The sequence below is a fragment of the Mastigoproctus giganteus genome, chromosome 4 (genome assembly GCF_048544385.1).
Source record: "Mastigoproctus giganteus isolate SK-2022 chromosome 4, ASM4854438v1, whole genome shotgun sequence".
NCBI lineage: Eukaryota > Metazoa > Arthropoda > Arachnida > Uropygi > Thelyphonidae > Mastigoproctus > Mastigoproctus giganteus.
The window spans coordinates 8382398-8626190 of record NC_143578.1 but is presented as its reverse complement, the minus strand read 5'-3'; the positions used below and the strand labels follow the sequence as shown (position 1 = coordinate 8626190).

General features: G+C 36.7%; 2 protein-coding genes across 2 annotated transcripts; both read left to right on the top strand.

Moving 5' to 3' along the window:
- Positions 1–403: 403 nt before the first annotated feature.
- LOC150086369 (small G protein signaling modulator 3 homolog) lies at positions 404–157769 on the top strand. Its single transcript, XM_090371336.1, has 19 exons — positions 404–511; positions 26153–26337; positions 35500–35566; positions 39716–39846; positions 44753–44947; positions 45077–45211; positions 45889–46084; positions 54621–54766; positions 60779–61006; positions 62098–62283; positions 67177–67332; positions 86321–86425; positions 106843–106901; positions 129355–129448; positions 135025–135095; positions 142133–142181; positions 147687–147772; positions 151860–151982; positions 157594–157769. The coding sequence occupies exons 1-19, from the start codon at positions 448–450 to the stop codon at positions 157724–157726; spliced, it is 2409 nt and encodes an 802-aa protein (XP_090227462.1). The 5' UTR covers positions 404–447; the 3' UTR covers positions 157727–157769.
- Positions 157770–228548: 70779 nt separating this feature from the next.
- On the top strand, positions 228549–243250 carry LOC150086368 (uncharacterized). Its single transcript, XM_090371335.1, has 6 exons — positions 228549–228663; positions 228794–228849; positions 234504–234620; positions 236799–236885; positions 242534–242560; positions 242954–243250. The coding sequence occupies exons 1-5, from the start codon at positions 228573–228575 to the stop codon at positions 242558–242560; spliced, it is 378 nt and encodes a 125-aa protein (XP_090227461.1). The 5' UTR covers positions 228549–228572; the 3' UTR covers positions 242954–243250.
- The last annotated feature ends 543 nt before the right edge of the window (positions 243251–243793 follow it).

Below are 243793 nucleotides of genomic sequence, written 5' to 3'. Positions count from 1 at the left end.
TTTTTGTTTTTCAAAAAAAAAAAAAAAATTAAATTGTGTTATTATTTAATGAAATAAATAATGAATAAAATGCTGTCGAGACAGGAAATACCCCCACGCGTACGAGAACTGATCTAGTATTCGTGTCAGTATCCGGCATATGGAACCTGAATGTGTCATTTTTTTGAAACTCTGTTGTACAATTTTGTTCTTTAATTACCATGGAAAAACTGGATCTTTGTTGTCTTCTTTGATTAATAAAATTATTAATCAACTTTTCTAATAATGAAGTATTTTTATTTTAGTAGAATTTTGACTTTTGTGCCTTCTAAACCAAAGAGAACTACGTGATGTTGAAAGAATAGTCGAAACACCGGTTGATGTAAAATTAATTGTATATGGATATTTTTTCTGTTGTCAGCTGACAACATTCAACCTGTTTAGTTTTTTGTTTAAATTATTCTAAAGATGGAATTTGCTCGATCAGTGTTTGGTAAATCACCCGAAGGATACAGCGGGAAAAACACCACAGGTAAACATTGTTCCGCGGTTTTATTTTATTGCTGGGAGATCAGCTGTTTTTCTTCTAGAGCCTTGTAGCTTGTTTAGATATATGTTTAATCATTCACCTATTTGTAATAAATATACTTAACTCAATGAACTTCTATTCTTGGCTGAAAGATATTTTATTACACAGGGTTCTGTCCTAAAGCTGGCGTATTTTTGAAAGAAAGACTATGCTTGCTGGAAAATGATAACATCCATTATGTTGATCAAGCGTGTTTATATACTGGGGTGATTTGAAGGTCACTACCTATTTAAAAATATAAATAAAAAAAAAATATGTATATATATTACAGTATTATGGAATATAAAAGTTCTCAGCAAAAAAAAAAAAAAAAAAAAAACAACAACAACAGTTTTTATTTATTCATTCTTTCTAGTAATTTGTGCAGTTTTTCTTTAGATGTATACAGACTACCCACTTCCACAATACTTCCTGCAATAATAAAGGCAAATTTATGGACATCTCTTCTGCAGTTGTGCTTTATCGGTTTAAATTTATGCTTCTGTATGTGTGTCATAAGCGAGATCAAAGATGTCACCAGGATTTAGTTTCCTCAACCATTTTAATGTCTTTCATGGTGACTTGATTGAAGTGTTTTCATATGCTGTAATTTACAAAATGTTCTTGTCATGACCACCAGTTCAGTGGAGTTTACAATAAATCAATACAAACGGTAATCACATTTAGCAGTCACGGGCTCGAACCCTGGTTCACTCAAAGAGTGCATGCCACTGCATTCCTACTCCTGACTGCTCAGCTACATTAGGCTTCTTGGTAAGAATACCCTTTCATGCCCCAAATTAATCTTTTTGCTCTTTTTTGCACCCTTTCCAACAGATCCACATCCTTGCTAAAATCAGGTCTCACTTCTGGATGCAGTATTCAAGATGACCTAACTATTGCTTTATACAATGGAATAATTACTTCTTCATTCCAGTAACAAAGTTCCTGTACACAGCTACATATCTGGCTGCATTCTTTGCTTTCTTGATGAAACTAAGTTGCCCAACTATTACATACTGGAAAAAACAAAGCTATGTAGAATATTGAGTGGTGGTTGTTGTTATTTGGAGCATTAGCAACTAAGGCCATATTGCTCCGGGGATATGCGGTGGTCATTCCCTGACCTTTCTGCATACTCCATATTTGGTGGTCACAGGCTCGAACCCCAGTCTAATCAAGAAGCATGTGCTGCACACTGCTGCTCCTTCCCACCTGGCTACGGAGGCGCCTTAATATTGAGTGGTACTAATATCTGTAATAAGCACAATTTGAATAAATATTGCATTTGGTTTTGTGTTCTTACAGTAGAAACTTAAAATAGGTCATGAGTTTCTGTTTGCCGTATATATATATCAGTTGTCGACTGAACAAATTTAGGATTATTAGTCTTTAGATAAATTGAGTAATTTAAAATTTCATGATTCACTTTTGTGTGATGACATAATTTTTTACCGCAAAACAATACAATTTGTTGCTGAAAAACAGTGTTCAACTATAGCTAAACTTGAATTACAGGATTAAAGGTTTCAGAGGAATTAAAGTCTTAAGCCAAGCATTGTTATTCTTAAGATGCTTAATTGTAAATCTATTTATTTTTTTAATTGGTCAATCAAGTTTAGAAATTATATATCTAATTAATTTTAGCAAAACAATGTACACCAGTTCACCTTATGAGTGCATAGTTAACAGTGATATTTTTATAGTTAGTTGACAGTGAAAAATTTAGTGTTAACAGTAATTTAATGATTAATAAATCAAATACTAGAAATCAGAAAATTTTAAAAATTAAATGGAAACAAAAATCAGGTTGAAGTTCCTAGTAATTCAGTTTATCAGTCAGGGGAGAGTAGCAAGTTGATTGTTTTTCTGCGGGTTCCTTGTTGAATTGATTGTTATGGTCATAGTGTGCCATTTCATATTATATGTGATCTTTATTATATAATATATTTGTACAAGTATGTGTGTTTGTAGGTCACATGTTATGTCGGAAAAAATACAGGATAACTCATGGGGAAAGGGGTACTTTACTCCCTCTACAGCCTCAGTTGAGGATGCCATTAAGAATTTATACTGTCTTGATGAATTTAAGCCTAAACCTCTCCAGATGAATGACAAGTGATAAACTTGTTATACTATCATGGAGCAAGTAATAAGAAGTCTGAATGTGCCTAGATATGGCTTCAGGGGCAGGAGGCAGAGGGTTGTGATAAATGGCTATTCCTCGGATTGGGTTGATGTAAGAAGTGGGGTTTCCCCAAGGATCAGTAGTAGGACCACTGTTGTTTTTAATTTTCATAAACGATATTGATGAAGGGATAAAGGGCGTGATGTCTAAATTTGCAGATAATGTTAAAATTGCTAAGAGTGGTTAATGATCACTGTCAAGCTGAGCTTCTTCAGAGAGACCTAGATAGACTTCAGGAATGGTCAGAAAAATGGCAGCTATGCTTTAATCCAACAAAATGTAAGGTATTACACCTGGGAAACAGTAATCCCAAAATAACTTATTCACTTGGTGGAGTTCAACTAAACCAAGTACTGGAGGAAAGGGACTTGGGTGTTACGATACAGTCAGACATGAAATTCTCTGAGCATTGTAAACAGGTTGCAAGGAAGGCCCATGGTGTCCTATCGATGATCTATCGAACTTTTGCAAGTAGAGATAGTGACATGATAATCCCATTATGTAAGGCTTTTGTTAGACCACACTTGGAATACTGTGTTCAAGTATGGAGACCGCACCTAAAGAAAGATATCGAGCTTCTTGAAAGGGTGCAAAGACTGGTCACACCTGGTGAGATCGGCAAAAGGGCATCCTTATGAAGAAAGACTTCGAATATGTGGGTTGCACAGTTTGGAAACTAGACACCTTAGAGGAGATTTGATTGAGGTGTTTAAGGCTCTGAGAGGCATCAGTAAAATGAATGAGGACGAAATTTTCAAGATTATAAATGATGCTAGAACTAGGGGACATAAATTCAAGTTATGGGGGGGAGATGTTTAGATTGGACTGCAGGAAGTTTTATTTTAGCCAGCGAGTTATAAATTACTGGAATAAGTTGCCTATGTGGGTGGTAGAGGCTGACAGTTTGGGGAAATTCAAAGGTCATCTGGATAGTACCTTCGGGTCAGGGAAGCGCATAGGATGATAGGTTTAATTTCCTTTTCTTTTATTAATTATTATTATTTTTGTTATCATTGTTTTATTCGGTTTTTTTTTTTTTTTTGGCTGGTACAGCATAAGCCATAGGCTTTCTTGCACCATGCGGCCATTACTAATACTAATATTAATATGTGAAAAGTTTGCTGTTGTTGAATATGGGGATAGCAAATAGCTGGAGGATATCTGTAATAGATTTCTAGTAATATCTTTCATTAGCAGCTTGATTGTATTTTTCTGATACAAGATGTTCGATGGGAGTTCTGCAGAGAAAGAGAAATAAATAATTTCTTAAATGGATATTGGGAATTTCTTAAAGAGATGTACCCTATAAAAGATAACCACTGGCTTAAAGAAAATTTTCTAAGTGGAGAAATCACTTAGAAAGTCCAAAATCTATTTGAGGTATCATCATCAACCATTTTCAATCTACTGCAGGATGAAGACCTCCCCAGCAACTTGCTGCCTTCTTACATTGAAGGAGGCAACAAGGGAAGTAAGCAAGCAAACCCTTAGCCACAATTATGAGAGCATCCTTAGAGTCAGGGGAGGGTCCCCTTGGACTGGAGATGTGCAAGTGTATCCCCAATTCACAAAGGGGGTGCAAAACATGACACAAATAATTATAGACCTGTTAGTCTAGACCAGTAACTTCTGTTCCGGGGAAAATAATGGAGTCACTGGTTAAGGAGGTGATACAGGATTACCTAGACAAGACTGCAATAATAGTTCAGACACAGCATGGGTTTGTTAAGGGGAAGTCTTGCCTGACCAACTTGATTGGATACTACAATGTGGTCACAAAGGAACTAGATGCAAAAAATAATTTTGATATCATATACTTGGATTTCAGGAAAGCTTTTGACACTGTTGCACATGGAAGACTGCTGTACAAATTGGAGCAGTTTGGCATTAAGGGCAAGTTGATACAATGGATAAAGGGATGGTTGAGTGGAAGACGGCAGAGAGTGGTAATAAATGGACTAATGTTATTAGTGGAGTCCAGTCCCCCAGGGTGCGGTGCTGGGCCGATTATTGTTTTGTGTATTTATCAAAGATATTGATGAAGGTATATCAGGCTTAATGTCCAAATTAGCTAGCGGGTAGTTGTTTGTTTGAACAGACTTCCATCTGTTGTTGTGGAAGTTAGATAGCTTAAATAAATTTAAACCTGAACTAGACAAACATTTGGAGTGACCGGATGGATGAAATGGGAAAGTTTTTTTTTTTTTTTTTGGCTGATGCTCTATAAGCTTTCTTTCATGCATCATATGCCTGAACTAATGCTAACTTTCCAGTTCCTTATGTTTTGTGCAATGGCCATCCATTTATTACCCATGAACTGGTGAATTTCATCTGTCCATATCCATTGTTGTCTTCCAGGTTTTCTTTCAGCTCCTCTTCAGTACCATTCTGTTATTTTCTTAGTCCATCTGTCTTCGATCTATGTTTCCTGCCCAAGTCCGTTTCAGTTCTTTAGTTTTGATAAGAATGTCCTTTACTTGTGTTTGCTGCCTAATCCATGTGTTTCTCTTCTTATCTAGCAATCTGATTCCTAATATAATTCTTTCCATTCCTCGCTGTGTAGTTTTCAGCTTCTCTTCAATTCTTTTGGTGAGTGCCCAAGTTTCATTTCCATAAGTCATGGTGGAGAGTATACGTTGGTTCATTATTTTACATTTCAGACAAATTGGGGTATTGCTCCTCAGTTTGTGACTATATATATCCTGGATGCTATCCAACCAAAATTTATTCCCAGATAAGTATATGAATCCACCTTAGTATACGAATCCACCACAGTCGAGGTATAGGCATTGTATAATAATTAGGCACATTGGCATGTGTGCATAATGTACTGTTATCTTCACCCCATCTGTCTGTCCACCTGCATGTAGAACTATACTCCTAATGGACAGATTTTCATGAAATTTTATATTTTTGGCTTTTTAAAAAGATTTCTGAAGTCATTTCAAAATTTCATTAAAATCAGAAAAATAGAAATCTGGCAATTATTATTTCTTTTTATGTAAAAATAAATCATCCATGCAACATAAATAACTTGATTCAAAGATTTTTATGAAATTTTGTGTGTGCCTTTTAGAAAGTTTTGTGAAGCCATCCCAAATTTCACTAAAATTGGACCAATAAAAATTTGACAATTATTATTTTCTTGTTAGTCCATTTGAATGTAATAATTTCCGTCCTCTCATTGGCTGGACTTTTATTAAATTTTATATTTAAATCTTTTTTAGAAAGATTTGATTTTAGCATTAAAATCAGACCAATAGAAATCTGGCATTTATTATTTATTTTTTCATGCATATCATATTGGCTATCCATATAACATATATTGTATCTGATGCACCAGATATTGTTTATTTCTATGTGCTGGTTTGAAGAATGAATGGACAAAGTGGCAGATGAAATTTTTGCAAAAATGAAAGGAGCACCTAAAAGTTGCTCCTTTTTTTGCTATAAATCATGAGTTATTACTATTTGCTAATGTGTCTTAATGAAATATAAAGTTATTACCAATTGATAATGCATCTTAGTGAAATGTATGCACTGCATACATTAACTAAATTGTTCTTTTACATCTTTTTGTATCAACAATTCTGCTCATGCATGATAGGAGGAACTATATGATGAAAGCCTTGTGAATTAACTCAAGACTTGAGGGACTCTTTACGGCTTTTGGAAGAAAATTTTTATCAATGTGGTCTGCACTTTTATAGAAGGAATCTATTTTGTAGAGATGGGATACACTTGAACAAAGGTGGTGCAAGGGTTTTTGCTGGTATCATTGAGGGGGCCTTAAGGGTCCAAGGAACTGCTATTTGGGGGGGAAATATAGATATGCATTTATCTGATACAGTATATTGTAGCTGTACTTCGAACTATATCATTAAATGTAATGTAATGTATGTACATCAAGAATTGTTCTTTTTTGTTGCTATAACAGTCAATATTGGCAAGATGTTTGGAAAGTAGTAATTTCAAACGAGCAGAATGCTTTTTGCTAGGGAAACAAGCGTAAATAACTTCTGTTGTTCTTTTTAAAGTAGTAAACTATACAAGAACATGTAGTCTCCACTATATATATAGTAACATCAAGAATGTTGTCAGTGGCGCCTCCGTAGCCAGGTGGGAAGGAGCAGCAGCAGCAGTGTGTAGCACACGCTTCTTGATTAGACCGGGGTTCGAGCCCGTCACCACCAAATACGAAGGATGCGGAAAGGTCAGGGAATGACCACCGCATATCCCGGAGCAATATGGCCTTAGTTGCTAATGCTCCTAAAAACCAAATAACAACAATCAATGTTGTCAGTAAAATGAGTGAATTTGAACTCTTGATTAGGAAAACTAATGCTGATGTAATAGGGCTAGCAGAGATGTGGTGCTACCAAGAAAAGAGGATGATGACTTTCAGTATGGTATGTACAATGTATTTACTAAAGGTAGGGAAGTTAGGAGGGAGGTGGATTATGCTTCTTATTAAAAGTATCCAGAGCATGACAAAAGCTGTCCCAGATACTAGTACAGAACCTTTGAGTTAGCTGAAGCAAAGGTATAACAAGAGTAGTAATTTACAGATCAGAAGATTATGATGAGAGCCTCTATGTTCAAGTGGAATGGGTGAGTAAATGTGAATGTCTTATGGTGAACTGAAAACAGTAGAGGAAGAAAGAAATTTGGGAGTTATGATGCAGTTGGACATGAAGTTCTCCAAGCATTGTACAGGCAGCAAGGACAGCCCATGGTGTTCTATTGATGACTTATCAAACATTTCTTGTAGAAATAGGGAGATCATAATACCACTGGATAAGGTAACTGTGAGATCACCCCTGGAATACTGCATCCAGGTATGGAGACTTGAGCTCCTTGAAATGGCCCACATTTAAGAGAAATATATTTTGACAACAACTTATTTAAATTTTCATGGGATCCCTGAAATGTTTTTTTTTAGTCCATGTTCAGATCCCCCTTTTTCTTTAATTCAGTGAGCAGTGTTCTGGGTCTTTGGATCACCTGGTCATTTGGATCATCTGGGCCCAAGGAAACTGGTTCCTTTTCCTTTCTTTCTTCTTTTTTTTTTATACCCTCCTTAATTGAGGAGGGTTTAAAAATATAGATTTGAGCAATGTGGTTTTATATTTTTATACAAAAAATCTGTCTGTTATTTTTATATGTGTAGTTCTATCAAGTCTCTTTAAACAAAAGAACATGACAGCATATCTCCCATCTCTCCTGTATCATGCAGTTGAGTCTCACTGGTATTGTAGAATGGGGGATTTGTTTATACTCAACCGTAGTGGTGGTTCCCAGAATTTTATCACTTGTCGCACTTGTATTAAAATATGCTATATTCACGACACACCTAAAGAGTAATTGCTAATGGTACACGGCATAAGATGCTACAGCACACACACAGTTTGCAAACCACTATAGTGGTTTGCAAACTGTGTTGTGCTAGATGCATTGTTGCCTGCAGATTTCTGTGTTTTTGACCAATGCTTATGTTTTTCCTGGATGTATTTTGGCTGTTTCATAATGCTTTAAGGCTTGAGAAACATGAGAAGAACCATGTTTTACCATATCAAATGAATAAATGACACTGGAGGATAGTTACTATTTTGTATTAACATTTTTCCTTATTCTTCTTATTATTTTTTATTATTGTATTATCAACTTTATTATTTTTATGTTGCATACCTGGAAAATGAAATTTTTTTTTCTTTTTGTATATTTTATTAGCATATTTATCAGTTTTTTCCTAATTCTTTATTTTTTATTGGGACTTAGTTTTGCCAGAAGAAATTTTGCCAAAAGGCATTACTCATAAGGAATGTAACACTTTTGGTCAGCGAGAAATTATTGTATAAGTTTCTATATTCTGGAGGATTCATAAGAAATACTTGATAAATATAGTTGCCATTGCAACTGAGATGTCCAACTTGGTGACTAGTATAATCAGTTTAGCTGATAGCTATGTTTTACAATCTGTTTGTATCTTGCAAGTATTCATTCAACATTCAACAAAGGGTGCAGTATGATATAATGAAGAATGATAGCCCACAAATCATATCTGGACTTTATTATAGTATTGTAGAAGGATGAGATTTCATAGCATGAAAATAAATGAGGCCTCCAGACCTGTATACAGTACTCAAGGTGTGGCCTGACCATTGCCTTACACAAGGGAATAATCACCTCCTTATCCCTGCTAGAAAAATTCCTGTATATCATTGACAAAACACCATAAGCTACTCTTGCAGACTGTCTGCACTGCTCAGAAAACTTCATATCTGCCTGCACAATTACCCCCAGGTCCTTTTCACTCTCAACCACTGTCAGTGTAGTACCACACGATATGTTACTCTGGGGTTACTGCATCCCATATGCAGTACGTTACATTTTTCTTAGTATATGTTTTATAATGCCTAACAGATAGAATGAGAAGTTTTTTGTTTTTTTCAATTTTTGTTTATTTTATAGTGGTAGAATTTAAAAAGAAATAGTTCTATCACTTGTGATATTCCAGTGGCTTTGTCACATCATTCATTTGGAGAGGTTTGGGATAGCATTACATCATAAACTCGAAAAATTTCTAATGACCTGGGGTGTAGTTAGCCAATCTCAGGCAGAAGGAGGGAATAGGATTCCTATGTGAGTTATTCCAGGATTTTCAGCCCACACAGCCTAAAGATTAGCCTGTGAACCCACACAGTTATACTGATATAAAAAATAGTGGTGTAATATGGCCTAAGTTGCTGATATGTCCAAAAACTATCAACAACTGATTTACCTATTTGCCAGTCTCACCAAATGTGTTGTTTGTCTGTGTTCAAAGCAGCTTTATTTTATTTGGTTCACTGTATATTTCAAAACTCTCAAATAGTTCTCCATCCAGAATATGATAAAGGAAACATAAAAATGGGGTTTAATAAAACATCATAATTATCTTGAAAAGTGGACATCTCAAAAAGGGCGGGGGGGGGGGGGTATCAACATTTGATAGGAGGGGTACTCCCTCCTATCAGACATGATAGGAGGGAGTGCATGATGATCCTTGTCAGTCAATTCGGCCCTGGAGGGAATGTGCAAGGCTCAAGGGGTAGAATTTTTTTTTCAGCGTGGTCTGTGCTTGTTAACAGGAGAGACTGCTTCTACAGGGATGGGATACACTTAAATAGAAAGGGTGCAAGAATATTTGCTGATACTATCAAGACACCTTGCTATCAGTGTTAGGTAGGTCAGAAAACTGCTAGCTTGGAGGGGGGTGGGAATCACAAACTAAAAGATTAAAAGTAGCTGCAGGCAGAGGTGAAGGATTCTTGCACAACTTCTATTAGAATAAGTAGCGACCTGGAGTGAGGGGTGCTGGGGGTTTCAGGGACTGATGGCAGTATATGGGATGTGTCAGGATAACTAGGAATAGGTGCATGTATGCTTGCATGCATACCAATGCTAGAAGTATAGTAAATGCATTTGAAGTGTTGGTCAAGACATCAAAGGCAGATATTGTTGGGATATCAGAGACGTGGTGTCACACTGATATTAGGAATGCAGAATTGGAATTTGGGGAGTACAATGTGTACAGAAAGGATAGACAGGATAGGAAGGGAGGAGGTGTCATGCTGTTAATTAAGAAAAACATAAAATCAAAAGAAGTGCATCCGGTTGATATAGATGAACAGTGCACTGTTGAGTCAGTTTGGTGTGACATAAGCACTGCGAAACCAAAAATAGGAGTAGGAGTGTGTTATAGGCCTAATGACTCAAATGAATACAATGAACAATTGTATAGAGAAATAGAGTGGGCTAGAAAATCAGAATGTCTTATAATGGGGGATTTTAACTTCCCAGATATTGACTGGAACTTGTGGGTTGGTCATTCACACACTAGTAAGACTTTTGTGGATTTATTGGATGATTGTTTTCTGCAGCAGCATGTTCAAGAGGCAACCAGAGAGGGTAATACTCTTGATCTGGTTATCAGCAGTGATCATTCGTGTATTAAGGATGTGCAGATAAAGGAACCACTAGGTGGCAGTGATCACGGTGTACTGATGTGGGATTTACTTAAAGATATAATACCATCAGGGGTAAAGGAAAGGGTTTTTGCTTCCGTAAAGGTGAGTACAGTGGTCTCAGACAGTTTTTAAATTCTGTACAGTGGGATCAACTGATGATGTTACCAACAGTAAATTCTAAGTGGGAAGCATTCAAGGAATTAATTGTGGAAGCTACAAAAAGTTTCATACCTATTAAGAAATATCGTTCAAGAGTTAGGCCTAAATGGTTATCAAATGAACTAATGAGACTTGTGACAGAGAAAAAAAATGCATGGAATGCATATAAATTATCAAGCGACTCAGAAGCCTATGGCAGATATAAGCTAGTCTCTAATCAGGTCACAAAGGAGGTGAGGCAGGTGAAGGCAGATTATGAGAAATCTTTGGCAAAGGATGTTAAGAAAAACAGCAAGGATTTCTTTACTTATATAAACTCTAAAAGGAAGGGGATGAATCTGATTGGTCCACTTGATATCGATGGTGGTTCGACTGTTGATGATCCTGCTCAGATAGCAAACAAACTGAATGAGTATTTTGCATCTACATTCACACATGAGGAGTTATTAAGGTTTGAAAATAGCAGAAGGTTATCAAATTGTAGCAGGGTGCTTAATGATTTTGTAATAACTGAGAGCAAAGTGGAGGAGAAATTGTTGAAGTTAAACATAACAAAGGCACCTTGGGTAGATGGGATCTATCCAGTTATATTAAAGGAGGCGGCAAAGCAACTAAGCAAACCCTTAGCCATAATTATGAGAGCATCCTTGGACTCAGGAGATGTCCCCACGGACTGGAGATGTGCAAATGTATCCCCAATTCACAAAGGGGGATCGAAGGGTGACACGAGTAATTACAGACCAGTTAGTTTAACTTCTGTTCTGGGTAAAATAATGGAGTCACTTGTTAAAGATGCATTGCAGGATCATCTAGACAAGACTACAGCAATAATTCAGATATAGCATGGGTTTGTTAAGGGAAAGTCTTGTCTGACAAATTTGATTGGATATTATGATGTGGTTACAAAGGAACTGGATGCAAAAAATAATTTTGATAATCATATATTTGGATTTCAGGAAAGTTTTTGACACTGTTGCGCATGGAAGATTATTGTACAAATTGGAACAGAATTGTATTAAGGGTAAGTTGCTACAATGGATAAAAGGATGGTTGAGTGGGAGAAGACAGAGGGTGGTAATCAATGGGTGCTGGTCTATTATTATTATTATTATTATTATTAATAGCCATATGGTGCAAGGAAGCCTGAGGCTTATGCTGCACCATGAAAAAAAAAAAAAAGTTCCCGAGTTACCCTGAGAGAGAGAGAGAGAGAGAGAGAGAGTCAAAAGTAGAAGGGAATCACCAAGAAAGAGAAGAATGATGATATCCAGCTCAGGACCCTGGGTGTGCCAAGCCCATACTCACCAGATGTGAGGCCCCAGGGTGAATTAGGTCAGGCTGTGCCCCCAAACCTGTAACCACCTTTTCTGAGAATGATCATGTGGAGGAAATTAAGGCACACAAGTGTCAAATAGTATGTGTTTTAAACATTTAAATTTTTCCACTTTTACTTGCCAGTATTACATAAATAATGTTTGCTTACTGAAAATAATAAAACTGAAGCTTCTTAAATAAATCTACCTATAAATCTGCACAAGCAATAATTAATTTCAGCTCTTTATATAAGGAAAGCAGTTTTCACAAACAGTCAGCTGAAGTCCATTTAATGAATTTCATATTTTTGTATGTAAAACTGTGTATTTCACAAATGGCTAATTAGAGGTGATTATATGAAATAGAAAATAATGTAACAAGCAATATATATATATACAAAGCGTGGAAATAAAGTTCCTAGACTGGTGCTGTTGCAATCACAAGGAGGTTGAAAATATACCAAGGAGTGGTATGTTGTAATTCAAGCTTAATCCAAAGATGGTGGCAGAGAGAGTAGACTGACAGCCTCAACTAACAAAAAGTTTCATTTAGCAGCATTAACATTCTGTGTCACAATTTTGCAATGAAGTGATGTGCAAAATATCAAATTTTGCTTTAAACTAGTAATATCTACAAAAGAAACATATGAAATCTTGAGCTGTGCCAGTGTGTGTGTGTGTGTGTGTGTGTGTGTGATTGAAAGGAATAAGCAGTACAAAGACTGACATGAGAAGGTTCACGATCAGCCAAGAAATGGGCATATTGTCAACCTCTTGAAATAAGGAAAGAGTTGCGAAACATCAGGAAATTGTGGCAAGAGATTGTTGTTTTACCCTCAGAATGATGATTGATGAGTGATAAGGATAAGGACTATGGATAAGGACTCAATTTGTCAAATTCTGCATGCAGATTTAGGGAAAAGGAAGACCTGTGCAATATTCGTGCTTCACAGATGAGCACAAGCAATGAAGAGAATGATTCAAAAGACTATATCTACGCTTGTGAAGACAATCCTAATTTCTTAAACTGATGACACTGGAGATAAGAGTTGGGTGTTTTGGAACAACCTAGAGACAAAGCGCCAGAGCATGTAGTTGACTTCAAAATCAATACCAAGGCCCAAAACGTTTTGCTTACAGAAGTCCAGAATCAAAATGTTGCTGATCATGTTTTTTGATGAAAAAGGTGTGATTCATAAGGAATTTTCACTTGAAGGGGATAGAGTCAATGTTGCATTATTCATACAGATGCTTCAAAGATTATTCAAGTGGATTTCCCAGGTGAGGCCAAGGCCACAAGGCAAGTAGTTCTTGATACACAACAATGCCCCTGCCTATTATGCCCTTTTTGTGAAGACATTTCCAACCAAACATGTCATTGTACTGATCAACCATCCACATTACCAGACTTTCTCTTCAGGATGTTGAGGACATTAAGAAATATGTACTGACAGAAATCAACATCATATCTTTGAATGCTTTCACCGATCTTTTCAAAAATTTTTAGAATGGTATAATAAGTGCATTCAATAAGGGGGTGATTACCTTGAATAAAAATAAAAACATTTTTGGGATTCTTCACTTAGTATTATTTTTATTGCACCAGTCAGGACACTATACTGTGACACAGGATTGCCCATAAGGAAACATGTTTTACTGTAAATAACAACACTATCTTAAATATATATTTTAATTAAAACTAGCGCAAAAGAAAGGGCATACATAAACTTAAAAACAAAAAAAAAAAAAAAAAACCATCTGTTCAATATGGCTGCCATTTTGGTCTTCACATAACTGCAGTATTGGGAACTGCTGAAGTTCCAGCAGAGACCCATATTTAGTCTCCAGAGCTAACTTCCTGTCAACCCTTCCCCATCTCTTTCATCATGCAGTACGATTGATGACTTTTGAGGTTATGATGAACATCATGGCAAGATCAAATCTTCCTTACATTTCAAGGGTACAGCTCTAAAACCATGTTCACAGACCTGCCGCTAGTCAGTACACCGGACTGAACCTATTGATAACTCTCTAGGTTATACACTAGCTGATATATCAGCTAGTGTATAACCTTGTTACCGCTACTCTGCCAGACAGTGATCGGAGGGAGTCCGAGTAGTGCGTATGTGGGGGGCATTGTCGAGGCCACGCTATGTCAAGGATCTGGGTATATTCTTACCATATGTATGCCATATCCAAAAATTTCATTACTTCATACAGCATCTCAACAATGTCCATTTCCACTTGCAGTATGCCAAACCCCCATGTACTTTTTGTGACAGAATCTCAGTTATCAGTTGATTCAACTACTGCTCATCTCAGATGTCCAAATCATTTGCTGTATGATTCCTTTCGCCTCAAAGGTGGTACTTGTGCACATGTCCGTCCGATATTCCATGTCAGAGACTTGGTAACTTGGAATCTCCGTTTTTCAATCCTCTCTGTCTTTGTGGACTAATGTTATTAGTGGAGTCCCACAGGTTTCGTTGTTGGGTCCACTGTTGTTTTGTATATTTATCAATGATATTGACGAAGGTATATCAGGCTTAGTGTCGAAGTTTGCAGATGATACAAAGGTTGGCAGGGTTGTTAATGACAGTAATGGCAGTGTGCTACTGCAACAGGATCTAGATAATTTGGGCAGATGGGCTAAGAAGTGGTTAAATAAATTTAAGGAGGAATTGGACAGGCTTTTGGAGGTAATGGTATGATTTTTTTTTTTTTTTTGGCTGATGCTGCATAAGCTCATACACTTGCTTTTTTGCATCACATGCCCCTACTACTACTACTATTTCTAGTGGCTCAGTGTCTTTTTAGGTGTGGCTCTTTTATGCAATGTAATTTAATATCTCACATGTATGCAATGGTCAAAAAATTAGAAATCTTTATTTCTGGTAGGGCTATGTGTAGCATGATTTATAGCCTGTACATGTTATCAGTTTTGACCATTCTGTCATCAGTATATTTGGCTACTTGTAATTGTATTACTTCCTGCTTAATATTTAGGTCCCTAGAATACATATCAGAATGGTTTGCACATATATATTTTGAATACCTGATACTACTATTTGCCATATGGTGCAAGGATGCACTAGGATGTTGCTGCAAAATAAAATAAAAAAATTGAATAGAAAATCATAAATATGGTAAAAATGCATTTTTATGCATTCTATGCAGCTACTGTTGAATGCAGCTACATTCCAACTGACTTTTGAATTTTTCCAACCTGTCAGCCTAAAACTAACAGTGGAGGTAATTATTCCACTGATTTACAATTCAGAAATTGGATAAAGGAAAATTTCTCGCAGTATAATCTGTACCATTCTCTCCATAATTTAAATTGTCCCCTAGTTCTGGCATCATTTATAATTGTAAAAATTTCACTCCAACTTCATTTTACTACCTCCTCTCAGAGCTTTATAGACCTCAATGAGATCCTCTCTAAGATGGTTAGTTAACAAGCTCTGTAACCTGCATATTTGAAGTCTTTCCTTATATGGGCACTCTTTTGCCAATTTCACCCAGCAAATCGCCCATCTTTTGACCTTTTCAAGAAGTATGCTATCTTTTTTTAGGTTGTCTTCATACTTGGATACAGTACCCCAAGTGCAATTTCATCATTGTCTTATATAGTATTATGACCTCCCAATCTTTACAAGCAAATTAGTATTAGTAGTGGTAAATGGTGCAAGCTTATGCAGTATCAATCAAAAAAAAAAAAAAAAATCTGACCACTTTATCTATCCATCCATCTCTAATAATTTCCCTAATTCTTCCTTAAATTTATTTAAACTACCTGCTTCATCAACACTGGATGGAAGTTTGTTCCAACAACTAGTCATTCTCTCTCTGAAAGCAAATTTTTGAATAAATATCCATCCTTTTTCAGTTTAAGTTTATATCCTCACATGTGTGTTGTTTGAGAGAGTAAAGATATCATTAGCATTTATTTTACTCAATCCATTTAAAGCTTTAAACACTTTAATCAGATCTCTTCACATGTGTCTAGTTTTCAAGTGTTAGTTTTCAGAATTGAAGTTGCTCAAGGGCCAGAAAGGATAAGAGTACCTTTTTGTGTCCTTGACTAATCTTGTTGCTCTTTTCCATACCCATTCCAACAGATCCACATTCTTCCTGAAATAACGTTTTCACACTATATCATAACCACTGCAATTCAATATGATGATACAAAGTTTGGCAGGGTTGTTAATGACAGTAATGGCAGTGTGCTACTGCAACAGGATCTAGATAATTTGGGCAGATGGGCTAAGAAATGGCAACTGAAGTTTAACCTTGACAAATGCAAAGTACTGCATATGGGTAGAAGTAACCCCAGAGAAATGTACCAACTGTGTGGTACTACACTTTTGGTGGTAGAAAATGAAAAAGAATTGGAAGTAATTGTGCAGTCAGATATGAAGTTTTCTGAGCAATGCAGACATGCTGTCAGGGCAGGTCATGGGGTTTTGTCAATGATATATAGGAATTTTGCTAGCAGGGAAAAGGAGGTGATTGTCCCTCTGTATAAAGCAATGGTCAAGCCACACCTTGAGTACTGCGTACAGGTCTGGAGGCCTCATTTTAGGAAGGATGTAGATTTGCTTGAGCGTATACAGAGAAGGGCAACAAGATTGGTGATGGGAATGAAGGGATCCTCTTACCAAGAGAGGCTTAAGTTCTGCAAATTGCAGTGGCCGGAGACTAGGCACTTGCGCGGTGATCTGATTGAGGTGTATAAGACCTTGAATGGGTTGAGCACGCTGAATTCTGATGGGATCCTTTCACTTGTTCAGATTACGAATCTAAGGGGGCATAAATTCAAATTAAGAAAAGACAGATGTAGAATAGATGTGCAGAAATTTCCCTTTAGCCAGCGGGTGGTTAATTGCTGGAACAAACTTCCATCTGCCGTTGTGGATGTTGATAGGTTAAATAAATTTAAGGAGGAACTGGACAGGCATTTGGAGGGAATGGTGTGATGATTTTTTTTTTTTTTTTTTTTGGCTGATGCTGCATAAGCTCATACACTTGCTTTCTTGCATCACATGCCACTGCTACTATTCACTGGTTAGGAAAGGTCTAATCATCTCTGTCACTGCTGGAAAAATACTTGTATATTATTGACAGAGCTCCCATGAGCTTGCCTAGCAACCTTTCTGTACTGCTCAGAGTATGTCGTGTCAAACTGTACAGTTAACTCTAGATGTTCTTTTGTTCTCCACCACCTTCAGTGTTGTTGTACTACCTAAATGGTATGTTTTTTCTGGGATTACTGCTACCTATATGCAGTATTTGTCAATTGATGTTAAACTTCAGTTTCCACTTTTCAGCCCATCTGGCTAAATTTTTCTAGATCTTGTTGCAGTAGTATACCCCGATTATTGTCATTAACCACCTGCTTACTTTTGTATGATGTGCAAACTTAGATATTAAGCCTGCTGTGCCTTCATCAATATTGTTAATAAATTCAAAATCAACAATGGGTTCAGTACTGAACCCTGAGGGACTCTGCTAATAACATTAGTCTAAGAAGAGCAGTGCCGATTTACAACTGTCCTCTGGTTCTGCCACTGTATCACCCCCTATCCATAGCAGTAACTTACCTCCAATCTGTCTACAGAAGATTAATGATGATCCAGACTTAATCACTCATTTAATCAGGAGTGGTGAAGCCAACTTTCATTTAAATTGATATGTAGATAACCAAAATTTAAGATATTGGCCAGCCAAAAATTCATTTTACCTTCATGAACAACCACTTCACAGCCAAAAAGTTACCTTTTTGTGTGGGGTATCTGATTTCAACATCATTGGGCCATATTTTTATGAAAATGCTAATGGTTCAGCCATCACAGTAACTTCAGCCCTATTTGTAAACATGCTGCAAGAATTTGTAAGAGAGGATATTCACCAAGAAAGGGGGTCAACAGGATGATGCTATGGCCCATACAGCAAGACTTTCTATAAGCGTTTTTAAACCGAATCATGTCTCATTTTGATAACATAAATTGGCCACCACGATTACCAGCCTTATCTGTTTGTGATTTCTTTTTTTGGGGTTTCTTAAAATTCAAAGTTGATGTAAACTATCCACAGACACTTGATCAATTGAAACAAAGCATTCATGTTGAAATTGAAAGAATTCCACCAGAAAATTACACAGAGCAATGGAAGCTGTGAGAATACAATACCCATTCCATACCCATTCCAACAGATCCACATTCTTCCTGAAATAACGTTTTCACACTATATCGTAACCACTGCAATTCAATATGATCCATTGCACTATTGCAAACACAATTCTATAGAGAATTGTGTTTGCAATGGTGGTGGCCATTTAAGGGACATTATTTTCAAACACTGAGGAGTGCAACATAACTGCTTTGATGTATATTATTAAACTATAATAATAGTCTTTTCTAATTTGCACAGTAGTAATTTTATTTTTAAAATGGGTAGTTTGTTTTGCCTGTCCTTATATAAATGGAAAAAAAAAGTAGTAATATGTGACTGGGGTAACACTGCTATTATTTAAAAGTTTATATGAATACAACCATAATAATCAAATTATGGTTGTATTCATATAAACTTTAATAAATTTTAAAAAATTTCTGTTATATTGTTCATTTTTAAATTTTCAGTTTGAAATATTTCGCTTTATTATGTAGGGTTTTATTTTCACGATTGATTCAGGACTTTAAAGTAATGCAAGAACATTCATATAAATATGTCCAATTGTGAGCAGTCATGGAGTTATGGTCATTTAAATTTTAAAAATGGCTTTGGAGTTTTTAATGATAAAAAATAATAAAAGAATAAAAAATAAAGAAGAATAAAGAAATGTGCCTAGTATTAATGAACATTTTATTAGTTGTCTGCATATTGTTATTTATTAGTTTATTATTTTTATTATTTTTATTATATTTTATCATTGAATACTCCATAGTCATTTTTTTGGTTAGTAAGTGAGCCTAATTATCTGTTAAATAGTTTTTTATTATTATTAGCTATATGGTACAAGGAAGCCTGAGGCTTATGCTGCACCAGCCAAAAAAAAATTAGCATTAGCATTAGTAGAGGCATTTGATGCAAGAAAGCAAGCTTATGCAGCATCAGCCAAAAAAAAAAAAAAAACCACTTCCACTTCACCCCTCTGTTCGTTCAAAATACCTGTCCAGCTGAGCCTTAAACTTATTTAGGCTATCAACTTCCACGACAAGGGATGGAAGTCTGTTCCACCAACCAACCGGCCCCGGGTGCCAAGCGTTATAGTGATCAAGCGATTCTCAGTGATTTCTAGAGCGTTTTTCTCGAAGCTGCAGTTTTTGTTCAGTTAAAAAAGTTTTCTTACGTTTTCATTAAATACTAGTAAACTTAGACTTACGATCTGTAACTAAGTTTCAGAAAGGCAAATCACCTTTCTTTTTTCCATTTAAACTAATATACTAACTTTTATACCGCTTGGTCACTCTAGCGGCACTGCTCCTGCCTCCCCGTGGCGGGGCCGGTAACCTGGGAGAAGAAATCCACTCTCCCGGGGCTTGAAAGGAGCAAAGATGGATAACAATACGTTCCCACCTTTAGAGCCTCCGAGCTCAAAACTAGCGACAAAACACACCGATGATGACTTCTCCCAACCCAAGAGGTTGAAAACAAATCCTCAAGAGGAGATACCAGCATTTCTCATACTGCACTCTACATCAGACCAGCCTTTGAGTAAATTGTCCCCATTCCTTGTGCAAAAATGCTTAGAGGCTGTCGCAGGTTCACCAAAATCAGTAAGGCGACTCCAGTCTGGGGATCTTCTGGTAGAGACCATGAAATCCCAGCATTCTGCAAAGTTATTAAATCTGACAACTTTTGGCGGACATCCAATAAAAGTCACTCCCCATGCCACCTTAAATTCCTCCAAGGGAGTAATTGCAGAATGGGACTTATTAACCGTATCAGAGGAGGAGATAGTCAAAGAGCTACGAGAACAAAGAGTCATCCAAGCCAGGAGAATCATGACTCGTAAAGATGGTACTCTCATTCCAACAAGGAGCATAATCCTCACTTTTAGCTCTCCCATCTTACCAACATCTGTCAAAGCAGGCTATCTCCATTGCCGTGTCCGACCCTACATCCCAAACCCAATCAGGTGCTATAAGTGCCAAAAATATGGACACTCTCAGACTGCATGTAGAGGTGAGGCAATATGTCCTAACTGCGGATCGAAAGACCACAACCAATCCAATTGCAATGCTACCACTCCTAATTGCCCAAATTGTAAAGGTAATCACCCAGCTTTCTCAAAAATATGCGAACTATGGAAGCAAGGGAAAAAAATACAGAAATATAAAGTGGAAAACAAAGTCACTTATTCAGAGGCGAGAAGAGAAATAATCAAAATGGAGCCAAAGCATACGTATGCCACAGCTGCCAAACAGGTGCAATCAGTTAGTATCCAAACGGACGTTACAGTTCCTCCTAATACATCTATCGCGAATTGGGCACGATCCATACTCACTTCTCCCAAACAGTGTCCTTCACAACAAACAACTGAACAAGCCAGCAATACTCCAATCTCCATTCCAGCCGATGCGTCAACAATGAAACCAAAAGCTACAGAAACCCCAATGGTGCATCCACGGATTTCAACAGAAATGGATATTGATCAGGAGAAAAATTCAGATGATGGAATTTTAGAACTCCACGCAACTGATGAGATGGACACGACACGTCCTTTCTATCCTAAGAAAGACAAAGTAAAAATAGAGAGGTATAAACAAGCTACAACCAAAAAACTGTCAGAAGCAAAAACAACTAACAAGAACGCATAATGGAAAGAATTCTTCAGTGGAATTGTAGAGGCTTTCGTAATGCAAAAGGTGACTTGCGTGATCTCGTAAACCGCTATGAACCAGCATGTATATCCCTACAAGAAACCTATTTAAATCCACAAGTGTGTTCTACCATTAAAAATTATACCATGTTCAGAAGAGATAGGAGTATCGACTCCTATCCGTGGAGGCGTGGCAGTTCTTGTTAGAAATAATATTCCATCTAAACCTGTTGCTCTTCAGACTCCTTTTGAGGTAGTGGCAATGCACGCAGAAATTGGCATGACTATTACAATAGCATCTATATATATTCCCCCAAATTCCTCAATCTCCTCAGAAAATCTAGAAAATCTAATAGACCAGCTACCACCTCCTTTCTATTTACTCGGAGACTTCAATGCTCATCACTCGCTGTGGGGATCTCCAACAATCGACAAAAGAGGTAAACAAATAGAAAATCTACTCGATGTGTGCCAACTTACCCTTTTGAATACTGGAGAGCCTACCTATATACATTTTTCTACAGGATCCATGAGTGCAATAGACCTTTCAATCTGCTCTCCCTCCATATGTACTAATACGGAGTGGTCTGTTCTTGAAAATCCACTAAATAGTGATCATCTACCAATTCTCTGCAAGCTGCAAACACGGGTAAACTCCCCTTTGCTGGGTCGCTCCAAATGGAAATTTCGTAGGGCACACTGGAATGAATATGCTTCAAATGTTCAGTTAGATGATGAAATAATTCAACTTCAACCCATAGATTATGTCACACAACATATAACTAATCAAATATTACAAGCTGCCAACTCTACAATACCAAAGTCCTTGCCTGGGAAACGCAAACACAATAATTACTGGTGGAATCCGGATTGTACATATGCTAAACAGGAAAAAAATAGGGCTTGGAATTTGTTCCGCAAATTCCCCACAACCAGTAACCTAATTAGTTTTAAAAGAATGAAAGCTAAGTTCCGCCAAATAAGAAGGAAAGCAAAAAGAGAAGCATGGATTAGCTTTTCCTCTAGTATATACATTCCTCTAGTGCTACAAGGACACAGATATCGTCTGATATCTGTGTCCTTGTTTATTCCTCTAGTATAAACAAGGACACAGATATCAGACTCATCTGGAAGAAAATACAAACAATTGATGGCAAATATGTCCAGTCCCCGGCCTCAATATTAAACTGGAAAGGAAAGGAGTTGTCCTCTCTGGCAGAAATTGCAAATGCCTTAGCCGAATCATTTGCTAGTATATCAGGCGTATCCACCTACAACCCAATCTTTCAGAAAATTAAAAAATCATCAGAGCAGCATAAGATCAATTTCTCCACTAGAGTTTCACACCCGTACAACCAGCCATTTACATTAACAGAACTTTTAGGGGCGCTCAATAAAACTTCCAGTAGTGCTGCTGGTCCAGATGGGATCTACTACGTCATGATAAGCCAACTAAACAACAGAACAAAAAGGGCATTGTTAAAATATTACAATCGAATATTTCTAGAAAATACTTACCCAAACTCCTGGCGTCACTCAATTATACTAGCCTTTCCAAAGCCAGGAAAGGATTGCAGCTTTCCACATAATTACAGGCCGATTTCACTGACCAGCTGCTTAGGCAAAGTCTTGGAAAAAATGGTTCACAGGCGGCTAACGTGGTTCCTGGAAACTAACAACTTGCAAAATAACAATCAGTACGGGTTTCGAAAGAACCGGTCCACGTTAGATGTAATGATAAAAGCAGAAGCAAACATCCGAAATGCCTTCATAAGGGGACAACATCTGGTCATGATCAATCTTGATATTGAGAAAGCCTTTGATAACACCTGGCGATACGGTGTACTTCAAGATCTTCATTCTTTTGGCTTGAGAGGTCATTTACCCCACTTTATACAAAACTTCCTATGCCACAGAACATTTCAGGTTAGATACATGAACAATTTATCTAAATCATTTGAACAAGAGGAGGGTGTTCCTCAGGGGTCCATTCTTAGTCCGACGTTATTTTCAATAAGAATTACAAACGTGACACAGGATGTACCTAATACAGTAGAATCGTATATGTTCGCTGATGACCTCGTTGTTTCTTGTCAATCCCAATCCATGAACACCATTGAAAGACAACTTCAAATTTCCATCGCTAAAATTGAATCATGGGCATTGCGGAATGGCTATTCCCTATCAGAAAAGAAATCTAGTGCAATTCATTTTTGTAAAAAACGCAAACTTCACCCGGATCCAGAAATATTTTTAAAAAACAACCTGATTCCTGTCACTAACAATTTCCGTCTGTTGGGGTTATATTTAGATAACAAACTTAATTTTGCTTCCCATATTGCTTTCCTTCGAACTACATGTCTTAAAAAACTGAACATCCTGAGAGCAGTCTCTGCTAAGTCCTGGGGTGCTGACAGAAGCTCTCTCCTTCATCTGTATAGAGCTTTAATAAGATCACAATTAGATTATGGATCACCTGTCTATGACTCCGCTAGGAAAAGTTCACTATTACGTCTGAACACTATACAGCATAGTGCTCTTAGGACAGCTGTGGGAGCCTTCAGAACATCTCCGGTCCACAGCCTGTATATTGAGGCAAATGAACCCCCTTTGCATCTCAGGAGAAAATCCTTATTGTATAATTATGCAGCAAAAATTAAAAGCATGTCATTCCACCCTAGCTGGCAGTACCTGTTTGATCCTCAATATGTTGAATTATATCACAATAAGCCTAATGAAAACCGCCCCTCAGGGATTCGACTGCAAGAACTCACGATCAGTTGGGATCTTAAATTTCACAACATATTCCAAGACATTGCTACTCCTGAAACTCCCTGGACTGAACTCTCACCTCTCTGCGACAATTTCTTTTCAAAATGGGGAAAATCCTCTCTGGCAAATATAAACTATCAACAGCTCCATAAAACTCATTTGTTGGAAAACTCAGATAAAGTACCTATCTATACTGATGGCTCCAAAACAGACGCAGCCGTTGGTGCTGCAGCAGTTTCTTCTGCCTTCTCAGTTGCTGTGTCTCTTCCTACGGAATGTACTATCTATACTGTAGAATTATTTGCAATTAAACTAGCTCTAGATAGAATACACAACAGCTGTATAAAGCAATCCCTGATATACACAGACTCCTTAAGCCCAATCACTGCCATTCAAACTACCATGTCGCCCTCTCATCCGATTCTTAAAGAGATACGGTCCAAGTTATTTTACTGTAAAAAAGCCAACCAGAAGGTTACCTTCTGCTGGATACCTGGTCATGCAGGCATTCCAGGTAATGAACAAGCGGACGCCGCCGCTAAACACCCTGACTCAAACACTTCCATTCAACAAACAGTGCCCTACACCGACTACAAATCCATCATTGAAACATCATGTAGGAAGCAATGGTCTGACCTCTGGAAAGCTCAAATAAATAATAAACTGTTGCAGATAAAAAAAGAGCCAAAACTGTGGACATCTATTATCAGGAAAAGCAGGCGACAAGAAGTAATTCTAGCAAGGCTCCGCATCGGACACTCACATCCAACTCATCTGTATTTGCTTATGGGAGAGAACCCTCCTCAGTGTTTGTTGTGCCAGTCGCAGTTGACAATATATCATATTCTCATTGAATGTCCCCAACTTTCAACTACCAGAAAATCAACATTTACCTCCCTATCCCATTTGAAGGAACCGATAACCTTATTGCAGATTCTTGGCAATGATGCAAATTTGGAAGAACTGTTTACTTATTTGAAACAGATAAATCTCTATAATAGCCTATGATCACAATAACATGAGAAATTTGTGATAAGCAAATATCGAACAGGCACAATATGGCCCAAGAGGCCCTTGTGCCAGAAAACCCAAATACAACAACAACAACCAACCAACCACCCGCTGGCTAAAGACAAATTTCCGCACGTCTATCCTACATCTGTCTTTCCTCAATTTGAATTTATGCCCTCTCAGGTGATTATTCTGAGCGAGAGGAAGAATCCCATCAGCATTGAGCATGCTCAAACCATTCAAGGCTTTATACACCTCTATCAGATCACCTCGCTGGTGCCTAGTCTCCAGACACTGTAATTTGCAAAACTTAAGCCTTTCTTCGTAAGAGCATCCCTTTGTTCCATTCACTAATCTTGTTGCCCTTCTCTGTACTCATTCCAGCAGCTCTACATCCTTCTTGAAATGAGGCCTCCAGACCTGTATACAGTACTCTAGGTGTGGCCTGGAGTACTGTATTCCCTAGTTACCCTGAGAGAGAGAGAGAGAGAGAGAGAGAGAGAGAGAGAGAGAGAGAGAGAGAGAGAGAGAGAGAGAGAGTGTGTCAAAAATAGAGGGGAATCACCAAGAAAGAGAAGAATGATGATATTCAGCTCAGGACCCTGGGTGTGCCAAGCCCATACTCACCAGATGGGAACCCCTGGGTTTCATATAACTGTGTGGTAAAATCACATACATGTTCTCTAGATCACATACTTGAAATGTCCATATGTAATACAATGCAGGGCCGGATTTACATATAAGCTAAACAAGCTACAGCTTAGGGTCTCACATTACAAGGGACCTTGCTCTTTCTCAAGAAATCCTTTTTTAAAATACTGTATTGTCACATGTGAACAGTAAGAAAAAAGGTCCTCATACATGTTATAGCTTAGGGCCACAACGAGTTTAAATCCTACTCTGATACAATGTATAGTAAAAAATATCCATTGTCTTGCCAAGCTGAAATGAATAAACAGCATGTTTGTTGTTGTTTGTTATTTAGTTTTTAGGAGCATTAGCAACTAAAGCCATATTGCCCGAGGGATATGCGGTGGTCATTCCCTGACCTTTGTGCATTCTCCATATTTGGTGGGCACTGGCTTGAACCCCGGTCTAATCAAGAAGCGTGTGCTACACACTGCCGCTACGGAGGCACCATAAACAGCATGTGAAATGGCAGGCAGATCCCTAGGCCTGTCAAACCAAAAGGTCTAAGATAAAATTGTCTATCATGGCAGTTAATGTTCTTGTACTTAATATATAATACATATATTATTTAATACATATATAAAACATTTAAAAATGATTTTATGAATTTGAAGTAAGTTTTTGTTTTTATTATCCTAGCGGAAACATTATCAGAAGATGAAGACGAACCCTACCCCTCTGATGTAACCGAGTCTGTTAGCATTAGGGCAAACTTATTTGGCTCTCCTTCTAGCGGGCAAGGTTATTCGCCTGCACCTGGGGGTCCATTTTCAGCTCTTACTCCTTCAATGTGGCCACAAGATCTGTTAGCTTCTTTAGCACAAGTAATTTTTAAACATATTCCTTAGATATTCCATATAAGGAATATGCTCTAATAAAGTATTTAATTACTATATTTTATTAAAATAATAATAATAAAATTTTAATAATTCCATATATTTTATTAAAACAATAATGAAAAGTAAGTATTAAGCTTTCCACAATTTTAAATATACTTCAACTTGATTTTTTTTATTTTTGTGTAATTGTATTTAGCATTAGCATTAGCATTAGTAGAGGCATTTGATGCAAGAAAGCAAGCTTATGCAGCATCAGCCAAAAAAAAAAAAAAAAACCCACTTCCACTTCACCCCTCTGTTCGTTCAAAATACCTGTCCAGCTGAGCCTTAAACTTATTTAGGCTATCAACCTCCACCACAAGGGATGGAAGTCTGTTCCACCAACCAACCACCCGCTGGCTAAAGGCAAATTTCCGCACGTCTATCCTACATCTGTCTTTCCTCAATTTGAATTTATGCCCTCTCAGGTGATTTTTCTGAGCTAGAGGAAGAATCCCATCAGCATTGAGCATGCTTAAACCATTCAAGGCTTTATACACCTCTATCAGATCACCTCGCTGGTGCCTAGTCTCCAGACACTGTAATTTGCAAAACTTAAGCCTTTCTTCGTAAGAGCACCCCTTTGTTCCATTCACTAATCTTGTTGCCCTTCTCTGTACTCGTTCCAGCAGCTCTACATCCTTCTTGAAATGAGGCCTCCAGACCTGTATACAGTACTCTAGGTGTGGCCTGACCATCGCCTTATACAATGGAATAATCACCTCCTTATCCCTGCTGGAAAAATTCCTGTATATCATTGACAATACTACATGAGCTACTCTTGCAGCCCTTCTGCACTGCTCAGAGAACTTCATATCTGCCTGCACAACCACCCCCAAGTCCCTTTCATTCTCTATCACTGTCAGTGTAGTACCACAGAGTTGATACGTTGCTCTGGGGTTGCTGTTTCCCATGTGTAGTAATTTTCTGGTGTAGTATGCTGGTGTATGTATTATGACTCCAAGGAGAATTAGTTTTTTGCAAGGTCAAAAGGTCCCAGGTGTTAAGTGAGTGACTAGAGCTGTTTTAAATGATTTCAGATGGCATTTCCTTGATATATATATATAAGTTGTTTATTAGGGAATATTAAAGTCTTAATTTTCACAGTTATTTATTTTTACTGTTTCTAAATAAATAAATTAGCTTATTAAAAGAAAGGAATGATACTTTTCTTCTTATATAACTTACTAATAACTAAGTTCCCCTTATTTCTTGGTCACAAGCATCAATAGTGATATTTATACCTTCATCAATATCATTAATATTGAAAAGCAGAAGGGGCCTGGCAACCCCAGTGGACCTCACTAATAATGTTAGTTTTTTGTTTATTTTAGTTAGTTGTTGGTGCATTGCTTCTGTGGCCATAATGCACTTCCCAAGGTTTTTGCAGTACTCTGATCCAAGCCCATGACCTTTGGGTTGCCAGGCAGGCACTATACCCACCCGGCTGGCTCGGTCGGCGTAATAATGTTAGTCCAAAAAAGAGCAGTGCTAACCAGTCTTTGTCTTCTTCCACTCAGCCATCCCTTTATCCGTAGAAGTAGCTTCCCCCTGATATATTCCACTACTTCAATTTGTGCAGCAGTCTTTCATATGGAATAGTGTCAAATGCTTTTCTGAAATCTAAGTATGTGATGTCAAAATTATTTTTTGCATCCTATTTCTTTGTTACTGCATCATAATTTGTAATCAGATTGGTCAGACAAGATTCCACCTTAACAAGTCCATATTGTGATTGCTGTGTAACTACATTCCTGTCTAGATCAGTGTTTCTCAATCTTTTCACTCTCGTGGCACATTTTCCAAGAAAAAAAAATTTCGCGGCACACCTACGTAGTCATAGACGAAGAAATTTCTAAATTTCGCGGCACACTTGGAAAATTTTGCGGCACACCCTTTGAGAAACACTGGTCTAGATGGTCCTGCATTACTTCTTTATATGATTCCATTATTTTGCCTGGAACAAAACTCAAGTTTACAGGTCTAATTTCTCGCTTCACTCATCAATTCCTCTTTGTGAATTGGGAAGACATTTTAACGTCTCCACTCTGTAGGAACCTTCCTTGAATCAAAGGTTGCTTTCATAATTATGGCCAAAGGTTTGCTTACATCGTTTGCTGCCTCTCTTAATGTAGTTGGATAGATAACACCTTCTCCAGATGCCTTATTTAATTTTTTCTTCAGCAATTTGTCTTCCACTTTCCTTTCAGCTTTCATAAATTCATTTAGCTCTGTGTTTGAAGTTGATGTACTTTGGCATCCTGATCCCTAAAATTTTTTTTTATATTTGAATATAGATGCAAAATATATATTCAATTTGTCAGCAACCTGAACAGGATCATCAGCAGCAGTTATACCATTCATTTATATTGGTGTAATGTCATACCAAACTGACTGTGATTCATCTCTTTCCTTCTTGGCCTTAGTTGCTAATGCTCCTAAAAAACTAAACAACAACATCTCTTTCCTTCTAGTGTTAAACATCTTTCCTACTCTTCTTCCCTCTCTTTGCCAGAGACTTCTCATAATCTGCTTGAACTTGTCTAACCTTCTTTATGACTTGATTGTAGACTACTTTATACTTGCCGTAGGCCTCTATATCTCCTATTATATGTATCTCTTGTATTTTTCTTCTCTGACAATAGTCTTATCAGTTGAAAAACTGAAAACAAATGAAAAACCTTTTGTGGCAATGGGAAATTGTGGGAGCGAAGTTAAAAAAATATGTAATTAATGATATTGAAATTTCGCAAGATTATTTAATGAAAAAACTTTCGAGCCTACAGACCAGTAAGGCTCCTGGAGTTGATGGAATATAACCTATAATCTTAAGGGAGGCGGCAATCGAGTGCATTGAACCATTGAGGCTAATTATGCGAGCATCACTAGACTCTGGGGAGATTCCCTTGTATTGGAAAAGTGCAAATGTATCTCCCATACATAAGGGTGGCTCTAAAAGTGAAGTTGGAAATTATCGACCTGTCAGTCTGACTTCAGTAGTAGGGAAAATCATGGAGGCAATGATCAAGGGTGGAATTCAGGATCATTTGGATCGAATTGAAATTCTCAAGGATACTCAGCATGGTTTTGTAAAGAGAAAATCATGTTTAACAAATCTGGTTCGCTATTTCGAAAGGGTCACTCACGAGCTGGATTTAAGGAATAATTTCGACATTGTTTATTTAGATTTCAGCAAAGCTTTTGACTCAGTCTCACATGAGCGGTTGCTTTATAAGCTGGAACAGGTTGGAATCACTGGGAAAATCCTTAGATGGATAGAAGGATGGCTTCAGGGCAGGAGACAGAGGGTTGTGATAAATGGCTATTCCTCAGATTGGGTTGATGTAAGAAGTGGGGTTCCCCAAGGATCAGTATTAGGACCACTGTTTTTTTTAATTTTCATAAACGACATTGATGAAGGGATACAGGGCGTGATGTCTAAATTTGCAGATGATATTAAAATTGGTAGAGTAGTTAATGATCACTGTCAAGCTGAGCTTCTTCAGAGAGACCTAGATAGACTTCAGGAATGGTCAGAAAAATGGCAGCTATGCTTTAATCCAACAAAATGTAAGATATTACACCTGGGAAACAGTAATCCCAAAATAACTTATTCACTTGGTGGAATTCAACTAAACCCAGTACTGGAGGAAATGGCTTTGGGTGTTACGATACGGTCAGACATGAAATTCTCTGAGCATTGTAAACAGGTTGCAAGGAAGGCCCATGGTGTCCTATCGATGATCTATCGAACTTTTGCAAGTAGAGATAGGGACGTGATAATCCCATTATATAAGGCTTATGTTAGACCACACTTGGAATACTGTATTCAAGTATGGAGACCACACCTAAAGAAAGACATCGAGCTTCTTGAAAGGGTGCAAAGACAGGTAACTCGCCTGGTGAGATCAGCAAAAGGGCGTCCTTATGAAGAAAGGCTTCGAATATGTGGGTTGCAGAGTTTGAAAACTAGACACCTTAGAGGAGATTTGATTGAGGTGTTTAAGGCTCTGAGAGGCATCAGTAAAATGAATGAGGACGAAATTTTCAAGATTATAAACGATGCTAGAACTAGGGGACATAAATTCAAGTTAAGGGGGGAAATGTTTAGATTGGACTGTAGGAAGTTTTATTTTAGCCAGCGAGTTATAAAAATTACTGGAATAAGTTGCCTTCATGGGTGGTAGAGGCCGACAGTTTGGGGAAATTCAAAGGTCATCTGGATAGTACTTTCGGGTAAGGGAAGCGCATAGGATGATAGGTTTAATTTCCTTTTCTTTTATTAATTATTATTATTATTTTTTTTTTTTTGTTTTGTTTTTATCATTGTTTTGTTCGGATTTTTTTTTTTTTTTTTTTGGCTGGTGCAGCATAAGCCATAGGCTTTCTTGCACCATGCGGCCATTACTAATACTAATACTAGTTCATCTGACAGCCATATAGGTCTATGCCTTGAACATTATCTCTTAGTTGGTATAAAAAGCCTAGAAGCTTTTATGATACTTTCCTGAATGCTTCCCATTTAGAATTTGCAGTTGGTAACATTATCAGTTCTACTGAATAGAATTTTAAAACTTTATTACTAAGGCAAAATCTCTTTCCTTTACCTTTGATGGTAGTTATATCTTTAAGTAGATCCCACATCAGTACACTACGATCACTGCCACATAGTGGTTCCTTTATCTGGAGATAAAGGAACCACTAGAAACAAGTGTTTCTAGTGGTTCCTTTATCTGGAACCACTAGAAACACTTGTCTTAAAAGACATATCAGATCAGATTATTGTCTCTAAGTGCTAGTGCAGAAAACAATCATCTCGTAAATCCAGAAAACTCTTGTTGTGTGATTGACTCACTTACAAGTTTCAGTCGATATCTGGAGAGGTGAAATCCTCTCCCCCCAATTATGATGCATTATGATTTATTTACTAGCCCTCTCTATTTGTCTGTACAGTTGGCATTAGCATTAGTAGAGGCATATGATGCCAGAAAGCAAGCTTATATAGCATCAGCCAAAAAACCTTCCCATTTCATCCATCCATTTGCTCCAAATGTTTGTCTAGTTCTGCCTTGAACTTATTTAAGTTGTCGGCCTCCACTACAACAGATGGAAGTTTGTTCCACCGATCAACCACTTGCTGGCTAAAGGCAAATTTCTGCACATCTATTCTACAACTTTCTTTCATCAATTTGAATTTATATCCCCCCTCAGGTGAGTAATCTGAGCAAGAGGATGAATCCCATCAGTATTGAGTTTGCTCAAACCATTCAAGTCCTTATACACCTCACTCAAATCACCTTGCAAGTGCCTAGTCTCCAGATACTGCAATTTGCAGAACTTAAGCCTATCTTGGTAACAGCAACCCTTTGCACCATTCACCAGTTTTGTTGCCCTTGTCTATACTCATTCCAGCAGCTCTACATCCTTCCTAAAATGAGGCCTGCAGAACTGTATGCAGTACTCAAGGTGTGGCTTGTTGCAGTAGTGTACTGTCATTACTGTCATTAACAGCCCTGCCAACCTTCGTATAGTCTGCAAACTTGGACATTAACCACTATATACCTTCATCCCGCACTGGACCAGCGTGGCAGATTATGGTCGATTTCCCTCAGCATGAATTGTTGAGGAGGCTTCCATCCTGCAGTGGGTTGATAATGGCTGCACTTTACCTTTTTTTTTTTTTTTTTTTTTTTACCTTCATCAGTATCATTGATAAATACAGAAAACAACAATGGGCTCAACACTAAGCCCTGGGGAACTCCACCAATGACGTTAGCCCACGAAGAGCGGTGTTCATTGATTACCATGCTCATCAGAGTCATTTTCCTTATAACATACAGGCGCCTCCGTAGCAAGGTGGGAAGGAGCACACGCTTCTTGATTAGACCGGGGTTCGAGCCCATCACCACCAAATATGGAGGATGCGGAAAGGTCAAGGCAATGACCACCGCATATTCCCAGAGCAATATGGCCTTAGTTGCTAATGCTCCAAATAACAAACAATGATCCTTATAACATACTTTCCTTTTTGTGTTTCCATTTCATTTTTTTTTTTTTTTTTTTCATTTTTGTTTTGCTTATGTGACATATGTTTGGTGTGACACCAAACTTACTCCCATTTTTCCCTACATTGCACTGGCCATCTTGTTAACTGGATGCACAGCATTAGATTCTGTGTGCTTCTTAACCAACAAAACTTCCTGTAATAACAAAAAAATTCTTCCCATTGCCAATTATGTTACTATTAAAATTGTTAAAAGCTAGTTTACACAATTTTTACCTTTCTTTTCTCCTCTCTGGACATAGATATTTAAATTCAAAACTGTTGTCTTTCAACCTCTTCAGTGCTGTCTTTTATGCATTTAGCACAGACAAGTATTCTACCCACTCCACCCACTCCTTGTTTAATTGTCTGCAAAGATCTCAGACAACCACTTATCACTGATACCAAATTTTTCTCCTAGAGCTGTTATCTTCCAAAATATTGCTAAACATGCTTTAGTAAGGCATTGTCTTTTGCAAGCTCAAGCTGTACATTTTATAGAATACTCCTTAAGGTGAACTTCTATTGGTGCAGTTAGAGATAATCTACAAATTCCTATGCTTATTGATCTGGGTGCCTTATGTTCTTCTGTGTCTTTTTATCTTATAATCTTTATTCCTGGGAATTCTCAACGTCAGATTTTTTTTTTTTTTTTTTTTATTCCTAGTTCCTTGGTCCTGTTCCTTGCTATTGGATTCCTGATGTCGGTCTGGGCTGTTTTCTTTCAGATGTCAATTGACACTTCTGCTGGCATTGTTTACTCTGAATGTTATTGGTGCAGGATAAAATTAATTAAGTTTTAAAAAAATTAAGATTATTATGTTTTTTCTTTTTGGCCCTTTGGGGCAGTATATTTACTGTTGCCATCAGCTTGGGCTGCCAGTAGCAAGGGATCGTTCTTTTATATATGCATGTGCACATACACATGAGAGAGAGAGAGAGAGAGTCTGCATTGTTCCTGTTATCTGGAACCACAATAAACAACAAAAATGATTTACAGTGGGGCTGATCGACTTGTATATGTATTGATTTCTATATATGTATTGTATGAAATATATATTCAAAAGACAAAAATAAAATTATGTGCATAAAATGGCACAAATGTTTTTTAAAATCACATTCATCACTTTTAATAAAGTATAAAAGTATTACTAAATTGAATTTAAATTTATGCAAGAGGAAGAATGTCATCAACAGTGAGCTTGCTCAGTCCATTCAAAGCCTTAAATGCCTCGATCAGATCACCTCGCAAGTGCCTGATGCTGCAATATGCTGAACTGAAACCTTTTTTGTAAGTCCACTCTTTTGTTCCCTTCATAAATGTCATTGCCCTTCTCTGCACTTAATCCAGCAACTCTGTATCCTTTCTAAAATGAGGTATCCAGACCTGCCAGAACTGATGCAGTACTCAAGTTGTGGCTTAATCATTGCCTTGTACAATGGGAAATCACCTCCTTAACCTGCTACCAAAGTTCTTGTATATCATTGATTAAACTCCGTGATGCTGTCCTGGCAGCCTACATGCATTGCTCTCCGAGTATATATATATATTTCATTTTCATTTTCAACTACCCTGAGCATAGTACCACACAGTTGGTAAATTAAGCTGGGATTAGCGCTACCAATATACAGTACCTTGCATTTGTCAATGTTAAACTTCAACTGCCATTTCTCAGCACATCTTCCTGATTTTTATAGATTTTGTTACAGTAGCATACCTTGATTACTATCATTAACTACCCTGCCAACCTTTTTATCATCTGCAGACTTAGACAATAAGCATAATATACCTTCATCAATATTATTAAAAAATTTAGAAAACAACAATGTGCTTAGCAGCAAACCCTGGAGGACTCCACTAGAGCAGTGTTTCATTAATAACCACACTGTCTTCTCCCACTCAACCATCCTTTTATCCATAGTAATAACTTGCATTTAAGCAGTCTTTTATGTGCACCAGTATCAAAAGCTTTCTTGGAATACAAGTATCAAAATTATCTTCTTCATCCAGTTATTTTGTTAGTGCATCATATCTAATTAGATTGGTCAGACAAGATTGCTCCTTAAAAAATCCATGCTGTCACTGCAATATACAGGTAACCCTTGTATAATATGGTAGTTAGATTCCTATAAAATGTTGTGTTGTGTGAAACCATGTTATACGGGACTAAGAAAAAGTACAACGTGGGGGGGGGTTACATTCCAAAGGCTAACAAAAAAAAAACACACACTATTTCGTTAACAAAACTAACAAAAATACACCATTCTAGATTTCGTGTATCTTCTGCTCTCAATGAAAAAATCAGTAATCTGGGTTTGTTTGCTTTTGCTTGATAAATCTTTGTGAATTTCATTGTATGGAACTAAGCATTTTTTGAAGCTCCCTTTTGAACTTTGGGCTCCTTTCATTCAAGAAATCTGTATTCAAAAAATACGATTCTAATTGCTCGGCTAACTTTATGCCTTCCCTTATGCTTTTTAGTGTAAAATTTGGAAATTTAGAATTTTTATCTGTGCTATCATCCTCTGAATTGATTTGAGTGTACCTCCGATGCCATTATGCATAAAAAAAAATGCATAAATTTTAATGCAGTAGTGAGTTCTTTACAAACAAAATTACTAACATTAATTACAAAAAGGGATGGCATTGAAGTCCTTTAAAGGTTTTGAATACCAGAGGCCTCTAATGGCATAAAGATGTTCCTGTTACTTTTTTAATACAAATAAATATAGGTCCTAAAGTGTGTGTGTGTGTGTGTGTGTGTGTGTGTGTGTGTGTGTGTGTGTGTGTGTGTGTGTGTGTGTGTGTGTGTATGGACAGCCAAACATAAGAAATAAGCTATAAAATTCACAGTAATCTATATATGCTGTTGTGTAATTATGACATAAGAAATAAGCTATAAAATTCACAGTAATCTATATATGCTGTTATGCAAACATTCTAATTTGTGAACCTTTAGTTTTCATTGTTTCAGTTAATGTTATTTAAGTGTTATATATTTATTTTTAAAAAAAAATTAACATTTATTATAGTGAAATACTGTATTTTCTCTATTTCTTATCAGCCTGAAGATGCAGGGTGTCATCCTGATTATCGTTTTGATGAATTTGGATTTAGAGTTGAGGAAGAAGGTAAGATGCAATGATAAGTATTAGCAGTTATACCAGTTATGTCGTCTCTGTTGCTTGATAGTGACTGTATCACTTGTTATCAATTTGGATAACAATTGTGACACTTTAACACTTTCCAATTCAAGGATATTAACCCCCCCTTACATTCAGTGGTGACCATATGATTAACCCTTATGGTTTGATGCACTTCTTTGTATCCTCCTTGAATGTGACCAGGTAATTACCATTGGTACTTGGGGTCTTATCCATTTTCAAGACCAGTAGCTTTTCTGTTATCAGAATAATCACTATATTATCACAATTTTTATAGGGGGTTACACTGACACAGTATTCCCCAAACCAAAAGGAACTTTATATTATACAGATCAGTCACCCTTGCAAGTAGCATAGTGATTATAATCACTGTCACTTCAAACCACATGGAACAGGTCAGGGTTCAAATCCCATCAAAGACAAATTTTTATAGTCATTTTTTGCACTTTGTTCAAATTAGTTGGTGAGGACTGCATGATTTTATCCTGGAAACTCAGATTTTTTTTTTTTTTTTTTTCCTGGCAAACTGATCATAGAATACACACAATTTATAGATAGTATACTGAGGATGTATGACCTACAACTTAGAGAATCTGTATTATATGAAAAATGTGAAGATCAATTCAAAATGAGATCAGCTAAATTATTAGTATTGGTGTGGCATTAGCTGTATGGTGCAAGAAAGCCATGGATTTTTATTGCACTGACCAGAAAAAAAAAAAAATAATAATAATAATAAACCACCTATTTGACTTCCTTCTCATGTATTTATCCAGCTGAGCTTTGAATTTCCCAAGCTGTTAACCTCAACCACCCGTTGTGGCAATTTATTCCAGTAATTATCTGCAATTGTATAGTTTCATTGGGCAAAGGTCCTATCCTTATTGGGCAAAGGTTTGATCTTTTCCTCTATATTTACATACGAATAAAACTTCCTCACCATACGGTGCCTCCGTAGCCAGGTGGGCAGGAGCAGCAGTGTGTAGCACACGCTTCTTGATTAGACCGGGGTTCGAGCCCGTGACCACCAAATATGGAGGATGCGGAAAGGTCAGGAAATGACCACCGCATATCCCTGGAGCAATATGGCCTTAGTTGCTAATGCTCCTAAAAACCAAATAACAACAACAACTGTCACCATACCCGGCTCTCTTAGCTCAGATTAGACTTCTTATGCTCAGATTTTGTCTGCTTTAACCAGATGGTGTTTTCAAGGACATTTAATGTTTTTATACGATTCTTTGTCTCTTGTCAACCCTGCCAACCTTCGTATCGTCTACAAACTTGGACATTCAGCTTGATGTACAATCATCAACATCATTTATAAATACAGAAAACAATAATGGACCCAACACTGAACCCTGAGGGACCTCACTAATAACATTAGTCCACGATGAGCAGTGTCCATTGATTATCACTCTCTGTCTTCTCCCCCTCAACCACCCCTTTATCCATAGCAGCAATTTGCGTCCAATGCCACACTGCTCCAATTTGTGCAGCAGTCTTCCATGTGCAACAGTATCAAAAGCCTTTCTAAGATCCAAGTATATAATATCAACGTTATTCCCTGCATCCAGTTCTTTTGTGACTGCATCATAGTATCCAATCAAATTGGTCAGGCAAGACTTCCCCTTAACAAAACCATGCTGTGTCTGAGCTATAACTGAAGTCTTGTCTAGATGATCCTGCAGTGCTTCTTTAACCAGTGCCTCCATTAATTTTCCTGGAACAGAAGTTAAACTCACAGGTCTATAATTACTTGTGTCAGCCTTTGATCCTCCTTTGTGAATTAGGGTCACATTTGCAGATCTCCAGTCTGTGGGTACCTCCCCTGAGTCCAAGGAAGCTCTCATAATTATGGCTAAGGGTTTGCTTACTTCCTTTGCTGCCTCCTTTAATATAACTGGATAGATCCCATCCACCCCAGGTACCTTTCTTGTGTTTATCTTCAACAATTTCTCCTCCACTTTACTCTCAGTTATTACAAGATTCTCTAGCTTACTGCCAGAGTTGAATACTCCTCTGGCATTCCCCTCGCTGAATAACTCCTCATGTGTGAATGTCAATGCAAAATATTCATTTAGTTTGTTAGCTACCTTAGCAGGATCATCAACACTTGACCCATCGATATCAAATGGACCAATCTGATTCATCCTCTTCCTTCTAGAGTTTACATAAATAAGAACTCTTTGCTGTTTTTCTTTGCATCCCTTGCCAAAGATTTCTCGTAATCTGCTTTCGCCTGCCTAACCTCCTTTGTAACTTGGTTACAGATCAACTTGTATCTATCATAGGCTTCTGTTTCACGTGTTAATTTGTATGTATCCCATGCATTTTTCTTCTCTGCCGTATGTCTCATTAGTTCATCTGACATCCATTTAGGCCTAAATCTTGAACAATATTTCTTAGTTGGTATGTAAAGCCTAGTAGCCTCCAAGATAAGTTCTTTGAATGCTTCCCATTTTGAATTTGCTGTTGGTAAATCATCAGTTGGTCCCACTGTATAGAATTTAAATACTGTCTCAGTCCATCGTAGTCGCCTTTACGAAAGCAGTAACCCTTCCCTTGACTCCTAATGGTAGTTACCTCTTTGAGTAAATCCCACTTCAGCACACTGTGATCACTGCCACCTAGTGGTTCATTTATCTGCAGATTCTTAATGCATGAAGAATCGCTACTGATTATCAAATGAAGAGTATTGCTTCCTCTAGTTGCCTCCCGAACATGCTGATGTAGAAAGCAATCATCCAATAAATCCACAAAAGCCTTGCTAGTGTGTGAGTGACCAGCCCCCAAATTCCAGTCAATATCTGGGAAATTAAAATCTCCCATTATAAGACTCTCTGATTTACTGGCCCACTCTATTTCCCTGTACAGTTTCTTATTATACTCATCAGAGTCATTAGGCCTATAGCACACTCCTACTCTCAATTTTGATCTCCCAGTGCTTATGTCACACCAAACTGACTCGACACTGCACTGTCCAGCGATGTCGACTGGCTTCACTTCCTTGGATTTTATGTGTTTCTTAACTAATAGCATAACCCCTCCTCCCTTCCTATCCTGTCTATCCTTTCTGTAGACGTACTCCCCAAATTCCAGTTCTGCATTCCTTATATCTGTGTGACACCACGTCTCTGATATCCCAACAATATTTCCCTTTGATGTTTTGAGCAATACCTCAAATTCATCAAATTTATTTACTAAACTCCTAGCATTGGTGTACACGCAAGTATACATGCACCTATTTCTATTCTTAGGTACCCTAACACAACCCATGTGTTTACTTGTACCGCAATGACTCCCAGCAGTGTCTGAAATATCCTGCATCTTGTTTTTCAGGCTTCTGCTCATTCCAAAAGAAGCAGTGCAAGAATCTCTTTCACCTCTGCCAGTGGCTACTGTTAATCTATTAGTCTTTGTCTCCCCCCAAGCTAGCAGTTTTCTGACCCACCTAACACTGCCTTGATAGCATCAGCAAATATTCTTGCACCCTTTCTATTTAAGTGTATCCCATCCCTGTAGAAGCAGTCTCTCCTGTTAACAAGTACAGTCCGGGCCGAAAAAAATTTTACCCCTTGAGCCTTGCACAATCTCTCCAGGGCCGAATTGATCGACAAGGCTCTCATCATATACTCCCTCCTATTGTGTCTGGGCAGAATTGCCGACACTTTCAAATTCAACCCTAATTCACAGCTTTTTTTCAACAGTGACCTGTACTTGTTAAGTAATTCTGCCGGTCTCCTACTCTTGATATCATTAGTGCCATCGTGTCACCTTTATCTATATCACCTTTTGTGCCTAATACACTGATAATAACATATTTGTCTGTATTTCATTATGGTTGCCGGTTTTTTCTACTATTACCAGTAGTACCCTGGTTCCATAACCCAGTTTAATATTTTTAACTTTTAATACCTTTCTTGTTAGCTAAGACCTTCAGTAATTTCATTACATCTTATTTTTATCAATGTTACACACACACACAGTTTTCTGTCCCAGTATTTTTTGATTGCGTATACTTATATTTACTTATTGTGTAAATAAATAAATTGACAATTTGTTGTCCTAATTTACTGTGTGTCAACCAAAATGGAATCAATTTTTTTTCTTTAGATGGACCAGAACAAAATTCCAGCAAACTCTTGAGTGTTCCTTTTATAGAAGATCCACAGCATAGATTACAGTGCATTGCTTATCTAGAATTCACACATAATAATGAAGTAGGAGATTTGACTTGGGACAAGGTATTTTTCATCTCTCTCTCTCTCTCTCTCTCTCTCCCCCCCTCCCTCCCCTCTCTCTCTTTCCCCTCTCCTTCCTCCCTCACTCTCTCCCTTCCCCTATATCTATTTTCTTGACTATTTTTTCTCTAGACTAGTATTTATTAAACGTGGAATGACAATTGTAGTATTAAGTTTATAATACTACAATTGTAGTATTATAAACTACAGTTACAGAGTGTCCATAAATTATTGATCACATTACAAATGATTATATAACGGGAACTACCAGAGATATTGGCAAACAGTTTTTTTTCAATGGAAAGGACAACTTAACAAGTTAATACATTTCCATATGGACATCATTTGTAGCAAGTAGGAATCCAAATGGTTTACAATTTTGCACCAAGTATTTTCTGGTATTTGATGTATTACAGAAGCAGCTGCATCAATGTTTAGCTCATGGAGGCCAGAAGCTTATTGAACTCTAACAGGGAGTTAAATGATTTTGTAATAACTGAGAGCAAAGTGGAGGAGAAATTGTTGAAGTTAAACATAAGAAAGGCACATGAGATGGATGGGATCTATCCAGTTATATTAAAGGAGGCAGCAAAGGTAGTAAGCAGACCCTTACCCATAATTATGAGGGCAACCTTAGACTCAGGGGTGGTCCCCATAGACTAGAAATGTGCAAATGTATCCCCAATTCAAAAAGGGGGATCAAAAGGTGACACGAGTAATTACAGATCTATTAGTTTAACTTCTGTTCCAGGGAAAATATTCGAGTCACTGGTTAAAGAAGCACTGCAGGATCATCTAGAAAAGACTGCAGTTATAGTTCAGACACAGCATGGGTTTGTTAAGGGGAAGCCTTGTCCGACCAGTTTGATTGGATACTACGATGTGGTCACAAAGGAACTGGATGCAAGAAATAATTTTGATATTATATACTTGGATTTTAGGAAAGCTTTTGGTACTATTGCTGTTGTTGTTGGTTTTTAGGAGCATTAGCAACTAAGGCCATATTGCTCCGAGATATGCGGTGGTCATTCCCTGACCTTTCCGCATCCTCCGTATTTGGTTGTGATGGGCTCGAACCCCGGTCTAATCAAGAAGCGTGTGCTACGCACTGCTGCTCCTTCCCACCTGGCTACGGAAGCGCCCTAATACTGTTGCACATGGAAGTATAAGTTGGAGCAGTATGACATTAAGGGCAAGTTGCTGCTACTATGGATAAAGGGATGGTTAAGCTTGAGAAGACAGAGTAGTAATCAAATGACACTGCTCTTTGCACACTAATGTTATTAGTGGAGTTCCTGTTTGGTGTTGGGCTCATTGTTGTTTTCTGTATTTATCAATGATATTGATGAAGGTATATAAGGTTTAATGTCCGAGTATGCAGATGACACGAAGGGTAGTTAATGACAGTAAGGATGGTATGCTACTGCAACACGATCTAGAAAATTTGAGCAGATGGATTGAGAGGTGGCAACTGAAGTTTAACATTGACAAACAAATCCAAAGTTCTGCATATGGATAGCAGTAATTCCAGAGTGATATACCAACTTTGCGGTACTACACTAGAGATAGTGGAGAATGAAAAAGACCTGGGGTAATTGTTCAGCCAAATATGAAGTTTTCTGATAGTGCAGACAGGCTGCAAGAGTACTCATGGGGTTTTGTCAATGATATGTAGGAATTTTGCTAGCATGGACGAGGAGGTGATTATCCCGTTGTATAAGGCAATGATTAGGCCACACCTTGAGTACTGCATACAGGTCTGGAAGCCTCATTTTAGGAAAGATGTAGAGCTGCTGGAATGAGTACAGAAGAACGGCAACAAGATTAGTGTTTGGAACAAAGACTTGCTGTTACCAAGAAAGGCTTAAGTTCTGCAAATTGCAGTGTGTGGAGACTAGGCACCTGCAAGGTGATCTGATTGAGGTGTATAAGGCCTTGAGTGGTTTGAGCAAGCTCAGTGCTGATGGGATTCTTCCTCTTGCTCAGATTCTGCAACTGACGGGCATAAATTCAAATTGAGGAAAGACAATTGTTGAATAGATGTGCAGAAATTTGCCTTTAGCCAGTGGGTTTGTTTATTACTGGAACACACTTCCATCTGTTGTGGAAGTTGACAGCTTAATTAAATTCAAGGCTGAAGTAGACACACTTTTGGTGTGAATGGATGGGATGGATTTTTTTTTTTTTTTTTTGGCTGATGCTCTATTAGCTTGCTTTCTTGCATCATATGCCTCTGCTAATGCTAATGAAGTTCATTCATATTTGCAACAGGCATATGATACACCCAATCCGGCACACAACTGCACAGGAAAAAGTCCAGTGGGGTTATATCCAGTGAGCAAGGGGACCAGGGAATTGGACCTCCCTGTCCAATCCATCGTCCTGGAAAATGCCCACTGAGAAATTGTCGCATAGTCAAAGTTCAATGAGAAGGAAGTGCAATCTTGCTGAAACATAATGTTCGGTTGATGTTCTGCCATCTGTGGAATCTCAAAATATTCTAACTTGTCTAAGTCCAAGTAATTGTTACTGTTTATGGTAGTCTCAATGAAAAAAAAAAGGACAACTCACCTGGTTATGGGAAGGAGCACACCACACATTTAATTTGAGGAAACCATTCATGCTCACTAAAGACATGAAGGGTTTGCTGCCCCAGATTCTGCAGTTGTGGTGTTTGATCTTACTGATGGGTGGAAGGTAGACTTGTCACTATAAAGACAACTTTTTCAGAAAATCGATATCATTTTCAATCTGATTGAGCATATCCACAGCAAACCTTCTTCAGTGTTTGCTGTTGATTTTGAACATTCTCAACACTTATTGCAGCTCAACCTGCACCCTTCTTATGCAGGACACTGCCTGTTCTTTTAACTGTTCTACCCATTGCTTAATGGATTTGCCTGAAGGTACCTCACCTCCATATTCCCAACAGTATGGCCTTTGCATTGTAAGTACAGCTTTAAACTCGGCAAAGCACAATATACACATCTTTTTCTGTTGTACTGTTGCCATTTTAATTATTGTGAGGTGTAACTGTTATCAGCGCTAGCAACATCTAAACAATGCTATATAAAACTCTGAATGGCTCTTTCAAATGACATAAACATTACTCATATATATATCAGCTCCAGTTTGTGCTTAATAATCATTTATGATGGTCAATAATTTATGAGCACCCTGAATAACATTTATAACAAAACTGTAAGAGATTAAATGTAAGGAATATATATTTTAAAAACTATGTATTAATAATATGCCGGACGTTTTTCCACACATTAATGGATTGCCTAATGTTTGTTTCACTTTCATGTTATGAAATCAACAGATAGTAGATAATATCTGTTGCACTCCTCTTAGATTGTGCCTGACTGGTGGTGCCATTATGTTTGGTGAGTCCATTTACTGGCAAATACACAGTACAGCCATGGGTTCACCGGTTAGTTCAGTCGTGGCAAACATCGAAATGGAGGAGCTGGAGAGTCTCGCGTTTGTGAGTTTGCCAGATCCCATAGCCTTTTGGAGCTACTACATGGACGATGTGTTTGTGGTCATTCTTTGTTAGTCAGGAGACCGACTCCTACACCACTTCAACTCTCTGTTGCCCTTCATTCAATTCACCATTGAACTGGAGTTGGGCAATGCCCTTCCTTTCTTGGATACCCTTGTCTGGCATGAGGGTTGTTGTTTAAAGACTCAGTCTTCTGCAAGCCAATGTGTGCTGGCCAATTCACCAACTACCGGTCAGCACATGCACATAGCCATCTTCTCAGCATGGCACAAACCCTACTAACCTGTGCCTGGACCAACTCCAGTTCTGAGAACAAGAAGCACACTGAGATTACTATGCTTAAGACAGATCTGGCAAAGTGCAGATACCCTACTAGTGCCCTGGACAGATGTGACCTACAGGCCCGTGACCATGTTGCCAACCGCAGGGCCCTGTGCAATGATGACCCTACCTCGACTGCATTTATCCTGTACTACCCGAACCTGTCGCCACAAATTTCTAGGGTCTTACAGACTCATGGGATAAAGTGTTTACAACTTCCAGGGGGAAAGTTACGGTCCCTCATTTTGAGGGTTAAGACACCAGTTCCCCTCTACTGCAGAGTAGATTAGTGTAATGTATTTCCTGCCATGATTGCACTGGCTGCTACATTGGGGAAACTGGCAGAAGACTCAGTAATTGGGTCTCTTAGCCTGAGAAAGCCACCCATTCAGCGGATGTGGATCACTCAGCAGTTGCTGAGCACTTCTGGTCTACCCAGCGCAACATCGATCCATGCCACAACTACCATCGCCATGTCTTGTTGGAATTGCTCCACATCTTGTGTTGTAGTGGTTCCTTTAACTGGAACAGAGGATGTTGTATCAACCCCATCACTGTAATACTTGGGAATGCTCTGCCACTCAGAGCATTCCCAAGTATTACAACTACAACCGCAAGCCTAATTGTTGCAAGCACCTGTAACATGCAATTTTCACCACACATAGCGCGCACATGATATTTTGTATTTTTACAATAATGGTCACAGTCACAACTGAAGAAGGACGTCTTCCATTCAAAAGCTTTTGTGTTTATTACTTTTTTTTTTTTTGTTCCTAGTTTATTAAACAAATTTTAACTCAACCCTTTTATTTAATTCTGTTTTTACCAGTGATACAACATTATTTCTCCATGATATTATGTAAATTATTTTGCCATATGTTTAGATATTGTTATTGAAAAAAATCTTGGCAGTTTTTTTTTTTATATAGTTGTTCTTATTAAGAACAACTATATAAAGTTAGTTTCATCTTAAATTCTCACCGAATAATTTCATGATTGGACAACATATTTAGTTATGTCATATATTTATTTATTCTGTCTAAATTTGTTTTTTCTTTTCTTTCCTTTTATACTCATTAGGTGGAACCACATTTACCACGTTCAGATAAACTTAAGTCGTTAGTACAGCAAGGAATTCCACATTCACTGCGCCCTCAGCTGTGGATGAGATTATCTGGAGCTATGCAGAAGAAAGTTACTTCTGACCTTACATATAAGGATGTTGTAAAAGCAAGTTCAAATGACCATGTGATGACATCTAAACAAATTGAAAAGGTGAAATACTATTAACCATATATGGATTTGAATAATGGATGTGTTGATCTTTGTAGATATTATATTTAAGATGGTTTTACATCCTCATTAGTTTGAAAATACATTTTAGAAATATTTTGATTCTTTCAGGACCTGTTACGTACTTTACCAAGCAATGCCTGCTTTTCTCACATGAACAGTACAGGTATACCCAGGCTACGCAGAATACTTCGTGGTTTAGCATGGCTTTATCCTGACATTGGTTATTGTCAAGGAACAGGGGTGGTAATTATACCTTCTTTCAATATTTATCAGTGCTTTGTATAATTATCCACTCACTTTTTTTGAGTAAGCTTACTTTTTTTTTTATTCAGGTTAATTTTGAATCAGATTAAATGAGTTTTATTTTTGAGTTATAATTTAGAGTGCCTAGTGGAAAGATTTTTAAAGTATGTCTCTCAGTATCATTGGGAGAAATACAGGGTAATTCAAAAATAGTTTCACAACTTTGTAAGCCTATATATAGCTTTATGAATTTGGAATGTAGTAAAACATTCCAAGCATTGGATGCTATGATCTTGAAGTTTTTATTGGCTGTAATGTCCCATATTATTTTTTTCAATTTATATGAATTTGTTGGTAACAGTGGCTGATAAATAAACTAATTTTTTTTTTCTTTTCTGATTAAAAATAGGTTAAGTATAGGTTTTTTCTTATTTTTGATCATAGAATACTTTCCAGAATTATATACACATTGCTTATGAATTGATATTTTAACTTCATTTTTCATTCTTTAATGAAAAATTGGGTTTTTAAATTAATGCCTCTATATAATCAACTCTGAATTGATTTTCTGGATGATTTTGATATTGTTTTTCTATGAAGTAGTTCTTTGAAAATGCAGTTCTTAATTACTCTGTTAAAGTTTTTCTAATAAATTACTTTTTATGGTGTTTCTTCAGATTGCTGCTTCATTGCTCTTATTTTTGGAAGAAGAAGATGCTTTTTGGCTTATGTGTACCATTGTAGAAGATTTGCTACCGGCATCTTATTATTCCAGCACACTAATTGGTGTACAGGCAGACCAGCGTGTTTTGGCTGCACTTATATGTAATTATCTACCTGATCTGGACCTTGTTCTGAAAGAACATGATATAGGTAAAATTTGGAAAAAACATTGAGCATTCTGTTGTGTGAAAGTGTGTTAACTTGGTGGGTAACATTGATAAAAGCTTCCAGAATATGGTTTCACAGTTAATGAAATAGTAGCTGTTTCAAAGATTAACTTTTTCTAAACAGCCTCAGAGAACTTTTTCTAAAGAGCCCCAGAGGGTTCTCTGCTGCTATAGGGATTATACACAATCAATGTGGTTGATATAAAATTTCTGGAAATGTGTCACTTGGAAGTTAATTATCCATCTGGTGTTTATTGGAAAACGGCCTAAATCACATAAAATTGTCTTCTGTTTCTGAAAATAAACTGGGAAAATTTCAACAGTATTGATTTAGATGTTGTCTTGGACAGAGATGAAGAAAGACTATAAAACTATTGGCAACTTTCCTGCTGCACACTTAGTAAACAGAGCATGTGTGTATTTGGTCAGCCCTCTGTGAACAAGATTTCTCTTTTTTGCACCTGGGAAATGGAGACGGTGTGCATTCATTCAGTCTTCTATCAACAAGATTTTCTGTTTCATGTTGGTAAATGGAGACAATGTGCACCTGGTCAACAGTGTTCCAAAAGTAAAATGCAAACACGGGTAAATAAAGAACTTGAGCACCCAATCAACATCATAATGTTCTAGAAAATAGTGAAGAGTGATTGATAGCAAGTTGGTGGGCATTTGCACAATGCATATGAACTTTATGGCAGCAATGACAAAGATGCCCATTCATATAAAATCCAAACGTATTGTATTAATTGGCCATTTTGCAAATTTGCTAACCTTAAACAAATTTGTTTAATGTTTTATTTTTAAACCATTTGATATTGTATTTTTAGAAACTGTTGCCAATGGCCAGTATAACTAACTGCCAAGCAAAAATGTTCCTCTGGCCATTTGAAGACTTACACTAAACAAAGAAAGCCTCCAATAAAATAAATAGGTTCATTGCAGTAATTTACACATTGACTGTTCTACAGAATAAAATTACAGCATCATACTTCATTAATCATCACAGAAGCCATGAATTCATATGTATCATTAAGAAAATATTGCAAGAGGAGGATCCCAGAATGGATGATTGCAGAGCTGGCCAGTCAGATATAGAGCAGAAAAAGATAGCATGGGATAGTTACAGAGCATTGAATAGTACTGAAGCCTACAACAGTTAGGCTGCGTATCAGAAAGCACCAGCCAAAGGAGCAAAGAATGGGGACAAGGAATTTTTTGTGTATGTGAAAGATGACTTTCATCAACCGGTGAAATACCACCACTTTGCTTATTGGAGGCTTGAAGTGGTGAAACCCCATGTTTAGTCTCTAGAGCAAAGTTTCCGGCATCCCCCTCTCCCCATACTTCTCCTTCAACCTATGCACGGTACTAAGTACTATAGGTTTTGATACCTTTCGTGTTTGGGGGTTTCATAAAAAAAAAATAGTAAGAAAAAAGCGAATTAGATTGGACTCTTGTGCATTGGTGTGGGAAAGTCTACAACAAAGCTGATGTTGCAGATGAATTGAATAGGTACTTTGTAGCTGTCTTTACTGAAGAAAGACCCTTCATGCTGAGAAGAGGATGTGCAAGTGAGGCCGAGTCATATGAAATTAGTGACTTCGAAATTACAGATGACTGTTTATTCGAAAAACTCTCAAGCATAAAAGCAAGGTAAAGCTCCTGGAGTTGATGGCATATACCTAGTACTTTTGAGGGGGGCATCAGAGTATATTGAACCATTTAAGTTAATTATGAGGATAGTTTTGGACTCGGGAGAGATTCCTTTGGATTGCAGAAGTATCAACGTATGTATTGGTGATACACCTTTATGTATTGGTGATACATAAATACATAAAGGTGGTTCTAAGAGCAAAGTTTGTAACTACAGACCAGTTTGTCTTACTTCACTGGTAGGTAACATCTTAGAAACAATGATTAAAGGTACAATCCAGGGACATTTAGAAAGATATCGCATTCTGAATAACACAATATGGTTTTGTTAAGGGAAAATCATGTTTAACTAACTTACTAAGCTGTTTCGACAGTTACTCACGAACTGGATGTAGGAAACAATTTAGACATAGTTTATTTGGATTTCAGTAAGGCATTTGACTCAGTCCCTCATGAGAGGTTATTGTTTAAGCCGGAGCATGTTGGGATTACTAGAAAAATTCTCAGATGGATTGCTCGGTGGCTGCAAGGCAGAAGGTTCTGGTTAATGATATTCTTCAGACTGGTGTAAAGTCAGAAGTGGCTTCCCCCCAGTTCCTTGACCACAGTTGTTTCTGATTTTCATAAATGACATCAACAATGGGATAGAAGGCTTGATGTCAAAATTTACAGATGAGGTAAAGATTGGTGGAGTAGTTAATGATCAGTACTTCTTCAGCATGACTTGAATAGGCTGCCAAAATAGTCAGAAAAGTGGCAGCTGTGTTTTAATGCAGCAAAATGCAAGGTCTTAGACTTGGGGAATAGAAACCCCAAAATAAATTACACATTTGGTGGGTTTGAATTAAAAATGATAGAAGAAGAAAGGGATCTGGGAGTTATAATACAGGCAGATATGAAATTTTCTGAGCAGTGTACATGGGCAGTCAGGAAAGCCCATGGTGTTCATTCAATGATTTATTGAACATAATTCCTGTAGAGATATGGGAATCATGGTCCCATTGTATAAGTCAATTGTAAGACCATATTTGGAATACTGTGGAGGCTTCATCTGAAAAAAGACATTGAGCTTCATGAAAGAGTTCATGGATGGGCAACTCGCGTGGTGAGATTGACAAATGAGCAAAATATGAGGAAAGACTGAATATGTTGACAATGAGGCACCTTAGAGGTGACCTAATTGAGATTTATAAGGCTCTGAGAGGGATTAGTAAAATGAGTGAAGGCAGAATTTTGATTGTTACAGAGAATTCCAGAACTCGTGGGCATAAATTCAATTTACAGGGGAAGAGGTTTAGACTAGATTGTAGGAAGTTTTTTTCAGCCAGCTAGTCATTGATCATGGGAACAGGTTGTCTTTATGGGTAGTTGAGACTGACAGTTCAATAAATAGGTCAACTGGATAGTTACCTATGTGAGGAGGGAAGCAAATAATTTGTATTTGTATTTTTGCCGAGTTCAGTCTGCATCAAGATGGTCATGCCCAGTTGGCTGTGCCAAGTTGTCTCATTTTATAAAAGAGCTCTGATAGAAATTAGAGAGTCACATACTGCTTGGAAATTTTTTAACAACATCATAGTTTCCTGCATAGAAGAACAAAAATTAAAAACTAGATATTCACTTATGCTGCTGTTTATAATTTTAAAGCATCATGCCCGGCTTTCACATGTAAAACAGTCCAATTAAAATTAGAAATACCTCTTGGAATTATTTTTTAACAACACAATTTTCCACATAAAGAAATAAAAGTTTAAACTGATTGTGTAAAATAAATCGGTATAATGAACTAATGATTAACTACATTAAAAAACACTTACCATTTATAAAAATTGCTGGTTTGCAAAGTTAAACACCAGTGCCTTCTGTGCTATTGGATAACATATTTCACAGTATTCAGTGGCTTGATATAATATTGAATACTGTTAAATAATGGCCATTTGAACGTCCAAGAGTGGATATTTGAATGGCCATTTGAAGAAATGAAGAAAAGCACCTCCCCCAAACATGGTGAGCTGCATAAAATTAGTATTCTGTATTGCAATTGCAAATAAGATTGTGACTCAGTGATTGATAACAGATGATATACTGATTGGCACATGACAGACAACATACTGATTAGCATGTGAGTGTAACATACCATACCATATAATCATAGGTTCAAGTGATTGGGCCGACCGGGCTAGCCGAGTGGGTAAAGTACCTGCCCGGCAACCCAAAGGTCGCGGGTTCGATTCCCGCCTCGGGCTTGGATCAAAGTACTGCAAAAACCTTGGGAGGTGCAATATGGCCACAGAAGCCGATGCGCCAACAACTACCAAATCAAATCAATCAAAATCAAGTGATTGATATAACAATTCACATCACTCAGCACTTAATGAGAAAGCAGTTTGCTGATAGTTCCCATAGTTTGCCAATAGTTTTCATAGTGTTTTTTCCCTTTCTTTTGCCTTGCTTGATAAAAAAAAAAAAAAAAAAAAAAAAAAAAGACAGTGTTAGTCTGTAGGTTCTAGTTTATTTCTTCAGAATATGATGCACCAAAACACAACCAGTTGTGCAGGAATTATAGCTCGGACACAGCATGGTTTTGTTAAGGGAAAGTCTTGCCTGACCAATTTGATTGGATACTATGATGCAGTCACAAAAGAACTGGATGCAGGGAATAACTTTGATATTATATACTTGGATCTTAGAAAGGCTTTTGATACTGTTGCACATGGAAGACTGCTGCACAAATTGGAGCAGTGTGGCATTGGAGGAAAATTGCTGCTATGGATAAAGGGGTGGTTGAGGGGGAGAAGACAGAGAGTGGTAATCAATGAACACTGCTCATCGTGGACTAATGTTATCAGTGGAGTCCCTCAGGGTTCAGTGTTGGGTCCATTATTGTTTTCTGTATTTATAAATAATATTGATGATGGGATATCAAGCTTAATGTCCAAGTTTGCAGATGATACAAAAGTTGGCAGGGTTGTTAAGGACACTATTGACGCTATGCTGCTGCAACAGGATCTGGAAAGGTTGAGCATATGGGCTGAGAGGTGGCAAATGAAGTTTAACATTGACAAATGTAAAGTACTATATATGGGAAACAGCAACCCCAGAGCAACGTATCAACTCTGTGGTACTACACTGACAGTGGTAGAGAATGAAAAGGACCTGGGGGTAATTGTGCAGGCAGATATGAAGTTCTCTGAGCAGTGCAGATGGGCTGCAAGAGTAGCTCATGGTGTCTTATCAATGATATACAGGAATTTTTCTAGCTGGGATAAGGAGATGATTATTCTCTTGTATAAGGCAATGGTCAGCCACACCTTGAGTACTGTATACAGGTCTGGAGGCCTCATTTCAAGAAGGATGTAGAGCTGCTGGAACGAGTACAGAGAAGGACAACAAGGTTAGTGAATGGAACAAAGGGTTGCTCTTACGAAGAAAGGCTTAAGTTTTGCAAATTACAGTGTCTGGAGACTAGGCACCAGCGAGGTGATCTGATAGAGGTGTATAAAGCCTTGAATGGTTTGAGCATGCTCAGTGCTGATGGGATTCTGCCTCTTGCTCAGAATAATCACCTGAGAGGGCATAAATTCAAATTGAGGAAAGACAGATGTAGGATAGATGTCTGGAAATTTGCCTTTAGCCAGCGGGTAGTTGGTTGGTGGAACAGACTTCCATCATCTTGTTGTGGAAGTTGATAGTCTAAATAAATTTAAGGCTCAGCTGGACAGGTATTTCGAACGAACGGAGGGGTGAAGTGGAAGTGTTTTTTTTTTTTTTTTTTTTTTTTTTTGGCTGATGCTGCATAAGCTTGCTTTCTTGCATCATATGCCTCTACTAATGCTAATGCTAATTTTTGTTTATTGAATACTGCAGCAGTTTTCTGATGACTAGAATACAGTGGTTAGCAATAACTTTTATGCAATGAAAAATTTCTCTTCATTTTTCAATAAGCAGATGAGGTCTTGAAATTAGAGCCTGGTTTTACCTTTGTGCTATTAATTAATCATGTAATTTAATAATTTTACATGTTTTATTCCAAGGTGGCTTTGGATTGATTTTTTTTTTTGATTTGGTAGTTGTTGGCGCATCGGCTTCTGTGGCCATATTGCACCTCCCAAGGTTTTTGCAGTACTTTGATCCAAGCCCGAGGCGGGAATCGAACCCGCGACCTTTGGGTTGCCGGGCAGGTACTTTACCCACTCGGCTAGCCCGGTCGGCCTGCTTTGGAATAAATCATGTAACATTCTGTGGAATTTCTTTGATACTGTGAAATTTCTTGTGATTCTGTATTAGATAAATGTAATTTCTTGTATTTGATAAATTATGTATTAATAAAATAAGTTGTTCGTGTATTGAAACAGTTGGATAGTTTAACATAGCATTTTCTGTTTGTCTGTTTTTGAAATTCCTGCTGATTATTTTTTAGTAATACCACATTTAGCAAATACCACATCAAACCCACTTCACAGGTTCCATTCATATCAAGAACTTATTGAAGGACTGTAACCCACTTTAGAACACACTGAGGACTTGATCCATCAGTTTAACTGCCAGTGTAACTAACCAGTTTTACATTGGTTAGTCATTTCATAAATTAAAAAGTTGAATTAAGGAACACCAGTATGGCATCAAGATTTACCAGGACCATCAAGCTACATCTGCTTCACTCTGTCTGTATCCCATAGTGTCACTGCAGTTTTTATTATATCAGCATTCTTGACAAAGATTGCCACACAATGCATTAAGCCAATGGCATATGTGGCTTAAATAAATAAATAAAATAAATATTAAAATAATAAATAAATAATATAAATAAATATGTAATATAATATAAAAATAAATAAATAATAAAATAAAAAAAGCTTAAATAAATTTAAGGCTGAACTAGGCAAATATTTGAAGTGACTGGATGGGTGAAATGGGAAGGTTTCTTTTTTTTTTCCCTTGACATACTTATAAGCTTGCTTTCTTGCTTCACATGCCTCAACTGATGCTAATAAGTGCTGCATGAGAATGCTACTTGCGATATTTAAGTATATCTCTTAAAGAGTGATTGTTTTTGAAGCGAACACTTCGAAGAAATAGCACTGGAAGTGTAATGGGCAGTTCTGACTAAAAAGCTAAAAATAGGCTAAAGAATAAGTAAAGCATAAAACATAATCCTTTCCTTTTCTTTGTGTAATCTAAATATTTTGGAAGTGGGAAAAATGAAATTAGGTAGCAAAACTATATGGAGTCAAAATGGAAGTTCGAGTATAATGAGTATTTTTGGAATTCTAAAATGAAGGGGAGGGGAGAGAGAGTTGCAAGAAAGCCACAGGCTTTTGATGCACTGGTAAAAAAAAAAAAATTCCACATAGGTAAGAAAATTAGAGTTAGCAGTTTTAACCTGGCAGTGCTTATGAACACCTTCGGGTATTGCTCCAAAATATTGATTGTGTTAATTGTTCGAAGGTTAATGTTGGACCTACTGAGATGGCATTTGATCATACATAAGATCATTTGATTATGAATTGGAAGCAGAAATATGTGCACATGCATAATTTTGAAATTTTTTTTGCACTTATTTAAAGTTTTAGAAACATGAAAATGGAGGTGACTAAGAGTCGCATGCTTATATTTTATGTTTCTAATGTTATTTCTTATTTTTAGTAGAATTAATAATTGTTTTTTAATTTCATTGAAAATGACAGGTGCAAAAACAGAGCAGTTTAAATTTTCAAATATTTCACTAAAAAAATATATTTAATAAGTATTGTAATCTATTAGTAAAAGTTCAAGCATTCGTATACTCAAAGCAGAATTCAAAAATGCAGAACAATTTTCCAGCATTAAAAACGAAAGTAGGACATCTGTCATTTACATCACAGTCATTGCCAGGTTAAAGAAAGAGTGAAATATAGCCAGAATAGTTACAAAAAATTTATCTTTCAATAAGAAATACAAGGTATGGTTTCTTTTTATTGAAAACCCCACTCAAGAATGCCATTGGAATCTATAGTACTCAGTACCATACTTGTGTGGAAAGTTGAGAAGATACTTGCTGTTAGGACTTGAATATCTGTAGATTGTAATTTTCAGGAATTACTTATGAAGGCAGTTTGTTCCAGAAAATGGAAGTTGAAGGGATGTGGAAGAAGAAGAAAAGTTAGTTCTGTGAGTTTGAAGCAGGACAGTGAGTTGATATATTATTTTGGAATTACTGCTACCAATATGCAGTACCTTACATTTGTCGATATTAAACTTCAATTGCCTTCAATGAAACTTCAATAGCTAATGAAATTTCAGATGATATCACATTCTAACCTTCAAAAGAGGGCAATTGAGTTAATTAATGACCCATCTCTTACAGTTTCTCCACTTTTTGTCTCATGGATGTTCTGTTTCTGCTGCATGGCTTTTCTATGGATACTTCCATGGGTGCTGTTTTTCTGAATTGGCTTATGCAATCCTCCCCACCCTCTTTCTTCCAAATAAGTCCCGACTTTTGCTGCAACCAGTCAACATTCTTTTACTGTCCATCTTCAAACTCACAGAACCAACTTTTCTTCTTCCTCATTTATTTCTTCAACTTCCATTTTCTGGAACAACTTCCCTTCATATATTTCCTGAAAATTATAATCTAAAGATATTCAAGTTTAATATCGACAAATATCATCTTCTCAACCCATGTACAATACTAAGTACTGTAGGTTCTAATACCGTTTGTGTTTGGGATTTTGATAAAAAAAAATTATTTTTATATTTAAAGAAATATTTTTCATAATATAAATTAATGTAAAATGCAGTTTGTGCTTTTATAATCTAAAACACTAATTTCATTTTAACTTAATATGTGATTTTTAATTCTTAACTTGTTTCTCTATTTATAGAGCTGTCACTCATTACTCTTCACTGGTATCTTACATTGTTTGCTAGTGTGGTTCATACAAAAATTCTTCTGCGCATTTGGGATTTATTCTTCTATGAAGGGTCGCTTGTCCTCTTTCAAGTTACTTTAGGAATGATAAAAATCAAAGTAGGTCATTTTCTTTTCTTTTCGTTAAATATATAATAAAAATTTGCCATAAATTGTTTATGGCAAATCTGTTAATAATAATAGCAAGAGAATTATGTGCAAGCAATGTGATTTTAATCACAAACACTGTATTCCAGCAGAAACTTTGACACAATTTTATTTCTTGGTGAGAGTGTAAAGAAATAGTAAAAACATAATTCACTATATTCTACAGAAGTCTTAAGAAACTTGTTGAAAATATAATGATATTTATAAAGAATTCTAGATTGGAAATAACCATTACCTTGTAAGCATTCTTCTTAGAATTGTAAATGCCATTGAAAAGTTTGTATTCTGTCTATAGCATTATTACCAAATGCTTCTTTAAACAATGTCTAAGTTTTTGAATCTGTTTTTCCAAGTTTATTACAAAATTTGATGCAAATTCACTGTTCCTTAACATTTGTTACTTACAAATTCTTTATTTGTTACTTGGTTACAAAAGTCTCAAGACTTTTGTAACCAAGTTTAAGTGTGTTTCAACAGAAACACACTTAAACACCATTTGTACAAAAACACATCATCCTATTCATGTGAAACTTGCTATAGTAACTCACAATGAATTAGTTCAGCAGTATCTAGTGGCACATTGCTATATTGCATGTGGTTGTTGCCCCACAGCTAGTATGGAAACTTTTGGCTTGCAACTTGTAAAATTAAATCCTTATTGGAATATGGGGACTCAGATGTCTAAAAGAGACTAAAGAAAAATTTTGAGAATATTTCAGGAAAGATGGGAAACAAGATAGAAAGCTGGAAAAAGTATCAAAAATTTTAATGACTTTTAAATTTTAGGAAGGGGGAACTTTAAGGTACTTGGAAATAATAAGGTGAAGGCAAAACATAAAAGGATATTTTAGAAAGGAGGGGAAGTAAATACTTTGATGATTTGCTATAAATGAAGATCATCACTGAAGAAGAAGAAAAGATGAAGAAACCAAAGTAATTTAATAAGAGGAAAAGATTTAAATGAAATTTTAATTGTAAACACTGTATTTCAGCATAAAGATAGACACAAATTTATTTCACGGTGGGAGCATAATAGAAACAAGAAAACATAATACACTGTATTCTGTAGGAAGAGTATTAAGTAACTAGTTGAAAATACAATGATAAATAAATGGGAGAAATATTGGGTTCTATTTCTGTGTGGGATATTAGTAATGGCAAATTATGCAAGAAAGCAAGCTTATAAAGCATCAGCCAAAAAAAAAATTTTCCATGTGACCTGTTGTCCATTCCCTCCAATAATTTGTCTAGTCCTTTCAATTTATTCAAAATACCCACTTCCACATCAACAGTTGAAAGTTTGTTCCAGCAATCAACCTTGCTGAAGGCAAACTTCTCACATCTGTCCTGCAACCATCCTTCCTCAATTGGAATTTATTCTTCTCATGTGTGTAGTCTGAGCATGAGGAAGAATGCCATCAGCATTGAGCTTGCTAAAGGTAGTAAAGATCATGAAAAATATTGAGTATGAAAAGGTTAGATTAAATTAGATCTGAAATGCTGAAAGCTAGAGAGAAAATAGTTTGTGTAAATGGCAATGCCAATAAATTAACCAAAGATTGTTTTTCAAAGGACAAATTCCAAAGGTTTAGAGAAATGTATTAATTGCACCATTATATAAAAAAGAGAAATAAAGCTGAAAGTGAAAATTACAGGGGAATTTCACTGTTTAATGTACTAGGTAAAAATCTGTGCAATTATCTTAAAAACCAGCAGCGCATAGCACATGCTTCTTGATTAGACTAGGGCTCGAGCCCATGCCCACCAAATACAGAGGATGCGGAAAGGTCAGGGAATGACCACCACATATCCCTGGAGCAATATGGCCTTAGTTGCTAATGCTCCTAAAAACCAAATAACAAACATTATCTTAAAAGAGAGAGGATTAGATGTGTCACTAATTTTAACCTTGAGGAAGAACAGTCAGTTTTTAGGCATTGCCTAAATCAAATATTTGCACTAAGACAAATTTAGAAAAGTCATGGGAACATAAAAAGATCCAATAATTTTGATTTGTTGATCTTAAAAGGACATTTGACAGTACCTAGAAGTCTGCTCTTTCAATTTAAACAAAATATGGCATCAAGGGTAATTGTTTGAAGGGAATAAAAGTTTGGAAAAGAAATGACAAATATGTAGTGAGGATTGAAGTAAGCAAGTTTTAAAAAATGGTTTAACTAAGATTAGTGAATGGAACAAAGGGTTACTCTTACGATGATGATCCTGCTCAGATAGCAATCTACAATGGGTGCTGCTCTTCGTCGACTAATGTTATTAGTGGAATCCCACAGGGTTCAGTGTTGGGTCCACTGTTGTTTTGTATATTTATTAATGATATTGATGAAGGTATATCAGGCTTAGTGTCAAAGTTTGCAGATGATACAAGGGTTGGCAGGGTTGTTAATGACAGTAATGGCAGTTTGCTACTGCAACAGGATCTAGATAATTTGGGCAGATGGGCTAAGAAGTGGCAACTGAAGTTTAACCTTGACAAATGCAAAGTACTGCATATGGGTAGAAGTAACCCGACAGAAAAGTACCAACTGTGTGGTACTAGTAGTAGTAGTAGTGGCATGTGATGCAAGAAAGCAAATGTATGAGCTTATGCAGCATCAGCCAAAAAAAAAAAAAAAAAAATCACACCATTCCCTCCAAATGCCTGTCCAGTTCCTCCTTAAATTTATTCAACCTATCAACTTCCACAACGACAGATGGAAGTTTGTTCCAGAAATTAACCACCCGCTGGCTAAAGGAAAATTTCCGCACATCTATTCTACATCTGTCTTTTCTTAATTTGAATTTATGCCCCCTTAGGTTCGTAATCTGAACAAGTGGAAGGATCCCATCAGAATTCAGCGTGCTCAACCCATTCAAGGCCTTATATACCTCAATCAGATCACCGCGCAGGTGCCTAGTCTCCAGCCACTGCAATTTGCAGAACTTAAGCCTCTCTTGGTAAGAGGATCCCTTCATTCCCCTCACCAATCTTGTTGCCCTTCTCTGTACACGCTCAAGTAAATCTACATCCTTCCTAAAATGAGGCCTCCAGACCTGTACGCAGTACTCAGGCTGTGGCCTGACCATTGCCTTATACAGAGGGATAATCACCTCCTTTTCCCTGCTAGCAAAATTCCTATATATCATTGACAAAACCCCATGACCTGCCCTGGCAGCCTGTCTGCATTGCTCAGAAAACTTCATATCTGCCTGCACAATTACTCCCAGGTCTTTTTCATTTTCTACCACCTTAAGTGTAGTACCACACAGTTGGTACGTTTCTCTGGGGTTACTTCTACCCATATGTAGTACTTTGCATTTGTCAAGGTTAAACTTCAGTTGCCACTTCTTAGCCCATCTGCCCAAATTATCTAGATCCTGTTGCAGTAGCACACTGCCATTACTGTCATTAACAACCCTGCCAACCTTTGTATCATCTGCAAACTTCGACATTAAGCCTGATATACCTTCATCAATATCATTGATAAATATACAAAACAACAGTGGACCTAACACCGAACCCTGTGGGACTCCACTAATAACATTAGTCCAAGAAGAGCAGCACCCATTGATTACCACCCTCTGTCTTCTAGCACTTAACCATCCTTTTATCCATTGTAGCAACTTACCCTTAATACCATTCTGCTCCAATTTGTACAATAGTCTTCCATGCGCAATAGTGTCAAAAGCTTTCCTGAAATCCAAATATATGATATCAAAATTATTTTTCGCATCCAGTTCCTTTGTAACCACATCATAATGTCCTATCAAATTTGTCAGACAAGACTTTCCCTTAACAAACCCATGCTGTGTCTGAATTATTGCTGCAGTCTTGTCTAGATGATCCTGCAATGCATCTTTAACCAGCGACTCCATTATTTTACCCGGAACAGAAGTTAAACTAACTGGTCTGTTAAACTACACTTAAGATGGTAGAAAATGACCTGGGAGTAATTGTGCAGTCAGATATGAAGTTTTCTGAGCAATGCAGACAGGCTGCCAGGGCAGGTCATGGGGCAGGTCAATGATATATAGGAATTTTGCTATATATCTGTATAAAGCAATGGTCAGGCCAAGCCTTGAGTACTGCATGCAGGTCTGGAGGCCTCATTTTAGGAAGCATGTAGATTTGCTTGAGCCTGTACAGAGAAGGGCAACAAGGTTGGTGAGGGGAATGAAGGGATCCTCTTACCAAGAGAGGCTTAAGTTCTGCAAATTGCAGTGGCTGGAGACTAGGCACCTGTGCGGTGATCTGATTGAAGTGTATAAGGCCTTGAATGGGTTGAGCATGCTGAATTCTGATGGGATCCTTCCACTTGTTCAGATTACTAACCTAAGGGGGCATAAATTCAAATTAAGAAAAGACAGATGTAGAATAGATGTGCGGAAAATTTTCCTTTAGCCAGCGGATGGTTAATTGCTGGAACAAACTTCCATCTGTCGTTGTGGAAGTTGATAGGTTAAATAAATTTAAGGAAGAACTGGACAGGCATTTGGAGGGAATGGTGTGATTTTTTTTTTTTTTTTTGGCTGATGTTGCATAAGCTCATACACTTGCTTTCTTGCATCACATGCCACTACTACTACTACTACTACTACTACTTAATTCCACATCTTTTAGTATCTTAGAGAAGCATTGTTCAGAGTTTTTGTAAAACAATGACAGTTTTCAATAAAAAAAAATAAATGAAATTAACAGAATGAAGCAATGGCAGAACCATATTACAAATGACAACCTATGACAAAATTTGAGTAAGAAGTATCCAATCAAAGGTAAGTCAAGCAAACTTAAGATGCAGTGGATATGCAGAAAGGAAAGAGAGAGAGAGAGAGAGAGAGAGAGAGAGAGAGAGAGAGAGAGAGAGAGAGAGAGAGAGATTATCTTAACAGATATTTGAAGCAAAAATGAACAGTAAATATGTGATGTGGAATAATGAATCATGCCATGCACCTCAAGCATCATGTAGTTGCACTTGAATGTGTGCCTATTTCCAATGAGTGGATTCATCAAGATTGCACCGCACCAAAAATGAAGTGTGAAGGTGGTAGTGTGATGGTATGAACCTGATTTATGTGGCTCAGGCTTACTTCACCTGTTATTTTTATTTAAATCATGAATGCAACTTTATATTGTGACATTCTGAATAAGTTTTCCTTAACTGTGTTGTGGAGTCCTTTGGAGAACACCATATTTATATCAGCTCTGTCATGAAAAAAAATCAATACAACATTAGTTTCAAAAGAATAACATGATGACCTTGTAATATCCTGGCCAGATCTGAATCCATTTTGAACAATTTTGGCATGGTTTTGGAGGCACAGTTAACGGTCAGGACAAGATTTTCTAGCTCAAGCAGACAATTAGCTGCAGAGTTGAGGATTGCAGGAAGATTCCAGTCTCCACATACCAAAAACTTGTAGAAAGTATACCCCTGAGGGTTATTGATGTCATTAAAGCCCATGAGGATCATACTTTATATAAACAATTTTTTTTTTCTATCCAGATGCTTTTCATTTTGTGCTGCAATATATGTAGAGCAAGTTGGAGGATAGCTCATATGTATACACCACCCTCCAACTAGTTCTATGGACATAAATAAATAATAAAATTCAATGAAAATTAACAAAGCTATTAAAAAATTTTCTCAAATTAAAAGTAGTTCTCCCAAGGCTGTTCATATGTCATACTTTTACAATTATATATTGCAGTGATTTATTCGATGGTCTCTGTCCTTCATTTCTTCAGGGGAATTTGACTCTGAATACATTGTTTATCTAATTAGACATTATTTACTTATGAATAATTGACTTAAATGTTGGTTATGACTATCCATATTTTAATTATGGATAGTTATGGACTGTCCATAATTGTTTCAATATTTCTGATTAATATATAAAATTGTATTAAAATGTCTTATTTTATCCTTTTAGACTTATTTTCCTAACAGATGATTCTATTGCTTTTAGGAACCAGAACTTAAATATTTGGAAAACTCAGCACAAATTTTTAATGCTTTATCAGATATCCCAGGAGAAATAGATGATGTTGAACATTTGTTTAATTCATCTTTTCGCTTAGCATCATCTCTCACAGATATGGTTATAGAAACTCACAGAAGAAAACATCTTGCATATTTAATGGCTGATCAAGGAGCTTTACTTAATCCAGAAAATGCTAGGAACCTACCAAAACAGGTATAACTTATTGCTGTTAATTAAATTACTCTTGTTGAGAGAAAATGTTTGCTGAAATTGGATAAAATAAATAAGGAAAAGTGCCCCAAAATAATTCTGAAAAACAAGATTTAAAACAAAAAAAGCATTAGAGAAAAATGTTAGTTTTTCTCTAATGCTTTTTTTATGCTTTTCTTTCATACCTTGATTATCTGTTTTGATTTTTATAGTCTGATGAAGTTATTGAAAATGCATTTGCATATTTGTGCACATGTTTTTTGTATTTTTTACTTTAATTTTCATTATGAGTTCAGGATACAACAGAAATATTTTTAATACCCATTGTTGAATGTACTTCTGAACTAGTTTTATTAACCTATATAAAATTAATTTTTATATTATCTCTCAAGCAACAGATGTCACACCCTATACTTTTGGAGTTGCAGCAAATTAGGGTGGTGTAAAAAATACTACTATACTTTGATAAAATCATGATAATGATCTATACTTGTTCTTATGGCATCTCCATAGCTAGGTGGGCAGGAGCAGCAGTGCATAGCACACGCTTCTTGATTAGACCGGGGTTTGAGCCCATGACCACCAAATATGGAGGATATGGAAAGGTCAGGGAATGACCACCGCATATCCTTGGAGCAATATGGCCTTAGTTGCTAATGCTCCTAAAAACCAAATAACAAACTTGTTCTTATGAATTCTATTTAGCATTTATGAATAAAATCAGGAATTATGATGTATGGACAAGTTGGATTATTAGGTAAAAAGATGGGCAACTACTGTGGCAGAGCATATTTTAAATGAAATTTTGTAAATACTTCTGCAATTTGTTCTTTGAGACTATGAAGTGTTTTAAAATGACAAATTGTAGTGATGGCCTAAGACCAAGTGTGTCAGATAGAAGACATAGTCTGAAAAAAACAAGTGTAGTTTTGTGGAGAGATTAATTCTCAAAAGTGTTGCTTATACCGAAACATTTAGGTTCTTTAGATATAATTGTTTCAGTAAGAGGAATTTCAGTTCATTATAAATACTTGCATATTTTATGACATTATAATTTTAAATTTCTAATATTTTTTTATCTTATTTTCTTGCAGCATCTTAATCGCCGTCAACTAAAGCGTTCAAAATCTATGCTCCAGCTTTTACTTTTTGGAGATGGAGAAACTGATGATGATATTCGTAGCAAAAATATTAGACAAACAGAAATTCTTGTGGATTTAAGAGAAGCTATTTTACAAGTGGCAAGACATTTTCAGTCAGTTGATCCTAAAATAAAAGTGGTGAGTTTTTACAAAACAAATAAATTTTATGTTAAGCGTAACACACAAAATGAAAATTTGAGTGTTGACTCTGCCAATTGATGGATCTAGATTGAATGCAAAAATAAACTGATTCATAGTGATATCATAAAGTAAACCAAATGATAGAATGAATTAAAACAATGAGGAAAACAAGGGGTGGTTATGAACATTCAAACTAAAAGGAAAGAAAGTTTCTTCTGTCTCACTTTTACACACCACCATTACATATTATGTAAAGACATAATATGTAATGGTGGTGCAATGTGGTATAAGATGATTCACTCAAAAACACAGCAACAACTTATATTTATTCTTTATTTATTCTGTCGGTGTTACTCCAGAAATAGTAGTAGTAGTAGTAATAGCAAATGATGCAAGAAAGCATGCTTATATAGCATCAGCCAAAAAAAAAAAAACCCTACACAGTTCACCCATCTGTACCCTCCAAGAATTTGTCTTGTTCTTCCTCGAATTTATTCAACCCATCCACTTCCACAACAACAGATGGAAGCTTGTTCAAACAATCAACCACCTCCTGGTTGAAGGCAAAATTCTGTACATCTATCCTGCAACCATCCTTCCTAAAATTTTGAATTTATGCCCTCTCATTTGTGTAGCCTCAGCAAGTGGAAGAATGCCATTAACATTTAGCTTACTCAATCTATTCAAGGTTTCAAACACCTTAATTCGATCTCCTTGCAGGTGCGTAGTCTTGAGATGCTGCAATCTGCAGTAATGAAGCCTTTTTAGGTAAGAGCACCCATTTGTTACCTTCACTAGTCTGGTTACCCTTCTCTGCATCTGTTCCAGCAGATCCTCATCCTTCCTAAAGTGAGGCCTCCAGACCTGTATACAGTACTCAAGATGCAGCCTAACCATGGTCTTATACAAAGAAATAATCACCTCTTTATCCTTGTTAGCAAAGTTTCTGTATATCATTGACAAAACCGCGTGAGCCGTCCTGACAGCATGTCTGCACTGCTCAGAGAATTTTGTGACTGACTGCACAATTGCCACCAGGTTTCTTTCATTCTCCACTACCTTGAGTGTAGTACCACATAGTTGATAACTTACTCTGGGGTTACTGCTACCCATATGCAGTACCTTGCATTTGTCAATATTAAACTTCAACTGCCAGTTCTCAGTCCATTGACCTAATTTTCCTAGATCTTTTTGCAGTAGCTCACTCTGATGAAGGCACCTCCGGAGCCAGGTGGGCAGGAGCAGCAATGAGAAGCACATGCTTCTTGATTAGATCGGGGTTCGAACCCATGACCACCAAATACGGAGGATGTGGAAAGATCAGGGAATGACCACTGCATATCCCTGGAGCAATATGGCCTTAGTTGCTAATGCTCCTAAAAGCCAAATCACAGCAACAACAACACTTTGATGACTGTCATTAACTACCATGCCAACCTTTCTGTCATCTGCAAACTTCGACATTAAGTCTGATATGCCATTGCAACTTCATCAATATCATTGATAAATATTGAAAAGAACTATTGGCCGTGATAACAGAGGTTCTTGCTATGAAAAAGGTGTCAGCATGATGGGTTCCAAAATTGATCAAAAACGCACAAGGGTTATCAAGTCAAGTGAACATTTGCATCATTTTCAACCGGATCCAACAAATTTTCTTGCAAGGCTTCTGACCCTGGATGAGATGTGGGTCTGTCACTTTCAGCAAGAGACAAGGAGCAGTCCAAACGGGGGAAACACCCCCACAGAAAGAAAGCCAAGTCGATTCCTTCTGCTGCTAAGGTCATGGCATTGGTTTTTGGAATGGTAATGAAGTGTTAGTTGATTACCTTCAGAAAGGCCAGATACATCACAGGGGCATATTATGCACACCTTTGAAGTGTTTGTGTGAAAACATCAAAGACAAATGGCGAGAAAAATTTAGCAAAGGAGTCTTGTTGCACTGGAAAATCATGCTGCCTCACAACTCTGTCATTGCCATGGCTACACTGCATCAGTACAGGTTTTAAATATTTAACCATATCCCATATTCACAGATGAGATTTCACCATTGGAATCTCACCTATTTCCTAATTTTAAAAAATACCTGACCAGCATCCATTTTCCCACTGAAGGTGACATCATTGCTGCAGTGGATGCAATTTTGGAGGTCTAAGAGATAACTTCCTTTGCAGCTGGAATCAACACATTGCATCATCAGTGGCAAAAGGGTATCGAGTCCAAAGGGGAGCTACGTTGAAAAGTAACAAAAGTAACATGACTCCTCAATTAAACCCTTCATACTCAAGAACCATGAACTTTTCAAATGCTCCTTGTATGTGGTATTCTGTCAAAGGCTTTAAGAAATCTAAGTATGTGTTGTAAAAGTACAGAGTTTTAATTTAAGTTTGTTGCACTGTCTATATCCTGCATACAGAAATGAATCCCCATTAGGTAAGAAAGTTCTGCATACATTCAACAACAATATATGTGAGTCACAGCACATTTTGTTTTTTAGGAACGATTGCCAATTATTTATCCCTATCACTCCTGACATCTTGTAACATGTCATCATGCTTACTGCATCTAATTGAAACTATAATTCCTTTAATAAAGATTAAAGTAGCAAAAATATCAAAATAGAGAATATTTTGAATGTTTAAAAATGTTGCACTTAAAATTTAAACTAAAATTACAAAAATATATTACAATATACCAAATAAAACTAAAATTTAGTTGTATCAAGCAACGTATAGTTTTTTAGTTGAATTTTTTTCTTTTGGGTTTTTTTACATAATGATGGAAGCACAAGATATGACCACAACATTGATTTCTAAAGGCAGTCTGCAATTTACTGCACCTGAAATCTGAGTGAGTTTAATAGTAAAAGAGAAACTCCCATGTTTACATCCACTGTAAAGCTTCATCTTAAACAAGCAGGGCTTTATGGTTGTGTAATGGTCTGAAAACCCTTATTATTAAAACTAGTAAATTGAAAGAAATGGTTGGCTTTTGCTAATAGCCATCAATATTGGACAGTTGAAGAACGTACTGTGGATGGATGAATTTGAAGTTCAAATTCGTCCATCCACAGATTCAAATTTGGATTCAAACTTCAAATTTGAATCCAAATTTGAAGTTTTTGGATCCAATCCTGTAGTTCATATAAGATGATCAAATGTGTCACATTGCTTAGTGCATACAGTTGAGCACTGTGGTGGTTCCATTCTGTTTTCGAGGAGTAGGTGGGATCATCAGAATTAAAGAAATTTTAAATTTTAAGAAAAGAAGGCTATAAAAACATTCTTGAACATAATACAATATCCTCTGGACTTTGACTTTGTGGAAGAAATTTTATATTACAACAAGACAATGACCTGAAGCACAGCTCTAATCTGTGCTGGGACTTTCTCGCAACTAAACAGTGGGGGAGGAGGTATTGAAAATTATGTAGTGGCCCAATCGCTTGACTTAAACCCAGTAGAGCTTTTAAGGGATCATCTAGATTGTCAAGTTTGTGAAGTCTACCAATCTTTACAAAATTTATGGGAACCTTGCAGATCACTTGGAATAATGTTAGTCAAACATTATTATAAGATTAAGTGCCAGAATGCCACATCTCTGTAAGGCGATGATAAAATTTCGTGGAGGATATTTTCATGAAAAATCAGTATAGATGTTAATATTAATTATTTCAGTTTCTTTGCTGTAACTTTTTCAATGTTTAATAAAAAATCTTAAAATGCTTTGTAGTGTGGTTTTTTTTCTTTCTTTTTATATTAAACCTTAAATTGTCATATTAATTTCAAAAAGATTACCAAAAACTGTTGTCATATGGTTCCAAACTTTTAGGTGGGAGTGCATGTGGCTTTGGATTTTTAATCCACTTGTCGGTGGGGGGGGGGTACCACCCTACTTTTAGAACTTTTTATTCCATTTTAACAGAAGGAAAACCAGATATTTTTGTAAAGTGACCTCTGTCAGAGGCTGACTAAATTCAGTCATTGTACAAAGAAAGCCCAAAAAAATCTCTTCCCTCTCCAATCCAGATTGACTCAGTCCCATGGTTTTCAATCTCAAGTTAAAAAGGTCATTAGAAAAGCCAACAGTGGAAGTTTAAAAAAAAAAAAAAAATAGATGAAATTGTAACATACTTACTCCAACATACAATGCAGATGCAGGATACTTCATGAATATTTTGCTTTGTGGTGGGTTTTTTTTTAAACATTTGTGCATAAAATATGCAGTTTTAAAAATATTTGTGCAATTAAATTATGTTTTTATTTAAATGAGTACAGTACAGTACAGTTTGTACAACTTTAAGGCTTTTTCTTGCAAATAAATATTCCTTCTAAAGGAATTCAGGAGAATGCTACATATTGTTAAGACTACTCCTTAGAATACAATTTGTGTATGTTCAAACTTGCATATCTTGAACTCATGTAACTTGAGAATTTAAACAAGTTGTATGAGCTTAGATTATGTTAACATATCTTAGTTCTGATGTTGCTTGTATCAGTTATCTATTTCTGCAATATCAAAGAATGTGATAAGCATCTTTCAGCTGTTTTGAGTACTTTTGATTTCTTAGTTAGAGGAAGATTACCCTTAGAGACTGTTACTTTGTAAGCAGATCATGATGATGAATCTATATCATTTTTGGCAGTGAAGATATCTTTCAACTATCTGCTAACTACTTTTTAGATTCAGCCTTGCAAACAATGTCAGTTTCTGAGGACAGATCAGGAGCAGGATTAAAACTTTGACAGGATTAAAATCAGTACTGATTTTAATTCTGTCAAAATGTAACATGTATAATATTAACATAATTTTTTACGACTACCTATAGTTCTTAATCTGTGTATTTTTGACTTTGCCAAGGATATTTGCATTATTTTATGTATTTCTTAGAATCTTACAGCTGATTACTCAATGGAAGGCCATGCTAAAGACACAGAAATATTTGCCAGTGTTTCCCGTAACCGGCGTAGACGTGGTAAAGCCCTGCTGGATTTTGAAAGGCATGATGATGATGAACTTGGTTTCAGAAAAAATGATATTATAACGGTAAATATTTACTTCTTGGATGTGCTAGGGAATAAAATCAGTATTATAAGTATTTTAATATTATCTTTAAAAAACTCATTAACTGATTAAACTGAAATTAAACAATTTTGTCAGTTTCATATGGTGGAAAAGTAGTTATTTTCATTTGAATCATCTTGTGATAATACTGTATATGTTTCTCTATGATTTAATTTAATACAACTTATATGAGCAGTAAACAGTGTTCATATGTGTTTTGTGTTGTCATTTCTACCTTCCCTATTTCTTTAGTAAATTTTTTTTGTGTCTCGTTTTGTCATTTAGTTGTGTTGAATGATATTGTTTCAGTTAGTTATTTTGTTTTATTCCTTTTTAGTATGATTTGGTTTTATTTCATTTTGCATATTTACATTGTTTAGGTTTGTCATTTTGCCACTGTTCAACATCAGAATTTACATTTTGTAATTTTATTTTCCTATGTTTGGCAGTAGAAGCTTATTGTATTTAAAAACATTTGGCTTTCTCTGAATGGTTCACTAAAGAAATATGAACTTTTGGGGAAACTAGGCATGCATCGTTCCTGATGAAGTTATGCCTATGGTTTTATTTTTGTTATTTTTCTTATATGCAGAGGTTCATAAATACAGACCACAGACATGTTATTACATGCGATCTAGAAATTATAGAAAATGAAGAACTAAGAAACTTTATGAAACATGGTTTTAAATATAGGCTTAACTACAAGAATAATTTTTAAAAAGTTAGAAAAGAGATATACAGTTCAGTTACAAATTATCCCTTAAATATGAAACGCAACACCTATTGAGGAATTTAATGGCTGGATAAGGTGCATATTGGACGACAGCACAAACTTGATCAAAAGCATTGAACATGAACAAACTGCAATAGTTAATAATACAAACATAAATAGGCAGATTAAAGAATTACAAAATAAATTTGTAATTACGAGCATAGTTAACGCCATCAATAAATTTGCCATCATTTGTAATAAATTCTACTCGGAAACACTGAAAGATGAAATTACAAAAAGCAATACATACAAGAGGGTCAGCAACAACATAAGAAGCACAGTGAACTAGATACTGGCACTACACAAAAAATTAAAAGCAAGAATAGACAATACCAATGTACTGTTCTTGTATATGATATCCAAATTTTTTAAAACATCAATTAGTTTCAGATACATTATCAGTGGAAGAAACTGCTACACCAGTGTAATCACCAATAAGTTTGAAAAAAATTCTAAAGCAAATGTATATGGACATAGACAAAACATGGATAATAAATAGTAACACTGAAGGGTTAAAATATATCAAAGACAACCATAATACAAATGGTAAAGGGATGGTTGAGTGGGAAATGGCAGAGAGTGGTAATAAATGGACAATGCTCTATGTGGACTAATGTTATTAGTAGAGTCCTCCAGGGTTTGGTGCTGGGCCAATTGTTGTTTTGTGTATTTATCAGTGATATAGATGAAGGTATATCAGGCTTAATGTCCAAGTTTGCAGATGATACAAAGGTTGGCAGGGTATGTTAATGACACTAAAGACAGTATGCTACAGCAACAGGATCTAAAAAAGTTAGGCAGATGGCTGAGAAGTGGCAACTGAAGTTTAACATTGACAAATGCAAAGTACTGCATATGGTTAGCAGTAACCCAAGAGACATGTACCAACTGTGTGGTACTACACTCAAGCAGGTGGAGAATGAAAAAGACCTGGGGATAATTGTGCAGTCAGATATGAAGTTCTCTGAGCAGTGCAGACGGGCTGCCAGAGCAGGGCTTGGAGTTTTGTCAATGATATATAGGAATTTTGCTAGCAAAGACAAGGAGGTGATTATTCCTTTGTATAAGGCAATGGTCAGGTCACACCTTCAGTACTGCGTACAGGTCTGGAGGCCTCATTTTAGGAAGGATGTAGAGTTGCTAGAATGAGTACAGAGAAGGGCAACAAGATCGGTGAGAGGAACAAAGGATGCACTTACGAAGAAAGGCTTAAGTTTTGCAAGTTTTAGCATCTGGAGACTAGGCACCTGCGAGGTGATCTGATCAAGGTGTATAAGGCCTTGAATGGTGTGAGCAGGCTCAATGCTGATGAGATATTTCCACTTTCTCAGACTAAGAACCTGAGGGAGCATAGATTCAAATTGAGGAAAGACAACAGTTGTAGAATAGATGTGTGGCAGTTTGCCTTTAGCCAGTGAGTGATTGCTGGAACAGACTTCCATTTATTGTTGTGGAAGTTGATAATTTAAATAAATTTAAGACTGAACTAGACAAACATTTGGAGTGACTGGATGGGCGAAATGGGAAGTTTTTTTTTTTTTTTTTTTTGGCTGATGCTGTATAAGTTTGCTTTCTTGCATCATATGCTTTAACTAATGCTAATATCCTCAATATAGAAACACTTGATTTTGGCAAACTAATCACTGCCATCCCACTAGACAAACTCAAAATAGTATTGGACACATACTTTAAAGATCACAAAGAAAAATTAAAAATAAATGAAAGCCAATGGGCAGTGTATACAGATTTCTGCATATTCAAGAACTACATATATGATGGCAGAGACATATATAAAAGTGTAATAGTCGGATCCAGATTTCAGTACTGGCAGAAAACCTTTTCCTACATCACTACAAAAAAGAATACAATAAAAAGAACAGCAACTAAATAAAGACATACAAATACATCGACAACATGATTTCTTTTGACAGCAACTGAGAAGAGGTCAAAAAGGATATCTGTCTCATGGATCTGACATTAATAAAAAAATGAACATAGACAACACATACGTTGTGCCTCCATAGCCAGGTAGGCAGGAGCAGCAGTGCGTAGCACACACTTCTTGATTACACCGGGGTTCGAGCCTGTAACCACCAAATACAGAGGATGCGGAAAGGTCAGGGAATAACCACCGCATATCCCCGGAGCAATATGGCCTTAGTTGCTAATGCTCCTAAAAACCAAATAACAACAACAACACATAAGTAACATTTTTAGATCTCAAAATAAATATTAAGAAGAATAACCAAGTAGAAATAGGAATATACGATAAGAGAGAAGATTATAACTTCGAAATGATACACCTGAGCTATTGGAGCTCCAATATACCAATCAAAATACAGAGAAATATAATATAATCACAAGCAATAAGAATAATAAGAATATGCAACAGTAGAAATAGATCTGAAGCACTTGGGATATTAAAAGACAAGCTTACTAAGTACAGAATTCCAGACAGATTTATCAAAAACCACCTAAGTAATATAATACATAATGAAACAACAAAGGAATGATAACAAAAAAACAACAAACATCGACAAATGATTTTGTATAATTTTGTAAATAAATATATTAGTTTAGCCTTCATGGGCTAGTCTAAACCCTGTAGCGTGTAAAGCAAATGCCCTCTGGGGAGAGAAGCTTTATGGTAGGCTAATATTTTAGTGTTATGTTAGTACATGTATATATACAATTTTTTTTATCACATTATTTGTGCATTTTTGTGGGCATTATGGTAGTTTTCCCAGATTACATTGCTTTATCTTGAAGCGTAAGAGGTTGCCACTTATGCACATGACTAGGGCGCCAATCTATAACTAACTCTTTCACTTTTTGGTTCAGTCGGCAACATGCGGAATGGTAAGTCCTTGCAGCAACTTTGAAATGTGGAAGTTTTTTTTTTTTTTTTTTTTTGTGTTTTTTTCCGATAAGAGAAGTAATTGTAAATTTTAAACTACCAGCATATGTATTTTTATTATTAACATCTTCAAATTAAAGGTAACTTAACATAGATGCCACAGTTTCCTGTACATTAAATAAATCCTTTCATTTTAATAATTTTTTAGCCTTATTACTAAATAATATATGTACTATTGAAACGTTAAAGGCTGTATATATGGAACTATTTCACTATTTCAGCACAATTTGCTGAAATAGTGAAATGGTGTGGCATCCTGAAGAGATACTGTTCACATATATCAGCCAGTTATCCACTAATTTTTAAAATTTTAAATAACAATATACATCAATAACAATATCAATATACACTATTAGCAATTTGCTACACCATCAATAACAATATACACTATCTGTTTCTGATAGTTATATGCCAACCTCACCATATTATTATTCACTAAATACAGTATACATAATACTTGTACTTGTATTTGTACATAATACTTGTACTTTAGTACTTGTATATAATACAGTATTCATAATACTTGTACTTTAGTACTTGTATTTTATCAGTTTTTAAAATATTTGGATATTAGTGACAGCATTGTATTTTATATTAATATATTTATATATATATATATAAGTTATTTATGAGGAATTTTTGCATAAGTAATTTGAACAAAGATACTTGCCTATGATATTAAGAGTAGGAGATCGGCAAAATTACTTAACAAGTACAAGTCAATGTTGAAAAAAAGCCGAGAGTTAGGGTTGAATTTGAAAATGTCTACAATTCTGCCCAGACACGATAGGAGGGAGTATATGATGAGAGCCTTGTCGATCAATTCGGCCCTGGAGGGATTGTGCAAGGCTCAAGAGGTAGAATTTTTCTCAGCCTAGTCTGTGCTTGTTAACAGGAGAGACTGCTTCTACAGGGATGGGATACACTTAAATAGAAAGAGTGCAAGAATATTTGCTGATGCTATCGAGGCAGAGTTAGGTGGGTCGGAAAACTGCTAGCTTGGGAGGATACACAGACTAATAGATTAACAGCAGCCGCTGGCAGAGGTGAAAGTGATCCTTGCACTGCTTCTATTGAAATGCAATTGAGCAGCAGCCAGAAAAGCAAGGCGATGGGGCTTTCCAGGACTGCTGGGAGTCATAGTAGAACAAGTAAATACATGGGCTGTGTTAGGGTAACTAAGAGCAGAAACAGGTGCATGTATACTTGCATGTACACCAATGCTAGGAGTATAGTTAATAAATTCAATGAGCTTGAAGTGCCAGTCAAGACATCAAAGGCAGATATTGTTGGGATATCAGAGACATGGTGTCACACAGACTTAAGCAGTGCAGAATTGGAATTTGGGGAGTACAATATGTACAGAAATGACAGACAGGACAGGAAGGGAGGAGGGGTTATGCTCTTAGTTAAGAAGCACGTAAAATCTAAGGAAGTGCATCCAACTGATGTTGGTGGACAATACAATGTTGAGTCTGTTTGGCGTGACATAAGCACTGGGAAAGGAAAAATGAGAGTAGGTGTGTATTATAAGGCCTAATGAATCTGATGAGTATAATGAGCAATTGTGCATAGAAATAGAGTTGACCAGTAAATCAGAGTGTCTTATAATGGGGGACTTTAATTTCCCAGAAATTGACTGGAATTTGTGGATTGGTCACTCACACACTAGCAAGGCTTTTGTAGATTTACTGCATGATTGTTTTCTACATCAGCGTATTCGGGAGGCAACTAGAGGGAGTAATACTCTTGATCTGATTATCTGTAGTGTTTCTTCATGCAATAAGAATCTGCAGATAAAGGAATCACTAGGTGGCAGTGATCACAATGTGCTGAAGTGGGATTTACTCAAAGAGGTAACTACCATCAGGGATAAAGGGAAAGGTTATTGCTTTCGTAAAGGCAACTACAATGGTCTGAGACAGTATTTAAATTCTATACAGTGGGACCAACTGATGATGTTACCAACAACAAATTCAAAATGGGAAGCATTCAAAGAATTAATCTTGGAAGCTACTAGGCTTTTCATGCCAACTAAGAAATATTGTTCAAGATTTAGGCATAAATGGATGTCAGATGAACTAATTAGACATGTGACAGAGAAGAAAAATGCATGGATACATATAAAATAACAGGCAACACAGAAGCCTATGATAGATATAAGCAGGTCTGTAACCAAGTCACAAAGGAGATTAGGCAGGCGAAGGCAGATTACGAGAAATCTTTGGCAAAGGATGCAAAGAAAAACAGCAAAGAGTTCTTTACTTATGTAAACTCTAGAAGGAAGGGGATGAATCAGTTTGGTCCACTTGATATCGATGATCCTGCTCTGGTAGCAATCTAAATGAATATTTTATATCTACATTCACACATGAGGAGTTATTCAGAGAGGGGAATGCCAGAAGTGTATTAAACTCTGGCAGTAAGCTAGATAATCTTGTAATAACTGAGAGTAAAGTGGAGGAGAAATTGTTGAAGATAAACATAAGAAAGGCACCTGGGGTGGATGGAATCTATCCAGTTATATTAAAGGAGGCAGCAAAGTAAGTAAGCAAACCCTTAGCCACGATTATGAGAGCTTCGCTGGACTCAGGGAGGTACTCATGGATTGGAGATGTGCAAATGTGACCCCAATCCACAAAGGAGGATCAAAGGGAAACAAAGATAATTACAGACCTGTTAGTTTAACTTCTGTTCCAGGGAAATTAATGGAAGCACTAGTTATAGAAGCACTGCAGGATCATCTAGCCAAGACTTCAGTTATAGCTCGGACACAGCATGGGTTTGTCAAGGAGGTCTTGTCTGACCAATTTGATTGGATACTATGATGTAGTCACAAAGAAACTGGATGCAACAAATAACTTTGATATCATATATTTGGAACTTAGAAAGGCCTTTGATATTGTTGCACATGGAAAACTGCTGCACAAATTGGAGCAGTGTGGCATTTGAGGCAAATTGCTGTTATCTATTGCTGTTATATATTGAGAGGTGCTAGCCTTTGTTGACATGCCTGTCGATGTAAGCTTTATTCGGTTATGACATTATGGTGCTTTTGATTTGGTATTTTGTTAATATTGAATTGTTGAATTTGGTAAGACTTCGCTATGTATAGTGACTGTTAGGGTCCTTTGTAGGTTTTGGTTATTTACCTCAGTCTTATGCTATATCGTTTGAAATAAATAAATAATAACTTGTATATATATTTGTTATTTAATAACATATATATTTATTTATGTTATTTGTGTATATATATATATATATATATATACAAGATAACCGAGAATAGGCTAGCTTAAAGACCAGTAATGTATTAACTATAATATCTATAGGTAAAAAACACCGGCACGGATAATGTTTAATTAGCCATCATGGTGTAAAACAATGACATTAATGATGAACAAAGACGAATTAAACCACAATAGAATGATAATACAAAAGAATAATATATATATATATATATATATACACACACACACAGGGTGTTTCAAAAATGATGGTCAATAATTTAAAGGTGAAAAGTACAAACTAAAATAAGCAAAAAAGACCCAGTGAATTTCGGGCCGCAAATGAACCAGTTTTTTGATAATGCACATTTTCTGTTAAGATCTGCCGCTGACTGTGGGAGCACTAGTTTAGCAAAAAACTGTGAATCCTTTGCTAAGGGTGGTTTTATTAACAATAAGATAATACAGTTTTGATTTTTGGTTTCACCACCACAGGATTTTACAGATGTTACATGTTACAGCATATTACAAAAGGTGTTGAAAATGCTGTCCCTGCATCCGTACACAGCTTTGTAGTCTTCTCTGCATTGAGTTGCGAATCCTCTCAGGCATTCCTGGGTCATTTCTGATTTGCTGAAAGACTCCTTCAACCTGATGCTGCAATTCCCCAACTGTGTTAATGTCAGAAGTGTAAGCATTTTACATGACCCCAGATACCAAAATCCATAGGATTAAGTCTGGTGATCTGGGAGGCCACATTACAGGTCCACCTCTACCTATTCACCGTTGACTATACCTTCTAGTTAGATACTGAGTCACAACTCGAGCAAAATGTTCCAGTGCGCCATCATGTTCTGGCGTTGCTGAAGTGGAACATTATCATCATCAAGGAGGTCTGGAAGAACATTCTGCATGAACTGAAGGTACAGCTCTCCTGTTAGCCTGTTTGGCAGAAAAAAGAAAGTGTGGTCCAATTAGGTGGTCTCCTAGTAGTCCTGCCCTGACATTCAATGAGAAACGTTACTGATGTCGTGGCTCATGAATTGCATTAGGATTTTTGTCAGACCAAATGTGACAGTTATGAAAATTAAAAATACCATCACGAGTAAACCAAGCTTTGTCAGTGAACAAAATGTTGTTCACTGGATATAGTAGGGGTACAGTAACTGGTGATGTAAAATTTGCCACACACTGCTATAACTCAGTACATGCTCTTGCAGAGCAACCCTCCTTGTCGAAATTCCTGGATTTTGTTCTATTCTTTCTAACACCCTTTCCTCAACATCAGGTGTTATGCTTCTAGGCCTACCTGCTCGTACTCCATGTGCAAAGTGCCCATGTTCTCTAAGGTGAATGTGCACCTGTTGGGCTGCCTTCGGTAGTGAAATGCTTCTTGGTACAAACATGCAGCCTTGAGTGCACTGCTGTTGGCGCTTTACCATACACGAAGTGCATGTCCACATACTCTTCGTTGGTGTAACCTCTGTCCATGTTGACTATACTTTGCCTGCTACGTCTCAGAACATTGAGAGAGAGGAAAGGGAGAGAATGAGCATAACTTAACCTAAACAAACAAGTCAGTGGTGGATCCAAACTCTGTGCAGTTCACCTTGTCAGTGGTGGATCTCAACTAGAAATGTGCAATATCTCAAAAACGATTCACTTAAGGACCCATGTTTACTAGGCTTTTTTTTGTATATTGTAGTCTGTACAGTTCACCTTTAAATTATTGACTATCACTTTTGAAATACCCTGTGTGTGTGTGTAGATATATATATATATATATATATATATATTTTTTTTTTTTTTATGTATTTATTTAAATAGCCAGACCTTTGACTGCTATTGTAACAACATACATTTTAATTAATACAAAATATAAACTTACTAGCTCTATCTTTGCAGCCTGCCACAAGATAGGCAAGTATTTTCGAACAAAAAATTGTTAAAATATTACTTATGCAAATAATACCATTGAATTTACATATATATATTGGAATTATGTCTAATGACAATTAGATTTAAATATTAAATTTTTAAATAGCGTAAATGAGGGTATTAGCTCCTAATTCAGTCCACTCTCAGGAATGCAGAGCATTAGATTTTGCCTACAGTAAGATAAACTATTAGACCACGGATAAAACCTGGTACGTCTGTGCAATAAATAGTACTACACACCTAAAACCTAAAGAAGGCAGGAAAATTGAACATTTTCAGACTGACCACCACAGGATACGGAGGTTGAGGTACAGTGATATTTTAATCTGATACATACCTGTAGGGCTTTGAATCTCCTATCACAGTTTGCTGTCATATACATAAACCACCCTGTTTATTTAAAATTAAGTACATATATTAAAAAAAAAAATTACTCTCATTATTCCAAATTATTCACCAAGTAATTACCTAAAGTTAACCTAGCAAAACTGGTATAGAGATTACAGAAACGGGTATGTATAATGCATTCCTCTAGTATGGCTATATGTCTGCGCAAAGCCCCTGAGGAAGTATCAGATGTATGGCCATGAGGGAGAATGTTAATTTTCACTAACTTTTGTTAATTTTCTCCAATTTCTCCAGTATTCTCTAATTCTCCAATTTCTCCAACTTTCTTTAAAAGGCTCTAATCTTTTTTAAATTTACATTAATTTTGTTATTTTTTATATGTATCTATGTTATATATTTATATATAAGGCTATCCATACCAGGGCTAGATTTATATTTAACTAGCGGGTTGGTTGGGGTCACTACAAACCTGATGCTCCCAAGTAGTATTATAATTTTAAAAAGTAATAATGTATAAATAACTTAAGTACATACATATTTATACATTATTACTTTTTAAAATTATGGTACTAGTATATATATTATATTAAGTATTATTTATTTATTATATTATATATTTTACTTTATTATTATATATTTTATATAATACTTTATTATATATTTGTTATATAATACTTTATTATATATTTTTTATTACAACGATATAATCCTATATATTATTGATTGTTAGGAATGTGCTATTGTTACAATTATACATTATATGCACACAATTTCACTTTATTCATTTTTATTGGATCCTATATAATTTATTATGGATCCACTTTCATGAAGCAGATGTAGGTATAATATGGCTGGATTTCATTTTTTTTAGCCAGTGGTGCTGACTAACAATTTCAGTGTTGTTAGTGGCAATGTATATGCCTATGTTTAAAAAAGACAATCTCCAATGCTAAATATATATTAATCTAGACACTTAAATTTAAGCTACCTAGAATTAACAAAAGGAAAGAAAAGAAAAAGAAAAATCCATTCATCTACATGGCCATTTCTATGTATATACACACATACACTACCCTACCATTAATATCCAGACACCTGCCTTTAGACAAAAAAAGAGCTTTTATTGTGTTATTTAATGTTTTGTGCTGAAACCTTTTGCTTTTATGACAGCCTTGCACATACTCCCAACCAGCTTTTATAAATGTCAGGTGATGTTCCTCCACTCGGCCTTTAGTGCATCCACCAGTTCGGCCTTGTTCTTTGGGTGATCTTGGTGTGCAATTACCTGACGATCAAGTACATCCCAAAGATGCTTGATAGGGTTCAGATTAGAACTCTGGGCTGGCCAATCCAACTTTTGCACACCCATGTACTCAAACCACTCTGTTACCGTGCCATGCAATACCACCCGAGCAGTATTGCATGGCACGTTGCTGATACAGGTATGGACCTTCCCCAAAGTATTGCCATAATGTTGGAAGTGCATAATTGTCCAGGCTGTCCCGGTATTGCACAGCATTCATGGTTTTGTCAATGCGACTAATGGGCCCAAGCCAAACCACGAAAGGAGCACCATAACATGACACTGCCTCCACCAAGTTTCATTGTTTGGAGGATACAATTGTTCCCCTGGCATTCGCCACACCCAGAAACAGCCATCAGACTGGTAGAGTGCGAAACTTGACTTGTCTGTCCATAGGACTGTTTTCCACTGCTATACAGTCCAGGATTTGTGCTCCCTACACCACGTTAATCGGCATCTGGCACTTGTTGAGGTGATCAATTCTGTTGAACATGTCATCTTGCATGCCCACCTTTGCAATTGTCTGTTCCAAGCCCAGTGTGCATATTTATAGCAGGTTCTGTGACATGTTACATGCTTAGGACCTGTTTCCCCATCCGTGGAGAAGTGTCTGGATGTTAATGGTAGGGCAGTGTATATATGTATATATATATACATATATATATACATTAGCATAATTACTATGTATATGTATTATTTATAACTTATACCATAACTTATCTTAGCAACCTCCTGGTCCATTGCGTTTAATCTAGAGAGGGCATTGCACTATTGTTGAATTTATTTACCATGAGTCTTTACACGACAATTAATAATAAAATACTACGTCGGTCGCGTAGGATAATCTGTACCGCGGATACCACTGGGGCTCTGGGTGGTCCGACAAGTCTCATTACTAGCCATACAGCATCTAATGCTTTAGGCCCACTGGAGAACCGCCATGACATTAATGTAGTGGCATCTGATTATACCACGATTAATAAGACACCAGACCTTGATAATCACCTCGGATCGCAACCAGCTACCACACAGACTTCCCTTAGATAACATTAATCTCTTAAAGTTCAATACCTGCAGGAATACTCGATGTCAAACTTGCCCCTCGATGAATACCAAACACGTCACTAACTGTGCTGAGGCTCCTACCTTCTGCCATGCTAGAGACATAGTCTACCTTATCACATGCAACACTTGCTTGGCTAAATACATAGGACAAACTGGGGGTAAATTACACATCAGAATTAATACGCACAGATCGCACATCAAAAATAATGTTAACCTAAAAGACATAGAAATACAACATTTCCAGCAGCATAACTTTAATGACATCACCATCACCATCTTAGATATAGAACATAAATATAGAACCAGGCTTGAACTAGAAAACTCCAACATACTGAAGTACAAAACCCTTTATCCTTATGGATTAAATAGCCTATTTAACGGGCACTGCTACACCAATAAACCTATGGACACGTGTGTCTATAACTTATTCCACATGGTCAAAAGACCCGCCTTCAAATATAAAATAGCTACAGCTAACAATTCTTCTTCTAATGCCCAAATAGCAACGCATACTAACAATACCTTGGGTAGATTTGCAGACGTATTAAGCTCATGGGATTTACCTATCATACCTGTCAAGCTTATACACAACACTATCTTCACTCTGAAACTGAGTAAACTCAGAGCCTTAGCTAAAGCCAATGCTACCTATAAACATATTAACATACATTTGAATCACCTACTGAACGATATCTTCAGATACAGACTCAGTAAGAACTACAATGCCACTAAAGAATACATTAACATTGTTTAGTTACAACTTGTTAGATCACATAAACCTCAACCATCTCTTGAATATTTATAAACATGATTTGCCCATTAATAATTTGACTATAAGTACTAGATTCAGTTACAATAAACCTATAGGTCTTACTGTCTGCAATTATAAACAGGTAGTATGCAACCTAGACAAAAGTGATGCTGAGGCTGAATGTTTCTGCCATTTTCCCCAATATCTCACTTATGTAGACAAAGATCACAAACACATTATTACTGGTGACCTTAACATCATTACTGATCCTGATTTACGTAACTTGCTTTCCTACGGTTTTAAATTTAGGCCTAACACCACATGCAACACCAAAAAGATGTATAAACTTATATACCAGGACTTCATGCACTTTTGTCTAAAATTATCCTATAAGTATAATATACCGTTAGAAGCTTTCCAAAAATGGATATCCCTAACTTATCAAGCGGTACATAAACAGCTTGCAGTCCTACATAGAAACTCACTGCCGGCCAAGACCTTCGATTTGGGCAAAGCTAAGCAACAATTAAAAAAGTTGCAGGCCTTATTCATCATCACCACCATAGACAAAGCTGCCAACAATTACAGTTTTATATGCAAAAAATTCTATACTACCACAGTGCTAAACGAACTGAACCACAGTTCTACCTATATACTTGAGACCACAAATAGCACCACCATCAGGAAAAAAATATTAGCTATGCATAAAAAATTAAAATTTAACAACCCAAACACTAACTTTCCATTTGTCTACTGTATACCAAAATTCCACAAAACACCTATCAGCTTCAGATTTATTACATCGTGCAGGAATAGTTATGCAAAAACTCCACATAAAAAACTGGCCTATCTACTAAGTATCATCTTCAACAGCATTGATAACCCCAGAGTTATCCGAAATAATAACCCTATTCTAGAATTTCTAAAGCACAATAATCATACCACTGAACATATCAACACCTATGACTTTAAAAATCTCTTTACTAGCATTCCGCACGACAGTTTAAAACATGTACTCGACCACTATTACACAGAATATAATAGCCTTTTACCATGCAAGCTTCAATATTGGAATGACTTGATAAATATTTGCATCTTCAAAAGTTACATATACAATGGCACCAACATATATAAACAAAAAACTGGGATTGCCATGGGAGCCTGTAGTTCTAGCCTGGTGGCAAATCTGTACCTACATCACTTCGAAGTTAATATTAATAAAGATATAACCTTTTACAGATATATTGACGATTTAATCGTTTTTAATCATCCCAACTTTCTCACTGATTCTGGAGATGTCTACCCATCGGAATTAGAAATAGTTGCTACCAACATAGATAGCACTAAAACAGCCAATTACCTGGATATTAACATACAGGTGCACAATAATAAGTTAGACACCTTCGTCTACGACAAACGAAACACGTTTGGCTTTAACACCATTAGCCTTACAAACTGGCATTCAAATATCTCTATAAGAATTCAAAAAAATTTAATATTGTCGCAAAGTATGAGATTAGTTAAAATATGCAATAGCGCTGGCTATATAATTAGCACTCTTACAGACTTGAAACATAAATTATCTGAGAATGGATTCCCAAAACGCTTCATAAATATAAACCTACATACTGCTATGTTGATAGCTTTAAAAAAATACCATAATCAACTTGACCACCACCATATTATAACTACTGTTTTGAGGAAGTAACTCTTCCCCCACTGGATTATATTGGATTGACGGTTTATACAGAGCCTGTAAATATGTACATAACTAGGCACTGCCTTAGTAGCATATTTAATACAGCTTACGCTCATTGAAAAAGTTGTACCTGTATTTGCTTCTAAGGTAGTAATCAATTCTTAGCTTCCTTCTTGTCTTACTCTTCTTTCGTTTTTCATGAGAACCTTTACCACTAGCCTAGTATACTGTTGGCTCACGGGCTATCTTGGTTTAAACTATAATATATAATTTTAGCATCTAACCTTTTGCCAGTAAGAGGGCGCTGGCACCTTATACTATACCTATATATTTTAACACGTACGCCACAACGTGGTTTTTTTCCCCGCGTCTCGTCATTGTGGTAAGTTTGCTTTACTCGTTATACAACGCCGTAAGTAATCAGGAACTGGCCATTCCTTTCTTCTTCATTCAAGAATATTTTTTATTTTATACTTTCCAAATTGGCTGTTTAACTCTATTACAATACCAGGTTGTCTTACTACAAGGGACGGGAAGTTACGCCCCCGGTATGTTCCGACGTAATTTTGCTTTACTACTCTTCCTTCACTTTATCTATACGCTATCTTTTTCTACATTTCATACCTCAAGAGCTATTAGAGTAATTCGAGGGGGATTGAGGCGCTATTACTTTTCTATCACCTTATTTCCGTTCTCCTTATTTAGCAACAGCTGACTATCTTTTGTCATCCAATAACATGTTTATATAGTATTATTGGTTCTTTACTATCACCATTATTTGCTTTTTACGTTGATTTCGTTGTCTGGGCTATCGGTCTGGCTAAAGTCATCTAGCTTGTTAACCACCTTAAATTCGTTTACCTCCCTAATTAATTATCTTCTATCCACTACTATATTCTAGTTTAATCTTAACTTAACTTAGTTGTCACTCTTACAGATATCCTTATGATATCTATTTACCATTCGTCAGGAATAACAGGCAGATGATAACAGAAACTGATAGCTCGCCAATTGCAGGAGGACACATTGTAAGGGTTAGCCCTCGATAAAGTCCTTTGCAATGTGTCTCCCCTATCCTTACTACAATTGGCATGACATAGTTATTTAGTAATTATCATTATTATATATATATATATATATATATATATGTTTCATTTTTGCTTATAACAATATGTTTCCCTACCAGGTTATTACCATGGACCAGAGTCAGCTATGACAGCTATCACAGCCCTTAGTTACCACCTACTCATTCACACTATGTTCATAGATATTAAGACTGATGTAATGTTTTATCTAGACATTGATGGCATTAATCAGCTCTTCTCTCCCTTGTTAGGTTCTTTGTTTAGGTTTCCACTGATTGTATCGCCATTATAATTAATTATCTGACGTTTATAACTGTTAACTATTTGCCATATCCACTATATGTATATATATACACTGTCGTATATATATATATATATATATATATGTAGTGTAAAGGCATCGATTTAATTGTATCTCATATTGTGACTACATTCACAATGAGTTACCATGTATTGCACTACCTCGAATAAGCAATGCTTCACTAATAGAAGACTATTGTTACTTATTCTCAGTGGGCACCACCACCACCACCCAGATGTCATAATTTCTAGGCTTGTTGGCCTCTCCTCGGTGGGTGGGCAGGTACCCTGGTGTTGCATTCATGCCAACCCAGTTGTGAAGTTATTTCCACAATATGAGACATGCCAAAAGGTGTGCAAATAAAGTATGCTCAAGGCATAATATATGAGTTTAAAATACACTATAAAATATCGGTGTAAATAGACCATAGCAAATTCATAATGAAAAACTACATAAGTAGCATAATGGCATCGATTTAATTGTATCTCATATTGTGACTACCTTCACAACAAGTTACCATGTACTGCATTACATCAAATAAGTAATGCTTCACTAATAATAGTCTTCTCTATTAGTGAAGCGTTCCTTATTCGAGGTAGTGCAATGCATGGTAACTTGTGAAGGTAGGCACAATACGAGATACAATTAAATCGATGCCTTTACATTACTTATGTAGTTTTTCATTATGAGTTCACTATGGTGTATTTACACTGATATTTTATACTGTATTTTAAACTCATAATATATTATGCCTTGAGCATTTATATTTTAAATAAATATATATATATATATATGAGTGTAAGCTAAACTATTATTGTAAATTAGAACTTAAAGATGGTAGGTTGAGGCATTCATTGTGTAGGATGCCAAGCTGAAGGAAGTAAAGAAAGGTTAACGTTAGAGATTTTTTAAAGAATTCATTGTTCATGCTTTCAGCTTTATATTTAATACTTTTGAAAATAAACTTGTGCCAAAAAAAAAAAAAAAAAGCAACTTTTACTTTTCTTGATGAAAACAAAAATAATACTTTTCTGTTATTATTATTATTATTATAAAAGTAGTTTGTTTTATATTAATTACTATTTCTACTGACTTGACAATTTATTAAAATGGCAGAGTAATTGCACAGATGTTAAAATGGTAAAATATCTACAACTAAAACTGCAAATTAAAGACAATAAACATAAAATAGTAGACTGTGATTAAAATGCACAATAAAATATACCTTAAAAACTGAAAGTGATAAATGTAAGATAACATAAAATAAATTACAGGTCATTACATAGAGTATACGACAAGAAGCTTTCAAGGTGGCAGTGCCAGATTAAGGCACGGGCTAGTAGGGCCCTTGCCCGGTGTGCCATTCTTTAAGGGGCACCAAAAACAAAAACAATGAGGCAAGAAATATATATATCCTTAGTAAAAGGGTGCTGAAAAATCATTCTGCCCGAGGTGTGGAAATACCTTGGTCTGGCTCTGCAAGGCAGTGAGGCTCTTTCTCAATTTAGATGAGATCAACAACAGTGGAAATAATATAGTACAGAGAGAAAACCCATCTATGCAACTGTGAATTGGTTACAGCAAATGGGGGGGATAGAGGAAATGACAAAATGGGATATTCAATAATCAGACTCTGCAAGTATATTGCTGTGCCTGCAGAGTCTGATGAATGAATGAATGTTATCATGTTATCCTCATGTTATCCTCCCCCATTCCCATTCACTGTAATGATTCATAGTTGTCAGCTATTTGTGTATGCTTGGGTTTTCTCTCTGTAGTATATTATGTTCACTGTAGTAGTAGTAGCGGCATGTGATGCAAGAAAGCAAGTGTATGAGCTTATGTAGCATCAGCCAAAAAAAAAAAAAAATCGCACCATTCCCTCCAAATGCCTATCCAGTTCCTCCTTAAATTTATTTAACCTATCAACTTCCACAACAACAGATGGAAGTTTGTTCCAGCAATTAACCACCCACTGGCTAAAGGAAAATTTCCACACATCTATTCTACATCTGTCTTTTCTTAATTTGAATTTATGTCCCCTTAGGTTCGTAATCTGAACAAGTGGAAGGATCCCATCAGAATTCAACGTGCTCAACTCATTCAAGGCCTTATACACCTTAATCAGATCACCGTGCAGGTGCCTAGTCTCCAGCCACTGCAATTTGCAGAACTTAGCCTCTCTTGGTAAGAGGATCCCTTCATTCCCCTCACCAATCTTGTTGCCCTTCTCTGTACGCGCTCAAGCAAATCTACATGCTTCCTAAAATGAGGCCTCCAAACCTGTACGCAGTACTCAAGGCGTGGCCTGACCATTGCCTTATACAGAGGGACAATCACCTCCTTTTCCCTGCTAGCAAAATTCCTATATATCATTGAAAAAACCCCATGACCTGCCTTGGCAGCCTGTCTGCATTGGTCAGAAAACTTCATATCTGACTGCACAATTACTCCCAGGTCTTTTATTTTCTACCACCTTAAGTGTAGTACCACACAGTTGGTACGTTTCTCTGGGGTTACTTCTATCCATATGCAGTACTTTGCATTTGTCAAGGTTAAACTTCAGTTGCCACTTCTCAGCCCATCTGCCCAAATTATCTAGATCCTGTTGCAGTAGCACACTGCCATTACTGTCGTTAACAACCCTACCAACCTTTGTATCATCTGCAAACTTCGACACTAAGCCTGATATACCTTCATCAATATCATTGATAAATATACTAAACAACAGTGGACCCAAGACCGAACCCTATGAGACTCCACTAATAATATTAGTCCACGAAGAGCCGCACTCATTGATTACCACCCTCTGTCTTCTCCTACTCAACCATCCTTTTATCCATTGTAGCAACTTACCCTTAATACCATTCTGCTCCAATTTGTACAGTAGTCTTCCATATGCAACAGTGTCAAAGCTTTCCTGAAATCCAAATATATGATATCAAAATTATTTTTTGATATCATATATTTGGTATCAAATATATGATAACAAACTTCCATCTGTCGTAGAAGTTGATAGCTTAAACATATTCAAGGCTGAACTAGACAAACATTTGGAGAGAGTTGATGGGTGAAATGAGAAGGTTTTTTTTTTTTTTCTTTCTTTTTTCACTGATGCTGTATAGTCTTGCTTTCTTGCGCCTTTACTAATGCTAATATAGTATTTATTATGTTCATGCAAAGCATTGAAAGAAAGATAAAATATCATTTGGAAAAAAATTATTTAACAAAATGTTGAGAAAGAGCAATGCTGAATTTGAGAAGATAAAGTTTAGTCAGTAATAACAAGAGCAATAATGATAATGACAACCGTTCTCTTATCTCTCCTGCTTATTGGCTTCACTTTAAATTTTGTTACAATGTATTAAAATTTTAAACTCCTAGAATTCTGTATTGCAACTTATTTTTGGACAGTTAATGAAGAACAGTTTTTCAGTAACCCTGCTGACTATTTTGAATTTGATAACTTTGATACATCTGCATGTAACTGATTCAGTTTTGTGTGTAGTATTGTTTGTCTCTGTGATATTCCTAATTCTTTAATGATGATCTGTTTTATTACAGATCATCAGTCAAAAAGATGAGCACTGTTGGATTGGAGAGCTAAATGGACTCAGGGGTTGGTTTCCTGCTAAATTTGTTGAATTATTAGATGAACGAAGCAAGCAGGTTAGTTTTTCTTGTGTACTGTGGCTGTTTCGACAATTTTATTTTGTTGAAATCAACAAATTTGTTATAATATAAATAAATAACTGAAACACTTTGGTGAGAACTTTCCAGCAGCAATGGACAAGTACAAATAAAAAGTAACTTCACTCTTAAACAAGCACATATTTTTATTCTCATCACAGTTTAAAAGTCAGTATTATTCAGTCTGGTTGTAGAATTTATTTGCTTCACTAATAAAGATTTACAACAGAAATTATAGCAAAATGAAAGATACATTCTACAGTAGAAAATATCCAACACAACTTATTAATTATATTATAACAGTACAAAATAAATTTGGTTAAATCCTCCATCTTTAGTTTTCGTTCTGTAAACCAACAATTAGCATAATGCTACAATGTATTTTCAATCAGCAAAATGCATGAATAATGTTTTTTAACACAGATATTAGATAAATATCCTTGTCATATGACAGAGTGGGCTCTCTTCTGTCTTCCATAGATCTCTCTTCCACGGGTCTTTTTTTGTGCATCCTGCAGAGTACTTGATCAATAATCTTAATTGCTGCCCATGTGCAAATTTTGGTAAACCAAAATGTAGGGGAAAAAAGTAAGAACAGAATGTGATCATTTTTGGCGTGCTTTAAACTTTGACAAACTGGAGTTTATAAACAGGAAATGTTATATTTCACCATAAAATTTTTAAAACTATCCTGCACATTGTTAAATAGTTATTTATCTGTGCAAATATCAGATGCATGAAATATCGGTAAAACAGTATTCCTGCAACAGTAAGAGTAAGAGTAAGTTAAGACTATGTTCATGACAACCGTAAGTTGTTATGAACGTAGTCTTTTGGCAAATGATGCCAGAAAGCAAGCTAATATAGCGTCAGCTAAAAAAAAAAACACAACACTTGCCATTTCACGTGTGCATTCTCTCCAATAGTTTGTGTAGTTCTTCCTTGAATTTATTTAAGCTACCAACTTCCACAACAGATGGAAGTTTGTTCCAGCAATCAACCACATGCTGGCTAAATTCAAGCTTCTGTACATCTGTTTTGCAACCATTTTTTCTCAATTCAAATTTGTGGCCCCCTCATATCAACTACAACATAGTCTGAGCATGAGGCAGAATCCCATCAGCATTGAGCTTGCTCAGTCCATTCAAAATCTTAAACACCTCAATAAGATCATCTCACAGATGCGTAGTCTCCAGATACTGCAATTTTCAGAATTAAAGCCTTTCTTGGTAAGAGCACCCTTTTGTTCCCCTTCCCCAATCTGATTGCCCTTCTTTGTACTCGTCCCAGCAGATCCTCATTCTTCCTAAAATGAGGCCTCCAGATCTGTGTGCTCTTACCGTGCTATTGCTAGTCAATAATGGATAACCAGAAATTTGGAAAAAATTACCATGTATTTTAAATTTTAATTTAAATGTTTTCTAACTGTTGTTGAACTGAAAGAAGCATAGAAAACTCTTCCTAGTTCATTTCAACAGTTGGAACTTCCTGTATTATACTGTTGGAACTTCCTGTATTATATACCTAACCTGTATTACATACCTAAATATAATAAATTGGTTCATTTTCTATTTTATTTTTCTCAATATGTAGAAATATAATTTATGTATCATCATCATCATCCTTTCTTGTTAGATTCTCTCTCAGCTGTTATATATTCTCTATCAACTATTATAAAGACTTTAAAATTAAAGTTGAATTAATTAATTAATTAAGTTAAATTAAAGTTAGATAAATTAAATATATGTGGTTTCAGTTCTAATCTCAATGATGTTCATTTCCACTTACAATCTCCCAAATCCCATGTACTTTTCTAACAGAATCTCAGTTATTGGTTGATTCAACCACTGCTGCTCTCAGTTTCCCAAATTATTTGCTGTATGATTCCTTTGGTCTCAAAGGTGGTACTTGTGCATATGTCTGTTCCGATATTCCCTGTCTGAGACTTGGTAATTTGGAATCTCCTCTTTTCGATCTTCTCTGGCTTAAAATTTCTCCAACTCATTCTGTCAAATTCATCTGTTGTCTCTACCGTTCTCTCAACTTCACTAATCACTTGGAACCCTTTGACTTCCTCTCTTTGTAACTTGACTTTCTCCAGTCCAACTTTCCTAACAGTGTGGTAATTTTCCTTGGTGATTTTAATGTTCACAACTCTGGCTTCCATTTACTAGTCACACAGACCCAGCTGGTTGAGAGGCTGAGGCTTTTGCAATTACTAATGACCTCGCACAGATTGTTCATTTACCTACAAAAATAATGGAGAACTCTAACCATACAGCCAACACACTTGATCTTTTTCTCACAAACAAGTGAGTAGTCCTTTAGGAACCTCAGATCACAACTTAGTGATTGTCTCTTCTGCAATGGAGCCTTTATCTAATGGCTATTCCCAACCTCGTGTTAGCATTAGCATTAGCAAGGGCACATGATGCAAGAAAGCAAGCTTATATAGCATCAGCCAAAGAAAAAACCAAATAAAAACCCTTATTTCGCCCATTCCCTTGCTCCAAATGTTTGTCAAGTTCTGCCTTGAATATATTTAAGCCATCAACTTCTACGACAACAGATGGAAGTTTGTTCCAGCAATCAACCACTCACTGGCTAAAGGCAAACTTCTGCATATCTATTCTACAACCGTCTTTCCTCAATTTGAATTTATGCCCTCTCAGGTGATTATTCTGAGCAAGAGAAAGAATCCCATCATTCAAATCATTCAAGTTGTTTGGCATTACAAGAATGCAAAATGGAATGACCTACAAGATGTTTTTTCATCTTTTCCTTGGTCGGATTACTGTTTCAAAATTCTAATGTCAGTGTTTGCTCAGATTGTGTCAGTGAAATTATTCTTGTAGGAATGGAATCCTTTATTCCACACTCCACCTTAAAATCTTGTCCTATATCTGAACCTTGGTTTTCCAATAAATGTGCTAAGGCTGTTCAAGAGAAGAATGTTGTATGTTGGAATTGGCCTGTTTCCAATTCTTCAGTTTCATTTTCTGCCTACACAAGAGCTCACAACAATTTTAAAGCAGTTATTAATCAATCCAAATTAGATTTTGAACAGTCTAAGAGTAGAAAACTTACTTATTGCCCTAATGGTAGCGGAGCATTCTGGTCTCTTACCAAATCTATTGGTTGCAACTTTTGCCCATCACTGCTCCTTCCCTCTGTCAAAACCAGATGGTTCTATTGTCACTTCAGCCAAAGATAAAGCTGACCTGCTAGCATCTCATTTTTCTTCCAACTCATGTATTAATGATCTTGGAAAAACACCTCCCACCATTTGCAGCACACCATTTAATGCCTCCTGTGGTCTTCCAACAAAAGGATGTCAGAAGGATTTTGACGAAGCTTGATGCTAAGAAAGCTACAGGTTCTGATGGTATTTCTCCACTTGTTCACAAAACCTGCACTTCTGAACTTACTCCTGTTTTTTGCCACTTTTTTTCACTTTCTTATTTCAAAGGTGGTTGTTGTTTGTTTTTTTTTTTAGGAGCATTAGCAACTAAGGCCATATTGCTTCGGGGATTTGCGGTGGTCATTCCCTGACTTTTCCGCATCTTCCGTATTTGGTGGTCATGGGCTTGAACCCCGGTCTAATCAAGAAGCGTTTGCTATTTACTGCTGCTCCTGCCCACCAAAGGTATTTTTCCTTCTGCTTGGAAATTTGCTCATATCCAACCAATTCCTGAAAAGGATGACAAATCCCTCCCATCCAATTATCGTCCCATTGCAATTACTTCTACTGTTTCTAAAGTAATGGAAAAATCAATTAACCGCCAACTCTTAAAATACCTAGAAACCTTTCGTCTGATCAGTGATCGCCAGTATGGATTCCGTCAGTGTCATTCCACTGGTGATATTCTGGCTTATGTTACCCATTTATGGACAAATTCAACGGAAAAGTTTGGTGAAACAAAAGGAGTTGCTCTTGACATCTCAAAGGCTTTCGATTGTGTTTGGCTTAAAGGTCTTCTAAAGAAGCTTCCATCTTATGGTTTGCCAACTGTTTTTTGTAATTGGTTATCAAGTTTTCTCTCTGATCGCTTACCGAGGTTGATGGTAGATGGCTCTCTGTCTTCTAACTTCTCCACTAATGCTGGTGCCCCCAAGGTTCAGTTCTTTCCCCCACTCTTTTCCTCTTGTATATTAATGACCTTCTTCCATTGACTGTAAATCCTATCCATAGTTTTGCCAATGATAGCACATTGCATTCCACTTTCCATTTTGAGAAACCTTGCCCTGCTCAATCAGCTTCAACTTCTCAAATATCCGCTACAATTCCTTAAATGTCGGTCTCCAGGTAATTCTCCAGTGGGGCAAAGGCAACTTAGTTGATTTCAATCCTTCTAAAACTCAGTCCTGTCTTATATCTCGCAAAAAGGATTCTGCTCCTATGTTTATCTTTGGTGACACTCTGATTTCTAGGCAAGTTGAAATATCTCTTTTGGGGATTACCCTGATTTCTAATTTCTCTTGGCACAAGCACATTACAAATATTGCTTCCTCTGCATCTGAAAAACTTGGCTTTCTCTTTTGCTTCTGGCTTTTACTTTTCTTTCAAACAGCTGTTCACTCTGTACAAATCGCAAATCTGCCCTATCATAAATATTGTTCGCACATCTGGGGGCAGGTACCTCAAAACCTCTCTCAGGCTTCTAGATTCCATTCAGAAGAGGGCAGTTAGTTAATTAATGAATCTTCTCTAATGGAGTCTCTCCACTCGTTGTCTCATAGACGCACTGTTTCTGCTGCATGCCTCTTCTACAGATACTTCCATGGGCACTGTTCTTCTGAATTGGCTTCTATAATTCCTACTCTCTCTTTCAAAACAGTCCAACACATGCTGCCACTAGCCAACACCCATTTATTATCCAACTTCAAACCCACAAACCAACTTTTCGTCTTCCTTGTGTATTCATTCAAGTGTCAATTTCTTGAATAACCTTCCTTCATATGTATTTCCTGAAAATTAGTCTATAAAAGTTCAAGTTTAATTTCACAAATATCTTCTTTTGTCTTCTCAACTTCCAACTCATGCATGGTACTAAGTACTATAGGTTCTAGTACCTCTGATGTTTGGGGTTTTCATAAAAAAAAAAAAAAAAAAAAATGTAGAGTCCTCAAGTATTCATTTTAGAACTAATGTTCAGTTCAACTGTAAATAGTTATTTATAATTTCTAACATATACTGAATTGAAAGGTAACTTTTGTAAATAAGAGGTTTCATCAGATAAAATTTATTGATACTAAAATGCTTTTGAACTGTAAATATAACTTTTCTGGCCAAGCTAGCACTGTATTTAAAGTATTTGCTGAGATGGCAACTGTGTTGTCACAGCCCTTTCTCTCTGAAGTTTAGTTGATATGTACATTGCACTGATGAAGCTAGAATGCATTTTCCAAAAAAGCATTGGGTAATATCTTACTAAGATAGTGCTGCTATGTTAATGTAGTGTAGATTGTTCACATTTCATTATGCACAGTTCAGTGCAAATTTGAACACCACATGAGAAACAAGTCTAGTTGAATTTATCTGGAGAGAGAGAGAGAGAGAGAGAGAGAGAGAGAGAGAGAGAGAGAGAGAGAGAGAGGGGGGGAGAGCAGTAATGAGAAATAATTGTGTAAATTAACATATTTGCTGCCAATGTGGCCCCTGATCTTAATGAACTGTTGGAACTTCCTGAATTATATATCTAAATATAATAATTTGGTTCATTTTCTGTTTTATTTTTCTCAATATGTAGAAATATAATTTGTGTATCATCATCATCCTTTCTTGTTAAATTCTCTGTCTGCTGTTATATATTCTCTGTCAAATATTATAAAGATTTTAAAATTAAAGTTGAATTAATTAATTAATTAGTGAAGTTAAATTAAAGTTAGATAAATTAAATTAATAAGGCAAAACAAATAGGATTGAATTACCATTTTGGATTTGTAAGGTGTGTTTCTTGGCTGTTACTAGATGAATTCCTAGAAAACAGATTTTTTTTTCCCCTCCTAATTTTTTTTAAATTTGTTAGAGTATTTCTTTGTTATTGATAGAACTTCAAAATAATGTTTACACTGCAGCTTTGGTAAACTGTGAGTTGGCTCATGTATCCTCTACCCAAAAATGAGAAGTACTGTTTACTACTTCAATTTTTGTTTGTTTAAGGGAAGAAATACATAAAGTAAGCCCTCTACAATACAGGTGACATATGTTTAATTGAATGGTTTTAGTCTACATAGTTTTTAATCTCATATAAATGATGATTAAGTGTTAGCCAGTAAAATAATTTAATTACAAATAGATACTGAATATCTTTGATTACAAATAGATACTGTAGCTTTTAAGACAAATCGTGCCTCTTTTTCAACAGAAAAATTGAAACTTAATTATTCTAACGGACACAGTTATGTGTGCAGTGAGGCATGCGAGGGCATGAGGTAGGTCATTCAATCATTAAACTGGTGTTCATTGTTGCTGCACGGACATGCGCAGTTTTTCTCCAGTGCTTGTCTAGACATAAAACGGTTGTCTCTAAGAATGGGTGTAGTCTCATACCTTTGCAGTGGTTCATGGCTCTCGAATTGCCCAGTATATTGAGTGACTCTAACCAGAGGTGGCGGCGAAAGTGTCGGGAGTGGTCAATTATTTCATAGTCCCACTTGGGATTGAGGTTGTAGTGGGTGGACTAGAAGTGTTCCGCGATTGCGGACTCGTCAGTCTCAGCAAGGTGAATCGCTCTGTCGTGTTCTGCAAGGCGGTCTTGAAGACGTCTCAAAGTCTCTCCTGTGTAGCAGCTGTCACAGTCTTTGCAGGCTATGTGGTATATTACACTGCTGCGTAAGAGAGGGGTGACAGGGGTCTTTACACTGGAAACCAGAGAACATAAGCTTGTACCAGGCAACTGCACACATTTTATGCGGTAGTCTCTGAGGATTTTCGAGATCTGGCCCGACATGCCCGGATAGTAGGGAATGTAGGCGGTAGGTATAGTGGCCTGAGTTGGTGGTGGTCTCGGGTGGACTGTGAGCTCCTGTTCTTGCAATAAGCACTTGTCTAATACGTGTGTTGGGTAGCCACAATTGATTAAGTCTGTCCTCACTCTAGAAATCTCGTTGCGCCTAGCTTTATATGTTCTGGAATGTCACAGATTGATGATTGAATGACCTACCTCGTGCCCTCGCATGCCTCACTGCACGCATAACTGTGTCCGTTAGAAAAATTAAGTTTCAATTTTTCTGTTGAAAAAGAGGCATGATTTGTTTCGAAAGCTACAGTATCTATTTGTAATCAAAGATATTCAGTATCTATTTGTAATTAAATTATTTTACTGGCTAACACTTAATCATCATTTACCATGGATCCCAGTACAACAGGCCCATTTGTCCTCATAATCTCATATACGTTAACAACTTGCATGACTTACCCATATGTGCTACCATTCACCATATTTCTTGATTTTGTTTTGAATTCTCTGAACTATCATATGTGATTTTTACATAAAATGATATCTTTGTTTGTGATCATAATTTGGCTGTTATACTCTAAATCTGGTCTGATTGAGGTGTATAAAGTCTTGAATGGTTTGAGCATTCTCAATGCTGATGGGATTCTTCCTGTTGCTCAGATTAATTGCCTGAAAGGGCATAAATTCAAATTGAGGAAAGACAGTTGTAGATGTGTGGAAGTTTGCCTTTAGCCAGTGGGTGGTTGTTTGCTGGAATAAACTTCCATCTGTCATTGTAGAATTGATAGCTTAAATAGATTCAAGGCAGACTAGACAAACATTTGGAGCGAGTGGATGGGTGAAATGAGGTTTTTTTTTTTTTTTTTTTTTTTTTCTTTTTGGCTGATGCTATATAAGCTTGCTTTCTTGCATCATGTGCCTTTACTAATGCTAACTTTTCTCTTTTGGAACATGCAGTAGCCTGGAAAACAAGGTGTTGGGGAATTCAAGCTGTGATGCGGGTCATGAAAAGTACTGATTAAGTCATCAATTAATGCAGACATTAGCAGAGGCATATGATGCAAGAAAGCAAGCTTATACCACATCAGCGAAAAAAAAAAAAAAAACTTTAATTTCACCCATCCTTTCACTCCAGAAGTTTGTCCACTTCTTTCTTGAATTTATTTAAGATATCAGTTTCCATGACAGATGAAGTTTATTTCCTGCAATCAACTACCCTCTGACTAAAGGCAAATTTCTGCACATTTATTCCACAACTGTGTTTCCTCAATTTCAGTTTATGCTTCCTCAGGTTGGTAATCTGTGCAAGAGGAAGAATCCCATCAGCATTGAGCCAACCTGCTCAAACCATTCAAGGCCTTATACATCTCAATCAGATCACCTCGCAGGTACCTAGTCTCCAGATGCTGAAGTTTGCAGAACTTAAGCCTTTCTTCTTAAGAGCACCCCTTTGTTCCCCTCAACAGTATTGGTGTATTTTTCTGTACTTGTTGTAGCAACTCTACATCCCTCCTAAAATGAGCCCTAGAGAGCTGTATGCAGTACTCAAGGTGTGGCTTGATAATTGCCTTATACAAAGGGATAATAATTTCCTTATCCCTGCTAGCAAAGTTCCTGTATATCATTAAAAAGACCACATTACCTTCTCTGGCAACCTGTCTGCACTCCTCAGAAAACTTCATATCTGACTGCACAATTACCAATAGGTCTTTTTCATTGTCCACTACCCTGAGTGTAGTACCACATAGTTGGTACATTTCTTTGGGGTTATGGCTACCCATATGCAGTACTTTGCATTAGTTAACTTCAGTTGCCACTTCTCAGCCCATCGGCCCAACTTTTCTAGATCCTGCTGCAGTAGGATACTGTTATTAACAATCCTGCTAACTTCGTATCATCTGCAAACTTTGACATTAAGCCTGATATACCTTCATCAGTATCATTGATAAATATACAAAACAACAATGGGCCCAACACTGATAACATTAATCCACAAAGAGCAGTGTCCATTCAATGTTGTTCCCAGAAAATTTTGCCAGCTGGGTGTCATTATGAAGTAGTCGGGTGGGGAAGTGTAATACTTTGCAATATTATAAAATTTTCTGTTATTTATAAATGTGACTTAAGTGATCCAGAGCAAAAATTAATTGCATAATTTAACGTTATATGCACCTGTCACATTGATCTCGATCACATAGTATGTTCGAATTAATATTGATCGAGATCAGTGGCAGTACCATATGGTACCTATGTATTGTATTTATTGTCTTTGGTGGCCCGTAGCCTGTTGTCCAACTCCACCTAGTATTGCTGTTCTTTATAGTTTTTTTTTGGCTCATTTCATGTACTGAGACAAAATGTAAGTGAGCCAAAAAAAAATGTTCATGTGGAGGGGTCTACTAATTTGACTGTGCCAACTGCACAAAATCCCGCACCCTCTGGTAGTAGTGCTAAACTAGAGGGTGCCAGCAATCCCACTCCCAGATTGCCCATGCCTGGAAGCCAGCAAAAAAAAAAAAAAAAGAATATATATATGTGGTTATTACGTTTAGATGTATGTATTCTTTTAGATTGTTATGAAAAATCATTATCATTTAGCATTATACTTTTTATCTTAACTCAAAATGTATAGGCCATATGGAATGAAGATAACCAAACTAGGATAACTTTATTACAAATTTGTATGAACACTAATACTTATATGAAAAACACCAATAATCGGTAACAATCTACAATTAAACGTATATATATATATATATATATATATATAAATAATAATAAAAAAAAATAACAATAATAAATAAAAAAATAAAATAATTATAATAAATTAAATAATAATAATAATAAAAAAGGGGGGAACAGGAAAAAGTGTTCCAATTATAGAGGCATCACACTGACATCGCACGTGAGTAAGCTGTATGAGAGAGTGTTAGAGTAGAAGATAAGAGGAATGATTGAAAATAGGATGGCCGATGAACAGTATGGCTTTAGGCCTAGTAGATTGACGGCGGATCTAATTTTCTGCATCAGGCAACTGATGGAAAAGTGTTGTAGAACACAATAAAGAATTATGGATGGCATTTTTGGATATAAAGAAAGCGTTTGATGCTGTAAAGAGAGAGAAAGTGTGGGAGATTTTGAGAAATTTGGGGATAGAGGAACATCTTGAGGAGAGAATTGAGAATATGTGCACTGATACAGTGAGCAAAGTAAGAATAGCGTTGGGGTTGACGGAGAGATTCGAAATAACATCAGGTTTGAGACAAGGAGGCGTCCTCACCACTACTGTTCATAGCTATCATGAATGATGTGCAATGTAGAGTGGGGGAACAACTTGGACAGGACCAGATGAAAGTCATGCTCTTTGCAGATGACCTCTGCATATGGGGCGAGAGTAGGAAACAAGTGCAACGGCAAGTTGATATATGGGCTAGTATGGCCGATGAATTTGGACTGGTTTTCAGTCAGGAGAAGAGTGAAGTAATGGTTCTAAAGAGGAGTGGCGAGCTTGAAGGATACATTACAATGGAAGGGAAACAGCTAAGAATGGTTAACAACTTCAAGTATCTAGGAAGCACCATTACAAAGACTGGAGTAATAGACGAAGAAATAAGTAGAAGGATACAAGCAGGTGGGAATTTCTATAGGTAGACAAAAGATCTGATCTGGAACAGGAGCATACCACTGAAGTGTGAGAAGACTATATATTAGGCCTATTACTTACCAATTCTGACATATGCATCTGAAACTTGGACTATGAGGAAAAAGGATGAAAGCAGAATTCAGAGGGCAGAAATGAGATTTGTGAGGAGCATAGCCGGAAAGACAAGACGCGAAAAAATCAGGAATGATGTGATTATGGAGAGAATTCAGGTTGAAAAACTCCAGAATAGGATTGAAAGGTCCTGTTTGAAATGGTTTGAATATGTCAACGAGAGGCAGTTGTCAAGAAGAATGTTTGATTTACAATTAAGGGATAAAAGACCAAGGGGGAGACCAAGAATGAGATGGCAGGACATGATAAAGACTTCAGAGAGGAGGAAATTGAAGTGAAATTAACAACGGAGAGAAGTACACAGACAGGGCATGGTGGTGAGGCTTCATACGTTGACCTGTGGAATAGCGGAACAATGTTAGGTAATGATGATGATGAATAAAAAAAAAAAAAAAAAAAAAATCCGTTGAGCCCACAAGAGTGGAAAATCCTGCACTATCAACCCACTGTTGCCAATAAAACAAGTACCATATGGTATCGCCAGAATCGCTTAAATTTTATCCAGGCAGTCAGTTAAATTCACCTGGCAGTGTGCCCATTCGATAGTTCCTGGGGAAACACTGCCTGATTGATTAGCATTAGCATTAGTAGAGGCATTTGATGCAAGAAAGCAAGCTTATGCAGCATCAGCCAAAAAAAAAAAAAAAAAACCCACTTCCACTTCACCCCTCTGTTCGTTCAAAATACCTGTCCAGCTGAGAAATTTATTTAGGCTATCAACCTCCACCACCAGGGATGGAAGTCTGTTCCACCAACCAACCACCCGCTGGCTAAAGGCAAATTTCCACACGTCTATCCTACATCTGTCTTTCCTCAATTTGAATTTATGCCCTCTCAGGTGATTTTTCTGAGCTAGAGGAAGAATCCCATCAGCATTGAGCATGCTTAAACCATTCAAGGCTTTATACACCTCTATCAGATCACCTCGCTGGTGCCTAGTCTCCAGACACTGTAATTTGCAAAACTTAAGCCTTTCTTCGTAAGAGCACCCCTTTGTTCCATTCACTAATCTTGTTGCCCTTCTCTGTACTCGTTCCAGCAGCTCTACATCCTTCTTGAAATGAGGCCTCCAGACCTGTATACAGTACTCTAGGTGTGGCCTGACCATTGCCTTATACAATGGAATAATCACCTCCTTATCCCTGCTGGAAAAATTCCTGTATATCATTGACAATACTCCATGAGCTACTCTTGCAGCCCATCTGCACTGCTCAGAGAACTTCATATCTGCCTGCACAACCACCCCCAAGTTCCTTTCATTCTCTACCACTGTCAGTGTAGTACCACAGAGTTGATACGTTGCTCTGGGGTTGCTGTTTCCCATGTGTAGTACTTTACATTTGTCAATGTTAAACGCCGACCGGGCTAGCCGAGTGGGTAAAGTACTTGCCCGGCAACCCAAAGGTCGCGGGTTCGATTCCCGCCTCGGGCTTGGATCAAAGTACTGCAAAAAACCTTGGGAGGTGCAATATGGCCACAGAAGCTGATGCGCCAACAACTACCAAATCAATCAATGTTAAACTTCATTTGCCACCTCTCAGCCCTTCTGCTCAACCTTTCCAGATCCTGTTGCAGCAGCATAGTGTCAGTAGTGTCCTTGACAACCCTGCCAACCTTTGTATCATCTGCAAATTTGGACATTAAGCTTGATATACCATCATCAATATCATTTATAAATACAGAAAACAATAATGGACCCAACACTGAGCCCTAAGGGACTCCACTAATAACATTAGTCCACGATGAGCAGTGTCCATTGATTACCACTCTCTGTCTTCTCCCCCTCAACCACCCCTTTATCCATAGCAGCAATTTGCCTCCAATGTCACACTGCTCCAATTTGTGTAGCAGTCTTCCATGTGCAACAGTATCAAAAGCCTTTCTAAGATCCAAGTATATAATATCAAAGTTATTCCCTGCATCCAGTTCTTTTGTGACTGCATCATAGTATCCAATCAAGTTGGTCAGGCAAGACTTCCCCTTAACAAAACCATGCTGTGTCTGGGCTATAACTGAAGTCTTGTCTAAATGATCCTGCAGTGCTTCTTTAACCAGTGCCTCCATCAATTTTCCTGGAACAGAAGTTAAGCTCACAGGTCTATATTACCACTCTGTCTTCTCCTGCTTAAACATCCATTTATCCCTGCAGCAACTTTCCCTTAATGCCATACTGCTCTAATTTGTACAGTAGTCTTCCATAACTCCAGGGGCTCACATCTGATGAGTATGGGCTTGGCACACCCAGGGTCCTGAGCTGGATATCATCATTCTTCTCTTTCTTAGCGATTCCCTTCTACTTTTGACTCTCTCTCACTCTCACTCACTCACTCACTCACTCACTCACTCACTCACTCACAGGGTAACTTGGGGAATTTTTTTTTTTTTTTAGGCTGGTGCAGCATAAACCTCAGGCTTCCTTGCACCATATGGTTCCCAATAATAATAATAATAACAATGTGCAACAGTATCAAAAGTTTTCCTGAAATCCAAGTATATAATATCAAAATTATTTTTTGCATCCATTTCCTTTGTAACCACATCATAGTATCCACTCAAATTGGTCAGACAAGACTTCCCATTAACAAACCCATATTATGTCTGAATTATTACTGCAGTATTGTCTAGATGATTCTGCAATGCTTCTTTAATCGGTGACTCCATTACTTTCTCCAAACAGAAGTTGAACTAACAGGTCTGTAATTACTCGTGTCACCTTTTGATCCTTTGTGAATTGGAGATACATTTGCAAAGCTCCTGTCTGTGGGGACCTCCCCGGAGTCCAGACATTGTGGGGGATATCAGAGATGTGGTTTCACTCTGACATAAGGGATGCAGAATATGATATGGAGAGTACATGTATAGAGAAAGGACAAACAGGATGGGGGGGAATGCTCTTAGTTAAGAAGCATATTAAATCTAGGGACAGTGCATCTAGTCAACATGGGCAGCCAGTGCAATATTCAGTCAGTTTAGTATGACATTAGCACTGGGAAAACAAAAATGAGAGTAGTAGTGTGTTATAGGCCTCATGACTGTGATGAGTATAACAAACAACTATATAAAGAAATAGAGTGGGCAAGTAGATCAACATGTCTTATAATGGGGAATTTTAACTTTCCAGATATTGTCTGAACTTGTGGGTTGGTCAATTACACACTAGCAAGATTTTGTAGATTTAATGGATGACTTTTCTACAGCAATTAGGGAAGCAAGAAGAGGAAGCAATACTTTTGATCTGATTATCAGCAGTGACTCTTCATGCTTTAAGAACCTGCAGCTAAAAGACCCTCTGGGTGGCACTGTTCACAGTATGTCTGATGTGGGTTTAAAAGCCTGACTATTGTCAAGGGTAAAGGGAATGGCTTTTGCTTCTTTAATGGTGACTACAGTGGTCTCAGACAATTTTTAAATTGTATGCATTGATACCAACTGATGATGTTACCAACAGCAAATTATAAATGGGAAGCACTGAGAGAAATAATCATAGATGCTACTAGGCTTTCATACCAAGAAATACTGTTCTGGATATCAGATGAACTAATGAGGCTTGTGGCAGAAAATAAAAATGCACGGGATGCATAAAAATTATCATGTGAAAGAATGGTAGCAAGGACTTCTTTGCTTATATTAACAGTAGAAGGAAAAGGTTGAATTACAATGATCCACGGCGCCTCTGTAGCCAGGTGGGAAGGAGCAGCAGTGAGTAGCACACGCTTCTTGATTAGAGCGGGGTTCGAGCCTGTCACCACCAAATATGGAGGATGCGGAAAGGTCAGGGAATGACCACCGCATATTCCTGGAGCAATATGGCCTTAGCTACTAATGCTCCTAAAAACCAAATAACAACAACAACAATAACAACATTGATCCACTGGATGTCAGTGGGTTAACTATTGTCACCTTTATTAGCATTAGTAGAGGCATATGATGCAAGAAAGCAAGCTTATGCAGCATCAGCCAAAAAAAAAAAAAAAAACTTCCACTTCATCCCTCCGTTCGTTTGAAATACCTATCCAGCTGAGCCTTAAATTTATTTAGGCTATCAACTTCCACGACAAGGGATGGAAGTCTATTCCACCAACCAACTACCCACTGGCTAAAGGCAAATTTCCGCACGTCTATCCTACATCTGTCTTTCCTCAATTTGAATTTATGTCCTCTCAGGTGATTATTCTGAGCAAGAGGCAGAATCCCATCAGCATTGAGCATGCTCAAACCATTCAAGGCTTTATACACCTCTATCAGATCACCTTGCTGGTGCCTAGTCTCCAGACACTGTAATTTGCAAAACTTAAGCCTTTCTTCGTAAGAGCAACCCTTTGTTCCATTCACTAATCTTGTTGCCCTTCTCTCTGTACTCATTCCAGCAGCTCTACATCCTTCTTGAAATGAGGCCTCCAGACCTTTTTACAGTACTCAAGGTGTGGCCTGACCATTGCCTTATACAAGGGAATAATCATCTCCTTATCCCTGCTACAAAAATTCCTGTATATCATTGACAAGAAGACACCATGAGCTACTCTTGCAGCCTGTCTGCACTGCTCAGAAAACTTCATATCTGCCTGCATAATTACCCCCAGGTCCTTTTCATTCTCTACCACTGTCAGTGTAGTACCACAGAGTTGATACGTTGCTCTGGGGTTGCTGTTTCCCCCTATGTAGTACTTTACATTTGTCAATGTTAAACTTGATTTGCCACCTCTCAGCCCATCTGCTCAACCTTTCCAGATCCTGTTGTAGCAGCATAGCGTCAGTAGTGTCCTTAACAACCCTGCCAACCTTTGTATCGTCTGCAAACTTGGACATTATGTTGATGACCCTGCTTGTGATGCTGACAAACTGAATAAGTATTTTTGCATCTACATTCACACATGAGATCTTTAGGGAAGGTTATGTCAAAAGTTTATTAAACTCTAATGGGAAAATGATTTTGTAATAACGAAAGGAAAGTGGAAGAGAAATTTTTGTAGCTATATATAAAATTGGCACCTGGGGTGATGGGATCTATCCAATTATATTAAAGGAGGCAGATTATGAAAGCATCTCATCTCATTCAGGAGATTGGGGAGACTGGAGATACAAATGTATCCCAATTCACAAAGAGGATCAAAGGATGACATGAATAATTACAGACCTCTTAGCTTAACATCTGTTGAAAGGAAAATAATGGAGTCACTGGTTAAAGAAGTAATGCAGGACCATCTAGACATGAATGCAATTATACTGCAATTACAGCATGTATTTATAATGGGTAGTCTTTTCTGACCAATCTGATTGGATACTATGATGCAGTAACAAAGAAACTAGATGCAAAAAATAATTTTGATATCATATACTTGGATTTCAGGAAAGCTTTTGATACAGTTGCATCTAAAAGACTGCTGTGCCAACTGGAGCACTATAGCATTAAGCGAAAATTACTATTATGGATAAATTGACGGTTATGTGGGAGAAGACAGAGTGGTTAACATTAGTCCATAAATATCAGTGGAGACTGCTATTTATGGACTAATGTTATTAGTGGAGTCCCGGGGTTTGTGGTTTTGGGACTACTATTGTTTTCTGTATTTAATAATGATATTGATGATGGTATATCAGGCTTAATATACCATCATCATCATAATGGAAGGGTAGTTAATGATAGTAGTCAGGGTGGGCTAACAATTCAAGTGTGGAATTACCTCATTGTATGTTGAAGGAATCCCAGGATGCCCAGTAACTGTTGTAACAGAAGAGAGTGTTGAAGAAATTGAGGTATTACTCCTGGAAGATAATCGCATTAGCATCAAAGAACTAGCTGCAGTGCACAAAATTTGTGTAGGGTATGTGGAGAACATTGTTGATCAACAGTTGCATATGAGTAAAGTGTCTGCCAGGCGAGGTTAGAGACTTATGATACTTTACCCGAGGAAGGAAAGAGCAGAATGTGTACATGAAATGTCGATGTTCCAGGAAAAGCAAGAGGAGTATTTTTCATGGCTACTCACCATGAATGAAACTTTGCGCACAGTATGCTGAAAGCATACTGTTCCTCCCATTCCCCATAAAGGCAAAGATGCTGCCAATTGATGCTGTCATCAGCTGCAAAAAACCGACAGTATCACAGCATGGTGATATTGTCAGTTTTTTGGGATCAGCATGGTGTAATACTAACAAATTACCTTCAAAAAGGCTGTACTGTGATGGTGAAGTTTTATTAAGAGGTTGGAATAATACTTCACTGTGATGGTGAAGTATTATTCTAACCTCTTAATAAAACTTGCTGCTATAAAAGAAAAAAGATGCGGAAAGCTGTTGAAAGGTGTGTTCCTCCTTCACAATAGTGCTGCTGCACATTTTTCACATGCTGTGGTTAGATTACTGTATTCTGCTTATTCCACCAACCTTGCAACCTTGGATTTCTTCCTCTTTCCTTTCTTCATGGAAAAGCTTTGTTGCTGCTGATGATGAGACAATTGCTGCTGCTGAGTCATGGTTTGAAGGACAGTCAGAGAATTTCAACAAGACTGCTGCACAATGTAATTGAGAGGTGGCAAAAATGTGTCATTTTGTCTGGTGGCTGTTGAAGTGTAATACATGGTGTTTGTTTCAACCTTCTATCACACAACTACTGGGCCAATACCAATCTTTTTTTACTCCCTCCACTAATACAATTTAAATTGAAAAAGGATGGTTGCAAGATAGGAGTGTGATGTTGGAGCAAATTTCTTTCTGGTGTTGCAGAAGTGAGAAGAGTAGTTTGAATTAATTTAAGAAAGGATTAGTCAGCTTATTAGAGAGGGAGAGAGAGAGATGTGTCCACTTCTAATATTCCCTTGTATAAGGCAATGGTCAGGCCACACCTTGAGTACTGTATACAGGTCTGGAGGCCTCATTTCAAGAAGGATGTAGAGCTGCTGGAACGAGTACAGAGAAGGGCAACATGATTAGTGAATGGAACAAAGGGTTGCTCTTACGAAAAAAGGCTAAAGTTTTGCAAATTACAGTGTGTGGAGACTAGGCACCGGCGAGGTGATCTGATAGAGGTGTATAAAGCCTTGAATGGTTTGAGCATGCTCAATGCCAATGGAATTCTTCCTCTTGTTCAGAATAATCACCTGAGAGGGCATAAATTCAAATTGAGGAAAGACAGATGTAGGATAGATGTGTGGAAATTTGCCTTTAGCCAGCGGGTAGTTGGTTGGTGGAACAGACTTCCATCCCTTGTTGTTGAAGTTGATAGCCTAAACAAATTTAAGGCTCAGCTGGACAGGTATTTCGAACGAACGGAGGGGTGAAATGGAAGTGGTTTTTTTTTTTTTTTTTTGGCTGATGCTGCATAAGCTTGCTTTCTTTCATCATATGCCTCTACTAATGCTAATGCTTCATAGTAATGATATCAGAAGAGGGAGCAGTGCCTTGAAGGTAAGTTCAAGGTTGACCAAGAGTTAGATTCAGGATGAACAATATGTGGTCCTAACAGCAAGATGGCATAGAGTGATGACAGATGGCTGTAGAACAATTCTGACTGTTTAAATCCAATTGTAAGCATTCAGCTACCAGAATTCTAAAGGCATTTAAAATCTACATAGATAGCTATGTGATGTTCAGATGATTCATGATTAGAGTTTTTATTATGGTAAGTGTATACGAATGCTTAGCTTTGCTTTTATGAAATTTTAAAAGGGACCAAATAAATTCTTCTCATATAAATTATATAAATTTATATAATTTCTTATATAAATAAATTATATAAACCAACATTTATTAAAACATTACATACAAATATGTTATGTGAAGAACATACATGAGAGTAATTCTAAAGGTCATGGAAACAGCATACAATTCCCATGCAAATTTTATACTTCTAAAATAACTGGGTATATGCAAGTGCATCAGGACCCCTACTTGTCTACTTGCTTAAAAGTTTTTCTAGTAAACAATCCTCTGCAATTATTATATCACTAATTTTTCAGTGCCTCTGCTCACTAGCATAATTTCTCCTTGCAGTGGCGTTACTTTTTTCTGAAATGATTCATATGCGTTACTCATCTGATTCATCAGCTGGGTTGACTTTTTCATTTAAGGAGCAAATCTGATTTTGGAAACTTGTATTATAACATTTAGCTTTGATTGAAATAGTGAATAATATGGATAGTCAGCACCATTTCTAATTTTTATAAAGGTTAAAAAAGGTAATGTGAAAAGCATCTTTTAGAATAAGACAAAACATCTTAGGAAGATCGGCCTCAGTTGCTTTTTCCTCTGCTATACAATTTTGTGATTACTCTTATAGTTTCACATATTTATTTGTATTTATGTATTTATATATATATATATATATATATATATATATATATATATATATACACTGAGTGATCACTGAATTATGACCACCCCTATGAAAACTGAATGCGACCCATTGACCACGTGAGGTACGAGAGTGTGGAGTTAGTCGACCTACGTAGCATAGATAAGGTGTCAGTGGTTCAGTAGGTAGTAAAATTCTGAGCATGATGGGTAAAAGGAAGGATTTATCGGACTTTGATAAAGGACAGACTGTGGGTGCTCGACGAGCTGGTGCATCGATTTCCAAAACGGCTGAACTGGTGGGGTGTTCGAGAGCCGCCATAGTTAAAGTATACCAGGACTGGCATCAAAATGGTCAAACAACGACCCGACGGCAAAACTGCAAAGGTCAGCGAAAGGTTGATGTTAGAGGTTAGCACCGGGTCCGACCACTTGTACAGGCACAGCACTGTTGAAGAGTTGACTACCCAATGCAACATGGGCCAACCCAGAACAATATCTGGCATGGGCTATACCAGCAGACGACCCCTACGGCATCCTCTCCTAACCAAGGTTCATCGGCGTAAGAGACTCGCCTGGTGCATAGAGCATCAAGTTGGGACGTTAGAAGACTGGAAGGTGTGCTGGTCAGATGAGTTACATTATTTACCCCATACCATGGATGGTCGTGTACAGGTTTGCCGTCAACAACATGAGACTCTTAATCCATCATGCATGGTATCAAAAGTGCAAGCTGATGGAGGTGGTTTTTGGTGTGGGGCATGCTTCATTGGCAGAAACTTGGACCCCTGGTGCATGTGGAACAACGTATCATTGGTCTCTGCTATTGTCAACTGCTTGCTGACTGTGTACACTCTGCTATGTTACACTTTTCCCGAATGGCGATGGTGTCATCCTCAAACCATTCCTGCATGTCATCCATCATGCAGGAATGGTTTGAGGAACACAGTTCTGACTTCTAGCATATTGATTGGCCTCCGAATTCCACTGATATAAATCCCATAGAGCACTTGTGGGACACTATGGAAAGGCATATCGGGTGTCTGGATACACCAATCACCTCCATAACTGCATTGCTGACCATATTACACACAGCTTGATTGGCCATACCTCCCAAATGTTTCTGACATCTTGTTGAATCAGTGCCACGTCAGATAGCTGCTGTACTGAGAGCAAAAGGAGGACCAACAAAGTATTAGGTGGTCATAATTCAGTGATCACTCAGTGTATATTATATATTACTTGGAGGGGAGACTGTTTTGTTGAGTTTTTATTCAACTCTATTGTATTCTAATTTTTATTTCATGTCTGAAAATTTAGAAATCATTGTTTTAAATTGACAGTGGTAATTTTAAAATTTTGGATTATAGTATTCAAGCGCTGGAGATGATTCTGTTACAGAAGCAATTACAGATCTTGTTCGTGGAACGTGAGTTTTTGGTTTATTATTGTTTTTTTTTTTTTTTTTTATCTTGGATGAGTGTTTTGCAAATAGATCTTATATTAAAAGCAAGGTGGAAAGCATTTCTTTTTATTCCGCACCCTGTCAGTAAAATTATATAGTGAAATTATTTTATTAGTAATTTACTATTCAGATATATTCCTGGAATAAACTTTATAACATTTTGTTTTAATCTAAGAAAAGATTATCTAATAAATGATTAATATAACCACATTGATATAATTTTTTATTAGTATGAAATGGATACCTTAAATGGACATTTTCATTGGGTTATAGTATGCTATTAGTTTTTCTAATTACTTATCATGCAAGTAACATGCACAAGGGAATAATTCCACTTTACTGTATATAACAAGGAATCTATTAATTTAGATAATTAATTTATATTTAAAATTCAACCTAAAGGGGCGCCTCCGTAGCTAGGTGGGAAGGAGCAGCAGTGCGTTGCACACGCTTCTTGATTATACTGGGGTTCGAGCCCATCACCACCAAATACGGGGGATGCGGAAAGGTCAGGGAATGACCACCGCATATTCCCGGAGCAATATGGCCTTAGTTGCTAATGCTCCTAAAAACCAAACAACAAACAACCTAAAGGAATCTTAATGCATTGAGAGAAGGACATTACACAATTGTTTGTGAAGAATTATGAATAACACTAATTTAACCATTTTAGTTATTGTAGAGATTTTTATTGTATACAAAGGGTTAGTGTTTACTCTAAGTAAGCTATAATTCTATCAAAATGCAACTATACTTAACAGTTAGTGACATTTCTTGTTTCCATGTTGAATCCTGTCATCAGGCCCTTGTATGTGGGATATTAAGTGCACTATTTAAATATTTTAATATTTAAATAGTGCATTTCAGGGATTGCAAAAATATGTCATATCTGCTGTGGATTGAAGAATGTATTGGAAAATAGTTGAAGGTTAAATTTGTCGCGAAGTGAGCTGCACTTTATTGTCACTTCTTTTTATAATTTTCATGGACCAATATATGCATCCCCTTTTGTGGGTATGCACAAATCGGTTTATATGTAGGTATATATATATATATATTATTTTTTTTTTTTCACAGGTCTGTGTGAAAAATCTTATTTTTTGCCACCCACACATTCATCATTGTGTTTTTTTTTTTTCCAGTGATTTTTTTTTTTTCAGTATGAATGTATATGTATACATACACACCTTTTTAAAGGTTGCTTCAATGTAGCATCAACAAATTATATATTTATATTTATACAGGGTGTCTCAAAAATATTGGTACAAACTTGTACCAATATTTTTGAGATGAGACGAGTCCACCACGGCCAATCCATCGACGCCCAAATGGTCACGTGCACACCTTCCATAATGGGCAGGCACCCCGTCATGTTGAAACCAAATGTTGCGTCTCACATTTGCTGGAACATCGTTAAGTAACCCTGGTAGAACTGGTTCAAGAAAGATCCGATATTTAGCGGAGTTCATGTGGGATGGTAGCGGGTATGGGCCAACTAAGCAGTCACTGACCATACCTGCCCACACATTTATTGCGAAGCGATGTTGTCCCGCATGGGGACGCACACCGTGTGGGTTGTCGTGAGCCCACACACGAGCATTGTGCTGATTGAATAAGCCTTCCCGAGTGAAATAAGCCTCATCCGTGAACAAAACATAGGCTGGAAAATTCAAGTCTTGAACACTTTCTTGGAGAAACCACTGTGCAAAAGCCACACGTGCAGGATGATCTTGGGGGATCAGTAACTGAGCCATTTGGAGATGAAAGAGGTGTAAGGAATTGTCATGCCAGACACGCTGTACACTGTAACGAGACACTTCTAAGGCAAAGGCAACGGCGCATGTGCTGGTAGTAGGATTATTCTGGACAGCATTCAACACACTTTCTTCCATGGCGGGAGTTCGCGTTGAACGTGCACTACTCCTGTTACCTCTAAATGACCCATAATCGCACAAATTTTGATGCACACGCGCAAACAAATGGTGGTCCGGTACATGTCTGTCTGGGAAGCGTTCTCCATAAATTCATTGAGCGGCTCGTCCATTGCCCTCTGCTAATCCATACACTAGGTGCATGTCTGCCAGCTCACAGTTTGTATATCGATGCATATTCTTTGTGCGGCGACTACTGCTTGAATGAGTAATTTTCCCTCTCGCGAACTGATGAACAGCGCTGTATACTAACTTACAGTGACGTTTCCGGTTATGGGTTCCTATGCGATTTACATTCCTTTAGATGTTACCTACCTCCCCTAAACGTTTGTACCAATATTTTTGAGACACCCTGTAGATGTAATTTTTTAATTTTTTTGTAATTTCAGGAATATGTTGCCATCTATTAACTGTGTTTTTGAGCAATAGCAGATGTTTTTATATTTAAACAGTTTCAAAAATTGGCATCAGAGGAGGTGATCTTTAAAACTTTTTCTGTTGGCTTTTCCAATGATTTTTTGACCCGGAATTTGAAAACCACGGGATTGAGCCAGTCCGGATTGGAGAAGGCAGAGACATATTTGTGCTCTCTTCTCTCTAGGGAAGGAGCAGCAGTGCGTAGCACATGCTTCTTGATTAGTCCAGGGTTCGAGCCCATCACCACTAACTACAGCGGATGCGGAAAGGTCAGGGAATGACCACCACATATCCCGGAGCAATATGGCCTTAGTTGCTTAATGCTCCTAAAAACCAAATAACATACATACATACATACTCTTTTCACTATGACTGAATCAATCAATCCCCAGTGAAGGTTGCTTGACAAAAAAACTAGCTTTTTTTTCTTCTGTCAAATTGGAAGAAAGAGTTCAAAAAGTAGGGTGGTTCCCCCTCCAATTGGATTAAAAACTCGATGCTGCATATTTGTGTAATGAAGCAGTGAACATGTTAAACAAGATTTGAAATGTGGTCTTAATAGCTGAAATTGAAGTAATTCTCTGGAAATCAGATCAAGAAGTTGATGAAACTGAATCAAATAATACATATATAAATGTTGATATTATTGCCTCAAAAAAAAGCAATAAGTTTCTTTTTTAAATTTCTTTAAGATTTTACATTTTTTTAATGAAATTTTGATCTTTTGTTTTTTATTTTTGGCAGTAATCTCATTCTAATGTTCAGCTATAAAGTCATATAGAGCTATATAGAGAAAATAATTTCAGCTATATAGAGAAAATAATTAATATTTGAAAGCATTTTATATACATATTTTTACAGTTTTTACAAATTTACAAATTCATTGAAAAAACTCATTTCAGGTGGCTTACATACTGTCGAAGAACTCACTCACAAAAGGGTTAATAAAAGAATGTAAGTTACTCACAAAGTTTAGTGTAGGAGATGAAAAAAATGAACATTATTAAATGCAGATAATACTCTGCTGTTGTATAATATCTTCATGATCTTCAGTCATCTCTGATTAAATCAAGTAATGTTACAGGCAATTTGGCATGAAAATTTAGCATATAAAGGCAGTTATATAACTGTCTTGAAAAGAAAACAAAATTTAAGAAAGAAACCAGGAAAGCATTGAATCTGTGATGGCAACCAAAGTGGAAAATGTGATAAGGATGAAACAAGCCAAAATTTCACTTCTTGGAATTAAACTGAACAATGCAAAGTTTAGGTCTCTGTGCATTTGCTTATTAGAATAACTGATACGACAAGGAGGTGAAGCTAATAACGGATTAAATATTTGTAGAAGGAGCTAAATTGGTAAATGCTATGAAAGGAGTTATGAAAGTCAGTAAAAAGAAAACAGCAATTGATGTGCTATAAAAAGAAACTGGAGAGGTAGTATAATTGCCTTTCTAACGTCATTAAAAAAACAAAAGTTAAACTGGTAAGGAATTGAATTCTTTGTTGTATTGTTTATGTATGTAACTAAACTGTTTTGTGTTGTATTATATAATGTGTGACTTGGGACTGTGATGGTTTTGTATGGTACATGCATGTGCCTTTGCCTTACATTAAAGATCATTTGTTTTAATTAAGCGTTATAACTCCTGGCCAGTACTCATCTAAGCAAAATTCAGTTTAAAGTTCTTCAGAGATCTTTTTTGGTCATCTTTTTGGCACAAACTTAAGAAAGTTTAATTCTTTTTAACAGTCTTCAGTAAAGTTTCCCAATATTTGTTCCACATTTGGTCACTCTCTTTTTTTTTGAGGGGGGCAGAAGGTGATTCTTTTTACCCTAAAGTTTTGTTCTGAAACAATTAGATGACCTGTGTAATGTATGGCTTCTAATTTTCATATGCCATTTAAAAGTTTTAAAATTTATATTTCATTTGAAAAAAGAATTTTTTTTCAGATGCACAAGTTCTATAAAATATGTATATATTTTGAAGTCACAAAGTACCATCTTGCATAAATAATAGATTAATAGATTATTTTATAAATTCATTTATTGTAGCCAAACCTGGTTTGGAAAATTGCAGAGCCTGGTACAAATGTGTCTGTGTATTATGATTTAAATATTAGTAGTGGCAAACAATGCGAGAAAGAAAGCTTATACAGCATTGGCCAAAAAAAAGTAAAATATTCATTTCACCTATCCATCCACTCCAAGAATTTTTGTAGCTCTTCCTTGAATTTATTCAAACTATCAACTTTTACAACAGTGGATGGAAGCATGTTCCAGCAATCAACCACCCATTGACAGAAGGCAAACTTCTGCACATCTATTCTGCAACCATCAATTTGAAAATAAGGCCCCTCATGTGCATAGTCTAAACAAGAGGAAGAATTCCATCAGCATTGAGTTTGCTCAAGCCATTCAAAGCCTTAAACACTTCAGCATCTGCAGACTATGCAGACGCTGCAATTTGCAAAACTGAAGTCTTTCTTGGTGAGTGTCTCTTTGTTCCTCTCACCAGTCTTATCACCCTTCTTGTATCATTCTTAAAATGAGAACTCTAGACCTGTATGCAGTACTCAAGATGTGCCCTGACCATTGCCTTATATAATGAGTTAATCATCTACTTATCCCTACTGGCAAAATTCCTATATATTTTTGACAAAACCCATGAGCTGACCTGGCAGCCTCTCTGCACCTTTCAGAGAACTTCATATCTGACTGCACAATTATCCCCACATCTTTTTCATCTCCCAATACCCTGAGTGTAATACAGTTGGTACATTATTCTGCGGTTTCTGCTACCCATATGCAGTACAGTAAACCCCCGCTATTTGCGGTATCTGTATTCGCGGTTTCGCGTATTCGTGATCGCCAATTTAATATAAAATGAAATCTAAAAAATGTGAATTTTAAAGCGCCGTGAATATTTTCCGCCATAAAAAAACATGGGCGTGGCTAGAATTATCTTTCCCCGTCAAAACAGCGCTCAGTGGGTGTGGGGAGAGGGGTGACAAAATCGCGAGCGTGGATGTTTCTCGCTAATCCTTGTTCAGTATGTGTTATGCGCTTGTCATCAAAGGTTTCGTCGTTTGCTTTTAATTTATATGCTTATAAATTGAATAAATTTATCAATTTATAAATTGATATGCTTACAAAAATGATAAATCTACCATTTTGCAGTGTAAAACAGACTTTTTCGAGTGTGTTAATGGGAGAAAGTGACTTTATTGTGGACAAGTTCTTTCTAACCCGTACAAAATTATGGCTACGAATAACAAGGGAAATGTGAAAAGATCAAAGAAGGTGATGACATTAGCGAATAAAATTGAGTTATTAGACAAAATTTCTAATGGTGAAAGTGTTTCCTCAGTGGCAAAACATTATAAAATCAATGAGTCAACGATCAATCAAGAAATCGGAAGAAAAAATCCGCCGTAGTGTCCGTGAAAACACGCTAATTGCTTCAAAAATTTGCTCTGTAACTCGTGATGTTAAATTAGAAAAAATGGAAAAGCTTTAAATCTGTGGAGAGAAGACCGAACTCAAAATAAAATTCCGTTAAGTTCACTCATCATCCGTGAAAAGGCAAAACTCCTTTATCAACACTTTAGCGAAACTGGTGATAGCACTGGCGGGATAAGTTTTTTTGCTAGCAAAGGCGCTGGTTTGAAAGATTTGTTTGAAATTTCTAATAAATATTACATTTAATATTAAATTGTTTCTTATTTTCATTTCGATGCCATATGCTTGCATTTCACTATGTACATATTCATAATGAAGGTACGTATATGATGAAGGTACGTACATAAGCAAAATTTTAGACTAGATTTTCTTATATATTTCATACTTTGGAACAGAACCCCTTTATTACTATGGGAGCCATAACTCAGTATTCGCGTTTTCGTTATTCGTGACATTTATCAGGAACGTAACCCCCGCGAATAACGGGGGTTTACTGTACTTTGCATTTGTCCATGTTAAACTTCAGTTGCCATTTCTCAGCCCGTCAGCCTAAAATTTCTAGATCCTGTTGAAGTAGCATACTATCATTACTGTCATTAACCACCTTCCCCACCTTTGTATCATCTGCGAACTTGGACATTAATCCTGATATGCACCCATCAATATCATTGATAAATATAGAAACAGAAATGGAACCAACACCGTTAGGCAGGCGAAGGCAGATTATCTTTAGCAAAGGACGCAAAGAAAAACAGCAAAGAGTTCTTTACATATGTAAACTCTAGAAGGAAGGGGATGAATCAGATTGGTCCGCTTAACATATATGGTTCAACTATTGATGATCCTGCTCAATTAGCCGATAAACTAAATGAGTATTTTGCATCTACATTCACACATGAGGAGTTATTCAAGGAGGGGAATGCCAGAAGTTTGTCAGACTCTAACAGGGAGATAAGTGATTTTGTAATAACTGAGAGCCAAGTGGAGGAGAAATTGTTGAAGTTAAACATAAAAAAAGGCACCTGGGACGGATGTTGTTAGGTTTTTAGGAGCATTAGCAACTAAGGCCATATTGCTCCAGGATATGCAGTGGTCATTCCCTGACCTTTCCGCATCCTCTGTATTTGGTGGTGACGGGCTCGAACCCCGGTCTAATCAAGAAGCGTGTGCTACGCACTGCTGCTCCTTCCCACCTGGCTATGGAGGCCTGGGGCAGATGGAATCTATCCAGTTATAATGAAGGATACAGCAAGGGAAGTAAGCAAACCCTTAGCCATAATTATGAATGCATCCTTAGAGTGAGGGGTGGTCCCCATGGACTGGAGATGTGCAAATGTATACCCAATTCACAAAGGGGGGTTCAAAGGATGACACAAATAATTATAGACCTGTTAGTTTAACTTGTGTTCCGGGGAAAATAATGGAGTCACTGGTTAAAGAGGTGATACAGGATCACCTAGACAAGACAGCAGTAAAATATCAGACACAGTATGGGTTTGTTAAGGGGAAGTCTTGTCTGACCAATTTTGTTGGATAGTACGATGTGGTCACAAAGGAACTGGGTGCAAAATATAATTTTGATATCATATACTTGGATTTCGAGAAAGCTTTTGATACTATTGCACATGGAAGACTGCTGTACAAATTGGAGTGGTATGGCATTAAGGGCAAGTTACTGCAATGGATAAAGGGATGTTTGAGTGGGAGACGGCAGAGAGTGGCAATAAATGGACACTGCGCTATGTGGACTAATGTTATTAGTAAAGTCACCCAGGGTTTGGTGCTGGATCCATTGTTGTTTTGTGTATTTATTAATGATATCGATGAAGGGATATCTGGCTTAATGTTCATATTTTGCAGATGATACTAAGGTTGGCAGGGTTGTTAATGACAGTAAAGACAGTATGCTACTCCAACTGGATCTAGATAAGTTGGAAAAATGGGCTGAGAAGTGGCAACTGAAGTTTAACATTGACAAATGCAAAGTACTCCATATGGGTAGCAGTAACTCAAGAGAAATATACCAACTGTGTGGTACTACACTCAGGGAGGTGGAGAATGAAAAAGACTTATGTGTAATTGTGCAGTCAGATATGAAGTTCTCAGAGCAGTGTAGATGGGCTGTCAGCGCAAGTCATGGAGTTTTTTCAATGATATATAGGAATTTTTCTAGCAGAGACAAGGAGGTGATTAACCCTTTGTATAATGCAATGGTCAGGCCACACCTGGAGTACTGTATACAGGTCTGGAAGCCTCATTTTAGGAAGGATGTTTAGTTGCTACAATGAGTACAGAGAAGGGTAAGAAGATTGGTGAGAGGAACAAAGGTGTGCTTACAAAGAAAGGCCTAAGTTCTGCAAGTTGCAGCATCTGGAGACTAGGCACCTGCGAGGTGATCTAATTGAGGTGTTATAAGGCCTTGAATGATTTGAGCAGGCTCAATGCTGATGGGAAACTTTTGCTTGCTCAGACTAAGAAACTGAGGGGACATAGATTCAAATTGAGGAAAGACAGTTGGAGAATAAATGTGTGGAAGTTTGCCTTTAGCCAGCGGGTAGTTGATTGCTGGAACAGACTGCATCTGTTGTGGTGGAAGTTGATAGCATAAATAAATTTAAGGCTGAGCTAGACAAACATTTGGAGTGACCGGATGGGCGAAATGAGAAGGTTTTTTTTTTTTTTTTTTTGGCTGATGCTGTATAAGCTGTTATTGCTACATATATGCAGTACTTTAACTTTGATAAGTGCAAAGTACTGCATATAGGTAACAATAACTGAAGAGAAACATACCAACTGGGTGGTGCTACACTCGGAAGTTGAAAGTGAAAAATACCTGAGAGTAATTGTGCAGCCAAATATGAAGTTCGCTGATCAGTGCAGACAGGCTCCAAGGGCAGGTCATGGAGTCTTGTCAATGATATATAGGAATTTTGCTAGCAGGGACAGGGAGATGATAATCCTGTTATACAAGGCAATGGTCAGACCACACCTACAGTACTGTGTACTAGATGGGTGTAATGGGAAGGGTTTTTTTTTTTTTTTTGGCTGATGCGGTATAAGCGATTGGTCCTTGAGGCTGTCACAGACATTCTCTCAGATATGCCAGACAAGCTGTTCTTGCTACCTGGGAGTCTAAAACGCTGATGGAACTGATATTCGGGTGACACTCAAGTCAAGTGGACTCAATTTCGGCGAAGTCTGGATGATCTGTGACAGCCAAATCCTCTGCTTGCACCTTCACGATTGTGACACTGTTAGTAATCCTGGGTATAACCTCCATGCACAAGTACATGGTGGGTGACCACCCAGGTGTGAACCAACATAAGCAGGGGTCGAGGTGTGGCATCCACAACACATGGAGGAATGCCGCCCCTCTATGTTACTAGGTAGTACTAGGTGGTAGATGACTCTCATCAACCGGTGCACTACCACCACTTTGCTTATTGGAGGCTTGAAGTGGTGGAACCCAAGTTTAGTCTCTAGAGCTAAGTTCCAGTCAACCCTTCCCCATCTCTTCCATCATGCAGTATGATTGACGACTTTTGACGTTATGATGAACATTGTGGCGAGATCCAATATTCCTTACATTTCGAGGGTACAGCTCTAAAACGGTGTTCGCAGGCCGGCCGCTAGTTAGTACACCGGACCGAACCTATTGGTAACTCTCTAGGAGGCTTCTGGATCAGCTAGTGTATAATCTTGCTACCTCTACCCTGCCAGATAGTGACTGGAGGAAGTCCGAGGAGTGTGTCTGCGGGGAGCATTGTCGAGGCCACGTTATGTCAAGGATCTGGGTTTATTCTTACCATTTGTACGCCATATCCAAAAATTTCATTACTTCATACAGCATATCCCACCCACTTTTTCTTACATTGAATACACAATGAATTGTCAAACTAATAGAGCAAATTTATCTGCGAAAAGATCTAAACCTCCCAAACACTTCCTAATTCTTTTCACAAATATATGTGGTCTCATTCTAATCTCAACAATGTCCATTTCCACTTGCAGTCTGCCAAACCCCATGTACTTTTTCTGACAGAATCTCAGTTATCATTTGATTCAACTACTGCTCATCTCAGATGCCCAAATTATTCACTGTATGATTCCTTTTGCCTCAAAGGTGGTACTTGTGCATATGTCCGTTCTGATATTCCCTGTCAGAGACTTGGCAATTTGGAATCTTCTCTCTTCGATTTTCTCTGGCTTAAAATCTCTCTACGTCATTGTGTCAAATTCATCTGTTGTCTCTACCGTTCTCCCAACTCCACTAATCACTTGGAGCTCTTTGACTTCCTCTCTTTGCAACTTGACTTTCTCCAGTCCAACTTTCCTAACAGTGAGGAAATTTTCCTTGGTGATTTTAATGTTCACAACTCCATCTGGCTTCCATTTTCTAGGCACACCGACCCAGCTGGTCGAGATGCTGAGGCTTTTGCAATTACTAATGACCTTGCACAGATTGTTCATTTACGTACAAGAATACCGGACAATCCTAACCATACAGCCAACATGCGTGATCTTTTTCTCACAATTTTTCTCACCATTCTAAGTACACGGTCAAAGTGAGAGGTCCTTTAGGCACTTCAGATCACAACTTTGTGATTGTGTCTTCTCCAATGGAGCCTTTATCTCATGGCTATTCCCAACCCCGTGTTGTTTGGCCTTACAAGTATGCAAAATGGGATGACCTACAAGATTTATTTTCTTCTTTTCCTTGGTCGGATTACTGTTTCAAAACTTCTGATGTCAGCGTTAGCTCAGATCGTGTCAGTGAAATTATTTTTGTAGGAATGGAATCCTTTATCCCACACTCCACTTTAAAATCTCGTTCTTTATCTAATCCTTGGTTTTCCAATAAATGTGCTAAGGCTGTTCAAGAGAAGAATGTTGCCTCTTGTAATTGGCTTGTTTCTAATTCTTCAGTTTCATATTCTGTCTACACCAAAGCTCACAACAATTGTAAAGCAGTTATTAATCAGTCCAAACTAGATTTCGAACAGGCTAAGAGTAAAAAACTTGCTTCTTGCCCTTATGGTAGCCGAGCATTCTGGTCTCTTGCCAAAGCTATTGGCCGCAACTTTTGCTCATCTCTGCTCCCACCTCTGTCCAAACCAGATGGTTCTGTTGTCACTTCAGCCAAGGATGAAGCTGAGCTGCTAGCTTCCCATTTTTCTTCCAACTTATGTATTAATGATCTTGGTGAAACACCTCCCACCATTCCCAACACGCTCCATTCAGTGCCTACTGTGGTCTTCCGTCAAAAGGATGTCAGAAGGATTTTAACGAATCTTGATGCTAAGAAAGCTCCAGGTCCCGATGGTATTTCTCCATTTGTTCTCAAAACCTGTGCTCCTGAACTTACTCCTATTCTTTGCCGCCTTTTTTCACTTTCTTATTCCAAAGGTGTTTTTCCTTCTGCTTGGAAATTTGCTCATATCCAGCCAGTTCCTAAAAAGGGTGACAAATTCTTCCCATCCAATTATCGTCCCATTGCAATTACTTCTACTCTTTCTAAAGTAATGGAGAAATCAATTAACCGCCAACTTTTAAACTACCTATACACCTTCCGTCTGATCAATGATCGCCAGTATGGATTCCGTCACTGTCGATCCACTGATGATATTCTGGCTTATGTTACCCATTTATGGACTAATTCAATGGAAAGGTGGATTCCATCAGTGTTGATCCACTGGTGATATTCTGGCTTATGTTACCCATTTATGGACTAATTCAATGGAAAGGTTCGGTGAAACACAAGTAACTGCTCTTGACATCTCAAAGCCTTTTGATCGTGTTTGGTATAAAGGTCTTCTAAACAAGCTTCCATCTTATGGTTTTCGAACTGTTTTTTGTAATTGGTTATCCAGTTTTCTCTCTGATCGCAATGAGGGTGATGGTAGATGGCTCTCTGTCTTCTAACTTCTCTTGATCTGATTATCAGTAGTGATATCAGCTCTCTGTCTTCTAATACTCTTGATCTGATTATCAGTAGTGATTCTTCATGCATTAAGAATCTGCAGAGAAAGGAACCACTAGGTGGCAGTGATCACAGTGTACTGATGTGGGATTTACTTAACGATGTAACTACCATCAGGGGTAAAGGGAAGGGTTTATGCTTTCGTAGAGACAACTACGATGGTCTGAGACAGTATTTAAATTCTATACAGTGGGACCAACTGATGATGTTACCAACAGCAAATTCAAAATGGAAAGCATTCAAAGAACTTATCTTGGAAGCTACTAGGCTTTACATACCACCTAAAAAAAATTGTTCAAGATTTAGGCCTAAATGGATGTCAGATGAACTAATGAGACATACGGCAGAGAAGAAAATGCATGGGATACATACAAATTAATGGATGACATGGAAGCTTATGATAGATATAAGCTGGTCTGTAACCAAGTCACAAAGGAGATTATGCAGGCAAAGGCATATTATGAGAAATCCTTGGCAAAGGATGCAAAGAAAAACAAAAAAGAGTTCTTTAAATATCTAAACTCTAGAAGGAAAGGGATGAATCAGATTGGTCCACTGGATATTGATGGTTCAACAGTTGAGGGTCCTGCTCAGGTGGCTAACAAGCTAAACGAGTATTTTGCATCTACATTCACACATGAGCAGTTAATCAGGAAAGGGAATGCCAGATGCGAAGTAAACTCTGGCAGTGAGCTAGATGATTTTATAATAACTGAGACGAAAGTGGAGGAGAAATTGTTGAGGATAAACATAAAAACGGCACCCGGGGTGGATGGGATCTATCCAGTTATATTAAAGGAGGCAGCAAAGGAAGTAAGCAAACCCTTAGCCATAATTATGAGAGCTTCTTTGGATCCAGGGGAGGTACCCATAGACTGGAAATGTGCAAATGTAACCCCAATTCACAAAGGAGGATCAAAGGCTGACACAAGTAATTATAGACCTGTGAGTTTAAATTCTGTTCTAGTAAAATTAATGGAGGCACTGGTTAAAGAAGCACTGCAGGATCATCTAGACAAGACTTCAGTTATAGCTCGAACACAGCATGGTTTTATTAAGGGAAAGTCTTGACTGACCAATTTGATTGGATACTATGATGCAGTCACAAAAGAACTGGATGCAGGGAATAACTTTGATATTATATATTTGGATCTTAGAAAGGCTTTTGATACTGTTGCACATGGAAGACTGCTGCACAAATTGGAGCAGTGTGGCATTGGAGGCAAATTGCTGCTATGGATAAAGGGATGGTTGAGGGGGAGAAGACAGAGTGGTAATCAATGGACACTGCTCATCATGGACTAATGTTATTAGTGGAGTCCCTCAGGGTTCAGTGTTGGGTCCATTATTGTTTTCTGTATTTATAAATGATATTGATGATGGTATATCAAGCTTAATGTCCAAGTTTGCAGACGATACAAAGGTTGGCAGGGTTGTTAAGGACAATACGGACACAATGCTGCCGCAACAGGATCTGGAAAGGTTGAGCAGATGGGCTGAGAGGTGGCAACTGAAGTTTAACATTGACAAATGTAAAGTACTATATATGGGAAACAGTAACCCCAGAGCAATGTATCAACTCTGTGGTACTACACAGACTGTGGTAGAGAATGAAAAGGACCTGGGGTAATTGTGCAGGCAGATATGAAGTTTTCTGAGCAGTGCAGACGGGCTGGAAGAGTAGCTCCTGGTGTCTTGTCAGTGATATACAGGAATTTTTCTAGCAGGGATAAGAAGATGATTATTCTCTTGTAATCTCCTAATCATATTTAAATGTGAAGAAAAAAGTTAGTTGTTATTGAATAGACAGCCAAAAGTCTTTGAGCTGCTATATTTGAAATAAGGATTGAGTTTTAAAGAGGATCAAACAGAAAGGTATTTTCTTTTTTTGTTATTGAAATGTGAAAGGATTTATTAGTGTTTATCTGCACAAAAATTTGAGGGAACTACTCATTAAGAATTGTAAGATGAAAATTGAAAAAGGTGTTAGAGCAGCATCCTAGGTCAGTGAGATGGTCTAGATTTTGAGGTCAAATCATTGGCAAATAATGGGATATCATATAACAGAAGAGGAGCAGATTTGAATATGTTCAGATGAGAGAATTAATGAATGAATAAATTAATTAATAGTAAAATATTGTCTTTTATTTGAAAATTGGGGCTGAGAAGAGAAGATTGGACTGGGGGATTACTGAATCAAAAGCTGTGGCCAGATCTAGAAAAATAATCTCCAGTTGTCTGTCCAGGTTGAATGCTTTGAAAGCAAGAGGATGGTTTCTGAAAGGTTTAGCATAATGTGTAGGAGAGAAGTCAGGAGGCAGAATTTGTTTAGTAAGAGCAGAAAGAAGGTTTTTCTTATTAATAATTTAAGAGAGGAATGGAATGGCAATTGGTCAGAAATGTTTGAAGAGAGGGCAAAATTTTCTGTCTTGTTTACAGGGTAGCCATTAGCCAGGATGAGGTAAAATAATTCCCTTTTTTTAGACATCCATTGAAGGTGGAAGAGCTAGCAAATTTTATTACAAGTTATTAAATAAATCCCAGCCAACTACATGAAAATCAGTTTCCTCAGATTTTTGGAACAAATAAGAGATAGGTTTTACTAGATAAATAAATTTTAGAAGGCCATTTGAGATTAGTGTCGTTAGAAATTGGCCTGTCATTTCTGCATATGAAATTATCCATTAATTAAGATGAGCAGAGTCTTGGTTTAGGTAGGATATTCTTACCCCGAGGTGTGGAAGAAGAGATAAATATTGATAGCATTTCTGCTAAGAGTGACAAAAAATCTAGCAGCATGGTAGTTGTGGATATTTTCAAGCATTAGACTGATTTTTAATGGAAAATATTTTTAAGTTTAAATGTATTATTCTGTTGCTTATTCTTCCCAAGTCTAGTAACTTTGAGTAAGTGAAAAGCAGAAAAATTATAATATCAGTATTCTCCACAAGTCAGTGATTGTACTTATTCTCCTATTATTTTAATCCAGGTTTTCGTCTACTTCATTTTATTTTCTTGGCACATATATACATTTTCAAATCAAGGGTTTACAACAAAACAGTTTTTTTTTTCTTTTTTTTTTTTTTAGCATTAGCAAAGGCACATGATGCAAGAAAGCAATCTTATATAGCATCAGCCAAAAAAAAAAAAAAAAAAACTTAAATCACCCATCCACTCGCTCCAAATGTTTGTCAGGTTCTGCCTTGAATATATTTAAGCTATCAACTTCTACAACAACAGATGGAAGTTTGTTCCAGCAATCAACCACCCGCTGGCTAAAGTCAAACTTCCACACATCTATCCTATAACTGTCTTTCCCCAATTTGAATTTATGCCCTCTCAGGCGTTTATTCTGAGCAAGAAGAAGAATCCCATCAGCATTGAGCATGCTCAAACCATTCAAGTCTTTATACACCTCAATCAGATCACCTCGCAGGTGCCTAGTCTCCAGACACTGTAATTTGCAAAACTTAAGCCTTTCTTCGTAAGAGCAAGCCATTGTTCCATTCACTAATCTTGTTGCCCTTCTGTGTACTTGTTCCAACAGCTCTACATCCTTCTTAAAATGAGGCCTCCAGACCTGTGTACAGTACTCAAGGTGTGGTCTGACCATTGCCTTTACAAGGGGATGATCACCTCCTTATCCCTGCTAGAAAAAGTCTTGTATATCATTGACAAGACACCATGAGTTACTCTTGCAGACTGTCTGCACTGCTCAGAAAACTTCATATCTGCCTGCACAATTACCCTCAGGTCCTTTTCATTCTCTGCCACTGTCAGTGTGGTACCACAGAGTTGATACAGTACTCTGGGATTACTGCTTCCCATATGTAGTACTTTACATTTGTTAATGTTAAACTTCATTTGCCACCTCTCAGCCAATCTGCTCAACTTTTCTAGATCCTGTTGCAGCAGTGTACTGTCATTAGTGTCATTAACAACCTTGTATCGTCTGCAAACTTGGACATTAAGCCTGATATACCATCATCAATATCATTCATAAATACAGAAAACAACAATGGACCCAACACTGAATCCTGAGGGACTCCACTAATAACACTAGTCCAATAAGTGTTATTAGTGGAGTCCCTTTATCCATAGCAGCAATTTGCCTACAATGCCACACTGCTCCAATTTGTGCAGCAGTCTTCCATGTGCAACAGTATCAAAAGCTTTTCTAAGATCCAAATACAGTGAAACTTCTCCTAACGGACACCTCTCTTTAACGGACATCTCTCTACAACGGACATTTTCAAATTCCCCAACTCTCCTCTATTGGTTTTAACGTGTTTTCAGCTTCTGTCTAGCGGACATTCTCTGTAACGGATGCGGACAGGCAATCTGCACTGTTTCGTTTAGATTAGCACTTAATTTGATCTCCCCATAACGGACAGCAGGCCAGCTCACGGCCCTTTTTCTAGGAACGTTTCTTCCACATGTGTTTCTTTTCTATTTCCGATTCTCTGAATTTTATCAAGGTTTACGTCGCGGTTCTAAACCCTTTTTCAAGAATTTTAAGGCACATGTAAAACTTCTGATGAATTCGGTGTGTGCAGGGGGGGATTTTGTCGGCCTTTCGTCTTTTGAGTTTCAGTTTTCAGTTTTATTCAGCGTTGTGCGAAGTGCACAATGTCTATTCGTAAACATTTAACTTTAAAAGATAAAGTCGAACTCGTTAATGCGTATGATCGGTAAAAAAATAGTGTTCGCAATCTCGCTGCAAAATTCAAAATTGGAAAGACGCAGGTAAGCGACATCCTAAAGAAAAAAAATGAACTGCTCAAACAATTTTGTTTGATCAGGTTCAAAAATCATTCCCGAAAACTGTTGGACTTCAAATTGACAATGTTACGTATGAGTTATTTTGTCGCACACGTGCTAAAAAAATTCCCATTAATGGGCCTATTATTAGGGAAAAGGCTTTGGAGGTTGCGAAATCTATGGGAGTAAATGAGTTCAAAGCTTCTGCGGGATGGCTAGACAAGTTCAAAACTCGGCATAAAATTTCTTGGAAAACTGTAAGTGGTGAAGGTGGATCTGTTGATACTGGGGTTGTAACAAAGTGGACCGTCAAATTGGAAGATTTATGTCGTGATTTTGAAGCTAAGGATATTTACAACTGTGACAAAACAGGGTTGTTTTTAAAGCTCTTCCTGAAAAAACAGAGTCTAAAAAACAAAAAGTGCCAGGGCGGAAAAATTTCTAAGGAACGCTTGACTGTACTATTGTGTACAAATATGCTGGGAGACTTTGAACAACCTCTTGTTATAGGAAAACCACAAAATCCTCTTTGTTTCAAGGGCATAAAGTTGAATCTTTTGAATGTTGACTGGAAGTCTAATAAAAAAGCTTGGATGATACAAGATATCATGAGCGAATGGATAAGTCACTTTAACCAAAACATGATTCGTCAAAACAGAAAAATTATTCTTTTCATAGATAATGCTGCATCTCACCCGCACATTGAATTGTCCAACATTCAAATCGTTTTTCTGCCACCAAACACATCTGCAGAGTGTCAGCCCTTGGATCAAGGGATAATAAAAAATTTTAAACTTCACTACAGAAAATGTGTTTTAAGACCTCTCATTGCAAACATGAACAATGTAACATGTGCAAGTGACCTTGCAAAGAAACTCAGCATCCTAGATGCGATTCAGTGGATTTCCTCTTCAGTAAACGGAATTAGAAAACAAACTGTCGTGAACTGTTTAGTAAAGTCTGGCTTCTCAAACGCAAAAATTGAAGTTGTGAACAGCAATGTGGAGCACCAAGAACTTCAACATCTATTGATAATGTACGATACTTCCGCTACAAGTGACCCTGGCTATAAAGATATAGACTCGAACCTCACTACAGAAGATGGTGCTCTAGATATCAACGACATTATCATTGATATTTTTCAAGAAGTTCCTCATGAGGATAAAGAAATGGAAGGAGGTCATTCTGTCGAAGAACGTATTAATGATGAACCACCGATGAAAATAGAAGAAGCGCTCATACAAATCAATCGTTTAAAAATGTTTTTCGCTGCTGAAGAAGATACTGAAGGACTTTCGATGGTTTCTTCACTCCAAACAAATGTTGAAAACAAAATTATCATCCGGAAGAAGGTGCAGAAGAAAATAAGTGATTACTGTATGTATTTTTCTTAAGATAAAGTCATAATATGCATAGCACAATTGCATGTATATTATCAAAAATATTGTGCAAAATCTGTATGTAATTTAATTTAATTTTACATTAAACGTTTAACGATTTTTCTTTCTTTTTTTTTTTCTCCCTCAGACTTCTTGTTAACGGACACTTCTCTCTAACGGACACATTTTCGTTCCCCGTGGCTGTCCGTTAAAGGGAAGTTTCACTGTATATGATATCAAAGTTATTCTTTGCATCCAGTTCCTTTGTGACTACATCATAGTATCCAATCAAATTAGTCAGACAAGACTTCCCCTTAACAAACCCATGCTGTGTCTGAGTTATAACTGAAGTCTTGTCTAGATGATCCTGCAATGCTTCTCTAACCAGTGCCTCCATTAATTTTCCTGGAACAGAAGTTAAACTAACAGGTCTGTAATTATCTGTGTCTCCCTTTGATCCTCCTTTGTGGATTGGGGTCACATTTGCACATCTCCAGTCCATGTGTACCCATGCACATCTCCAGTCCATGGGTACCTCCCCTGAGTCCAGGGAAGCTCTCATAATTATGGCTAAGGGTTTGCTTACTTTCTTTGCCACCTCTTTTAATATAACTGGATAGATTCCATCCACCCCAGGTGCCTTTCTTGTGTTTATCTTCAACAATTTCTCCTCCACTTTACTCTCAGTTATTACAAGATTATCTAGCTTACTGCCAGAGTTGAATACACCTCTGGCATTCCCCTCCATGAATAACTCCTCATGTGTGAATGTCGATGTAAAATATTCATTTTGTTTGTTAGCTACCTGAGAAGGATCATAAAGAGTTGAACCATCGATATCAAGTGGACCAATCTGATTCATCCTGTTCCTTCTAGAGTTTACATAAGTAAAGAACTCTTTGCTGTTTTTCTTTGCATCCTTTGCCAAAGATTTCTTGTAATCTGCCTTCACCTGCCTAACCTCTTTTGTAACTTGGTTACAGATCAGCCTATATCTATCATAGGCTTCTGTGTCACATGTTAATTTATATGTATCCATGCATTTTTCTTCTCTGTCACATGTCTAATTAGTTCATCTGACATCTTAGGCCTAAATCTTGAACAATATTTCTTTGTTGGTATGAAAAGCCTAGTAGCTTCCAAGATTAATTCTTTGAATGCTTCCCATTTTGAATTTGCTGTTGGTAACATCATCAGATGATTCCACCGTATAGAATTTAAATACTGTCTCAGATAGGGCTTGCATAAAACCGAGAAATTTCAAAACCGAGTTTAACCGAAGTTTACTCTTAAAACCGGTTTTAAAACCGATTTTCTCAGACTTAGGGAAAATAATTAAAAGCTTATAACACAGGTATTTATTTTATCTTGGGTAGATTGTACAAATCGTAATAAAATCTTTTAAACAAAATCTATCACCTCTTATAGTAAAAAAAAAAAAAATTAAAAAATTAAAATGTTACAAAAAAAGTAACCAGCTTGAGATTATACAAAATTACAAATTGTATTCAAATCCTTAGAATAAAAACTATCTTCTTGTATAGTAAAAAAAGCTGTTTTTTCCCAAGCTGTTTTTCCCCAAAAACAGCTTGGGGAAATTACTTTACTATTTATTGCTCAGCTTTGCTCTGTAAACTTTCTCCAGCTTTTCACTTCTACTGCTAGTTGCCTCCAAAATTTTAAATTCTATGCTGATTTCCAATTCACTCGGATATTTTGAAGACTCTTCAGTTAATCTCTTTATTACACTATCATACTCTCGCATGAGTGTATCTCCAACATTGGAACTAGACGAGTCTTTGTTTTCTTCTAAAAGAACAGTTCGTTTATTTTCAGTTTCTTCATTCAACGCTAAGACTCCTTCAGAATGTTTTGCAAATAATCTCTGATAAATCTCTTCAGCATGCTTTTTCAAAAGTTGCTTACTTGGAAAATCAAAAGTTCTTGAACCTGAATCTTCTTTCCTAAACTTTTTGGGGTTGTGTAGATAGCTCAGCAAAGCCACAGTTTGGCAATTTCGTCTTGCATTGTAACGCTGCAAAAGGCTTTGGTGAAACTTTAAAGCAAATGGGTTTTCTGCTGTATCAAGCTTAGCAAGCAGAAATTCTATTGAAGACTCTGCTTTAAGTAAGTTTGTATCTTCTGAGGTTATAGCCTTCAGAATCATTTCAACTGGTTGCAAAGTTTCACATAGCAATTCAAGTGTTTTCCAGTCATCGTCAGACAGAGCTTCAGTTTACTGTACTGCACATAGAGCATTTGGAATGCAATTTTTCAATTTCAAAAATCTCTCAATCATATAGAATGTGCTATCCCATCTAGTCTTGCAATCTAATATAAGTTTATATTCTTTCCCATTAAATTTTGCTTTAACAAAATTTTGTAATATGTCATTTATGGTAGGCGATTTTCGAAAAAGCTTGCAAATTTTTCTGACTTTGTTAATAGTTTGTGCAATATTGGCCATCAGATTGAAGAAATAAATGAGCTCATCGGTAAAGTCGGTTTGATAGAGCATGCCTTGCTGTCTTTCTTCAACTTCTTCATCATCATCACTACTTTCTTCATTATTTTCATTGTCTTTGGGAGACTCAGAGACTGTGGCACCATAAATGATTGCTTTTTCATAAAGTACATCTATAACTGACAGATGTATACAATGGGCTATACATTGTTGATGATTAGGCGTAATTTGCTTGCCAAACTTAATCATCATTGCTGCTCCATCGGTGGTGCAGGCAACAATATCCTCATCCAAGTTCAAACCAAATTCCTTCAAGTGTCCATCCACAATTTGCTCAGTTCTTCTGCTATCAAGTGAACCATTAATCTCAATAAGACCTCACGGCCAATGATTCTCTTTTGAATGCACATTTATATTCATATACCTTTTATTTTGTATAGACGTATATTCATCTAGAGTCAATGAATACCGTTACCTTAAAATAAAATAAAAAACATAAAGCATATGAACGATCCAGACAAACGAACAAACAAAAGAAAATGTGCGTAACAAAAAACTATATTCGAGGGCTAACTAAAAAAATATTTGAATCCGGTTTTAGAAGCTCGGTTTCGGTTTTAACAACTCAATATGAAAACCGGATTTAACCGGTTTATAAAACCGGTTTGCAAGCCCTAGTCTCAGACCACCATAGTCACCTTTACGAAAGCAAAAACCCTTGATGGTAGTTACCTCTTTGAGTAAATCCCACTTCAGCACACTGTAATCACGGCCACCTAGTGGTTCCTTTATCTGCAGATTCTTGATACATTAAGAATCATTACTGATGATCAGTTGAAGAGTATTACTCCCTCTTGTTGCCTCCCAAACATGCTGCTGTAGAAGACAATCATCCAATAAATCCACAAAAGGATTGCTAGTGTGTGAGTGACCAACCCACAAATTCCAGTCAATATCTGGGAAATTGAAATCCCTCATTATAAGACACTGGCCCACTCTTATTTCTCTGCATAATTGCTCATTGTCTTATGTCACACCAAACAGACTCAACATTGCATTGTCCACCAACATCAATTGGATGCACTTCCTTAGATTTTGTGTTTCTTAACTAACAGCATAACCCCTCCTCCCTTCCTGTCCTGTCTATCCTTTCTGTACACATTGTACTCCCCAAATTCCAGTTCTGCACTGCTTATGTCTGTGTGACACCATGTCTCTGATATCCCAACAGTATCTGCCTTTGATGCCTTGACTAACACTTCAAGCTCATTGAATTTATTAACTATACTCCTAGCATTGGTGTACATGAAAGTATACATGCACCTGTTTCTACTCTTAGTTACCCTAACACAGCCCATGTATTTACTTGTTCCACCATGACTCCCAGCAGTCCTTGAATTTCGCATTGCCTTTCTTTCCAGGCAAAGGAACATTCCAATATTGTACATCTTTTTCTGGAGATATTCTATACTACTATAGAATATATATCAAAATTACTAAATTTTTCTTTTATTAGTCATCCAATTTTAAACAAATTTACTGATTTCAAAACAGTAGTTAAATTCAAAAAAGAACTGAATGGAATATTTTTAATGAAAATATATTAATTTGATAGTTTCCTCACACACACATAACTCATTAGAATAAATGCAGTTCCCTTCATATTTTCTACCAAACATCGTGTTTAATTTCATAATTCATGAAAGATCATGTTTAATTTCATAATTCAAATTTTTCTTATCTTTTTTTTTAAAATATCTGGAGAGTCTGTTGTAGAAATGAACATTTTATACTACATACTAATATGTTAATTAATTCTTGAAGAAATAAGTAATATGCCTGAAAGGGAAATTATGTGGAAACTTATATGGAGGTTGTTTTTTTTCCTTAATTTTAAAGAAGTAATTTTAAAATTGATTATATTTTTATGTCAATTCAATAATTTTTGCAGTATAAATGGAACTACCTTATACTGCAGTATAAATGCAGCTACGAAATTATTGAAATACTGTTTTTCTTCAGGATGTGCCCAGCAGTTAAATCTTGCCTTGAACATGGTATGAAAAAGTCATCTATACTTGGTGGTCCTTGCCATCCCTGGTTGTTTATAGAAGAGGTAAGAGATGTTAACAAAGGTTATCTAAGATATAATTTTATTTATTATTTTTTTTCAAATTTCTCCTCAGAATTTCACAACATTCTTCATTCTTAAGACAGTCATAATTTTTGGAATTGCAACTTCTTGCTAAACAATCTTGATTATTGTATAGATATTTAAGAAATTGTAAGTGTAGAAAACAGCTGTATGATGAAGCTCAGCAAAATTCTTGATATATCAGTTGGTAATTTTTAATTTCAGAAACTTATTTACAAAATATAATGCTGGTGACTTAGCCAAGGAGTATTAAACTCAGAAGTTTCCCAAGAAATGTTAGTATGTATGTGATGGATATTGGATTGCATTAATATGCAAATAGCATGCCAATGTAACATTATTTTAACAAATAAGAAATAGGTTAAAGACTTCCATATATTTCCCCTTGCATATACCATGACCAGCAACATTTATGAAAATGAATATAATTAATGAATTTTATTTAAATTTTATGTCAGTGTGTCTATTTTAATATAGGTCATTCATGACAGTGAAATGTGGAATACAGCAATTTGCCAATTAGTGAAGACTATGCATTCTGAAAACTTTTTCAGGAATGTATAGTGTTTTTAGGTAAAGATTATAAATTTTGAGATTTTTTTTCCCCATGCACATATGATATAATGGAAGAATATTATAATATTGTCATTGTATTATTTATTTAATATGGAAACACTACTCACTCTAATTAAATAAAGTTAAGGTGTAACAGCATGTTTAAAGTGAATTGTTTGTTATTACTATCATTTATCTGCAAAAGGCAGATAAATGATACTCGTTGGCAAAATTCTTGTTTACCATTGAGTTAAAAGTTTCTCTCCTAAATAATAATAAAAACAAAAGTATTTATCTGCGTAACTTTGAGGCACTCAAATTCCTCTAAATAATACATAAGTTGAAAACAGTAAACTTAATATGTTAGCCACAATAATATTAATAAACAAAATGGATTCCTAGCAGCTTCCAATTTTTTATTTATTTTTTTTTTTTTGAAAATTTAATTATGTTATAGCTAGTATATCAGGCTGATTTTTTTTTTTTTTTTAATGAAAACCCCAAACACGAGAGGTATTAGAACTTATAGTACTTAGTACCGTGCTTGGGTTGGAGGTTGAGAAGATGAAAGAAGATGTTTGTTGTTGACATTAGACTTGAACTTCTGTAGACTGTAATTGTCAGGAAATATGGATTTCCTGAAAATTACAGTCTGTAATTGAGGGAAGGTTGTTGCAAAAAATGGCAGTTGAATGAATAAACAAGGAAGATGAAGAGTTGGTTCCGTGAGTTTGAAGTTGGACAGTAAATGGATGTTGCCTGGTGGCGGCACGTGTTTGGACTGTTTTGAAAGAGAGAGCGGGAATTATGGAAGACAATTCAGAAGAACAGTCTCCATGGAAGTATCTGTAGAAAAGGCATGCAACAGAAACAGTAAGTCTATGAGACAGCAAGTGGAGAGACTCTGTTAGAGAGGAGTCATTAATTAACCTAACTGCCCTCTTCTGGATGGAATCTAGAAGCCCGAGAGAGGTTTTGGGGGCACCCCCCCAGATGTGGGAACAATATTCCATGGTAGGGTGGATTTTCGATTTGTACAGAGTGAACAGCTGTTTGAAAGAAAAGTAACGCTGAGAGCAAAAGAGAGAACCAAGTTTTTAGATGCAGAGGAAGCAATATTTGTAATGTGCCTGTGCCAAGAGAGATCAGGGTAATCCCCAAAATAGATATATCATCTTGCCTAGAAATTGGAGTGTCACTAAAGATAAGCATAGGAGCAGAAGAATCCTTTTTGTGAGATTATTATTATCATTAGCCATATGGTACAAGGAAGCCTGAAGCTTATGCTGCACCAGCCAAAAAAAAAAAAAAGTTCCGAATTACCCCGAGAGAGAAGTAGAAGGGAATCACCAAGAAAAAGAAGAATGATGATATCCAGCTCAGGACCCTGGGTGTACCAAGCCCATACTCACCAAATGTTGAGCCCCTGAGGTTAAATATAAGACCGGACTGAGTTTTAGAAGGACTGAAATCAACTAAGTTGTCTTTGCCCCACTGGAGAATTACCTGGAGATCGGCATTTAAGGAATTGATAGCGGATATTCGAGAAATTGAAGCTGATTGAGCAGGGCAAGGTTTCTCGAAATGAAAAGTGGAATGCAATGTGCTATAATCGGAAAAACTATGGATAGGATTTACATTTAATGGAAGAAGGTCATTAATATACAAGAGGAAAAGAGTGGGGGAAAGAACTGAACCTTGGGGGACACCAGCATTAGTGGAGAAGTTAGAAGACAGAGAGCCATCTACCATCAGCGATCAGAGAGAAAACTTCATAACCAATTACAAAAAACAGTTGGCAAACCATAAGATGGAAGCTTCTTTAAAAGACCTTTATGCCAAACACAATCGAAAGCCTTTGAGATGTCAAGAGCAACTCCTTTTGTTTCACCAAACTTTTCCATTCAATTTGTCCATAAATGGGTAACATAAGCCAGAATATCAACAGTGGATCGACACTGACGGAATCCTTGATCAGATCAGACAGAAGGTTTCTAGGTAGTTTAAGAGTTGGCGATTAATTGATTTCTCCATTACTTTAGAAAGAGTAGAAGTAATTGCAATGGGACGATAATTCGATTGGAGGGATTTGTCACCTCTTTAGGAATTCTCTGTATATGAGCAAATTTCCAAACAGAAAGAAAAACAACTTTGGAATAAGAAAGTGAAAAATGGTGGCAAAGAACAGCAGTAAATTCAGGAACAAAGGTTTTGAGAAAAAGTGGAGAAACACCATCAGAACCTGGAGCTTTCCTAGCATCAAGATTCATCAAAATCCTTCTGATATCCTTTTGATGGAAGACCAAAGGAGGCATTGAATGGAGTGTGTTGGGAATGGTGGGAGGTATTTTACCAAGATTATTAATACATGAGTTGGAAGAAAAATGGGATGCTAGCAGGTCAGCTTTATCCTTGGCTGAAGTGACAACAGAACCATCTGGTTTTGACAGAGGTGGGAGCACAGATGGGTAAAAGTTGCGGCCAATAGCTTTGGCAAGCGACCAGAATGCTACCATTAGGGCAAGAAGTAAGTTTTCTACTCTTAGCCTGTTCAAAATCTAGTTTGGACTGATGAATAACTGCTGTACACTTGCTGCAAGCTTTGGTGTAGGCAAAAAATGAAATTTAAGAATTGGAAACAAGTTAATTACGATATGCAACATTCTTCTCTTGAACGGCCTTAGCACATTTATTGGAAAACCGAGGTTTAGATATGGGACGAGATTTTAAAGTGGAGTGTGGAATAAAGGATTCCATTCCTACAAGAATAATTTCACTGACACGATCTGAGCAAATGTTGACATCAGAAGTTTTGAAACAGTAATCCGACCAAGGAAAAGAAGAAAAGAAATCTCACAGGTCATCCCATTTTGTATTCTAGTAATGCTAAACAATACAACATGAGATAAACCCTCCATTGGAGAAGAGACAATCACCAATTTGTGATCTGAGGTGCCTAAAGGACCACTCTCTTTGACTATGAACTTAGAAGGGTTGTTCGTGAGAAAAAGATCAAGGGTTTTGGCTGTATGGTTAGGATTGTCTGGTATTCTTGTAAATAAATGAACAATCTGTGCAAGGTCATTAGTAATTGCAAAAGATTCAGCATCTCAACCAGCTGGGTCAGTGTGACCAGAAAACAGAAGCCAGCTGGAGTTGTGAACATTAAAATCACCAAGGAAAATTACTTCACTGTTGGGTAAGTTGGACTGGGGGAAAGTCAAGTTGCAAAGAGAAGAAGTCAAAGAGCTCCAAGTGATTAGTGTAGTTGGGAGAACGGTAGAGACAACAAATGAATTTGACACAATGAGGTAAAGAGATTTTAAGCCAGAGAAGTTCGAAAAGAGGAGATTCCAAATTACCAAGTCTCTGACAGGGAATATCGGAATGGACATATGCACAAGTACCACCTTTGAGGCAAAAGGAATCATACAGTGAATAATTTGGGCATCTGAGATGAGCAGTAGTTGAATCAAATGATAACTGAGATTCTGTCAGAAAAAGTACATGGGGTTTGGCAGACTGCAAGTGGAAATGTACATCGTTGAGATTAGAATTGAGACCACATATATTTCTGAAATGAATTAGGAAGTGTTTGGGAGGTTTAGATCTTTTCGGAGATAAGCTTACTCTCTTAGTTTGACAATTCATGCTGTATTGAATAGTAAGAAAAAGTGGGGGGGGGAACATGCTGTATGAAGTAATTAAATTTTTGGATATGGCGTACACGGTAAGAATATACCCAGATCCTTGACATAACGTGGCCCCGACAATGCTCTCCGCATACACACTACTCAGACTCCAGTCGCTATCTGGCAGAGTAGAGTTAGCAAGATTATACACTAGCTGATCCGGAAGCCTCCTAAAGAGTTAACAATAAGTTCGGTCCAGTGTAGTAACTAGCAGCCGTCCGGCCTGCCAACACCGTTTTAGAGCTATACCCTCGAAATGTAAGGAAGATTGGATCTCACTGTGATGTTCATCCTAACTTCAAAAGTCATCAGTCATACTACATGATGGAAGAGATGGGGAAGAGTTGACCGGAACTTAGCTCTGGAGACTAAACATGGGTTCCACCACTTCAAGCCTTCAATAAACAAAGTGGTGGTATTGCACCGGATGATGAGGTTCATCTACCACCTAGTATTGCATGGTAACACAGGGGCGGCATTCCTCCATGTGGTGTGGGCACCACACCTCGATCCCTGCTTATGTTGGTTCATACCTGGGTAGTCACCCACAGTGTACTTGTACATGGAGGTTATACCCAGGATTACTAACAGTCCAACCATCGTGAAGGTGCAAGCAGAGGATTTAGTTGTCACAGACTCTCTGAACGTCGCCTAAATTGAGTCCACTTGACTTGAGTGTCAATCAAATATCGGTTCCATCAGCGTTTTGGACTCCCAGGTAGCAAGTACAGCTTGTCTGGCATATCTGAGTGAATGTCTGTGACAACCTCAAGGACCTGAGGTTACATTGTTATAATGTTATAGACATTGTTATAGAGAATAACAGTCTGTTATAGAGAATGACATAGAATAGGGCACTGTTGAAATTTCAGTGATCCTTACATTTTAAATTATGATGTTCAAAACTCTAATATGCTAAATCTTATTTAATACTTCTGTGAATAATAGAAAAAGATTGGACACAAGACTATCAAAATTCTTGCATGGAAGAGTTCAAAATGCAGTGTCGTTTACTTTGTTAAATTGCATATGTGAACTTTTTTTTCTTTCTTTTAATTTTCGTTTTTAAGTTTTTTTTTGTATACTTACATGGTACCTGTCTAAGTCGACTTATAAAATTTATTGGGAACTAATTTCTTCATTATTGAATAAAACATCTGCATATGTATACTTGTGCATTTGTTACCAAAATTATACATAACAAATTTTATACATAAAATTTGTTACCAATTTTATCTATGCATTTGTAGCATTTTTTAATTTATTTTTTCCCCATATTTGAATGTGCAGGTAGCAAATAAAGAAGTTGAGAAAGATTTTAATTCTGTTTACTCTCGATTGGTTTTGTGTAAAACCTTCAGGTAAGTTTTATTTGGGATATTTTTCTCTCTAATATTTCTATATTGTGTTATTAATTTCTACCCACCATTTTATTTTCCAATTAATAATTTATTACGGGTCAGTTCCAGCTAGAGACAGGCAGTGAACTTGAAGTGAATTTAGAAAAGAAGTCTGAGTCTGTTCATATATATTTTAATTCTCACTGTGTGCAAATAAATTAAATTTAAAATATCTAAAGAAAAGTTAGTTGTTGACAGGAAAATTGTCTTTGCTCATTTTTGGTTGCCAGCAGCTGTTACTAGCATCTGTGCATATTTATTCATAAGTGCTGTTTGATTTATAAAATTTATTTTATATACTTGAAGTCTTATTAAGTGTACTATATTGCTTTTGTTATTTGCATTGTTTGTACTGCTGCTGTATTGTTTGTACTATATGTGAATGTATTTGTGCATAAATAAATTTAAAATTTTAGTTAATATTATTTTAAAAATCTAAACCTGAGACTTGACACACATACAATGGGACATAAATTTCCATGGGCAAAGAAAAGTTCCAGGCTAGCTCAGCGTAAATTTGCTTTCAGTAATTGATTGTTGGAAGATGAAGGCCTCTCCAGCAACTTTCCAGTTGATTCTGTTTTATGCAGTGGCCATCCATTTATTACCCACGAACTCATGAATTTCATCTGTCCATCTTTGTCTTTGTCTTCCAGGTTTTCTTCTAGTTCCTCTTGGGTACCATTCTGTTATTTTCTTAGTCCATCTGTCATCATGTTTTCGAGCTATGTGGCTTGCCCAAGACCATTCTAGTTCTTTAATTTTGATAAGAATGTCCTTTACTTGATTTTGCTACTTAATCTGTGTGTTTCTCTTCTTATCTGATTCTTAACAGTCTGATTCTTAATATAATTTGTTCCATTCTTCGCTGTGTAGTTCTCAGCTTCTCTTCCATTCTTTTGGTGAGTGCCCAAGTTTCACTTCCATATTGCTCCTCAGTATGTGACTATGTTTCCTGAATGCTATCCATCCATAAGTTATTCTTCTCTTGACTTCCAGCCATTTATCATTATTACAGCTAATGACTTGTCTCAGATAAGTATATGAATCTGCCTTTTCAATTACTGCTCCTTCAGTGATTATATCCCTTTCTGTGGCATATTGGTTCATCGTTACTTTTGTTTTTGCCATATTCATCTTCAGTCCTAAATCCTACTAACTCTGCAATACTGATTCTTTGGAATCATGGCTTATGATCACAGTGTCATCTGCAAATTGTAAATGGTTTAGGTACTCTCCATTCACATCGACTCCTTTCTGTGACCAGTCCAATCTTCTGAAAGCTTCCTCAAGGGCAGCAGTAAACAACTTAGGAGATATTGTGTCTCCTTGTCGAACTTCTTTCTCAATTTTAAATTTGCTACTGTCTTTGTCTAGTTTAATAAAGGAGGTAGCGTTCTCATATTTTCTTCAAAATCATAATATATGGGGTATCTATGCCTTGTCTTTCCAGTGCCCGAAACATTGCCTTATGCTGTATGGAGTCAAATGCCTTTTCATAATCCACAAATGCCAGGCATAATGGTGTTTTATATTCATTTGCTTTCTCTATTAGCTGTGATTGTATTAACATATCTGGGTGCGAGGTTAGCCTGTGCAGACATTGCTCCTTAAAGCTCTTCAAACAGAGAAGTTTTTCCTGATTTATTTTCTGCTTTATTAGTTTAAATTGTCATATTAACTTTTTTCTAGAGTAGCTTTATATTCCTAGTTACGATACTTAGTTTAAAGTTTAACTTAGACAGAGATTTCGTAGATATTACTTAGTATCCGTAACGGTATTAAATCCACGTGTCACAAATTGAACGAGAGGTCTTTTAACCAAATTTAGTCGATTTATTAACCAATTGTTATATCAAATTATCTTCTATAAGTAGATTATAGACCTAGGCAGGATCCTTAGTTTAGTCTAAATTGAGATAGCGAGATTTCGAAGCTAATCAATACTTACGAGTCCGTAGAAATACCGTTCGTGAATTCCCGCCATTTTTACACGATAGCATAAGCTTAGTGTAGTATAGTGCATAATATAATATTGTCAATTAATCAGTAAATCTATTAATTTTGATAAACTTTATTGTCAATTAAATTGTATTTTTAACTCTATAAATATATATAACGACTTAATCGTAACAAATAATTAATACATAACTATAGTGGTACACGTGATACGGAAGTTGTATAAAGGGAACACTAGATACCGAAAAAAAAAAAAAAAAAATATATATATATATATATATATAACATAACTGTTTTGGGATATAACTTAAGGATTTAATTTTTGTTTTAAATTTTATTGAATTAAATTGGAATCATGACTCTGACCAGAGCAGCAAAGCAAAAGGCTCAAGCTAATGGGAGTGCTGTGGTTCAGGGGAGAACTGAGGGGGGCAGTTGCCCTCTGAATCACAGTCTATTAAAATGCACTGTTTGCTTGATGTTTGCGGAGCAGTCGGGTACGGGACATGATACTGCCAAGGGGGATGTCTTTGTGTGTGCACGATGTAAGGAGTGCAAGGAAATCAGGCGACAACTCAGCGTTGTTATGGGCCTTTATGAGACCTTGAAGGACAGGGTGGATGCCCTCGAAGGAAATAAATTGAGGGGCCCATCAAGCTCTCAGCTGCCCACATCAACGCCAGAGCTTGCACTTGGTCATCAGGCAACACAGGGGCAGCCCCCTAGGCAGAATGCGCTGGTCCCACAGGAACTAGTAGTTGTTGGTGACTCTATTGTCAGGGAAACGGGGAACATACTTTGTAAAAAGGATAGGTGGAATAGGACCAGGGTATGTCTGCCAGGGGCAAAGGTTGATGACGTTGTAGAGCGGATATCATCTTTTAAGGGCACAAAGGGTGATATAGTTGTACACGTTGGCACTAATGATATTAAGAGTAGGAGACCGGCGGAATTACTTAGCAAGTACAGGTCACTGTTGAAAAAAAGTCGTGAATTAGGGTTGAACTTGAAAGTGTCTGCAATTCTGCCCAGACACGATAGGAGGGAGTATATGATGAGAGCCTTGTCGATCAATTCGGCCCTGGAGGGATTGTGCAAGGCTCAAGGGGTAGAATTTTTTTCAGCCTGGACTGTACTTGTTAACAGGAGAGATTGCTTCTACAGGGATGGGATACACTTAAATAGAAAGGGTGCAAGAATTTTTGCTGATGCTGTCGAGGCAGTGTTAGGTGGGTCGGAAAACTGCTAGTTGGGGGGGATACAAGGACTAATAGATTAACAGTAGCCACTGGCAGAGGTGGAAGTGATTCTTGCACTGCTTCTATTCAAATGAGCAGAAGTCTGAAAAACAAGATGCAGGATATTTCAGAGACTGCTGGTAGTCATTGCGTTACAAGTAAACACATGGGTTGTGTTAGGGTAGCTAAGAATAGAAACAGGTGCATGTATACCTGCGTGTACACCAATGCTAGGAGTTTGGTAAATAAATTTGATGAATTTGAGGTATTGCTCAAAACATCAAAGGCAGATATTGTTGGGATATCAGAGACGTGGTGTCACACAGATATAAGTAATGCGGAACTGGAATTTGGGGAATACAATGTATATAGAAAGGATAGACAGGACAGGAGGGGAGGAGGGGTTATGCTATTAATTAAGAAACACATAAAGTCAAAGGAAGTGAAGCCAGTTGACATCGATGGACAGGGCAGTGTCGAGTCAGTTTGGTGTGACATAAGCATAGGGAAATCAAAATTGAGAGTAGGAGTGTGCTATAGGCCTAATGACTCTGATGAGTATAATAATATATTGTACAGGGAAATAGAGTGGGCCAGTAAATCAGAGAGTCTTATAATGGGGGATTTTAATTTCTCAGATATTGACTGGAATTTGTGGGTTGGTCACTCGCACACTAGCAAGGCTTTTGTGGATTTATTGGATGATTGTTTTCTACATCAGCATGTTCGTGAGGCAACAAGAGGGAGCAATACTCTTGATCTGATTATCAGTAGTGATTCTTCATGCATTAAGAACCTGCAGATAAATGAACCACTAGGTGGCAGTGATCACAGTGTGTTGAAGTGGGATTTACTCAAGGAGGTAACTACCATCAGAGGTAAAGGGAAGGGTTTTTGTTTTCGTAAAGGCGACTATGATGGTCTGAGACAGTATTTAAATTCTATACAGTGGGACCAACTGATGATGTTACCAACAGCAAACTCAAAATGGGAAGCATTCAAGGAATTAATCTTGGTGGCTACCAGGCTTTACATACCAACTAAGAAATATTGTTCAAGGTTTAGGCCTAAATGGTTGTCAGATGGACTAATGAGACATGTGGCAGAGAAGAAAAATGCATGGGATACATACAAATTAATGGGTGACATGGAAGCCTATGATAGATATAAGTTGGTCTGTAACCAAGTCACAAAGGAGATTAGGCAGGCAAAGGCAGACTACGAAAAATCCTTGGCAAAGGATGCAAAGAAAAACAGAAAGGAGTTCTTTACATACTTGAACTCGAGAAGGAAAGGGATGAATCAGATTGGTCCACTGGATATTGATGGTTCAACAGTTGAGGATCCTGCTCAGGTGGCTAACAATCTAAACGAGTATTTTGCATCTACATTCACGCATGAGGAGTTATTCAGGAAGGAGAATGATGTAGGTAAAGTAAACATTGGCAGTGAGCTGGATGATTTTGTAATAACTGAGAGGAAAGTGGAGGAGAGATTGTTGAGGATAAACATAAAAAAGGCACCTGGGGTGGATGGGATCTATCCAGTTATATTAAAGGAGGCAGCAAAGGAAGTATGCAAACCCCTAGCCATAATTATGAGAGCTTCTTTGGACTCAGGGGAGGTACCCATAGACTGGAGATGTGCAAATGTAACCCCAATTCACAAAGGAGGATCAAAGGCTGACACAAGTAATTATAGACCTGTTAGTTTAACTTCTGTTCCAGGTAAATTAATGGAGGCACTGGTTAAAGAAGCACTGCAGGATCATCTAGACAAGAATTCAGTTATAGCTCAGACGCAGCATGGTTTTGTTAAGGGCAGGTCTTGCCTGACCAATTTGATTGGATACTATGATGTAGTCACAAAAGAACTGGATGCAGGGAATAACTTTGATATTATATATTTGGATCTTAGAAAGGCTTTTGATACTGTTGCACATGGAAGACTGCTGCACAAATTGGAGCAGTGTGGCATTGGAGGCAAATTGCTGCTATGGATAAGGGGATGGTTGAGTGGCAGAAGACAGAGAGTGGTAATCAATGGACACTGCTCAACGTGGACTAATGTTATTAGTGGAGTTCCTCAAGGTTCAGTGTTGGGTCCATTGTTGTTTTCGGTGTTTATGAATGATATTGATGATGGGATATCAAGTTTAATGTCTAAGTTTGCAGATGATACAAAGGTTGGCAGGGTCGTTAAGGACACTACTAACGCTATGCTGCTGCAACAGGATCTGGAAAGGTTGAACAGATGGGCTGAGAGGTGGCAAATGAAGTTTAACATTGACAAATGTAAAGTACTACATATGGGTAACAGTAACCCCAGAGCAATGTATCAACTCTGCGGTACTACACTGACAGTGGTGGAGAATGAAAAGGACCTGGGGGTAATTGTGCAGGCAGATATGAAGTTCTCTGAGCAGTGCAGACGAGCTGCAAGAGTAGCTCATGGTGTCTTGTCAATGATATACAGGAATTTTTCTAGCAGGGATAAGGAGGTGATTATTCCCTTGTATAAGGCAATGGTTAGGCCACATCTTGAGTACTGTATACAGGTCTGGAGGCCTCATTTCAAGAAGGATGTAGAGCTGCTGGAACGGGTGCAGAGAAGGGCAACAAGATTAGTAAATGGAACAAAGGATTGCTCTTACGAAGAAAGGCTTAAGTTTTGCAAATTACAGAGTCTGGAGACTAGGCACCGGCGAGGTGATCTGATAGAGGTGTATAAGGCTTTGAATTGTTTGAGCATGCTCAATGCCAATGGGATTCTTCATCTTTCTCAGAATAATCACCTCAGAGGGCATAAATTCAAATTGAGGAAGGACGGATGTCGGATAGATGTGCGGAAATTTGCCTTTGGCCAGCGGGTGGTTGGTTGGTGGAACAGACTTCCATCACTTGTTGTTGAAGTTGATAGCCTAAACAAATTTAAAGCTCAACTGGACAGGTATTTCGAACGAATGGAGGGGTGAAATGGGAGAGGGTTTTTTTTTTTTTTTTTTTGGCTGATGCTGAATAAGCTTGCTTTCTTGCATCATATGCCTCTACTAATGCTAATGCTAATGCTAATATTAAAAATAAGAAATTGCACAATTATAGATGTTTTACTTCAAGGGAGGCACTGGGAAAATTTTACAGGTCAAGGGAGGTGTGGGCTCAGAAAGTTTGAGAACTGCTGCTGTATCACTATGTTCAGTACATTATATTCTCTCCTGCTTTTTTGTAGAGGCAATGGAAATGTCTTAATTATGCCATTCTGGATATGAATAACTCAGTCAGCTTTAGCTCTACTAAAATTTAATCCTGCATTATTTTTTGAAAATTTATTACTATATCTATATCTGTGAATATATTCACTATATTCATTATGATAATCCCAAACGTGAAAAATTCGGAATTATCATAAAAGCAAAAAATGTTTTTTTTTCCCTTCTTAATGCTTTCAAGAAACTAACAACATGACATTGCATAATGTGTTAATATTTCAGGTGCTACACTGATCCTCCAATTTATTTTTAGCACTCTAGGATGTATAAGTTGTGTTACCTTTTCACTACAACTACACTACTCCTACTCTGTTTAATGATGAAGAATTATAGTAACTTCAGTATCTTATAACTTAAATTTATTATGCAAATGATTATGATTGACAGTGTTTATCATTGAAAAAACAAATTTTTTTGCATACAATCTGTTTAATAATAATTAATTTGGAGTTTTCAGAGATACAGATTTTGAAAGACCTTAATAATAAAGAACTGAAGTATCAGTTATTATATGAATGTTTTTTATTCTCTAGGCTTGATGAAGATGGTAAAGTTTTGACTCCAGAAGAGATCTTATACAGGGTAAGATATTTTTTTAATATTTACTCCTATTTTCTTGTTAATATTTATTTGTGAATAACCTAATATCTTTCTTTTTGTTATGTTAGCAGTGTAATGATTTATTAGAATGTTATTGTAATGGTTATCAATGATTCATCCAATGAAAATATGTAAAAGTTAAACTAGCATTTAAAATCATGCAAATCAAATAATGTTTAGAAGTATTATTCTATATTTCAGATGCCATGGAATAATACAGTATTATATTTAAACAGAATGTAAATACGTTTAAATACAGTACAAATATGTAATATAAATATAATTAAATTTAATACAAATGTGTCATGGAATGGTGCAAATACTTATACAGTTTCATGACATATCTATATATTAAAACATATGTAGTCTGTGCTTTCAGTGGCTTTCTCGATTTCCATGCATTTTGAAAGTTTTAGGGTTTCAGTTGTGACAGTGATGCAAGGAACTTTTATTTTATAAGCTTCATTAAGGTGGGAAATTAAATGCTGTATAAAAGTCATACATGGGTATTATATATCATTAAATCAAAATTACAAACAATTGACATTTAATTCTCGTGATATTCTCATGAATAAATCTCAAGAGATTTATTGGGTACCATGTGATTTATATTACACTAAATGACCAAGGAGTAAATGAAGCAGGCTCTATACCCAGCTATTCTGACAATCATCATCTAACAATGAAGGCATATCAGCCTTAATGTCTAAAGTTTTCAGATGATACAGAGGTTGAAAAAGTCTTTAACGATAGTAATCGGGACATGTTACTGCAACAAGATCTAGAAAATTTAGGCAATGGGCTAAGAATCGGCAACTGAAGTTTAACATTGGCAAATGTAGGGTACTCCATGTGGGTAGCAGTAATCCTAGATTAATATACCAACTGTGTAGTATCACACTCAGAGTGGCAGAGAATGAAAAAGACTTGGGGGTTATTGTGCAATCAATATGAAGTTCTCTAAGCAGTGCAGACAGGCTGCCAGGCTCATGGGATTTTGTTGATATGCTGGAATTTTGCCATGGTGATTATTCTATTGTACAAGGCAATGCTTAAAGCATATCTTGAGTATTATATACAGCTGTGGAAGCCTCATTTTAGGAAGGATGCAAATCTGCTGGCAAATGCTTCATTGCTGCAGAGAAGAGCAATGAAATTATAGAGAGGAACAAATGGATGCTCTTATCATGAAAGGCTTCGGTTCTGCAAATTGCAGCATTTGGGGACTAGTAGTCACCTGTGAGCAGATCTTATAGGGAAGTTTAAGCCTGATAGAGATCTGATTGATGCTGATGGAATCATTCCTCTTGCTCAGACTGCACGCACACATGCATGCATGCGCGTGCACACACACGCACACACAAAAAAAAAAAACAAAGGGGTATAAATTCAAATTGAGGAAGGATGGTTGAAGGCTAGACATGCAGAAGTCTTCCTCAGCCAGCAGGTAGTTAATTAGCATTAGCATTAGTAGAGACACATGATGCAAGAAAGCAAGGTTATACAGCATCAGCCAAAAAAAAAAAGAAATAAAAAAACCCTTCCCATTTCACTGATCCATTCATTCCAAATGTTTGTCTAGTTCTGCCTTGAATTTATTTAAGCTATCAACTTCCACAACAGATGGAAGTTTGTTCCAGCAATCAACTACCTGCTGGCTAAAGGCAAATTTCCGCACATCTATTCTACAACTATCCTTCCTCAGTTTGAAACTGTGCCCCCTCAGGTTTGTAATCTGAGCAAGAGGAAGAATCCCATCAGCATTGAGCCTGCTCAATCCATTCAAGGCCTTATACATCTCAATCAGATTGCCTTGCAGGTGCCTAGTCTCCAGAAGCTGCAATTTGAAGAACTTAAGCCTTTCTTCATAAGAGCACCCCTTTGTTCCCTTCACCAGTCTTGGTGCCCTTCTTGTTCTAGCAACTCTACATCCTTCTTAAAATTAGGCTTTCAGACCTGTACGTAGTACTCAAGGTGTGACCTGACCATTGCCTTATACAAGGAGATAATCACCTCCTTATCCCTACTCGCAAAATTCCTATATATCATTGACAAGACCCCATTACCTACTCTGGCAGCCTGTCTGCACTGCTCAGAAAACTTCATATCTGACTGCACAATTACCCCAGGTCTCTTTCATTCTCCACTACCCTGAGTGTAACCACCACCCATGGAACAAACTTCCATCTGGTGTTGTAGAGGTGGGTAGTTGGAATAAATTCAAGAAAGGACTAGACAGAGTATTAGATGGGATATGAACAGATGTTGGAGAGATGTTTTTTTTTTTTTTTTGGCTGATGCAGTATAAGCTTGCTTTCTTGCTTCTACTACCACTAATACATTGTACTACTACTAATATTTGCTACTACTAATACTAACTAATAATAACACTTATAGTGATGATGTTTTGAACTCAACTTTGGAGTTGAGTTCAAATCAAGTCTTGAAAAAAGCAGAAGCATGTATATCTTGCAAAAACAGTGGATTTAGCTGAGTGTCAACCTGTAACGCCAGCAAACATTTCAGTATTAACAAGTACCTTTTGTTTTCTCAACTGTCAATGTGTGAGGTCCCACACATAAATAGATCTATGTTTTTACAGGTCACTTCAAATACATTTCAAATAATGTTTGATGAATTGTTTTGTATGAATTGTCTTCAGATTTTTTCCAGTATGTGCTTCCATGTCTTATCTTTATTTATAACCAATAGTAGACAGTTTTAATATCTGGCAGCATGAAAATTGGATATCACTATCCAATTTTGGTTTACAAAAACTGAAATTAAAGAAATTCTCTGGAATTCAGATCCAGGAGTTGCTGAAATCAAGCTAAAGGATACATATATATAAATGTAGAGGATCCGTTGCTTCAAAAAAAGTAACAAGTCTTTTTTAACCATATTTTATGAATGTTTTTTATAATTTTTTTTAGGTTTATTAGAATACACATAATGCACCCTATTTTTTTACCATGTATGTCCGTCCATCTGAATGTAATAACTTGGCTCCTATATGATGGATTTTCATTTAATTTTATATTTGGACTTTTGTAAAATTTTTGTTGAACTGTCCCAAATTTCATTAAAATCGAACAAATGACAGTTATTTCTTTGCCCATCATTCGTGTGTAATAACTTAACTCCTAGTGGATGGATATTCATGAAATTTTATAATTTTCTTTATTAGAATTTGTTGAGCCTTCCCAAATTTAAATAAAATTGGACTAATTTGTCAGTTATTATTATTATTTTTTTTTTTCATACATATCATGCAGGCCATCCGTATATGATATATTAGCTGAAGCACTGGATATTATGTTTGTTGTCATGTGGTGATTGGAGGAATGAATGGGCAATATGATGTATGCACAGAAACAAAATGCTCATAGTCCACACAAAAGTCATTGCTTTTTTCTTTCTTTCTTTTTTTTTTTTTTTTTTTTTTTTTGACAGCAATTTTACTGTCAAAAATAAACTAAAATTTAAAGAATATAATGCTAGGAATGTGGCTTCAGAAAGTTGAAATACACAAATTTTGAAGAACAGTAGGGAGCCCAAATCTTGCAGCATCTTAAGGATTGTAACTGATCTAAATACGTGCTGATTAAGAAATGTTATTTTAAACATTGTCACTTGTCAACCATACTCTTCTCAGTAATCATGTACCTCTTCTAAGAAAATTCTCTCATTTTGAACTGAAATTGGAGCTAAGCAAAAACTATTTTGGATTAATTTAAAAAGCTTGGTTTAAATTATTTTGTTTTATTTCCTCCAATTTAGCAGATTTTTGTCTCTTTGCAAAAGGAGTTGAATTAAATACAGTGTATTTAGCAACACTGATGCTTTGATTTTCTATTTGAGCAAGATCTGGCATAGTAGAGTCAATTTCCTGCCAAATCGAGATGGATTTATTTTTTCCATTTTAAATGTTGGACAACATACATATTTAGATCTGGTCATTTTGTCGTAACTGAGCACTTGTATTTGCAATCAATATTAGCACAGAAACAGTTAGGTGCTTTGTCTCTTCTGAATAGCTCAACTGGTTGTAGTTTTAGGCACATCAGAAATTTAGGCCATGTAGTGCCATTAATGGCTCAATTCCAACATTCAAGGAGATAACTCTTTGCTGAATTAAGTCACACACACTAGTCATTGCTATTATTGAATCATATCATCATCGTATTGTTAGGTTCTTCACAGATGATCCTAGTTATATGTGTTAGATTCTAGCTGATGAGTGGACAATAATTTATGAATTTTCTGTTTTGTTTTTAGCTTTATGGTTTTACTTTATGGCACTGTAGAGTTTAAAAAAAGTTTTTATGAAGCTTTTTAAAACTCTTTTGTACCTTTTTGATTTTAAAAGTAAATCTATCAGAACAATTAATGAATTGGCAAAAATAAAAAAAAAAAAAATATGCTAATAAGAAGGAATCAGTATTGTATTTGAAAGCCATCAAATAAATTAATTTATGTTTTTTTCTTTTATATAAACAACAACAAAAAAAAAATTCTGATTATAAGAAGGTATACCATTGCTTTGTGTTAGGAAGCAGGAAGAATAAGAATGGATAACTATGAATGCTGGAGTAGCTTTATATGGTGTTTAATTAACTTAAAACAAACACAATAGTAAAAAAAAAAAAAAAAAAGCACACCTATTTCTTCTCATTAACTAATGAACAGAATCAGATGGTTAGTTTGTTTCAATGATTTTTATACAGTAGACTATCGAAATAGCGCCACTCCAAATAATGGCACATTAAGATCAGATGTTTACATACAGCGCAGATGTCTTGCAGTGCTGAAAAAAAGAAAACAAGTCACATGATTACTTTATTTGTTAAATTAGCCATTTTGAAAGTGAATTCTGTACTGATATCACAGATTATAACACTGTTTCACATTTATTTTAAATTAAAAACATCTCACTATGGCTCCTAAAGTTAATAACATACAGAGAAGAAAAGAAGAACAACATTAAAGCTTAGTGACAAACTTTGATATAATAATAGAAAATAGAATGGGCGTAATGGCAGAATATAACATTTTATCGTCAACATGTTTGTTTTTTTATGTGAGGTTAATAAAATTGCATTCTTAATCTCTCTATTTCTTATTTAGCCTCATTATTTCTGCATTAAATATATTAAAAATAAAGCTTTCTAGATAATGGAAAAATCGAAAAAACAGCATTGTGAATCCCCAGAGGTGCCATTATTCTGAAAGTCTACTGTATATGTAACTAGAGCCATATGATTTTGATGAAAATTAGAGTTCAAATCATTGTATTGATTTTACACTGCATGACCAAACATATTGAGATATCCTTATCTTGAATGTTGTGTAATATGCCAGAAGTCCTCATGCATTTTTATCAATTCATACACACCCATTGAAGTTATTTAAACATATCTTTGGTCATAGAGTGTAGATTTAAAATAGAGCTATATTTGTTACAATATTTTTATTTTCTCATTTCAGTCTGTTCAGGCAGTTAATATGACTCATGATGCAGCTCATGCCCAAATGGATGTGAAACTTCGGTCATTGATTTGTATTGGCCTGAAGTAAGTGTTTTTTTTATTTATATATTTTATTTTTTATTATTTATTTTTTTAAATTAAACTTTTCATGCCTGCACACATACTCAAATAGAAATATTTCCTTTTATTGTTTAACTCTTTTTAAATATTCTTTTATAAGAAGTTAACAATAAGAACTGATTTATTCTATTTTTAAAATTTGTTTCCCTGTTCTACAGTATAGGGTGTGCCACTTAGTGTATTATGTGAAAGGCATGGAATCTGAATAGGATTTTACATGCAATTAAGTAAGATTTTACCTTAAATGTTGGGATACATGAAAATTTGTCTCCAGATGCTGCAATTTGCCTTTCTCGGTAAGACTACCATTTTGTTTCCTTCACCAATCTTATTTCCCTTCTCTGCACCTGTTCCAGCAGATCTACATCCTTCATAAATGAGACTTAGAACCTGTATGTACAGTACTCAAGATGCAGCCTAACCATTGCCTTGTACAATGGGATAATCACCTTATCCCTACATAGCAAAGTTCCTCTATAACATTGAAAAAACTAGAGCTGTCCTGGCAGCCTGTCTGGATTGCTCAGAGAACTTCATATCTAATTGCACAATTACCCAATCTCTTTATTTTCCAACTACTCTGGGTGCCATAACACACAGTTGGGTACGTTAATTTGGGATTACTGCTTCAAACAATTTGGGGCGCCTCCGTAGCCAGGTGGGAAGGAGCAGCAGTGCGTAGCACACGCTTCTTGATTAGACCCGGGTTCGAGCCTGTCACCACCAAATACGGAGGATGCGGAAAGGTCAGGGAATGACCACCTCATTTCCCGGAGCAATATGGCCTTAGTTGCTAATGCTCCTAAAAACCAAATAACAAACAAATAAACAATTTGGGATTACTGCTGTTCAATGAAAAATGCAAGGTAATGCCATTATTCAGTAACTTGCATTTTTCAGTGTTGAACTTCAATTGTCATTTCTCAGTTCATTTGCCTAATTTTTCTAGATCTTGTTGCAGTACCATCCCTTTAATTACTATCATTCGCTGCTGCTTATATTCACAAGGGTCCTTTATTTGAGCCTTGCAGTGCTTCTGTGAGGATGCTGCAACAAGTAGGCAGTGTTTTTTAGTAAATGGGTTTCATCTGTGAAGAATCATCACTCCAAATAATGCTGGCATTTGTTAGTAGTGTTCTTATATCAATGATGCATTTGAATGAGATTTGGAATCTGTATCACTTGAATAGATTTGTATTACAGTATCAGGTAATGTATTACAGGGAACTGATTCAATGTCATCAGCTTCAACATACTGTCCATCCCTGTTCCTTTTCAGTCCTGATGGACCAGGCTGTTGATCCATCATAACAACCCTTTTGGGTAAAATTTTATAGGAAAATGCTTTTTCAAATTTTATTAGTAGACACACACACCAAGGATGATGTTTTGTTTTTCACAAACTAAAGAATTAATTCAGCAAGCATAATTTTCAAAAAAATTTACCTTTTCTTCTTGTGGAAAATACTAAATTAGATGAAATAACTTCAACATAAGCAAAGAACATGAAACTGGGAACAAAGTATATAGCTTTAATAGCACTCTCTAGACAGTGTGATGGATGCTAAACAAAATCCCAGGTTTAATGCAGTAAGGCATGTTTCAGTCAGCGTGCCAATATTAAGCATTTGATCATTTCACGTGCTTTTCCTTTTACAAAATGCATTTATTGACTGCAGTTTGGTAGACACATTTTTGTGTTGAGGTGAAAAAGTTGCAGTTTGTTTTGATGCAAGTTTGCATTTGGACAGAAAGCTTTCTGTCTTCTCCCATTCAACCATCCTTTTATCCATAGCAGTAACTTTCCCTTAATGCCACACCATTCCAGTTTATACAGCAGTCTTTTATATACAAAAGATTTGATATCACATATTTGGAATTCAAGTATATGATATCAAAATTATTTTTTGCATCTAGTTGCTTTGTTACTGCATCATAGTGTCCAATCAGATTGGTCAGAGAAGTTTGCCCCATTAGCAAATCCATGCTGTGACTGCAGCATAATTGCATTCCTACCTAGATCTTCATGCATTGCTTCTTTAATTACTGACTCCATTATTTTCCCTGGAACAGAAGTTAAGCCAACAGCCCTGTAATTGTTCATGTCGCCTTTGATTCCCACTTTGTGAATTGGGGATATATTCACACATCTCCAGTCCATTCCCTTCCCTAAAGATTTAGGCAGTTAAGAGGTCACAAAGAAGATTAGGTAAGCAAAGGAAGACTACAAGAAATCTTTGGCAAAGTATGCAAAGAAAAACAGCAAAGACTTCTTTACTTAAGCAAACTCTAGAAGGAAGGGGTTGAATCAGATTGGTCTTCTTGATAGCGATGGTTCGATTGTTGATTATAATAAAAATATTTCACAATATTTTAGCACTGGATGAAAGATTGGCGTATTTGTAAGTTTTGCTGTTTGACTTAGAAATACCATTCCTGTATTTTTATTTTAACAAAATGCAGTGTAATTATTTTGGAGAATAGTGAAAATCTAAGCACTTTAAACTGCATAGAGTTAAAACTGGCTTTAATCTTAGAAGGAATACAAATAATTATTAAGACATTTCGTGGTATTTCTGATTGCATTATTCTTCAGCGACTAAATTCCTGTCCTTATTACAGTGAGTATTTGTGAAGTTGAAGTATAAGGACAGTAGTTCATTTACTGAAGAAGTGGTACAGGAGGTACCATGAAACATCTGAGAATTATCTATATTCCTTGAAGAAATTAAAGACAGATTTCACTCTGTGTAGTTTGAAGTAATTAGATTTTCACTATTCTCTATTTTGTTTTACCTGCCTACCATGATGCAAAAGAACAACTTAGTTACTATTTAATGTTTCTTCAAAATGTATAGTTTAATAGGCTTATGCTGGAAACCAATATCTTTATTCATTGTTCAATGAAAGTGAAATATTAACATATTAACAATGAGTGTTAAGCATCAGCTTACTCAATTCTTTATAGCTGTGGCTTTTCCTCCCAGAAACTTAAATCTGCATATCATATCTCTGAGTAGATTACACAAACACCTGTTACAGGATTGTAAATTAAAAGGAAATTAGCATTAGTAGAGGCATATGGTACAAGAAAGCAAGCTTATACAGCATCAGCCAAAAAAAAAAAATCTTTTCACCCATCCATTTGATCCAAAAGTTTGCCCAGTTCTTCTTTGAATTTATTTAAGCTGTCAACTTCCACAACAACAGGTGGAAGTCAGTTCCAGCAGTCACCCACCTGCTGGCTAAAGGCAAATTTCCACACATCTATTGTACAACTGTTTATCCTCAATTTGAATTTATGCTCCCTCAGGTGCATAATTTGAGCAAGAGGAAGACCCCATCAGCATTGAGCTTGCTCAAACCATTCAAGGCCTTATACAATCAGATCACCTCTCAGGTGTCTAATCTCCAGACACTGCAATTTGCAGAATGCCTTTCTTGGTAAGAGAAACCCTTTGTTCTCCTCACCAATCTTATTGCCCTTCACTGTACTTGTTCCAGCATCTCTACATTCTTCCTAAAGTGAGGCCTCTAGACCTGTATGCAGTACTCAAGGTGTGGTCTGACCATTGCCATATCCCTGCTAGCAAAATTCCCTTATATCATTGACAAGACTCCATGAGCTGCTCTGGCAGCCTGTCTGCACTGTTCAGAAAACTTCATCTCTGACTGCACAATTACCTCCAGGACTTCTTCATTCTCCACTACCTGAGTGTAGTACCACACAGTTGGTAAATTACTCTGGGATTAGAAAGCTGAAAGCACAAAAATCAACTTTTAAATTGGAAGATAATAGTCTTCCATGTGACAATGTAGTTGGTAGTGGAAAATGATGTTATAAAGTAGGCTTATACAGCATCAGGAAAAAAAAAAAAAAGGCAATACTTCTCATTCCCTCTAACAGTTTATTTAGAACACCTGTTCCCTCTAACAGTTTATGTAGCGCTTCCTGATGTTTATCTAGTGCTTATCTGGTGCTGTGATAAGTCACATGACAGCTGAAATCTTAAATGAAGCAGACAGTAATTGCTATTTATATCTTTTTCAGTGAGCAAGTACTTCACTTGTGGTTTGAGGTTCTCTGTTCATGCTTACCTGTTGTTCAGAAGTGGTACTATCCATGGTCATTCATCAGTAGTCCTGGTTGGGTGCAGATAAAATGTGAACTCAGGTAACTGTATATTTAAGTATCATTTAATACCGATGATATTTAAATATTTTATTTCAATTATTTCTAAAATTAATTTTTAATTGTTTCTTTACATTAAATATAATAATTTGGAATAATTCTTCTTTGTTTACAATTTTGTTCATTTCAGTTTTAATTTGAAAGCAAGTAAATAATTTTACTGCTTTGCTCATAAAGAATTATTTATTTCTTGAAGTCACTAGCTGTTTACCTGCTGAACATAATGTGATAGCTCACAGTGTGTCATAGGACATGGCCACCATTCCAATAATGTTGATATTACCAATATTTTTAACATGTGACATAACAGTCCACCGTCAGTGATGCAAGTGCTTTCTGTATTATCTTCTGAAGGAAATATTGTTTTATGATTAACAGCATATAGAACTGTAGTAACACTTTGGGTGAGTTGAGGATTATAAGCTTAGAAGAAACTGGTTGATAACGAACTTAAATATATGTTGGTTGTAATTCTGAGGAAATACCTTTGAAGGAAGAATGTTAAGGTAAAATGAAGGGGAGGGGGAAGAGAGAGAGAGAGAGAGAGAGAGAGAGAGAGAGAGAGAGAGAGAGAGAGAGAGAGAGAGAGAGAATAAACAGGAAAAATAGTTTGTTTTCTTTGGAATTGATAGACCGGGGTTCGAGCCTGTGACCACCAAATACAGAGGATGCGGAAAGGTCAGGGAATGACCACCGCATATCCCCGGAGCATTATGGCCTTAGTTGCTAATGCTCCTAAAAACTAAATAACAACAACTTTGGAATTGAACTGTGATAGTGGTTGATTTTCAAGCGTAACCAGACACCACACTGATACAATTTTTAATAATTTCTTGGCCCACACTAGTTTTGTCTTAATTATATATACTGTATCTTCAGTTCAATCTGAGTTATTTTTGTTAACACAAAGGCAGTATTTTGGTTCATTCCTCCTTCAACACAGTAGTCAGTTCAAGTTAGCAATTGCAGGCCATGTTGTCCTGGTCTAAAGCTGATATTCCAGTTCATCCCATAGTATTTGATGAGGTTAAGGTAGGAGCACTGAGCAAGTCAGTGAATCTTTTGCATTCTTGTGTTTTCAAACCAAGTCACTGCAGTTTGTGTAATATGAAATGGTGGAACAGAAAAGGGCCTTTCCATACTGCTGAATTAGTATGTAGGAAGACTGGAATTGTCCAAATGGCACTGTATCAGAAGGCATATATTGTGCCAAGAATGATGATCAATAGTTGAAGCCTGAACCATAAGAATCAACCCTAGGCAGTGATTGTACCTCAGCTGAAGTTCACAGTTGGGACAGTACATTCAGGTAAATAATGTTCCCTTGGCATCCATCAGACCCAAACACAACCATCAACCAGAAAAATGTGTACTGTTGATTGGTTGAGTACTTGGAAAATATCGGCAAATCAAAACCCAAATTTCCAGGGATTAATTACTGTGGGTTGTATACTGGATAAATTGATCCTGTGCATTACATGAATTAATATTTAGTTTGTGTGTGTGCTGCTTACCTCTGTAAAATTTGATACAGTGCAGCCCTTATGTATTGTCCTTATCATTTCTTGTGGCCTCTGTGAATTCCTGGTTTACAATATTTAATTAGGGCTCATGAGATCTATGTATCATTCTCCTGAGTGCCTTGGTCTCTTACCATCAATTTTTTTTTGTGGTCTGCTGAATATTTTCTGTAGTACCATGACATTTCCATTTAGTGATTACATTACTGCTTCGCATGAGGAGCATGAATTCAAATTGTGGCAGGATGGTTACAGAATAGATGTGCAGAAGTTTGCTTTCAGCTAGCAGGTAGTTGATTTTTGAAACAAACCTCCATCTACTGTTGTAGAAGTGGGTAGTTTGAATAAATTTAAAGAAGAACTAGACAAACTATTGGAGGGATGGACAGGTGATGTGGTAATTTTTTTTATTTTTGGCTGATGTTATATAAGCTTGCTTTCTTGCATCGTTTGCCATTACTAATACCATTGAACTATGGTGTTGCAGTTTTGTTACAATGACAAAACACATTGATTGCTAATATGCCAGATTATTATGAATCCCCCATCGGAAGATAAGTTGTGGCATTCTGTGATGTCTTCCATTAGAATATTTTAAGCACAGTGCTTGACTTTATTTGTATTTGATTTATCTGCTCGTTTATGTACTGTATTCGATTTATCTGCTTGCTTCTAGCAAGAATGCAATTGCTGTTATATTTATGGTGCCATGAGTATGCATTGTTCTGTTTTTTAATGTCTAAGATTGCAGATAGTTGGCGGGGGGGGGGGGTTAATGACAGTAATTAGAGAATACTGCTGCAACAAGATTTAGAAAAATTAGGCAGATGTGCTAAGAAGTGGCAGCCGAAGTTTAACATTGACAAATGTACGTACTGCATATGGGTAGCAATAATTGTAGATAAACTTGCCATCTGTGTGGTACCACACTCAGTTAGCGGAGAATGAAAAAGACCTGGGGGTAATTGTGCAGTCAGATATGATTTTCTCTTAGCAGTGCAGACAGGTTGCCAGGATGGTTCATTGGGTTTTGTTGATGATAGACAAGAATTTTGTCAGCTGGGATAAAGAGGTGATTTTCATGTTGTATAAGATAGTGATTAGCCACATCTTGAGTACTGCATACAGGTCCAGAAACCTTGTTTTAGGGAGGATGTGCATCTGTTGGAATGGGTGTGCATCCGTTGAAACACTTCATTTCTGAAAGTTGCAGAATTTGGAAACAAGGTACCTGTGAGTAGATCTGATTGAGTTGTTTAAGGCTTTGATGGATTGAATAGTTAAATGCTGATAGCATCCACCTCTTGCTCAGACAGCACACATGAAGGGATGTTAACCTAAATTGAGGAAGGTTGGTTGGAGGATAGATCTGCAGAAATTTGCCTTCAGCCAACATGTAGTTAATTGTTGGAACAAACTTCCATCTGGTGTTGTGGAAGTGGGTAGTTTGAATAATTTTAAAGAAGAACTAGACAAATTTTTAGAACATATAGACAGGTGAAGTAGAAATGTTGGTTTTTTTTTTTTTTTTTTTTTGTTGATGCTATACAAGCTTTCTTTTTTGGAAAAATTTTTCCACTATTAATTTTAAGACCATTTCCAATACTGTGTATAATCTAACTGGCTTAAAAGTCAGCATTGAAATTGTTGTTAGTTTGGATGAACCACGCCCATTGATTTATCTTTATAAAAAATCAAAATCATTGAATATCTATATGATGGATAGTAGAGTGAATTGGTGGTGGCAGCAGCAGCAGGTTGTTAACACATATGTGTAAGGAAATTTTGTCTTCTGGATTATACAAAAGTTTCAAAAGCATGTAGTGGACTCTTGGACGATGTCATGGCAGTCTATAAACATATTCCAGTTAGCCTTCTTCACAACTGCACATTTTTTCCTGTCAGCACAGTCATGCATCACACAGATTTCGGGGTCACTGGGACAAACAGCTCACCTTCTTGTGGCATTTTGTAAACACCAAGAAAAAGACCTTTGCAGTCCTCTGTAGAGCAAAGCAAGAACTTACTGGTGTTTACCGTCTTTGCCTGAGCATCATTACTCAATATGTCTTGAGATGTTCCCCATCCCTGTTTGCACTCTATTTTTCATCCACTTGACTCAAGAGCTTCCTTGGAATAGAATACCGGATCCTAAGGTGGCTAAACAGGACACTTGGAAAACCTTTCACAATCTCAAGAAGCATCCTATATTTACCACCTTTAACTGGACACTCGAGGAATTGATTGTAATCAGGACCAACATCATCATCTTGGTAAAACTGATTATATTCAGAATAGACGCAACACCTTTGGAAATTATTTCTCTTCTAAAAGCATAGCACACAGAAACAAGGCGCTCTGCTGCACTCCAACTAGGACCAGATCAGAAGCTAACAACAGTTGTTCTGTCCAGTGCAGTGAACCTTGTGAACTGGCTGGGCATAGATATAGAGCAACTGTGTGCCAATAAAGCCTACAGAACTGCCATTTTTCAGCAAACTTACCAGCTGATGGAGAACCCCCTGGACAGCTTCATGTGCCACAACTCCAGCAATCACCATTTTTATATTTATTTGTATATATTGTACTCTATTTTATTTTTGTATATACTGTATACATTTCACTCTGCTGTGTACTTGTGATTCAGATATAGAGTAAATAAATAAATAGTGCAGTTTGACAGTGGATAGTTGGGAATTCAGATCCTACACACACACACACACACACACACACACACACACACACACACACACACACACATGCACACACACCTAAGTGATGACAGCTAAAAAGCTGCCATGTAATACCATAAGAATGCATACCAAAATGGATCAATGATGACAAATTCAGGATACCAGGATAATGAAATGTGGTTACTTTGAGCATCTGTCCTAGAATTATCTGTATTCAAGTCAAAAATGCGACTAAACAAACTACCATAAAGGCAACCTGTTTGTAGTGATGATGTTTAAGCGGGATGTGTTTGAAGAGGTGGATGCAGTGTTGCTGATTTACAGCAAGATAATTTCAACAACAGTGGCCCTGTTAACTTCAGATAAACTGAAGTTAATATTAAAAAAAGAAGCCACATTATTTTACTTTTTGTAGTTCCAGAAACTTGGGTTTTTCATCCAGTAAAACCGGTTATAGAATATACTCAGTTTACAGACATAGTATGCTGATGTCTCTCATATCCTTATTACTCATGTGCAATAACAAAACAGCTTCAGTGATGTTTGTTGGATTTGATTGCTGTTCCATTTCATCAGAGGTGTACACATATGCAAAAAATGTGGTTAGAAAATAGTTCATGAAACATATTGTGACAATTTGCAGTGAAGGTAAAAATAAATACAAGGACAAAAGAGTAACACATTGTCTAGTGAAGTGAGCTGCATAGCAGTAACACCAGTGGAAGAGTCTTCTTTATTATTTGTAAGTTTATTTAAATTTGGTATGAGCACTGTTGTTGATTCCCTTCTTTCAGCAGCTACATCCACTTGTTTTGCTAAACCCCTTCTATCTGAGTGCTTGTTTTTCCTTTATATATTAAGAGTCTTATATAATATATTGAGATCACACATGAAATCTGCAGCTTCTCAGCATCTTACAACATACCAGCTACTTTCACAGGTTCACTTCATAATACTGCAACAAAAAATGGTGCATTTGATGATTGTTGAATTAGTTATTTTTTTTTTTTTTTTTTGCCAAACTTATCCTTTGTGTGTGATTAATATAGTGCTGTGTGTGTGACTAATATGTTGCAGAAAGTCATGTATAACATCTTTATAATATTTCAGTTTTAAAAATAACTGAAACATTTTAAAATTGTTCATTTTTTGTTTTATCAGTTTCAATAATTTACTGAAATATTATATATATCATATGTTTCATCAGTTCTTTAATCAGCTTTAATTTTCTCACGAAGTCCAAATTATGCCCCCCATATTTTCTAATGACATTAGAATGAATGAGCCCTTGTGATTTGCAATTTCTACTTCATTATAAATTTATATATATATAAATTTAAAAAATAATATTTGTGCATCAAATTTATTTGTTTTTCACAGGCTTCTGGCTCAGTTTGCCTTTAATCTGAATCCTGATTGGGAACTGCCACTTAAAAAGGAACCATCACTTCCTTTAAAAGAAGGAGTAAGAGATATGCTTGTAAAACATCACCTGTTTTCTTGGGATTTGTGACAATAACTAAAAGGGGGTATTTGGGAATGCACAAAAAGTGGAATTGAGGGTTAAAATGATTTAAACAGAATACTTAATTTCCTTTTGGAAAAAGGCCAAATCACTTCATTAATATATTAGCAAAATGTCCAGAGTTTGGCTATACCTTATGAACATATAATTTATGTACTAATCCTAGTACTGTAATTAAACTCAGGATAATGATCTCTTAAAATATAAATGAAAAAATAAAAGTTATCATAGTTTTTATATTATCTCTAGTAGTATAAACTAAATATTAGAAAAATCATACTAACTCACCATACATGATATTGTATCTTCCAAATTAAGCTTGCAAGTCTTACCAAACCACCATTTTGATCAATATAAAAATAATTTTTTTTACTTCAAACTAAATAAGATATGGTGTGATAAACTGAGTAGATTTATCTTTAAGCATTCCAGTAATCACAGTAGAACTTTAGATTATAGTATAGATAATTATTAAATCTTTGAACAACAAAAAAATGATCAAATTAGGAATATATCAGATTAGAAATATATATATGTTTTCGTTTCATTGCTCGAAGGAATTAGTACTACTGTCTCAACGGATAAAAATCAAGGATAAACAGGCCATATATCATTTACGTTGCAAAAGTATATTATGGATCAATGTTCATTGTTTAGATCTTCAATTTTTTTTTGGTAGTATAACTCATTCATCGTTCTATTTCATGGTATCTATGAAATTATTTTCTTAACAGTTCATATATCCTAATATAAATGTTTACAACTATTTTTAAGTTAGTAAGGAAAATATTTTCATAATTGTATCTGTATATTTATTATATACAGGTTTACTTGCTAAGTCTTAATTTGACTTTATATTTAAATATTAGGTTTTAGTATTGTCTTTATAGATTATCATCTAAACAACAATGTTGGTGGCATTTTATTCATGCATATTTTTAATTTTATTTTATTATTTTGTTAGTCTAGCTGAAGTATTACCAAAAGTAATTTTCATTTATAAGGAATTAAATTAACTTTCTAACATTATTTGCCTCTTTTTTTTTTTTTTTTTTTTAACTGACATTTAGGGACATTTGATGCCTTTAGTATGTTTGACTTTAAACATACTAGTGAGAGACTGTACTGAAGCTTTCTGCAAATAAATAATTATTAGATTAATAAAATATTCATGCCAATTTGGGCAGCACAATGCAGAATTATAACATGTGCTTTCTTCTATGCTGCATTGAGTTGGAAGGAAATTTGTAAGTGATCTATAAGAGACAAGGTGTACTTTCATATGTGATTTACAAATTTCCTTTAAACTTTGTGTAGTATAGTATAAAATATGTATATAATACTTATTTATCCATACTAATCAGTCTTTTTATTATTTATTTTCTCAGATACTTTGCTTTCTAACCTTCACTGTTTAATTGAAAAGAGTGCACAAAAGTCCACAAATTTTCATTATTTTTAATGTTCATACCTTTAACATATATATGCATTCAGTCACATCATACATTCATTGTGTAGGAAAAAAATGGTGAGATGTAGGTTGTCATGAATAATGAATTGTCTCTTTGGGATTTGTTAAATTTCTGACTTGTAACTTTATGCCTAAACACAAGACAATGTATTGTTTTAACATTCCATCATTGAGATAGTTTACAAAGTATTGCATTTTTGCAATGAAGTTATAAGTATACAAATTAGGTAATGTAGGCAGTGTGTTGCATTTCAGGCACGTTCGATTTTCAGTTCTTAAAAAAAAAGTTTTTTTTTCTGTGATTAACAGAAGTGAAAAGTAAATAATTACCTTGTTACTAACTAACTAATGATATATAAAGGTATATGCTTGAACTGAGAATGTTTTTTTTTTTTTTCTGTGCATCTACCATATTCCCTATTCATTCTTCCAATGGGGTCATAGCGATAACAAACATAATATTCAGTACTTCAATTACAGTATGTGGATAGCCTATGTGATATGTATGGAAAAATAATAATAGTTGCTAGATTTCTTTGTTTGATTTTAGTAAAATTTAGGGAGGATTGACAAAATCTTTCTAAAAATGGTAATTATATAAAATTTTACAAAAGATCCCTCCATTTGAATTGATTTGTTAGATATGGACATGTTGAAGATAATAGGCACTTAACTCATATGCAGTTGTGCCCAAAAATTGTAACTAAATACAATTAATAAAAAATTACTAAAGTTTTTTTTTTATTTGGTTTTGAATTTAAAGAAAAGTAGGTAAATATTTATTATTTATATCATTGCATTTGAAATTCCAACAATCAAGTATATGTTAAGAATAGCAGTCCTAAATCTGACACTGCAGTGGAAGAAATAATGAATGGATTACCATTTGTCATTAGTTGGTCTTTGATATAGTCTCTTTTTTGCAGCATATATTGTATCTGCACAAAGCCTAACTTAACTTGAAATAAAAAAAATGAGTTATAAAAGTTTTCATCATACATTGAATATTATAATATTTAAAGGCGTCTCCGTAGCCAGGTGGGAAGGAGCAGCAGTGCGTAACACACGCTTCTTGATTAGACCGGGGTTCGAGCCCGTCACCACCAAATACGTAGGATGCGGAAAGGTCAAGGAATGACCACCGCATATCCCCGAGCAATATGGCCTTAGTTGCTAATGCTCCTAAAACAAATCAATAATATTTAAAGCTTTGTCCATTTTAAGAATATACTGTAGGTATTGAGCTGCATGTGGCTGTACTTTCTGTGCATTCTGTTGAGACTCACTTGTGTTAAACCTATAATCAGGTTATTTGTGGGATTTTTTTTTTCTGCTCCCTCGCTCTCTCTTCCTCCCCCACTCCTTCCCCACAGCTAATGAGGCAGCTGATAATGAGTTGATAATGAGATTTATTCAATTATTTTAGAGTGTGGTACTCTTTAGTAGTATGCAATCTGATTGGTAGGTTTGAGGACCAATCCCTGGTTAGTATTAGTAGTGGCAAAATGATGCACTGAAGCAAGCTTATACAACATTGCTGTTAAAAAAGTACCCACTTCATTTGCTTATCTCTTCTAATAATTTGTTTAGTCCTTTATTCAAACTGTCTACTTTCAAAAATTTCTTTATATCTATCCTGCACCAGTGTGAATTTTCCAATGTGAATTTTTATCATTGTGTGTGTCATCCAAGAAACAGTAAGGGTGCACTAGCATTTAGTTTATTCTATCCATTGAAATCCTTTAACACCTCAGTCGGTCTCCTCACAGATGCCTAGTTTCCAGATGCTGCAATTTGCAGAACTCAAGTCTTTTGGTAAGAGCAGCCTTTTGTGCCCTAACTTGTTGATCTTCTCTGCACCTTTTCCAACAGAGTATCATTCTCTAAAATGAGGCTTTTTGAGTATTGTATAACAGATTTGGATATGGGATAATCACCTCTTTGTCCCTGCTGGAAAAATTCCTGTATACTATTGACAGAATCTCATTAGCTGCCATAAGAGCCTGCCTACACTGCTCAGAGAATCCCCATGTCATACTGTACAATTACCCTGGTTTTAACTTCTAAGTTACATTGAGTTTGGTACTTCAAATGGCATTAACAAACTTAGTTTGCTAATGCTACTAACTTAACCTAGCCTAGACACTAAACTTGATATGCATTTATCAGTATCGTTAATAAATATTAAATACAGTAAATGGAGGGCTCAACATGAATGCTCAGAAACCCCACTCATAACATTAATCTGTGAAGAGCAGTGGCCATTAATAACCACTCTCTCCTTTCATTCAGTTTCCCTTTATTCATTTGCTCCAAGTTGAATAGCAGTCTTTCATTTGGAACTGTATCAAAAGCTTTTTTGAAATCTGTTATATAAAGTAAAAATTACTTTTTTCATTCAGTTCTTTTTTGAATAATTCCTATTAGCTAATCAAATTGGTCAGACAAGATTACACCTTAATAGATATAATCTTGTCTGACCAATTTTTCTTTTAATATCCTGATTCTTTTTTTTTTACTTATTTGTTTTTTTTATGGTAATATGTGTTTCATAATAATCCAGTATGTAATAATAGTCTTGAATAACTGGAAATGTTACTATAACTAAGGGGGATTGTATTTTGTTTCAATTAAACATTGAAGGAAGAAACAGTGTATGAAAGCATGGTTTCACAAAAATTCATTGAAAGAATTTATTAATTTATAATTCTTTATTAATCTAATAATGCTTATATGAAACAAGCTTTAATACTACTAATTTTAACTAGTGTATGAAAGGCAAGGATATTTGTAAGATAGTTAATTACTATATTATCATTTTAGGAATATAAATATTAATTGCAATAACTTGTTAAATTTTGTATTTGTATTTCAAGGAATGACTAGTGGGGTTTCTGCTTATAGAATAATTTGAATGTCCTAATTGAGTCTTTTCACTGACATATGAAAGAAGAATTTTACATTAGGTGCATTTTTCTTTTAACTTTCAAAAACTAATTTCTTTCATAACTATATATGGTGCATCATTTTAGAATATAATAATTTTATTTATATTTTTCATTCTCTTTATTCGGTTTAAATTGCTTGTAATAATGCTTAAGTAGAATTATAAGCTTATCAGGAATATATATATATATATACACATATAGTGTGTTCAAAAGCAGTATTTTATATATAAATATATATGATTAAATATACAGCAGAAATATTTGATATTGCAAGCCAAGTTGATAAATGCAGAATGCTTTCATGTAATGCACACTGTTGTTCATCTGAAAATATTAACACAAGGCTGAAATGATGAAATCAAATTTTCATATGATTTGGTGAAGACATCTGTAGTGGAGTTGTATAAAGTGTTGAATTTTTAATATTTCATATTGTAATGGTTCATTATTACAACTATATTTGTATAGAAATTTTTTTTTTACTGTTTGCAAAATTATTTCTCTTTCATAATGACTAGCGCCTCCGTAGCCAGGTGGGAAGGAGCAGCAGTGCATAGCACACGCTTCTTGATTAGACCGGGGTTCGAGCCCGTCACCACCAAATACGGAGAATGCGGAAAGGTCAGGGAATGACAAACGCATATCCCGGAGCAATATGGCCTTAGTTGCTAATGCTCCTAAAAAAAAAAAAAAAAAAAAAACCAAATAACAAATAAATAACAATCATAATGACTATTAGATGTAGTATTAATAATATTTCTACTGTAAAAGAAATAATGATAGATTGCAACCATTCCTAATTCACAATAGATATATAGTGATGAAGAGCAGTTAAAAATATGATAAAAATATTATTTAAAAAATGTAAGGATAAATATTTATCGTCCTCAGTTGCTTGAAATTCAGTGCTAACATTTGCTATCATTGTTGTCACTTTTTCCATCTTTTCATGTTTTGCTGTTACTGACTAGCTGCTTCAAATCTTTAAAAAAATATTAGGGAAACAATTAGATTTATTAAGAGAATGTAGGTTTTGGAACAGTAAGTTTTGTAGTGAAGGTTTTTATTTGCACTAGTAAATTGCTGTCTTTTTTTTTTTTTTTGGTTGAACTGAAGAATAAGTACATGAAATCTTTTGGTGTCTAGTTTGCGTACTCTGCACTTATTGGTCAAATGAACTTGTCAGTCAGTTTGATGTGATTTCATTTGCTGAAGGCTTGACCATAAGATTTATAACGTCATTTTTATTTTTTGGTGTGATTATTATTATTATTTTTTTTTTTTTTTTTGCCAGGTTGAAGAATAAGTTATGGTTTTTATAAAGTTTCCTCAATGAAATAGAAACATCAGCACTGGTAAAATACTAATATTTTTACACTATAAAAAGTATGTGGGAAATAAAAAACTGCATTTAGTTTCTTAATGTAAACAATTTATAAGAAGCAGATTAATTTGTTTTCATTGTGTAAATTCTTCCTGTGAATGTAAGTCATACCGCAGGTTACTTATGCCATTAAGATATTGTTATAAAGATTAAGAAATTAATTAATTTGTGTCAGTTATATGAATTCTTTGGTGAAATGTAAGTCATATTGCAAGTTATACATGATATTGCATTGCGTTAAGATTCCTAACGTCATTTTTATTTTTTGGTGTGATGATTATTATTATTTTTTTTTTTGCCAGGTTGAAGAATAAGTTAACGATTATTAAGAATGATTGTGGATATTTGTGATCCATCCCAGTTTTTTGACAAGCACAAAATTATAAATTCAAAAAGTATATACAGCATATTCTTTTTGGTAAACCAAAAGTGAAGTAATATCTACAGATTTTCAACTAAAATTGCTTAAAGTCTTGTAAAAATATCAGATACAGCAACACTCTGACTTACGTAATACTCGACTTACAGAAATTCGACTTTACATAAGTTTTTTCTGGCCAGTGCAAACTTAAAAAAAATCATGGAAACGTATTTTGCATCCTGTAGGAATAAATGGAGGTATCGTGAAAATATCGTAATGTGAATCCAATAACACATTGTTTTTTTTTTTTAATTTGTTCCAAGTCCTTGGAAGTTGAAATTTTTACTATATTATTAAGCTATTTATCTCTCTAAAAGGTCATATTTATAAGAGAAATTGCACTACACTTTCATTGTTATCATATGTTCCCATTATAAGATTCAATTTTGAATGCCTTTGTGATATTTTTCTAAAGCATGTTTCTGGAGGTCACGACCATAAAATAAAAACAATTTGCACTTTCTGGTTTATTGGGCTTTTCTGTTAGTGCATCTAATTATAAACGGGTGCTAAACTTGATCTTATTGCATTTGCGCTAATACTGATAACTGCAATTGTGTGGGTTTTTACGCTATTATGGTGAAATGTGTTACCCTTCACTGAAATCTTCAATCATATAAAAAACAAATTTTCAGAAAATTCTCTTCATTCCTATTTATGTATTACAATGATGAAGAGAACGGGACCAACGGAAAGTGCAAGTGCTGGCAGTGCCAGGAAACGAAACAAAATTGATTTAGAAATTAAGATGAAAATGATTAAGTACGAATCAGGACAAAGTTTATCATCTATTGCAAGGGAATTAGGTCTCGCTGCTTCAACAGTGAAGGCTATTTCAAAAGACAGTGCATGTATAAAAGAATATGTCAAAGGATCAATGCACGTAAGATCAACAATGATCACAAAACAGCGTTCAGGTGCTATATTGAAGATGGAACAGCTGTTAATAATATGGATGGAAATTCAGAGTCAGAAGTGAGTGCTCCTGAGTCTAATGGCCATTCAAGCAAAAGCAACAAGTATTAAAGATATTAAGGATAAGTACAGTGAACCCCAACCCAAGTTTGTGGTAAGCAACGGGTGATTTAATATGTTCAAGCGTTGCGCTGATTTCCACAACATTAAAGTATGCAGTGAAGTTGCCAGTACCGATTCTGCAGCTGCAGAGAAATATTGTGATGTGTTGGAAAAAATTATTGATGAAGGCAATTATTCAATGCAGAAAATTTTTAACATTGACCAGACCACTCTGTATTGGGAAAAAAAGTCAGATCGAACATGTATTGCCAAAGAGGAAAATACAATGCCAGGTTTCAAGGCATCAAAATATAGAGCCATGCTCTTGCTTGGGGCTAATGCAGTGGGAGATAACAGATTAAAACCACTGCTTGTGTACTATTCTGGAAATCCTCGTGCATTTAAGGGCATCAATAAAGCCACCATACCCGTGCATTTTCCAATTGAACCAGAGAGCATGGATAACAATATCTCTCTTTGAGGATTGGTTTAAATGCTGCTGCATTCTTGAGGTTGAAAAATATTGTAAAGACAGTGACGTTCCTTTCAAGATTTTGCTTCTATTAGGTAATGCTCCTGGACGTCCTACACATATAGATGATTTCAATTCGAATGTGAGAGTCATATTTCTACCAGCAAACATGACTTCACTCATCCAACCTGTGGATCAGGGTGTTATTTCGAATTTAAAAGCATACTGTTTATGCACAACATTTGCTCAGACATTGTCTGCAGTACACTATGAGAAAAATTTTACATTAAGAGACTTTTGGAAATCTTACATTTACCATGCCATCTTAAACATTAATAAGGCCTGGGCGGAAATTACTAAAAGTTGTTTAAATGGCGCATGGTAGAAAATATGCCCACGTCACATAAAAGGCTTTGAAGGATTTGAAAAAGATGAATCATATGAAGAGGTTACAGATAAGATTGTAAAGGTTGCACAGCTACTTCAGTTGGAGGTTGATGTCAAAGATGTGGAGGAGTTAATAGAGGAAGAAGATAAGGAATTATCTAACGAAGAACTTGACTTGCAGGCAGCGATAGTGAAAGAAGAAGAAGATGAACCAAATGAGTAGCTGAGACACTTCATCACCAGAGAGATGGCAATGGCAAGATTTGAGAAGATGGATCCTGACAGCGAACGATTCTTAAAAGTTAACAAGAGGGGTAAATGATATACTTGCTTGCTACAATGAAAAGAAAAAAGCTACTGTCCAGTCATCCATTAATATGTTCTTTCATAAGGTTGAGTGGCCGACCCTTTCTAAATCTCCACAGCCCTCAACTTCTGCAGCGGCGTACTTATCAGTTGATGATGTCGATTCTGTCAACGATGCTCAAGAGGTAAAACTTATTGATGTTATGCCTGTCTCCTCTCTTTTTTGTAATTTTATAATTTAAAAATTTTTTTAAATTGCAAACTTTTGTAATTTTTCCTGTGCATGAGAAAAAAAATTGAATAAATACAATAAATTATTATATTTACATGTTTGTCGAACATTTATTTTTTGATTCAGTCAATTCAGCAAGCACAGTTGCGAGTGCTGCACAAGCATGGGGAAACTTCCCTGACTTACGTAAAATCCGACTTACTTTGCGTTCCGCAGAATGCAACCCTTATATAAGTCGGGGAATTCCTGTATATTTTTGGATCCAAATTATCAGAAAGTGCTATTAAATTATATAGTGATGGTCTTCTTCTTCTTCCAGTCATATAGTTCCCTGAGGAGCTGTTGTGGCCACCAACAAATCCCTCCAACTGCTTCAAAATGTCACGCCCAAAAGTTCACTGATTCCATCCTTCCACCTAGTTGCAGGTCTTTCTTTAACAGCAGTTTTTGGAGTTGGTTTTGTTACGGTCTCTGTGACATCAGATAATGTGGTGGTATGCCATTGCCTACTACATGGCTGATTTTGAAAGGGGCCAGCTTTAATCATAGGAAGAATCATAATGCATCCCACAAGATGCTCTTGAAGATGAAAGGTGACTACAGCAGAGCCCCGCTTAGTGCAGAAGGCTGATTACAACTGATTTTCGCCTGGTTTCCAGAGGTCATCTATGTATATAAACAGATATATATATATATATATATATTCATTAGATTCGCACAAACTTAGTAATTATATCTTCTGAAGTAATTATATCTTCAGTCAGTTATGCACAGGGCAGTTCCATAGTGATGGTAAAAGTGTGGAAATGTACAAGATGCTGATGATTAAACCAAAATATTATAAAGCTTTATAAAGAATTTCAGAAGGGAAAAAAAAGCATTGATGTAATAAATGATAAAGAAGAAAGGGCAAGTTATTTTATACTTTCATCAAAAATAGGACAGACACAGTTTCTCAAAGTTATTTTCAAGGTAATAAGAAAAAATATCACTAATTTCTAAAATAGGCAGGCTGTAAGAAAATAAATCAGAAGGAAAATATTAGCTTTAGCAGTCGCAAACAATGCAAGAAAGTAGCTTATACAGCATTAGCCAAAGAAAAAAAAAACAAGACACTTCCCATTTCATCTATTCATTCCATCCAATAGTTTTTCTAGTTCTTTCTTGAATTTATTTAAGCTGTCAACTTCTGCAATGACAGATGGAAGTTTGTTCCAGCAATCAACCACCTGCCAGCTAAAGGCAAATTTCTGCATATCTATTCTGCAACCATCCTTCCTCAGCTTGAATTTGTGTCCTCTCATATATGTGGTCTGAGCAAAAGGAAGAATCCCCCTCATCATTGAGCTTGCTCAATCTATTTGAAGCTTTAAATACCTCAATCAGATCACCTTGAAGGTGCCTAGTCTCCCAGTTCTTCTGTTCTGCTCACCAGTCTCATTGCCATTCTGTATGCTCGTTCCAACAGCTCTACATCCTTCCTAAAATAAGGCCTCTAGACATGTATGCAGTACTCAAGGTGTGGCTTGACCTTTGCCTTACACAATAGGATAATCAACTTATCCTTGCTAGCAAAATTCCTGTTTATTGACAAAACCCCATGAGCTGTCCTGGCAGCTTGTCTGGATTGCTCAGGACTTCATATCTGACTGTGTAAATACCCCCAGATCTCTTTCATTTTTCATTACCCAGAGTGTAGGACCACACAGTTGGTATGTTACTCTGGGATATTACTGCTTCTCATATGCAATCAATGTTAAACTTCAATTACCATTTCTCAACCCATCTGCATAACTTTTCTAGATCTGTTACAGTAATGTACTGTCATTGACCACCCTACCAACTCTTGTATCATCTGCAAACTTGGGCATTAAGCTTGATATGAATTCATCAGTATCGTTGATAAATGTAGAAAGCAACAATAAGCCCAACACTGAACCCTGGGGGACTCCACTAATAACATTAGTCCATGAAGAGCAATGTTCATTGATTTCCACTCTGTCTTCCCTCACTCAACCATCTATAAGAAAAATAAACATACTTAATCTAAAGTGAATGAATTTTTGTCTTTGGTTAGCTACTCTATAGTTAAGAAAATTTGCTGAAATGTTTATTATAAAAATTTATAATTTTTACTTCTGTTGCATCTTTTCTGCTTAACAAACTTAACTTGATTTGTGATGCATGAACGTTTCTCTTTGGTTAGACTAGGAAAACTTGCAGAAAAATTTAATAAAAAAATTAGTTTTTATTTCAATTTTTTAAAAATAAGTTTTTATTGTAATTTTTTTATTAAAATGTTATTGGCAATTTCTGTTTTATCTAATCTAACTTGTCCAAACTAAACTAACAGTTGTAATTTTTTTTTTTTTTTTTTTTAATTCAGTTATGAAAAAATTGTGAAAATTGGGTGAAGTCTGTGATTAGCAAAATTTGTATACAGGCATACCTCGATTAACGAATATGATGCGTTCCACGAAATTACTTCGTTAAGCGAAACTTCGTTTTCAGAGGTAAAAATACTATGGCCAGAATAGGGATACGTTCCTACGTAAAGAAAATGAAAAGCTTTTTTTCGAACAAAGAAAAGTTTTATTAAATAAACAGTCAACTTACATACAAAGTGAAATCACATTTTAAAATATGAGGTTAAAGTCGATTGTTTATGCTTTTTTTCTCTTTCATTTAACAATTGCCTATACGGAGTTATTGCATTTAACACTGATCGCTTAACTATAACACGTCTTCCTAAGTCAGGATCATTTTCACTAAAAAAATTTAAAACGTTTTCAATATCATTTAAGCACCTTTTTAAATCTTTGGTTGTTAACACTGTTTCGGCAGGAACTTCTTTAACTTCGCATTCATTATCTTTGTCTTCGTTGCTAACAAGGTTTTCTAAATCTTCCACTGAAAAACCATCATCTTCTGCATTCAGTAAATTTCTAACATCCTCTTTATCGACATTTTCGAAACCTATTGATTGAGCCATCTGGATAACTTCATTTCTAATTTCTTCGATGTTATTTTCTTCTTCTAGTACAACTTCTGGCCATATTTTGTGCCAAACTCCATTTAAGCATTTCTTAGTGACTTCTTTCCAAGAACTATCAATGCTTTCTTGCGTTTTTAATGGTGTAGTTTTTCCAAAAAGTTTTAACTGTCATTTCCTCTTTATCCTCTAGTTCAGTTAAATTGCTTAAAGTTCGACGCAGATAATAAGCTTTAAATGATGCTATTACTCCCTGATCCAATGGTTGAATCAGGGAAGTTGTGGTTGCTGGAAGAAACACAACTTTGACAGGAATGCATGTGTCCAACGTGTTAAGATCAGTAGGATGTCCCGGAGCATTGTCTAACAACAAAAGAGCTTTTTCTTCAAAGTTGTTTTTTTGACAATATGTACTGTTTTACTCCAGGACAAAAGTGGTTAACAAACCAATCAGTAAATAACTCCTTGGTAACCCACGCTTTTCTATTTGCTTTCCATATTACAGGTAAATTCATTTTTATGTTACCTTTTAACGCCCTCGGATTTTCTGAATGGTAAACTAATAACGATTTTAATTTATAATCGCCAGAGCCATTTGATCCAAAGAGTAACGTTAAACGGTCTTTGGCTGCTTTGAACCCAGCAGCTGATTTTTCTTCAATAGAAATGAAGCTTTTTGTTGGTAGCCGTTTCCAGAACAAACCGCTTTCGTCAACATAACACCAAATTTGGTGGAAAATTTTCACGTTTAATTGTTTCCTTTAGTTTTTCTGGAAACTTATTTGCAGCTTCAACATCTGCACTTGCAGTTTCTCCTGTTAATTTTACACTATGAATCCTGGCCCATTTTTTAAATTTCTCGAACCAACCACGAGAAGCCCCAAAGGTTTCCGTAATTTCTTCAGTTTGTTTAGATTTCAGGTGATTAAACAAAAATGGAATATTTTTTTATGTTAAATGGGGCTTGAAATTGCGGACTTCGTTATATCGAGGCTTCGTTATCAGAGGTAACGTTAACTGAGGTATGCCTGTATATATATTTAGTTTTATCTCATATGAAGCATTTATACCATAAAAAAAAATAAAATATTGCCATCTAGTAGCATATCCACATATTTTTAACACATACTGAAATATGCCATTAAATGGTTCACTTGATTCATTCATATGTTGCATCATTTATTGGCAATTGGTTTAATTAATAATTTTAACAGGTAAATAATAAAAATCATACATCAAACTGATTGACCTGGAGAATATTTGGAATGAGTTTCCACAAAAGCCAGCAACCGAATGTTTTCCCATGTACTTTATCTTCGGTTCTGTATTTTCTTTAACAGTTTTAAGTTATAAATTTAAATAAAATCTATGGAACACATTTATATACCCACATGAAATGTATATGGGTTTACTTTATTTGTAACTATTAAGATTGGCTAGTAAAAAATACCTAATCCAAAATTATAACCAGCCAAAATATTAACCACTCAAAATACTATTAACCTACTAAACTACAAATGCCAATAAATTTAATGTAAATCTGGGATAGTCTTTGGGTAGAGGAGTGATATACAAGGGTGGTTCAATGAAGAATTGCCCTGACCTAGCTGCAGAAGTGCTAGCCTATTGTTTCTTGGCACAGGTTTTAGTTTTTCTCTACATAGCCACCGTGCAGATTTACACATTTTTCCCATCGATGGATGATACTACGGATACCGTTTTTGTAGAAGTGATGAAGTTGATCTTTGAACCATGACTCTGTTGCAGAAATGAGTGTCTCGTCATCAGGGAAGTGGGTCCCCTGAGAAATGATTTGAGGGAAGGAAACAAGAAGTCATCTGTTGGTGCAAGATCGGGTTAGTAGGCTGGATGGGGCAGTATTTCATATCCACAAGTGGCCACTTGTGTTGTTGCGATTTCAGAAGTGTGAACTGGGGCATTGTCTTGAAGCATTCTCACACCTTTGGACAGCATGCCATGCCTACATGTTTTAATTTTCTCTGTAATTTTGTGAGTAAGTTGGCATAATAGGCACCTGTAATTGTTCTACTTTTCGGCAGGTTATTATGCCTTTCTCATCCCAAAACACTGTCAGTAAGACCTTTCCTGCTGATGCTTGGACCCTTGCCTCCTTAGGGGGGTGGGGAACCATGATATTGACATTCCATGGACTGCTTTTTACTTTCAGGGTTGAAATGGTGTATCCAACTTTCATCCTGAATGATTAGACGAGAGAAAAAGTCTTTGACATTTTTTTGGCATAGGGATAACAACTTGTGATTTCTGTTGTCGACCAGCCTTCTGGAAACCAGCCAATAATCAGGGAATCCATCTTGCACTCAATTTCCGTAAATGGAGTTGGTCATGAAGGATTGTTTCAACAGAGCCCACACTAATCTTCACCTCCTGGGACAGTTCATGCACAGATATCCGGTGATCTTCCATGATTAACAACTCCACTTTTCTGATTGTGCTCTCATCAATGGCTGAATGGGGACGATCTGGAATGGGCTGATTCTACCGATGTCCAATCACACCTAAACTGTCTATGCCAGTGCTTCACAATGCCATAGGATGGGGCTTCATCCTTATATACAGCAGTCATCTCCTTCTGGATTTCTTTGGAGATTTCCTCTTCAAGAACAGATACCCGATTACATCTCTCGCTTCAACTTTGTCCATGCTAAGCATGATGTATATGATGCTACACACAAAATATCATGACTGCAATATGTGGAAATAGGTGAAGGCAATTCTTTATTGAACCACCCTCGTATACATGCAGCCTTGGTTACATGCATATACTGAATTCAAGAAGGTTTATCAAAATCTCAGCATGTGATGTTCATGATTGTGAGATGAGATATGTGTAGTTGTTATTTTTTCACTATCGAGCAGAGTATTCTTGACCTTGAATGGTGATTACTTGCTGTTCTGCTAAGAGTTCTCTCTCTCTTGGTTTTTCCGCAAGACTAATGCTTACACTGTACTGTGAACTTGTGAATTTATAAAACTTATAAATTGTATTACTGTTCATATTTGATTCTCCAAAGTATTCTGTCTGTCTGTATTTGCGATGATATAAGCTTTTCTATGCCATGTAGGACTAATCTACTTATCATTTACTTAGTAAATATGTAATTTGAGCAGGAATCCTTGCCATTTTCTCTAACACTTCCTACACCACATGTCATGCTTAATAGTTATCAGCAGTATATTGATAACTGTTAAGCTTATAAATTTAAATCTGTAAATCTTAATTTTATATCAATAAGTCCATCCATGATGCCATAGTGGTTTTGCTGCTTGCCACTCATCTGAAGAAGTTTTTTTTTTTTTTTTTTTGATTTGGTAGTTGTTGGCGCATCGGCTTCTGTGGCCATATTGCACCTCCCAAGGTTTTTGCAGAACTTTGATCCAAGCCCGAGGCGGGAATCGAACCCGCGACCTTTGGGTTGCCGGGCAGGCCTGAAGAAGTCTGAGATTGAATCATTTTTTAGTTAGGTATACACATTGATTGGATGAACAGAAATAACATATGACAAACCATGTAAATTGGCACATGATAATGGACGTAGTTGATCCACTATAACTTTCAAAAACCAATCAGTTAATCAAAAATTTTAACTTAAAATACATTTCAAATGGTGTACAAGTGTGTTATTCATTGCATTTAAATTTATATTAATATACTTGTAATATCCCTACACTTTTGTTAATTATTATTATTATTTTTTTTTTTAGGTTTAAGCCATTACTATTACATGTGATAGCAGTTCAGTATATTAAGAAAAGTATCTTAGTTTTTATCAGTTTTGTATTATTTTAATTTATTTTATTTATAACTATTATATGGACTTGTTTTCTTTTGGATTTCTAGTCATTTAGCATTACGGGAACATTCTATTTTATTATCAATGTGTTGAAGTTTTTCTAAATATTGAAGGATGTATTTTAATGTGTAGTAAATTTTATGTTACTAGTTTTCATTGAATATGCAATACTTCTATTTTTTTTTTTTACTCATTTGCAATTGTGTTAAAGTTCTTGCAAGTTAAGTACTGTATTTAAATCAGTGTGTATGTGCATTGTAATATGCATTGAAAAGTTTCTAGTCTTTCATATTGTTACAAATTTATTGAATCCTTGTTAAATTTTCAGCCTGAAATGTTCATAAATAAATTTAATTATGCAAAAAAAAAATCAAAAAATAGGTTGATATTTCAACCTAAGTAAATGACTTTTTTTTACCCTGCATGAACCAATATTTATCATAAGGTATGCCCTGTGTCCATATGAATGATGGGCTGACATCAGTATTGATAAAAATATACCATCTCTCTTTCAGTCATATGAGTAAATCCAGTAAACTTCATGGAACAAATATTTTTAGCCTATATTAAAGTACTGAGATAATTATGTTAAATTTTGTAGGAAATTTGTTAAATTTCCTACAAATGTCTGCACAATCTTAAAAGGTCAATCTTTTGAGATCGTGTTATCTTCTTTCTGCTAGAATAGCATATATTACTCAATTTTTTTTCTTTTTTTTTTTTTTTTTTTCCATAAATTCCCTTCACATGTAGTTTGCACCCATTAAAGTTTTGATTTGTCTTTTTTTAGAAAATCATCTTAGTTTTCATTATTAGAGTTAGACACAATGCCTCTTCTTTTTTTTAACTGCTGAGTAGATGGTCATGTTACATAAGTAAGAGAACTTGAGTCTTGGGGAGATCTACAATCATTGAGTAATTGACATTACTCTGTGACTGTTACCTTTTAGAACTGCATGGTAATGAGGTATATTATTTTAATCAGATTTATTTTGACCAGAAAACAGTCTTGTTTGTCTTAAATATTTATTATATTTCATGATTCACTTTATTCAGAATGAAAAAGTTGACATTTATTAATTAATATGGATGCCAGCTCATCTGTTTGAACTCTGTTTAATAGTTATAATCTGATGGTAAAAGGTATGTTCTATTGAATTGAGTATAAAATTAAATCAGATAGTGTTTGTAAAAATTAATTTGTAATAACACGTATTTTAATACAGTGCTCCTCTTTGTAATGCCAGTGTCAGAATTTCTCCCTTCTTCCTCTCCCTGTGTTAAATGCTGTGCTGTATTTTATATAATATTCATTTCATGATGTTGCTATAATATTCTGCTTTCTGTTATTCATATTCAATATACAATTACTATACATATATGCAAACTTTATAGTATTTACAAGTTAATTTATTTTTTTAATTCATCTTACTATATTTTATTGATGTATTATATGTGTATACATATATAGGTATCTGTCACTTTAACATTTCCTTCAGTTACTGGTTGTATTATACTCCAGATGTAATGATTAAACTAAGAATGGGATTAGATATTATACACGCAAGATTTGACGTCTTTTATATCATAGTAGGCATTATGTCATGGGTATCTACAAAACACCCTTATACCACTGTAACCAGGAATCACTGTATTTGTAAACAGTATTCCCTGTATGCTGTACACATTGTGTTTAGGTGCACACAACTTAAAATTTCTGTTCAGACTTCAAATTTCGCCGGTCATACTGTATAATCATCTGCTTAGCATTTAAAAAAATAAGAAAATTGTTGTTAACTTAGATTATTTGATGAAATTAATTGCTATATAAAATTATCAATTTATTATAAATAACTTTTAATCAAATAAGCTGTGCATTTTGTATACCTCATAGGCCATATTTAATTCAAAGTTGTTTTTTAAAAGCATATTTCATTTATAATGGCCAAATATTCTTTTGAAATTTGTTCATAAATTTGCTCTAGTTAAAAGGACAGAGCATTTTTATTGTGGAAATCCAATATGAATACTGTTTAAGTTGCCACATTTCTTAGCAGACACTGATAAATTTGTTTCCTATCCACTTGATGTTCTCTGGGATCAGACAAAATATTGAGCGCTGCAGATTACTCCCAAATGAGAAGCATGGTGGTTTACATAACATCTGCTAAGTAAGGATCTTAAAAGCACTCACAACCAGCAGATAGATAGTGTTTATTTTTGGCTTTATTTCTCTATAATCTTCTTTGATTTCTAAACGCACATTAGTTAGTTTCTTAAAATAACAGGGAAGTTGCATCTGGAATTATTAAATGTTATTTTTCTTGTATGAAATTTCAGGTTGTATAAGTAATGAATAGGGGAACATTTACAATTGAAATATGGAGATTTGCAAGAAAGGTATTAAAAATTTGTAATGATCAGCTGCTAAGAACCATTTTCTCTTCAAATTGTTGTGATACAGTCTTGCCTCTGTGATTTCAGTTAATTGTTGAAATTCATTTTCGTTATCCCTAAAATGAGGCATAATTTTTTTTTTTTATACGTCAGTTTAAAAATATTCTTACATGAGGAATTAGAGAATACATCAGACTGAATTCTTTGCAAATTGCTGAGGCACAAATATTTAGCATTTTGGGACTTGAGTTGCCTTGAGCTACATTTTATTTGCAAGGAATGTTTTATGAAGTTTGATAGTAATCCATCTGAATTCCCATAATATGCAAATTCAAAAGTTTTGTTTTGAATTGTTTCTAGCTTCAATAAGTTTGTTTTTTCATTTATTACACATCTAATCATATCTACTTATATTATTTGGATGTCCATGCATATATATATATATATATATAAGTATTGTAGGTTTCCGTAACTTTTCATGTTTGAGGTCACTTTAAAAAAAAAAAAAAAATTAGAATGTCATTTGAAAGTACATGGAATTATTACATGGAATTACATGGAATTATTCTGAGCTTTTTATTGTCATTCTTATATGAAAGAACATTATAATTTCTTAATTTTGAAGGTTGTTTTTATAATATTCTGGTCCAGGCATCTTGTAAAATGTGTTAACACTTGTTTTCTTATAATTAACACTTAAGCATATCTATGATTTCAATTCTGTAGAAACATAACGTTTGAGGGAACAGTTTTAGGTAATTTTAATCCAACCCTTAATTTACTGAGAATTTCTGGATGCAATATGCTGGATTCAGTTTTGTCCCACAGTACTCCATTATATTACATATCCTGTCACCTCACTTTTGACACTTCAAAAAAAAAACATATATATTATGATATGATAATAGTACACTACTTTGTATTAAATGTTATTTTAATGTCTGCATTAAAATAAAACCCTGCACTTTTGCTAAAAATTCTTACCTTTTTCCAAACTTGATAATTTGTCCAATCCTTTAAAATAAAATTTTAAAACTTCCTTCTTTCACACTAGGTGGTAGTTTGTTCGAATAATCAGGTACTCTCTGGCTAAATGCAGATTTTCACACATTTTTTGGTAGCCATTCTTATCAATTGAAATGTATGCTAATTGTATCTTTCCTGAGAAAGAGAAGTTTCCATCAGCATTTAGTTTACTGTACTTTCAAAACCTTAAATGCCTTACCAGATGTTTCAAGTCGCTACCAGGTTTATAGTTTTCAGACGTTGAAAGCAGCTCAAATCTTTTTGTGCTCCCAACTGATCTTGTTGCTTTTTTCTTCACTCATTCCAACAGTTCTATGAACTTGTTTTCAAACTTGTATACAGTATTCAAGATGTGGCCTAACTATTGCTTTATACTATAGCAATCACTCTTTGCACTTGCTGGCAAAGTTTCTGTATATTGTTGACAGAAACCTGCAAAACTGTCCTAATGGCTGCCTTTCTGCCTGTTCAGAGAACTTGTCAGACTGTACCTTTACTCCCAGGTCATTATCAGTATTGATTACCTTGAGTTTGCTGCCATCCAAATGGTGTGATTACTGCCATCCAAATGTATTGTCAATGTTACTTCAAAAATGGCATTAAAAATGGAAACAGGTTACCACATTTCCAGCCATCTGAATAGCTTGCTTACTGTTGGGGAAGTAGCATACCTCAATTAATGTCATTACATGACTGAAAGCATTTTAGGGCTAAAGCCACATGTTGTGTCCAAGTTTACTGATGTACAACTTAGTGCAAATGCACCATTTTAGTACGCACAACCTACTAAAGTAGTAAAAAATTGGCATTATTTAAGTATATTTCATATTTTACATGAGTAAACTTTTACACAACATGAAGCTTTAGCCCTAAAATGCTTTCAATCTGATAACTAGTTACACACCATCATGTATTTCTCATATTGTGGAGTTATACTTCATAACTGGGTTGTCAGATTGCAACACTAGGGCACCTGCCCACCCACTGATGAGAAGCCAATAAGCTTCGAAACAGTGCCATCTGGGTAGTGGTATCCGCCAAGAATAAGTAAGAATAGTCTTCTCCATTGGTGAAGTGTTACTTATTCAAGGTAGTGCAATATCATGCACTAACTCATTGGGAAGGTATTTACAATATCAGATACACTTAAATGATGCCAATTTTTAACTACTTTAGTAGGTTGCTGCTTACTAAAACGATGCATTTGCATTAACTTGTGTTGTTACATGATTAATGTCATGACTTTGCTCACCTTTACATCATAGGTAGGCTTGGACATTAAACTTAAAATGCATACAACAATATTGCTAATTAATAGTATAAATAATGAGTGGTCGAGCACCAAACCTTGGGAGATCCCACTTATAACATTAGCCCACGAAGAGTAGTGGCTATTTTATTAGTCCGTCTTCCAGCATTTATATATCTTGTTTTTTTTTTTTTTTTTTTTTTGATGATACTACTTAGATTAATTGATTAACTGACTTTAATTCACAATTTATAATACTGTTCATAAAAAATAATTTATCAGTGCCGCCATAATTATCATTGAAGGATCATTAAAAAACTCAATAAAATTAAATTTTTTTTTGACCTCCAATTTATTTTAGTAATTTATTTATATTAAAAACCACAAACACCTTTTCTGAATTTTTTGGTCTCCATTCTGTTGATATCCCTTTCTTTTAAATATTTTATAAATTTGGCCATAATTCTTACATCTTGATGGATTACTTTTGCAGAGCCCCCCCCTCCATTATCCACTAGTTCATGGACTCCAGTTTGAGATGTAAGGTAAATTGTATATCCTTTTGGAATACAGGGTTTGGCTAGAATGAACAGTGTATTAGCATTAATATTATGGAAAATTATTTATTTAATAAAATGCCTAACAAACATTAGTTTGAAGATCTCTTAGGATTCCAAAATTGGAACAGATTTTGCTCCTTAGCAAAATATAGCATATTATTTAAATGACTTGAAATTATTTTCTGCAACTGCTTGTAGTATTATGGATCTTGGAAAAGTGATTGGTATTGCATTGATATAATTTTTAATATTATAATTAATCGAGTCCCTTCTCTGTCATGCAAAAATATTCAGAGTTGATGCAAATTTTAATTTATATAGAAATTATATATATGTGTGTTGTTCATTAATTGATGTTCCAGTTGTTATACCTTTCTAAGTTATCAGCCTCTAAGCACTAGAAATTTAACAAATCCTGGAAGTTATAGAATTTTGTTAGATTTTATTGCAATTTTCAAAAGTGTTAAAAAGTCTTAATTTTTTGTGAAGTTTACTTTCATCTCTAAAAACGTTTAAATTTACAGTGGCACTGTGGTAAATTTTTAAAATAATTGTGTTAATTATTTTCTTCTTGTATTCAACATTTTGCCTTATTATGTGGTTACTCTTGTTTTTAATATGTATGATATGAAAATAGGACTTGGACGAATTGGTTTTGAAATATCTTGCAATCAGGAGTTTGTCATGATCTTGAAATTTATTTATGAGGTTTGTTGGGGGAGAGATGAAGGAATTGGGCTGCTCTTTCTAGTCTAATGATATTAAGGTTTAAAGGCCAGGCAGAGGATCATCAGTTGAACTAATATTTCTGACAACAGTGGTAATCTAGTCATGGGAAGATTTTTCATACTACTAATAAAGTTGACTATACGCAACATTCCATGAGATTTTTGTAAGTCTCTTTTCTTCAATAATATTCTGGATACATTTTCAGCCACATGGACTTGATGTAGCAATGTGCCTGAATGAAACCATAAAAAACAATAAGAACATTTTTGTGCTCAGCTAAAAAAGAGAGATATCTATTTTTCTGGTGCCAGTGTTATCAAAACATTAAACTAGGCTTCACTTGTGTATCCATGTTAATAATTGACACCCCATTTATCATTACTGGTTTTACTTGTAAAAGAAACAAACGCTGATGCTGTATTGTTGTTATTGTTGTTGTTGTTGTGAAGAATAAATCTGTCTGTCAGCAAAACCTTGTTACTGGTTTAATAAAATACATATGTTCATTACAGATGTTGGTTTTCACAGAAGTGCAGATTCTCCACTTTATTTAAAATACTTTGTTCTTAATTTATAAAAATATGGTTATTTCAGAATTTAAAAATATCACTTCATTGAATTTTAGTTTTATTTTTTTTGTAACTATTATAAATATAAAATAGCTACAAAGTCATTATTGATATAGTCTGATTAGGAGTCAGTGTAGTTCTGTTCACAGAATTTGTTTCAATTGAACTCAAACACAAAAGGTTGTTGAAACCTATAGCACTCTTCTTGCATGAATAGATTAAAGGTTGGGTAGTCAAAGAAACTTGACATTACATTTTAATTTTTATTGACTGTAATTTTCTGGTATTCATATGGAGGAAGGTCATTCTAGAAAACTGAAATACTGATAAAAAAAAAATTTAAGTTCCTGAATTTGGAGTGAACCATGACTGGATTCTAGTGGGTTGAGATGTTTATTATTATTATTATTAGTCATATGGTGCAAGGAAGCCTGAGGCTTATGCTGCACCAACCAAAAATATTCCCAAGTTACCCTACCCTGAGAGAGAGAGAGAGAGAGAGAGAGAGAGAGGGGAATCACCAAGAAAGCAAGAGAGAGAAGGATGATGATATCCAGCTCAGGACCCTAGGTTTGCCAAGCTCATACTTAGCAGGTGTGAGCCCCTGGGTTTGAGTGGTTTAGAAAAAAAAGTAGAATTACAAATGCTAAAATTCAGAAGATGAATGCAAATGCTTATGAAAATATCTGTAGAAAACATATCCAGTAGAAACTAAATATATACAGTGGTGGACAAAAAAACTCCATCACTTGTGAATTTTGCAATTAATGTTTTGCACTGCATTGTGGGTTGCAGAAATGTTCGAAATGTATTTGTTAGATGGGAGAGATATCTCTGATGAAATCCAATAAAAAGACTCCACCTGATATATACCTAATTGACATAAATATCTTCCAAAGGGTAAAATGCATAATTAATGGAAATATGAGAAATCATACAAATGGAAATAATGACAACCAAACATACATTTTATTGCATTTATGTGTACAAACTGAAATGACAAGTTAATGTAATAGTATTATGTACTGTAAATCAGCAAAATAAGTTCTCAGTATTTTGTTATTCCTCCTCAAGCTGCAATGATCTGGTACCACACCCTTACAATTCTCTCCTGCAGCTGAATCTTACTTGTTGGCTTTTGAGCAATTTTAGACAACATTATGTGCCAGCAATTTACAATAGGGTTCAAATCTGAACTGTTGCTGGGCAAGTCCAACACTGTAATGCCAGCATTTCTGAGGTATGACTGCACCTTAAGGGAGAAAAATGAGGAAAAACATCGGTGTATGTTTGTTTTAAGCCTTGTGGGACAAGAAGACAAACTCATCATTAATTCTAAACATCATAAAACTTATCAATTTTTCTGTGCAAGGTGCTGAGTCATGTTGAAAAATGCAGTTTCGGATGTGTGTGTGTGGTGATCCCTAATAATGGGTTTCAGCCATTTCCAAGATAGCATTATAGTTTTCTGCATTCACTGTTCCATTAATAAACTTAATTTGCCTCAACCCTTTGCTTGTTATGCATACCCAGACCATCTGACCAGTGGGGAACTTTACAGTCAATGTTATGTAGTCAGGATGGTATGACTCTGATTTTTGTCTTCTGACATATCGCTTCCAGTCTGAGCAATGTAGGTTGAATTTCGATTCATCAGAAAAGATGACGGTGTCTCATTGTTCTTTTGTACATGAAACATGCATTTTAGACAAAGCAAGTCACTTCTTCCTTTTATGTTGGGTCAACAAAGGCTTCTAGGGCTGATAGGCATGCAGACCACATGCCGAAACCTATCTGGATAGTTTGTGCACTTGTTTCAACACCACTGGCCATCTCAAAGTCCAGTTTTAGATCAGGTGCACTAGTATGGAGATTAGGAAGACATAGCCATTTCAAATATTGATCTTGGGAAGGCATAGTCACTCTCTTACGGTTTGATCCAGGTTTTCTCTTCACATCACTGGTTTCACGCTTTAATTTCAGCACCTGGGGTACTGTTGACTGATAGCAGCCTATTTTATCAGCGATAGCACACATAGAAAGCCCGTCCGCAAAACAGGATACTAATGAACAAGTATATCTTCCATGCAGTATTTCAAGAAACGGCTGATGCAACAGAAGCATTATCTGACAATATCTTTGCTTTGCGACAAACAAAATGACTAATTAGCATTAGCAAAGGCACATGATGCAGGACAGAAAGCTTATATAGCACCAGCCAAAAAAAAACTCTGTTCCAGGAAAATTAATGGAGGCACTGGTTAAAGACGCACTGCAGGATCATTTAGACAAGACTTCAGTTATAGCTCAGACACAGCATGGTTTTGTTAAGGGGAAGTCTTGCCTGACCAACTTGATTGGATACTATGATGCAGTCACAAAAGAACTGGATGCAGGGAATAACTTTGATATTATATACTTGGATCTTAGAAAGGCTTTTGATACTGTTGCACATGCAAGACTGCTACACAAATTGGAGCAGTGTGACATTGGAGGCAAATTGCTGCTATGGATAAAGGGGTGGTTGAGGGGGAGAAGACAGAGAGTGGTAATCAATGGACACTGCTCATCGTGGACTGATGTTATTAGTGGAGTCCCTCAGGGCTCAGTGTTGGGTCCATTATTGTTTTCTGTATTTATAAATGATATTGATGATGGTATATCGGGATTAATGTCCAAGTTTGCAGACGATACAAAGGTTGGCAGGGTTGTCAAGGACACTACTGACACTATGCTTCTGCAACAGGATCTGGAAAGGTTGAGCAGATGGGCTGAGAGGTGGCAAATGAAGTTTAACATTGACAAATGTAAAGTACTACACATGGGAAACAGCAACCCCAGAGCAACGTATCAACTCTATGGTACAACACTGACAGTGGTAGAGAATGAAAGGGACTTGGGGGTAGTTGTGCAGGCAGATATGAAGTTCTCTGAGCAGTGCAGACGGGCTGCAAGAGTAGCTCATGGAGTATTGTCAATGATATACAGGAATTTTTCCAGCAGGGATAAGGAGGTGATTATTCCATTGTATAAGGCGATGGTCAGGCCACACCTAGAGTACTGTATACAGGTCTGGAGGCCTCATTTCAAGAAGGATGTAGAGCTGCTGGAACGAGTACAGAGAAGGGCAACAAGATTAGTGAATGGAACAAAGGGGTGCTCTTACGAAGAAAGGCTTAAGTTTTGCAAATTACAGTGTCTGGAGACTAGGCACCAGCGAGGTGATCTGATAGAGGTGTATAAAGCCTTGAATGGTTTAAGCATGCTCAATGCTGATGGGATTCTTCCTCTAGCTCAGAATAATCACCTGAGAGGGCATAAATTCAAATTGAGGAAAGACAGATGTAGGATAGACGTGCGGAAATTTGCCTTTAGCCAGCGGGTGGTTGGTTGGTGGAACAGACTTCCATCCCTTGTGGTGGAGGTTGATAGCCTAAATAAGTTTAAGGCTCAGCTGGACAGGTATTTTGAACGAACAGAGGGGTGAAGTGGAAGTGGTTTTTTTTTTTTTTTTGGCTGATGCTGCATAAGCTTTCTTGCATCAAATGCCTCTACTAATGCTAATGCTAAAACAAAAAAAACACCCTTATTTCACCCATCCACTTGCTCCAAATGTTTGTCAAATTTTGCCTTCAATCTATTTAAGCTATCAACTTCTACAACAATAGATGGAAGTTTGTTCCGGCAATCAACCACCCGCTGACTAAAGGGGAAACTTCCACATATCTATCCTACAACTGTCTTTCCTCAATTTGAATGTATGCCCTCTCAGGCGATAATTCTGAGCAAGAGGAAGAATCCTATCAGCATTGAGCATGCTCAAACCATTCAAGGCTTTATACACCTCAATCAGATCACCTCGCAGGTGCCTAGTCTCCAGATGCTGTAATTTGCAAAACTTAAGCCTTTCTTCGTAAAAGCAACCCTTTCTTATATTCACTAATCTTGTTGCCTTTCTCTGTATTCCTTCCAACAGCTCTACATCCTTCTTAAAGTGAGGCCTCCAGACCTGTATACAGTATTCAAGGTGTGGCCTGACCATTCCTTATACAAAGGGATAATCACCTTATCCCTGCTAGAAAAATTTCTGTATATCATTGACAAGACACTATGAGCTACTCTTGCAGACCGTCTGCACTGCTCAGAAAACTTTGTATCTGCCAGCACAATTACCCCCGGGTCCTTTTCATTCTCTACCACTGTCAGTATTGTACCACAGAGTTATATGTTACTCTGGGGTTACTGCTTCCCATACGTAGTACTTTACATTTGTCAATGTTAAACTTCATTTGCCACCTCTCAGCCCATCTGCTCAACTTTTCTAGATCCTGTTGCAGCAGCATACTGTCATTATCAACCCTGTCAACCTTTGTATCATCTTCAAACTTGGACATTAAGCCTGATATACCATGATCAGTATCATTTATAAATACAGAAAACAACAATGGACCCAATACTGAACCGTGAGGGACTCCACTAATAACATTAGTCCATAAAGAGCAGTGTCCATTGATTACCACTCTCTTTCTTCTCTCATTCAACTATTCGTTTATCCACAGCAGCAATTTGCCTCCAATGCCACACTGCTCCAATTTGCGCAACAGTATCAAAAGCTTTTCCTAAAATCCACGTGTTTGATATGAAAATCATTCTTTGCATCCAGTTCCTTTGTGACTACATCATAGTATCCAATCAAATTGGTCAGACAAAACTTTCCCTTAACAAACCCATGCTGCCTCCAAGCTTTAACTGAAATCTTGTCTAGATGATCCTGCAGTGGTTCTTTAATCAGTACCTCCACTAATTTCCCTGAACAGAAGTTAAACTAACAGGTCTGTAATTACCTGTGTCTCCCTTTGATCCTTTGTGGATTGGGGTCAAATTTGCACAACTCCAGTTCATGGTTACATTCCCTGAGTCCAAGGGACTCTCATATTTATGGCTAAGGGTTTGCTTACTTCCTTTGCCACCTCCTTTAATATAATCAAACAATATCGTATCCGTTTCACTACAAATGTTACTTTTTTTTCTGCCATTGTATATGATGGAGAGTAGCCAATTTGCATTAGTAGAAGTATATGATTCAAGAAAGCAAATTTATTTAGCATCAGCCAAGAAAAAAAAAACCCTTCCCATTTCATCCATCCATTCACTCGAAATGTGTTTAGTTCTTCCTTGAACTTATTTAAGTTGCCGACCTCCACTACTCTGGACTTAGCACATTATAGCCCAAGCTGCTCATCTGCCATAAAAACCAAAACCAAACCAAACCTCCATTACAACAGATGGAAGTTAGTTCCAACGATCAACCATCCGCTGGCTAAAAGCAAATTTCTGCACGTATATTCTGCAATAGTCTTTCCTCAGTTTGAATTTATGTCACCTCAGGTGAGTAATCTGACCAAGAGGAAGAATCCCATGAGCATTGATCTTGCTCAGACCATTCAAGGCATTAAACACCTCAATCACATCACCTTGAAGGTGCCTAGTCTCCAGATGCTGCAATTTGCAGAACTTAAACCTTTCTTGGTAACAGCAACCCTTTGTTCCATTCATCAATCATGTTATCCTTGTCTCTACTTGTTCCAGCAGCTTTACATCTTAAAATCAATCCTCCAGACCTGTATTCAGGTAGTCAAGGTGTGGTCTGACCATTGCCTTTTACAAGAGGATAATCACCTTATTCCTTTCAGTAAAGTTTCTGTATATCATTGATAAGACACCAAGCTACTCTTGCAGCCTTCTGTAGACTAAGTTTCAAGAAATACGTATGAAGGAAGGTTGTTCCAGAAAACGGCAGTTGAATAAATAAACAAGGAATATGAAAAGTTGCTTCTGTGAGTTTGAAGTTGGACAGTAAATGGATGTTTGCAGGTAGCGGCACGTGTTCGGACTGTTTTGAAAGAGAGAGCGGGAATTATAGAAGCCAATTCGTAAGAACAGTGCTCATGGAAGTATTTGTAGAAAAGGCATGCAGCAGAAACAGCGAGTGCAGAGTTTCTGTTAGAGAGGAGTCTTTAATTAACATAACTGTCCTCTTCCGAATGGAATCTAGAAGCCTGAGAGAGGTTTTGGGGCACCGCCCCATATGTGGGAACAATATTCGATGGTAGGGCAGATTTGCGATTTGTACAGAGTGAACAGCTGTTTGGAAGACAAGTAACAGCCAGAAGCAAAAGAGAAAGCCAAGTGTTTTAGATGCAGAGGAAGAAATATTTGTAATGTGCTTGTGCTAAGAGAGATTAGAAATCAGGGTATTCCCCAAAAGAGATATATCATTTTGCCTAGAAATCGGAGTGTCACCAAGCAGAGGAGCAGAAGAATCCTTTTTTGCGAGATATAAGACAAGACTTAGTTTTAGAACGATTGGAATCGACTAAGTTGTCTTTGCCCCACTGAAGAATTATATGGACATCGGCATTTAAGGAATTGGTAGCGGATATTCGAGAAGTTGAAGCTGATTGAGCTGGGCAATATTTCTCAAAATGGAAAGTTGAATGCAATGTGCTATCGGCAAAACTATGGATCGGATTTCCAGTCAATGGAAGAAGGTCATTAATATAAAAGAGGAAAAGAGTGGGGGATAGAACTGAACCTTTGGGGGGACACCAGCATTACTGGAGACGTTAGAAGACAGAGAGCAATTTACCATTACCCTCAGTGAGCGATCAGAGACAAAACTGGATAACCAATTACAAAAAACAGTTGGCAAACCATGAGATGGAAACTTGTTTAGAAGACCTTTATGCCAAACACGATCAAAAGCCTTTGAGATGTCAAGAGCAACCACTTGGGTTTCACCGAACTTTTCAATTGAATTAGTCCATAAATGGGTAACATAAGCCAGAATATCACCAATGGATCGACACTGACGGAATCCATACTCGCGATCGTTCATCAGACGGAAGGATTCTAGGTAATTTAATAATTGGCAGTTAATTGATTTCTCCATTACTTTAGAAAGAGTTGAAGTAATTGGATGGGAGGGAGTTTTCACCCTTATTAGGAACTGGCTGGGAAAAGAGCAAATTTCCAAGCAGAAAGAAAAACACATTTGGAATAAGAAAACAAAAAAGACGGCAAAGTGCAGGAGTATGTTCAGGAGCACTGGTTTTGAGAACAAGTAGAGAAATACCATCAGGACCTGGAGCTTTCTTAGCATCGAGATTCGTCAAAATCCTTTTGACGGAAGACAACAAGAGGCATTGAATAGAGCGTTTTGGGAATGGTGGGAGGTATTTTACCAAGATTGTTAATTTTAGGACTAGAAAGATATTACAGGAGAGTCAAGAGTTAGGGAAATACAGTATCTCTCTTTCAGATAGCAATTACAAATCTAAGAAATATAGAATATAAATACTGGTGGATTCAATTAAAAAATTTGGAATGAGGTCATGGCTGACAATATTACAAAAAGCAAGCTTATATGCTATATAAGCTTGCTTTCTTGCATCATTTACCATTACTACTGCATCGATAACTAATACATTAGACAAATGAAGCTTCTTCATTATTTTTAGTTTATTTTTGTTTTTAATTTCATCAGCACAAAAAGAAACAGAGAACACAGAAAGTTGGAAAAATCGGGATTCAAATTGAACTGAGGTAACATGGACAATCAGACCTGCTCTGAAAGCGATATATGAAGTCCAACTAAGAGCTTATTGGGTAATTAGACATGGTACAATATTAAGTTAATCCATGAAATGCTTAGCCAATTTCCCAGATCATCTGAGAAACTTGCTAAGGATTTTGAGAGTATATTCCTTGAATCTAAATTCACTTAAATTCCTTAGGTTCACTTGGACCTAAATAAGCCAATCTTGGATTTTTTTTCAAAGAGAAGAAAATCACTCTAGCACAGTTTTACTTTTAACAATTTTAAGATGAAGAAACCTTAAGGTTCATGTTCATGTTCATGTTCAGCTGCACAAATTGGAGCAGTGTGGCATTGGTGGAAAATTGTTGCTATGGATAAAGGGATGGTTGAGTGGCAGAAGACAGAGTGGTAATGAATGGACACTGCTCATCGTGGACTAATGTTATTAGTGGAGTCCCTCAGGGTTCAGTGTTGGGTCCATTGTTGTTTTCTGTATTTATAAATAATATTGATGATGGTATATCAAGCTTAATGTCCAAGTTTGCAGACGATACAAAGGTTGGCAGGGTTGTTAAGGACGCTACTGACGCTATGCTGCTGCAACAGGATCTGGAAAGGTTGAGCAGATGGGCTGAGAGGTGGCAAATGAAGTTTAACATTGACAAATGTAAAGTACTACATATGGGAAACAGCAACCCCAAAGCAACGTATCAACTCTGTGGTACTACACTGACAGTGGTAGAGAATGAGGAGGACCTGGGGGTAATTGTGCACTCAGATATCAAGTTCTCTGAGCAGTGCAGACGGGCTGCAAGAGTAGCTCATGGTGTCGTATCAATGATATACAGGAATTTGTCTAGCAGGGATAGGGAGGTGATTATTCCCTTGTATAAGGCAATGGTCAGGCCGCACCTTGAGTACTGTATACAGGTCTGGAGGCCTCATTTCAAGAAGGATGTGGAGCTGCTGGAACGAGTACAGAGAAGGGCAACAAGGTTAGTGAACGGAACGAAGGGTTGCTCTTACGAAGAAAGGCTTAAGTTTTGCAAATTGCAGTGTCTGGAGACTAGGCACCGGCGAGGTGATCTGATAGAGGTGTACAATGGTTTGAACATGCTCAATGCTGATGGGATATTGTCTCTTGCTCAGAATAATCACCTGAGAGGGCATAAATTCAAATTGAGGAAAGACATGTAGGATAGATGTCCGTAAATTTGCCTTTAGCCAGTGGATAGCTGTTTGGTGGAACAGACTTCCATCCCTTGTCGTGGAAGTTGATAGCCTAAATAAATTTAAAGCTCAGCTGCACAGGTATTTCGAACGAACGGAGGGGTGAAGTGGAAGGGTTTTTTTTTTTTTTTTTTTTGGCTGATGCTGCATAAGCTTGCTTTCTTGCATCATATGCCCCTACTAATGTTAATGCAAACTTCTGGTTTCAGGAATTCATGTTCCTGAAACCAGCCAGCAGTCAACGTCGGGCACGTTGTCTGGATACAGTGTCATAATGAAGTGGGGTGTACTTGGTCGGCGACAATAAAATGGTAGGCGTTCCCATCGAGCTGTTGATTAACGGTCAGCAGAGGACTCAGAGCACGCAATGAAAACTGTCCCCAAATATAAAACCACAGCTTCAGCCTGCCGAACACCAACGGTGAATTCAAGTGCCATGGTCTTGTGCTGCGCTCTCCAAATGCAGATACGCCCATCAAAATGATAGAGTTAAAAATTGGATTCATCAGCCCTAGCGTCCAATTTCCACAGTCAGTGGTCCAGTGTTGGTGCTGACGTGCCCATGTAAGGTGATATATATATATATTTTTTTGTCTCGCAGTGAATATGGCTATCCGTGACAGCTGTCGACTGCCAGAGCCTATAAGAGCTAATACGGTGTACAGCCCATAGATAGTTCTTGCTGTTTCTGCGTTATACTGGGTAGTTAATTGGGCCACTGTACTGTTGTATTATAAGACGAAACAGACGATGCTCTCCACGGGCGTCAACCACACGTGGCTATCCCACGTGTGATCTATGTCTGGTTGTTCGAGCTCAGTTGAGCCAGTCGCAGTAAACTCGTGATTCCACAGAACGGGAGCACTTAACCATTGTCGAAATACTAGCACCTGCACGTTTTTCCCCACAATCATTCCACTTTCGAAGTTGGAAAGATCTTGACCCCCACCAATTCTTAATCGCAGACGATCAAAATAGGATCAACGCGTGTGCGAACTATAATCTTATGTAATCCGTTTTCGACTTTCGGCCTTTACCGCCGTCAAGACTAGTCCAGTCCTTAACAAGGGTGGGGGGGGGGAGATTGCTAATCGAAAGGCATCTTAGTATATTTCCAGCTAAATAGAAAAATACAAACTCATGCGAATGATAAAAAAGCCAGGTTTTGGTGATGCGATGCAGACAATATCAGAATAATTCAGCAGAATAAGATCCCCTAAGTTTATTGTTCACGCCATGGATATTTTGTCCGAGAAAAAGGTTAAATTTCTATTGCAATCTATGCAGTCTACTCCGATATTGGCATTAATAGAGGACCGCAACTTAAGGTGAGGACGAAGCAGCAATATTGTACATCTCCAGGTACGGAAAACAACCTATTTCTTTGCACAACTGCTTGTATCGAAAAAAAAGTAGAAGAAAAAGGATTAGCAGAATGCAAGGTTATAAAAATTAAAAGGACTGGTATTACTATTAATGGTGGCAAATGATGTGAAGAAGTTATACAAAAAAAAAAAAAAAAAAAATCTATCCACGTTCACCACATCAAACGGACGTTTGTTCCAGCAATCAACCACTGGCTGGCTAAAGGCAAACTTCTGATCATCTATTCTGCAACCATCCTTCCTCAATTTGAACTTATGCTCCCCTTACGTATATAGTGTGAGCAAGAGGAAGAATCCCATCAAACCGTTCAAAGCCTTAGACACCTCAATCAGATCACTTCGCAGGTGGCTAGTCTCAGTCTCCAGAAGCTGCAATTTGCAGAATTTGAGCCTTTCTTGGTAAGATCACTCTTTTGTTTCCTTCACCAGTCTGGTTGCCCTTCTCTGCACCTGTTCCAGCAGTTCTACATCCTTCCTAAAGTGAGGCCTCCAGATCTGTATACAATACTCAAGATGTGGCCTAACTATGGCCTTGTACAATCACCTCCTTATCAGTACTGGCAAAGTTCCATGGCAAAGCCCCATATGCTGTGGTGGCAGCCCCAGAAGAACGTAACTTCGTTCAAGGCAAATTGCAATCTTTTTAGAAATTTTTCTACTTCTTCTTTTACCTGTACATAATCTTCTGAAACTGGACTCCAGGAAGTTGTTTCTAAGACCATGTTTCAAGCAACTCTTGAAATTTCCATTAAACTTTATTTCAGCTTTCTTATCAGTAGTAAAACATCAGAGAACTGTTCTTAAAATGCATATCTATATAATTATTCTTGTGCATTGAGCAATAACTCAATATACGTTTTATTTCGCTTCTCATCTGGAGAATATTAATGAACCATCTTAAAATATTCAGTTTTTAGATAATAAATAATTAATTCATTTAAATCTCATGATTAATAACAATAAAACAGAGAATCGGAGGAAGAGACATGACACAGAAACTGACAAGACTCTTCACAAAATACATTAGAAAAAGACGTGACATCTAAGGAATGGACTAATGCAATCATCATTTTGCTGCATAAGAAAGGAGATAAATCAGAAAAATGAAAATTATAGACCAATTAGCTTGTTATCCCACATCTACAAGCTGTTCACAAGGGTCATTACTAACATATTAGAAAGAATACTTGACGAGAATCAACCGAAAGAGCAAGCTGGCTTTAGGACAGGATTCTCAACTATGGATCACCTTCATGTAATATCGCAGGTAATGGAGTAAGCAAATATATATAAAACACCTTTATGCCTGACATTTGTGGATTGTGAAAGACATTTGACTCCATACGGCATAAGGCAGTGTTTCTCAATCTTTTTACTCTCGTGGCACATTTTCCAAAGAAGAAAAATTTCGCGGCACACCTACGTAGTCATAGAAGAAGAAATTTCTAAATTTCGCGGCACACTTGGAAAATTTTGCGGCACACTAATGTGACGCGGCACACCCTTTGAGAAACACTGGCATAAGGCAATGTTTCGGGAATTGAAAAGGCAAGGCATAGACACCCCATATATTATAATTTTGAAGGAAATATATGAAAACACTACCTCCTTTATTAGACTTGACAAAATAGTAGCTAATTTGAAATTGAGAAAGGAGTTCGATAATCTCCGAAGTTGTTTATTGCTGCCCTTGAAGAAGATTTCAGAAGATTGGACTGCTCGCAGAAAGGAGTCAATGTGAATAAAGAGTACCTAAATCATTTATGATTTGAAGATGACATTGTGATCATAAGCCACGATCCCAAAGGATTAGAGGAAATAAAATCAGTTATGTAGAGTTAGTAAGGATTTTGAACTAAAGATGAATATGGCTAAAACAAAAGTAATGATTAGCATTAGCATTAGCATTAGTAGAGGCATTTGATGCAAGAAAGCAAGCTTATGCGGCATCAGCCAAAAAAAAAAAATAATAAATAAAATAAATAAATAAAAAATAACCACTTCCACTTCACCCCTCTGTTTGTTCGAAATACCTGTCCAGCTGAGCCTTAAACTTATTTAGGCTATCAACTTCTACAACAAGGGATGGAAGTCTGTTCCACCAACCAACCACCCGCTGGCTAAAGGCAAATTTCCTCACGTCTATCCTACATCTGTCTTTCCTCAATTTGAATTTATGCCCTCTCAGGTGATTATTCTGAGCAAGAGGAAGAATCCCATCAGCATTGAGCATGCTCAAACCATTCAAGGCTTTATACACCTCTATCAGATCACCTCGCTGGTACCTAGTCTCCAGACACCGTAATTTGCAAAACTTAAGCCTTTCTTCGTAAGAACACCCCTTTGTTCCATTCACCAATCTTGTTGCCCTTCTCTGTACTCGTTCCAGCATCTCTACATCCTTCTTGAAATGAGGCTCCCAGACCTGCATACAGTACTCTACGTGTGGCCTGACCATTGCCTTATACAAGGGAATAATCACCTCCTTATCCCTGCTAGAAAAATTCCTATATATCATCGACAATACACCATGAGCTACTCTTTCAGCCCGTCTGCACTGCTCAGAAAACTTCATATCTGCCTGCACAACCACCCCAAGGTCCTTTTGATTCTCTACTACTCTCAGTGTAGTATCACAGAGTTGATACATTGCTCTAGGGTTCCTGTTTCCCATATGTAGCACTTTACATTTGTCAATGTTAAACTTCATTTGCCACCTCTCAGCCCATCTGCTCAACCTTTCCAGATGCTGTTGCAGCAGCATAGTGTCAGTAGTGTCCTTGACAACCCTGCCAACCTTCGTATCGTCTGCAAACTTGGACATTAAGCTTGATATACCATCATCAATATTATTTACGAATACAGAAAACAATAATGAACCCAATACCAATAACTAATGTTATTAGACTCCACTAATAACATTAGTCCACAATGAGCAGTGTCCATTGATTACCACTCTCTGTCTTCTCCCCCTTTATCCATAGCAGCAATTTGCCTCCAATGCCACACTGCTCCAATTTGTGCAGCAGTCTTCCATGTGCAACAATATCAAAAGCCTTTCTAAGATCCAAGTATATAATATCAAAGTTATTCCCTGCATCCAGTTCTTTTGTGACTGCATCAGTGTATCCAATCAAATTGGTCAGGCAAGACTTCCCATTAACAAAACCATGCTGTGTCTGAGCTATAACTGAAGTCTTGTGTAGATGATCCTGCAGTGCTTCTTTAACCAGTGCCTCCATTAATTTTCCTAGAACAGAATTTTAACTTACAGGTCAATAATTACTTGTGTCAGCCTTTGATCCTCCTTTGTGAATTGGAGTTACATTTGCACATCTCCAGTCTATAGGTACCTACCTCCCCTGGGTCCAAAGAAGCACTCATAATTATGGCTAAGGGTTTGCTTACTTCCTTTGCTGCCTCCTTTAATATAACTGGATAGATCCTATCCACCCCAGAATGTGCCTTTCTTGTATTTATCTTCAACAATTTCTCCTCCACTTTACTCTCAGTTATTACAAGATTTTCTAGCTTACTGCCAGAGTTGAATACACCTCTGGCATTCCCCTCGCTGAATAACTCCTCATGTGTGAATGTCGATGCAAAATATTCATTTAGTTTGTTATCTACCTGAGCTGGATCATCAACAGTTGACCCATCGATATCAAGTGGACCAATCTGATTCATCCCCTTACTTCTAGAGTTTACATAAGTAGAGAACTCTTTGCTGTTTTTCTTTGCATCCCTTGCCAAGATTTCTCGTAATCTGCCTTTGCCTGCCTAACCTCCTTTGTAACTTGGTTACAGATCAACTTGTATCTCTCATAGGCTTCTGTCACGTGTTAATTTGTATGTATCCCATGCATTTCTCTTCTCTGCCATATGTCTCATTAGTTCATCTGACATCCACTTAGGCCTAAACCTTGAACAATATTTCTTAGTTGGTATATAAAGCCTAGTAGCTTCCAAGTATTAGCATTAGCATTAGCATTAGTAGAGGCATATGATGCAAGAAAGCAAGCTTATTCAGCATCAGCCAAAAAAAAAAAAAAAACCCACTCCCATTTCACCCCTCCGTTCGTTCGAAATACCTGTCCAGTTGAGCTTTAAATTTGTTTAGGTTATCAACTTCAACAACAAGTGATGGAAGTCGGTTCCACCAACCAACCACCCGCTGGCCAAAGGCAAATTTCCGCACATCTATCCGACATCCGTCCTTCCTCAATTTGAATTTATGCCCTCTGAAGTGATTATTCTGAGCAAGATGAAGAATCCCATTGGCATTGAGCATGCTCAAACCATTCAAAGCCTTATACACCTCTATCAGATCACCTCGCCGGTGCCTAGTCTCCAGACTCTGTAATTTGCAAAACTTAAGCCTTTCTTCGTAAGAGCAACCCTTTGTTCCATTTACTAATCTTGTTGCCCTTCTCTGTACCCGTTCCAGCAGCTCTACATCCTTCTTGAAATGAGGCCTCCAGACCTGTATACAGTACTCAAGATGTGGCCTAACCATTGCCTTATACAAGGGAATAATCACCCTGCTAGAAAAATTCCTGTATATCATTGACAGGACACCATGAGCTACTCTTGCAGCTCGTCTGCACTGCTCAGAGAACTTCATATCTGCCTGCACAATTACCCCCAGGTCCTTTTCATTCTCCACCACTGTCAGTGTAGTACCGCAGAGTTGATACGTTGCTCTGGGGTTACTGTATCCCATATGTAGTACTTTACATTTGTCAATGTTAAACTTCATTTGCCACCTCTCAGCCCATCTGTTCAACCTTTCCAGATCCTGTTGCAGCAGCATAGCGTCAGTAGTGTCCTTAACGACCCTGCCAACCTTTGTATCATCTGCAAACTTGGACATTAAACTTGATATCCCATCATCAATATCATTCATAAACACCGAAAACAACAACGGACCCAACACTGAACCTTGAGGAACTCCACTAATAACATTAGTCCACGTTGAGCAGTGTCCATTGATTACCACTCTCTGTCTTCTGCCACTCAACCATCCCCTTATCCATAGCAGAAATTTGCCTCCAAGTATGCCACAGAAAGGGATATAATCATTGAAGGAGCAGTAATTAAAAAGTTGGATTCATATACTTATCTGGGACAAGTCTCTTGACTTCCAGTAAATGGCTTGAAGTCAAGAGAATAATAAATTTCGGATGGATAGAAATCAGGAAATATAGTCACATACTGTGGAGTAATATCCCAATTTGTCTGAAACATAAAATAATAAACCAATGTATACTCCCTGCCATGATTTATGGAAGTGAAACTTGGGCATTCACCAGAAGAATGGGAAAAAAAATACGAAACCTACGCAGCGAAAAATTGAAAGAATTATATTAAGAATCGGACTGTTAGATGAGAAGAGAATCACATGGATTAGGCAGAAAACTCAAGTAAATGACATTCTTATTAAAACTAAAGAACTGAAATGGTCTTGGCTCAGGAGATACGGCTCGAAGACTTGATGACAGTAGGAGAAGAAAATAACAAAATGGTACCCAAGAGGAGCTAGAAGAAAACCGGGAAGACAACAACAGAGATTGACAGACGAAATTCACCAATTCTTGGGTATTAAATGGATGGCCATTGCACAAAACAGAAGGAACTAGAAAGTTGCTGGAGACGCCTTCATCCTGCAGTGGATTGAAAATGGCTGATGAAAACAGAGAAAATAATTTTTAATCCCATAACGCAAAATTTTAAATAAATAACAGATTACATAATGCAATTATGGCAAAATCATATTACATTTCAGTGTGATTTCAAAAAGGTTTTTAATAAATGATCTTGTCCTGTAAAAATAACATTTATGATTATGGTGTAATCTTACGACAATTTAAACCGTATTCTTTCAAAGTCAAAATGCTGGTACTGTTTCTTTCGCGGTTGACTCAATTTTAAATCGACAGTTAAGGTCCCATTTTTTTTAGAATCTTTTAAACTCCAATTACAACATACTATTTCTTTTTATGAGAATTTTTTTACGCACAAGTATATATTTTCGTCGTTGTATGCAGGATATTAAAATTTGAACTTTCATTTCCTTACAGAGTGTCGCATGCCATCTTGAATGTACTACTATAGAGCCATTTGAGTGTCAGTAATTCAATACTCCAGGTTTTCTGTAACTTAGCAAATACGCTGAACGTCGCTTTTCTCGAAGATAACTTGAGACGTTCTGAAATCAGGCATTAAACCAAATAGCTGGAATACTATCACGATCAAAAGGCAAAGAGATTGTAAAGAGAGCTCCTACTTTAAAACCTTGAACAAATGATGTGGATGGAAGTTCGCGAAGCTCTTCTTTCTTTAAGGAGGTTTTAACGCACCACTGAAAATAACCCTGGACTTTTAACGCCACTCAGTTTTACAATCTGCTATAAGAGCTTTCGTTAACAGATATACACTTATTTGACATTTTCACTTCGAAGTAAGAAGAGCAAGGGAATATTTAAAAACCAGGATTTGCTTTGAAGTGGTTTGAAGTGCTAAAATTTGAGTTCAGTGAGAGCGAAATCTTCATAGGTGAGTGCTTTTATCGGTTTTATTTAGCGATTATTGCTTTTTTGTTCACGAACAGCCCGATTGATTTCTGTATGGAGCCTATTCGAATATCTTTTGTTGTCATTTAGTTCACTCACACACACACACACGCGCGCGCGCACGTATGGCAGTTTAATATGAGATATGGAGATCAAAGAAAAGTGATACGAAAGGTAAAGAAGATGAGGTGGAATGAACTCTTCTGAGTAGAGATCCGCAACCAACAAATTTACAATAACTGTGGAAAGCAAATGAATCAAAGTAACCAATCGAAAGCATACCATTCTTGTGTCACACTTTCGACTAGTCCATTTGGTATGCTGTTTGAATCCATGCTACGAAGCAGTCTGACTATTCTGAAGGCTAAAGGAAGAGTCGTTTCAGCAGACTTACCAGCGTATAATGGAAGGTTGAGTGTTTGGAAGTTACTGATTATAATGTATTTCTACATTCCTTGATGGTGGTATTTCTCAGTCCGACTATTCTGAAGGCTAAAGGAAGAGTCGTTTCAGCAGACTTACCAGGGTATAATGGAAGGTTGAGTGTTTGGAAGTCACTGATTATAATGAATTTTTACATTCCTTGATGGTGGTATTTCTCAGTCCGACTGTTCTGAAGACTAAAGAAAGAGTCGTTTCAGCAGAGTTACCAGGGTATAATGGAAGGTTGAGTGTTTGGAAGTCACTGATTATAATGTATTTCTACATTCCTTGATGGTGGTATCGCTCAGTCCGAGTGATGAGTAGATGGGCGTTCTACTAACTTTCTAGGTGTCTTCATAGGATGCCTATTAGCAATCAATCTGTGCTATTGCAGCAAAACTGCAAGACCCTATATCAAAGGTAACTGACGTGATCGCCAAAAGGAAATCATGATGGTGCTATAACCTGGAAACATTCGAAAAACAGAAAAAGAAATTGACGAAAAGAGACTGGAGAGGAATCAGAAGAGTAATGCATAGGTCCCATACACCAAGAATTCAGGGAGGCAATAAGAACTGATATTAGTACAAGGACGATATGTAGGGATTTGGAATCAGATTTTACCTAATAACTGCAGCAGAGAAACCAAATATCACAGCATATACTTGCTTGTGCAAAACCCAGTAATTAGTCCTTGGAACGTTGAAAGGCTGTGTTATGGAGTGCAACCGATTTTCTGACCTGATGATCGTGTTTAGGTCTCGCGGATGTCGGGAGCAATGTCGAATCCAGAGCGTTTGCACTTTTTTCTCTGCATGTGTATCAATCACTTCATTTATTAATTTTTCCGATAACTCATTCGGGCCCTCTAAGCTTATCTTCATGCAATCTCGCAATATGCATATGTGAAAACCATAAAGCAAAACTGCTGACGATTGAATTAGTGGCTGTAGACTCCCCTGAAAGCCGCGGGACACTTTATAATTACAATTACAATAGCATCTATCAGGAACCATTTCAGGCGAACCTATTCGCAGCCTACAATCTTGTTTGCGATATACAAATAAAGAATTAGTCACAAGTAGACCGTTTATGCGAAACACTAATAAGAGATGGTTCGTGTGAAAATAAAGGGAACCTGAAAACCATAAAACGAAAATGCAGCACTTGAAATAGTGGCTTTTAGTTACAATTTGTGCAGCCAGAAATATTGCCCAGAAAATTTCGTGTCTTTTGAATTTTAGTGATTTATTTTCGCCGTGTACCACATTAGTTGATGTGATTTTTCGTGTTATGTTTATTTGACATAAATTTATTGAATTCGTGTTTTATAAAATAAAAATTACTGTTTTTCACCGGGAGGGGGAATTTTATTCGACCGCGGGCGAAACTAACCCATCCCCCTGGATTCAACACTGGTCGAGAGAATATGATTTGATAATGACTTGGTTTGAAGATATGGAGCGCAAAAGCTTCAGTGGCCTGCCTATAACTCCTAGTGCCCAGAGTTCTCATTCGGGACCACCTTTTGGGATAGTGGGGTAACTATGGCGAGGCAGGTGCCGCAAGTGCCCTGGGCGCCATATTTGGGGAACCCCTTTTTATGGTCAAAAAATGCAAAAATTCCAAAATAACAGTTTTCAAGGGGTGCCATTTTTTTATTTACCCTAATTACGCCACTACGTGATGAACTAGGGCTTCGAGCAAGGCGTATTGGTTGAATGGATTAACGTAAAATGCTAAATTTGCGCTGCGTTAGTTTATTTGACTTCCGTAACCTGAGTTGCCTGATAATTAACAGCTCCAAATTATTTAATTTAAACGCAAATAAATGGAAACAAAATCTGATGGATGCTGGTTCATCAGTGACTCAAGCAGCATCCAGAATATAAATTAATAAATTATAACAAAACTTTTTGAGCATAATAAAACAACTAAAGATTATTGAAGTTGTGGTCCAAATGAGAGATGTTATTAGTGGCGATATTTAGACGCCCCTTAATTTAAAAATCTGGAAAGAGAGAATCTTGTTAGAATATCCTGATTTCGGTGCTCTTTTAATTTTCAGAAATTTGTTTTAACAATATTCTATTCAATGTTTTTAATTGTATTTTAATACTGATTTATTCCCCTCCAGACAATTCAACCCATCACAGAAACCACCATGAGGACAAGAGTAATCTGCCTACTTTTTCTAGGAATAATGATAAGTGGTGCCGTATTTGGAGGGGTAATTTCCCTAGCTGGGACTGATTTAATATTTGTAAACACCATGAAGAGGGACTGTGGTAAGTTTCCTGTTGCTTTAGTGTAAACCAGTGAGTAGGTGTTTGATAAATATCTTTAAGATAATATCTGTCCTGTGACTTGGAGTTTCCTTTTTGTCTTCATCTCCATCCATCCACTTACAAAAATGCGACAAAACGACCTAACTTCTTGAAAATATAAAATTGGGGACTGTGATGATTTATTATATTTATTTTTTTTGTATTTTCATTTGATTACATTGTCTTTATATTACATATTGAATATACATAAATGGCATTTTTTTACTAAACGTGAAATAATTTGCCACTTACGTCCTTAGGACGATCTTAGTTCGAATTATGTGTAATGGTAATTCTGTGTTTAAATCAAATAAAAATTAATGCGCTTGAATTATTTCGAATATTTCAAAAATTCTTGTATGTCTCGATCAAAACAGCCTATTAAAACAATATCAAATACAAAATATACGAACTTACAGTATTACCTGTATTCATGTACACTTATAGGCCGAAAGATAAGGGCTACCTTTTGCCCAATTTACATCCCACTCCTCTTGGCATGGATTCCACTAGATGTCTGAGGCAATGTAGCTCTAGATCAGTCTTCTATCAAGATATTTGTCAGCTAATGTACTGGGATGGGTAGAACTGGGAAGCCGAACTCTCCTTTTCAACGTATCCCAGACATTTTCAATTGCATTCATATCTGGAGAATTAGGCCACCGGAGTAGATATTGGATATCTTGGGGATATTCCTCGAACCATTCAGATTGTGAATAGTTGCGTTGTCGTATTGAAAGAAATCACCACAGTCCGGGTAAAAATGAATTATTGCAGAGCGAAGTTGTTCATTGGAGATAAACCGACTGTGCATGAGCAGACCTAGATTTTTCAAATAAATTATTTTCAGTGATACTGATTAGGATCCTGTTCATTTAGACTCACAGGCGTTTCTGGAAGGAAATTAAAATAATAATAATAATAAATAAAATAAACAGAAACAGTCTCCGAGACTGAATAACTCGTCCAGGATGTAAAAATGAAATCTCATAGCAGTTCTTCCCGTTAAAATAAACTTCGGATTAAGGCTGCACAGGATGGAAAAAACAGCAATTATAACCAATTTTCCCGCAGCCATGATCATCTCATGACACCGTCCCCGAATTGCTCCTTAAAACTGTAAGGGTTGAGAAAAACAAGTTATGTAGGAGTGCTGGTGTTTTGAGGTGAAAGCGCGGAAGTGAAGATAGTTGCATGAAGGAGAAAACACAGTCTGAAAGGATGGCCAGAGGATTGTTTCGGAAGCAGGAGCTTTGCCTTAATGAGAGAACCAGTGAAAGAATGCAAACCATAGCTTACTTCCCTAAAAGTAGGATCCAAGAGCCACTACAGAAATGAACGCCCAGCGGTTCAAGAAGCCAGGACCAAGGAAGACAGCCGCTTACGAAAGACCAAAAGCGAAGGATCGCCAACTGAAGACGGAGAAAGAGAAAGGCAAGAAAATGTAAGTCCTCCAAGTATTGACCTTGTTTAGAAATTAAAGTACGAATAGGACTGAAGGACTTAACTTCATCTAGAAACAGCGGTGATTTGGGTAGCGTTGTAAAAATAACTAATAATGGAAAAATAAAGTGCAGAAACTGTTAATTAGAAGGAAAGAGTGATGAAAGAGAAAGGATTAACCTTTCTGTGACTCAAAAGCATTGTAAGAACGAAGGTTTGGAAATTTTTACCCAAGGGAATCCTAGTAAGGTTTAAGATATATGTTCATATTTTAGCATTTATGTGACCAAAGGAGGATGTGTACATATGATAGGTTCCCAAACTTTCTCGATTCACGGCGCCCTTGGTGTCTAAGTATTTTTTTCGCTGCGCCCCTAGTACAAAAGAAATACTTAACAGTTCCGTTTAGACTCTAAAACTCCTGATGCATTTGCACGATATTTATACAGTTCCGTTTATTAAATAGTTAGGTCCAAACAACTTAATAAGTAACGTTGAAACTGTGAACTACCTTGTGCTAGTAGTTCGCGTGGTGTCCGACAGATGTCGAGTACCGCTGTTTCCCTCGAAAGTTTAAAATATCCCCCGGCGTCCCTGAGTTTGCTGAGGCAGGCCAGGGCGCCGCGGTGAAACACGAGCTGTACTCGTGTCACTGTTTTTAATGTCTTCCAAGTCCACCAACTGTAGATATTATACTGTAGTTTTTAGTGTTTTGCACCAACCTTGCGTAGAAAAAAAAATAAAAACACCAAGGAAACTGAACTTTTGATAACTGTGTTTATAATAAATTACAATAACCTGTATTTACAATAAATTTAACTTTACAATAAACTATACATATGAATTATTAAAATCTGCTACATTACAATCAGTAAAATGCATTAAAATATACTAGATTAAAAGCGATAAAAATCGTAGCTTTCAAAGGCTCCAGCCTTCTTCTTCAGCGGTGTTTTCTTGTTCTGCAGTACATCTTTAAATATCAGTAGGTTAATGGTACTCCTCACGTGTTTTCATTCACACGTGTTCCGTTCTCTTGCGTTGTGGAACCGGAAGTGGCTCGAGCGGAAGTCATACGGAACCGTTCATCCCTTCTGAGGATAGTGGTCTCAAAGATGGGATGAATCCGCGTACCTCTATCTCTATTAATGTTAATTGTAGAACAAATCCGCAAACTCTCGAGCCACTTACGGTCCCAGAACTTATGCGCCCGATCGGTGATGATAGCATCGTCCGGGGAGATCTGGTGTTGCTTCTCCCAAAAATGCTCGGCCACGGCGGACTTGCCATATTCCGCATTTCTTATTGCCTTAGTGTGTTCCCCCAGACGATCTTTAAGACGGCGTTTTGTTTCCCCTACATAACATTCCCCACAATCCGGGCATCTAATGCTATATACGACCCCACTTGTGTTCTCTTTTTGAATGGGGTCTTTAACCTGAGACACGATTGTGTGCAGCCTCCGCCCTGGAAGCTGCACACAACGTGTCTGGTACTTTCTTAGTATTCTAGCTATATGATCAGTCAAACCCGGATAGTAGGGAATGTATGCAGTGGCTATTGGTGTAAAAGGCTCGCCTCTCCTCTGATTTCCTTTAACATATTTCTCTATAATCCTCTGGGGGTAACCACATTTTGCAAGATCCGTCGTGACCCGTTCATACTCTAACTTTCTATCATCGGAGGTACTGCAATGTGATTTTGCTCTATCAACTAAAGTTCTTATCACACTGTTCCTATGATGGTTGGTCTGAGCTGAGCTGTAATGCGAATACTGCCCTTTACACATGGACTTCCTATATACCCTAGTCTTTAGCTGTCGATCTTCCCTACAGACCAACACATCTAGGAACGGCAAAACCCCTCCTTCTTCCACCTCCGATGTAAATTGTATGAATGGGGAGAAGTCATTTAAGATGTTCAACACCTGATCTTCACTCCCCTTCCGAATAATTGAAAACGTATCATCCACATACCTTTTCCAGGGGCGCATAGGGAGAATACTAGCCTTAAATATTCTGGCCTCGAGCTCCTCCATAGCTAAATTAGCTATAATTGCGCTAATGGGGGAGCCCATGGCTGTACCATTAACCTGCTTATACATAGTATTGTCAAACACCATAGTGGTGCTTGAGAGGCATAACTCTATTCCTTTCTCAATATCCTCCAGCTTTAGCTGCGTTCTAGTATTTAGGGTGGTGTCCCTCTGTAACGTCATGTGTGCACACCACACCCCATGCTCAATCGGAATACATGTAAATAGCGATTTCACGTCGAAAGAGATCATGATTTCATTCTCTTCTATGGGTTGGCTTCTAATAAACTGCACAAATTCTTTACTATCTTTAATACTGTATTCTGAAAGTCCCTTAGACCCACAGTCTCATTTATAGGCAGTCCAACCTATGCACTTTCTGGTTTCTTAGCCAAATTATTATCCCCACTAGTGGGACTTTCAGAATACAGTATTAAAGATAGTAAAGAATTTGTGCAGTTTATTAGAAGCCAACCCATAGAAGAGAATGAAATCATGATCTCTTTCGACGTGAAATCGCTATTTACATGTATTCCGATTGAGCATGGGGTGTGGTGTGCACACATGACGTTACAGAGGGACACCACCCTAAATACTAGAACGCAGCTAAAGCTGGAGGATATTGAGAAAGGAATAGAGTTATGCCTCTCAAGCACCACTATGGTGTTTGACAATACTATGTATAAGCAGGTTAATGGTACAGCCATGGGCTCCCCCATTAGCGCAATTATAGCTAATTTAGCTATGGAGGAGCTCGAGGCCAGAATATTTAAGGCTAGTATTCTCCCTATGCGCCCCTGGAAAAGGTATGTGGATGATACGTTTTCAATTATTCGGAAGGGGAGTGAAGATCAGGTGTTGAACATCTTAAATGACTTCTCCCCATTCATACAATTTACATCGGAGGTGGAAGAAGGAGGGGTTTTGCCGTTCCTAGATGTGTTGGTCTGTAGGGAAGATCGACAGCTAAAGACTAGGGTATATAGGAAGTCCATGTGTAAAGGGCAGTATTCGCATTACAGCTCAGCTCAGACCAACCATCATAGGAACAGTGTGATAAGAACTTTAGTTGATAGAGCAAAATCACATTGCAGTACCTCCGATGATAGAAAGTTAGAGTATGAACGGGTCACGACGGATCTTGCAAAATGTGGTTACCCCCAGAGGATTATAGAGAAATATGTTAAAGGAAATCAGAGGAGAGGCGAGCCTTTTACACCAATAGCCACTGCATACATTCCCTACTATCCGGGTTTGACTGATCATATAGCTAGAATACTAAGAAAGTACCAGACACGTTGTGTGCAGCTTCCAGGGCGGAGGCTGCACACAATCGTGTCTCAGGTTAAAGACCCCATTCAAAAAGAGAACACAAGTGGGGTCGTATATAGCATTAGATGCCCGGATTGTGGGGAATGTTATGTAGGGGAAACAAAACGCCGTCTTAAAGATCGTCTGGGGGAACACACTAAGGCAATAAGAAATGCGGAATATGGCAAGTCCGCCGTGGCCGAGCATTTTTGGGAGAAGCAACACCAGATCTCCCCGGACGATGCTATCATCACCGATCGGGCGCATAAGTTCTGGGACCGTAAGTGGCTCGAGAGTTTGCGGATTTGTTCTACAATTAACATTAATAGAGATAGAGGTACGCGGATTCATCCCATCTTTGAGACCACTATCCTCAGAAGGGATGAACGGTTCCGTATGACTTCCGCTCGAGCCACTTCCGGTTCCACAACGCAAGAGAACGGAACACGTGTGAATGAAAACACGTGAGGAGTACCATTAACCTACTGATATTTAAAGATGTACTGCAGAACTAGAAAACACCGCTGAAGAAGAAGGCTGGAGCCTTTGAAAGCTACGATTTTTATCGCTTTTAATCTAGTATATTTTAATGCATTTTATTGATTGTAATGTAGCAGATTTTAATAATTCATATGTATAGTTTATTGTAAAGTTAAATTTATTGTAAATACAGGTTATTGTAATTTATTATAAACACAGTTATCAAAAGTTCAGTTTCCTTGGTGTTTTTATTTTTATTTCTACGCAAGGTTGGTGCAAAACACTAAAAACTGCAGTATGAATATACCCAACCTCAGAGGCCTGTTTGAAGAACTGTAGATATTATCCAAATTTTCTTAACAATGTATATATGTAAAGTTGTATGCATTTATTGTATTCTGTGAGCATTAATTAACCTTTTTTTTTTTTTTTTTTTTTTTACAGCTGTAGCACCAGCAACTCAATTATGTATTATGAACCAGCTTGGACCAGCGGTGGGTGTGCAGTTTTTTTTTTTTTTTTAATCTTATTCCAGCTATTTTTAGATTCCAAGATAAAAATTTTGAAAAAATTATAAAAATTACTTAATATAATTAAGTAATAAAACATTTTTTATGATTCTCGAAGGTTGTTTCCACATTTTTTAATCAGCCGAAAATTTTATTACATGCATGCCATATAAGAAAATTGTAACTGAATAAACTTATGAAAATTCTAAAATTGATCAAGTTTGTAATACAAGTGTAAAAAAATATTAGACGTTCTCTATAACTCATTTAACTTGGGAAAAAAATATCATAAATCATACACAAATAATTCAATCATATATAATCAGCATATCTATAATTGTCCTTAAAAATGTTTGCTACTAAGGAATTTTCTCTTGTATTCCTTCTTTTCCCTCACAAGGAACCAGCAGTAATCCTCCATCATTACAGGATCCCAGCGGCGGTCGCTGGGATCCTGTATTAATGGTACTGCTTTTCCATCGTGGAAATACCTTGATGAAACTGTCCCCCTTGTTCATCACTCACATCTCCCAGATTTACAGAGAAAAATTCGAGATGGGAAGGAATGAAGAAAATGAATTTTCAACGACATTCGACAACCCATGCTTTTGTAGCAGTCGAGTAAATTAGACACCAACATTTCACATTTCTCCTCTTTCCTATTACCCAAAAAAAAAAACATGTACTACCATCTTAAATGACAGCCAAGCTGCCAATTCAACCTCCTTTAACTGGGTTTCAAACATATCGCCTTTCAGAAGTTTCCTAATTTGGGATGCAACGAAAATTCCTTCTTTAAGTTTGGTATTATGTTGAATTAGGAAACACACTTCTCAAGTATGCAAATCCGTTACCTTCTTTATCTAGCACTTCCCGAAATTTTTCATCAATCCAATTTTGATGTGCAGGGGTGGAAGAAGGACCTTGTTTGATTGCACTAAAGTAATATATTTTACATTAACCTTGAGCTGGTATGAACTCGTCCCACTTGTCCCAGTGTTGCACGACATAATGTTCTTCTGTCGCACGGGTTCTGTCCCACAAACACATAAAACAACAATATTTTGTGAAACCCCCTGCAAACCAATAACCTGGAGATCACTACATATGTTCCAACCATAATCTTTAAAATGATTATTATATAATTTTTAAAATGGTTAATTTTATTTTATCCAAATTTTTTAAATTATAATTATTTTAATTTTATATATTTTTCAATTTTATTCATTTTATTTTTTATTATATTTTAAAAAAATTTATTTTATTTTTTCATTAACATAACTTTTTCTTATTCCATTTCTTATCATTTTCTTTTTCTTTTTTAAGGACTAATGTAAAAGTCGTTTAAAATTAACAAAAATGTATCTGCTTTTTATTTCGTACTTTTTTGTCTTAAATTATGTTTCATGTACTATAAACCCATTGTGTTTTTGTTTTTAAATGACCTCAACTGAATATTTTCTATTTAATCAGTGCTTTAACCATTTAACCGTTTAATCAAAAACTGAAGTGATCTTAATAAAAATTAAAATAAATAAAGAAACAAATAAACAGAAGTAACTCTAGTTTTTATATTTTAACGCAGTACTTTGATGACTGGGCATTCTGCGTGAGGGAGATCGAAAATCGTAATATTTTTTCTTATGTTGATCTGGGAAATTATCTGTGTGAAGGAGTAAGAGTAGGAATAGGGATCCCAGAGGTATGTTAAAACAATTTGATTGAATGAATCGTTTGAAATATGTTCACATGTCTGTAGTATACGTAATTAACATCACAAACTACATTTGATATGTTAGTTATTGTATGTATGTATTAATTTATACTCATCTGCTTACTTGAAGCCCACTATCTAATTCGAGATAATATCCTCCGGTTCATAGCATCCTCCTCCTCTTCCATGTCAGGGTATTACAGATTGATGCTCAAGGGGCGATCTCTGCTGGTGTTCCACAAGGAGGAGTTCTATCTAGCTTGTTATTTACAGCCATCATAACGTAAAAATTTATACATACATACATACAATAATTTAATTATTTATTTATTAGTAATTTTAATGTATTATTTAATTTATTACGTTTTAATTATTACCACGTACATTCCCGTCTAAAAGTTTGGAATCACCTTTCATTTTTTTTTAATTTTTAAGTTTTTATTAAAAGAGGACTAACTTTTTTACCAATCTTTATTAAATTATTTTCTGTTATATATAAAAATCAAAAAAACTTAGATAATATTTAAGAAATGTCTGGGATATTCGAGAATATTTTAGAAAGGTGTAGAAGTGTCCTGGACACGGTAGAACCTTGTAGATGATTCTAGAATGTTTCAATAATATAAACTGAGGAGTAATATCTCTAACTTATAAAATCGAACACCTTTAATTCAGAAAGAGTGTTTGGTGTAAGTCTTGTGTGTTGGAAGCTGGGAACGATAAATTCGCTTCCAGCGACTGCAACTGCTGGGATCGATAAAATGCCTTAGACCGTTCCTCCCCCAACCACTCATATCCATCTTCAACCGAATTTTTACCACAAGATCCTTTACTAAAGCGTGGAACAGCTACCTTATCAGACCACATCCAAAAGTTCGCAACATTACTCTCTCACTAAACAACACTAAAATAAAAGAACACGTAGAAAGCGTGGTGTAACTCAGCCAGCTTGCGGTGAAACGGGACAGAATTTGGAATGGTGGTGGAGTACTTTAGAAATAGGATGAAACGAGGAGACAGCAGGCAACTTCGGACAAGTATACGGTACATTTATATGTGCTGTATAAGAATTACCAAAAAGGTCACATTACAGAAGTCGATACAAGAAGCTCGAAAATATGGTCACATGATATTAGTATAATCCCCTCCACGGTTAAACAGGCTTGGAAGCAGTGCACAATGCTCGATATAAGGGTGCCTATAACATTCTATGGCAAGAAATATCATTCTTCCACCAGCGCAGACCTCAACTCAACAAGTGATGGAGGAGTTGGCTGTCGTCGTGCAATGCGACACTCAAGGGAGTCTCACACATGTTCGATTGAATTTAAGTCTGCTGATAGCGCTGGCCACGACAGTCGTTAGACATCTTCGGTTTCAAGATATTCCTCCACCGCTTGTTCAGTGGCGTTGTCATGCAAGAAGAGAAAAGCTAGGTCAACTGCACCCCTAAAAAGTCGCACATGGGGCTCGAAGATCTATTCTCGGTACCTCTGCACAGTTACAGTGACCCTATCAAAAACATGAAGAGGTGCGGCTGTTGATCATTATTCCGCCTCACAGCCGCTTCCACCGTGTCCTTTCCTCTAATGTTGTAACGATGGTATTGCATTCCTCGTTGTCTCCAGATGAAGTAAAGTCTAGAATCTGTTTGTAGGCAAAAACGGGAATCATCAGAGAACAGAACTGAACCCCATTTGTCAGGGCTCCAAGTCACATTGTCCGGTTGGAAATGTCTTCACCTGTGGCGGCAGCAAGCTCAGGAGACTGTTGATAATAGAATATCGTAGGGTTCCATCTTGCTATTGAAGCCAAATAGCGGTCTGTTCTGGTTGAAATAGCTCTCGAGCGACCTTGGCCAGCTCTTCTTGCAATAGTTCCTGTCTCCTGAAACTGCTTCCCTAGTTCCGAGATGACACTAGCACATTAAGCCAACGTGCCATCTCCATCTGCGCCAGCCAGTCTTCAAGTCCTCCAACGGCCTGCCACTCAAAGAATCATCTAAGCGACGATGACCTGACATCCTGAGTACTGGAGATGTGGCCATCCCACTGATCAAGCCAAAAAATGGGAATGAAGTGATGTGGTCGCAACCAGAGTTTTTATAGGCATGAATGATATGCATAATGTGCAGCTCTGTAAAGTGGGAGATCGATTTCTATTGGATCTTGGAATATGCACCAGGATTTTATTATATCAAATATTCGCCTTCGGCGATAATGTTCACAAACAGTATTGATGAAAAACATTTTGTTTTTTTAATTTTGTCGAGTAGTGTATAATTGTGCTAGTACGCCTCCGAGGGGCTAATAATGCAATGACTGCGAATGCAAGATGCGCGATCAATGGAATTAACTGACTTCCATCGCGGATTCTTAATAGGGTGCTACAAATGTAATCAGTCTGTACATAATATTTCCACGACACTGAAGATCCCTAAATCTACTACTGGAATTCGCAAATGGAAACAGAGAAGTGCTGAAGTCGTCACGACACGTCTTGGATAACTTTGGAAGCTGATGAAATGTGACAAGAGAGTCTTGCAAAGAATTTTCCGTCGGAACGCAGTTCGAAGTTGTCGCAACAAACAGAAGCCTGCAGTGAGGAGTTTGGGACGCATCAGCACCAATACAGTGCACAGGACACTGCACGATATGGGTTACCACGGACGTGCAGCCATCGACAAGCCACAACTAATACCAGAAGCAGTCTAAATTGGTGTAGAGACCGCTGGACCGTAGACCAAAGTGTGAATATTGGAGTGATGAGTCACATCATTCCAATGTGACTCATCATTTTGGAGTGATGAGTCACAGTATATGATATAACAGTCTGATGGTCATTCTTCATGGGTGCGTCGGTACAACACAATCGGGTAGCTCACAATGGGTGAGCTACCCGATTGAGTTGTACCGACGATGTCGTTTGGCAGAGGAAGGGTGAGCGTCTGGGACTGTGTTTCATAGTTTGGCCTGGGATTACTATTTCGGCTGTTTTGGACGAAACCATGAATTTCAAGGTATATTTAGATGTCCTGGACAATAAAGCACTACTCAGTTGTGAAAGAACGTCGGGACATTCCCATATCTGTATCAGTAGGACAACGGCGCTTAATGTCATACTGGCAGCGTTGTGACAGATTAGGACATGAACGTCCAAAAGTTGTACTGGCAAGCCCAGATCCCTGATTTGAATAGTAGATCTCTGGGATGAATTCAATCGTTGGGAGAGCGAGAGAGAGAGAGAGAGAGAGAGAGAGAGAGAGAGAGAGAGAGAGAGAGAGAGAGAGAGAGAGAGAGAGAGAGAGAGAGAGTTCTTGAAAGCAGAACTGAATTGGGAACCGCTTTGCAGACTGAATGGCGGTAAATATTGGAGGAAATTTACAAAAAGTTGTGGAGAGTGTCTCATGAAGATTAGAGGCTGTCATAAAGGCTAAAAGTTTCAGCACATTTTATTAGTTTTCTTGTAAATAAAAGTTAGTTATTGATATGTAGGTGTCCGAATATTAATTGTAGGGCACTGTATGTCATGTATGTATCCTACATTAGTACGTACACCTTCCTAGTAATAATAAAAGACGTTATCAAATCTTTTCATACCACTCCTAATGAAAAGTTGGTATATAAACTGAAACAAATTGGAATTACCGGTAAGATGCTACACAGGATCTCGTGGTTAAAAGATGAGGGACTGATGATTGTCATAAATGGTCAATCGACACAGTGAACTAGTGTAACAAGTAGATCCGTTTGTATCGGTGTTGGATTCTTTCCCCTTTCTTATATTCATAAATAATAATGACGAGGGTATGCAAGGGAAGCTGTGAAAGTCCGCGGATGATATGAATGTGGAAAGGGTAGTTTAGCAAATCGAGCTAGACTACGTTGCTTTTTCTTGGATCGGTTGCATATATGCTGCGAAAAATGACAACTAAAGTTTAATGCTTCTAAAATTAAGGTTATGTATTTGTGAAATAGTAATTCTAGAGTCAAGTATAAGAAATGGCTAACAGATTTGCTGTTTGCTAAACGAAAAACCCTAGTTTCCGGGAGAGAAAACCATGCTACTGTTGCCCGAGTCCGACTAATTTAGACACATTGTGAAAAAAGCCCATAACAATTCCTCGCGTCATTGACGGGATTCAAACTCAGGTCACTTCCACCCGGTGCGGAGAGGGCGGTGATTATACCAACGATGCTACCCACGAGGGACCCAGGTCCTTGTCGCAGAGTGTGCATGCCTTTTATATCCCACTTTTTGCTAGTATGTCCATGTGTCTTCGGGAATTAATCACCACTCACAAGCGTTGAGGAGTCCTAGGTGGCTCATAATATAAATTACACAATAATTCAGAATTTGCCATCTTTAATCTGAAAGTTCTTACCAGAAGAAAAACTGATAGTAACAGTGAAACACTGGTAATAAGATTAATAAAAGGATTGTTTCTGTAGCGAGTTTATTTATCAATTATGCATATAGGTAAATGAAAGAAAGTTTCATTAATTTTGAACTAAAAACATATTTTTCAGCCTGTGGTCGTAGCTAAGCGTTGTGTGATGTACAGAAGCGGATACCCAGAGGATTTGTTCATGAGAATCATGCACAATGCTTACCAGGTGAGCAGTAATTTCTTTAGCAACTGAAAAGTATCTTAGTTATTGAATATTTATAAATAGGTATCACCCAAAATATTACTGGAATGATTCCAAGAAAAGTAATCTTCCTATCTTTGAAGGTTTTTAACAATATTTATTTTGGAAAATAGGCCTTTTGCTGCTGAATGTATTTTTTGGCCGAATTATATATTCATTTATTCTTTGTTTGATTCTCTGTTCTTACATAGCTCTTTTTAATTGCAGAATTGTGGAACTTTCTTACCTGTGCTTTAGTAAGTATGATCATTTCTTTCATTTCATGTTATTGATTTCTGAATAATTGTAGTCTGAAATTTTTGAAAATTTATATAGTAAATAAATTACAATTTAATAGCCACTTTATTGTGGCCAATAAATTGACAAGACCAGATCCAATAAATCCTCCTCGTATGCACCTCTGGTGCAACAGGTATGTTGTACCGATATGTTCCCTGACTCCCACATCATTAGCATTAGCATTAGTAGAGGCATTTGATGCAAGAAAGCAAGCTTATGCAGCATCAGCCAAAAAAAAAAAGAAAAAAAAAAAAAAACCCACTTCCACTTCACCGCTCTGTTCGTTCAAAATACCTGTCCAGCTGAGCCTTAAACTTATTTAGGCTATCAACCTCCACCACAAGGGATGGAAGTCTGTTCCACCAACCAACCACCCGCTGGCTAAAGGAAAATTTCCGCACGTCTATCCTACATCTGTCTTTCCTCAATTTGAATTTATGCCCTCTCAGGTGATTTTTCTGAGCTAGAAGAAGAATCCCATCAGCATTGAGCATGCTTAAACCATTCAAGGCTTTATACACCTCTATCAGATCACCTCGCTGGTGCCTAGTCTCCAGACACTGTAATTTCAAAACTTAAGCCTTTCTTCGTAAGAGCACCCCTTTGTTCCATTCACTAATCTTGTTGCCCTTCTCTGTACTCGTTCCAGCAGCTCTACATCCTTCTTGAAATGAGGCCTCCAGACCTGTATACAGTACTCTAGGTGTGGCCTGACCATTGCCTTATACAATGGAATAATCACCTCCTTATCCCTGCTGGAAAAATTCCTGTATATCATTGACAATACTCCATGAGCTACTCTTGCAGCCCGTCTGCACTGCTCAGAGAACTTCATATCTGCCTGCACAATCACCCCCAAGTCCCTTTCATTCTCTACCACTGTCAGTGTAGTACCACAGAGTTGATACGTTGCTCTGGGGTTGCTGTTTCCCATGTGTAGTACTTTACATTTGTCAATGTTAAACTTCATTTGCCACCTCTCAGCCCATCTGCTCAACCTTTCCAAACTCTCGCTTGAGGGCGAGAGTTTCCTGTACGGACGTGCCTTTCTGCCGCTACTGGAACAGAGAAGTTTTTTCTGATTTATTTTCTGCTTTATTAGTTTAAATTGACATATTAACTTATTTCTAGAGTAGCTTTATATTCCTATTTACGGTACTTAAAGTTAAAGTAACTTAGATAGAGATTTGTAGGTATTACTTAGTATCGGAAAGGGTATCAAATACACGTGTTTACCGTTCATAGACAGCCGCCATTGTTACGTGAACATTAATCAGTAAATCTATTAATCTTGTCGAACTTCATTGGCAATTAAATTGTACTTTTAACTATACATATAACCACATAGGTTACGGAACATAAATAATTAGTAAAAATAAATAATTAATACATAACTTGATACGGAAGTTATATAAAGGGACTTCGTAGATAACACTCGTTACTGAAACGCGACACAGCATATCCGGAATTCGATAGCATTAGCTTTGTATAGTATAGTGCATAATATAATATTGTCAATTATTCAGTAAATCTATTAATCTTGATAAACTTCATTGTCAATTAAATTGTATTTTTAACTCTATAAATATATATAACGACTTAATCGTAACAAATAATTAATACATAACTAGAGTGCTACACGTGATACGGAAGTTGTATAAAGGGAACACTAGATACCGAAAAAAAAAAAAAAAAAAAAAAAACAATATATATATATATATAATATAACTTAAGGATTTAATTTTTGTTTTAATTTTATTGAATTAAATTGGAATCATGACTCTAACCAGAGCAGCAAAGCAAAAGGCTCAAGCTAATGGGAGTGCTGTGGTTCAGGGGAGAACTGAGGGGGCCAGTTGCCCTCTGAATCACAGTCTATTAAAATGCACTGTTTGCTTGATGTTTGCGGAGCAGTTGGGTACGGGACATGATACTGCCAAGGGGGATGTCTTTGTGTGTGCACGATGTAAGGAGTGCAAGGAAATCAGGCGACAACTCAGCGTTGTTATGGGCCTTTATGAGAGCTTGAAGGACAGGGTGGATGCCCTCGAAGGAAATAAATTGAGGGGCCCATCAAGCTCTCAGCTGCCCACATCAACGCCAGAGCTTGCACTTGGTCATCAGGCAACACAGAAGCAGCCCCCTAGGCAGAATGCGCTGGTCCCACAGGAACTAGTAGTTGTTGGTGACTCTATTGTCAGGGAAACGGGGAACATGCTTTGTAAAAAGGATAGGTGGAATAGGACCAGGGTATGTCTGCCAGGGGCAAAGGTTGATGACGTTGTAGAGCGGATATCATCTTTTAAGGGCACAAAAGGTGATATAGTTGTACACGTTGGCACGAATGATATTAAGAGTAGGAGACCGGCGGAATTACTTAGCAAGTACAGGTCACTGCTGAAAAAAAGCCGTGAATTAGGGTTGAACTTGAAAGTGTCTGCAATTCTGCCCAGACACGATAGGAGGGAGTATATGATGAGAGCCTTGTCGATCAATTCGGCCCTGGAGGGATTGTGCAAGGCTCAAGGGGTAGAATTTTTTTCAGCCTGGACTGTACTTGTTAACAGGAGAGATTGCTTCTACAGGGATGGGATACACTTAAATAGAAAGGGTGCAAGAATTTTTGCTGATGCTGTCGAGGCAGTGTTAGGTGGGTCGGAAAACTGCTAGTTGGGGGGGATACAAGGACTAATAGATTAACAGTAGCCACTGGCAGAGGTGGAAGTGATTCTTGCACTGCTTCTATTGATATGAGCAGAAGTCTGAAAAACAAGATGCAGGATATTTCAGAGACTGCTGGTAGTCATTGCGGTACAAGTAAACACATGGGTTGCGTTAGGGTAGCAAAGAATAGAAACAGGTGCATGTATACCTGCGTGTACACCAATGCTAGGAGTTTGGTAAATAAATTTGATGAATTTGAGGTATTGCTCAAAACATCAAAGGCAGATATTGTTGGGATATCAGAGACGTGGTGTCACACAGATATAAGTAATGCGGAACTGGAATTTGGGGAATACAATGTGTATAGAAAGGATAGACAGGACAGGAGGGGAGGAGGGGTTATGCTATTAATTAAGAAACACATAAAGTCCAAGGAAGTGAAGCCAGTTGACATCGATGGACAGGGCAGTGCCGAATCAGTTTGGTGTGACATAAGCATAGGGAAATCAAAATTGAGAGTAGGAGTGTGCTATAGGCCTAATGACTCTGATGAGTATAATAAGATATTGTACAGGGAAATAGAGTGGGCCAGTAAATCAGAGAGTCTTATAATGGGGGATTTTAATTTCCCAGATATTGACTGGAATTTGTGGGTTGGTCACTCGCACACTAGCAAGGCTTTTGTGGATTTATTGGATGATTGTTTTCTACATCAGCATGTTCGTGAGGCAACAAGAGGGAGCAATACTCTTGATCTGATTATCAGTAGTGACTCTTCGTGCATTAAGAACCTGCAGATAAATGAACCACTAGGTGGCAGTGATCACAGTGTGTTGAAGTGGGATTTACTCAAGGAGGTAACTACCATCAGAGGTAAAGGGAAGGGTTTTTGTTTTCGTAAAGGCGACTATGATGGTCTGAGACAGTATTTAAATTCTGTACAGTGGGACCAACTGATGATGTTACCAACAGCAAACTCTAAATGGGAAGCATTCAAGGAACTAATCTTGGAGGCTACCAGGCTTTACATACCAACTAAGAAATATTGTTCAAGGTTTAGGCCTAAATGGTTGTCAGATGAACTAATGAGACATGTGGCAGAGAAGAAAAATGCATGGGATACATATAAATTAATGGGTGACATGGAAGCCTATGATAGATATAAGTTGGTCTGTAACCAAGTCACAAAGGAGATTAGGCAGGCAAAGGCAGACTACGAAAAATCCTTGGCAAAGGATGCAAAGAAAAACAGAAAAGAGTTCTTTACATACTTGAACTCGAGAAGGAAAGGGATGAATCAGATTGGTCCACTGGATATTGATGGTTCAACAGTTGAGGATCCTGCTCAGGTGGCTAACAATCTAAACGAGTATTTTGCATCTACATTCACGCATGAGGAGTTATTCAGGAAGGAGAATGATGTAGGTAAAGTAAACATTGGCAGTGAGCTGGATGATTTTGTAATAACTGAGAGGAAAGTGGAGGAGAGATTGTTGAGGATAAACATAAAAAAGGCACCTGGGGTGGATGGGATCTATCCAGTTATATTAAAGGAGGCAGCAAAGGAAGTATGCAAACCCCTAGCCATAATTATGAGAGCTTCTTTGGACTCAGGGGAGGTACCCATAGACTGGAGATGTGCAAATGTAACCCCAATTCACAAAGGAGGATCAAAGGCTGACACAAGTAATTATAGACCTGTTAGTTTAACTTCTGTTCCAGGTAAATTAATGGAGGCACTGGTTAAAGAAGCACTGCAGGATCATCTAGACAAGAATTCAGTTATAGCTCAGACGCAGCATGGTTTTGTTAAGGGCAGGTCTTGCCTGACCAATTTGATTGGATACTATGATGTAGTCACAAAAGAACTGGATGCAGGGAATAACTTTGATATTATATATTTGGATCTTAGAAAGGCTTTTGATACTGTTGCACATGGAAGACTGCTGCACAAATTGGAGCAGTGTGGCATTGGAGGCAAATTGCTACTATGGATAAGGGGATGGTTGAGTGGCAGAAGACAGAGAGTGGTAATCAATGGACACTGCTCAACGTGGACTAATGTTATTAGTGGAGTTCCTCAAGGTTCAGTGTTGGGTCCGTTGTTGTTTTCGGTGTTTATGAATGATATTGATGATGGGATATCAAGTTTAATGTCCAAGTTTGCAGATGATACAAAGGTTGGCAGGGTCGTTAAGGACACTACTGACGCTATGCTGCTGCAACAGGATCTGGAAAGGTTGAACAGATGGGCTGAGAGGTGGCAAATGAAGTTTAACATTGACAAATGTAAAGTACTACATATGGGAAACAGTAACCCCAGAGCAACGTATCAACTCTGCGGTACTGCACTGACAGTGGTGGAGAATGAAAAGGACCTGGGGGTAATTGTGCAGGGAGATATGAAGTTCTCTGAGCAGTGCAGACGAGCTGCAAGAGTAGCTCATGGTGTCTTGTCAATGATATACAGGAATTTTTCTAGCAGGGATAAGGAGGTGATTATTCCCTTGTATAAGGCAATGGTTAGGCCACATCTTGAGTACTGTATACAGGTCTGGAGGCCTCATTTCAAGAAGGATGTAGAGCTGCTGGAACGGGTACAGAGAAGGGCAACAAGATTAGTAAATGGAACAAAGGGTTGCTCTTACGAAGAAAGGCTTAAGTTTTGCAAATTACAGAGTCTGGAGACTAGGCACCGGCGAGGTGATCTGATAGAGGTGTATAAGGCCTTGAATGGTTTGAGCATGCTCAATGCAAATGGGATTCTTCATCTTTCTCAGAATAATCACCTCAGAGGGCATAAATTCAAATTGAGGAAGGACGGATGTCGGATAGATGTGCGGAAATTTGCCTTTGGCCAGCGGGTGGTTGGTTGGTGGAACCGACTTCCATCACTTGTTGTTGAAGTTGATAGCCTAAACAAATTTAAAGCTCAACTGGACAGGTATTTCGAACGAACGGAGGGGTGAAATGGGAGTGGGTTTTTTTTTTTTTTTTTTTTTTTTTTTTTGGCTGATGCTGAATAAGCTTGCTTTCTTGCATCGTATGCCTCTACTAATGCTAATGCTAATGCTAATGCTAATGCTAGATCCTGTTGCAGCAGCATAGTGTCAGTAGTGTCCTTGACAACCCTGCCAACCTTTGTATCATCTGCAAACTTGGACATTAAGCTTGATATACCATCATCAATATCATTTATAAATACAGAAAACAATAATGGACCCAACACTGAGCCCTGAGGGACTCCACTAATAACATTAGTCCACGATGAGCAGTGTCCATTGATTACCACTCTCTGTCTTCTCCCCCTCAACCACCCCTTTATCCATAGCAGCAATTTTGAGAGCCTTGTCGATCAATTCGGCCCTGGAAAGATTGTGCAAGTCTCAAGGGGTAGAATTTTTTTCAGCCTGGACTGTACTTGTTAACAGGAGAGATTGCTTCTACAGGGATGGGATACACTTAAATAGAAAGGGTGCAAGAATATTTGCTGATGCTATCGAGGCAGTGTTAGGTGGGTCGGAAAACTGCTAGCTCAGTACTCAGTACAAAGCCCACATCTTGTGGGCTTTGTACTGAGTACACGATTTGTGAGTTCCTTAACGAAATGGAGAGTTTTTTTTCAATAACAGCGTCATGTATCCGTACCTTACGATTAAAACAAGTGGACAGTTAGGTCCTTAAGGATTCTCTGTCCGAGTGCGACAATTGAAAGACGAAATATTTAAGTGACTTTAAAGGGCATGGTAGTCACCGCAAGAATTTACGGTATAGGTAATTCGGAAGCTGTAACCTTGCTGGGATTTTCAGTCATGACTGTCTTGAACACGATACAGATTGGTATAATAATCAAAAACAACTAGCCAACGGCGAACCTGTAGTCAGAAATGATTCTTTGATGTGAGATGCCAGTGGAGGTTGAGAAGACTTGTGCAGGACAACAGAAAGGCTACAGTCCAAAAACAACCCAGTACAGCAAATAAACAAGTAAATAACAACCCAATAAAACGGAGCAAACGAAAGAAGCATTTCAGAAAGCACAACTCATCGTACTTTGTCATGGACATGGTATGACAGTCGACGAACGGAGGTGGTTCCACTCCTCTTAGTAAAAAACAAGGTACAGCCTGCTGTCTCACGTTGTTGGAGGTACCACAATATGTCAGAAACAGCAGGAGAGTCCATGGAACCGTACTGTCAAGTGTCAAAAATACAGGTGTAATCGGCGAGTGGAGGTGATGGTGTCTTATTCGCCCCTTTGCGTTATGCGAGGCCAAATCAGCAAATACTCAGCTTTCGGCGAGTCGAGTCTCCCTGTCAGCAGTTTTGTAAGCGTGAGAATGTTCTTTGTGACGATTATGTGAGACCAAGGCGTGACGTCCAAGTTGACATATAAAATAGCCCTTGAGATGGTAAATGGCTGCGTACTGATCCTGTTTAACCATCTCAGCACCCAGTACGCTAAACCCAGGAAAGCTTTGATGGTAGCTTCCGGGGCAGAAGACCAAATTTGAGATGCGTAGAGAGGGATGGGGATGACGCATCTTAAAATATATTGCTTAATAAGGTCAGGGTTCCCGAAACCTACCAGCTGCTGTCTGGAGGTCCATAGTGCTGCATAAGTTTTCTTCTTTACATGTCCGAAATGCGGTGTGAAGTTTAGGTTTTCGTCCCATTTCGGACCAAGATCAACGTGTGTCTGGACTTTTTTGACCACGCTGCCATTCACAAAATATCTAAATATTTTTAAATATCATTGATAAATATTGAAAACAACAATGGGACCAGCAATGAACCCTGGGGAACTCCACTAATAACATTACTCCAAGAAGAGCAGTGCCCATTGATAACCACTCTCTGTCTTGTTGCATTTAACCATCCCTTTATCGACAGCAGTAACTTGCCCTTAATGCCACATTGCGCTAATTTGTTCAGCAGTGTTTTATGTGCAACAGTATCAAAATGAAATCTATCTGAAACATTTAGCAGACAATTTTCAGTAAAGGCTAAATGCAGGAGAAATGTTGCGGTTTTTAAAGAAATTTAATATCTATTAAGAAAAAAGTGTGCATTCATTATTTTAATACAGTACAATCTATAACTTATCTAATTTATGAAAAAAATAATGAAATAAAATAAAAAAAACATGCTGTACCATGTTCCTTGACTCCCAAATCGTGTGGGGCTTTGTACTGAGTATACGATTTGTGATTTCTTTTTACCAGTAAAATAGATTTTAAACAAAAACGAGTGTGCGAATTCGTGACTTCTCAGATTAGTTGGAACACTGATTTACTTCTAGGTCGTGTAGAAATATGTGCCAAGTATGGTAACTGGTGACCAACACAATGATTTCTGATCGAAAACAACGTGGCCCTGATTCTCTCATTCTTCATACTCGAGACCATGTGATTTCTTTTCAGTTAAGAGACTCAAATTGAAGTTAAGGAGGGTGGAGATTTAATGAAATTTTGGAGATCCAACAAAAATCGAAAAAAAAAAAAAAAAAGGCACGGCAGGTAATAAGTCAGCAGGCGTTCCAGAACTGCTCATAGCATTTACAAAATCTTTGGAAAAGATACATTACCAAACTACTTCAAAGAGTCTCCATGAAACAGCCGGTAATTGAAAATTTTTTTTAATACAGATTAAAATGTTTTGGTAGTACTGAGCGTCGAAATGTCAAATTAACTTGCTCCATCTTGTACAAACACATCTGACTGTTCTTTTTTTTCTTATAAACAGAAGTTTTATCTCAAGCAAACAGAAAAAAAAACCCTGCAGCTTAGTTAAGTTGTTCTTTGGCACAACTAGAAATTTGATTATTTTGATATTCGTTTGGGTCAACTAAATAAATATCCAAAATCGCCTACCAAGTATTGTAAATATCCATTAAAATATTTCATTTACTTTCTATTTCTTCTATTTTCCCCTTTAGAAAACTGCACTGGCATACTTCATCTTCCTCCCGTATCCTCTTAGGGAAATCTTTTCGGACAAAGTCAGTAGTTCCCCAGCAAGAAAAAATTTTATTGAAGACAGATGAAGTGGATTGATTGTTTTTTTCTATACATTTGTATATGTATTAAGTACACTGTGTCATTTGTTGTTAGAGTATATGCCGTAGCTGATTTTTAGATAATAGTTAAAAAAACCATGTAATTACTTATAACATTTCAAATAAAAATATTTAAAAAGCGCTTGTTAGCCTTGCGAGCTGGCACATTGGAGTAATGAGGAACCTTACGAAAGATATTTACTTTTTACTGTACAGGATTCGCTAATAATATCAAATTTCACATATAGTAAAACCCATGTAACACACACACAGGAAAAAAATAAACAAACAAAGATCTTCAGATCCATAACTGTTTGTTCATGTCCTTACTCACTCTACGATCTTATGATGATCTGTAAAATATGTACAATCCCCTGATGTCATACTGATTTTAACACGTAATACAATTTATTCTATAAAGATACACAAAAAATATAATAATAATTAAAGAAATTCCGAAATATAGAAATTTCTGGGCAGACGATAAAAGCATCGTTGTCGTCTGCTTAGACAATAGTCGCCATCAAGGCAAAAATTGACCAATAAACGAACTTCATCTTGTGAGAGTTCCATGTTCAGTTGAATAAATTACCGAAATGGATTTGGGCCACTTTATAGCGCAAGTGGCAGATTATCAACGACGTCAGATATTCCAGGAAAGAACTTATTTTTCTCCCTTTAATCATCTACGCAAGAAACACGCACAACAGTAATAAAACATGGCGATGTACAACTAATGACTATTATAACGTGTTGTTAAAACGCGACCTCAAAGTAGGAGAACCTTCACGGTGTTGAGTTCAGGAGGAAAAATGGCAGAAGAGAGCAAATCAATAATTACGTAGTTCAAAGGGGAAGGTCGAAACAAGGGCCCGAAGCAATTATGAAGAATATTTTCTATTGTTTTATCGAAATAAACATGCAGTGCTTATATTTGTTGTACTATTAGTGCAAATGCGTGACTTCTCTATGTTGCCATGAAATCAAACGAGGTTTACTAAAAATGCAGAAGAAAATCACTACGAACAGCCCCAGTCTTACGCCACAAATAAATGTTGCTTTCCAAGGAGAAATATATTGCTAATTAAAATCGAGAGTTGGTTGGGAGGAAATTTTCACCAAATAGGTTTCACCTGGTTGGGAGGAAATTTTCACCAAATAGGTTTCACCTTTAGTTAATGGCATCAGAATGATCCGATTATCTTTCCTGGATACGAACTAAAACCAAATGGCTCAAATGACACGGGATTTAAAGGTTTATTATGGAATAATTTATTCTCTAATTCGGACTTTAACCAAAACGATGGTAAATCCTAGGATTTACCAGTTTGTGTTAAAGGTCCGAAATCTCAATATTTTATTTCCTAAACACGATTTAATGATTTTTTTATTTCCTAAACATGATTTAATACTTGATATGTTAATACCTTATTTGTTAACATCATCTTGTCGTGTGTAATTGCATATTTGGAAAGCTTTTCATCCAGGAGGAGACACATCTCCCAGCTTCTGTTCAACTGATTTCTTTGGATATTACATCCTCAAAAAGACTATTAATAAGTGCCAAAAGGAAGCAAGGATAATGCCTGCTTCTTTCCTGCTTTAAGGTTGTCTGGGTAACAAATCACTATATTAAGAGTAAAATGTATGAGGTATTTAATCGTATCTCCTTATGTTGCTATGATTTATATGTTCCAGTTTATCATTTGTGAAGAAAACTTTCCTAAAAATAAGCAATAATTCAAAAAAGAAAGTGCGAAGATCCTGTATAAAAAGACAAGACACCATTCGCCTTCTTAGCGGCCTGTTTACACCTCATGGAAAATTTAATATTTGACTGAATCGTAACCCCTAAGTTTTTTTCGTCCTGAGCCACTTTTAACTCACTACCAACCAGTTCGTAGGTAGCTCCTGGGTGTAAAACCCTTTAGAAACATTAAACTTCAGCTGCCATTTGTACATCTGATCTAAGTCGTTTTGAAGGAAATAGCCTGGCCATTGAAAACTATTTCTACCATTAAATCATCATGAAAACTTTGAAATCCTAGGATTTACAGTATTCCTCTGCAAAATTACAAGCGATGTTGATGCAAACGAAGTAGCAAATATACGCTGTTAGGGCTTTAACCGTGCTCTTCGGATTTTTCCTAACTTATCTTGGAGATCTACGGGCAACTATGGTGCGACCAAGAGATGAAAAAAAATTGAACACCCAAGTGTTTCCACAGAAGTAGACGTTAATTCAGGAATCTCTATAAGATAATTAGTGTCTTGACTTATCTCTGTTTATAATTAAACCTATCTTGCGCATAAATGTACTAGAATGATCCAGAAGACATTGAAGACCAGTCTTAATAGTTGCAAACAGGACAAGGTCATCTGCGAAAGCTATAGGGTTGATATTAATTCCTCGAAGATCGAAACCAATATAAACAGGAAAGTCGTGGAGTAGGAGGTCTTTCACCAATTTAAATAACAAGGGAGAAAGAGGGTCTCCTTGTCGGACGCCTCTACTGGGATGAAGCAAATATTCATTCCCCAACACTTGAATATAGGTGAATATAGGTGACGAAAGAGCCAGGGATCTCTTTGCGGATTAAAGCTTCAGCCACCACCCGGAAAGACATTTTGTAAAAGATTTTCTGTAAATCGAAGGAAGCCAGATACATAGTAGCATAGTGGCATAGTACAAATTTGTATTTAGGCTCAGGCGCCACCGGTGGTTTCCCACATCTGCGCCATGTGCACTCTGTGATGAAATTCAGAAGTACTGCACAGCCAGAAAAAAAAAAAGTGTAATGTCTGGTTAATGTAGTATTGTGCTTTGTTCTGTTGTTGTGTCTGCCTGCTTGGCCGCGGGGCCCCTAGTGGGATGGTACGTTACTCGCCACAACCACTGGGAGGTGAGCCAGGCTGCCCATTATACCAGGAAGCTCAGGCTACCCTCTGCCAGGGTAGCCTGAGCTTCCTGACAGAGGCTATAAAAATAATAATAATAAAAAAAGAGAAAAAAATGAAAAGAGAAAAAAAAGTTGAGGCTATAAAAAAAAATAAAAATAAAAAATATATATATATAATAATAAAAAATAAAAGTTTTTTTTTTTTTTTTTTTGAAGAGAGTATATGGAGGAGTAAGAGAAGAAGAAGTCAGAATGCGAGGAACAGTATTTGGAGTGGACCAATAGGGACGGCAGTCCGCTCTAAGGTCGAGGATGGAGAAGGGAGTTGAAAGTCACAGGAACAGGTGCTTCTGTGTGAGCGCTTTGCTCTCTCTCAATATCCTGCACTCTGAGGAGTGCTAGCATTAATCCTACCCTCATCCGGTTAGCAGGGTATACTTGCCTTTTAAATCCTGTACCCAGGGTGCTAGGAAGCCAGATACAAAGATTTAAGTCCATTCCGGGATTCAGAAATCAGCGTAGAAAGCAGAAAGTTCTTTTCAGCGTAGCCATTAGTAGGGGTAAAAGCTCGTTATCTGTAATCAGACCTCATCACACTCATAATTCTACAACTTTAAAAGCTTATGGTAAAAATCGAAGCAACGCAAACGTGATGGTGAATTGGGCGAAACTCTCCGGGACAGGTAGGCTGATTCTTCTTTGAAATAAAGATACTAAATGCTGCTATCAGGCAATGTATCCATCCAGAGAAAGACATGCATGAGGTCAATTAGACAGGTATAGGGATATTACGCAGTTGTTGAGACATAATCTCGTCTGGACCAGGACTCGTACACAAAGATAGTTTAAACTTCAACTAGTGAAATAGGCTGAAAAATTACCCGAAGTCACGTGCCTGTATTATAGATTCTACCGTTGCTACGTATATCAAGAAGCGTGCAACGACCACCATTCTTGGCATCTCCACAACTTGAGTTCTGTTCGCAAGCAAGAACTACTTCGGATTAAGGTGGTATGAATTGACGAAATGTAGCAAACGAAATGGGACTACTCAGGACTCTCCTCCTGATCGCAAGGTATGGCATTTTCAACAAAATTCTTTTTCACTCACCGAACCACCCACCGTTGCTTCACCGTCTTGCCACTATGGTTAAGACGAAGACTGCACAAGGTGTGTTTTACAGCTGCCAAACTTATGATGATCTCAACAGATTTTTCAGCTTGCTTTTGTAACACTAATTCCCGGATGTGGAGCACAGCTTAAAAAGTATAGGAACGTTTTTAGGCATTCTATAGTCTCATGGAGAAATATTCTTCATGAGACGATACGCACAGAGTGCTGCCTTAAGGCTTAGGAGGCAGCACTCTCCACTAACTTGCTATCTACAAACAGAAGAAAATGCTGCATTCTTTTGGCCTTCGGGTTCTTCTCTTGGGCTTCCCTTGCAAACAGCGTTCGGTCACTACACCCTTCCCTTGGGAATATCCTCCTCTAACCCCCAAACCAGAACTAAACAATCACCAATGATTATTTGGATCTGCTTTAAGTGTCGAAAAGTACCTATTCTGTACTGATCTACAACTAACATAATAAATAAAGACACAAATACGTTTTCGTAAAAAGTATACGTCCCACAAAAAGTAAGAGGTGTCCCACACTTTGGGTGGGATAGTACAAAGAAAGAAATTTGAAAATATTAAACAGTTACCTGCGGCTGACCTGAGTAACTTGAGTCACTAAAGTAAATGTCATTGCCTCCCTTTGGAAAATATCAACTTATTTTAGAGGGAACATTAATTGTTATTCAATATTTTGAACGTTATCTCATCCCCGTGATCATGTCAAGTCGCCCCCATGAATAACAGTGTTGTAAAACCGTTGTTTATAAATTAAGAACAGCTTTTCAACATGGGTGGCGATTGGGTCCTTTTAGTTCATTCTGGTTGAATCCATTGATTAAAAATTTCGAGCTTCAGCATTTGACTAATTTTAAGAAATTTGGTTTTAAACACAGTTTTAAGTGTTAGGGTTTGATTTCGCAAGGATTTAAAGTAAGCATTTAGGGATGGATTTTCCTTCTTTGATTTCGACCTTTCTCTATAAGAAATTGTTTAATTTTTGTTTATTATTCAATATCATTTATTAATGAAGGTATATCGTTTATTAATGAAGGTAGGACGTTTCTTCTGAACTTCCTTGTGTGCTGGGCGTTGTCCATCGACATTCATGCATAATTAACCCTAAGCTAATGGAAAAAAATGGAGCCCTCAAAGGTATCAACGGTTTTACTTGCCTTGCCTCCAGCTTTTCTTGGAAGCAGAACGAATTATTGGTCATTAATGTTTTTACAAAATGTTCATTAAAACGCTATTACAGACTGCTATCACATGAAAATGTATAAATACAAGTTCGTTTCTGTATTTAACAGTAATTTGCGAAATTCTCATTGCCCTTCTATCCAGGGCACTCCAGCTGTAAACTTGCATTAATAGGGGAGAGGAAATTTCATTATTACATAGTTTTCCTGTAAATTTTTCATCACCATGGTTAGCTGAATCTACAGGTGTTTAGTGGTACCATTACGACCTTACATGAGAAATTAATATGAGCTTTTTAAACGATTTCACAATATGAATGTTATGTAATAATGATGCTTAACTATCTTAAAATTCAACTATACGGTAAATTACGCACTTGCATCAACAAATCCCATCATGCAAACATTATGCAAATGTAAGGAAATTCAGAATTCGTGGTTTTGTGTTAACATCGTGATTTTTGAGAATGATTCAAAATCTATGAAACTGAAAATAAAAGTTTCTTTCATTTTGGTAACCAAACGCAATTATTATAAAACTGCATCGGTGACACCCAGAACTTGCGAATGCAGAAAGCTACTAGTAAGGTTACATCTACGCAGACTCATCTATATCAGTTTATTCGTAACCATGCTCATAACAGTAGGGTTTTACCATCATCTGCACTCATAAAAAGAGGACATGTACATGTTTTGGGGCGAATAAAAGAGGACAAAAAGTTCATCTTGGATTAAAAATGAGGAGAGAAAAGAGGACAAATATATTATGCAAATAATAAAATACAGACAATGTAAACCACATTTACTGATGTTTAGGATTAGGATTCATATTTGTCTTGAGAAATTATTTCTTTCATAGCTCTGGATTGCCTCTCAAATATGTGTAAAAATCAACGCATGACATATGTTTCAAATTGTACTGCAAAAACAAAATACCTTTTACACAATTGACATTTAACCTATTCCTTTCTTTCGTCCACTGACTTTGCATTAGAGAGAATACTCTACATTTTCATTGTGAGGAGGAATTGCAAAGAAAAACTGGACAATTATAGAATATGCTCTGCAGCAGGCAGATCATATTCTATTTTACCGACAGCTTTGACAAAAAAATCTGTAACCTTTCCCGAAGAGGCCTCACTTTGAACTGCTTTCTTGTGCTTCCCAGTTTCAATGTAATGCTTCAAATCACCAACCCCTTTATTGGCTACTGAAACATATGTCCTCATTCTGAAAACTTTACATTCAGCTTCCCATTCCTCTCGGCCAGATACAAAACATGCAAATTTGTTTTTCATCTCTTCTGTAAACATGCACTTCCTTTTAGGCATTTTAGGGGAAGTATAGTCTTTATAATATTAATTTTTATAATTGAAATAATAATAAATATTTTTTTATTGTAAGTAGTAAAGCATAAATTTTATTAAGGTTATATTATGTTTTACATTCACAACTAAACTAACCTAATTGCAGAAAAGTACCTACAGGTATAAGATGGATAATAAATATTTTTGTAATTAAAGTGAAAAACAGTATTTTAAAAAAAGGTAAACTTTGGTATTAAATAAAGCAGTGTCTGCCTCTTGATTGGATCGTTGATAAGTATACCGAATTTAGTGGACAGTACGCAACTTTCGATCAATTTGGTGCGACAAAAATTTTAGACAAAAAATCCGGTTAAACGAGAACGGATGGTAACCCTAGATTGACACATCTTCTGAACTCGTTTTTGACTATAAGCACATGTTTTGAAGATTACCTGTTCAGAAAATTGAGGTTTAGTCTACCGTTTTACGTTGCAGGAGATTGGACCACTCGTCTTCAAGATAACTCAATTGAGGGTTACGTACACAGAAATCTAATACGCAACTTTACTGCGTTACTTGAAAATTACGAATTATTCGTTTCCGCAAGCAAGCCATCCAATGAAACAGTGGAAATGCTGGAGACTTTTGGGGTGATCGGCATATTTCTACATATATCTATGGTCCCCAAAATCCCAGATTTAGCATCGATGGATTATTATTTATGGGTTCTGTTGAAAGGCAAAATATAAAAATAATATAAACACATTAGAGGAATTGCAAGCCAATATATAGAAGGAAATAGAGAACACGGACGTTCAAACATTACAAAAGATATAATCGAATACAGCGAAAATAATCCATGCTTATTCAAGGTGAACGTTATTCAATCTGTAACTTTATTATAATTTTTATAATTATTTCTAATTGTTATTATTAATATTTAACTGCATAATCAGATAAATTTTAATTAGGACTACAGACATTAAGGTTATAGAGAATTTTCAATCACCATGAATTTGTAATTAATCTCGCGATATATTTTTAAATTAAACCTTAATTACTTACCCATAAGAAGCTAAAATAATTCATTATCAAAGAACCATCGGTAAATATATCAATAAATGCATATAGAAATATAATTGTCAATAAATATAAACATATATAGAAGCACGCAATTTTAAATACGCTATTATTACAGTGAATATAGGTAACGCCACCTAGCGATTATTACCCACCATGATAAAATTATACAAAAAACAGATAAAATTATTTAAGAATACATGGTGTCGTTTACAATATTCGTAAACAGCAAAAATAATACATTTCGTTTAATTATATAATGTGATTCATTCTACTTTTCACAAAAATTAAAGTGTTGTGAGAATTTCCAAATAAAGTGTTCTTTCTGGCCGAATTAATATTATATTTCCTTAAAACGGTTTTGCAAAAAACATCATTGTAACAATCAGGCGAAGGACAGCTTTGGGAGAAAAGGAGTAGAATCACCTGACTCTGAGGGGAGGAGGATATAGATCCTTGAAATAACTGTTCCACGTGATTTATAACTGGTTCCTCAATCTATTTAAGTTGGCGACATCTTGAAGATTTTCAATTGCTCACGGTGACAGACCAAAATGATATTGGCGCTTTTCTACGTTGCTGTCGTATTGGCTGTGGTGGGAGCAGATGATAATGCTTTCGTCAAGACATTAGAGCGAGACTGTGGTAAGACTAAAACTTAAATGAGTTTCTTAAATATATATTTTGTGTTTTCTACTTCTAATAACTATGCTTTTTTTATGAAACTTGTTTTAAGTTGAAAAATAGGTAAAATTTCGGTGTCTTTTTTTTTCAGAACTTGATAGTCATCATGACCAATTAGTCTGCATTTTCGAGCATATAGGTTATCAGGTAAGTAACCATTCTTTGTTATTCGTTTAATACTGATTTTTCGAAACTACATGAAATGAAAAAGAAAGGAAGAAAACAACACTTCATTGGTATTAGAACAGGGAACAGAAAGCAAGAGTCTTACTTTCCAACTGGAGTGGTGATTCTGCTTCTAATACTTCAATAAAAGTTTTACCCTTTTCCTCTGTGGATTCCTTTTTCTCATTATTAGTTTGAAAGTACATAGGCAGCACCACCGTACAACCAATAAGTTTAGGCGAGCCGCTGGTAGAGGGCAGGTGACTGAGCATTTAAAATGTACTACGCAGTTAAAAGTTCTGATATGTTTGGTAGTTGCAGAGAGCCCTTAAGTTATGTGCCGTTATTATAAGCTGCATAAGCAAAACGTTTGAAGAGTGAGCAACGTTTTGTTATTAACGATTGTGTTTCACGTGTTATGACTGATACAGAACTCGTGAGAGAAATTCCAGAGGTTTACGGAGACAAGCATTTGATGAAAACTACGATTTTCAAGTGGCACAAGCGAATCTGTGGTTCAACGATCTCTCTCAGGGTTATCAAGAAATGGCTTCCGGGAGTGCTTCTCTTCATGGGTTCACTGATGGCACAGGCATATATACTTCAAAGAGATTATTTCGAAAACCTCAGCGACAACAATTGAAATGAAAGTACGTTCGATACGAAAATGAAATGATCAACCTGTCTACAAAGAATGTTTTCTTCAGTTAGTTATCGCCAACTGACTAAACCTTGTTTCGGTCATCTGCTTCAGTATTTATCATATGATGAGAACCAAGCTAAAAAAAAACGGTCGAGTTAAAATCATTCTTCTCTTCCTTCTTATGTATATATATTTATCGATTGTAGTTTTGTATATTTATCGATTGTAGTTTTGTATATTTATCAATTGTTGTTTTGTATATTTATCAATGATATTGATGAAGGTATATTAGGCTTGATGTCCAAGTTTTCAGATGATACAAAGGTTGGCGGTATTGTTAATGACAGTACGCTACTGGAGCTGGATCCACAAAAGTTGGGCAGTTGGTCTGAGAAGTCGCCACTCAAGTTCTAACATTGACAAATAAGTTTCACGAGGGTGTCCCCAGGGGTCTATCCTAAGGCCTCTTATATGGAATATGGTATTGCAGGATTGGATTTCCCGTAGTTTCAGTGGTACCAAAATCATCGCTTATGCCGACGATCTTACTATCTTAATTCATGGTTCATCTAGATCTGCTATCGAAAGTAATGCAATGATGTCTTACAAAATTTATTCCAATGGACAGTGGATAATAAATTGACAATAAGTTCGTCCAAGACTAAAATGATGATCTTTGGATCACATTTAAACCCTCAACGACCCCCCTTTAGTGAAGATTAATAATAACAAGATTCCACTTGTCTCTGAAACTAAATTACTTGGGATTACAATCGACTAAAAGCTTAATTTTGTCTCTCATTTATATAATGTAACAACAAAGATTAGAAGATTCACTGGTGCTATTGTAAAAATTTCTCGTTCAGACTGGGGACTTTCTAGACGTACCATGAGAATCTATTATAACGCCGTATTCCTTCCTATGGCTACTTATGCTGCGGGTGTATGGTTTCACAGGCTTAGAACTGTTAAATTTCGATTGAAGTTGGCTACTATGCAACGCACAATATTATTATGTATGTTAAGAGCTTGTCGAACTGTTTCAACTTCTGCACTGCAGGTTCTTGCAGGTGTATTGCCATTGGACCTTCACGTAGCTTGCAGAGGTCTTTGTTATAGGTTAAAAAACCAACTATCAACTGAATTTATGGGTTTGGTTCTGAATATTAATTCAGATATTAAGCAAGAACGTAATCGTTTGTGGAATGAAATGATAAATCTGTGGCAGACCCGCTGGGATACGTCATCTGTCGGATCTGTTACTAGGACTTTTTTCCCTGAGGTGACCTTTTGTGTAAAGCAGAAAACTGCTTGGTTCTCTTTAGACTTATATACATCCTTCCTCTTAACGGGACATGGATCTCTTAACGAAAAACTATGTCGTTTTGGTCTTTCCTAGAACGGAAGCTTGTCAATGCGGGGAAAATGAAAATTGGAGCCACATTTTATTTGAATGTCCGCTGTATAATGACTTCAGAAATGTTCTTCGTTCGTCAGTTTCTACACTCTCTCATGGGCATGAAACTTTGCTGGTGGGAGACAAGAATTCTTATGTTGCTCTTCAGCAGTTTGCATCTGATGTTTTGACAAGAAGAAAAATTAGTTATACGGCTACGAATAATTCTACTCCTTTGTCTGGTGGAGCTGCTCAATAGGGAGCAACATTGCCTAAATTTATTATTATTATTATTATTTTATATTATTTTATTTATTATTATTTATTATTATTATTATTTTTTTATTTATTTTTTATTTATTTATTTTTTATTTTTTATTTTTTTTATATATGTATATGTATATATATATTTTTTTTATTTATTTTATATATATATATATATATATATATATAATTTTTTTTTTTAACACCACGGGGAAATTCTTTTTTTTTTTTTTTTTTTTTTCCTCTCCTCTGGAGTGGGCCCCCAGAGGAATCTGGCCCATCTTTTGCCAACATCAGATGGGTCAGAGTCTCGAATTGAGACAGTGCGAGCTCCATTGAGACTGGCCCACCTTCCCGTGGTGTGGACGAGTACCCAGAATCATCTGTCCAGGTGACTAATGATTCTGGGTAGCCAAGCGGTCAGACACAACAACAGAACACACACAGAATACACACAAACATACACTACTTATTTCTGGCCCTTCTACAGTGGTACTGTTCTTCACAGAGATACGAGGCGGAGATGAATTGACGTTCTAGGTGCCGCCCATTACAAAAACACATGTCCACATGTCCACATTGACAAATAAGTACTGCATATGGGTAGAAGTAATCCCAGAGAAACGTACCGTGTGGTACTACATTTAGGCTTAGAGAATGAAAAAGATCTGGGAGTAATTGTACAGTCAAATATGTAGTTTTCTGAGCAGTGCAGACAGGCGGCCACAGCAAGTTATGGGATATTGTTAATGATATACAGGAATTTTTTTATTAGGGATAAGGAGGTGATTATCGCTTTGTACAATGCTTCACTGCCACTTCCACTACCACGCCTTCAGTACTGCGTACATTTCTGGAGGCATCATTTTAGGAAGGATGTAGCGTTGCTTGAGAGAGTACAGAGAAGGGCAACAAGATTTGTTGCCCTTCTTGCCAAGATTGGCAAGGAGAACGAAGGGGTGGTCTTACCAAGAAAGGCTTAAGTTCTATAAATTGCAGAGTCTGGAGACGAGTCACCTGTGAGGTGATCTGATTGAGGTATATAAGGCCTTGAATGGGATGGGCAGGCTAAATTCTGATGGGATTCTTCCTCTTGCTCAGATTACAAACCTGAGAGGGCATAAATTCGAATTGAGGAAATAGAGTTGCAGAATAGATGTGTAGAAATTTATCTTTAGCCAGCGGGTAGTGAATTGCTGGAACAAACTTCTATCTGTCGTTATGGAAGTTGACAGCTTAAATAAATTCAAGGGGGAACTGGATAAACTTTTAGAGAGAATGGTTTGGGAGTGTAGCACAGTGGTATCATCACCGTCCTCCCCACATCGGGTGGAAAAGGCCCGGGTTCGAATCTAGTCAATGAAGCGAGGAACTTTAATGGGTTTTTTTCACTCGGTGACTGAGTTCATCGGTGTCAGGCGTAGATAGCAAAGTTTTTCTCTACAGAAAGTGGGGTTTTTTGGTCCAGCAAAACAGGCAAATCGACCACAGAATACACGCAAATACGGGTTTATGAAACCAATTACGGGCAACCCTAAAATAATAATAATTTGTTTTTTAGAGAGAATGGATGTGTGAAATTGTTTTCTGTTTGATTTATTTTTTTTTTCTTTTGTAACTAGCTACCTAAGCTTGCTTTCTTCCATCACATGCCTCCATACTACTACTACTATTTCAAGTTTTGAAACATTTTTTCGAATGAATGCTGCTAGCATGCTGTGCAGAAGATGTTTTGTTTTACTAAGGTCTTGTGGAGTTTTTGGTACGGGATCACTAAAACCATTCACATTGCATTCACAATATCCTCACAAGTAGACATCTTGCAGTGACGTTAGATCACATAAATAAGTTGGATATGGGCAGTCAGTTCTCAAAATAAAACGGTTCACGAATGCTGCCATTATAGTATCAAAGCTAATTTTGAATTTTCGAACGTTGTGCAGTTCTATTCAAACTAGTGCGTTTTGAAACTTCGAAATTCGTTTATAGCTACAAAAGTCATGAATTCATCGATGCATTTTAATGATGCTCGATAATGCTTCTGGTTGAGAGTAAGTGACCTGTCCTCATTTTCAATGAATTAAGGACTGATAATTCTGTGGCCAATGTGACATTTTAAGCAATGCTAGATGTAAATGAAATCTCCCAGAATGATACTATCACTGTGCATAATGGAAACTTGAACTGGCCAAACCAATCATGCTCATAATTAGCCCTTTCGATGTTATTATGGCGTTAAGTATATCGTGCAATGTGTGTGTGTGATGAAGTATATAATTTTTTTTTATATTAATATATAAATTACCGAATTTGGATCTATGTTCTCACAACCTTTTTCAAGCTCCTAGACTGTATTCGAAAGATGGCCAGGTTAATCAGCAGTCAGGTGATTAACCTGACCACCTTTGACAGGTCAGGATAGCTGATAAAATCTAGCAAGATATTACCTGCTCAGGATAAGAAGGTGATTCCCATTGTACAAGGCAATGGTTAGGCCACATCTTGATTATTGCATATAGGTGTCTGTAAGCCTCATTTTAAGAAGGACGCAGATCTACTGGAAGGGTTGTAGAGAAGGGCAAGGAGATTGGCGAATTAATAAAATAGTGGTCCTAGGAAGAAAGGCTGGAAACTGGGCATCACCTACTAGGAGATCTGATTGAGGTGTTTAAAGTCTTGAATAGATTGAGTAAGCTCAGTACTGACGGTATTCTTTCTCAGTTTGCACAGGAGGGCGCATAAATTCCAATTGAGGAAGGATGGCTGCAAAACAGATGTGTGAAGTTTGCCTTCATCAGGCGGGTGGTTGATTGTTGGAACAAACTCCTATCTGTTGTTGTGGAAGTGGACAGTTTGAAAAAAATTAAGAACTAGACAAATTATTTAATTGGATGAACAGTTGATATGAGAATTTTTTTTGAATTGTGCTTCATTCGGTTCCTTTATTGCATCATTTGCGAATACTAATACTACTATTAATAATAATTATAATGTTCTTACGGATTTTCTAAAAATTGCAATATACAGAAATTCAAGTCCAGCGTTAACAAACATCTTCGGTCTTCCCAATCTATACACGATACTGTGTTTAAATAACTTTTGTGTTCAAGATTATCATAATAATATAAAAAAGGTCTTATGAGTTCGGTCTTGAGGTCAATCCCGAATGATCAACCGACCGAGCCATTATGGAGAGATTAGTACTGACAAAAATCAAAATTTCAATTTGTTCTTTGTTCATGCGCTGTATTATATTATTTTAATAATTTGTTCATTTTTGTTGGTTACCAAAAACTGTTATCAATGAAAAATATTTCTTTTCTAACTTCTCAGGCTTTAGAAGACTGGAAGGTCTGTGCTAAAGAAATAGAAGGCAGAGAAGTGTCGAGTGTTCAAGACTTGGTGGACCATATGTGCGAAGGACTTAAAGCCGGAAATGGGATTTCAGATGTAAGACCCATTTTACTTCTGTTTAATTTTCCTTATTTAATCCTTAATACCCTTTATGATGAAAAGAGAATGATTGGTTATAAGTCTCTTAAATTCCACCATATCTTTCGAAATCGTCCGAACTACTGGTAAGTTGAATATACAGCTAATCAAATAGGTCAGTCCAGACAGCGAAAGTGGCTAGTGGCTCATAATTCTTTGCTCTTTTGAAGGAGCTAGTGAATATTTGTTGCTTACCTGATTATCCATCTGAAGGATAATCAGGTAAGAAACAAATATGGCAGATGACGTTTACTTTTTTTCCCATAGCAAATCAATCTTGAACGTTAGGTCTAACTTGAGTCAGAGGCCATACAGTACTGTATGCTAAATTTGCAGTTTTGCGAAAATTTATTTTCTGATTGGGAACTCTGTTGATTGGCATCGTTAGAGAATGTGCTGATCTTTATGTACTTTCCTTTTCTTGGAGAATTAATCCATATTTTACCAAGTAAAAAAGTAACGGGTTAGGTCTTCTTGAAAATCCACATATACTGCCAAAACTAATGGGAAATTCTGAATAATTCCTTCTCAGAGACCTTAGCAAAATTATTTCAGATAAATACGTACATTTCTGTTAATAAGTTTTTATTCTAAAAAAAGTTATCCACTCTTCTTTTCTACTTTTATCACCGCTATTTATTAAGTGTATAATTATTGTATATATTACAAGACGAGTAGTGCTTTTTCAGCAATTTTATTCTGGCACTGACTGCATCAGTATCCTTTTTTGGGAACTGACTGTTTTGGACGTCATCTTCCGCATGGACATGATCTTCTTAAACATGACTATGAGATTTTTAGGACTTATAACTGTTAGGACTTGCTCTCTGAGACTTCTTACCTACCATCTGAAGATAACTTGCCGATCCTTGTTGGTATCAACGTTGTTTACACAAGATTTCCTTTTTTTTTCTTTTTTCATTGCTGACTTCAATGGGAATCTGTCTTTTACACATTGAAGTTATGTTTTTTATGGAAGATGTCTGGAGAGTGCTTATACTAGCTGATTCTATTGTCTCAATCTCAAACATCCAGAATCAAGAAGTCATGATTGTGGATGTTTTTCGTGGAAAGGAAAACGTCTATACCACGAAAAATGCACCACATGGGAACAATGCAGTGGCCAGCACAGAGTACCGACCTCAATCTAATTGAAAATCTTTAGGATGAACTGGCATGCCTAATTACTGCAAGGCCAAGACTGCCCTTTTAGCTAGTAGAATTCATGAATGCTTTTCAGGAGAAAAGGAGTAGCATAGTGACAGTTTTCTTCCAGAAATTAACAGAGAAAATCTTCTACAATGCATTGAAGCGAATATTGTTATCAAAGGTAGTTCAAATGTTATTAATTTCTTCTGAAAAATTCAAGATAATAAATTCATAAATCCAAATATTCTAAGAATTTTTGTAGTTTAGTGTATGCCAAGTATGTAAATATAAACATCTGAGTTTATACGTTAATTGCAGGAATTCCCGAGTCACAAGTATAGTAGTATTTTTATTTTTATAGCAAGTATATGGAAAGTTGGATGAAATGCTTGAATCCCGTGTATGAATATCAGGCGGAGTGGCAAATTAATGTTGGAAGTTTGTTTCCGCACAATGGTAGTGTCCACTTCGAATTTATTCCAGAAGACCGAGGTATAACTAAAAAAAATTTACTTCTGAATGCATTCTCATGGATGAGATCCTATCCAAAGATCCTATCTTAGGATATGTCCTTATGGGTTTGGTGTTTTTTTATTTTTTATGCACGGTAATGTCCACAAAGTCCATTTTTTCTTAAACAGCAGACATGCATAACAGCTTTAGATCATCCAATGTATGCATCAGATTTGGCACCTAGCATTCAAATATGCATGGAAAGATGATGGAGGAATTGAAGTGTTTACAAGCAAAACTGTGGTATTCGAAAATATAACCACATCATAGACGTCTTTCAAATTTCTTCAACTTTTAGTCGAAGTTTTCCACTGTTGTATACAATCGGACATGTATGGGGAAAGTTAATAACAGCTTTTTATTTATTTATTTTTTGATCATATGATTATATCTTTAAAAAGTGATCCTTTTTTATGATTCTATTATAAAATAAATAAATGTCAAGAACTATTGATGACATTTCTCTCTTTTCAGGAGCTCTTTAAAATAAAGAAATGCACCCTTTCTAAAAGTATACATAGTGAAGACGAATTTATGGTCTTAATCCGTGAAGCATATGTGGTATGTATGCAATTAGTCAACATAGTTCGGTAATTCACGTTTTATTGAGTCATATGCATGGATCAATGATAAACATGCGATTGCGTGTTTATCGTTAATAAACCATCACCAAGAATAATTTGAATTGTAATATCTTTTGAATTAGAGTTAGATTTATTTAGTCTCATCGAGTCAAATATTTACAGCAACTTATTTTGAGAAATTGCATCTACCTCGAAGTTCCCACATTCAGCCATTGAATTACTGTTGTTCCTTCTAGCAACAGCAAAAACAAAATGTATTTTGTTATGAGGAACTTTGCACAGATTGGGTTGTATTCGAGTACCAAAAGGTGCAATTTGTGGTGGATCGCTCCGAGCCCAGTTAGGAGATACGTGATGTACAATCCAGGGCACAGCCATGCCGGATACTGTGGGTATATTTGCTGTAGATCGGGGAGGAACTTCCGCGTGACTTCCCTTTTGTGGAGGTCGTCCAGCTCTGCTGCCATATTGATCGCAAATAGATCTGGAGTCTTTTCTTCTCCACTGTCGGATTTGCAGTTGGGTCTGTGGTGTGATCCTGAAAGGTAGTTGGATTTCGGCGTCGAAGCTGCTGTAATATGCCTAGGCGAACCACTTGAAGATCAAGGGGGAGGATCCCAGTGAGTACTTGCAGGGCATGAGTAGATACGGTGCTGCACGCTCTGGTGAGGGTTAATAGAATCGGTCGGTGAATGACATTGAGTAGTCGAAGATTTACCGCAGTAGAGGCCTTATGGTGCCAGACACCAGAAGCGTATGCAATCGCAGGAATGATGGCTGCATTGTAAAGAATTGCTAGGGTTCGTCTTTTCAGCCCCCAGTCGCGGTGGGTAATTCTGGCAAGCATGACAGTGTAGTTTTTAATTTTCTTCTGGATGTATTTTAAGTGGGATGTAAATGATAAATTTTGATCCAGAATGACTCCTAGGTACTTGAGTTCTGTGACCAACTTGATCGTTCTGTTGTAGATTTTTATCTGCGGTGGTCTGCTAGGGGTTAGATATCCCTTCAGTAGGATAGATTGAGTATCTGCGGTGGTCTGCTAGGGGTTAGATATCCCTTTAATAGGATAGATTGAGTAAGGTGTAAGGTGTATTTAGTGTCAGACGGCACCAGGGGTTTCCCCCATCTCCGTGTTGCTTTCATTGTGGGTGTACCAGTTCACTGGGAAATGCCAGAGATTTAAAAGTGTGTGGGCTTTGTATCTGTGTGATGTCGTGTACCGTTGTTCATCTGGTCGTTTAGCGGCTGGACCCCTGCTGAGGCCCAACGTTGCCCCACCTTCGCCCCGTGGAGGCAGACCAGGAACCCAGTAGTTTTAGTTTCACTCTGGCAGGTCCTGCCACCTAATTTCCTGAGATTTCAGAGGCTAGGACCTTAAAAAAAAAACAAAAAAAAAAAAAAAAAAACGAGCGCTCTTTTATATGCACGTACGTACAGACAGAGACATATATCCATCATCGTCGGTTTGATGATCATTAGGTGAGGGGGATAATGCTTGCATAATAAAAGCCGAAAGAATGGGCGAACGGGAATTTTGACATATAATTAAGTTTTTGTGTGTGGGACATTCGCTAGCATAAAGATAGAGTGGGTGGGAGACTGAAGGCTGGGGGGTTAAGGCAGAAATATGGGGATGATAGAGTAGGCAACCCCAAAAGTCAGTGAGGCATGCCCATGCCTCACCAGGAGAAAGTAGGGGGCGCCGGGGGGGACCGTCCCACCACCGGTGCAGGGAGGGGGTGGAAAGGCACCAGGCAAGGGAGCCCGGTGAGCTGAAGAACAGATGTTCTTTGGTTATAATGGTAGTGGGTTGTGGGCTGCGGCCATTTGGTTTCTCCTCATCCTCCTCCTCGTGAACAGTGCCTGTTCATAATCCGAAAAGGCTTGATACTCCTCCTTCGTGTCTAGGAGGTGATGTTCTTGTCCCTGTGGTAAGTAGTGGATTCTGGTGAGTAAAACACCACGTAGGTCTTCATAGAGCCTGCAGTCATACATTAGGTGCTGCCAGCTCTCCAGCCCCCCACAAGTGCAAGTTGGATCAACCCGAATCCCAAGTAGAGACAGTTTGGCATTAATCGCTCCGTGTCCAGTTAAGAGGTACGTTGCTTGTAGACCTGGGGAGAACCAGTTGGGTGAGGTTGGGTAGTTTTGTTCAATATTGGGTAGAAATTTCTAGTGGGAGTGACACCAAATGGTGTAACTATCTGCCTTAGCAGTCACTCGACCTTGGATCAGGTAACTCCGCTGAAGCAACTTTCGCGATATTTATTTTATTATTATTATTATACGGGCCTCCCAGAGTGATGGAGACGTGTTCGCTTTCGCCAAAGGGGGACTCGAACCCGGGTCCATCAGGCTGGTAGGTAGTCCAGTATCATAAGCTCTGGGCCATCGCGCCCCCTAATTGTTATTATTATTATTATTTAATCAATCATTAGAAAAACCCCTGTTTTTTTTTATAAAAGATTCTCATGTAATAATTATTATTTTTAATTTAATTACCGTATTTAAATAATCAATTCAAAAATAGTAATTAATATTATAATATAATTATGATTCAAATATTTTCATAAAACAAAAGTGCATTTCTCATAGATGGCAAAGTTCCTCTTTACGCTTACATCGTTACCAAGGAAGACTTTAGTTCTTCAGCTGCAGTGTCTGGAATCTATGTCCTTGAATGGAGATTTGACTTAATCCACTTCAAGTGGATTAAGTGTACTAAATGCTAATCGTGTTCTTACCCGTTTTCAATAACAGTCATAAAATGACATAACTTAAATTGAAAAAGACTTGTCTGAAGACTAGATGTGCAAAATTTCATGGGAGCTACAGGGGAAGTTGAAGTTGGTTGTTGGAAAATTTCCATCTGTTGTAGTGGAAGTAGTATTTTGAAAGAATATAAGAAAGGATTAGATAAATTACTACAGGGGACAGATAGACGATGTGGGTAGTTATTTTTGCTGATTCTGCATAAATTCGTTGCCACATCATTTGCCACTTCTAATTCTAATAATAATATGATGTCGTTGTATTTCGAATTGCGCTGAACCGCATTGGATTATAGATGGAAAATTTCGCTTTCAATGGTTTTTTAATAATTCTTTGTGGGAGTTTTAAATGCTTCTTGATGGTAGTTCATTGTGCATTCCCTGTTATTTTTATTGCTTTCTTTGGTCTTGTAATGAGATATTGGTTCTGTTGTTACGCAACAGAATTGGGAAAATTGTTCTGCCATTGCAACAATTGCTGAATCTCGGAGAAAATGCCAAACAAACAACGCATGCGCATGGGGTAACAATAATCTTTATAATTACAAAATGACCTATAATAAAACTAGGGAGATCTGGTCAAGTGGTTCGCCCCATTTCAATTGCAGATTAATGAGCTGCCTAGAGTGATTCCCTAGAGCCCGTGCCAGGTCTCCCTTTTTCCAACTTTTCCGGACCTCTCATCACATTTAATTTTCGTAAACAGTTCTCGGATTTATGCAAAGTAGAATAAATATTTCCCGTTTTTTTAGTTTACTTTAATGTTGTGTTACACCAATCGGCGTTCTTGGTTCGAATCCATCTTTCGCCTTAGTTTTTTTTAATTAGTTTTTTTCATACGGCATTCATTCTTTTCATGTCACTGTTAACAAAGCTTATAAAATGAATAAGCTAATAAAATAAAATAAAAATAAATGATTACCGCCGGATTTCTATTTGTCCGATTATAATGAAGTTTGGGATGGCTCGAGAAATCTTTCAGAATGGGCGAAATGTAAAAGTTCATGGAAAAAATTCATCCACTGGAAACCGAATGAATTAATTTTTATGATTTTTTTTACGATTTACATGATAACATATAACAATTGTCGGATTTCTATTGCTCCGATTTTAAGGAAATCTGGGATGGCTTGATAAATCTTCCTAGTAAATCCAAATATAAAATTTTATGCAAAATCATCGATTGGGATGGATTTATTACATGCAACGCAAATAAGGACAGACAGGCAGACTTCAGTTATATACGGTATGTGGATAGCTTATGTGATATTGCGCCATCGTGTGTAGAACAGTTGGTATCATCGCTGTCCTCTCTACACCTTGTGGAAAAGACCTGAATTCGAGTCCAGTAGATCACGGGTGTAATTTTTAAAAATTTTCACAACGTGGCTGTGTTAGTGGGTCTCAGGCGAGGGTAGCATGGTTTTGTCTCCCGGAACTCGGGGTTTTTTTTGTCAACAAAAACAATAACTCGACCACAGAACACACGTAATTTACAGTTAATATACACGGAGCAATATGGCCATAGTCGCTGATGCTCCTAATATCCTACTACAACAACGTTATATGTTTTTTATTGTTTGTTTGTTTAGAGCAGTGGCTTCAAAACTACTGAGATTCAGATGGAAAAGGCAGCGGACTTAAGCGAGTTTGACAAAGGCCAAATTGCAATGTCCAGACTAATGGGTCATCATCATCATATTCACACTAAATTGGAGCGTTCCTTGAGCAAAAGCTCAACAACGCAATTAAACTATTTACATCGACCTATTTGGCCTTCCGTGCTGCAAGGACTCGTCCTGATGCAGGAACGTTTACCATCCCTAGTCCCGTGGAAACAGGTGGCTACTACCCTTAAATTTTCACCAACTTTTTAGCTCTAAGTTCATAGAATTCAGATTGCTTGATCAAACCACAATCTAAAAAAAACGATATCAATTTAGAAATCAAAAGAATTTTTTATACATCAATTTAGAAATCAAAACGTACCATGTACATATAATACAAAACTAATGAAGCAAAGACAAGCAGTTGCAATACAATGCTAACATCCCCAAGCATGTGGAAATAAAGTGAACCCTTCGGTTCAGGTAGTGCTCTGAGCACTACGAATAATATTTACATTTTTTAGATACGTCAAGAAAACTTTATATATACTTTCATCGTCAAAAAGCCTTTGCATTTCATGGGGAGAGGAAACCCCTAAACGGCCAAGGAGCCTTCGCCTTGGTATGTCATACAGCTGACATTGAAAAATTACGTGCTGACTATTCTCAACTGTTGTCTATCCCTAAGTGAGAATGACCAGAGTTCGGTATTCGAACTCTGGTCATTCTCACTTAGGGTGGAGAAGACGGTAATTATACCAAGTGTGTTATCCTCGAGGGCAGCTACGAGGTGTATTATATCGTGAATGCCATTGCGTTCGGCTTTTTGTTTGTTGGATGAAAAACCCAAGATTTCGAGAGATAAAAACCGTAAAATCCTCACTTTACACTGACTAACTCAGGCACATCGTGAAACAGGCCAATAAATATTCGGTTATTATACCAACTGCGCTACCTATAAGGGTCCTGTAGGAGAAAGGGATGGTGTGAGGCTGGCAATAATAATCGCTCTGACAAATAAAAATGCAGGTTTAAATAAATTTACTTTTATAGTTGAATTAAAACAATATAAATCGTTGTAGAACTTATAATTCTCCCTATAACCATTTAAATTAATAAGAAAAAACTAGTTCTGATTTATAAAATAATTATAATCATTATATTTAACTTCCATTTATAAACAAATCACAAAAAAACAGCTTTAATTTCATAAAAATAACATTCGACTTTGTATTTTCTTTCAGAAATGTGGGTCATCCGTAGCAGAGTAGGTAAGTAGTCCTAGTTGCTCGATTTATATAATTATACAAGTATATATTAAATTTATCCAAGAAAAAAATAATTAAAAATAAAATCTGTACATTGTGTATTTAAAAGTAAAGAATATAAAATTTAACTGTTTATTATTATATGAATAATCTTAAGTTTAATATAATTTTTAATAAATTAAGTTTACTATATTTATCTTAATTTTTGGAATATTCAAAGCAATTCATATGTAAAATATCGCTGGCACCAAATGAAAAGTTAAATAAAATAAAATAATACGTAAAGCCAGTAATCGCATTTTCTGCTGGTCCGTTTTGCTGTGAACAAAATAATTAAGAATAATTATTTCTTCTATAATTTTAAAACCTAAATTGATTTTCAGTTTTCAATTTCAGAGCATCCTTAGTCTTCTAACATTGCTGACTTCAAGTGGAAGGAAGAACGTTGATTATTGTTAAAAAGGAATGAATATCTAGATCTAAGGATGATAGAATGAGGGGAATACTTTGTCTAACGTGATATTTACTGGATTATTACTGGTTTCAATTTACAACGTGCTCCTTTTAAAATTAACTTTACTGGTAATCGTGTCCGAGATGTATTGTAATGTTGTCAGTTTTGCAAATTTGACTGAAGGATTCGTTTATTAAATAAACATGTCTAATAAATGTAATTCTACGTAAACACGTACAATAAACTGCTATTATTTTCTATAACTGAGTGTTTACTAATCCGAAATCATTAAAATAAAAAATATATTTCGTCTCTTACACTATTTATACTAAAAATTATTAACTCCATAACTAATACTAGTACATTTGTTCATCTGCTTTAAGGACTTCATTCAAGACCCAAAACAGTACGACTTAACTGCAATGGGTGCCTCGAAGTTTCTTTCCCTTGAGCTCCTATATCACATGAAAATTTCACTTTACAGATAACATGAAACTTTTCGCTGTCCCCAGTGACCAAAAGTTTCATTATAATATTAAAATGCGATGAATAATGAAATCAAAGAGTTAAAAAATTCCTCAGATTCGTATACAACTTAAAACTTTAAAAACTGGGATGAGAGGTGGCAAATGAAGTTTAATATTGACAAATGTAAAGTACTACACATGGGAAACACCAACCCCAGAGCAACGTATCAACTCTGTGGTACTACACTGACAGTGGTAGAGAATGAAAGGGACCTGGGGGTGGTTGTGCAGGTAGATATGAAGTTCTCTGAGCAG

What these genes read in the sequence shown, in the direction of transcription:
- LOC150086369 (XM_090371336.1), top strand. Translation starts at nt 448, where the DNA reads ATGGAATTTGCTCGATCAGTGTTTGGTAAATCACCCGAAGGATACAGC. An exon ending in TCTGAAAGAACATGATATAG is followed by an intron (nt 46,085 to 54,620) that starts GTAAAATTTGGA and finishes CTCTATTTATAG; the next exon opens with AGCTGTCACTCATTACTCTT. An exon ending in TAGGAATGATAAAAATCAAA is followed by an intron (nt 54,767 to 60,778) that starts GTAGGTCATTTT and finishes TATTGCTTTTAG; the next exon opens with GAACCAGAACTTAAATATTT.
- LOC150086368 (XM_090371335.1), top strand. Translation starts at nt 228,573, where the DNA reads ATGATATTGGCGCTTTTCTACGTTGCTGTCGTATTGGCTGTGGTGGGA. An exon ending in GACATTAGAGCGAGACTGTG is followed by an intron (nt 228,664 to 228,793) that starts GTAAGACTAAAA and finishes TTTTTTTTTCAG; the next exon opens with AACTTGATAGTCATCATGAC. An exon ending in CCGGAAATGGGATTTCAGAT is followed by an intron (nt 234,621 to 236,798) that starts GTAAGACCCATT and finishes CTCTCTTTTCAG; the next exon opens with GAGCTCTTTAAAATAAAGAA.